This window comes from Pongo pygmaeus, chromosome 8, assembly GCF_028885625.2.
Source record: "Pongo pygmaeus isolate AG05252 chromosome 8, NHGRI_mPonPyg2-v2.0_pri, whole genome shotgun sequence".
Taxonomy (NCBI): domain Eukaryota; kingdom Metazoa; phylum Chordata; class Mammalia; order Primates; family Hominidae; genus Pongo; species Pongo pygmaeus.
This window is the reverse complement of record NC_072381.2, coordinates 73,880,894-74,114,565: the sequence shown is the minus strand read 5'-3', so window position 1 is coordinate 74,114,565 and position 233,672 is coordinate 73,880,894. Positions and strand designations below refer to the sequence as shown.

At 43.0% G+C, this 233,672-nt stretch overlaps 2 protein-coding genes and 2 pseudogenes across 13 annotated transcripts; 3 read left to right on the top strand and 1 right to left on the bottom strand.

Annotated features, from left to right (window-relative positions):
* Window positions 1–4,704: 4,704 nt before the first annotated feature.
* Window positions 4,705–52,857, bottom strand: SLC25A16 (solute carrier family 25 member 16). 4 transcript variants are annotated; one of them, XM_054436681.2, is made up of 10 exons: window positions 52,345–52,467; window positions 47,995–48,091; window positions 43,366–43,458; window positions 33,507–33,640; window positions 30,557–30,620; window positions 20,500–20,621; window positions 20,182–20,248; window positions 14,590–14,752; window positions 13,261–13,329; window positions 4,705–9,488 (listed from the first exon to the last, which is right to left on the bottom strand). In XM_054436681.2, exons 4-10 carry the CDS (start codon window positions 33,567–33,569, stop codon window positions 9,332–9,334), a joined length of 705 nt encoding a protein of 234 aa, XP_054292656.1. In that variant the 5' UTR covers window positions 33,570–33,640; window positions 43,366–43,458; window positions 47,995–48,091; window positions 52,345–52,467; the 3' UTR covers window positions 4,705–9,331. The 4 variants fall into 4 exon arrangements, with proteins under 4 accessions (XP_054292656.1, XP_054292655.1, XP_063526623.1 ...); XM_054436680.2 differs by lacking the exon at window positions 47,995–48,091 and having other exon boundaries at window positions 52,345–52,857; XM_054436682.2 differs by lacking the exon at window positions 47,995–48,091 and having other exon boundaries at window positions 9,411–9,516; window positions 52,345–52,608.
* On the top strand, window positions 26,461–26,910 carry LOC129006714 (large ribosomal subunit protein uL24-like; annotated as a pseudogene).
* TET1 (tet methylcytosine dioxygenase 1) lies at window positions 52,282–221,101 on the top strand. Of its 9 annotated transcripts, none has more exons than XM_063670530.1 (13): window positions 52,282–52,794; window positions 93,269–95,304; window positions 121,073–121,126; window positions 164,876–167,183; window positions 172,043–172,133; window positions 172,698–172,791; window positions 187,307–187,518; window positions 193,106–193,256; window positions 193,612–193,698; window positions 201,497–201,586; window positions 202,932–203,069; window positions 206,432–206,783; window positions 211,180–221,101. In XM_063670530.1, exons 2-13 carry the CDS (start codon window positions 93,391–93,393, stop codon window positions 212,184–212,186), a joined length of 6,498 nt encoding a protein of 2,165 aa, XP_063526600.1. In that variant the 5' UTR covers window positions 52,282–52,794; window positions 93,269–93,390; the 3' UTR covers window positions 212,187–221,101. The 9 variants fall into 9 exon arrangements, with proteins under 9 accessions (XP_063526600.1, XP_063526601.1, XP_063526599.1 ...); XM_063670531.1 differs by lacking the exon at window positions 52,282–52,794 and adding an exon at window positions 74,928–75,046; XM_063670529.1 differs by lacking the exon at window positions 52,282–52,794 and adding an exon at window positions 81,757–82,176.
* Window positions 193,871–195,343, top strand: LOC134740195 (small ribosomal subunit protein eS1-like; annotated as a pseudogene).
* Window positions 221,102–233,672: the final 12,571 nt, after the last annotated feature.

Below are 233,672 nucleotides of genomic sequence, written 5' to 3'. Positions count from 1 at the left end.
AAACCATATGAATTGGGATGTGTTCTGGTCATTGTTGGAAAGTATAGAGGTATACTCTGCCAAAATGTCCTTTATTAGATTAAGGAAGACCCCTTTGTTCTAAATATGATTCATTTTGATAATGAATAAATGCTGGATTTTGTCAAGCAGTTATTGCATCTATAGAAGGACTGCATGGTTTTTCTCCTTTATTCTGTTATTATGAGAAGCTTTACCATTGATTTCACAATGTTAAAAAAAACTTTGCATTCCTAGGATAAACCCAAATTGGTCATGACATAATAAACGTTTTATGTATTGCTGGATTTGATTTGCTCTGTTGTTAAGAATTTTTCCATCTATGTTGGTTTTTTGGTTGTTTTGTTTCTTGAGACAGGATCTTGCTCTGTCACCCAGGCTGTAGTGCTGTGGCACAATGACAGCTCACTGCAGCCTCGATCTGCCAGGCTCAAGTGATTCTCCCGTATCAGCCTCTCAAGTAGCTGAGACTACAGGAGTGTGCCATCACACCCAGCTAATTTATTTTTTTATTTTTAGTAGACATAAGCTCTTGCTGTGTTGCCCAAGCTGGTCTTGAACTCCTAAGCTCAAGCAATCCTCTCAACTCAGCCTCCCAAAGTGCTGGGATTATGGGTGTGAACCATCAAACCCAGCCCATCTAAGTTCTTGAAAGATACTGATTTGTAATTTTCTGTTTTATAACAGCATTGTCGGGTTTGGGTATCAGGGTTATACTGGCATCATAAAATGAGTTGGGAAGTGCTCTCTTCTAATTTCTAGAAGTTTCTGAGATTATTCCTTAGCTATTTAGTACACTTCACTACCTAGCCCTGGAGTTTTCTTTGTGGAAAGGTTTTCTTTTCTTTTTTTTTTTTTTTTGAGACGGAGTCTCGCTCTGTCACCCAGGCTGGAGTGCAGTGGCACGATCTCGGCTCACTGCACACTCCACCTCCCGGGTTCACACCATTCTCCTGCTTCAGCCTCCCAAGTAGCTGGGACTACAGGCGCCCACCACCACACCTGGGTAATCTTTTGTATTTTTAGTAGAGATGGGGTTTCACCGTGTTAGCCAGGATGGTCTCGATCTCCTGACCTTGTGATCCGCCCACCTCGACCTCCCAAAGTGCTGGGATTACAGGCATGAGCCACCGCGCCTGGCCCTGTGGAAAGATTTTTGATGATGAATTCAATTTATTTTATTTTTTTTTAGACGGATTTTGCGCTTGTTGCCCAGGCTGGAGTGCAATGGTGCGATCACGGCTCACCACAACCTCCGCCTCCTAGGTTCAAGCGATTCTCCTGCCTCAGCCTCTCAAGTAGCTGGGATTACAGGCATGTGCCACCACGCCCAGCTAATTTTGTATTTTGGGTAGAGACAAGGTTTCTCCATGTTGGTCAGGCTAGTCTCGAACTCCCAACCTCAGGTGATCCACCCGCCTCGGCCTCCCAAATTGTTGGGATTACAGGCATGAGCCACCACACCCAGCCCTCAATTTCTTAATTAATTTTTTGAGACAGGGTCTCGCTCTGTCACCCAGACTGGAATGCAGTACTGTGATCACAACTCACTGTAGCCTTGACCTCCCTAGACTCAGTTGATCCTCCTACCTCAGCCTCCCAAGTAGCTGAGACTATAGGTGCACATCACTATGTCCAGGTATATTTTTAAAAGCAGACACAGGGTCTCACTATGTTGTTTGGGCTGGTCTCAAAATCCTGGGCTCAAGTGATCCTCCCATTTTGGCCTCCCAAAGTGCTGGGATTACAGGCATGAACCACTACGCCTGGCCTCACCTTCTTTAATTGGCTACGCAGATTTGCTGTTTCATCTATGTCAGTCTTGGTTGAATTTTTCAAAGTATTTTTCCATTTCATCTAAAATGTCAAATTTCTTTTTTTTTTTTTTTTTTTTTTTTGAGACAGGTTCTGGCTCTATTGTCTAGGCTGGAGTGCAGGCTAATCTCGGCTCACTGCAACTTTCCCCTCCCAGGATCAAGCCATCCTCCCACCTTAGCCTCCCAGGTAGTTGGGACCACAGGCGTGCGCAAACACACCCAGCTAATTTTTGTATTTTTTGTAGAGATGGCGTTTAGCCATATTGGCCAGGCTGTACTCCAACTCCTGAGCTCAAGCTGCCCACCCACCCTGGCCTCCCAAAATTCTGGGATTACAGGTATAAGCCACCACACACGCCTGGCCCTTAATATCTTTTAAACATCTGTAGGATCCACAATGATGCCCTCTTTCTCATTCTTGAGATTTGGGGTTTATTTTCTCTATTGTCTTTTTTATTTTTATTTCTGTTTTGTTTGTTTGTTTTGTTTGTTTTTCAGACCGAGTTTCGCTCTTATTGCTCAGGCTGGAGTGCAATGGCGTGATCTCGGCTCACCACAACCTTCACCTCCCAGATTCAAGGAATTCTCCTGGCTCAGCCTCCCGAGTAGCTGGGATTACAGGCTTGCATCACCACACCTGGCTAATTTTTGTATTTTCAGTAGAGACAGGGTTTCTCCATGTTGGTCAGGCTGGTCTTGAACTCCCGACCTCAGGTGATCCACCCGCCTCGGCCTCCCAAAGTGCTGGGATTACAGGTGTGAGCCACCACGCCCAGCCTTTTATTTCTGTTTTAACTGCAAACCATCACTGACAAAGCAGTGATCTTTGTAAAAACATAATCAGACAGTGATACTCACCAGCTGAAAATCTTCAATAGTTTCCCATTGCATTCTTTTTTTTTTTTTTTTTTTTTTTTTTTTTGATATGGAGTCTCACTCTGTTACCCAGTCTGGAATGCAGTGGCGTGATCACAGCTCATTGCAACCTCCGCCTCCTGGGTTCAAGCAATTCTCCGCCCTCAGCCTCCCAAGTCGCTGGGATTATAGACATGCACCACCACGCCCAGCTATTTTTTGTATTTTTAGTAGAGACAGGGTTTCACCTTCTTGGCCAGGCTGGTATCAAACTCCTGACCTCAGGTAATTCACCAGCCTCGGCCTCCCAAAGTGCTGGGATTACAGGTGTGAGCCACTGCACCGGCCTTCCCATTGCATTTAGAATAAAAGACAAAATCATTACCATATCCTGTAGACGGCTACATGATCTGACCTTTGTCTATTTCTTTCTTTTTTTTATTTTTGAGATAGAATCTTACTCTGTCACCAGGCTGGAGTGCAGTGGCACGATCTCAGCTCATTGCAATCTGCACCTCCTGGGTTCAAGTGATTCTCCTGCCTCAGCCTCCCGAGTAGCTGGGACTACAGGTGCACACCACCACACCCGGCCAATTTTTGTATTTTTAGTAGAGATGGAGTTTCACCATGTTAGCCAAGATGGTCTTCATCTTTTTTTTTTTTTTTTTTTTGAGATGGAGTCTCACTCTGTCACCCAGGCTGAAGTGCAATGGCGTGGTCTCAGCTCACTGCCACCTCCGCCTTCCAGATTCAAGCGATTCTACCGCCTCAGCCTCCCGAGTAGCTGGGACTACAGGCACATGCCACCACACCCAGCTAATTTTTGTATTTTTAGTAGAGACAGAGTTAACACTATGTTGGCCAGGCTGGTCTTGAACTCCTGACCTTGTGATCCGCCCACCTCAGCCTCCCAAAGTGCTGGGAATACAGTAGTGAGCCACCGTGCCTGGCCAGGTCTTGATCTCTTGACCTCGAGATTCGCCCACCTCAGCCTCCCAAAGTGCTGGGATTATAGGCGTGAGCCACCACGCCCCACCGCCTTTGTCTGTTTCTTTAACCCCATCTGTTGCTACTCCTTCATGCACAATACTTCAGTCACACCTGCCTTTCAGCAATTCCATTGTCAAACCAAACTTTTTCCTGTTTCGGGGTTTTTGTACCTGGCGTTCTCTTCACCTGGGCCAGTCTTTCCCCTGAACTCTCTGCATGGCTGTTTCCTTTTCATCCTCCATGTGTCTGTTGAATGTATATATAGCGCATCAGAGAAACCTTTCCTTGACCATTCTCAAGTAGCTTATTTACTCTTTTCATAAGCACTTTCCACAAGCTGTAATTATTTTATTGCTTGGTATGTTTATTGACAAGTTCAAATTTAATGACATGTTACAGTTTCATTTGAACAGTGTATTACTGTATTAGAGTATAGCATCATAGCTAAAAGAATAGGCTCTAGATTCAGACCGGCTGAATTTGAATCCTAGATCCGCCACTTACGTGAACCTGGCCAAGTAATTTAATCTCCCTAGGCCTCGATTATTCCCATCTGCCAAAAAGAAATATTAAATGGTACTCATATCATAGTATTGTAATGGAGATTGAGCTAAGGCATCAAAGGTGCTTAAAACAAGGAATGCCACATAATTCTTCAGGGAATATACATAACTGTTATTATTTATCACCAGTTTCTAGTGCCCAATACGGTATCTGGGATTCAAAGAATAGATGCGAGGAACTATGTAAAGTGTATGCTTGCTATACAAGTGTGTCAGGTATTATTGATCCAACTCTGCAAGGCAACCCATTAATTGTACATAGTTTGGGAATAATCCTTGGGGAAAAAAAATAAATAATTGTACATAGGGTTTTTTAAAAAAACATTTTATATAAAAAAATGAGACAGAGTCTTGCAATGTTGCCCAGGCTGGGCCCGAACGCCTAGGCTCAAGTGATCCTCTTCGCTCAGCCTCCCAAAGGGCTAGAATTACAGACATGAGTCATTTCACCCAGCCATAAAAACTATTCATAAGTTTTATTATATATATAAATGATATGTATACATATATTTTTTCATTTTATTTATTTATTTATTTATTTATTTATTTATTTGAGACAGAGTCTCACTCTGTCACCCAGGCTGGAGTGCAGTGGGGCAATCTTGGCTCACTGCAACCTCCGCCTTCTGGGTTCAAGCAATTCTCCTACCTCAGCCTCCCAAATAGCTGGGACTACAGGCGTCCACCACCATGCGTGGCTAATTTTTGTATTTTTAGTAGAGATGGGATTTCACCATGTTGGCCAGGATGGTCTTGATCTCCTGACCACGTGATCCACCCACCTCCGCCTCCCAAAGTGCTGGGATTACAGGCGTGAGCCACCACGCCTGGCCAGGTTTTATTATATATTTGCCACTCATGCTGGCAAATCAGCAATAAGACATTTCTGTGAAACAAACCAAATGACTTTATTTCTAAATTGTTTATTTCTTGAACTGTTTGTGTTTCATTTCTCCCTGCTAGAACATAAAGTCTTCAAAAATAGGGACTAACCCTTCCTTCTACCCACCAGTAAACATCACTGAGTACCACTCTGACGCCATACCCTGTGCTCCCTGCCCTTGAAGGAACCAGATGTTGGGATGTGGGGACATTGATAAACAGGCAGTTAGCATAAAGTGTGGCACATACTCTATTAGAGAAATACCTGGTGTTATATGCTGATTTGGGAACCCAAATCAGATTGCAAGTACAGCTAACAAGCCTCCCAAGGGAATTCCTCCATAATGCTGACACAAGGTCTGGCACACAATTGGTGCTGAATAAATGGATGGTCAGTACCACGGTGAAGAATGGAATGAGGACAGGAGCACTGGCTCATGCCAGTAATCCCAGCATTTTGGGAAGTCGGGGTGGGCAGATCACTTGAGGTCAGGTATTCAAGACCAGCCTGGCCAACAGGGCAAAACTCAGCTCTACTAAATACTCAAAAATTAGCTGGGCGTGGTGGTGGGTGCTTGTAATCCCAGCTACTCGGGAGGCTGAAGCAGGAGAATCGCTAGAACCCAGGAGATGGAGGTTGCAGTGAGCTGAGATCACACCACTGCACTCCAGCCTGGGCAACAGAGTGAGGCTCTGTCTCAAAAAAAAAAAAAGTACAAAACTCAGCCGGGCATGGTAGCACATGGCTGTAATCCCAGTTACTTGGAAAGATGACTCGGGAGAATCGCTTGAACCCGGAGGTGGAGATTGCAGTGAGCTGAGATCTCACCACTGCACTCCAGCTTGGGTGACAGAGTTAAGACTCTCGTTAAAAAAAAAAAAAAAAAAAAAAAAGTAATGAGATATTATTAAACATATCCAGTAACTTCTCTACCTTCTACAGGTAATCACTGAAAACTAGGAGGTATACCTCACTTATCAATCCAGAAACCAGACCGCTGTCCCATTCTACAGACCAGAGAGCTATACCCACTGAGAGGTGGAAGAGAGGAACAATAAAGATCAAAAAAGAAATAAATGTCAGTCTTCAAATGGAAGATAACCTGGCAAGATGCACTTTGGGTAATCTATCTGAAATAAATCAGATATAAACACAGTCATTATTTTAAATATTCTTCCATTCTGACTTATGTTTAGCATTTGTGCTTCAATATGTAAACAGTTAAAAGAAAGAAATTGTCAAAACATGGATAAAATTTATTTTTAATATCCTCTGTATTCTATAACATATAGAATGCAAATTTGTCTTTAAAAGATATTTGCAATCTCCTTTTACTGATAACATAACTGAGGTATCTTTTTTTTTTTTGAGATGGAGTCTTGCTCTGTCACCCAGGTTGGAATGCAGTGGCACGACCTCAGCTCACTGCAAACTCCGCCTCCCAGGTTCAAGTGATTCTCCTGTCTCAGCCTCCGAAGTAGCTGGGACTACAGGTGCGTGCCACCACGCCCAGCTAATTTTTTGCATTTTTAGTAGAGACGGGTTTTCACTATGTTAGCCACGATGGTCTGGATCTCCTGACCTCGTGATCCACCTGCCTCAGCCTCCCAAAGTGCTGAGATTACAGGGGTGAGCCACCATGCCCGGCTCAATACTTATTTTATATACTTAAATTATCTTAAGATTTAATAACAATAATTAGCTACAGTGTGGTCTAGAAATGTAAATATACAAATGGTTTTAAGAACACATGTATTTCTTTTCTTTTTTTTTTCTTTTATACAGTCTCACTCTGCTGCCCAGGCTGGAGTGCAATGGCGCAGTCTCGGCTCACTGCAACCTGTGCCTCCTGGGTTCAAGCAATTCTCCCTGCCTCAGCCTCCCAAGTAGCTGGGATTACAGGCGCCCGCCACTATGCCCAGCTGATTTTCGTATTTTTAGTAGAGACAGGGTTTCTCCATGTTGGCCAGTCTGGTCTCGAACTCCTGACCTCAGGTGATCCACTCACCTTAGCCTCCCAAAATGCTGGGATTACAGGTGTGAGCCACCACATCTGGCCAAGAACACATGTATTTCTACCTACTGGTACACTTATAAATCATACAAAGATACATACTTATTTTTAAAATAAAGACTTTCAAAATGAAACCAGCTCGTCAAATTTTTACCAAGGTATGACAAGAAATCTTTTATGTAAAGAAATAAAAATTGAAGCAAAAATAACACTTTCAACTTAGTTTTCCTTCTTTTGTTTGAAAGAAACGAGGTCTCACTATGTTGCCCAGGCTGGTCTCAAACTCCTGGGGTCAAGATATCCTCCTGCCTCAGCCTCCCAAAGTGCTAGGGTTACAGGCAACAGCCACCACGCCTGGCCTCAACTTAGTTTTCTAATGTCTCCTTTTTTTTTGAGATGGAGTCTCATTCTGTCACCCAGGCTGGAGTGCAGTGGTGTGATCTCAGCTCACTGCAACCTCCACTTCCCGAGCTCAAGCAATTCTCATGTCTCAGCCTCGCGAGTAACTGGGACTACAGGCACGAGCCACCACACCGGCTACTTTTTGTATTTTTAGTAGAGGTGGGGTTTCACCATGTTGATCTTAAACTCCTGACTTCAGGTGATCCACCCAACTTGGCCTCCCAAAGTGCTGGGAACAAAGGCGTGAGCCACCACACCCGGCCTTCTGATGTCTTTAAAGTCACATCAAAGGGCCGGGAGCCGTGGCTCACGCCAGTAATCTCAGCACTTTGGGAGACCAAGGTGGGCAAATCATGAGGTCAGGAGATCAAGGCCATCCTGGCTAACATGGTGAAATCCTGTCTCTACTAAAAATACAAAAATTAGCCAGGCTAATTTTTGGTGGTGGGCACGTGTAGTCCCAGCTACTCGGGAGACTGAGGCAGGAGAATCACTTGAACCCGGGAGGCAGAGGTCTCAGTGAGCCAAGATCGCGCCACTGCACTCCAGCCTAGGCGATAGAGTGAGACTCCACCTCAAAAAAAAAAAAAAGTCACATCAATTCTACAAATTACTCTTTCTGAACACAGAACTTTAAATATTCCCTTCCCATTTCTGACATGCTTATAATAAATCATAAAAAGTACTCTAAACAGAATAAATGGAATTCTTACATTTTAAAACATTTTCTTAATATAAAGGATAACAATTCAAATCATATTTTACATTTCTACGTCTTCATATTGCACTAAAATTATTTTACATGGAAGAACTAGTTGATGCATCATAATACCTTAGAAACATTTTTTGATATTCACATCTATATTAATAAATATTTCACAGTCTACTTAAATATTCTAGTATAGAGCAAATCATCTAACAAAAACAAATCTATAGTGCTACTTTGTTTTTAAGAGCAAAGATATTCAGTATTTTTATTTCTGCCTCTGGGAAACACACTGACATTTTAAAACACATGTATGTCACTCATAGTACCTCATAATAACATTTGAGCAAGACTTAGTCGTTCATTCATTTATTAAGCAGGGTTTCATGATGTTGCATAGGCTGGCATGGAATTCCAGGGCTCAAGTGATCCTCTCACCTCAGCTTCCAGAGTAGCTGGGACCACATGCCCGTCCCACCATGCCTAGCTTCTTCATTTATTTTTGTGTCTCTACATGGCTACTTTTTAAATACAACATTAATTTTTTTAAAAAATGAAGGAAAGAAGTGTTTTTCCTATTATCCAGTGGAGCATAATTGTGAGAAAAGAGATAACAAAAATAAAACGTCAATGCTGGCTGTTTTATAGAACTTAAAAATTCAATTCTCATTATTCTATTGCAATATAACCAACCCTGCTTATTTTAATAATAATAAACACTGTCAGTCTTTTAAAAACCATGATAACAATTAAAAACTTTGAACAGCATGACAAAGCTAATGGCAACCTCTTGAACCCCGTTTTAAAGCTGGTTCTACTTCCAAATAAAACTTTAAAGCGGTTTAGCCAGCATCAGCTTAGGAATATTTTCTTCAATGTTCTAAGGTATAATGTTTGGCATCAAAAAGTATGGTAAGCACTTCTGATTTGTGACTAAAGAAAAAATAATCAAGTACTAAAATACCAGTGGCTCCTGTGACAGGGTAAATATCCCCATTCAAGTAATGCTCCCCCCACAATTATAGTAATATTTCATTTCTCCCTCTGAGAATGTATTAAGAAAAACCAACCATAATTTCTTTTTTAGTTGAGGTGAAAAAACTGCTTCATAAGTTCATATGTTGTAAAAGCCACTGCTTGAGAGGGAATACAGCGAATGTAATTAAGAGATAAACCACGATAGAGTCCTTTTCGAATTCCATGGTGTCCATAGACATACTTCATAGTATCCCGCATGGTACTGAAAGACAATGATTAAATGATGACCTCTATGCCCACTCATGAAGAAACAATTTCAGGATCCATAATATCAATTTTTTTTTTTGAGATGGACTCTTGCTCTGTCACCCAGGTGGGAGTGTGGATTGCAGTGGCACGATCTTGGCTCACTGCAGCCTCTGCCTCCCAGGTTCAAGTGATTCTCCTGCTTCAGTCTCCTGAGTAGCTGGGATTACAGGCACGCGCTACCATGCCCAGCTAATTTTTGTAATTTTTAGTAGAGACAGGGTTTCTCCATGTTGCCCAGGCCAGTCTCAAACTCCTGACCTCAGGTGATCCACCCGCCTCGGCCTCCCAAAATGCTGGGATTACGGACATAAGCCACTGCGCCCAGCCCATAATATCAATTTTTAAAGAGCTTAAATACCATCTTGAATAGCTTTAGAAAGACAAATGTTATAACAAGTGAAAATTTTTTCATAATAAAAAGGCAAGTCATTCCAAACAAGTACAAGCATTATGCATCAAATTTCAGGACTCATTAGTACAACATATTTTGTTTGTACTATGTCTATGACATTTACTGGACAACACTATTTCATACTTATATTTGAAATATTAATGCAATCCTTTTAAAGGATGTATGTCCAGTTGCCCTTTAAGCCTTTATTATAGCTCAAGTTGTATAGTATCAACAGCAGGTGGTTATAGAACTAAAGCTTGAAGGACTATCTTTCAGATTTCAGCAATGAAGACTTTCCTGTTTCAGAGTTGTTCCTTTCCTTTCAAACCAATAGTTTGGGCTTGGCCTTTCCCTTTCAATAGGCAATCTGAACTGAAATCTTTTCAAAAATCTTTTTTTTTTTTTTTAAAGAGACAGGTTCTCACTCTGTTGCCTAGGCTGGAGTGCAGTGGCAATCATAGCTCACAACAGCCTCCAACTCCTGGGCACAAGCAATCCTCCCACCTCAGCCTCTTGAGTAGCTGAGACTACAGGCACACACCACCATGCCTCACTAAATTTTTTGTTTGTTTGTTTTTAGTTAAAAAAAAATTTTTTTAGAGCCAAGGTCTTACAATGTTTTCCAAGCTGATCTCAAACTCCTGGCCTCAAGTGAACCTCCCACCTCAGCCTCTCAAGTAGCTGGATACAACAAGCACAGGGCAACGCTCCCAGCCCAAAAAATCTTTTGGGTGAACACAGAAATCCAAATTCACGAACAAATGTTCTGCTCTTCCCCTGAGCGACAACATATCACCAATCAAATGGAATGGTTCTAAATTACTATAAAGAAAACTCTGGAGCTGTGCTATACAATCACAGCAGCCACTAGCCACATATGGCTATTAAGCATTTGAAATGTGGCAGTCCAAATCAAGACGTGCTGTGAGTGTAAAATACATCCTGGATTTCAAATAGTTTGTATAAAAAAAACAAAATAATGAAATGTTGAGGTGATAACAGTTTAGGTTAAACAAAAAATATTTTTAACAATTATATATATATTTTTTCTTCTTTTTCCTTTTCTTTTTTTTGAGACGCAGTCTCGCTGCCAGGCTGGAGTGCAGTGGCACGATCTCGGCTCACTGCAACCTCCGTCTCCTGGGCTCAAGTGATTCTTGTGCCTCAGCTTCCCGAGTAGCTGGGACTACAGGCGCACACCACCACACCCAGCTAATTTTTTTGTATTTTTAGTAGAGACGGGGTTTCACCATGTTGACCAGGATGGTCTCGATCTCCTGACCTTGTGATCCTCCCACGTCAGCCTCCCAAAGTGCTGGGATTACAGGTGAGAGCCACCGCGTCCCGGCCCTTTTTCTTTTTTAGACAGAGTCTCGCTCTGTCGCCCAGGCTGGAGTGCAGTGGCATGATCTTGGCTAACTGCAACCTCCGCCTCCCAGGTTCAAGCAATTCCCTGCCTCAGCCTCCTGAGTAGCTGGTATGACAGGCACCTGCCACCACACCCAGCTAATTTTTTTTGTATTTTTAGTAGAGACAGGTTTCACCATCTTGGCCAGGTTGGTCTTGAACTCCCGACCTCATGATCCACCCACCTCTGCCTCCCAAAGTGCTGGGATTACAGGGGTGAGCCACTGCGACAGGGCTCTTTTGGTTTTTTTGAGACAGAGTCTCACTCTGTCACCTAGGCTGGAGTACAGTGGCGCCATCTCAGCTCTTTGCCTCCTGGGTTCAAACAATTATTGTGCCTCAGCCTCCTAAGCAATATTTCTTTTTTTTTTTTTTTTTTTTTTGAGACGGAGTCTCACTCTATCACCTAGGCTGGAGTGCAGTGGTGTGATCTTGGCTCACTGCAAGCTCCGCCTCCCGGGTTCACATGATTCTTCTGCCTCAGCCTCCCGAGTAGCTGGGACTACAGGTGCCTGCCACCACACCTGGCTAATTTTTTGTATTTTTACTAGAGACGGGATTTCACCGTGTTAGCCAGGATGGTCTAGATTTCCTGACCTCATGATCCGCACACCTCGGTCTCCCAAAGTGCTGGGATTACAGGCGTGAGCCATCACGCCCGGCCAATATTTCTTTTTATACTTTTTAAAAACTTGGCTACAAAAAATTTTAAATTAAACATGTAGCTCACACTATATTACTATTTTTAAAAACTGGCTGGGCGTGGAGGCTCACGCCTGTAATCCCAGCACTTTGGGAGGCCAAGGTGGGCGGGTCACCTGAGGTCAGGAGTACCAGACCAGCCTTGCCAACGTGGTGAAACCCCGTCTCTCCTAAAAATACAAAAATTAGCCAGGCATGGTGGCAGGTACCTGTAATCCCAGGTACTCGGGAGGCTGAGGCAGGAGAATCGCTTGAACCCGGAAGGCGGAGGTTGCAGTGAGCCAAGATCGTGCCATTGCACTCCAGCCTGGGGGACAAGAGCAAGACTTTGTCTCAAAAAAAAAAAAAAAAAAAGCTCTAAAATATTTTTTTTTTTAATAGAGACAAGGTCTCACTGTGTTGCCTGGGCTGGTCTTGGACTCCTGAGCTCAAGTGATCCTCCCACCTTGGCCTCCCAAATTGCTCGGATTATAGACATGAGCTACCACAACTAGCCTAAATTTAATATTTTCTTTGTTTGTTTTTGTTTTTTTTATTGAGATGGAGTCTCACTCTGTCACCAAATTGGCTCACTGCAACCTCCACCTCCCTAGTAGATGGGATTACAGGTGCCCGACACCACATCTGGCTAATTTTTGTATTTTTAGTACAGACGGGGTTTCATCATGTTGGCCAGGCTGGTCTCAATTCCTGACCTCAGGTGATACGCCCTCCTCGGCTTCCCAAAGTGCTAGGATTACAGGCATGAGCTATCGTGCCTGGCCCTAAATTAAATTTTTAACAGGAGGATTAGAACCTGATTATAGACCAGGCAGGCAGGCAGATCACTTGAGGTCAGGAGTTCAAGACCAGCCTGGCCAACATGGTGAAACCTTATTTCTACTAAAAATACAAAAATTAGCCAGTCATGGTGGTGGGTGCCTATAATCCCAGCTGCTTGGAAGACTGAGGCAAAAGAATCACTTGAACCCAGGAGGCGGAGGTTACAGTTAGCCAAGACCATGCCACTGCACTCCAGCCCGGGTGACAGAGTAAGACTGCATCTCAAAAAAAAAAAAAAAAAACCTGATTGCCTGATTGTAATCTTATAAAGTTACTAAAATAAACTTTGGGAGATAAAATGGAAGATACAGACTATTGGTCAAACTAGAGTCCTATCTCCTTACTGAGTTTAATGTTACATTTCCTAAAGAAAATGAACAATGACATATGATGAACTTACAGGCACTTTTCAAATTCTGGCAGAACAGTTCCTAATTGCATTCGCCGACGAGTCACATCAAATGGGTAGCTAAAACAAGAAAAAAAGGCATAAAGAATTAAAAATTTTTGGTTTTCTACTCAACAACTATTGAATACAAAGCCCTATAAACTCAAAGAAATAATATGTTACTGCTCTTATTGTTCTATCTAACCTAGGAGTCGGGATATAGGCATATGAATAAAATCAATTAACAATACAGAGATCTTTGCTTATGTGATCCCTCTGATTAGAGGATTCTATTCTCCCATCACCGTAATATCAAGTTCTGTTCATTCCTAAAGGCCAAATTAAATGCCAGTTCCTGAAGAAACAAACTGGTTGCTTTTCATTGTTGAACACTAATATACGGTTTCTCAACACTGGCACTACTGACATTTTCGGTTGGATCATCCTTTGTTGTAGGGAACTGTCCTGTGCACTAGAGATGTTTAAGCACATCCCTGACCTCCTCTCACTAGATACCAGTAGCACTCTCCCAGCTGTGACAACCAAAAATGTCTCCAGACATTAACAAATGTCCACTGGTGGTAAAATCACCCCCAGTTGAGAATTGCTCTAATGTTATGCAGCAAGTCCCCTTGAATACAGTAGACCAATACAAATTTTTCCATAAGAGCTAAAACTAATAATACAGATAATTGCCTGAAATTAAATACACAATATACAAATGCAATCTCTTTTTTTTTTTTTTGAGACGGAGTCTCACTCTGTCGCCCAGGCTGCAGTGCAGTGACGCAATCTTGGCTCACCGCAACCTCCGCCTCCCAGGTTCAAGCAATTCTCTGCCTTGACCTCCCGAGTAGCTGGGATTACAGGTGGCTGCCACCACACCTGGCTAATTTTTGTGTTTTTAGTAAAGATGGGTTTTCACCATGTTGGCCAGACGGTCTCAATCTCTTGACCTTGTGATCCACCCGCCTGAGCCTCCCAAACTGCTGGGATTACAGACGTGAGCCACCGCGCCCGCCCTGTTTCTTTTTTTCTTAGGCGCAAGGTGTCACTATGTCTCCTAGACTGGCCTCAAACTCCTGGGCTCAAGCAATCCTCCTGCCACAGTCTCCCAAGTAGCTGGGACAACAGGCAGCACTACTGCATCCAAACATGTTATTATTTATAATATGCTTAAAGTGCACACACATCTGAAAAAATGTATTAAATTGATACCTATATTTTGCAAGGGATCCTCTTTTTAAATAATCTATTAGAAAAAATAAATGATTAACCAATGCTGAAAATCAGGACTGGGTAACTATAATTTGATTAAATTAAGTTGGTGAAGAAACTTACGATATTGTCTGCGCTATTGCTCCAGCAACACCACCACAAAGTAAGTTTACGTGAGTTTTCAAAACTAAGACATTAGGATTGTCTGATGAAGGTCTGCCAAGAAGGGTAGGAGCATGGGAAAGCCCAACACTCTTCAAGGTACCAAAAGTAAAAAATGAAACACCTGAAAAACAAAAAATAAATTCACCATGACGCTTAACATAACATGAGCTGTGAAAAAGACACCATTCTTAAATAATAAACACATTTCCTAATTTCTGATGTTTGGCTTAATTTAAAATAGAAAGATTTGTGTACATAAATAACCTAAAGATGACAAAATTACCACCAATAAAAAATTATAGCTTTGGTTTTCACGCACCACTGCAGTTTACTGCACTGAAGGAGGCTATAGTGAATATAATGCCACTTTATATGTGAAAAAAAATAAAGTTTTCCAAGGTTTCACATGAGAAAAATTAAATTCATGATTATTAATCACAAGGAAATGTGACAACTTAACATTTAAAATAACGATGGCCGGGCGTGGTGGCTCACACCTGTAATCCCAACACTTTGGGAGGCTGAGGTGGGCGGATTACCTGAGGTCAGGAGTTTGAGACCAGCCTGACCAACATAGAGAAACCCTGTCTCTACTAAAAATACAAAATTAGTCAGGTGTGGTGGCGCATGCCTGTAATCCCAGCTACTCGGGAGGCTGAGGCAGGAGAATCATTTGAACCCAGGAGGCGGAGTTTGCGGTGAGCTGAGATCACGCCATTGCACTCCAGCCTGGGCAACAAGAGCGAAACTCCATCTCAAACACAAAACAAAACAAAACAAAAAAACAGTGATGGTGATAATGTAAGATACAGGCAAAAATTAAGAAGTGAAAAAGCATTTTTATTTTAAATAAGTGTCTGAGTTTGTCTTCAAGGAAGAATTGTGACCATGAGAGAAGCGTTTATGTTAATTCACAAAACACGTAGAATCTAATAAAAATAGTACGCAGGTAGCGCTTGTTAAACATTACATGATTTTACTGGAACCATTAAGGTTGTTTATTAATAAAATTAAGAATGAAATTCAGGGAGGGAAAAAAGTAAATAAATATGAAATTCAAGCATTCCTCCCAACTAAGCATTACTCAAGATATTGTGATGTTTATTGAATTGGCCAGGTGTGGTGGCTCATGCCTGTAATCCCAGCACTTTGGGAGGCTGAGGCAGGCAGATCACAAGGTCAAGAGTTTGAGACTATCCTGGCCAGCGTGGTGAAACCCTGTCTCTACAAAAAACACAAATATTAGCTGAGTGTGGTGGCACACGCCTGTAGTCTCAGCTACTCAGGAGGCTGAGGCAAGAGAATTGCTTGAACCCGGGAGGCGGAAGATGCAGTGAGCCGAGATCGCAACATTGCACTCCAGCCTGGCAACAGAGCGAGACTCTGTCTCAAAAAAAAAAAAAAAAAAAAAAAAAAAGATTCATAAGGGATTTCTCTTACCAAATATAAAGACTCATTATGAAACTGCCCTAGCCCATGTGGCAGCCTAACACTTATGGAGGCTAAGGTGGGAGGATTGCTCAAGCTCAGGAGTTTGAGACCAGCCTGGGTAATATAGTGAGAACTCATCACTACAAAAAATGTTTTAAAGGAGGTAGATGCAGTGTTACGTGTCTGCAGTCCCAGTTACTCAGGCGGCTGACATGGGAGGATAACCTGAGCTGAGGGAGGTCAAGGCTGCAGTGAGCCACGATTGCACCACTGCACTCAGCTATGATTGCACCACTGCACTCCAGCCTGGGCAACACAGCGAGACTCTATGTCAAAGAAAAAGAGAGAAAAAAAAACAAACTCTGCACTAATATTATTTTTTTAAGATGATTGGGAAAAGAAGAGACTTTTTTTTTTTTTTTGAAACAGAGTTTTACTCTTGTCACCCAGGCTGGAGTGCAATGGTGCGATCTTAGCTCACTGCAGCCTCCGCCTCCTGGGTTCAAGCGATTCTCTTGCCTCAGTCTCCTGAGTAGCTGGGATTACAGGCGTGCACCACCCCGCCTGGCTAATTTTTGCATTTTTAGTAGAGATGGCGTTTCATCAAGTTGGTCAGGTTGGTCTCAAACTCCTGACCTAATGATCCACTCGCCCTCGGCCTCCCAAACTGCTGGGATTACAGGCACGAGCCACTGTACCCAGCCAGGAAGAGACTATTTATAAAATGGTGCCAAGTCAAAAATGAAGGGGAAAAAAAAAAACTTCCTTAAGCGCCTCTGCTCGGCCGCCCCAGTGAGGAGCGCCTCTGATCGGCCGCCCCGTCAGGGAAGTGAGGAGCGCCTCTGCCCGGCCGCCCCGTCTGGGAGGTGAGGAGCGCCTCTGCCCGGCTGCCACCCGGTCTGGGAGGAACTGAGGAGCGCCTCTGCCCGGGCAGCCCCGTCTGGGAAGCGAGGAGCGCCTCTGCCCGGGCGGCCCCGTCGGGGAAGTGAGGAGCGCCTCTGCCCGGCCGCCCCGTCTGGGAGGAGAGGAGCGCCTCTGCCCGGGCGGCCCCGTCTGGGAAGCGAGGGGCGCCTCTGCCCAGCCGCCCTGTCTGGGAGGTGAGGAGCGCCTCTGCCCGGCTGCCCTGTCTGGGAGGTGTACCCAACAGCTCCGAAGAGACAGCGACCATCGGGAGCGGGCCATGAGGACGATGGCGGTTTTGTTGAAGAGAAGGGGAGGAAGTGTGGGGAAAGGAAGGAGAGATCAGATTGTTGCTGTGTCTGTGTAGAAAGGGGTGGGCATAGGAGACTCCATTTTGTTCTGACTAGGAGAAATTCTTCTGCCTTGGGATGCTGTTGATCTATGGCCTTTCCCCCAGCCCCCTGCTCTCTGAAACATGTGCTGTGTCAACTCAGGGTTAAATGGATTAAGGGCGGTGCAAGATGTGCTTTGTTAAACAGATGCTTGAAGGCAGCATGCTCTTTAAGAGTCATCACCACTCCCTAATCTCAAGTACTCAGGGGCACAAACACTGCAGAAGGCCGCAGGGTCCTCTGCCTAGGAAAACCAGAGACCTTTGTTCATGTGTTTATCTCCTGACCTTCTCTCCACTATTATCCTATGACCCTGCCATATCCCCCTCTCCGAGAAACACCCAAGAATGATCAATAAATACTTCAGAAATTAAAAAAAAAAAAAAAAAAAAAAAAACTTCCTTAACAAAGAAAAAAAATACTTCCAGACAGATTAGTGGCATATATATAAAATGCTAAATGTTAAAAATCATTCTCAGCAGAAAATATTTTTTGACACAATAAAGACTATCCATAAAAGAATAGATTGACGCATTCGACTACCTTAAAATTTGAATTTCTGAACCACTAGAACGGCTAAAAAAAAATACTTTGTTTTTTTTTTTTCAAACTGGGACAGGGTCTTACTCTGTCATTCAGGCTGCAGTACAGTGGCATGATCACAGCTCGCTGAAGCCTCAACCTCCTGGGCTCAGGCAATCCTCTTAACTCAGCTTCTCAAGTAGCTGGGACCACCAAGCCTGGCTAATTTTAGAAAATTATTTGTAGAGACAGATTCTCCCCATGTTGCCAAGGCTGGTCTCAAATTCCTAGGCTCAAGTAATCCTCCTGCCTCAGCCTCCCAAAGTGCTGGGATTATAGGTGTAAGCCACCATGCCTGGCCACACAACATTTTAGTTTGCTATTAGTGCACTGTTTTTTTGTTGTTGCTTTTTTTTTTTCTTTTTTGGGACAGAGTTTTGCTCTTGTGGCCCAGACTGGAGTGCAATGGTGCAATCTTGGCTCACTGCAACCTCCCACTCCTGGGTTCAAGCAATTCTCCTGCCTCAGCCTCCCAAGTAGCTGGGATTACAGGCATGCACGACCACGCCCAGCTAATTTTGTATTTTTAGTAGAGACGGTGTTTCTCCATGTTGGTCAGACTGGTCTCAAACTCCTGACCTCAGGTGATCCGCCTGCCTTGGCCTCACAAAGTGCTGGGATTACAGGCATGAGCCACCATGCCAGCCCTTGTTGTTGCTTTTTTGTTTGATTTTTAGAGACAAGGTCTCACTCTGTCACCCAGGAGGGTGTCCATTCTTTTGGACAAAGCTCCTACACTAGGCCCTAACAGACCAGACTAAAAATCAAAACAGAGTCACCATGCTTAAGTTCCACACTACCAAACTAAAACTAGTTGTTACCTGACCTCCTGAGAAATTAGGAGAAAGAAGTGACAGCCACTTTCTCTAACAGGCCAGTTTCAATCTTGAATAAGCTTGATAGTAAACTTCTGTTTGCTTGCTTGCTTGATTGATTGATTGACTGACTGATTGATTTAGAAATGGAGTCTCACTCTTTCGCCCAGGCTGGAGTGCAGTGGCGTGATCTCGGCTCACCACAACCTCCGCCTCCCGGGTTCAAATGATTCTCCTGCCTCAACCTCCCGAGTAGCTGGGATTACACACACACGCCACCAAGCCAGCTAATTTTTGTATTTTTAGTAGAGATGGGGTTTCATCATGTTGGCCAGGCCAGTCTCGAACTCAGGTGATCCACCCGCCTTGGCCTCCAAAAGTGCTGGGATTACAGGCTTGAGCCACCACACCCGGCTCCTTTTGCTTTAATACTTACACAAAAAAGGTAGCCTAATACAACCTGAAGTTAACTAGTGATTTTTCTATTTTATTCTTCCTGTCCCCAACTTACAAGGATAGTAACTTTGAACTGAGCAACCTGCTTGTTCATTGTTTCTGCTTTCTTCAACCCTTCCTCTATAATAAAATCAACTCCTTCGGGTCTAGTCATTGCAACACTTACTCTATTTTTATGAAATGAAGTATTGCCCAATTCTAGAATTGCAAAATAAAGCCAACTGAGATGTTTAAACTAAACTGGCTGCAATTTTGTCTTGTAACACAACTATATGTAAATCCACAATTACCTCAAAATAAAAAGTTTAGTTTAAAAAAAAAACAGGACTGCCGGGCACGGTGGCTCACGCCTGTAATCCCAGCACTTTGGGAGGCCAAGGCAGGTAGATCACCTGAGGTCAGGAGTTTGAGACCAGCCTGACCATGGGCAGGAGAATCGCTTGAACCCAGCAGGTGGAGGTTGCAGTGAGCCGAGATCACGCCATTGCACTCCAGCTTGGGCAACAAGAGCCAAACTCCGTCTCAAAAAAAAAAAAAAAAAACAGGACTGTAAATAAGGTAATAAATGGAGATTAGAGAACTATAGGTATCCTTATTTTTCTTCTTTCTACTTTTCTATATTTTCAAAATTTGCCATAAGTCTTCATTATTTATAATGAGACAAAAACCACTTTTCAACTCCTATTTTTGATTAACATGCTCATAAAAACTAAATGTTTAACATCATCTAACATGTGTGTTAATAAGACTACAGCTGGCTCAGATATTAAGAAAAAGATGTAAAGTACTTTTCCACTTATTATACACAAATAGTCATCTTTATATCCAAGATATTATTATGTGACCATGCATAAATCATTTCTTATTAAAAGTACTTAACAGAGAGCATCTTTTTGTATTACCATTTCAGAAAAAAAAAAAAGGTAACAAATTTTAAACACGCAAATTAGGATTCTAGCAAATTTGAAACATACCTGCATATGGAGCCATTCCTAAAATAGTAGGCATCAGACCTCTGTAAAATCCAAAGAAACCACCTTCCTTTTGAGTGAAGGAAAATTGCAAGTGAGATTACATTGTGCTCATTATCATAAACATCAAAGAACAAAATCACACTTTATAACAGAAAAATTATTCTGGGATCCACCCTGAAACACAAAGATGTGTTTTCATAATTATTGTTATTAACATCAATAATTATAAGTAAAATAATAATTATTTATATGACATTCAAAATATTTTCCTAAGTATAAAAAGGCATGTTATAGATGAGGAAGGTAAATATGAAATACCTTTGCATAAATTGTTTTGAATGCATGAATAATTCCTGTATAGGTGTGTTCCCCTTTCACCTGGAATGCTAGGCGGACCCTAACCATGTCAAGAGGGTAAGTACAGATAACTGCTGTCATACCTGAAAAGAAAGTAGAAATTTAAAGGTAAAACAAATTTTTGATATATACATATATTCCCCTATCATTAGTATTATTCTCAATATTATGGCAATGGTGAAAACCCAATAAAATCAAAGGTGATATTATTGACAGAATTATACCATATCATTAGATGGAAAACAACCTAGTAAGTGAAGGGTCAGTTTGTAAAAAACGTTTTCAAGTTCTTCTCACTGTGAAGTTATACTGTTAGCACCAAAATGGTACAGTGTACAGTGTAAGGGAATCATGAGATTTAAAAAAAAAAAAATTATTCTACTATTTATGTATTCCCAGTTAAGATATCAGAAAGGAAACACAGTAGGTTCTCCTGATCCATGGTTTCCACGTCCATGGATTGAAGCAACCATGGATGGAAAATGTAGTGAGGTCTACAATGGTTGCATCTGTGATGAACATGTACAGATTTTTTGGTCACTATTTCCTAAACCATATACTATAACAAGTATTTACATAGCATTTACATTCTATTAGGTATTATAAGTAATCTACACCCAGCCCAACTCCATCTATTTCTTAATTCCTTTTCCGATGTTCCAAGTTTTCTGGTTACTGGCTGAAGGTGGTTTAATAGGCCAGGCGTGGTGGCTCACGCCTGTAATCCCAGCACTTTGGAAGGCCGAGGCAGGTGGATTACAAAGTCAAGAGATCAAGACCATCCTGGCCAACATGGTGAAACCCCATCTCTATTAAAAATACAAAAATTAGCTGGGCGTGGCGGCACATGCCTGTAGTCCCAGCTAGTGGAGAGGCTGATGCAGGAGAATCACTTGAACCCAGGAGGCGGAGGTTGCGGTGAGCCAAGATCACACCACTGCAGTCCAGCCTGGCAAAAGAGTGAGATTCCAGGAAAGGAAATAAAAGGAGGGGAAAGGAGGGAAGGGGAGGAGGGAGAGGAGGGGGGGAGGGGAGGAAGAGAGAGACAGAGAGAGAGAGAGAGAAAGAGAGAGAAAGAAAGGAAGGAAGGAAGAGGTTTAACAAAATCACTGGGAGCTAGGCATGCTCACGCCTGTAGTCCCAACACTTTGGGAGGCTGAGGTGGACAGATCACCTGAGGTCAGGAGTTCGAGACCAGACTGGCCAACATGGTGAAACCCCATCTCTACTAAAAATAAAAAAATTAGCTGGGTCTGGTGGCACGCCCCTGTAGTCCTAGCTACTTGAGAGGCTGAGGCAAGAGAATCGCTTGAACCCAGGAGGCGGACGTTGCAGTGAGCCGAGATCGTGCCACTGCACTCCAGCCTGGGCGACAAGAGTAAAACTACTGCATCTAAAAAAAAAAAAAAAAAAGTAAAAACAAAAGAAAAGAAAATCACTGTGGGAGTTAATGTAGTGGTTAAATAATGAATTGGTAGGAAACAAGAGTACCCAGAAATTTGTAAAGGTAAAGGAGGTGTATGGGTACCATGGCTCACTCCTTTTAATCCCAGCACTTTCGGAGGCTGAGGTGAACAGATCGCTTGAGCCCAAAAGTTCGAGAACAGCCTAGGCAACATAGCAAAACTTTGTATTTATTTAAAAAATAGGCCGGGTGTGGTGGCTCACACCTGTAATCCCAGCACTTTGGGAGACCGAAGTAGGCAGATCACTTGAGGTCAGAAGTTCCAGACCAGCCTGGCCAATGTGGTGAAACCCCATCTCTACTAAAAATACAAAAATTAACCAGGTGTGATGGTGGGCACCTGTAATCTCAGCTACTCTACTCGGGAGGCTGAGGCAGGAGAATCCTTGAACCTGGAAGGCAGAGGTTGCGGTGAGCCAAGATCACACCACTGCACTCCAGCCTGGGTGACAGAGCCAGACTCTGTCTCAAAAAAAAATAATAATAAACTATTAACTTTTGACTTATAATCAAAATTGACCAAAATGGTCAAAAGTTAAAAGAGTATATACTCTAGGGCCGGACACGGTGGCTTACGCCTGTAATCCCAGCACTTTGGGAGGCCAAGGCGGGTGGATCACTTGAGACCAGGAGTTGGAGACCAGTCTGGGCAACACAGTGAAACCCTGTCTCTACTAAAAACACAAAAATTAGCCAGGCGTGATGGTGGGTACCTGTAATCCCAGCTACTCAGAAGGCTGAGGCAGGGAATCCTTGAACCCGGGAGGCGGAGATTGCAGTGAGCCGAGATCATGCCACTGCACTCCAGTCTGGGCAACAGAGTGAGACTATGTCTCAAAAAAAAAAAGAGAAAAGAGTATAAACTGTAGGGTGCACCTCCTTGTTTCAAATTAGACTCTACTACTAACTAGATATATGACCCTGATCAAGTTACTTAACCTGGGTTTCAATCCTGTTATCTGTCAAATGAGTATCATAATAAGTGGGTACCCAAATCAGGGTTTTGTAAAGATTAGGTGAGCTAACATATGTAAATGCTTAAAATAATTCCTGGTACATAGTAAAGGTTATATATAAGTGTTAGCTATTATTCTCATGTATTCTATTGAAACTATGTACTTTTTTACCCTTTCCTTTGAGAATCAATTTATTTATCTCCTCTTCTTGCATCCCCTTGCCCCCCATCTGTCTCCTGCACATCAAAGCTCACAAATTTGAATTAAAAGGGAAGCACAATCAGAGAATTACTGAAGAGGAATATGTAACAACGTGGGAATTCAGCTTGCCTGCTGCTAGTAATCAGACTGACATCCGTAACAATCATTCAGAGGGTGACTGAGGTTTTCAATTCACGAAGCTACAGTCTCCCATTGGGCCTCTTTTCTCCATTCACACACTCCTTACTATTCTACCTAACACTTCTTTTAAGAAGGCCAAAAAAGCCCTCAATGTACAAATAAGGCAAATCAGAAACGGCTTACCTTGAATAGTGGTGGTAACAGCTTTCTTCTTCCCTCAGTTTACAACTACAATCCAATACAAATAGTAGAATATGTTTACCTACCAGGAAGCAATGAGACTCGATCAAGCTGAGACTTGCTTTCAATTTTTATGAACGTGCAAACTCTTCTCTTTCCCTCCCTTAAGTCAAGAAACTAAGGACATAAAGATGAATCTAAACAAAGTCAGACTTTTTTCTCTAAATTCTCATCATCTTACTGTCTCTATAGTCTAGAATCCCAGGAGTTATGGGAAACCTGAGAACATATTTTAACCAGCAATTACATTAGAGATCATATTTAGAAAGTATGGTAATTATGAATTATTTATTGTGTTCCAGAAATAAACACAAAAGACTTTTTTTCCTCTTTGTTGAGATGGGGTCTCGCTCTGTCACCCAGGCTGGAATGCAGTGGTGTGATCACTGCACACTGCAGCCTCAAACTTCTGGGCTCAAATGTTCCTGCTACCTCAGCTTCCTAAGCTGCTGGGATCACAGGTGTGCATCACCCCACCCAGCTACAAAGGATTTCTTAAAAAAGGAACTAACATTACAAGGAGAGAGTAAAGGGAAAGAAGAAATACCACCCTCCATTCCCATCTGAGGCTGACATAGTGGGAGCAGCATCCAGAGTCCATGTACATTTTCAAAGAGATTAAAGTTTGACAAAAATACATAGATTCTAAATATATACTTTAGACAAAAGAAGGACTCCAAGCATCACAGATACAAAAGCTAAGCCACAAAGCTAAGCAAATTGGTCTGGAGTAGGAGTCCAAGGGAGTCCAGTTCTATAATAGTTTGTCCTTCGGAAACACGTTACTACTTCAAGGTTGACTAAATATCAGTTATGAACAACCAAAATACACCTGTCTATAGTTGTGTGCAATCTCTGATGAGTGTGACAACTAAAATTATGTTCTTAGAGTAGGTTCTAGGAAGAAAAAATTCAGTTATGACACTCGTGAGCCACAGTAGAAACCATTATAACACAAAAGAATAACTGTATGTCTTTTTCTTCTTACTTCTAACATCTTTTTTTTTTTTTTTAATTTTTTTTTTCCAAGACGGAGTCTTGTTCTGTTACCCAAGCTGGAATGCTGTGATGCGATCTCGGCTCATTGAAACCTCCACCTCCCGGGTTCAAGCAATTTCCTGCCTCAGCCTCCCAAGTAGTTGGGATTACAGGTGTGCGTCAAGACACCTGCCTAATTTTTGTATTTTTAGTAAAGATGGGGTTTCACCATGTTGGCCAGGCTGGTCTTGAACTCCCGACCTCGTGATCTACCCCACCCTGACCTCCCAAAGTGCTAGGATTACCCACCGTGCCCTGCCTTTATTTTTGAGGAAAGGGGGTCTCATTGTGTTGCCCAGGCTAGTCTTGAATTCCTGGGCTCAAGTAATCCTCCCTCCTTAGCCTCCCAAAGAACTGGGTTTATAGAGTATATGCCTTTTGTACAGGATTCTCACATAGAAATCACAGATCTCTGATACTTGTACAACATAAGTCAAAAAGCCAAAGGACTTAAGAGTAGAGATCTAAGCATCATGCCACTCCCCCACTCCCACAAATCAGGACTCAAATTCTATTAATCAGAACTTACCTACATTCCAATTTTCAAAAATTCAAGAGTTGGACTACCAGCTCAGAAGAGCAATTTTTCCAAACATGTAGGAAGCTTGTTGCTTTTGAATTCTGGATCAGAGCTCAAGGGAGATATTTTTTTATTTTTAACTTTTTCTTTTTCTTTTTTTTTTTTTTTTTTGAGACAGAGTCTCACTCTGTCACCATGCCCGGCCCTAGAATTCCCTTTTAAATATAAAAGTATTTGGAAGGCCAGGCGCAGTGGCACATGTCTGTAGTCCTAGCTACTTGGGAGGTTGAGATGGGAGGACTGCTTCAGGCCAGGAGTTCAAGACCAGTCTGAGCAAAATAGCCTCTTATTTTTCTGTCTCTACAAAAAAAATTAAAATTAGCCAGGTATGATGGCATGTGCCAGCAGTCTTGGCTACCCAGGAGACTGAGCGGGGAGGACTGCTTGAGCCCAGGAGTTAGAGGCTGCAGTGAACTATCATCTCAGCACTGCGCTCCAGCCTCAGCAACAGAGCAAACCCTGTCTCTGAAAAAAAGAAAACAAAAAGTTATTCGGGAAAGGTGCCTCCAAGCCTCTTCGAGATTCTCAAAGTACCGTGAGCACGTGGTTCTAATAATCATTGGAGTATACCATACAGTCATTCTAGTTGCAGATGTCCAGCCTCTGCTGTGATTGGCTACTGCCTTTGCCATAGTGGTTGTTAAATATTTTGAATATCACCTTTATTTACAACTAAAATATTCCCTACATTACAAATGAAACAAAAAGGAGAATAAAGAATTCAGGTTGCTGACTTAAAAGCATCCAAAAAGTCACTGGCATGGAAGGATTAATAACATTCCCTTGTGTTCATGGAGGACTTCAGGTCTTTCAGACTGTTTTTACAGGAATTCTTCACGCTGACCCTCAGAACAACTGAGATAGAGGAGAAAGAATGGGAAAAAGGAGGGTTGGGGGGGGAGAGAGAGAGAAACCACAAGCTCCTCTTTAACAAACATACAGGCAAGTTACAGAGGTTTTGGGTGATCTGCCCATGGTCAAAGGGAAGGTGAGTAACGGAGGCCAGGCAGGATTCCAGCAAGTGTTCTGTCCACTCAACCACCAAGCTTTGGACCAGAACATCAAGTAGGAGCAGACCAAAGAGCACAACAAGCAGAACTCAGCTCATCACTTCTAGGTTCTAACACTTTCCTTCTTTTTTCTCTACTCTTTATCTTGTCACGTTTAGTTCCATGGAAACTGGCAGAGCCGGATGGATTTCAGACAACTAAAACATACGTGGGGAAAGAAGGAGACCTTCCTTAAAAATACAAACCCTTCTCTTCCCTTTTGCGGCCATCACCAAAGCAGGAGCGGCCAAAATGAAGTTCAATCCCTTTGTGACTTCCAACCGAGGCAAGAAACGCAAAAGGCATTTCAATGCAACGTCCAACATTAGCAGGAAGATTATGTCTTCCCCTCTTCCCAAAGAGCTGAGACAGAAGTACAATGTGTGATCCATGCCCATCCGAAAGGTTTTGATGAAGGTCAGGTTGTATGAGGACATTATAAAGGTCAGCAAATTGGCAAAGTAGTCCAGGCTTACAGGAAGAAATATGTCATCTACATTGAATGGGTGCAGTGGGAAAAGGTAATGGCACAACTATCCATGTAGACATTCACCACAGCAAGGTGGTTCTCACTAGGCTAAAACTGGACAAAGACGGCAAAAAGATTCCTGAACAGAAAGCCAAATCTCGCCAAGTAGGAAAGGAAAAGGGCAAATACAAGGCAGAAACAATTGAGAAGAGGCAGGAATAAAGTAATCTTATATACAAGCTTTGATAAAAACTTGAAATAAAAAAAGAAAATACAAACCTTGATCTCAATCTATAGGTTTCCTTTTGCTGTCCAACTGAGATTTAGTATGTATTGGATTGTAGTTGTAGGACAAGGGACAGGGAAAAGCTTTTAAAAAGCTTTAAAATAAGCTACATTAAAATGATCATAAAAAACACCACTTTTTACTTTGGCAAATATAAAATTTCCGAAGTTACATTTAGAAGCCTTATCAAAAGTAGAGGAGCAAAGATACCAGACATAAATTAATCATAAGATCCATTTCAAGTGTTTCAATCACAGGAGAAAAATATAAATTGTAATTACTTAAACATAGTTATACAAAGTCTAGCTCTGTTGCCAACGCTGGAGTGTAGTGACGCGATCTGGGCTCACTGCAACCTCCACCTCCCAGGTTCAAGCGATTCTCCTGCCTCAGCCTCCCACGTAGCTGGGATTACAGGCGCCGACCACCATGCCTGGCTAATTTTTCTATTTTTACTACAGACAGGGTTTCACCATGTTGGCTAGGCTGGTCTCAAACTCCTGATCTCAGGTGATCCACCCGCCTTGGCCTCCCAAAGTGCTGGGATTACAGGCAAGAGCTACTGTGCCCGGCCCTGAATTAAATTTTTAACAGGAGGATTAGAACCTGATTATAGGACAGACACCATGGCTCACACCTATAATCCTAGCACTTTGGGAGGCTGAGGCGGGTGGATCACCTGAGGTCAAAAGTTCGAGACCAGGCCAGATGCGGAGGCTCATGCCTGTAATCCTAGCACTTTGGGAGGCCAAGGCAGGTAGATCACCTGAGGTCAGGAGTTCGAGACCAGCCTGGCCAACATATTGAAACCCCATCTCTACTAAAAATACAAAAATTAGCCAGGCATGTGGCACGCGCCTATAATCCCAGCTACTCAGGAGGCTGAGGCAGAAGAATCTCATGAACCCAGGAAGCGGAGGTTGCAGTGAGCTGAGATTCCATCACTGCACTCCAGCCTGGGCAACAGAGGGAGACTCCGTCTCAAAAAAAGAAGAAAAAAGATAATTACAAAGTGATATACCGGATGCATGCAGTGACTCACACCTGTAATCCCAGCACTTTGGAGGGCCGAGGTGGGCGAATCACCTGAGATCAGGAGTTTGAGACCAGCCTGGACAACATGGTGAAACTGCGTCTCTACTAAAAACACAAAAATTAGCCAGGCATGTGGCACATGCCTGTAATCCGAGCTACTTGGGAAGCTGAGGCTGGAGAATCGCTTGAACCCAGGAGGCGGGGGTTGCAGTGAGCCGAGATTGTGCCACTGCACTCCAACCTGGGCGACAGAGAGGGACTCCATCTCAAAAAAAAAGTGACATACAAAATAACGCATTGAAAAATTTGGAAACTTTCTCACATTGCTCTTCTGTAAAATGAAGATAAATCATAGCGCTTTCCTCATAATATTGTCCTGTGGACTCCATGTCGAGTGTCCAAATATTACATGTCAAGAGTTCTGTCAGCCAGGCTGAGTGCAAACTCATCCCACTACTCAGCCTGGGTGACAGAACGAGAGCCTATCTCAAAACAAACAAACAAACAAAAAAAAAAAAGGAAAGTGAGAAAAAGGAAAGAGAAGAAGAGGAGAGGAGAGAATGAGGGGAGGGGAGGGGAGGGAAGGGAAGGAATGTTGGGAGAATTTGACTCAAAATTTGAATGTTCAAATGGGTGCAGTAGTGTGTGCCTCTAGTCCCAGCACTTTGGGAGGCTGAGGCAGGAAGATCACTTGAATCCAGGAGTTTAAGCCATCCTGGGCAACAGAGCAAGACTCTATCTCTAAAATAACTTTTTTTGGCAAAAAAGTTACGTGAGCGAATAATGTTGGCACAACTGACAAGTCACATGGAAAACTTATTCCATCCATCCCTCACTCCCTCTATAAAAGTAAACATAAGATCAACATGCCAAAAGAAATAGTTTTAGTAGAAAAACATGATTAGGGCCGGGCACGGTGGCTCATGCCTGTAATCCTACATTTTGGGAGGCCAAGGCGGGTGGATACCTGAAATCAGGAGTTCGAGACCAGCCTGGCCAATGTGGCGAAACCCCATCGCTACTAAAAATACAAAAATCAGCCGGGCATGGTGGTGCGAGCCTGTAATCCCAGCTACTGGAGGGCTGAGGCAGGAGGATCGCTTGAACCTGGGAGACAAAGGTTGCAGTGAGCTGAGATCGTGGCAGTGAGCTGAGATCGTGCCACTGCACTCCAGCCTGGGCAACAGAACAAGACTCCGTCTCAAAAAAAAAAGAAAAAGTAAAACATGATTAAATGTCTTTACCTTAGAATGGGGAGAAAATTTCTACATACAACACAAAATTTAGAAGTACCAGAGGAAAAAAACTAACATGTTTGGCCATGTAAAACTTCTGTATAGGGAAAAAAATCTTGGATGATTTTTTTTTAAAAACCATGGAACCGAAGGTCAAATCTAAAACTGGGAAATAAAATATTAACAATATCTGAAAGAAAAACAACTAATGTCCTAATTCCCAAACTCAGAAAAATGAATATTTAAAAAACAGAAATAGGCCAGGTGAGAATTTGAGGAGTTTGAGACCAGCCTGGGCAACATGACAAATGCCCATCTCTACAGAGAATACAAAAATTAGCTGGGTGTGGTGGCATGTGCCTATAGTCCCAGCTACTTTTGGGAGGCTGAGATAGGAGGATGGCTTGAGCCTGGGAAGTGAGGGCTGCAGTGAGTTGTGATCACGCCACTGCACTCCAAGCCTGGGAGACAGACCCAGACCCTGTCTCAAAAAAGGAGAGGAGAGGAGAGGAGGGGAGGGAAGGGGAGAGGAGAGGAGAGGAGAGGAGAGGAGAGGAGAGGAGAGGAGGGGAGAGGAGGGGAGGGGAGGGGAAGGGGGGGAAGGGAGGGGAAAAGAGGGGGAGGGGAGGAGAAGGGGGAAGGGGGAGGGGAGGGGGTAGGAGAGTGGAGAGCAGAGGGAAGAGGAGAGAGAAGAGAAGGAAAGGAAAGGAGAAGGAAAGAAATTGCTAATCATGGTTGTCTCTAGAGAATGCAACTATTTTTACTGTATAGGAGTAGTTATTACTTTAGTCATTATAATTTGTTACAATTTTTTCAAAGAAAAAAGAAATTTTGAAAAGTAATGGCTGGTCCAAGTGAAGTGCAGTGATGTTTAAAACTCATTGATCACAGTCAGTTACAGTTTCTTTGCTTTTTTTCTCCACTCACACTGCATTACATGACTAGCCCTCAAAAAAATTTTTTAAAATTTTTAAACATTTCCAAAAGTAGAATTGTCAAAGAGAATGCAAGCTTTTCGCATAGTTATAAGTTGAGACTACTCCTTATCCTCTACTGTAAAATGACTCTTTTTCAGTTGGCGTACTGATAATTTCATATATATAACTGAATATAGAAAAACAACAAATGTGTGCTACTAAATCAATGTCACACTTTTTATTTTAATACATACCTTTTTTTGAGGATGCACCCAGGAAAAAATGCAAGTCACAGGACACCTGCAACCTGTGCTTTCCCCAATGCCACTCATATAATCTAAACCAAATTAAGTACTTTAATAGAAAATTAATTTGTCAGAAATAAAATATACCTAACTCCTCTTACCTGCCATGGATCCAGCCATTAATCTGTGCACATGACCTGAAATTCCCAGCTTCGTAGTAATTAACTAGAAAACAAGAACACTGAATTAAACGAGATATTTTTTAAATGCTGCCCATTTCACTGTTTAATAATGAAGATTTATTTCAAGAGTTACAGGACTAATAAAAAGAAAATTAATAATAAATGTGAACGAAATGAGCACAATTAAATACAGCTTGGCAGTGTCATATCACAGCAGAAGGGGATATTTCCTCTGTAGTCTCTGCTTTAATTTTTTGCATTTCTGCAGAAGCAAGCTAGCTTAGAATTGCTAAGTATACGATACTGTGTATTAAGGAACACAAGCCCTTAACAAGTGACTGGGGGTAGTAGGAATAAACTGCTACTATTTTTTTTTTTTTTTGAGACGAAGTCTCGCTCTGTGTCCCAGGCTGGATTGCAGTGGCAAGATCTCGGCTCACTGCAACCTAGATTCAAGCGATTCTCCTGCCTCGGCCTCCCAAGTAGCTGGGACTACAGCCGCACGCCATTATGCCCGGCTAATTTTTTATTTTTTAGTAGAGACGGGGTTTTACCACATTGGTCAGGCTGGTCTCGAACTCCTGACCTCAGGTGATCCACCCACCTCGGCCTCTCAAAGTGCTGGGATTATAGGGGTAAGCCACCACACCCAGCCTAATTTTTTATTTTATTTTTTAAATGCTCTATAGACAATGAAGTCCTGATACACAAATGGCATCAATTCTCTTCGGCTGACTAGCTTATAATGTTGTTCCGATCTCTGCTGCTTGTTTGTTTGTTTGTTTGTTTGTTTTTGAGATGGAGTCTCACTCTGTTGCCCAGGCTGGAGTGCAGTGGTGCGATCTCGGCTCGCTGCAAGCTCCGCCTCCCGGGTTCACACCATTCTCCTGCCTCAGCCTCCTGAGTAGCTGGGTTTCACCATGTTAGCCAGGATGGTCTTGATCTCCTGAACTTGTGATCTGCCTGCCTCGGCATCCCAAAGTGCTGGGGATTACAGGCATGAGCCACCGCACCCGGCCTTGTTTTTTTTTTTTTGATTCGGAGCCTCACTCTGTCACCCAGGCTGGAGTGCAATGGCACGATCTTGGCTCACTGCAACCTCCATATCCCTGGTTCAAGCAATTATCCTGCCTCAGCCTCCTGAGTAGCTGGGATTATAGGCCTGCGCCACCACATCCAGCTAATTTTGTATTTTTAGTAGAGAAGGGATCCCTCCATGTTGGTCAGGCTGGTTTCAAACTTCTGACCTCAGCTGATCCTCCCACCTCGGCCTCCCAAAGTGCTGTGATTACAAGCATGAGCCACTGCGCCCAGCCAGTTTCACTATTTTATTTAATAAGAAAATCCAAAGTCACAGTGTTCCTCTCCTACAATTGAGAAACAAAAAGCACACTAAAGGCTGGGGCCCACAGATGGCTTGGGCCCAGGAGTTCGAGACTAGCATGGGCAACACAGTGAGACCCCATCTCTACAAAACATTTTTTAAAAAATTAGCCAGACCTCTTCTCCACCACTGAAAAAGAAAGAAAAAACAAATTAGCCGGGGGTGGTGGCACATGCCTCTAGTGCCAGTTACTCAGGAGGCTGAAGTGGGAGAATTGCTTGAGTCCATGAGGTTGAGGCTGCAGTAAGCCAGGACCACATCACTGCACTCCAGCCTAGGTGACAGAGAAACTATCACAAAAAAGAAAGAAAAGAAAAGAAAAGAGGGAGGGAAGGAGGGAAGGGAAACACATTAAAAAGATATTAATATTATATGGATTTATTATTATCTTCTTTAAAGATATTCTAGCTTTCATTCATTAGGAGTAAACATAAAGAATTTACTTGGCCAGGTGCAGTGGCTATGCCTATAATCCCAAGACTTTGGGAGGCCAAGGCGGGCAGATCACCTGACATCAGGAGTTCCAGACCAGCCTGACCAACATGGTGAAACCCCACCTCTACTAAAAATACAAAATTAGCCAGGCATGGTGGTGCATGCCTGTAAGAATCTGGGAGGCAGAGATTGCAGTGAGCCGAGATCATGTCATTGCACTCCAGCCTAGGGAACAAAAGTGAAACTCCCTCTCAAAAAATAAATAAATAAAGGCCGAGCACGGTGGCTCAAGCCTGAAATCCCAGCACTTTGGGAGACCAAGGCGGGTGGATCACACGGTCAGGAGTTCAAGACCAGCCTGGCTAAGATGGTGAAACCCCATCTCTACTAAAAATACGAAAATTAGCTGGGAGTGGTGGCAGGCGCCTGTAATTCCAGCTACTCAGTAGGCTGAGGCAAAGAATTGCTTGAACCCAGGAGAGGGAGGTGGCAGTGAGCCAAGAGTGCACCACTGCACTCCAGCCTGGGCAACAGAGTGAGACTCCGTCTCAAAAAATAAAATAAAATAAAATAAAATAAATAAATACATAACTCATAAATGACTAACAATTCTGGAATCGGTAACTCCAAAGACAAGTTATATTTAAAATCTTAAGCTATCACAAGTCTTATTCCTTTAAAAAGGCATTGCTATACCAAAAGTAACTTTTTGGCCTGGTACCATAGCTCACGCCTGCAATCCCAACACTTTGGGAGGCCAGGAGTTCGAGACAAGCCTGGCCAAAATAGCAAAACACTGTCTCTACTAAAAATACAAAAATTAGCCAGGCATGGTGGCACAGGCCTGTAATCCCAGCTACTCAGGAGGCTGAGGCAGGAGAATTGCTTGAACCCAGGAGGCGGAGGTTGCAGTGAGCCTTTCAAAATCGTGCCACTGTACCCCAGCCTGGGCAGCGAGACTCTTGTCTCAAAAATTAAAAAAAAAAAACAATAATTTAACTTTTTAAAAATATGAAACTTTTACACATTTTTAAATGTCCAAAGCAAATGCCTGGTCAAGCATGCATGATATTCAAGAACGCAAAAGAGAAAAGATCAAAGTTTAACTACCGTTTTATAATGCTCAAATGCCATAAACTGGATTGCACCATAGGGAAAGATTCGAATCATCATTGCACCATTTCCTTTATACAATCCAAGGAATCCTTCTTTTTGAGGAACAGCACGCAATGCAGAAAATACTCCTATTTTTAGAGGAAAAATGCTGTTAAAACAGAGAAAAATATCTAAATCTAAATTTTCATGACAATCACAGATAAAGATTAATGTGCCATCACTCGGGATATAATTTTGCCTGAGAGATTACATGAATAGTAATTTCTATAAAACAGTTAAACCTACTAAAAATACATCATATATCCAAATAACATAAATAAGCATACCCCATATAATATAAAACCTACTGTAGAAACAACTACAAATTACAGCAAATTCTGTTTATAATAATAGCAAATTATATTAAACTATAGCAATCTAAAAAATATTAACAATAGAAATATATGCAAGGTCCAGGTTTGCACTAAAGATGATCTACTCTTTTTTTTTTTTTTGAGACAGAGTTTCACTCATGTTGCCCCAGCTGGAGTGCAGTGGTGCAATCTGGGCTCACTGCAACCTCTGCCTCCCAGGTTCAAATGATTCTCCTGCCTCAGCCTCCCAAGTAGCTGGGATTACACATGCCCGTCACCACGCCCAGCTAATTTTTGCATTTTTAGTAGAAACGGGGTTTCACCATGTTGGCCAGGCTGGTCTCGAACTCCTGACCTCATGATCCACCTGTCTTGGCCTCCCAAAGTGCTGGGATTACAGGCGTGACCCACCGCACCTGGCCCTGAAGATGATCTACTCTTTATCTGGAAGGATGAAGGAAGGTTTCAGAGTCCTACCCAGATACATGTGTTTTGTTTGTTTACATTAAGAGATTTTTAAATAAAACAAGCAAATAAAAAGACTACCTATTAATACTCTTTAAGTGTGGGGGCAAATTTTCATTATTAGGACACTTTAGGAATAATGATAAACAAAGGGCTGAGTTGTAATCTATATACAGTGATATTCTGAGCTTTCTGACAAGTAAAAAATATATAGACACATTCATAATAGTGATATCTTTATTACTCTATTAACATCAGTCACTAATCCTACAAGCAGTATACAGACTTCTCAAAAACATATTACTACTTCCATTATTCAACATTTAAATTCAGGTTCCCTTTCAAATTTCTCAAGCAAACTTTTGATCAAATATGAAAGGAAATCACCAGGTTCATTTCACATTTTAGACTGCAAATAACCTCGTCAGCCCTTCTCAGTAATTAAAATTGTAGGTACTTATTAACATCCAAAAGATATATCCCAAAAGCAGATATCTAAATGGACTAACATTCTGGTAAGAAGAATTCTGGCCTTGCGTGGTGGCTCATGCCTGTAATCCCAGCACTTTGGGAGGCCGAGGCAGGTGGATCACCTGAGGTCAGGAGTTTGAGACCAGCCTGGGCAATATGGTGAAACCCTGTCTCTACTAAAAATACAAAAATTAGGCAGGCATGGTGTCATGCGCCTGTAATCCCAGCTACTCAGCAGGCTGAAGCAGGAGGCAGAGGTTGCGGTGAGCCGAGATTGCACCACTACACTCCAGCCTGGGTGATAGAGTGAGACTCCATCTCAAAAAAACCAACAAAAAGATAACTGCTTGTTTGAACAAAAATTATGGCAATGCAATCTGGAGTTTATGACATATGTAAAAAGTAAAATGTATGACTATAATAACAGAAAGAATAGTTCATACCAATAAAAGTGCCAATTCATCAAGAGAACAGAGGATACAAAATGTGGATAGGAGGGTAACAGGAAGCTTTAAAAAAAAAAAGAATTCTAGGCCGGGCGGGGTGGCTCAAACCTGTTATCTCAGCACTTTGGGAGGCCAAGGAGGGTGGATCACCTAAGGTTGGGAGTTCGAGACCAGCTTGACCAACACGGAAAAACCCCGTCTCTACTAAAGATACAAAAAAAATTATCTGGGCATGTTGGCAGGTGCCTGTAATCTCAGCTACTGGGGAGGCTGAGGCAGGAGAATCGCTTGAACCCAGGACGTGAAGGTTGCAGTGAGCCGAGATTGTGCCATTGCACTCCAGCTTGGGCAACAAGAGGGAAACTCCATCTCAAAAAAAAAAAAAAAAAAAAGAATTCTATTAAAACTTCCTTTTGCTGGAAGCGGACGCAAAGGTTAAGCCCTGTTTAATTTGATCCAAAAGTGTTTGTAATAATTAAAGCGTAATCAAATTTAGAGCAATGATTACCTAGCAGAGACAGGAAGGCTAATGATAAGGTAGAAGTATCGAGGGGGTTTCAACTATACTGACAATGTTTATTTCCAAAGCTCTGTTGCAGGTCCACATATGTTTATTATGTTATTACTTAAAATTTTTTGATTGTCGCCAATTTTGTTAAAAGCATTTTAAGAGAAACCATTAGTAGAAGTGAAATAGATACAGTACTTCTAAAAATAAGGGGCCGGGTGTGGTGGTTCATGTCTTTATTCCTAGCACTTTGGGAGGCAGAGGCAGAGGATCACTTGAGGTCAGGAAAGACCAGCCTGACCAACATGGGGAAACCCTGTCTCTCCTAAAAATACAAAAAGTAGATGGAAATGGTGGCGGGTGCCTGTAATCCCAGCTACTAGGGAGGCTGAAGCAGGAGAATTGTTTGAACCCGGGAGGCGGAGGTTGCAGTGAGCCAAGATCGCAACACTGCACTCCAGCCAAACAAGAGTGAAACTCTGTCTCAAAAAAAACAAAACAAATTGGGACAAGGAGAAAATTTTAAATATACTCCTTCCTTATAATTTGAGGAAAATAATTTTAATTTAAAATAAGAAGTACAACCAGGCACAGTAGCTCATGCCAATAATCTGAGCACTTTGTGGGGCCAAGGTGGGAGGATCGCTCGAGTCCAGGAATTTGACACCAACCAAGACAACATAGTGAGACACCGTCTCTACAAAAAAACTTCAAAGTTAGCTCTGCATGGTGGTGCTCGCCTTTAGTCCCAGCAATTCAGGAGACTGAGGCAGGAAGATTGCTTGGGCCCAGGAGGTAGAGGCTGCAGTGAGCTGTGATCACACCACTGTACTCCAGCCTGGGTGACAGAATAAGACCATGTCTCAAAAAAAAAAAAAAATATATATATATATATATATATTTAAAAAAAAGACAAGGCCAGGTGCGGTGGCTCATGCCTGTAATCCCAGCACTTTGGGAGGCCAAGGCAGGCAGATCACGAAGTCAGGAGTTCGAGACCAGCCTGACCAACACGATGAAACCTCGTCTCTACTAAATATACAAAAATTAGCCCGGCATGGTGGCACACGCCTGTAATCCCAGCTACTTGGGAGGCTAAGGCAGGAGAATCGCTTGAAACCAGGAGGCAGAGGTTGCAGTGAGCCGAGATCACGCCACTGCACTCTAGCCTGGGTAATAGAGCAAGACTCCATCTCAAAAAATATATAAATACATAAATAAAAGACAAATAAAATAAAAACACGTCTTTGAGGCCTTGGAAGTAATGTCACACTTTTTATAAGAAGTCGGAGTAGAAGTAATAGTTTTGTCCAATAGCATATCTTTATCATCTGTGAAAAATCATGTTTAAAAAAGCAAAATTTTAGGGGCCGGGCACAGTGGCTCACACCTTTAATCCCAGCACTTTGGGAGGCCAAAGTGGGTGGATCACCTGAGGTCAGGAGTTCGAGACCAGCCTGGCCAACATGATGAAACCCTGTCTCTACTAAAAATACAAAAAAAAAAAAAAAAATTAACCAGGTGTGGTGGCAAACACCTGTACTCCCAGCTACTCGGAAGGCTGAGGCAGGAGAATTGCTTGAACCTGGAAGGCCAAGGTTGCAGTGAGCCGAGATCGTGCCATTGCACTCCAGCCTGGGTGACAAGAGTGAAACTATGTCTCAAAAAATTAAAAAATGGGCTGGGCGCGGTGGCTCACGCCTGTAATCCCAGCACTTTTGGAGGCCGAAGCAGGCGGATCACCAGGTCAGGAGATGAAGACCATCCTGGCTAACACGGCAAAACTCCATCTCTACTAAAAATACAAAAGATCAGCCAGGCGTGGTGGCATGTAGCTGCAGTCCCAGCTACTTGAGAGGCTGAGGCAGAAGAATTGCTTGAATCCGGAAGGCGGAGGTTGCAGTGAGCCGAGATCATGCCACTATACTCCAGCCTGGGCGACAGAGCAAGACTCCATCTCAAAATAAATAAATACAAGAAAAAATTTTTCAAAAAGAGCAAAATTAAAAAAACTATCTTATACCTACAAAAATTGAGGAGGTACCTGGAATAAAATGCTTAAAAGCATTTAAAAAATAAATTAAAGCCCAGTGCAGTGGCTCACGCCTATAATCCCAGCACTTTGGGAGGCCGAAGCAGGCAGAACACGAGGTCAGGAGGTGGAGACCAGCGTGGCCACCACAATGAAACCCCGTCTGTACTAAACATACTAAAAATTAGCAGGGCTTGGTGGCAGGCACTTGTAATTCCAGCTACTCGGGAGGCTGAGGCAGGAGAATCTGGCCTTGAACCTGGGAGGCGGAGATTGCAGTGAGCCAAGATCACGCCATCACACTCCAGCCTGGGCAACAAGAGTGAAACTCCGTCTCAAAAAAGAAAAATTAAATTAAATTAAAAGCCACCAATACAGATTTATTTTTTTGAGGGGGCTCGTATATATTAAAAATAGAGGACACTCCAAAGACTACTACAATAGTTCACTGTTGCACTCCAGGAATTCTACTCCAAATTTTATATGCCTTGTAGGGTATACTGTAACCAGGGTACACTGTAACCTATGGCATGCAGCCCTATAGAGCGTGAAATCTAATATGAATTTGTAACCTAATGATTGCAAATCAGGAAACAAAACAACACACATCAGCACAGGGAGGAGGTTAAAGGAATAATAGAATCCTGTTCACACACTGATACGCAGGGTCATCGTAAAACACCCCAAGACACTGGGTAATATCATTCTTCTCCATTTTATCCTCAATTTAGACAACAAAAGAAAATAATTTCCTTCCTTTCCAGTTTTTTATAATCTCTCAATAAGTTCACAGGTCTAATTCTTTCTTTTCTGGGGACAGAGTCTCACTCTGTTGCCCAGGCTGGAGTGCAGTGGCACGATCACAGCTCACTGCAGCCTCAAATGCTTGGGATCAAGCAAGCCTTCCACCTCAGCCTCCCAAAAGTACTGGGACTACAGGTACATGCAACCACACACATTTAACTTTTTTTTTTTAAGATGGGGTATCACTCTATTGCCCAGGCTGGAGTACAGTGGCACAATCTTGGCTCACTGCAACCTCTACCTCCTGGGTTCAAGCAATTCTCCTGCCTCAGCCTCCTCAGTAGCTGGGATTACAGGTGTGTGCCACCATGCCTGGATAATTTTTGTATTTTTAGTAGAGACAGGGCTTCACCATATTGGCTAGGCTTACCCACATTTAATTTTGATTCTTTGTATACATGAGCAATAAACTGTGTGAGGAAGAATTCATTGCAGAGGCAGGGCGCAGTGGCTCATGCCAGTAATCAAAGCACTTTGGGAGGCCAAGACAGGTGTGTCGGACAGCTTGAGCCCAAAAGTTTGAGACCAGCCTTGGCAACATAGTGAGACTTTGTCTCTCCAAATATTTAAGACGCCCTGTCGCAAATAAATAAATACATAAATACATAAATAAGTCTAATAAAAACTAAATTAAAGATGAATGATAATTCACTCCTGGATATGAAGATAGCTGCAATTTTTCTATTTCAAAGTACAGACTTCCTCACTATTAAAAATGTCAGCTGGGGCTGGAAACGGTGACTCATGCCTATAATCCCAGCACTTTGGGAGGCCGAGGTGGGTGGATCGACTGAGGTCAGGAGTTCGAGACCAGCCTGACCAACATAGTGAAACCCCATCTCTACTAAACATACAAAAAATTAGCTGGGCGTGGTGGCGGGTGCCCGTAATCCCACCTACTCGGGAGGCTGAGGCAGGAGAATCACTTGAACCTGGGAGGCGGAGTTTGCAGCGAACTGAGATCGCGCCATTGCACTCCAGCCTAGGCAACAAGAGAGAGACTCCATCTCAAAAACAAAACAAAACAAAACAAAATGTTGGCAGGGTGGTGAGGTCCCACGCAGTAATCCTAGCACTTTGGGAGGCCAAGGCAGGAGGATCACTTGAAGTCATGAGTTGCAGACCAGCCTGGGGAACAAGTGAGACCTACTCTCTATTTTTTTTTTTTTAATAAAAAATAAGAAACCAGCCTGGCCAAACATAGTGAAACCCCGTCTTTACCAAAAGTACAATAATTAGCTGGGCACAGTGGTGCATGCCTGTAATCCCAGCTACATAGGAGGCTGACACAGGCGAACTGCTTGAACCCAGGAGGCAGAGGATACCGTGAGCTGAGATCGCGTCACTGCACTCCAGCCTGGGCGATAGAGCAAGACCATCTCAAAAAAAAAAGAAAAAAAAGAGAAAAAAAAAGAAAAGAAGAGAAAAGAAAAAATATTGACCAGAAAATGAGTTACAATTAATATACTGCATAAATATCTATTCAGGTTTGTAAGAATGACACTTTTAAAATGCAGTTGGAAAAATAACTGTTATTCACCCTGTTAAACATCTTTCTATAAAATGATATAAAAATCAAGCACAGTGGCCGCGCGTGGTGGCTCATGCCTGTAATCCCAGTGCTTGGGGAGGACAAGGCAGGCAGATCACCTGAGGTTAGGAGTTCGAGACCAGCCTGGCAAACACGGTGAAACCCCATCTCTAGTAAAAATACAAAAATTAACCGGACATGGTGGCACACACCTGTAATCCCAGCTAGTCAGGAGGCTGAGGCAGAAGAATAGCTTGAACCCAGGAGGCAGAGGTTGCAGGGAGCTGAGATTGAGCCAGCCTGGGCAACAGAGAAAGACTCCATCTCAGAAAGAAAAAAAACTAACACAAATAATGTTTTGGCTGGGAGCAGTGCCTCATGCCTATAATTTCAGTACTTTGGGAGGCCAAGACAGGCAGATTATTTGAGGTTAGGAGTTCGAGGCAGCCAACATGGTGAAACCCTGTCTCTACTGAAAATACAAAAATTAGCCGGTCATGGTGGCGGATGCCTGTAATCCCAGCTACTCATGAGGCTGAGACTATGAGAATGGCTTGAACTCTGGAGGAGGAGGTTTCAGTGAGCCAAGATCATGCCACAGTACTCCAGCCTCTGGGCGACAGAGCAAGACTTTGTCTCAAAAAATAGTAATAATAATAGGCTGGGCACAGTGGCTTTCACCTGTAATCCCAGCACTTTGAGAGGCCAAGACGGACAGATCACAAGGTCACCAGTTCCAGACCAGCCTGGCCAATATGGTGAAACCCCGTATCTACTAAAAAATACAAAAATTAGCCAGGCGTGGTGGCGCGCGCCCGTAGTCCCAGCCACTCAGGAGGTGGAGGTAGGAGAATCACTTGAACCTGGAAGGCGGAGGTTGCAGTGAGCAGAGATCACACTGCTGCACTCCATCCTGGGCGACAGAGTGAAACTCTGTCTCAAAAAATAATAATAATTAATGTTTTGATCTTTGCATATATATCATTGACCACATTTCTGTTTACTTCCTTAGAATAATCTCCTGGAACTGGAACCGCAAGGTCAAAGAATAGGTACTTTTTGAGACTTTTATGCATATTGCCAAAATGCCCTCCAAAAGACTAAACAATTCTTATTCTCACCAATGACAAGTTATTAAACTGTCCATGTTAATCAAATGGCTGGTCTGTAAGGAACAACTAAGGTCTTGATTTTTTTTTTTTTCCCCAGACGAAGTCTCGCTCTTGTTCCCCAGGCTGGAGTGCAATGGCTCGATCTCGGCTCACAGCAACCTCCACCTCCCAGATTCAAGCTATTCTCCTGCCTCAGTCTCCTGAGTAACTAGGATTACAGGTGCCTGCCACCATGCCCAGCTAATTTTTGTATTTTAAGTAGAGATGGGGTTTTACCATGTTGGCCAAGCTGATCTCAAACTCCCGACCTCAGGTGATCCTCCTGCCTCAGCCTCCCAAAGTGCTGGGATTACAGGCATCAGCCACTACGCCTGGCCTAAAGTCTTGACTTTTTTTTTTTTTAACAAAGCAAGTGGCCGGGCACGGTGGCTCACACCTATAATCCCAGCACTTTGGGAGGCCGAGGCAGGCAGATCACCTGAGGTCAGGAGTTCGAGATCAGTCTGACCAACATAGAGAAACCCTGTCTCTACTAAAAATACAAAAATTAGCCAGGCGTGGTGGTGCATGCCTGTAATCCCAGCTACTCGGGAGGCTGAGGCAGGAGAATCACTTGAACCCGGGAGGTGGAGGTTGTGGTGAGCCGAGATAGCACCATTTCACTCTAGCTTGGGCCACAAGAGCAAACTCCGTCTCCAAAAAAAGAAAAAAAAAAAAAAAAAAAAGCAAGCACTGGATTCTTCTTGCACAAATATTTCTAGAATGCTTTTTAAATTAAGCGTTAAAAAGGAGTAATTATTTCAGTTTTGCATTTTTAAATTTCATCTCCCATCTCTTATTACATTTAAAAAATCAGACTGAGGCCGAGCACAGTGGCTCATGCCTGTAATCCCAGCACTTTGGGAGGCCGAGGCAGGCGGGTCACCTGAGGTTGGGAGTTCGAGACCAGCCTGACCAACATGGAGAAACCCCATCTCTACTAAAAATACAAAAATTAGCCAGGCGTGGTGGCACATGCCTATAATCCCAGCTACTAGGAAGGCTGAGGCAGGAGAATCGCTTGAACCTGGGAGGCAGAGGTTGCAATGAGCCAAGGTCGCGCCATCGCACTCCAGCCTGGGCAACAAGAGCGAAACTCCATCTCAGTAAATAAATAAATAAATAAATAAATAATAAAAAATCAGACTGAGTTGTCATGTGTGCCTGTGAACAATGTGACTAATTAATCCCAATAAAACACGTAATATTTACTTCAATGATTCCGAGATTTGGGCTAGGAAAATATCAGCATCCTAAAATGATAATATATATAACCACTACTGCAAATGAAAGGATTATAATGGACAAGAAATATATTCTTTGGAAAATTTGCCCCCTTTCCTTTTTTTTTTTTTTTTAATTTGCTCCCTTTCAAGTTCCTGAACCTACAGAGAAAAAACAAAGAACAAATTTGCCCCTGTTTGAAATGCTCATTTCCTGGTGCTGTAAAGAAATAGTACTTGAATATAAATTTAATTTACTTAGCAAGGTCATTTTTATTTTTTGCAGAAAGGGTATACTCGCCAGCAGTTTTGCCACGAAAGTACACCAAACAAAGGAGACAGGGTCATTTATAACCTGACATGTCTACCCTACTGCTGTGTCCAGTTTCCATTGGCTGGAACGGGACCTCACAGACTGTATGTGTCCTGATTGGCTAGCAACTTAGAACTTTTTAAAAGAGGCAAAGGCAGAAGAGAACAAGGGAAGGAGAAAATAACCTGTGGAATGCTGGGGAAGGTAAAAAAAAAAACACCTTTAAATAAGCAAGAGGAACAAGCTATGACCTAATGCTTGCTGGGAGCAGAATAAGCATGCCAGGGCAAATATTTAGGCTAAATTATGGGAGCTAAGAACATAAAGTACATTGATTTTTTTATCATGGCTAGCAAATATTTAAAAATGTTAGCACAGGTCTTTGAATAAATTTTGCTTTTGAAGAAGTTACTATTTATTCCTAATTAAATGGGGAAAAAAGTCTTTAAAGAGGAACCTCTACTTTACTTTTTACACCCCCAAACTTAAATTCCCTTTTTTGCCCACTTTCCACAATATTTTCATTCATTTTTATCTTTAGCATCTATTAACTCACCTAAATGCTTGTAATGGTGATTGTGAGCTTGTAATAAAACCTTTACTCGATCCAACGGAGCAACTGTTGTTTTGGCACAGCATCCAGCAATACCTAAAAATTTTTCAAAAGGTCAGGAAGAAATTGCGTACCATTTCTTTCCAGATGGAAATCATTAGTTGTTCAGCCAGCAAACCCTCTAATCTCTAATTCAGTCTCCATGAGTAAATCTGCCCACAACATATGGATATGCAGATGACTGGTCCCCATTCCCTGTAACTTAATAAGTGAGCATGATTACACTGCTAAAACTTACTAAAACAAGTTTTAGTAGTGTAAATCGGTATCTAACACCTGAGGAACGCTGGGAATCTTGCTAAAATGTGGTTATGAAGACAGACACTTGAAGGTATTTATCCAACTGCCAGGTTCTGTTTGAAGTAACCTCCTCTTCTTCTGGAACATTTTTATGGAGACAGACACTTGAAGGTATTTATCCGATTGCCATGTTCTGTTTGAAGTAACCTTCTCTTCTTCTGGATCATTTTTCATTGAAACAACCAACTTTTACCCATAAAATCAGTCATCCATTTATACATTCAGCAAATATGTATTTCGACCCTACCATGTGCCACTGGGGAAAAGTATAGATGAAAGTAGAATAAAGTGCATACATGGGCTTTAGCATAGGTCAGAGTCCAGGCCAGCCTTTCGAGCTTAGCATGCTTCTAAAGCAATAATATAGACTTCTCTACAATACTGTACGTCCAGTAATGACTTGAAAAAATGGGTTGCTCCTTTTATAAAAAGGTGAATAACAGGCCAGGCACAGTAGCTCACACCTGTAATCCCAGCACTTTGGGAGGCTGAGGTAGAAAAATTACTTGAGACTAGGAGTTTGAGACCAGCCTGTGAAACACAGTGAGACCTCATCTCTACAAAAAATTTTTAAAAATTGGCCGGGCGCAGTGCTTCATGCCTGTAATCCCAGCACTTTGGCAGGTCGGGGCGGGCAGATCTCCTGAGGTCAGGAGCTCGACACCAGCCTGGCCAACATGGTGAAACCCCGTCTCTATTAAATATACAAAAAAATTAGTGAGGCATGGTGGCAGGCGCCTGTAGTCCCAGCTATTTGGGAGGTTAAGGCAGGAGAATCCCTTGAACCCAGGAGGCCAAGGTTGCAGTGAGCCGAGATCACACCATTGCACTCCAGCCTGGGCGACAAAGCGAGACTCCGTCTCAAAGAAAAAAAAATTAGCAAGGCATGGTGGTGTGCCTCAATACTCAGAGACTAAGGCTGGAGGATCACGAGCCCACAGTTGGAGGTCGCAGAGAGCTATAATTGTGCAGCTTCGCTCCAGCCTGGATAACACAGCAACACCTGGTCTTTAAAAAACAACAAGTCCGGGCACGGTGGCTCACGCCTGTAATCCCAACAATTTGGGAGGCCGAGGCAGGCAGATCACTTGAGGTCAGGAGTCTGAAACCAGCCTGGCCAACATGGTGAAACCCCATCTCTACTAAAAATACAAAAATTAGCTGGGCATGGTGGCGGCTGCCTGTAATCCCAACTACTCGGGAGGCTGAGGCAGGAGAATCTCTTGAACCCAAGAGGTGGAGGTTGCAGTGAACCAAGATCACACCATTGCACTCCAGCCTGGGTTACAGAGACTATGTCTTAAAAAAAGAAAAAAAAAAGAAAACACAAATAAAATAAAATTTTAATTTTAAAAATCCATATTCTGAGATATCCAAAAATAAACTGTGGCTGGGAGCAGTGGCTCATGCCTGTAATCATGAGGAGGGCGGATCACAAGGTCAGGAGTTCAAGATCAGCCTGGCCAACATGGTAAAATCCCATCTCTACTAAAAACACAAAAATTAGCCGGGCGTGGTGGTGCGTGCATGTAATCCCAGCTACTTGGGAGGCTGAGGCAGAAGAATTGCGTGAACCCAGGAAGCAGAGGTAACAGTGAGCCGAGACCACACCATTGCACTCCAACCGGAGCAACAGAGCAGGTCTCTGTCTCAAAAAAACAAATAAAATAAATAAATAAATAAAACGTATTTTTTACTCAAATATTATATCCACTACGTTTCCATATCAAAGCTCTCTTATCCGAACCAATGAAAATAATAGTTGGCCAGGTGCGGTGACTCATACCTGTAATCCCAGCGCTTTGGGAGGCCAAGGCGGGCAGATCACCTGAGGTCGGGAGTTTGAGACCAGCCCGACCAACATGGAGAAACCCTGTTTCTACTAAAAATACAAAATTAGCCCGGCGTGATGGCGCATGCCTGTAATCCCAGCTACTTGGGAGGCTGAGGCAGGAGAATCACTTGAACTTGGGAGGCAGAGGTTGTGGTGAGCTGAGATCACACCATTGCACTCCAGCCTGGGCAACAAGAATGAAACACCATCTCAAAAAACAAAAAAAGGCTGGGTGCAGTGGCTCATGCCTGTAATCCCAGCACTTTGGGAGGCCGAGGTGGGTGGATCACGAGGTCAGGAGTTCAAGATCAGCCTGGCCAAGATGGTGAAACCTTGTCTCTACTAAAAATACAAAAATTAGCCAGGTGTGGTGGTGGGCACCTGTAATCCCAGCTACTCGGGAGGCTGAGGCAGAGAATTGCCTGAACCTGGGAGGCAGAAGTCTCAGTGAGCTGAGATTGCGCCACTGCACTCCAGCCTGGGTGACAGAGTGAGACTTCGTCTCAGAAAAAAAAAAAAAAAAAAAAAAAAGAGTAAATCATAATCATAGCTATCCAAAATTATGGATAAACTAAAAATAATATGCATTTGGTTACATTTGGTTTCAGAATATTGTACATTATCTTCTCAGTTGTGTATGAATTAACTGTATAATGAATTATTTAGGCCAGGTGCAGTGGCTCTCGCCTGTATTCCCAGCACTTTGGGAGGCCGAGGTGGGCAGATCATCTGAGGTCAGGAGTTCGAGACCAGCCTAGCCAACATGGTGAAACCCCATCTCTACTAAAAATACAAAAATTAGCCGGGTGTGGTGGCACATGCTTATAATCCCAGATACTTGGAAAGCTGGGGCAGGAGAACTGCTTGAACCCGGGAGGCATAGGTCGCGGTGAGCCGAGATCACACCACTGCACTCCAGCCTGGGCGACAAGAACGAAACTCCGTCTCAAAAAAAAAAAAAAAGAGAAATTGTTTAGAATGTATTCAATAAGTACTTTTATTTAATAGTATCTATTTTTTTTTTTTCCAGGCTGGAGTGCAATGGTGCGATCTCGGCTCACTACAACCTCCACCTCCCAGGTTCAAGTGATTCTCCTGTCCCAGCCTCCCAAGTAGGTGGGATTACAGGAACCCGCTGCCTCGCCCAGCTAATTTTTTTTTTTTTTATCTTTAGTAGAGAGAGGATTTCACCATGTTGGCCAGGCTGTTTTTGAACTCCTGATCTCGTCATCCACCCACCTCTACCTCCCAAAGTACTGGGATTACAGGCATGAGCCACCGCACCCAGCCTATTTAATAGTATCTTAACTTGCTTTCACACTACCATAGTCCTCCCTTATCTGCAATTTCACTTTCTGCAGTTTTAGTTACCACCAGTCATCCATGTTCAAAAAACATTAGATAGACAATCTGTAAATAAACAATTCACCTGGGCACAATGGCTCATGCCTATAATCCCAGCACCTTGGGAGGCCTAGGTGGGAGGATCACTTGAGGTCAGGATTTCAAGACCAGCCTGGCCAACTTGGTGAAACCCCGTCTCTACTAAAAATACAAAAATTAGGCTGGGCGCAGTGGCCCACACCTGTAATCCCAGCACTTTGGAAGTCCGAGGCAGGCAGATCACCTGAGGTCAGAAGTTCGAAACCAGCCTGACCAACATGGAGAAGCACCATCTCTACTAAAAATACAAAAATTAGCTGGGCATGGTGGCACATGCCTGTAATCCCAGCTACTCGGGAGGCTGAGGCAGGAGAATTGCTTGAACCCAGGAGGCAGAGGTTGCAGTGATTCACGATCGCACCATTGCACTCCAGCCTGGGCAACAACAGCGAAACTCTGTCTCAAAAAATAAAATAAAATAAAATACAGAAATTAGCCAGGCGAAGGGCCGGGCATGGTGCCTCACATCTGTAATCCCAGCACTTTGGGAGGTTGAGGCGGATGAATCCCGAGGTCAGGAGATCGAGACCATCCTGGCTAACATGGTGAAACCCCGTCTCCACTAAAAATACAAAAAGTTAGCTGGCATGGCGGCACATGCCTGCAGTCCCAGCTACTCGGGAGGCTGAGGCAGGAGAATCGCTTGAACTTGGGAGGCAGAGGTTGCAGTGAGCCGAGATCATGCCACTGCACTCCAGCCTGGTGACAAAGTGAGACTCCGTCTCCAAAAAAAAAGGAACACACAGACACACACATACTCACATTTAATATCAAGTGCCAACAAGGCAGTGGGGATACAAAATGGAACAGACACTTTAGAAATACTTTGACAGTTTCTAATTAAAACCGGCCGGCTGTGGTGGTTAATGCCTGTAATCCCAGCACTTTGGCGGGCTGAGGCAGGAGGATCACTTAAGCTCAGTTCAAGACCAGCCTGGCCAACATGGCAAAACCCCATCTCTACTAACAGTACAAAAATTAGCCGAGCAACACACCTGTAATCCCAACTACTCTGGAGTCTGAGGTGGCAGAATCGCTTGAACCCAAGAAGCAGATGTTTCAGTGAGCGGAGATGGTGTCACTGCATCCAGCCTGGGTGACAAAGCAAGACTCCATCTCAATAAATAAAAAATAAACACAATGAGGATTGGTGCAGTGGGTCACGCCTGTCATCTTAACACTTTGGGATGCCGAGGTGGGCAGATCACTTGAGGTCAGGAATTGGAGACCAGTCTGGCCAACATAGTGAAACCCGTCTCTACTAAACATACAAAAATTAGCTGGGCGTGATGGCGCGCACCTGTAGTCCCAGCTAATTGGGAGGCTGAGGCAGTAAAATCGCTTGAACTTGGGAGCTGGAAGTTGCAGTGAGCTGAGATCGTGCCACTGCACTCCAGCCTGGACAACAGAGCGAGACTCTGTCTCAAAAAAAAAAAGAAAAAAGAAAAGAAGGAAATACATTACTTATACGTGCAATGTGAATGAATCTTAAACGCATTAAGGTAAGTGATGGAAGTCAAACTCAAAAGACTACATACTGTATGACTCAATTTATATAACATTCTGGAAAAGTCAAGACTACAGAGATAGAAAAACAGATCAGTGGTTGACAGAGGTTACAGATGAGAGGAGAGGAATGTCAAAGAAAAGTGAAAATAAAGCCGGGCACAGTGGCTCATGCCTGTAATTCTAACACACTGGGAGGCCAAGGCAGGTGGATCACTTGAGGTCAGGAATTCGAGACCAGTCTGGCCAGAATGGTGAAACCCGGTCTCCACTGAAAATACAAAAATTAGGCCAGGCACGGTGGCTCACGCCTGTAATCCCAGCACTTTCGGAGGCCGAGGCAGGCGGATCATGAGGTCAGGAGATCAAGACTATCCTTGCTAACACGGTGAAACCCCGTCTCTACTAAAAATACAAAAAATTAGCCGGGTGGGGTGACATACGCCTGTAGTCCCAGCTACTCGGGAGGCTGAGGCAGGAGAATGAATCACTTGAACCTGGGAGCTGGAGGTTGTAGTGAGCCAAGATTGCACCACTGCACTCTAGCCTAGGCAACAGAGTGAGATTCCTTCTCAAACAAAAAAAAACAAAATTAGCCAGAAGTGGTGGCACCCACCTGTAGTCCCAGCTACTCTGGAAGCTGAGACAGGAGGATCACTTGAACACGGGAGGTGGAGGTTGCAGTGATAATCGGGGGACTGCACTCCAGCCTAGGCAACAAAGCGAGAATGTCTCAAAAAAAAAATAAAAGTGGAAATATTTTGGAACTACTCTATAGTTTGACTGTGGTGGTCATTACACAACATGTTTGTCAAAGTGCATTTAACTTAGCCAACAACGATAGCTCTTTTTTTTTCCCTTTCACGGAATCTGGCTCTATTGCTCAGGCTGGAGTGCAGTGCTGCAATCTGGGCTTACTGCAACCTCCGTCTCTCACGTTTAAGTGATTCTCCTGCCGCAGCCTCCTGAGTAGCTGGGACTACAACATGTGGGCGCTACCATACCCAGCTAATTTTTGTATTTTTTGTACAGACTGGGTGTCACTATGTTGCCCAGGCTGGTCTCCAACTCATTAGCTCAAGCTATCCCCCCTACTGAGCCTCCCAAAGTGCTGGGAATAGAGGCCTGAACCACTGCACCCGGCCATAGATCTTTTGTTCTCTGATTTATACCAAGCAAGTCAGAGGCACATAGTTGGAACTCGAATATTTTCCATGTGAATAAATGTCATTTTTTTTTTAATTGAGAGGGAGTCTTGCTCTGTTGCCCAGGCTGGAGTACAGTGGAGCGATCTTGTCTCACAACAACCTCCACCACCCAGGTTGAAGCGATTCTCATGCCTTAGCTTCCCAAGTAGCTGGGACTACAGGCACGTGCCACCAAGCCTGGCTAGTTTTTTTGTATTTTTAGTAGAGATGGGGTTTTGCCATGTTGGCCAGGATGGTCTTGAACTCCTGACCTCAGGTGATCTGCCCACCTGAGCCTCCTGAAGTGCTGGGATTACAGGCGTGAGACACCTCATCTGGCCTAAATGTCATTTTATCAGCAAAAGAACAAAATAATTAAATTCCGAAGCCTGGATTGGTGGCTCATGCCTTTAATCCCAGCACTTTGGGAGGCAGAGGTGAGCAGATTGCTTGAGGCCAGGAGTCCGAGACCAGCCTGGCCAACATGGTAAAACCCTGTCTCTGCTAAAAATATAAAAATTAGGGCCAGGCACAGTGGCTCATGCCTGTAATCCCACCACTCTGGGAGGCCAAGGTGGGTGGATCACGAGGTCAAAAGATCGAGACCAGGCCAGGCGTGGTGGCTCACGCCTGTAATCCCAGCACTATGGGAGGCGGAAGCGGGCGGATCACGAGGTCAGGAGATCGAGACCATCCTGGCTAATATGGTGAAACCCCGTCTCTACTAAAAATACAAAAAATTAGCCAGGCATGGTGGCGGGCACCTGTAGTCCCAGCTACTCGGGAGGCTGAGGCAGAAGAATGGCGTGAACCCGGGAGGCGGAGATTGCAGCGAGCCGAGAGCATGCCACTGCACTCCAGCCTGGGCAACAGAGACTCCATCTCAAAAAAAAAAAAAAAAAAAGAGATCGAGACCATCCTGGCCAACATGGTGAAACTCCATCTCTACTAAACATACAAAATTAGCTGGGTGTGGTGGCACACACCTATAGTCCTAGCTACTCGGGAGGCTGAGGCAGGAGAATCTCTTGAACCCAGGAGGCAAAGGTTGCAGTGAGCTGAGATGGCACCACTGTACTCCAGCCTGGGTGACAGAGTAAGACACCGTCTCAAAAATAAATAAATAAATAAATTAGCCAGGCACGGTGGCATTCCCCTGTAATCCCAGCTACTTGGGAAGCTGGGTCAGGAGAATCACTTGAACCCAGGAAGCAGAGGTTGCAGTGAGCCGAGATCATGCCACTGCACTCCAGCCTGGGTGAGGGAGTGAGACTCTGTCTCAAAACAACAACAACAACAACAACAAAATTAATACTGCTGCAGTCTTCAGATATTATCTTTCTACAAATCCTCATAATGTGAGGTTTTTTTTGTTTTATTTTATTTTGTTTTTGGGATGGAGTGTCTCTGTCACCCAGACTGGAGTGCAATGGCAGGATCTCGGCTCACTGCAACCTCCGCAGTGATTTAGGCGATTCTCCTGCCTTAGCCTCCTGAGTAGCTGGGATTACAGGCGAGTGCCACCATGCCTGACAAATTTTTGTAGTTTTAGTAGAGACAGGGTTTCACCATGTTGGCCAGGCTGGTCTCAAACTCCTGACTTCAAGTGATCTGCCCACCTCAGTCTCCCAAAGTGCTGGGATTACAGGCGAGTGCCACCACACCTGACAAATTTTTGTAGTTTTAGTAGAGACAGGGTTTCACCATGTTGGCGAGGCTGGACTCAAACTCCTGACTGCAAGTGATCTGCCCACCTCAATCTCCCAGTGCTGGGATTACAGGCGTGAGCCACCCTGCCCAGCGAATTTTTATTGTTTTTTTGTTTGTTTTTGTTTTTTTCTTCTTTTAGGAGAGGGTCTCTCTCTGTAGCTCAGGCTGGAGGGTAGTGGTGTGATCATGGCTTACTGGAGCCTCGATCTCCTGGGCTCAAGCAGTCTTCCTGCCTCAGCTTCCCTAGTAACTGGGACTATAGTAGTGAGCCACTGCACACAACCTCAATGTGGAATTTTTAAATTTTTGAATCTTAAATAATTAAGTAATGACAACCCAGAGAAGTAATTAAGGAAGGGTGGAGCTTGAAGGCCCAGGAAATTCCTAAGAGACAATATGAACTTTTTGATCCCAAAGTCACATCAATAATAGGGCTTGTCAAGTACTGTGTCACAGTTTACTAGAATCACTGGAACCAGTTTTGGCTGTAGACAGTTTTGCACAATTTTCCAGTCGTCATTAAAAAGCTGATCTGCAATATTTGTTTTCCTTTAAGCAAACAGCAAAATCCAAGTCTACACTGGGTCACTCATGGTTTTTATAAAAGAAAGGAGTGCCCAGCATGTCTCACTAAAACCCCAGGGTCTCTGTAAGGGATCCTCCTCTTTTCCCTGTTATCCAGCCCTGAAGAATGGGTGCCTGATTCAGACCTTCCACCTCCCCAGCCTCTGCCGGAGTGCCAAAGGTCCCACTCCCCATAACCTGGCTGTCATTAGTCAAGTGATTACTAGAAAGAGGTTAGAGCAGGTCAGGGCAGACATCTAACAGAACATTGAAGCAGCCAGAGTCCAGGAACGTCATAGAGGCCGCTTGCATCCCACTTGCCCACAATCCTGCCCCCGCCACCCAGAGCGCGGCTGGCTCTTCGTGGCATGGACCCACCTCCGGCCAGAAAGGAGCGCAGCCAGTAGAAGTCTCTGCGGGTTGTGGGCCCTCCGGCCCCTGCCGCCTGCGGCATTGCGGGAGGGGGATCGGCCGCCGCCAGGGCTGCCGCGGCCGCCGCCGCCGCCATCAGGACCAGGGTCGCGTCAGGAGCCTAGGTTGCCAACTTACAGAACACCGGACGGTACCATAGCCAGAACAGGCGGTGACAGGATACTGACCGCCCCGCCGGCGGGGCAGAGTAACACCCGGCGGCGCGGCGCCGGCTGATGGCGTACGGCAAGGGCGGGGCCTGTGTCACGCGCCAAGGGGCTCTGCCGGGAGGGGCGGGGCCAGGACGTGGAAGGGGGCGTCACCCAGGCTCGTAAACTCCCCCATCCCGCCTCACCGGGCGTCGCCACTGTCAGCTCACTGCTCAGGCCCCTTCTGTTCGGACGGAAAAAGGAAACGGTAGGCAGTGAGATGGTCCCATTAAAACCCACAACCTGGACGGGCGCGGTGGCTCACGCCTGTAATCCCAGCACTTTGGAAGGCCCAGGCGGACCGATCATGTGAGGTCAAGAGTTCAAGACTAGCCTGGAGGCCGGGCGCGGTGGCTCACGCCTACAATCCCAGCACTTTGGGAGGCTGAGGCGGGCGGATCACAAGGTCAGGAGTTCGAGACCAGCCTGGCCAATATGGTGAAACCCCGTCTCTACTAAAAATACAGAAATTAGCCGGGCGTGGTGGCGAGCACCTGTAATCCCAGCTACTCGAGAGGCTGAAGTAGGAGAATCACTTGAATCCAAGAGGCAGAGGTTGCAGTGAGCTGAGATGATAGCGCCACTGCACTCTAGCCTGGGTGACAGAGTGAGACTCCGTCTAAAAAAAAAAAAAAAAAAAAAAAGACTAGCCTGACGAACATGGTGAAACCCCGTCTTTACTAAAAATACAAAAAATTAGCCAGGCGTGAGGGCGGGCGCCTGTAATCCCAGCCACTGGGGAGGCTGAGGCAGGAGAATTGGTTGAACCCAGGAGGCAGAGGTTGCAGTGAGCCTAGATCGCACCATTGCACTCCAGCCTGGGCGACACAGCGAGACTACGCCTCAAAAAAATAAAAAATAAAAAAGCCCACAACCTTAGAAAGCTCTCTCCTGTCTTGTCCCTTGACCTATATTGACCACTGACCAGTAATCGCCTATCGCGCTTTTTTTTTTTTTTTTTTGAGACGCAGTCTCATTCTGTTGCCCAGGCTGGAGTGCAGTGGCCAGATCTCTGCTCACTGCAACCTCCGCCCCCTGGGTTCAAGCAATTCTCCTGCCTCAGCCTCCCTAGTAGGTGGGATTACAGGCGTGCGATACCACCCCTGGTTAATTTTTGTATTTTTAGTAGAGACGGGGTTTCCAACATATTGGCCAAGGCTGGTCTCGAACTCCTGACCTCATGGGATCCGCCCTCCTCGGCCTCCCAAAGTGCTGAGATTGCAGGCGTGAGCCTCTGCGCTCTGCTCTCCAAGCTGTATTCTGACCTCCTAAAATGCAGCCTTTCTAACCTGCGACTTCTCGCTTTTTCAGGCATGTTTGGACTTGCTTTCATCTCCCACCAAATCAGCTCTGCCTTGTCAGAGCTCCTCACTGAACATCAGTTTCTGCCATCCCTAAATCCCCCACTAAGCTTCCATTCCACCCCTACCACCTCTGCAAAAAAAAAAAAAAAAAAAAAAAAACACAACTAGGCCTGGCGTGGTGGCTCACGCAGTAATCCCAGCACTTTGGGATGCCAAGGCTGGCGGACCACCAGAGGTCAGGAGTTCGAGACCAGCCTGGCCAACATGGTGAAACCCTGTCTCTACTAAAAATACAAAAATTAGCCAGGCGTGGTTGAGGGTGCCTGTGGGCGCCAGTAATCCCAGCTACTCAGGAGGCTGAGGCAGGAGAATCCCTTGAACCTGGGAGGCGGAGGTTGCAGTGAGCTGAGATTGCACTGTTGCACTCCAGCCTGGGCGACAAGAGCAAAACTCCGTCTCAAAAAAAAAAAAAAAAAAAAAAAAAAAAAAAAATATATATATATATATATATATATATAGTCTTGCTAAAGCAGGTGATTCTTTCTTTTCGGCCCTACACATTTCACAAATAGTTCTGCCTTTTCAGGCAATCCTGAATCTGTCTTCCACTTAGTTCTCCAATTTGTTTGAAATGTTTGTTTTTTGGTGCCGTAAATAAATAGCACTTGAACATAAACTTAATTTATTTAGTAAGGCCATTTTTACTTTTTGCAGAAAGGGTACACTTGCCAGCAGTTTTGCCAGGAGAGTACACTGAACAAAGGAGACAGGGTCATTTATGACCTGACGCGTCTACCCCACTGCTGTGTCCGGTTTCCATTGGCTGGAACAAGACCTCACATTTTGTGTTTGTTTCGATTGGCTAGTAACTTAGAACTTTTTAAAAGAGGCAAAGGTAGAGGGGAACAAGGGAAGGAGGAAGTAACTTGTGGAATGTTGAGAAAGGTAAAAACACTTTTAAATAAGGAAGAGGAACAGGTTATGACCTAATGCTTGCTTGGACCAGTATAAGCATGCCAGGGCAAATATTTAGACTAAATTGTGGGAGCTAAAAACATAAAGTACATTGATTTTTTTTATTATGGCTAGCAGATATTTAAGAATGTTAGCACAGGTCTTTGAATAAATTTTGCTTTTAAGAGAAGTTGGCCGGGCATGGTGGCTCATGCCTGTAATCCCAGCACTTTGGGAGGCTGAGGTGGACGGATCACGAGGTCAGGATATCGAGACCATCCTGGCTAACATGGTGAAACCCCTTCTCTATTAAAAATACAAAAAATTAGCTGGGCGTGGTGGCGGGCACCTGTAGTCCCAGCTACTCGAGAGGCTGAGGCAGGAGAATGGCGTGAACCCAGGAGGTGGAGCTTGCAGTGAGCCGAGATCGCACCACAGCACTCCAGCCTGGGCAACAGAGTGAGACTCCGTCTCAAAAAACAAAAAAAGAGAAGTTATTATTTATTCCTAATTAGACGGAGAGGAAAGTCTTTGAAGAGGAACCTCTATTTCACTTTTTACAAATTCCACTGAGCTCTGCTTCCTACCAACCTCAAGTCTCTGCCCTAAACTCTGAGGAAACTTCCAGGTTCATCTCCCTGGTCCCACTGTATCCAAGACTCTTATTTATTAACCAACATTTACAAGCACTTCTCTCTTACTGTGGACCCCACATCACTTCCAGCCTGGACAAAACTCATTCCCAATCTTTGTGACCAAAGTTGTACTGAACTTTTATCCTCCCTTTCAGAAATTACCTATCATATTTTTTCTAAATACTTACTCCAGCCTTCCCTTTACAGATACTGATCTCTTTCTTTTTCTGTGCATGTGCCTCTGCAAAACGTACATTTGCAGATGTCCTAGTGTCCCAGAGCTTAGTCTATGGGTCTCTTCTATTCTATGATTATATTTGCTCTTAGAGATCTCACCCAGCCTCATGGCTTTTTTCTTTCTTTTTTTGAGTTGAAGTTTCCCTCTTATTGCCCAGGCTGGAGTTCAATGGCACAATCTCGGCTCACTGCAATCACCACTTCCTAGTTTCAAACAATTCTCCTGCCTCAGCCTCCCAAGTAGCTGGGATTACAGGCATGCACCACCAGGCCTGGCTAATTTCGTATTTTTAGTAGAGACAAGGTTTTACTATGTTGGTCAGGCTGGTCTCAAACTCCTGACCTCAGGTGATTCACCCACCTTGGCCTCCCAAAGTTCTGTGATTACAAGCATGAATCACTGCCCCCGGCCCCACCCACCCCCCAACCTTTTTTTTTTTTTTTTTTTTTTTTTTTTGAGGCAAGGTCTCTTGCTCAGGCTGAAGTACAGTGGCAAGATCACAGCTCACTGCTCACTGCAACCTCAAACTCCAGAGCTCAAGTGATCCTCTCAGCTCAGCCTCCCAAGTAGCTGGGACTACTGGCATGCAGCACTATGTCTGGCTAATTTGTTTTTAAATTTCTTTTTTTTTTTTTTTTTTTTCAGACAGAGTTTCACTCTTGTCACAGGCTGGAGTGTAACGGCACGATCTCAACTCACTGCAACCTCTGCCTCCAGGGTTCAAGCAATTCTCCTGCCTCAGCCTCCCAAGTAGCTGGGATTACAGGCGTCCACGACCAGGCCCAGCTAATTTTTGTATTTTTAGTAGAGACAGGGTTTCACCATGTTGGCCAGGTTGGTCTTGAACTTCCGACCTCAGGTGATCTACCCGCCTTGGCCTCCTGAAATGCTGGGATTACACGCGTGAGCCACCTCGCCCAGCCTGTTTTTAAATTTTTTGTAGAGACAAGGTCTCACTCTGTTGCCCAGACTGGTCTCGAACTCCTAGCTTCAAGTAATACCACCTCAGCCTCCCAAAGTGCTAGGGTGACAGGTGTGAGCCACTGTGCCCGGTCTCCAACTATGGTTTTTTTTTTTTTAGACAAAGTCTTGCTCTGTCACCCAGGCTGGAGTGCAGTGGTGCGATCTCTGCTCACTGCAACCTCCGCCTCCCGGAGTCAAGAGATTCTCCTACCTCAGCCTCCGGAGTCACTGGGATTACAGGTGCGTGCCACCATGCCATGCTAATTTTTGTATTTTCAGTAGAGACAGGGTTTCACCATGTTGGCCAGGCTGGTCTTGAACTCCTGACCTTGTGATCTGCCTGCCTCGGCCTCCCAAAGTGCTGGGATTACAGGCATGAGCCACAACCAGGCATGGTGGCGCATACCTGTAATCCCAGCTACTCAAGAGGCTGAGGCAGGAGAATTGCTTGAACCCAGGAGGCAGAGGTTGCTGTGAGCCTAGATCGTGCCATTGCACTCCAACCTGGGCAACAAGAGCGAAATTCCATCTCAAACAAACAAACAAAAACAAAAACAAAAACCCTCTGATGGCTTCCCATTCCACATAGAGAAAGCGGAAATCCTTACAATGACTTTGTGAATTCCTACTAAATCTCTGACCTCCACAACTAGGACTCCCCTCAGTCATGCTGGCCTCTTTGTTGTTTTTCATAAACACCAAACATGCTTCCTTCGGGGCCTATACATGTGCTATGTCTTCTGCCTGTACTGTTAGATATTCCTTGTAATTTCCTCCTTCTCTCCCCTCCAAGTATTTACACAAAATGACACCTGAAAGAGGCCTTGCCTAACTACGATATTTAAAATTACCAGTCCCTACCACAATTCACTATCTCTTTTCTCTCCTTTTTATTATTATTATTATTACTTTGAGACAGAGTCTCGCTCTGTCACCAGGCTGGAGTGCAGTGGCGCGATCTCCACTCACTGCACCCTCCACCTCCTGGATTCAAGCGAATCTCTTGCCCCAGCCTCCCGAGTAGCTGGGATTACAGTCACAAGCCACCATACTCGGCTAATTTTCTTGTATGTATATATATGTGTGTGTGTGTGCATACATATATATGTGTGTGTATATATATGTGTGTGTATATATACATATATACACACACACACATTTTTTTCTGTGTATTTTTTTTTTTTGAGATGGAGTCTCACTCTTGTCACCCAGGCTGGAGTGCAAAGGCACGATCTCGGCTCACTGCAACCTCCGCCTGCCAGGTTCAAGCAATTCTCCTGTCTCAAGCTCCTGAGTAGCTGGGACTACAGGCGCACGCCACCATTCCCGGCTAATTTTTGTATTTTTAGTAGAGATGGGGTTTCACCATATTGGCCAGGCTGGTCTCAAACTCCTGATCTCAGGTGATCTGCCCACCTCGGCCTCCCAACGTGCTGGGATTACAGGCATAAGCCACCTCACCCGGCCAAAATAAAGTCACTCTTGTCCCCACATTCGACCCCTGTAATGCATCTATTACAATCTGATGCACCTACTTCTTCTGCAATAGCCCCTGAGCCTTGTGGGAGACGCTGAAGTTATTTCCACAGTGTGGGTGACATGTTGCATCAGTTTGTTTTCTAGTGGTAAGCGGAGGCTGCAGCAACAATACAACAGACGAGATATCATAGGTCAAATATAAGGCACAGAATTAAAAATGCCTTTGTCACCACATTTACCCATAGCCAAACCAGGAGGAGAGCCACTGGAAGAAAGAAAGGGTAGAGAAACACACTCTAGAAAGAGGTTCATTTCTCCTTCTGTAGGGCAGAGCACCAGGAGGAACAGAAGACTGTGAGTGGAAATACAAATGTTTAGTAGATACTTGGTGGGGGAGTTCTTCTCCATCAAGCGGAATGACTATGGTAGTTTCATCTCGTTAGTGAGGACATAGGCAGCCTAAGGATTATGGGCTGGGGGTGCGCATACCAAACGTTGCCCAAGGGACAAAGGTGCCAGTATTATGTGTAAGACTACAGGAGCAGCAGAAGACCATGTCAGACGGCTGATCAAGGTTCCCTTTAGAAGAAGCCTTGTTCCAATGTATTGGCATGTGGAGCATTTTGGCCCAGACTCCAACAGGATCAATACAGACCACTTACACTGGCCAGGAAATCCCTTGCTCTTTGGCAAGAAAGGCCCTGTTCAACCTGGGGGAAGTTGCCAGTCCAACCCTCATTCAAGTGTCTCCTCCCCTTGCCAGGCGTGGTGGCTCACACCTGTAATCCCAGCACTTTGGGAGGCCGAGGCGGGTGGGTCACCTGAGGTTGGGAGTTCAAGACCAGCCTGACCAACAGGGAGAAACCCAGTCTCTACTAAAAATAAAAAATTGGTTGGGGTGGTGGCGCATACCTGTAATCCCAGCTACTCGGTAGGCTGAGGCAGGAGAATTGTTTGAACCCAGGAGGCAGAGGTTGCAGTGAGCCAAGATCATGCCATTGCACTCTAGCCTGGGCAACAAGAGCAAAACTCCATCACAAAAAAAAAAAAAAAAAAGTGTCTCCTCCCTGGATCAAGGTCTTGGGGAGTGCTAAATAGCATTTGCTGTTGGCCTGTTATGAGCACTGGTAGACATGCATCTGGTCCGACTCTTTTGTTTTTTTGAGACAGAGTCTCACTCTGTCACCCAGGCTGGAGTGCAGTGGCGCAATATCGGCTCACTGCAACCTCCACCTCCCAGGTTCAAGCGATTCTCCTGCCTCAGCCTCCCGAGTAGCTGGGACTGCAGGTGTGCACCACCACACCCAGCTAATTTTTCTATTTATAGTACAGACAGGGTTTCACCATGTTGGCCAGGATGGTCTTGATCTCTTGACATCGTGATCTGCCTGCCTTGGCCTCCCAAAGTGCTGGGATTACAGGCATGAGCCACCACGCCCCGCCCAGACTTTCTTTATAAGTGTGATCAATAGACCCTCCCCAGTGGTGGTACTGAGTCCATGGTATGGTACCAGCACAGAATGTATTTCAACCAAGTTAAGATTTCTTTCTTTTTTTTTGGAAACAGGGTCTTGTTCTGTGGCCCAAGCTGGAGTGCAGTGGTGCCATCATAGCTAACTGCAGCCTAGACCTCCTGGGTTCAAGTGATGCTCCTGCCTCAGCCTCACAAGTAGCTGGGACTCCAGTTGCATGCCACCACCATGCCTATCTCGCTCCCTCTCTCTCTCTCTTTTTTTTTTTTTTGGAAGAGACAGGATTGCACTATGTTGCCTAGCAGGCTGGTCTCCAATTCCTGGCCTCAAACAATTTTCCCACCTTGGCCTCCCAAAGCATTGGGATTACAGATGTGAACCACCACCCCTGGCCCAAATTAAGGTTTCTTTTATTTTTTTTAAGATGTTGTCTCCCTCTACCGCCCAGGCTGGAGTGCAGTGGCATGATCTCAGTTCACTGCAACCTCTGCCTCCCAGGTTCAAGCAGTTCTCCTGCCTCAGCCTCCTGAGTAGCTGAGATTACAGGCGCACACTACCACGCCCAGGTAATTTTTCTATTTTTTAATAGAGATGGGGTTTCACTATGTTGGCCAGGCTGGTCTCAAACTCCTGACCTCAAGTTATCTGCCTGCCTCGGCCTCACAAAGTGCTGGGATTACAGGTGTAAGCCACCTTACTCGGCCCTAATTAAAGTTTCTAATTAAGGCCAAATTAAGGTTTGCCTGAAGCAAAACCTCCCACCCATGCAATGTTCTGGATTGCAAAAATATTCACTGTGTGTCTTCAAATTGCCATTTTTTGTTTAAATAAACCTTGCCACTTGGGGATTATATGGCAAATGAAATCTCTGGTCTATATCCCTTTCAAGTGCCCAATCTTGGACATCATGCCCAGTAAAATGTGTGCCTACGTCACTACAAATGCATCAAGAGTATCCATAAGCGACACTGAGTTGTTCCAAGCCCTTAATGGTGGCTATTTGGTTTGCCCTTTTACAAGGGAAGGCCTATAACCATCCTGTGATGGTGTCTTCATGTTAGTATGTACTTTTATTCCAAGCTTACTGGCAGGGGTCCATTGTAGTCTATCTGCCAGCCTCTCACAGGAGTGGCTGTCTCATATATGTGTCCAGATCTATGTGGGATGCAGCGGGGGCACAGGTGGGAGCAAACTGAACAGTGTGACTGCTGCTGCTAAATCTGCATAGCAGAGGGGCAATCCTGCTCCCTTTGCTATTCGCCAGCCCACTCATACACTGTGATGCCCACTGTATGTGCCAATCAGCTAGCTCAGAGAATTGCAAGGGAGCCAGGGTTCTAATTTTTGCCAGGGTACCAGCCTCCATGTTACAGGGGTGGGGGGTGGGGGTTGAATCTGACCAATGTGCTGAAACATGATACACAATTAGGTTTGCAGTGAGTTCTTATAGCTTTTCCCAAATAACTTTCCACGTGGCAGCTCCCCACAGTATGTGCTAGTCATTCCAACCCACTGGGGCAAGCCAAGTTATAAGGTCCCCTTTTTTTTTTTTTTTACTGAGACAGGGTCTTGCTCTGTCACCCAGGCTAGAGTCCACTGGCACAATAATGTCTCACTGCAGCCTCAACCTCCTGAGCTCAAGCAATCCTCCTGCCTCAGTCTCCCTTGTAGCTGGGACTACAGGTATGCACCACAACACCGAGCCACTTTTTTTTTTTTAGACGGAGTCTTGCTCTGTCACCAGGCTGTAGGCTGGAATGCAGTGGCGCCATCTTGGCTCGCTGCAACCTCCGCCTCCCGGGTTCACACCATTCTCCTGCCTGAGCCTCCCGAGTAGCTGGGACTGTAGGCACCCACCACCATGCCCGGCTAATTTTTGTATTTTTAGTAGAGACGGGGTTTCCCTATGTTGGTCAGGCTGGTCTCGAACTCCTGACTTCTTGATCCACCTGCCTCAGCCTCCCCAAAGTGCTGGGATTACAGGCGTGAGCCACCGCACCCAGCCAACACCGAGCCAATTTTTAATTTTTTTGTAGAGACGAGGCCCTCATTATGTTGCCCAGGCTGGTCTCAATCTCCTGAGCTCAAACAATCTCGGCCTCAAAAAGTGCTGGGATTATAGACGTGAACCACCACTCCTGGCAAAGATCATTGAATACTGCCCAACTATTTGCACAGAGAACTATATATAGGCCATGGCTCATGGGTACAAACCAATTGTGCAGCTCAGGGTTCTGCCTATTGACTGCTTTGCTGCATTCCCTTCTCAAACCGTAAGGTATCTGCCTGTGTATGGAAAGCTGCAGCTACTGTGTGTCCATCCATACAGGTTACCTCAACCCATCTGAGTACCAAGTGTTTTCAAGAATGAGGGTCATGCCTCCATGTACACACTCTGCAGTAGGGGCAGCACTGGTCTCATAGTGTACTGGCCTTAAGATAGCATGGACAGTCGGGCACTGTGGCTCACGCCTGTAATCCCAGCACTTTGGGAGGCCAAGGTGGGTGGATCACCTGAGGTCGGGAGTTTGAGACCAGCCTGACCAACATGGTAAAACCCCGTCTCTACCAAAAAAACAAAATTAGCCGGCCGTGGTGGTGCATGCTTGTAATCCTAGCTACTCGGGAGGCTGAGGCAGGAGAATCACTTGAACCTGGGAGACAGAGGTTGCGGTGAGCCAAGATCTTACCATTGCACTCCGGCCTGGGCAACAAGAGCGAAACTCCGTCTCAAAAAAAAAAAAAGATAGCATGCAATTCATCTCTGAAGAGACTCATGGAGAGGGCACTACATTATTGCAGGTATGTACGCCACTTTTGTAAAGTGGAGGCCTGGGCAATAGCTGAGGCAGTCCTGGCAAACAACGCTTCCATCCAGCCTCTGAGAGGGAAACCTGTTTTGTTTTTTTGTGTTTTTTTTTTTTTTTTGGAGACAAGGTCTTGCTCTGTCACCTAGGCTGGAGTGCAGTGGCACCATCAAAGCTCTCTGCAGCCCGGAACTCAGAGCCTTGAGTGATCCTTCCCCTTCGGCCTCCCAAAGTGCTGGGATTACAGGTTTGAGCTGCCATGCCTGGCAAGGAGACTTGGCCTTACTGTTATTGGCAAAGCAGCAGTTTTGGGTTTCACATGCTATAAGACCTTGTACATCCCCCAGGATCTGTTCTTCAAGTGGGGAATAGTGGGTTTCAGCACTATTGGTCCAGAGTTGTGACCAAAATCCTAGAGGAACTGCTTTCCCATGTTGGACTTGCCAGAGGGCCCAACTGGTCCCCTCAGCATTTATGGTCACATCTAAAGACATCACTATCCAGGAAAAGGGGAACCTAAGGCTTTTACCTGAACCACTAGCATTTTAGCCTTCTCAAATATTTCCTCTTGTTTTCTATACCAGCACTAACTAGATCCCTTCTTTACTCGTCAGTATAGGGGATACAAACATTGAGCTAAATGTGGAATGATGCCTGCTAGTATCCCAAAAGACTGAGGAAACTTTGTAACTGTTTACCTGTTTTAGGCATGGAAAACTTTTATATTTTGCCAATGACTGTGCCTGGGATAAGGTGTGTCTTACCCGATCAAGTGACCCTCTAAAAACTTTACAGACGGTCCTGGCCCTTGTATCTTTTGCAAGTTGATGGCCCATCCTCTGGATTGGAGAAGGGTGCACAAGTGTCAAGCTATTGCTGTAACACTGACAAATCTTCAGAGGTTAACATAATATTACCAATGTAATGAAGCCATATGACAGCAAGTGGTGGTGGACATAGGGTCAAACCTCTAACAATCATACCATGACAAATAGTGAGTCTATGTAAATAACCCTGGGGCAACACTTGGAATGTCCACCTCGGCTATCCCAAGTAAAAGCAAATTGGCCAGATATGGTGGCTCATGCCTGTAATCCCAGCACTTTGGGAGGCCAAAGACTGGAGGATCACTTGAGGTCAGCATTTTGAGACCAGGCTGGCCAACATGGTGAAACCCTGTCTCTACTACAAATACAAAAATTAGCTGGGCATGGTGGTGTACACCTGTAATCCCAGCTACACAGGAGGCTGAAGCAGGAGAATCACTTGAACATGGGAGGTGGAGCTTACAGTGAGCTGAGATCACACCACTGCACTTTACCACGGGCCACAAAGGGAGACTCTGTCTCAAAAACCAAAAACAAAAACAGCCAGGCTTCAGTGGCTCACACCTGTAATCCCAGCACTTTGAGAGGCCGAGGCAGGTGGATCAGCTGAGGTCAGGAGTTCCAGAACAGCCTGGCCAGCATGGTGAAACCACATCTTTAAAAATACAAGCATTAGCCGGGTGTGGTGGCACCTGCGTGTAGTCCCAGCTACTTAGGAGGCTGAGACAGGAAAATTACTTGAACCCGGGAGGTGGAGGTTTCAGTGAGCCAAGATCAAGCCACTGTACTCCAGCCTGGGCGACAGAGTGAGCCTCTGTCTCAAAACAAAACAAACAACAACAACAACAACAACAAAAACCCAGCAAATTGGTCTTGCGAGTCAGGATGCAAAGGGATGTTAAAGAAGACATTAATGGCGGGGTGTGGTGGCTCACACCTGTAATCCCAGCACTTTGGGAGGCCGAAGTGGGCAGATCACCTGAGGTCAGCAGTTCAAGACCAGCCTGGCCAACATCATGAAACCCTGTCTCTACCAAAAATACAAAAAATTGGCCGGGCGTGGTGGTGGTGCCTGTAATCCCAGCTACTCAGGAGGCTGAGGCAGGAGAATTGCTTGAACCCAGGAGGTAGAGGTTGCAGTGAGCTGAGATCGCACCATCGCACTCCAGGTTGGGCAACAAGAGCGAAACTCTGTCTCACAAAAAAAAAAAGAAGAAGAAGATATTAGCGGCTGGCCATGCTGGCTCACGCCTGTAATCCCAGCACTTTGGGAAGCCAAGGCAGGCGGATCACCTGAGGTCAGGCGTTCGAAACCAGCCTGACCAACATGGAGAAACCCTGTCGCTACTAAAAATACAAAATTAGCCAGGCGTGGTGGCACATGCCTGTAATCCCAGCTATTCGGAAGGCTGAGGCAGGAGAATTGCTTGAATCCAGGAGGAAGAGGTTGTGGTGAGCCAAGATCATGCCATTGTACTCCAGCCTGTGCAACAGGAGTGAAACTCCGTCTCAAAGAAAAAAAAAAAAGACATTAGCGAAATCTAACATGACATAGGTTTAGTTGCATTCTGCACCTGTGTCCACTAAAGTCAAGGTTCTCTATGTGTTTTTTGGCATCTAATAGATTGTGAGCTCCACATGGGACCTATGCCGCATACTACTTGTGGGTGGAGGTGACCTTGGCCCCATCCCTGGTCTTCAGGCTGGAGAGGAGTCCACCTTTGGAATCCTTGAAATGCAGAGTTTAGGATTTTCTTTTCCTTTCTTTTCTTTTCTTTTTTTTCTTTTTTTTTTTTTTTTTGAGGCGGAGTCTCACTCTGTTGCCCAGGCTGGAGTGCAGTGGCACAATCTTGGCCCACTGCAACCTCTGCCTCCCGGGTTCAAGCGATTCTCCTGCCTCAGCCTCCCAAGTAGCTGAGACTACAAGCACATGCCACCACACCTGGCTAATTTTTTGTATTTTTAGTAGAGACGGGGTTTTACTGTGTTAGCCAGGATGGTTCTTTTTTTCTTTTTTTTTGAGACAGAGTCTTACTCTGTTGCCCAGGCTGCCGTGCAGTGGCACGACCTCGGCTCACTGCAGCCTCCACCTCCTTCCTAGGTTCAGGCAATTCTCCTGCCTCAGCCTCCCGAGTAGCTGGGACTACAGGTGCATGCCACCACGCCCAGTTGATTTTTTTGTATTTATAGTTAAGCCAGGGTTTCACCGTGTTGGCCAGGGTGGTTTCAAGCTCCTAACCTCAGGTGATTTGCCCGCCTCTACCTCCCAAAATGCTGGAATTACAGGCATGAACTGCTGCGACCAACCGAGTTTAGGGTTTTTTACATGGAGTTTCTTTTGTTACTTTCCCCTTTCCTGGTGGGGCACTAGGGAGGGGCCTAACTTGTTGGTCAAGAGTCAGGTCTTCCCAAAGGCCCACCAATACTGCATTTGGCTGTGGATCTATTTTCTCTTTTTCTTTTTTCGTCTTTTCTTTGTCTCACCCTGTCGCCTAGGCTGGAGTGCAGTGGCCTGATCTCATCTCACTGCAGCCTCTGCCTCCCTAGTTCAAGCGATTCTCCTGCCTCAGCCTCCCAAGTAGCTGGGATTACAGGTGCCTGCCACGATGCCCGGCTAATTTTTGTATTTTTAGTAGAGATGGGGTTTCACCATCCTGGCCAGGCTGATTGAACTCCTGACCTCATAATCCACCTGCCTTGGCCTCCCAAAGTGCTGGAATTACAGGCATGCGCCACTGTGCCCAGCCTATTTTCTCTTTTTCTATCTTGGCTGAAATCAGATCATACCACATTTGTTTCCTGGTAATCCTAATTGGGCTTTTTTGGCTTCCCTTTTTGGTCTAGCAGACTTGGTTTTTAAATTTAATTTAATTTAATTTTATTTTATTTTCTAGTAACCAATCTGACTTTGTCTCTTCCTTGTTCTGTCTCTCCAAGATTAGCTATGGTTTATCCCACATTATATATATCTTGTCCCATAAGAGGGCTCAAGAGGGATATGAGAAGGCCATGCCACTCTTGTGAAGCATTCTGTAACAATTTGCTTTTCATACCTGTGGTAAGCACAGTCTTTTCTGGTACTTCAAATTGTCAGGGCCGGACCTAGTGGCTGACTGGGCAAGGTGGTTCATGCCTGTAATCCCAGCAGTTTGGGAAGCAGAGGCAGGCAGATCACTTGAGGTCAGGAGTTTGGGACCAGCCTGGCCAACATGGTGAAACCCCATCTCCACTAAAAATACAAAAATTAGTGGGGCATGGTGGTGGGCACCTGTAATCCCAGCTACTTGGGAGGCTGAGGCAGGAGAATCGCTTGAACTAGGGAGGCAGAGGCTGCAGTGAGATGAGATCGTGCCACTGCACTCCAGCCTGGGTGACAGAGTGAGACTCCATCTCAGAAAAAAAAAATTGTTGGGCCTAATGCATGCCCCACTCTCTAAAAGTGCTCTGTGCTTCTTCCAAAGACTGCCATGGTGAGCTATGTCCAGAGAAGTCTCTTTTATTTGGCCAAGACTCTCTCATGGTCATTATAATCCCAGTCCACAAGGCTACAGTTACCCAAGACAGTTCTAGCATAATACAAACACTGTCTCAGAGTGAGATGAGTCGGTTATATTACTCATTTTTTTTCAGCTTCACTCTCTGCTAGAGAAATGTCATCCCCACCAGTGTCCCATAGCTGCACCATCCATGTGGCTGAGCTTTCTCTCAGCAGCTGTTTGGAAATTTTTGCTAGATCTAATAATTCTTCTGAGGAATAATCTTGGATCGTCGAAGATTCCTGCAAAGGCTATTGCTTATGGCCAGGATGTACGTATAGGGCTTTTGCTTCCTGCTGCATACCCTCAAAAAGGGACGATAATTATCCCCCACCTCCCAGATAACCTCTGTGTCTTTATCTGGCTCACTAGTTGGTTCCCAATAATTCCAAATATTTGCATCCCAGTCTGGTTTGGCAAGGGCAGCCTGCATTGGCACAGCTTTCTCCCTCCCAACTGTACAAAGTGTCAAGCTAAGGTTTCCAACTGTGCCTCCTGAGTTTCAAGCTTATCTGCCAAACCAGACACTAACACAGATGTGGAAGTTTTTTTTTTTTTTTTTTTTTTGAGACGGAGTTTCACTCTTGTTGCCCAGGCTGGAGTGCAATGGCGCAATCTCGGCTCAATGCAACCTCCGCCTCCCGGGTTCAAGTGATTCTATTGCCTCAGCCTCCCGAGTAGCTGGAATTACAGCCTCACACCACCATGCCTGGCTAATTTTTTGTATTTTTAGTAGAGACGCGGTTTCACCCAGTTGGCCAGGCTGGTCTCAAACTCCTGACTTCAGGTGACCCACCTGCCTCGGCCTCCCAAAGTGCTGGGATTAGTCAGGAGCCCACCATGCCCGGCGTGGAATTTCTTATATCCCTTTCCAATTGCAGTTCTTCTAACTTTCAGACATTTGCTGTAGCTGCTACCTGTACTTCTGTGGTCGCTGGCATACACCATAATAGCAGCCAACTCACTGTCATAGCAGCTCACTGACCTTTCTCACCACAGTGAGTCATATGGCTTTTTACAAACAAGCACTCTAGACTCTCTGGGGTTTTGGGGGTGTTTATGTACTCACGTGATGGTCCACAGGTATCTAGCAAATGGGCAGCACCACTTCATTTAGATAAGGAGGACCACCCCAGGATTTCCCCAAGGATGCTTCTTTCTTCATGCTCATGCTTTGGTTTCCTGGCTCCTGGCTGGATCACCACTTGTTTCATGTAAGGGCTGTATATGCAAAGCCAACCTCAAATGCAGAAAGAGCTGAGAAATTAAAGAAGGGAGCAGATAAATCCAGTTTGGCAGTATGGGATGACTTATTGGGGGAATTTACAGACAGAAGCATGGTCTTGGGCAGCCACAGACAGGTAGAGCTCTTCACCTCAAACCCCCAGGTCCAGGGCTTAGACCTTGGGGAAAGGTAAATGTGCCCTGGAAGGAATGTGTAGGTGGCTATGGGTGTTAAACCTATGATGTACCAAGGGTTGCTTTGAAGGAAAGGTGAAACTTACAATGAATAGGTATCCTATATAAAGAGTAATACATCACCTAGACATTTTGGAGGCATTCCCAGACTCAGGGTTAGTCAGTGAATTAGCATTTCAAATAAAGTTATTTTCATCCCCAAAATGACAAACGGTTTTTGAATACAGACAACACAAAATTACCATACAGACCATATATAACAATAACTACCTAAAAAGCCTTCTTTGAAAACTTTCCCTCATTTGACATGTACCCCAATATATTATGAAATAGGGGGGAAATGGTGTACATTTTAATAAGCATTGTCTTGAACCTTAGCTATCTTTTTTGTTTGTTTTTGTTTTTTGTTTCTGTTTTTTATTATTATTTTTTTTTTGTGACAGAGTTTCACTCTTGTTGACCAGGCTGGAGTATAATGGCGAGATCTCGGCTCACCGCAACCTCCGCCTTCCAGGTTCAAGTGATTCTCCTGCCTCAGCCTCCTGAGTAGCTGGGATTACAGGCATATGCCACCACGCCCGGCTAAGTTTGTATTTTTAGTAGAGATGGGGTTTCTCCATGTTAGTCAGGCTGGTCTTGAACTCTCGACCTCAGGTGATCCGCCCATCTCGGCCTCCCAAAGTGCTGGGATTACAGGTGTGAGCCACCGCACCTGCCTCTTTGTTTTTTTTTGTTTTTTTTTTTTTAATTGAGATGGAGTCTTGCTCTGGTGCCCAGGCTGGAGTGCAGTGACACAATCTCAGCTCATTGCAACCTCCACCACCCGGAATCAAGCGATTCTCCTGACTCAGCCTCCTGAGTAGCTGGGATTACAGGCACCCACCAACACGCCTGGCTAATTTTTGTATTTTTAGTAGAGACTGGGTTTTGCCATGTTGGCTGGGCTGGTCTCGAACTCCTGACCTCAGGTGATCCACCCACCTCAGCCTCTCAAAATGCTGGGATTACAGGTGTGAGCCACTGTACCCAGCCGGACCTTAGCTATCTTTGTCTTCTATTATGTAGTTTCTTTTAGACCATAGATCATTAATTTTTTTTCTTTTCTTTTTTTTTGAAACAGAGTCTTGCTCTGCTGCCCAGGCTGGAGTGCAGTGGCACAATCTCAACTCACTGCAATCTCCGTGTCCCGGGTTCAGGCAATTCTCCTGCCACAGCCTCATGAGTAGCTGGTATTACCGGTGTGCGATAGCACACCCAGCTAATTTTTTTATTTTTAGTAGACATGGGTTTTCCCCATGTTGGCCAGGCTGGTCTCGAGCTCCTGACCTCAAGTTATCCACCCAGCTTGGCCTCCCAAATTGCTGCGATTATAGGCAGCAATTATAGGTGGTGAGCCACCACACCCAGCCAATTTGTTTTCTTTAATATAAAACTTAGAGGCGGGTGCAGTGCCTTACGCCTGTAATCTTAGCACTTTGGGAGGCTGAGGTGGGCAGATCAGGAAGTCAGGAGTTTGAGACCATCCTGGCCAACATGGTGAAACCCCATCTCTACTAAAAATACAAAACAATTAGCTGGATGTGGTGGTACGCGCCTGTAGTCCCAGCTACTCGGGAGGCTGAAGCAGAAGAATCGTTTGAACCCGGGAGGCAGAGATTGCAGTGAGCCGAGATCACACCACTATAGTCCAGTCTGGTGATAGAGCAAGACTCCATCCCCCCCCCCAAAAAAAAAAAAAAAAACAACACAGAAAACTGGCCAGGCACAGTGGCTTATGCATGTAATCCCAACACCTTGGAGGCTAAGGTAGGGATATCCCTTGAGGGCAGGTGTTCATGACTGATCTAGGCAACATATTGAGATCCCATCTCTGCAAAAAAAAAAAAAACAAAACTTGGGCATGGTGGTGTGTGCTTGTAGTCCCGGCTACTTGGGAGGCTGAGTAGGAGGGGATGGCTTGAGCCCGTAAGTTCGAGACTGCAGTGAACTAAGATTGCACCACTGCACTCCAGCTTGGGTGACAGAGCAAGACCCTGCCTCAAATAAAATAAAATGAAATGAAAACAGGACATGTTTTGGTCAAGTCTTTTTCTACAGCCCACCAAATCTATACATTAAATATCTAACACCACAGATGGGCGTGGTGACTCATGCCTGTAATCCCAGCACTTTGGGAGGCTGAGTCAGGAGGGTTGCTTGAGTCCAGGAGTTTGAGACCAATCTGAGCAACATAGTGAAATCCATGACCAGCCTGGCCAAGCTGGTGAAACCCTGTCTCTACTAAAAATACAAAAATTAGCTGGGCATGATGGCACGTACCTGTAATCCCCGTTACTGGGGAGGCTGAGGCAGGAGGATTGCTTGAACCTGGGAGGTGGAGGTTACAGTGAGCCGAGATATTGACATTGCACTCTAGCCTGGGCGACAGAGTAAGACTCCATCTCAAAAAAAAAAAAAAAAAGACAATCCTGTGCAAGGTATGCAATTTGGTGAGTAACTGGAGTAGAATGTGTGAGCATTGCAATGAAAGAGATATAGGAATGTTGCAGAAGCAGCTCAGAGATCCATCAGGCTATGGAGCTCCTAATTCTGCCTCAGTAATTATATAAGGTTTCGCAGACTAGGAGCTCTGTGAGCTGGGTTTTGAGGAATAAGGACAAGTTTGCCAGGTTGATAAAAATGAAAATTAGTCTGGGTGTGGTGGCTCACGCCTGTAGTGCTAGCAAATTTGGGAGGCTGAGGCTGGCAGATTGCCTGAGCTCAGGAGTTTGACCAGCCTGGGCAACATGGTGAAACCATGTCTGTACTAAAAATACAAAAAATAGGCTGGGCGCGGTGGCTCATGCTGTAATCCCAGCTCTTTGAGAAACCAAGGTGGGTGGATCATAAAGTCAGGAGTTCAAGACCAGCCTGGCCAACACGGTGAAACCTCGCCTCTACTAAAAACACAAAAATTAGCTGGTTACAGTGGTATGTGCCTGTAATCCTAGCTACTCAGGAGGCTGAGGCAGGAGAATCGCTTGAACCTGGGAGGTGGAGGTTTCCGTGAGCCGAGATTGCATCATTGCATTCCAGCCTGGGTGACAAAGCAAGACTCTGTCTCAAAAAAAAAAAAAAGAAGAAGAAGGCTGGGCATGGTGGCTCTCGCCTGTAATCCCAGTGCTTTGGGAGGCCAAGGCGGGTGGATCAAGAGGTTAGGAGTTCGAGATTAGCCTGACCAACATGGTGAAACCCCATCTTTACTAAAAATACAAAAATTAGCCAGGCATGGTGGTGCATGCATGTAATCCCAGCTACTCAGGAGGCTAAGGCAGGAGAATCACTTGAACCTGGGAGGTGGAAGTTGCAGTGAGCCAAGATTGCACCACTGCACTCCAGTGTGGGCAACAGAGTGAGACTCTGTCTCAAAAAAAAAAAAAAAGAAAAGAAAAGAAAATTAGATAAGAGAAGAAGAGGCAGGAGGAAGAAGAACATTCTAGGCAGATCTGCATCTGTCCCTCTGTCCCAACATTTCCATCATCTCCATTCACAAAGCCTGAGAAAATGTTAGGAGAAACTCATGAGGTAACTAAGGTAGCTTTTATTAAGATAACTATTTTTTTTTTTTAGACAGGGTCTTGCTCTGTCTCCCAGGCTGTAGTGCAGTACCACAATCTCAGCTCACTGCAACCTTCACCTCCTGGGTTCAAGCGATTCTCCTGCCTCAGCCTACCAAGTAGCTGGGATTACAAGCTCCTGTCACCATACCCAGCTACTTTTGTATTTTTAGTAGAGACAGGGTTTCACCATGTTGGCCAGGCTGGTCTAGAACCCCTGTCCTTATGTGATCCATCCACCTCGATCTCCCAAAGTGCTGGAATTTCAGGCGTGAGCCATTGCTTGGCCACTCATTCAGTCATTTTTAGTGTCTGAATAGGCATGTATGGAGGTTACGACATACAACATAAATGAAGCGTCAGAAGGGAGGAAGTCTCAGCAAACCCAGGTGAAAATGAATGGAAAATAGAGCAGGAACGCAAAACATGGCTTCAGAGGTTAGTGGTAACACCAGAGCTACAAACCAGGGCTGGAAATTCAGCTTCAGAAGTCTTCTGAGACCAGGAGTCTTGAAGGGCTTGCAGTACCAGGAAGTCTCCAAAGGAGGGAGCAGGTAGAGAGAGAAGATGGTGAAGGCAATTTGGACATGTGGGTGGCCTATTAGCTGTCACAGAGATCCAGGGAGGAGGCATTTTTAAACAAAGGAGAATGAAGATGTGTAGTGACTATAGCCTTAGGAGAGTGCATCAGTGAACTCAGGAATAAATGGGTGTTGTAGAAAAAAGAAGCAGCAAATAGAAATTCTTTCCCAGTCATAGTGGCTTCATGGCTGTAAATCCCAGCACTTCGGGAGTCTGAGGTGGAAGGATCACTTGGGGCTGGGAGTTCATAACCAGCCTGGGCAACAGAGCAAGATCCCATCTCTAAAAAAAAAAAAAAATTTTTTTTTGAGATAGAGTCTGGCTCTGTCTCCCAGGCTAGAGTGCAGTAGTGTGATCTCGGCTCATGGCAACCTCTGCCTCCCGGGTTCAGGCGATTCTCCTGCCTCAGCCTTCTGAGTAGCTGGGATTACATGCATGTGCCACCATGCCTGGCTAATTTTTGTATTTTTAGTAGAGATGGGTTTTTGCCATATTGACTAGGATGGTCTTGAACTCCCGCCCTCAAGTGATCTGCCCACCTAGGCCTTCCAAAGTGCTGGGATTACAGGCATGAGCCACCATGCCCAGCCAAAACAATTTTTTTTTAATTAGCCTTGCCTGGCTCGGCACAGTGGCTCACACCTGTAATCCCAGCTCTTTGGGAGGCCAAGGTGGGCAGATCAGGAGGTCAGAAGTTCAAGACCACCCTGGCCAATATGGTGAAACCCCATCTCTTTTTTTTTCTTTTTTTTCTTTTTAGAATGATTCTCACTCTTTTTGCCCAGGCTGGAGTGTAGTGGTGCAATCTTGGCTCACTGCAACCTCCACCTCCTGGTTTCAAGTGATTGTCCTGCCTCAGCCTCCAGAGTAGCTGGTGGGCGGAGTGGGGGAGCTACAGGCGTCCCCCACCATGCCCGGCTAGTTTTTATATTTTTAGTTAGAGATGGGGTTTCACCATGTTGGCCAGGCTGGTCTTGAACTCCTGACCTCGTGATCTGCCTGCTTCGGCCTCCCGAAGTGTTGGGATTACAGGTGTGAGCCACCTCGCCCTGCCGAAACCCTGTCTCTACTAAAAAGTACAAACATTAGGCTGGGCATTAGCCTTGCCTGTAGTCCTAGCTACTCAGGAGGCTGAGGCAGGAAGATGGCTTGAAACTGGGAGGGAGGCTGAGGCTGCAATAAGCTGTGATCATACCAGTGCATTCCAGCCTGGGCTACAAAAGAGACCCTGTGTCAAAGAGAGAGAAAGGAAGGGGAGGGGTGGGGAGACGAGGGGAAGGGAGAGATTCTCAGGGAAAGAAATAAAAAAGCAAGGCCAAGCAAAGGGACCACCTGGGCATGGTAAATACAAAAGACCTATAAACAGCAGAGGAGAAGGAATTAATGAAGAGGAGACTGTGCTGATGCTAGAAAGACAGGGGCTCATTAATGGAGTAAGAGGTGCTTAGATAAAGTAACATGGAAGCTATGGGCTCAAGGATACAAACTAATGGGCAGGCACATAACATAGAGAAGAAACTTCAAGTAAGAAAAGAAATTGCATGCTGAGGAAAGGAAAGAAAGGTAAGAAATCTCTGTCATCTGAGCCACCGTGCCCGGCCACACCCAGCTATTTTTTTGTATTTTTAGTAGAGATGGGGTTTCACTATGTTGGCCAGGCTGGTCTCCAACTCCTGACCTCATGATCCGCTCGCCTCGGCCTCCCAGAGTGCTGGGATTACAGGCGTGAGCCACCGTGCCCGGCCGAAACTATTGCTTTTTAGCAATTTTTATTTATTTTATTTAAAATTTATTTTATTTAAAATTTATTTTATTTTTTAGTAAAATAAAATAAGCATTTTAAAACCTATTGCTGTCTGGGCACAATGGTTCATGCCTGTAATCCCAGCACTTTGGGAGGCAGAGGCGGGTGAATCACGAAGTCAGGAGTTCGAGACCAGCCTGTCCAAGATAGTGAAACCCCTTGTCTACTAAAAACTACAAAAAAAAAAAAAAAAAATTAGCCAGGTGTGGTGGCAGGTGCCTGTAATCCCAGCTACTTGGGAGGCTGAGGCAGGAATCGCTTGAACCAGGGTGGCAGAGCTTGCAGTGAGCCGAGATCACGCCACTGCACTCCATCCTGGACAACAGAGTGAGACTCCATCTCAAAAAATAAAAAAAAAATTATTTATTTCTTCACTTTTCCATGGAATCTTATCAGACCACTGACAACCTCTGATAAGGAGTGGACTACTGTGATATGAAATACGTTTAGTCTGAGTCCCCAGCTCCTGTCACACAGCTCCTAAAACCGTAGGAATTTCCTGAGTGCTAGGAATGTCTTAGTTATTCACAACAAATCCCTTCATCACACCAGAGTTTATGCTAAAGAAGTGATTTAGGGTGGGTCCCCAAGGTAGCCTTAGGCTGGGGCTGCTCAACAGGTGATTAGTGGATTGGAAAGGCAGAGGGGGTGGGGGAGGGAGGGGTTCAGGAGTTGATGCTCTATAGAAACTTTTGAACAAGGGGTTGCTGAACACTTCGAGTTGCTGGGAGGTCAGTGTGCGCAGTCAAGGTACGGAAGCTTTGTGACACCTCCATCCACAATCATGCCCTTTGCATATCTTCTTGGAGTGATCATCTGTGTCCTTCATAATACATTGGTTAACGTAAGTAGAGCATTTCCCCTGAGTTCTGTGAGCCATCCTAGCAAATTATCAAACCCGAGGAGAGGGGTTGTGGGACCCCTGATTTATAGTCAGAAGCACAGGTCACTGTCTGGGGCATGTAATTGGTGTCTCAAAATGGCGGCAGTCTTGTGGGACTGAGTCCCTATCTGTGGGCTTCAGATAGCATCAGAACTGAATTGAGTTAGAGGACACCCAGTTGGCGTCTGCTGGAGAATTTTGGTGTGTGTGTGTGTGAAAACCCCCATAAATCTGATAAATATTCTGAGCCGCATTCAGTGTTAGTAGGGAGAAAAAAACTTTTTTCCCTTAATTTGTGACCAATAAATGCCAATTCTTGAACACCTGCTCGGTGCAAGTTCTCTCCTCTGGTAGTTCTCTGGTCATTCCCTTGGGTCCTTTCTTTTTTCTTTTTCTTTTTTTTTTTTTTGAGATGGAGTTTCACTCTGTTGCCCAGGCTGGAGTGCAATGGCGTGATCTCGGCTCACTGCAACCTCCGCCCCCAGATTCAAGCGATTCTCCTGCCTCAGCCTCCCGAATAGCTAGAATTATAGGCATCCACCACCACGCCCGGGTAATATTTTGTATTATTAGTAGAGACGGGGTTTCACCATGTTGGCCCAGCTGGTCTTGAACTCCTGACCTCAGGTGATCCACCCGCCTCAGCTTCCCAGAGTGCTGGGATTATAGGCGTGAGCCGCCACGGCCGGCCTCTTTTTTCCTTCTTTAAGAATTATTTTATTTTTTTGGCAGACTCATGCTCTGTCACCCAGTCTGGAGCACACTGGTGCAGTCAGAGCTCACTGCAGCCTTCAACTCCTGGGCTCAAGCAATCCTCCTGTCTCAGCCTTCTGGGTAGATGGGACTATAGGTGTAAGCCACAGTGCCCAGCCTCCTTGAGTTTTTTCTACTTGAAATTTTTCTTTCTCCTTTGGATTCCTCTCCCAACTGACAGCATTAGATCTTCACCAATGCTACTGCTGGCTTCTGCTGCTACAAGATGTATCTTGCCCAGCTTCTGCGCTATCCCCCAGGACCATGCAGAGTGTGCTGCCCCAGATCACCAAGGGACAACTGACTCTTTACTACCTGCTATTATATCATCTATCTATCTATTGAATTTATGTTTTATATTTATTTATTTATTTATTTTGAGATGGAGTTTCGCTCTGTCACCCAGGCGGGAGTGCAATGGTGTGATCACGGTCCACTTCAACCTTCACCTCCCGGATTCAAGCAATTCTCCTGCCTCAGCCTCCTGAGTATCTGGGATTACAGGAGTCTGCCACCACGACTGGCTAATTTTTGTATTTTTGGTAGAGACAGGGTTTCACCTTGTTGGTCAGGCTGGTCTCAAACTCCTGACCTTGTGGCCAGGCGCTGTGGCTCACGCCTGTAATCCTAGCACTTTGGGAGGCTGAGGTGGGCAGATTGCCTGAGCTCAGGGGTTTGAGACCAGCCTCGACAACATGGTGAAACCCCGTCTCTACTAAAATACAAAAAAAATTAGCTGGGCGTGGCGATGTGCGCCTGTTGTCCCAGCTACGCGTGAGGCTGACGCAGGAGAACTGCTTGAACCTGGGAGGCGGAGATTGCAGTGAGCCGAGATCACGCCACCGCACTCAAGCCTGGGCGACTGAGGGAGATTCCGTCTCAAAACAAAACAAACTCCTGACCTCATGATCCACCTGCCTCAGCCTCCTAAAGTGCTAGGATTACAGGCATGAGCCACCGTGTCCAGCCTATTTTATTTTTTATTTTATTTATTTATTTACTGAGTTAGGGTCTTGCTATGTTGCTCAGGCTGGTCTCAAACTCCTCACACGTCAGCATCTTAAGTAGCTGGTCCCACAGGCATGGGCCACCTAACCCAAATTCATTTATCTATCTATCTATCTAATCAGACCCTGATCTCCATATAGGAAATAATGAGTCTGTCTTCCTTAGTTACTATATAATTTATACTGCCAGGATTGTATAAGATTCCTAACACTTAGTGTTGCCAAATTTTAAAATTTTGTCCAATGGAGATTATATTCTTTCTTTTTTTTTTTTTTTTTTTTGAGGTGGAGTCTTGCTCTGTCGCCCAGGCTGGAGTGCAGTGGCGCGATCTCAGCTCACTGCAAGCTCCGCCTCCTGGGTTCACACCATTCTCCTGCCTCAGGCTCCCGAGCAGCTGGGACTACAATCGCCCGCCACCACGCCCGGCTAATTTTTTTTGTATTTTTAGTGGAGACAGGGTTTCACCGTGTTAGCCAGGATGGTCTCGATCTCCTGACCTCATGATCTGCCCGCCTGGGCCTCCCAAAGTGCTGAGATTACAGGCGTGAGCCACCGCGCCCGGCCAACCTGGCTAATTTTTGTATTTTTAGTAGAGACAGGGTTTCACCTTCTTGGCCAGGCTGATCTTGAACTCCTGACCTCATGATCCGCCTCGGCCTCCGAAAGTGCTGGGATTACAGGTGTGAGCCACTATGCCTGGTTGAGATTATATTCTTTAGGAAAGAATCTCTGTGTGTATATGTGTGTTTGAGGGGGTTATGCTATATTATATATATAATTTCCACCTCTGCCAGGTCACTAACCAAGACAATTTAGTAAGCAGAGTAGCTAAGATGTTTTAGAGATAGAGCAATAGTAAAATGAGAAATAACTGTAGAGGGAACTTGAGTTAGGTTTGGATGAGTTAGATAAGTGCAGTTCCTATACCCTTATGACATAATTTTCATACCTCTTTTTAAAAGAGGTGACTGGAAAAAAGACATTCTTGCTGTTACTTGGGGGAGAAAATGGGGTAAGTTAATTATAAGGATAGTGGAAAATTGCCTAAACATTTATTCTTTGTTATTGAGGTCTGGAAAGAATTGCACTTTATTTTCTTCTCCCTGAGTAGACACCTCATGTTATTGTTTAATTTCCCATGACTTGTTAAACCTTTTAGACTTTATGGAAACTTCTGGCCCCTTTCCTGACAGATGAACCTGATCAGGTTGCTGGGTGCCGAGGTGGTTTTTAATATCATCTACGTGCTGATGACTCTCAATTTGTTTCTCCAAGATAACTCTCTTTTCCCAAACTCGAAATTGTCCCAGACTTGGTCAGTGGGAGGGACCTGTCCTTTTTTGATGGACATTTAGATGGTTTCCAGTTTTTCACCATTGTGAAACATAATGAAAATATTTTATTGACACAGACTCAATTCAACCTTCAGAGCCTTTGCACTTGCTTTTTCCTAAGCCTGCAATCTTCTTCCAGCTTCCTCCCTTACTTTTTTCAGATCTACTCAATGTGGTCTTCCTTGATTGCTGAATTCAAAATTACAATCCTGGTCAGGGGCAGTGGCTCATGCCTGTAATCACAGCTACTTGGGAGGCTGAGACACAAGAATTGCTTGAACTTGGGAGGAAGGTTGCAGTGGGACAAGATTGCACTACTGCACTCCAGCCTGGGTGACTGAGTGAGACTACCTCTCAAAACAAACAGGCCGGGCGCGTTGGTTATTTGGGAGGCCAAGGCAGGTGGGTGACCTGAGGTCAGGAGTTCGAGACCAGCCTGACCAACAAGGTGAAACCCCATCTCTGCTAAAAAAACACAAATTAGCCACGCGTGGTGGTGCATGCCTTTAGTCCCAGCTATTCAGGAGGCTAAAGCAGAATTGCTTGAACCTGGGTGGCGAAGGTTGCAGTGAGCCGAGATCGGGCCACTGCACTCCAGCCTGGGCGACGGAGCAAGATTCCATCTCAAGAAAAAAACCCAAAAAACAAAACACACACACACACACACACACACACACACAATTATTTTAGAAGCACACATGCACTTAGAATCCTTTTAGAAGCATTCACTGGGTTTTTTGTTTGTTGGTTTGTTTTGAGACAGGGTCTTGATCTTTCCTCCAGGCTGAAATGCAAGTGGTACAATCTTGGCTCACAGCAACCACCTCCCAGACTCAGGCGATTCTCCCATCTTAGCTTCCCGAGTAGCTGGGAAAACAGGCATGCACCACCATGCCTGGCTAATTTTTATGTTTTTAGTAGAGATTTCGCTATGTTGCCCAGGCTGGTCTCAATCTCCTGGGTTCAAGTGATCCTCCCCCTTCTGCCTCCCTAAGTGATGAAATTACAGGCATGAGCCACTGAGCCCTGAGCCCTGTGTATTGTGTGTGTGTGTGTGTGTGTGTATTTGAATTTGAGACAGTCTTGCTCTGTCTCCAGGCTGTAGGCTGGAGTGCAGTGGTGCCATCTTGGCTCACTGCAACCTCCGCCTCCCGGGTTCAAGCGATTCTCCTGCCTCAGCCTCCTGAATAGCTGGGACTGCAGTTGCGCGTCACCACTCCCAGCTAATTTTTGTATTTTTAGTAGAGACTGGGTTTCAACATGTTGGTTAGGACGGTCTTGATCTCTTGACCTTGATCTGCCTGGCTTGGCCTCCCAAAGTGCTGGGATTACAGGTGTGAGCCACTGCGCCCGGCTATTTTTTTTTTAATTGCAATCTTCCCCAGCATTCCCCATCCCCTTCCCTGCCTTATCCCCCCACTTTATCCCGGTGCTATCACTATCTGATACACTATATATTCTGCTCATTTATTTTCTTTATTTTCTGTGCCCCGACTCCTACAACACGATGGAATGCAAGCTCTACAAGGACGGAGGTTTCCTTTTCCTCACTTTTGTTCCCCCAAGTTTGGAACTGTGTCTGGCACTAAGTAGGGACTCAAGGGGAATGAGTGTTACCATGGACATCATTCTATGTAGTTGTATGATTTTCCTATTTCAATACATTTTAAAGTTAATCCAGTTAATTGACAAAAGCCAGGTTATTTCTATTTTATGATAGTCCTTTTCCTTTTGTTCTTCATGAAAATTACATTATGTTGGATTTTTCCTTTTCCTTTTATTGGGGGCAGGGAGATGGGTCTTGCTGTGGTTGCCCAGGATGGCCTCAAACTCTTGGGCTCAAGTAATCTTCTTGCCTCAGCCTCCCGAGTAGCTGGGATGGTGCGCATTATTATGCCCACCTGAAAGTCAGGATTTTTTTTGAGACAGTGTCTTGCCCTGTCACTCAAGCTGGAGTGCAGTGGCTTTACCAAAGCTCACTGCAACCTGAAACTCCTGGGCTCAAACAGTCCTCCTGCCCCAGCCTCTCAAAGTGTTAGGATTACAGGTGTGTGCCCAGCCTTGAAAATCAAGTTTTATAAGTCAAACTCTCCCTGCATTCCTTTCTTTTTATCTAGGTAGAATGTTTCTAACACAGTTTTAACAAGTAACCTTTTTGAAGCATTGACTCAGAAGGGTCAATTTTTGTCCATAAGATTGATTTCACGGAAGGCAGCTATGCTAACCCCTATACCATCAACGGGTCATATAAAATTTATTTCAGGCCTGGTGCGGTGGCTCATGCGTGTAATCCCAGCACTTTGGGAGGCCAAGGCAGGCAGATCACCTGAGGTCAGGAGTTCGAGACCAGCCTGACCAACAAGGTGAAACCCCATCTCTTCCAAAAAAATAATAATAATAACAACATAGCTGGGTGTGGTGGTGCACACCTGTAAGCCCAACTACTCAGGAGGCTGAGGCAGGAGAATCGCTTGAACCCAGGAGCAGAAGTTGCAGTAAGCCGATATCACCCCATTGCACTCCAGCCTGGGCAACAAGAGCGAAACTCCGTCTCAAAAAAAAAATTTATTTCAAATGCCACATTTCTGATTTTATTCAGCCAAGGTACTTTGATTGTGCCATTGAAAACACGAGTGCAGTCATCAGTTTGCTCTGCCAGCCTGGAATCTCTGTTCCTTCTGTGTAGGAGGCAAATTTTATTCATCCTTGTATGCCTACATTGTAGTGCAAGAATACATTTGTATGAATCAATCAGTGAGGAAGGTTAAAAGTTTAGGAATCTTTCCCAGAACAGCCTGGTTATGCTTCTGTGTTTAAGAATAAAATCTAAGTGCAGAATGGGGGTAGAATGGTGTGAAAGGCAATGAGGGACTGAATCCTTTCCCTTCACTTGAAGTTTGACCTGGAAGGAATGAAGATTCCATGAACAGCATTTTCCTTACCACAGTGACCCCATTAAAGTCCTGGATTCCCTTGTCTGTGTCATGACTGCTGGAAGAAGCAATAGCTATCAAACATTTAGAGAAAAATTCAGATGCCCTAGTCAGTCTTAATTCTGGTGTAATGCCACTAGTTATTCCTCCTAATTCGGAAAACTTAGCTCTTCCTGCCCTTTCATTTCTTCATTCATAAAGTGAATACGACCACCACTGAGGTCCAGGGCCAAATAACTAACAGAAATATTATGATGACCTTTGCAGACATCCAGCCCAGAGTCAGGGAACACAGCCCTCATCTGGTTTCTCTCTTTGGTGTTGAGGGCGGTTTTCCGTTGCTGGCGACCTAGATATTGCTCAATGGTGTCATCTCTGACCTGGCACCTTCTTCATACATTTATAAACATGCAATTTAGAGATCCTAAAAACTTTTTCTAGAGCTCCCCTGGGAAAAAAAGTTTATGACAAAATCTTGACACCTCTCTACGTCTTCTTCGGAGACAGAGAAGTTGAGAGAGGTGGAGAACGAGGGGGAGGGGGAGGGGGTCGAGAGGGAGTCGAGGAGGGATTCCAGCTCCAGTTTGGGTAAATCCAGCTCGCGTTTTGTCTCTCGCTCAACTGTGTAGGGTCCAGCGAAGGCAGAGCCCCAGCTTCACTCCCTGAGGTCTGTCCTGGGGAGACACTGCTGCTCCGGGGGGCTGACCTGGCGGGGAGTGGCCGCGCAGTCTGCTCCGGCGCCGCTTTGTGCGCGCAGCAGCTGGCCCCTCTACTCCCGGGTCTGCCCCCCGGGACACCCCCCTGCCCCGCCCAAGTCATGCAGCCCTACCTGCCTCTCCACTGTGGACCTTTGGGAACCGACTCCTCACCTCGGGGGCTCGGGCCTTGACTGTGCTGGGAGCCGGTAGGCGTCCTCCGCGACCCGCCCGCGCCCCTCGCTCCCGCCGGGGCCCCGGGCCCCAAAGTTGTGGGGACCCGCGCGAGTTGGAAAGTTTGCCCAAGGGCTGGTGCAGGCTTGGAGCTGGGGGCCGTGCGCTGCCCTGGGAGTGTGACCCGGCTAGCGGTGAGTTGGGGCCGGGGCAGAGGGCAGGGGTGCGGGGAGCGAGGACTCCGACGCCGAGGCCAGAGGGGGGTCCGGGAGGCGGCGCGCGGCGCGGGCTGGATGTGGCCGGGGCTCTGCGTCCTTGGCTCTCCCGCGGCCGCAGGGGTGGGCTCGTTCCCCGCCTCGACCCCCCACCCCGGGACGCTCGGGGCGCTTTTGTTGCCGGAGATAAACAATGCCCCGGGCCGGAGGTATCGGCCACCCGCCCCGGAGGCCCCGCCACAGCGCCGGGTGGGGGGCAGCGGGGGCGCCTGGGGCTCTGACCCTGGGCTGCACTGGAAGCGGGACTGGCGGAGGGCAAGTGTGGCCTGGGGGAGGTGGCTGAATGTGCCAGCGGTTGGTTCCCTGGCCCCTTTGGGGAGTCGGAGGTCGGGGCGCCTCGGGGTGAGGAGAGGCTAGAGTCTGTGCAAGTTGTGAGTGGGGAGCGCGGGCTGTCCCGTGCTCAAGCGTACCCCCTAAACAAGTTTTCTCCCTCCCCCCATATTTATATGAGAGACAGGTTGGTAGGGAAACGCTTTGGCGCCTGTCTCCCCGAGAGTTTTGGGACGGCAGCTCCAGGGATGAAACGTTTGGAGTGGAGGCAGTGGTGCAGTCTTGCTAGGAGTTGGCTGGGAGTTGTAAGGATCAGGGAAGAAGGAAATAGGGAGTAGAGTGTGTTCTGTCAAAATGGCATTTAAGAAACTCATTTATGAGCACCACTGGGTCGCTGGACGCGCTGGCTTTGCGATCCCATCAGTCCCCGTCTGGCGGGATCCCGGAGCGGGCCCCGAGGGTTGGAGGTTCGCGGAGCTGGGAGCTGGGTGCTGGGGCTGGTCGTGCAGCACGTGAGGGGCCTGGTCCTCGCCCTCTGGCCAGGAGGCGGCCGCGCAACCTACCGCCCCCAGAGAAAAAATGCTCTCCTCTCTTCTCTGTGCTTCCCTCCCTCCCTCTCCCCCGCTCCGGTCCCCCCTCGCTCGCCCCAGGCTCTTCTATATATATATATATTCTACAAGAAGTGGTCTGGAAGGGACTGGCCGACGCTAGTAACCTTTCCACGTGAACGAGAAACCCACGCTGGGCATTTCTGATCCACTAAAAACTAAAGTGTCTCCAAAAGAACACTTAAAGCTTCAGCCTCGGAGTCTTTCCCGCGCCCCCAACTAGTCCCTCTCCCAAATTAACCAACCTTTCTGCATACGTCTCTTAGGGTGCCTCTTTCCCTCCGCCTCGGTGTCCTAGTAATGACCGGTTTTTGAAGAAATGTTTGAAAAGTGCTGCAAGACCTTGGAGCGAGAACAGGATTAGGTACACAGCCTTGGGCCGGCGGGGTGAGCCGCGCGCGCCACTGGAAGAGCGGCGCTGTATAACAGCAGCCCCCAGGTCTCCCCTGGACCTGAGTGTGCTCGGCGTCCCCACCCCCAATATAAAGTAAAATAAAAGCAATGGTTTAATTAGGCCTCAGGATACGAAAAAATATGGAAAAGGCTCTTCTTAACCAGTTAGGGCAATAGTTATTTGGAGCATATTAGGAATTTATGACTACAATTAAACCAGGGGCAGGGGTACACGTAGATAGGTACGGAAATAAGGACATTGGTGTGAGTTAATAATCAAAAGACTTAGGTGAATCAAACCAAGAATCAAGACTTAGGTGGCTTTTGGTGTGTTTCCCGATTTTATCGGTGTTGGTCATACGGGTCCCCCTTTTCCCCAATTAAGGGATTTTAATTAGTTTGTCAGTCTGTCTTTAAAGCTAAGTTGTGGTTTCAATTAAATTTCAGAATCAAGATATACGGGAAATGGCAGACAGTGTCCTTTTCTCTTTGCAAAGATGAGGAGTCCAGGCTTACAACTCTGGGACTGCCACTTTCCATTTTAATGAGAGTTAACTATCGTTCTCCAGGCTGGTCTTCCAGAATAGATGGGTGGGAGGGTTGGGTCTCCACTGTCTCTGCCCTTTGTTTCTCTTCCTTCTCCCATCTGATTTGTCTCCCCTCCCCCACCTTCTGAACGTCCGTATCTTTCCTGCACACTTGATTTCCTCTATCCCCTTGGTCTTTTAGTTTTCGGCCTTTTGATCCCAGTTGTCTTTTTATATTCTAGCTTTATTACTATAGATGTCGAACCCCTTCCTCAGTTTTTACTATAAGTAATTTTTCCCCTTCCTCAGTTTTTTACTATAAATTTCTTCCCCTTCTTTCGTTTTTGGCCTTTTTTGTTTTCTTTTTGGGCATTTTTTTCCTTCTCATGCTTTTTCTTCTACTTCCTCCTGATGTGTTTTATGTCTTTCTTGTCTTCGGAAGGACCGTTCTATGTCCATTCTAACGTCTCCCTTCCCTTTTCTTGGCCCTTTTTCTCCCTTTTTTCCCCCTTCCTCTCTGCAGGGCAGAGGGGTGTTTTACATATGGAAGGAGCCATTGACTAAATGTGCTGGCATTCTAGTGAGTTTCCCTGAACAGCTTTTACATGTGCCGAGGGCTCTCACACTTCCTGTGGTAGAAAACTATCTAGGAACAGCAAGCAGTTGCTTGCCTACTCTTCCTTTCGAGGTAGAACTTAGTTGCTGGAGGAAACTGAGCCAGGTGCTGCCTTTTTAAAAAAATGTTTTAAATCTTGTTTTTCTCCGCCAAGTGCAAGAGCCTTTAAGTTCTGTGGAGCTGAATGGAGGGACTATGAAATCAGTCTCTTGCAACTAGCTCTATGTATGCAAATACCACGTTTTTGGCCACTGCTGGTAGTGGGAAGAATTGAAATATGACTTTAATTTAACATGCAGGCTGGATCGTTACATCAGTTAAGCATTTTTGCCTGGAGGATTTTGGGGGAATCCAGAAAAAGGACGGATATAGGTGGGAAGAGGATCTTTCTGACATGTTGCTGTCAATACTGGCTTTTTTGTTTGTTTTTTGAGACGGAGTCTCGCTCTGTCTCCCAGGCTAGAGTGCAGTGGCGTGATCTTGGCTTACTGCAACCTCTACCTCCGGGGTTCAAGCAGTTCTCCTGCCTCAGCCTCCCAAGTAGCTGGGATTACAGGCGTGTGCCACCACACCTGGCTAATTTTTGTATTTTTAGTAGAGATGGGATTTTACTATGTTGGCCAGGCTGGTCTCAAACTCCTGACCTGAGGTGATCCGCCTGCCTCGGCCTCCCAAAATGCTTAGATTACAGGCGAGAACTACTGCACCCGCCAGTTCTCTGCAGAAAACCCTTACACTTTAAAAAGCCAGCTTTTCATTCTCTAAGCAAGGTAATTATTTTTAAAATTTAGTTGGGTTACTATCTCCTGGCCTATAATTTTGGATTGCATACTCTGTAGTTCCCTTGTCACAAAGACATTTTAGGGGGAAAAATGTTCTATTGTTTTCTTTTTTTTTTTTTTTTCAGAGTCTCACTCTGTCGCCCAGGCTGGAGTGTAGTGGTGCGATCTCCGCTCACTGCAACCTTCATCTCCTGGGTTCAAGTGATTCTCCTTCCTCAGCTTCCCTAGTAGCTAGGATTACAGGCATGCACTACCATGCCCGGCTAATTTTTGTATTTTTAGTAGAGATGGGGATTCACCATGTTGGCCAGGCTGGTCTCAAACTCCTGACTTCAAGTGATCCACCTGCCTCAGCTTCCTAAAGTGCTGGGATTATAGGTGTGAGCCACCACGCCTGGCCAAAAATTGTTCTGTTGTTGTTTAGGGGGTCTTAGTGCTCTCTGGTGAAAAGATCTGTTGATTGAGTAATGTTTTACATCCCAGAAATGGTTTTTTGTTTTTCCCTTCCATGACAGTAAGAACTCACAGGATGGTGTCCATTAATTGCACATGATTCCCTTCTTGGGCCAATGATATATGCTTAATAACAGGGTCTCCAGTCTTATTTTCTTCTCATATCATGTTATCATGTAGCTATCTCTGCAGCACTTTCACTGACTCTTGAAGACATTCCAGGTTAGAATAAAAGTAACTTTCTCATGCCTGTAATCTCAGTGTTTTGGGAGGCTGAGGCAGGAAGATCACTTGAGGCTAGGAGTTCAAGACCAGTCTGGGCAACATAGTGAGATCACCCTTGATCCTCATCTCTACAAAAAATAAAAGGAACTTAGCCAGGCATGGTGGCCTGTGCTTGTAATTCCCACTACCGGGGTGGCTGAGATGGGAGGATCACTTGAGTCTAGGAGTCTAAGGCTATAGTTAGCGATGATCACAGCACTGCACTCCAGCCTGGGCAACAGAGCAAGACCTGTCTCAAAAAAACAAAACAAACCTGATATTGAGAAACATTGAAATATCAGTTTTTATCAGAAATGAAAAATGGAAATAGAATTAGGGAAGAGTGTACACAGGGGAGATTTGACTGCTGGAAATATTTTAGTTCATCTGAGTGGTAGGATCTGAGTATTTATTTGAAAATACACATTTTTGCTGGACATGGTGGTCCACACCTGCAGTCCTAGCACTTTAAGAGGCTCAGGAGGGCAGATGACTTGAAGCTAGGAGTTTGAGAGTGGCCTGGGCAGCATAGTGAGACCACCCTGTCTTTACAAAAGAAAGAAAAAATTAGCCTGGTGTGGTGGCATGTGCCTGTAGTGCCAGCTACTTGGGAAGCTGAGGTGAGAGGATCACTTAAGCCCAGGAGGTCAAGGCTACAGTGAGCCTTGATATACCTGAGCAACAGAGCAAGACCCTGTTTAAAAAAAAAAAAAAATATATATATATATATATATATGCACACAGACACACACACATTTTTGTATGAATTGAATACTCTATGATAGAAGCACTAAAAATGGAAGTAGAGCATTTAATGATGTTTACAAAAAAGAAATTAATTTCTGGAGGTCTTTGATGTAATTCCATATTTAAATGTGGACCTATTTAATGGAGTGGACTACATTCTCTTCCTCCTGCCTCCACAAATTTCAGGGTAAGCTTACTGCCCCTACTCCGTGAGTTCGGATCTCGGGACAACTTAGTTTGTTACAAAAGAAGTTTATGTTTCAATAGTGGAGCCATGAGTGATAAAAATCAGGGTCTTGTGGGAGTCCTTATTTTGTTTCTGGTTGTCTCTGATTCTTTGGCTGGGTGGCACCCAGTGGTTTTCTCCCCTGCAGTTGGGTTTTTCAGGGGTCATTGTCCTCTTTCATGATCTCATAAAAAGGCTGTTACCATTTAAAGAAGCCACATCTTCACAATCCATGTTGTTCATACCTTTTCTATCTCCTTGACAGGCTGTTTTTTAGGAGATAGGGTTTGAATGATAAAGATTATCTTAATTACAAGTCTGAATTTCTAAAGCACTTCAATTTAAAAATGTGAAAGAATATAGGAGAGACAGAAATCAATTTGTAAACCACTTTCAAAGCAGATCCCATGACACCCTCTGGCATGCCCAGATTACTTGCCTACATACATGAATTTTAATTTTTGTGGCTGATTGCAATGACTAGATTATATACTCCTAATAATTTTTTAGCAGTATAATCTTGATACAAGAGAGAAAGCATGCTTTTAATGATATCGTTGAATTTCAAGAGATTAAAATGAATTGCTTTTTGTAATGAAAATGTGTCCTGATGAAGGTATTTGTTGACTTTTTGGAAATTGGAATTGGAATGTCTTGTTTTCTGAAAATCTTGTACAAAAAGCAGTGGTCTTTGGAGAAAATATCTTTCAGTTTTTCACAGCCAAAGACTGAATTACTGCAAGCCAAAATTTTTTTTTTTTTTTTTTTTTTTTTTTGGAAGAAGGGGAAAGCAGTAAGCTTAGATGCCAAGAATTCAAGTGAAGTATTCTCTGGCCTAGTGTTTGTATTTAGTACAGATTTATCAAAATGTTATTTTTTTGTGTATTTGATGTTATCACTAATGTCTATTTTAAAAGTCTTAAAGACACATTACATTGACTAAATGTAGTGTGCTCTGGGAATTCTTATGTGTGTAACCTACGTAGTGTGTAAGGTGGGAACAGAACCAGAAGGAGATCTTGTTCTGGAGAATATAGCAAACCCTGGGTTAAACTGCTTCCATAATAATGATAACTACCACTTATTTTCTCTCTCTCTCTCTTTTTTTTTTTTTTTTTTTGTATTTTAGAGTTGCAAACAGCCTTTTTCTTTAGCTCCTATTTATGAAACAACTATCACGCGCCAGCCCTGTGCTAAGCCTTTACACATTTTATTTCATTTTATTCTCATGATAACCCAATGAGGTCAATACTATTAGGTTTTCTTTCGTATTAAACATGAAGAAGCATAGGTATAAAGATACCAAGAAACTTGTCACCATCTACTAATATTTATGAACTGAAAACTGAACCCAGGTCAGCCTACTTCCAACGTCCATCTTTTTACTCTGCTACCCATGTCCCCTGACACTCAAACCACAGATACCACAAGGATGAAACCAGTGCCACTAGTTTTTTCCTGTGGGAGCCCATTGAAACCTCAAAACTACCTCATTTTAGATTAAGGAACATGGACTCAGTTAAGTAGTTCTCTGAAGGACACAGAGCTGGCGATCACAGATTTCAAACCCAGGACTTTTTGATGTGAGATCATCTCTAGACATGAAACTAACCAGTGGGTCCTAGGATTACCTGAGTCAGATCAGTAATTTTTAAACAGATTGAACCCGGGAGGGTTCAAGTGATTCTCCTGCCTCAGCCTCCCAAGTAGCTGGGATTACAGGCATATACCACCACGCCCGGCTAATTTTGTATTTTTAGTAGAGACGGGGTTTCTCCATGTTGGTCACGCCGGTCTTAAACTCCCGAACTCAGGTGATCCACCCATCTCCGCCTCCAGTAGTGCTGGGATTACAGGCATGAGCCACTGTGCTTGGCCGGGTTTGTTTTTTTTTAATCTATTTTTAATTTTTCTCAGACGTTGGGAGGCTGAGGCGGATAGATCACCTGAGGTCAGGAATTGGAGACCAGCCTGCTCAACATGCCAAGATCGTGCCATTGACTCCAGCCTGGGCAATAAGAGTGAAACTCCATCTTAAAAATTAAAAAAAAAAAAAATCATAGAATCAAGACTGTGACAACAGAAAATTAAGACTACTTGTCATTTGAGACCATTCGTGAGAACACATGGTTCTCAGAATGAGAACAAATGGTTACCAACAACCGTTTTCCCACACCATGAGACGGAGTTGCTACACCATGAGACGGAGGCTGGAGTGCAGTGGCGCGATCTTAGCTCACCGCAACTTCTGTCTCCTGGATTCAAGTGATTCTCCTGCCTCAGCCTCCCGAGTAGGTGGGATTACAGGCATGCACCACCATGCCTGGCTAATTTTGTATTTTTAGTAGAGACAGGGTTTCACCATGTTGGCCAGGCTGGTCTCGAACTCCTGACCTCAGGTGATCTGTCTGCCTCAGCCTCCCAAAGTGCTGGGATTACAGGCATGAGCCACAGTGCCAAGCCGATTCTGTGATTTTGAGAGAGACTGTTGATATCCTACTATAGTGAGCTTTGCTTTTGCTTAGAGCTTCATCTTATTTTGGGTCTGGGTAGGCAATCTGAAAAGAGCCAGGTCAAAACCGAAAGTCAAGTGGCGAGATTCCATCTCCACAAAAATTAAATATTTAGACTGGCGTGGTGGCACATGCCTGTGGTCCCAGCTATTCGGGCAGCTGAGGTGGGAGGATTGATTGAACCCAGGAGGTTGAGGCTGTAGTGAGCTGAGTTAGCACTACTGCACTCCAGTCCAGGTGACAGAGTGAGACCCTGTCTCAAAAAGAAAAAGAAAAAGAAAAAGACTTGTGGGATCTTGTAGAAGGGATTTTAGAACCAGCAGTCTTTGGATTGAGTCAGGAGAAAGAAAAGAGGGACATTTCTGGGTTTGGGCAGTGTCCACCACAATGCCTTCCTTAGACATAGCAGGTACTCAACAGATGTATTGGACCTGTGAGTCTTATTTGTAACCTAATTTGTCAATACTGTGCCCTGAGATTTTATGCTGTTTTGGTGTGCATGTGAAAAGCTCAAAATTTGTAGATTGTTAATTGGAATGTGGTAGGAATACTGTTGGATCTCCAGGGAGGAGAGTTTCTTTTTTTTTTGAGATGGAGTCTAGCTCTGTCACCCAGGCTGGGGTGCAGTGGTGCAATCTTGGCTCACTGCAAGCTCCGCCTCCTGGGTTCACGCCATTCTCCTTCCTCAGCTTCCCGAGTAGCTGGGACTACAGGCGCCCGCCACCAGGCCCGGCTAATATTTTTTGTATTTTTAGTAGAGACAGGGTTTCACCGTGTTAGCCAGGATGGTCTCGATCTCCTGACCTCGTGATCCGCCCGCCTCGGCCTCCCAAAGTGCTGGGATTACAGGCGTGAGCCACCACGCCCGGCTAGTTTCTTAGCTTATGTGAGCCTCTTCTTCCTCTGGTTTAACCAGCTTTACTGTCAAACAGATGATACTTCTCCATGTATAGGGATGTGCTCAGGAAAGAGATAATTTTTAAAGTATCCAAATTTGTAAAGGTTGGGATTTAAGCTTTAAAATACATATAATGGCTAGGCATGCTGGTTCACACCCGTAATCTCCGCACTTTGGGAGGCGGGGAGGATTTCTTGGGGCCAGGAGTTCAAGGCTACGGTGAGGTATGATCATGTCACTGCACTGCAGCCTGGGCAACAGGGAGACCTGTTTCAAAAAATAATAATAATAAATAAATAAATTAAAAATGCATGAAACTACAAGTGCTATGGTTTCTAATCTAGAGAAAACCCCATGCTTACCTTATTTGAGGAACTTCATCAACTTAAATCATTTGTTGTAGCAATTAAAGAAGCTTTATAGTGAATCTAAGGTTTAAAGGATACTTTAGTATTTTTCTTTTCTTTTTTTTAATAATTTCAACTCTTTTAGGTTCAGGGGGTACATGTGCAGGTTTGTTACATGGGAATATTGTGTGATACTGTGGTTTGGGGTGCAATTGGTCCTGTCACCTAGGTAGTGAACATAGTACCCAATAGTTTTTCTTTTTTTTTCTTTTTTGAGATGGAGTCTTGCTCTGTCACCTAGGCTGGAGTGCCATGGTGCGATCTCAGCTCACTGCAACCTCTGCCTCCCGGGTTCAAGTGATTCTCCTGCGTCAGCCTCTCGAGTAGCTGGGATTACAGGCGCCTGCCACCAAGCCCGGCTAATTTTTGTATGTTTAGTAGAGACGGGGTTTCACCATGTTGGCCAGGCTGGTCTCAAACTCCTGACCTCAGGTGATCCACCTGCCTCGGCCTCCCAAAGTGCTGGGATTACAGGCATTAGCCACCATGCCCAGCCAGTACCGGGTAGTTTTTCAACCCTTGTCTCCATCCCTCCCTCCTTCTCTAGTAGTCCCCAGTGTCTATTATGGCCATCTTTATGTCCATGAGTACCTGATAAGTGAGAACATCAGATATTTGGTTTTCTGTCCCTGCATTAATTCGCTTGGGATACTTTAGTACTTTCTGTGTTGATTATATTTTTCTTTTGCAGTAAACAATTCTCAGTTCCATGATTTTAATTATTTTTAATTTTTTTTTGAGACGGAGTCTTGCTCTGTCACCCAGGCTGGAGTGCAGTGGTGCAATCTCAACTCACTTCAAGCTCCGCCTCCCGGGTTCACGCCATTCTCCTGCCTCAGCCTCCTGAGTAGCTGGGACTACAGGCACCCGCCACAATGCCCAGCTAATTTTGTTTGTATTTTTAGTAGAGACGGGGTTTCACCGTGTTAGGCAGAATGGTCTCGATCTCCTGACCTCGTGATCCGCCTGCCTCAGCCTTCCAAAGTGCTGGGATTACAGATGTAAGCCACCGCACCTGGCCTAATTATTTTTAAATTTTTGTCATTTTCTATTTTTGTTATTTTATTTTATTTTATTTATTTTATTATTATTTTTCTGAGATGGAGTCTCGCTGTGTCGCCCAGGCTGGAGTGCAATGGTGCAATCTCGACTCACTGCAACCTCCAGCTCCCAGGTTCAAGAGATTCTCCTGCCTTAGCCTCCTGAGTAGCTGGGATTACAGGCGCCTGCCACCATGCCTGGCTAATTTTTGTATTTTAGTAGACACAGGGTTTTGCCACGTTGGCCAGGCTGGTCTCGAACTTCTGGTCTCAGGTGACCCACCCACCTCGGCCTCCCAAAGTGCTGGGATTACAGGCATGAGCCACCACGCCCAGCCCTGTTATTTTATTTTATTTCATTTTATTTTTTGAGATGGAGTCTCACTCTGTCACCCAGGCTGGAGTGCAATTGTGCAATCTCAGCTCACTGCATCCTCTGCATCCTGGGTTCAAGTGATTCTCCTGCCTCAGCCTCCTGAGTAGTTGAGATTATACGTGTGCACCACCACACCCAGCTAATTTTTTTTTTTGGCCAGGCTAGTCTCAAACTCCTGACCACCTTGGCCTCCCAAAGTGCTAGGATTACAGGCGTGAGCCACTGCGCCCGGCAATTTTTGTATTTTTAGTAGAGATGACGTTTCACCATGTTGGCCAGGCTGGTCTTGAACTCCTGACCTCATGACCCACCTTCCTTGGCCTCCCAAAGTGCTGGGATTACAGGCGTGAGCCACCGCGCCTGGCGACTGTTTTTATTTTTATGAGTTGGAGTCTGCCTATGTTGCCCAAGCTGGTCTTGAACACCTGGCCTCAAGTCATCTTCCTGTCTCAGTCTCCTAAAATGCTGGGATCACAGGCATGAACCATTGCTCCTGGTCCTTACTTTTAAGTGGCCGGGCACGCTGGTTCACACCTGTAATCCCAGCACTAGGGGAGGCCAAGGTGGATGGATGACTTGGGCCCAGTTAGAGACCAGCCAGGGCAACATGGCGAAAACATGTCTCTACAAAAAATACAAAAATTAGCCTGGTGTGATGGTGTGAGCCTGCAGTCCTAGCTACTTGGGGAGCTGAAGTGGGAAGATTGCTTGAGCCTGGGTAGGTCCAGGCTGTGGTGAGCTGTGGTCATGCCTCTGCACTCCAGCCTGGGCAACAGAATGAGATCCTGTCTCAAAAAAATAAAATAAAACAAATAGTAGTGAATATTATATTTCAAATAGGGGAATGCATAGGAAAAAGACTCACTTCAGTGTATTCTGTTGTTATTTCAGACCAAAACCTTGTGTGACTGAGCTGAAGAGCAGTGCATCCAGATTCTCCTCAGAAGTGAGACTTTCCAAAGGACCAATGACTCTGTTTCCTGTGCCCTTTCATTTTTTCCTACTCTGTAGCTATGTCTCGATCCCGCCATGCAAGGCCTTCCAGATTAGTCAGGAAGGAAGATGTAAACAGAAAAAAGAAAAACAGCCAACTACGAAAGACAACCAAGGGAGCCAACAAAAATGTGGCATCAGTCAAGACTTTAAGCCCTGGAAAATTAAAGCAATTAATTCAAGAAAGAGATGTTAAGAAAAAAACAGAACCTAAACCACCCATGCCAGTCAGAAGCCTTCTGACAAGAGCTGGAGCAGCACGCATGAATTCGGATAGGACTGAGGTTCTTTTTCAGAACCCAGAGTCCTTAACCTGCAATGGGTTTACAATGGCACTACGAAGCACCTCTCTTAGCAGGCGACTCTCCCAACCCGCACTGGTCATAGCCAAATCCAAAAAGGTTCCACTTTCTAAGGGTTTAGAAAAGCAACATGATTGTGATTATAAGATACTCCCTGATTTGGGAGTAAAGCACTCAGAGAATGATTCGGTTCCAATGCAAGACACCCAAGTCCTTCCTGATATAGAGACTCTAATTGGTGTACAAAATCCCTCTTTACTTAAAGGTAAGAGCCAAGAGACAACTCAGTCTTGGTCCCAAAGAGTTGAGGATTCCAAGATCAATATCTCTACCTACAGTGGCCCTGCAGCTGAGATCTTTCCTGGGCCACTGGAAGGGACACGTTGTGGTGAAGGACTATTCTCTGAAGAGACATTGAATGATACCAGTGGTTCCCCAAAAATGTTTGCTCAGGACACAGTGTGTGCTCCTTTTCCCCAAAGAGCAACCCCCAAAGTTACCTCTCAAGGAAACCCCAGCATTCAGTTAGAAGAGTTGGGTTCACGAGTAGAATCTCTTAAGTTATCTGATTCTTACCTGGATCCCATTAAAAGTGAACATGATTGCGACCCCACCTCCAGTCTTAATAAGGTTATACCTGACTTGAACCTTAGAAACTGCTTGGCTCTTGGTGGGTCTACGTCTCCTACCTCTGTAATAAAATTCCTCTTGGCAGGCTCAAAACAAGCGACCCTTGGTGCTAAACCAGATCATCAAGAGGCCTTCAAAGCTACTGCAAATCAACAGGAAGTTTCTGATACCACCTCTTTCCTAGGACAGGCCTTTGGTGCTATCCCACATCAATGGGAACTTCCTGGTGCTGACCCAGTTCATGGTGAGGCCCTGGGTGAGACCCCAGATCTACCAGAGATTCCTGGTGCTATTGCAGTCCAAGGAGAGGTCTTTGATACTATTTTAGACCAACAAGAAACTCTTGGTATGAGTGGGAGTGTTGTCCCAGACTTGCCTGTCTTCCTTCCTGTTCCTCCAAATCCAATTGCTACCTTTAATGCTCCTTCCAAATGGCCTGAGCCCCAAAGCACTGTCTCATATGGACTTGCAGTCCAGGGTGCTATACAGATTTTGCCTTTGGGCTCAGGACACACTCCTCAATCATCATCAAACTCAGAGAAAAATTCATTACCTCCAGTAATGGCTATAAGCAATGTAGAAAATGAGAAGCAGGTTCATATAAGCTTCCTGCCAGCTAACACTCAGGGGTTCCCATTAGCCCCTGAGAGAGAACTCTTCCATGCTTCACTGGGTGTGGCCCAACTCTCTCAGTCTGGTCCTAGCAAATCAGACAGAGGGAGCTCCCAGGTCAGTGTAACCAGCACAGTTCATGTTGTCAACACCACAGTGGTGACTATGCCAGTGCCAATGGTCAGTACCTCCTCTTCTTCCTATACCACTTTGCTACCGACTTTGGAAAAGAAGAAAAGAAAGCGATGTGGCGTCTGTGGACCCTGCCAGCAGAAGACCAACTGTGGTGAATGTACTTACTGCAAGAACAGAAAGAACAGCCATCAGATCTGTAAGAAAAGAAAATGTGAGGAGCTGAAAAAGAAACCATCTGTTGTTGTGCCTCTGGAGGTAAGCAAACAGTCAAGGGGCTGGGAGACAGCTGACACTTGGTATATTGATCTATATGCAGAGACACTTCCAGTGTCTCTAGTGTCTCTATGTAATAGTGAATTACTTCACTATTACATATTTTTACTTTGGTACAATGTTACTTTAAGTTATCCATAAAAGAATTCCTGGACCTACCTGAAGTATGTCTTGTGCAGTGATGCCTTAGCTAGCTTATTTTTAGAATTTGTCCCAGAAAACTAGAACATACAGTTTTTTTCTCATTACAGGATTTGATGGAAACGTAGAGAAATTGTATGAAATGTGGTTTTGCGAAGATTTCCCCTATGCCTTTTTTGGCTAGTTGCATGTCTTTTTTGGCAGTCACAGATTTAAAAATTAAGAGTGGAACAAATTCATTAACTCCATAGCAGCCTGAAAAACCAGAGGAATTAAACAACTTTCCTTTTGAAAGAACACAGTTGCATCCCTAATCTTGAAACTTTGTTTTGGAGACATAGCAATAATACAGCTTTTGTCTCAACTTTTGGTGAGTGATTTCTACCTGCTCTACCAACCTCATAGGGTTGTTGGGATTAAAGGAAAATGGCTTGTAAACTCCAAAGTGATATACAAACATTAGTTCTTATTATAGTTTATGAACCTAAGGTAATTAAAGGATCTGTTGATTTCGAATTTATTTAAAAACTTTTAGGGAGCTTGGTTAAAATCCAGTATTGCTTTTTCGGCCTTTTGAAACACCTGTCAAATATGATGTTTTATGATTTTTAGATCATGCATTAAAGTTATGTTTATTACATCTACTATGAATGCAGGTATGGTAGAATAGATGGACTTAGAAGTATTGTAGCCCTGGTGCGGTGGCTCACGCCCATAATCCCAACACTTTGAAAGGCCGAGGTGGGGAGATCACCTGAAGTCAGGAGTTTGGGACGAGCCTGGCTGACATGGTGAAACCCCATCTCTACTAAAAACACAAAAATTAGCTGGGCGTGGTGGCGGGTGCCTGTAATCCCAGCTACTCTGGAGGCTGAGGCAGGAAAATCACTTGAACCCAGGAGGCAGAGGTTACAGTGAGCCAAGATTGCGCCATTGCATTCCAGCCTAGGCCATAAAAGCAAAACTCCGTCTCAAAAATAAATAAATAAATAAATAAATAAATAAATAAATAAATAAAGTATTGTGGCTGGGCATGGTGGCTTACACCTGTAATCCCAGGATTTTGGGAGGCCAAGGCGGTGGATCACTTGAGGTCAGGAGTTCGAGACCAACGTGGGGTGAAACCCCATCTCTACTAAAAATACAAAATTAGCCGGGCATAGTGGTGCACACTGGTAGTCCCAGCTACTCAGGAGGCTGAGGCAGCAGAATCGCTTGAACCCGGGAGGTAGAGGTTTCAGTGAGACATCATCGTGCCACTGCACTACAGCCTGGACAACAAGAGTGAAACTCCATCTCAAAAAATAATAATAATAATAAATAAATAAATAAGTAAATAAATAAATAGGCCGAGCGCGGTGGCTCACGCCTGTGATCCCAGTACTTTGGGAGGCCGAGGCGGGCTGATCACAATGTCAGGAGATCGAGACCATCCTGGCTAACATGGTGAAACCCCATCTCTACTAAAAATACAAAAATTAGCTGGGCGTGGCTGCGTGCGCCTACAGTCCCAGCTGCTGGGGAGGCTGAGGCAGGAGAATGGTATGAACCCGGGAGGCGGAGCTTGCAGTGAGCTGAGATTGCGCCACTGCACTCCAGCCTGGGTGACAGAGCGAGACTCCATCTCAAATAAATAAATAAATAAATAAATAAATAAATAAACAAACAAATAAATAAATAAATAAAAGTGTTGTGAGGCTGGTCACGGTGGCTCACACCTGTAATCCCAGAACTTTGGGAGGCTGAGGTGGACAGATCACTTGAGGAGTTCGAGACCAGCCTGGCCAACCTGGCAAAACCCCATCTCTACTAACAATACAAAAATTAGCCAGGAGTGGTGGTGCATGCCTGTAGTTCCAGCTACTTTGGAGGCTCAGGCACAAGAATCACTTGAACCTGGGAAGCAGAAGTTACAGCGAGTGGAGGTTGCGCCACTGCACTCCAGCAGGGGCAACAGAGAGAGAGACCCTGTCTCAAAAAAGAAGAAGTTTTGTGAGGTTTAGGCCAAGCATGGTGGCTCATGGCTGTAATCTCAGCACTTTGGGAGGGCTCAGGCAGGTGGACTGCTTGAGCCTAGGAGGTCGAAATCAGCCTGGGCAACATAGCAAGACCTCATCTCTACTAAAGATACAAAACTAGCTGGGTGTGATGGCACGCTCCTGTAGTCCCAACTACTTGGGAGGCTGCAGTGAGAGGATCGCCTGAGCCTGGGAAGTCAAGGCTGCAGTGAACAGTGATGGTGCCACTGCATTCCAGCCTGGTTGACAGCAATGAGACCCTGTCTCAAAAAAAAAATAAATAAATAAAATAAAAAGTATTGTGAACTTAAAATTCAGGAAACTGTTTCTATTTCTTTTTTTGTTTTTTATTTTCTTTTCTGAGACTGAGTCTCACTCTGTCACCCAGGCTGAAGTGCAGTGGCATGATCTCGGCTCCCAAGTTCAAGCAACCTCTCCCTCCCAAGTTCAAGTGATTCTCTCTTGCTTCAGCCTCCCGCATAGCTGGGATTACAGGCACCCACCACCATATCTGGCTAATTTTTCTATTTTTTTTTTTTTTGAGACGGAGTCTCATTCTGTCGCCCAGACTGGAGTGCAGTGGCGCAATCTTGGCTCACTGCAAGCTCCCCCTGCTGGGTTCACGCTATTCTCCTTCCTCAGCCTCCTGAGTAGCTGGGACTACAGGCGCCCGCCATCGCGCCCGGCTAATTTTTTTTGTATTTTTAGTAGAGACAGGGTTTCACCGTGTTAGCCAGGATGGTCTCGATCTCCTGACCTCAAGATCCACCCGCCTCGGCCTCCCAAAGTGCTGGGATTACAGGCGTGAGCCACCGTGTCCAGCCTTAATTTTTGTATTTTTAATAGAGACAGGGTTTTGCCATGTTGGCCAGGCTGGTCTCCAACTCCTGACCTCAGATGATCTGCCTGCGTTGGCCTCCCAAAGTGCTGGGATTACAGGCATGAGCCACCGTGCCTGGCCTTCTATTTCATTCTTGACTTAAATTATCAGTTTAAAAATGCTGATTTTGGCTGCTCATGGCGCTTTGAGATAAATAAACTAGGCAACATAGCAACATACACCTCTACACCAAAATTTTATTTCATTTTATTTTATTTATTTTTGAGACAAAGTCTCGCTCTGTCACCCAGGCTGGAGTGCAGTGGCGTGATCTCAGCTCACTGCGACCTCCCCCTCTTGGGTTCAAGCAATTCTCCTGCCTCAGCCTCCCGAGTAGCTGGGATTACAGGCACCTGCCACCATACCCGGCTAATTTTTGTATTTTTAGTAGAGACGAGGTTTCACCACGTTGGCCAGCCTGGTCATGAACTCCTGACTCAGGTGATCTGCCTGCCTCGGCCTCACAAAGTGCTGCGATTACTGCGCCTTGCTGATTTTTGATTCTTTATAATATTTTAATTCTTTTTTTAAAGCCCCAACCATGGCAAGGACAGATTTTGAAGTTTTTAACGAGTCCTGATAAGAATTTTTACATTTAGCTGGGATTTGGACAAAGCCACCCGTTCAGACATTTTTAGAAGCAAAATGGAGAAAGATCTTATTTGATGCTGAGTGACGGATACACATAGGGGACAAAGGGGATGCTTTTGCTTTGAATAGTGTTGCTAATTGCCAATTTCTGGTCTAACTTGGGGTGCTGGGATTATAGGCATGAGTCACCATGCTCAGCCTCAAAATTTTAAAAAAAGAAAAAATTTGCTGGGTGTGGTGGCTCATGCCTGTGGTCCCAGCTACTTGGGATGGTGAGGTGGGAAGATTGCATGAACCTGTGAAGCTGAGGTTGCAGTGGGCTATGATCGCACCACTGCACTCCAGCCTGGGTGACATAGCAAGACCCTGTCTGAAAAAAAATAATAATTACCTTACTGAAATGTATAATCTTACTCAATCAAGTCACTTCACACATGTGGGAATAGATAAAATGTGGCCGGTTACTGATGGTTTACAAAGTAACATTTAGCAATATCTCTATGTAGAGAGACCTCCCTTGTAAGTTACTGGTTTGTAGCATTGCCAAATGACATCATTGTAAAAAACACTGTATCTCTAATGGATATGAACACATTTGTTCTATTCTTTCTCAAACCTGCTCTTTCTCTTGCATTACGTTTGGTTCAGTGCCACAACAAATGATTACCCAAAATAGAATATTCAGTATCCTCGCCTCCTTCGCTCGTCCATCCAAATTCTCTTGTTCTACAAGTTCTGAGCGCTACCACCTCTCCATTTTCTTGGCCACTGCTATAGTGAGGCCTTTATTTCTTAATCAGGATAATTTCAGTGCTATCTTTACTATCAACAAGTATTGCACTTCTCCTAGGCTATGCACTGGAAATATAATCATGAGCATTCTAGCCACCAGGGAAATCAGGAAACTGAATAACAAGCTCCCCTTAGGGTAGTTCAAGTTTTCCTTCTGAAAAACCTGATTCTCCTATGTAACTACATGTAGCGTTCTGTTTATGTGATATATTGCACTCAAAATAAAAGAAATAGAGCAAAACTTTCAGGGCCTTTGAATGATTAGATGAAGCCTAGATTCATTAGCAGGGAATACAGCACCTTTAAGATTTTTGCAAAACCCACTTCTGTCTTGTTTGCCTTCATGTATCTTCACCTTCTACTTGCTGCAGCAGTATACGACTGCATACATTTCCGCAGTGCACACTCTTGCCTCAGTCTCCAGGCCCAAGTCATGCCCTTCTTCCTTTCTCTCTCTTCTTTTTTTGAGACAGACTCTCACTCCTTCCTTCTTCTTCTTTTTTTTTTTTTTCAGATAGAGTTTCACTCTTGTTGCCCAGGCTGGAGTGCAGTGGTGTAATCTCAGCTCACTGGAACCTCTGCCTCCCGGGTTCAAGTGATTCTCCTGCCTCAGCCTACCTAGCAGCTGGGATTACAGGCGCATAACACCACACCCAGCTAATTTTGTATTTTTAATAGAAATGTGGTTTCTCCATGTTGGTCAGGCTGGTCTCAAACTCCTGTCCTCAGGTGATCCACCCGCCTTGGGCCTCCCAAAGTGCTGGTATTATAGGCATGAGCCACTGTGCCCGGCTGAGTCTCACTCTTTCACCTGGCATATTTTATTATGAATTTTTATCTTATTTTTCAGTATGAACCAATGCATTTTTATTATATTCAATTTTTTTTTTTTTTTTGGAGACAGAGTCTTGCTCTGTCACCCAGGCTGGAGTGAGGTGGCACGGTCATGGCTCACTGCAGCCCTGACCTCCGGGCTCAAGTCATTTGCCCACCTCAGCCTCCCAGTAGCTGGTACTACAGGCACGTGCCTGACCAACTTAAAAATCTTTTGTAGAAGGCCAGGCACGGTGGCTCACGCCTGTAATCCTAGCACTTCGGGAGGCCAAGGAAGGTGGATCACTTGAGGTCAGGAGTTCGAGACCAGCCTGGCCACATGGTGAAAACACGTCTCTATCAAAAATTCAAAAAAAATTAGCTGGGTGTGGTGGTGCACGCCTGTAATCTCAGCTATTTGGGAGGCTGAGGCAGGAGAATGGCTTGAACCCAGGAGACAGAGGTTGTGGTGAGCCAAGATCGCCACATATATATATATATATATATATATATATATATATATATATATATATATATATATGGCGTGGTGGTGGCCCACACTTGTAATCCCAACTACTCAGGAGGCTGAGGTGGCAGATTGCTTGATCCTGGGAGGTTGAGGCTGCAGTGAGCTGTGATTTCTCCACCGCACTCTAGCCTTGATGACAGTGAGACTGTGTCTCAGAAAATATGTGTAAATTCTGAAGGAATCTCTGAATTTATTCTCGTTTGAGGGTTGCCTGTAAGAAATAAAATATGTTTAGCCCCTAAAGCCGCGTACCATTTCTCAGAATGTTGACTGTTAACTCCTCGGATAAGTGAAAACAACCTTAGACTTTATTAAGTCATAGATTACATTGTAGTCTCCCATTCTTTAATTGTATGACAGTGTGTTATGTAATCTTCTGAGAGGTATCTTTTGGTCATGGAAAAAAACTTAATTTGTCATCTGTCAAGCCGAATTCAGCTTACTCTTCTTGACATTCAGAATTACAGATAATTAAAACTGCTAGCTTTGTCACTCTCAGTCATCTAGGAATTTGCTTTCGGTTAGGGTTTTCCTCCTGTGTGTTTGTAATTTTGAAAATATTATAAATAGGATAGTGCATTTTGAAACATATGCACTACCCTATTTATTGAACAGTGAGAGATTGTTACAAAAAAGGAAGGGGGGACTGTAGAGCTATTCGCAGACATTAGAGAGTAGGTGCTTTGGCTAAGCTACACTTTCACAAGTAATTTTTAGTATGTGTGAAAGCCAAAGAAGACAAAATTGGCCATGGGGACTGGCACATGCCTGTAATCCCAACAGTTTAGGAGGCTGAGGCAGGCAGATTGCTTGAGCCCTGGCATTGGAGACTAGCCCAGGCAACATGGTGAAACCCCATTTCTCCAAAAAAATACAAAAATATTAGCTGCACATGGTGGCATGTGCCTATAGTCCCAACTTCTCGGGAGGCTGAGGCAGGAGGATAGCTTGAGCTCGGGAGGTGGAGGCTGTAGTGAGCTTAGATCACACTACAGCCTGGGCGACAGAGTGAGACCATGTCTCAAAAAAAAAAAAAGGGAAAGCAATCTAAAGTTGTGGACTATATCTCTGAAGATAGGGTCTTCATATATCTCTAGCCAGGTGATTTTGGTGTAGTATCATGCATTTCATTAACTTTCATTGAATGACTGGACAATTAGTTTGCAGGTTTAGTCAAACTGAAATAATCTCTCATATTTACTCTGGTTAATATATTTTTTGTCTAAAATATTAAAGGGCTATTATGTACTTGGTTAGTTTAAATAGCAGCATATTAGATGACACTTTTTTTTTTTTTTTGGAAATGGAGTTTTGCTGTTGTTGCCCAAGCTGTAGTGCAATGGCACAATCTTGGGTCACTGCAACCTCCACCTCCTGGATTCAAGCAATCCTCCTGCCTCAGCCTCCCGAGTAGCTGGGATTACAGGCATGCACCACTACACCTGGCTAATTTTGTATTTTTAGTAGAGACAATGTTTCTCCATGTTGGTCAGGCTGGTCTCAAACTAACCTCAGGTGATCCACCCACCTCGTCCTCCCAAAGAGCTGGGATTACAGGCGTAAGCCACCTCACCTGGCCTTAGATGACACTGTTAAGTCATCTAATGTGCCATGTTCATTACCAGGCTAGCCTCTTAATTAATGCAAATTCCACTGGAGAAAAAAAGTGTAATACCTACATGGGCTGTGTTTCAGGAGCTAAAAAGTTAAGTAGTGTTAATATGATACAAATTGAACCACTGACTATCCACTATTTTATGTGCGGGCCTTTCCATGTGATAATAGTTTAGTTCTAGGGCTGTCATTTCAGAATTACTTGACACACTCATATTATTTCATCCCTTTTGGTGGCAGTGGGGGTGGGGCTAGCCTCTCTTGGCCATTGCTTTTCTCAGTTTTCAAACAGCCGTATCTCATTATGGCATATGTTACATATGGCATATGGAACAAATTTTTGCTACCAACTCTTTCAATTGAGGGCAGATGTTATATGTACTTAAATATGCCTTTAAGGAATCTCTTTGTATCACTGCTGAGACTTCAGTAGCATACTGCACCACAGAACTGGACTTGGGGAAAAAAACCAAAAAACAAACTTTTGTTGTTTAGTAGATATTCGTGTATAACCTCCAAGTATGTCAATATAAAGGCATGTTGACTGATTCTGACCCATGGGTGTTAATTTCTGAAATTTTGTCACAGTAGTTCAAATCTTACCCTGTCATTTCATATGTATTATGTTTTCCAGGAAGAAAAATTTGTAAAACTGGCCAACATCTTCATCTAGTGTCAGCATAATCCAAGTTACACTATGATGTAATATTGAGCACCCTATTATCGTGCATGTTTATTTTGCTACAGAGCTTAACTTCAGATCTCTTTTTGTTGGTCAACCTTTTGGTTTTTTATTCCAGGGTGGTATTTCAAGAATTGACTATATCAAAGCTGCAAAAGTCCTTTTCAAGTAGCCAGCCATTGTGAGACTATGATGGATAATGGCACAAATGTTACCAGGAAGGATAGGAGAAAGCATCTCCTTTTGCATTATTATCATACTAAAATAAGACACAACTTCCTAATGAATCAGACTAATCTAAACAACTCAGGGCATTACCTTGACAATGAGACTCAGTGCTCAAGACATATCCAGAAGGCATTGGCTAATTATCATCAGCTTTTCATGTCTGCTATGAGTGCAACCAAAGAGAAATTTTGCTTTTTACTGATTTAATTATGCACCATTAATACCAAGTCACCATTTTTAAAGAAGGCCCTGATGTTCTCCTGCAGAGAGAGCAGTAGAAGTGAGATGCTTGGCCAGACACGGTGGCTCTCTCCTGTAATCCCAGCACTTTGGGAGGCCGAGGCAAGCAGATCATGACGTCAAGAGATCAAGACCATCCTGGCTAACATGGTGAAACCCCGTCGCTCTAAATATACAAAAATTAGCTGGGCATGGTGGCGCGTGTCTGTAGTCCTAACTACTCAGGAGGCTGAGGCAAGAGGATCACTTGAACCTGGGAGGCTGAGGTTGCAGTGAGCCGAGATTGAAACACGCACTCCAGTCTGGCGACAGAGACTGTCTCCGAAAAAAAAAGACATGCTTATGTTAACTTCCAAAGCCCAAGCCCTGGATTTAGGGGGTGCTAGCAGCACATAACAGGTGCTCAAGAAATATTTGTTGAACAAATGATTGAATTCGTGAGTGAATAAAATATTTTTTTATTTTTATTTTTATTTTTTTGAGACAGAGTTTTGCTCTGTCGCCCAGGCTAGAATGCAGTGGCGCGATCTCGGCTCACTGCAACCTCCACCTCCCAGGTTCAAGTGATTCCCCTGTCTCAATCTCCCAAGTAGCTGAGACTATAGGCACACCCCACCATGCCTAGCTAATTTTTTTTTATTTTTAGTAGAGACGGGATTTCACCATGTTGGCCAGGCTAGTCTTGAACTCCTGACCTCAGGTGATCCACCTGCCTCAGCCTCCCAAAGTGCTGGGATTAGAGGAGTGAGCCACCGCGCCCGGCCATGAGTGAATAAAATCTTACAAATACATATGAGTCAGCCTATTTTTCATATGACAATGTCTGTTAAAAGAAAAAAAAAGAAAGTGGGCCAGGTGCAGTAGTTCACGCCTGTAATCCCAGCACTTTGGGAGTCCAAGGCTGGCAGATCACTTGAGGCCAGGAGTTCGAGACCAGCCTGGCCAACATGGTTAAACCCCATCTCTACGAAAAATACAAAAATTAGCCAGGCATGGTGGCATGCCCCTGTAATCCCAGCTACTCCGGAGGCTGAGGAAGGAGAATTGCTTGAACCCGGGAGGCAAAGGTTGCAGTGAGCTGAGATCGCATCACTGCACTCCAGCCCGGGTGACAGAGTGAGACTCCGTCTCACGGAAAAAACAAAACAAAAAAAGTATACTGTAAACCATACATTTTATTCCATATGTGGTATACTATAGCAGCTAGTACCCCAAAACAACATTGTATTAGTTTATTCTACACATCTCTCTCTCTTTTTTTTTAGGCAAAATCTCGCCCTGTTGCCCAGGCTGGAGTGCAGTGGTGTGATCTAAGCTCACTGCAACCTCCGTCTCCCGGGTTCAAGCGATTTTCCTGCCTCAGCCTCCGGAGTAGCTGGGACTACAGGCGCCTGCCACCACGCCCAGCTAATTTTTTTGTGTTTTTGTTTTGTTTTGCTTTGTTTGAGTCAGAGTTTTGCTGTTGTTGCCCAGTCTTGAGTGCAATGGCATGATCTTGGCTCACTGAATCCTCTGCCTCCCAGGTTCAAGTGATTCTCCTGCGTTAGCCTCCCGAGTAGCTGGGATTAAAGGCATGCGCCATCATGCCAGGCTAATTTTGTATTTTTAGTAGAGACAAGGCTTCTCCATATTGGTCAGGCTGGTCTTGAACACCTGACCTAAGGTGATCCTCCTGTCTCGGCCTCCCAAAGTGCTGGGATTACAGGCGTGAGGCACCGCGTCCAGTCTTGTGTTTTTAATAGAGACGTAATTTCACCATGTTGACCAGGGTGGTCTTGAACTCCTGATGTCAGGTGATCCGCCTGCCTCAGCCTCCCAATGTGCTGGGATTACAGGTGTGAGCCACTGTGCCTGGCCAAGAATTTCTAGAATGAATTTGATCCTAGTTTAAATGATCCCAACATCATTCTTTCATATGATTTAGAAATCATAAAACTGCAACTTCTACATCAGAGGTTCTTAATCTGGATAGGCTTCAGTGGTCTGTGATCCCACCCCCTCAGAATTATATGCAGCATATTGCATTTATATGCATTTTTTTATGGTGAGCTTACCCATAGCTTGTATTGGATTTCAGAGAAAGGAAATCATATGTCCACTCCCTGAAATAAAAACAACTCAAAGAGTCAGACCACTTAAAAAAAATTTTTTTGGGCTGGGCACGGTGGCTCACGCTTGTAATCTCAGCACTTTGGGAGGCTGAGGCAGGCGATCACGATGTTAAGAGATTGAGACCATCCTGGCCAACATGGTGAAACCCCATCTCCACTAAAAGTACAAAAATTAGCCAGGCGTGGTGGTGTGCACCTGTAGTCCCAGTTACTCAGGAGGCTGAGGCAGGAGAATTGCTTGAACCCTGGAGACGGAGGTTGTAGTCAGCCAAGATTGCACCACTGTACTCCAGTCTGGCAACACAGACTCCATCTCAAAAAAAAAAAAAAAAAAAAAATTTTTGAGATAGAGTTCCTAGGCTAAGCTGCAGTGGCATGGTCATAGCTCACTGTAACCTTGAACCTCTGGGCTCAAGGGATCCTTCTGCCTCAGCCTCCTAACTAGCTTGGACTATATGTGTGTGCCACTATTCCTGGTTTATGTTTTTGTTTTTGTGTTTTGAGAAGGAGTCTTACTCTGTCACCTAGGCTGGATTGCAGTGGTGCAATCTCGGTTCACTGCAATCAGTACCTCCCAGGTTTAAGTGATTCTCCTGCCTCAGCCTCCCTCATAGCTGGGATTACAGGTGCCAACCACCACTCCCAGCTAATTTTTGTATTTTTAGCAGAGACAGGGTTTCACCATGTTGGTCAGGCTGGTTTCAAACTCCTGACCTCAGGTGATCTGCTCGCCTCGGCCTCCCAACTTGCTGGGATTACAGGCGTGTGCCATTGCACCCAGCCAGCTAACGTTTTTTTTTTTTTTAATTTTTATTTTTTGTAGAAATGTGATCTCACTATGTTGCCCAGGCTGGTCTTGAACTCCTGGCCTCAAGTGATCTTTCCTCCAGCTTTCCAAAGTGCTGGTATTACAGGCATGAGGCACTGTGCCCAGCCTCACATCAGTTTTTTTTTTTTTTTTTTTAACAGATTTGAAGGAATGCAATTGAATATTGTTTCTATGGTTAAGGAAAAAACAGTTTGCTAAGAATTTAGTTATTTCCTATATGGTAAACAGTGTGAGAGTGGACCTACTTATAACATTGAGATAGTCATACTGCAAAGCAGAGATGCCATGAGGAGCAGAGATGATGTCTGTAAAGTGTCTTGCAGTGTGTCTGCCGTACAACAGATGCTTAAAAGTGGTGGGTATTATATATATTTGAAGAGATTTGTGTATTTATTTCATTACTTTCATCTGTTTTCCATCTTGCCATTTTATTCACGTTATGTAGAGGAAAGTAATTAAGTCTTCTAAGTATTCCATATGTACCATTTCTCAGTATCTGCAAAAGCATTTTTCCTGCTGGAGGATTAAGATACTTTATGAATGAATTGGTTTCACTGTTCCCATGTGATGCAGAATTATAGTTGTGGTTTCCAGCGAGATGACTATGCCACAGTTATTTTCTTGTGCTTGTATAATGAGAGGGTTTTGGTGTTTCTGCTGTGTTCTAGACAGTTACACTATACAGCTCATTTTCATATCATATTTCATAGGCAACACCATATTGTGGTGAGTTTTCTGTAAAAGTAGGATCAAGGGAGGAGGAAGTGGGAGGACAAGACAGTGGAAGGCCAGAGTTGATCCAAGCCATGGAATTTTGGATGGAGTGGATATAGGTTAGATTTAGAGAAAAAAGCAGATGTCTGTTGGTTTCTTCTATCCTTGGAGGAGTAAGTAATTTGTACAGGAGTTATTACAGAATTGCAGGGAGATTTGTCTACTGGGCAACACAGAAGTTGTTAAGTTGCTTTCCTTATTTCCCATTTTCTAGAGACCCTGATACTGCATTATGAGTTGGTAAAACAAACAGTCTAATAAAACACGAAAATCAAAATAGTGTTCTACTTTTTTTCTTCCTTTTTAAAGCACCAATAACTTTTATTATTAATTAGGTACATTACTAATTCACATTACTTCATTACTAGTTAGGTACATGCAATTTTAACAAAATTGAAACTTTGCTTGAAACACACACAGGAAGCTGGCAAAGGAAAGGAAGGTGGAAGGAGACTAACATTTTTTTGAGGACCAGACACGGTGATGAAAGACTTTCCATTACTGTATTCAATGCTGACAGTTACCCTAACCCATGAGGTGTAAGTATTCGGATTCTCATTATGCAGAATGGGAAATAGAAACACATCTTGTTTTTGTTTTGTTTTGTTTTTTCAGACACTCTCACTCTATCACCCAGGCTGGAGTGCAGTGGCGCAACCTCTGCCTCCTGGGTACAAGAGATTCTTGTGCCTCAGCCTCCCAAGTAGCTGGGATTACAGGTGCGCACCATTACGCCTGGCTAATTTTTGTATTTTTAGTAGAGGTGGGGTTTCGCCATGTTGGTCAGGCTGGTCTTGAACTCCTGACCTCAAGTGATCCACCCGCCTGGGCCTCCCAAGTGCTGAGATTACAGGCGTCAGCCACCTTGCCTGACTTTTCTTTATTTTTTATATGTAGAAATAGAGATGGGGTTTTATCATGTTACCCTGGACTCAAGGAATCCGCCCGCTTCAGACTCACAAAGTGCAGAGATTACAGGTGTGCACCACCATGCCCAGCCTTATTCAGTATTTATTAAGTGAGCAGTATAGCATTAAGAACTCACATGCTCATTGTCTCATACAATCTTACAACAATCCTATGAAATATACATTCTGCTTTAATTTATAAAGTAAGACACTGAGGCTTAGAGAGGCCAGGTAACTTGCTTAAGAACATAGTTGATCTGGGATTAGAATCCCTGAGTTGAATGGTATGTGTTCATTTTAGTCACCATATCTCTGAGCTAAGGCCATGAGGAAAATGTGAAAGGCCCAAAAGATGGAGAGTAGTGAGACTGAGAGGTGGACTGGTTGAGGAATAAGTCATGTTGAGGTTATTGCTGTCATCTTTTAGACTTGTTAAATTTGGAGAGATGTGAGCATCTTCTAGCTTCATTTCACACAAAAAACAAAAATGTTAACATGATTTAAATACTTAAATCTTTGAGTTTATCAATTCTACTGCTGCTATATTTTAATATTCAGGTGTTCCTTTAACTGTGTTTAACTCTTTCCATTTTTAATTTTATTTAAAATATTTTTAGTGAGACCCTGTCTCAAAAAAAAAAAAAAAAAATGTTGACTGGGTGTGGTGGCTCACACCTGTAATCCCAGCACTTTGGGAGGCTGAGACAGGAAGATCTCTTGAGCCCTGGTGTTTGAGACAAGCCTGGGTAACAAACTGAGACCCTCATCTCTACAAAAAATGCAGGAATTAACTGGGCATGGTGGTGAGTGCCTGTAGTCCCAGCTAGTAGGGACGCTGAGGCGAGAGGATTGCTTGAGCTGGGGAGATGGAGGCTGCAGTGAGCTATGATTGCACCACTGCACAGCAACCTGGGCAGAAGACCCTTTCTCAAAAAAAAAAAAAAAAACTTTTTACACTCCCTGGACCTTATTTCCCTCTGAATCATGGTCTGGTAATTCTTCACTATCATGGTAATGATTCACATTCACTCTCCTATTCCTTCAAGCAGATGACTTTGTATTTTGTCCAGCTTTTCTAATTGTCTTCAGCAGGAGGTTTCTCCCAGATTATCAATTTCATTATCACTAGAAGTGAAAGTTTCTTATTCTCTTTTACTTGATAAGTGTAAGGTTGTATTACGATGCAATTAGCATGGAGCTAGCCTATCCCAACACTAGTAGCAAACTTGTTTAATACTTACATGTATATATCTATATGTGTGTATATATATACTTTAAAAAGAAATTTATAAAAAGAGATGGGGTTTCACCATGTTGCCCAGGCTGGTCTTGAACTCCTGGGCTCAAGTGATCCACCTGCCTCGGCCTCCCAAAGTGCTGGGCTTACAGGAGTGAGCCACCTAGCCCAGCCTTAGTACTCTGGGAGAGGTTCCAGTTTCCCAAAATACTGTGTTCTGTTAATATCTCCAATTTTTTTTTTTTTTTTTGTGACAAGAGTCTCACTCTGTCACCCAGGCTGGAATACAGTAGTGACATCTCAGCTCACTACAACCTCTGCCTCTTGGGTTCGAGCAATTCTCATGCCTCTACCTCCCAAGTAGCTGGGACTACAGGCATGCACCACCATGCTCACTAATTTTTTGTATTTTTAGCAGAAATGGGGCTTCACTGTGTTGGCCAGGCTGGTCTCGTACTCCTGGCCTCAAGCCTTCTGCCTGCCTTGGCTTTCCAAAGTGCTGAGATGACAGGTGTGAGCCACCATGCCTGGCCTTCCAATTTTTATATTAAATGAATTTTAACTGCTCATTACATGGTTTACGTGTACACTGTTTTCTTAATTAGTGACAGCCATGGTTCTCCATTGCTGCAGTTGTACAGACTGAGAGTCAAGTGCCATAACACATGCTTTTCTTTTTTCTTTTTTTTTTTTGTGTGACAGGGTCCTGCTCTGTTGCCCAGTCTGGAGTGCAGTGGTGTGATCATGGCTCACTGCAGCCTCGACCTCCCAGACTCAAGTGATTCTCCCATCTCAGCCTCCTGAGTAGCTGGGACCAGAGGCATGTACCACCATGCCCGGCTAGTGTTTTTGTTTGTTTGTTTGTTTTTGTTTTTGTTTCAGAGATGGGTCTCATTATGTTGCCCAGGCTGCTCTCAAACTCCTGGACTCAAGCAATCCTCCTGCCTTGGCTTCCCAAATTGTTGGGATTACAGGCATGAGCCACCACACCCAGCTGCTACATGCTTTTCATATCCAATATTGCATATAACTCTAATGTTAGCATTTCCCCTCATTGAGTCTACTGGAGGTTGACTTGCTCATGGTTCCATCATTGGGATTTGGATCTCCCCAAGGATATCCTCATTTTGTATAAGATCCCAGCACTTTGAGAGGCCAAGGTGGGATGATCACTTGAGGCCAGGAGTTTGAGAACAGCCTGGGCAACATATTGAGACCCTGTCTCTACAAAACATAAAAAGAATTGGCGGCTGAGGTGGAAGGATCACTTGAGCCCAGGAGTTCACCGCATGTCTGCCTTGAGCCATGACTGCACTAGTGTACACCACCCTGGGTGACAGAGCAAGGCCCTGTCTCTAAATAAATAAATAAATATTTAAAAAATATATAAAGCTATTTTCTTTTTTTTTTTCTTTTCTTTTCTCTTTTTTGAGATGGAGTTTCACTCTTCTTGCCCAGGCGGGAGTGCAATGGCACGATCTTAGCTCATTGCAACCTCCGCCTCCCAGGTTCAAGCTATTCTTCTGCCTCAGCCTCCCAAGTAGCTGGGATTACAGGCATGCACCACCACCCTCAGCTAATTTTGTATTTTTAGTAGAGATGGGGTTTCTTCATGTTGGTCAGGCTGGTCTCGAACTCCCAACCTCAGGTGATCTGCCTGCCTCGGCCTCCCAAAGTGCTGGGATTACAGGCATGAGCCACCGCATCCCATTTATGCATTTTAAACAAAAAGAGCTAATGTGTCATTGACTAAGTATTTGGATATCAGGAAAATCAAACGGACTTTGGAAAGTTAATTGTAGAAATTCTGTTGTAAATATTATGAGTTCAATGATAAGTCTTTTTATTTTTTGGTTCCTCTCTTTTGTCTGCCTGAGTTATGTTCCATGGAAAAGTGCTATTCAATAAGAACCACAGCCATTAAGCAGTGCCCTCAAACATAGCTGTTGTTCTGTATTCTATTTCTGAAATGAACAAAGTAAGAGCATCCCCTACTTACAACATCAGAAGCATCTGTGCAGTACAGGGTCATCCAGCTGAGAGAGTAACTCACTTGTAGGCAGTCAAATCTTGCTTCTCCATAGATTGTGTGAGACTCGAGTAAATGAGTTTAGAAACTAAAGAAATAAGCCCTTTCTGAATAACTGGTCTCATCTCAACAAAAACAGCCTACATAAAGGCCGGGCACAGTGGCTCACGCCTGTAATCCCAGCACTTCGGATGGCCGAGGTGGGTGGATCACGAGATCAGGAGATCGAGAACATCCTGGCTAACACGGTGAAACACTGTCTCCACTAAAAAATACAAAAAATTAGCTGGGTGTGGTGGTGGGCACCTGTAGTCCCAGCTACTGGCTGGCAGGAGAATGGTATGAACCCGGGAGGCGGAGCTTGCAGTGAGCCGAGATTACACCACTGCACTCCAGCCTGGGTGACAGAGCAAGACTCCCTCTCAAAAAAAAACAAAAAAAAAAAACCAGCCTACATAATATGCATTCTCAAAATAATTGCTTTTCTCTGATTAGGAGACTTAGTTATACAAGGGTGTTTTCTAGCTTAAAAACAAAAGAGTTGGCTGGGTGTGGTGGCTCATACCTGTAATCCCAAAACTTTGGGAGGCCGAGGCGGGTGGATCACCTGAGGTCAGGAGTTTGAAACCAGCCTGACCAACATGGTGAAACCTCGTCTCTACTAAAAATACAAAAATTAGCTGGGCATGGTGGCGGGCGCCTGTAATCCCAGCTACACGGGAGGCTGAGGCATGAGAATTGCTTGAACCCAGGAGGCGGGGGTTGCAGTGAGCCGAGATCGTGCCACTGCACGCCAGCCTGGGTGACAAGAGACTTTGTCTCAAAAAGAAAAAAAAAAAGAAAAAAACAAAACAAAACAAAAGTTTCAGGTCTGGGACAAACCAATCTCACCTCTCTTTAGTTCTCTCCTTGTAAAGGTAACTTATATTTTTGATAATTATCTTAACAGGAGCATTATTCTTGGCTTTTCAAAGAAACAATTATGGACAATTGAAAGAACAACAAAAATAATTCTAACAGGAATGGTAGAGAAGTAAAGGCTGGCATCTCTTTGTGCATGCTCAGTAACCTTGCTACCCAACTGGTGGCATATTTATTGATATGCATATCTCCCCATGGCCCCTTAACAGCCACACTGGAATGTCACCTCAGCAACTTAGTGCTCCAGTGTCTTTGTGGGTGCTGTTACCTCCATGTGGGGCACACTCCTTTCTTCTCTTCCTCTATATCTTACCAACTGCTACCTGCCAACCCTTGGGTTTCAGTGGGAAATATTGCTTCCCCTGGGAAGCCTCCTCTGGGTACTATATACCTCCTAGGCTCATCTCATTCTACATTACATCATGAATATGTGTTTATTTGTTTGTGTCGCTTACAAGATGGTAGTTTCCAGGTGGGTGGCAACAGTGACATTACTCCAGTTATACACTCAGCACTATGTCTGCATAAGAGAGGTGCTCAAGGCCGGGGCACAGTGGTTCATGCCTGTAATCCCAGCACTTTCGGAGGCCGAGGCAGGTGGATCACGAGGTCAAGAGATCGAGATCATCCTGGCCAACATAGTGAAATCTCTACTAAATATACAAAAAAAATTAGCTGGGTGTGGTGGCACGCACTTGTAGTCCTAGCTACTTGGGAGGCTGAGGCAGGAGACTAGCTTGAACCCGGAAGTTGAAGGTCGCAGTGAGCTGAGATTGTGCCACTGCACTACAGCCTGGCGAGAGAGTGAAACTCTGTCTCAAAAAAAAAAAAAAAAAGAGAGGTGATCAACATATATTACATTGTTTTAAGGGGTTTTGGTTATTAAATGGGGAAAGTTATTGTGAAAAACAAACATTTTTGGACCTGGGGTCTTTTAAGTTTCTTCAATAATTTTAAGTTCTCTGAAATGGAAGGGAAAAAATAAAGTTGTTTTTTTTAAAAAAATTTTTAATTTTTTCACTTTTTGTGATGGAGTCTCACTGTTGCCCAGGCTGGAGTGCAGTGGTGGCATTTCGGCTCACTCCAACTTCTGCCTCCGGGGTTCAAGGGATTCTCTTGCCTCAGGCTCCTGAGTAGCTGGGACTACAGGCATGCGCCACCATACCCGGCTAATTTTTGTATTATTATTATTATTTTCAGACAGAGTTTCTCACTCTTGTTGCACAGGCTGGAGAGCAATGGTGTGATCTTGGCTCACTGCAATCTCTCCCTCTCAGGTTCAAGCGATTATCCTGCCTCAGCCTCCCAAGTACCTGGGATTACAGGCAGCCGCCACCACGCCTAGCTAATTTTTTGTATTTTTAGTAGAGACACGGTTTCACTATGCTGGCCTGGCTGGTCTCGAACTCCTGACCTCAGGCGATCTACCTGCTTTCCTTGGCCTCCCAAAGTGCTGGGATTACAGGCGTGAGCCACGGCGCCTGAGCTTTTTTTTTTTTTTTGAGACAGAGTCTCTCTCTTTTGCCCAGGCTGGAATGCAGTTGCAAGATCCTGGCTCACTGGAACCTGTGCCTACTGGGTTCAAGCGATTCTCCTGCCTCAGCCTCCTGACTAGCTGGGACTACAGGCATGCGCCACCATGCCTCGCTAATTTTTGTATTTTTAGTAGAGACAGGGTTCCACCATGTTGGCCAGGCTGGTCTCAAACTCCTGACCTCAAGTGATCCTCCTGCCTTGGCCTCCCAAAGTGCTGGGATTACAGGCATGAGGCACCATGCCCAGCCCTGTTATTGGATTTTTCTGTCCAAATTTTGAATCTAGACACTGACACAGGAAGTAGGCCTTTCAGTTTCTAGTTGGTACAAAGAAGAGTTGAGAAATTTGAGAGAGGCTATAATTTCAGCCCCATTCTTAACAACAGTTTGTCTCAGTTGGTAACTGTTGAAGATTATTTACCTACTTTTTCCTCAATTCTTGCTTTAGAAGAGCCATCAAGGAACAGCTATTACCAGCAGAACTGCTGGAAGGAATCCAGTAGATCTGGCCCCTTGGGAGAGTGGGGGAAGAGCAAGAGTAGCCTCAGGGAAAGGGGTCAGGGAGAGATCCAGCAGGAAAGGCTCTGCTAGGGGACCAACCGCTTACATCCGGACTATTACTCCACCCAGTCTTCCAAGGAGATTCTCCAATGTTAGCCTTTCAGGTTCCTATGTGTCACAGGAAATAAAACCAAACTAGCTTTTTTAAATCTATGAGAGAGAACGGGTGCGGTGACTCATCTCTGTACTCCCTGCACTTTGGGAGGCTGAGGTGGGCTGACCACTTGAGGTCAGAGTTTAAGACCAGCCTGGCCAACATAGTGAAACCCTATCTCTATTAAAAATACAAAAATTAGCCAGGCGTGGTGGCACGTGCCTGTAATCCCAGGTAGTCGGGAGCCTGAGGCAGGAGAATGGCTTGAACCCGGGAGGCGGAGGTTGCAGTGAGCAGAGATCCCGCCATTGCACTCCAGCCTGGGCAACAGTGCAAGACACCATCTCAAAAAAAAAAAAGAAAAGAAAAGAAAAAAAAAATTAGCTTGTTGTGGTAGCACATGCCTATTTGGGACACTGACGTGGGAGGATTGCTTGAGCCCAGGAGTTCGAGGTTGCAGTGGGCTATGATTGGAGCATTGCACTCCAGTCTGGGGAAGAGAGTGAGACCCTATCAAAAAAAAAAAAAAAAATCTCTGAAAGGTACAAGACATTTTTTTCTTATTCTTTAAATTTTTTTTAAATTTTTAATTTTTATGGGTACATAGTACATGTGTACTTATTCTTATTGATTGGAAGTTTATAATAGATGTTACTTGGAATATCTTTAGTTATCACTGCAAAAGTTGTAGACCCCAAAATCAGAAGAAAAATAAAGAATTTCTTGGGAGAGGAGAGCGCGGGACACATTGGAAGGAAATTGTGTTTCGGTCTTCAGTCTTGAGGAAAGGTGAATTACTCCTGAGATTAATTTGGAAGAAGATTCCTCCTAGTATGCTGCTGCTGTTTTAGTCTAGGTAGTTTGTATTTACAGTTTCTTATCAATCCAGAGGTGCATATACCCAGAAAGAGAAGTGGAGTTTTGGAATTATTCATAATTTTAATCCTGAAGCCACAACACACGCACACACACACACACATACACAGCTTCTTTTTTTTTTTTTCTTTTTTTTTTTTTTGAGGTGTAGTCTCATTCCGTCACCCAGGCTGGAGTGCAGTGGCGTGATCTCAGCTTAACTGCAAACTCCGCCTGCTGGTTTCCAGCAATTCTCTTGCCTCAGCCTCCCAGGTACCTGGGATTACAGGCAAGCGCCACCATGTCCGGCTAATTTTTGTATATTTGGTAGAAACAGGGTTTCAGCATGTTGGTCAGGCTGGTCTTGAGCTCCTAACCTTGTGATCAGCCTGCCATGGCCTCCCAAAGTGTTGGGATTACAGGCGTGAGCCACTGCTCCCAGCCAAAACATATATATACATATATATATACTTTTTTTGGGGGGGGGCGGGGGACAGTCTCTCCCTGTTGCCCAGGCTGCAGTGCAGTGGCACGATCTCAGCTCACTACAAACTCCGCCTCCTGGGTTCAAGCGATTCTCCTGCCTCAGGCTCCTGAGTAGCTGAGATTACAGGCACATGCCACCACACCCAGCAGAAGACATTTCTTTTAAGGTTATTTTAGGATATTTACAAATGTCTTTTGTTAGATACTGAAAATGAAAAGGATTTGTAGAGAGAGCTGTATAGATGGTTAGAAGTGGGATCAACTCAAGTTCTATATATTTTCATATTTTTTCTGTATATTAATAAACATCTTATGGTACATACTCAAGTCAACTTCTAACCTGCTGTACAAGCTGAGATATTTTTATTTCTTTAGGCCTCTGAATTATTTCATAGCTAATATTTAATTTTCTTTGTAGAGATGTATCTCCGCTATGTAGCTTAGGCTAGCCTTGAAATCCTGGGCTTAAGTGATCCTCCAACCTTGGCCTCTCAAAGTGCTTGGATTGCAGATGTGAGCCACTGCACCTGGCCTCTGCTCAGAATTTCTGACTATTCGCTCCCATCAAAACTTGCCCAGAGCTCAGACCACCAAATCACTTAGTATAGGAATTGAAACACCTGATCTATGCTGTGTTCAAACAAGTATAGATCTTCGTGGTGAAGCATCAATTTGATATCTGGAGTTAATGTTAGTTCTGGTCACATTCATTAACTTTCATATATAGCTAGGATGAGCCTTGGCTTTATTTATTATCTAATTTTACAGAAGAGTGCACACACAGGCCTTTGATGTTTGCTTAGGTTGTCAAGTGCAATGTTGTATGGCTTCATGAGTATCCTATACAGTGAAAACACCTGTTTTTGGGCCTTTAAAAAACAGACCTCTCAGCAATATAGATATTCTGTACACCTAACCCTCTGAGCCTGATTTCGTTTTATTTTATTTAGTGATCACACAGCTAATAGGGTTTTTTTTTTTTTGAGACCGAGTCTCATTCTGTTGCCTAGGCTGGAGTGCAGTGGCACGATCTCGGCTCACTGCAACCTCCACCTCCCAGGTTCAAGTGATCCTCCTGCCTCAGTCTCCCAAGTAGTTGGGACTATAGGTGCACGCCACCACTCCTGGCTAATTTTTGTATTTTTAGTAGAGATGAGGTTTCACCATGTTGGCCAGCCTGGTCTCGAACTCCTGACCTGAAGTGATCCACCTGCCTCAGCTAGGATTACAGGCGTGAGCTACCACACCCGGCTGATCGTCTTAAATTTTACAATTATATCATAATATATCATGACCACTTTACTAAATATTGAACAATTAACCTGGAAAAATGTTGATTTTTTAAAGTTATATTCAAACATCCAACAGAAGAGGCATAATGTTTAACTGAAATGCAAGGCACTTCAAGAAATGTAGGGCTACCCTTGTGCATAGCTGATGGGAATGTAAAATGGTGCAGCTGCTATGGTAAACAATTTGGTAGTTCCTCAGAAAGTTAAACATAGCCTTATCATATGATTCAGCAATTCTACTCTGAGGTGTATACTACTTGTATACCTACTTGTACACCTATGTTCATAGCAGTAATATTCATAATCACCAAAAAGTACAAATGTCTAACAACAGAATAATAGAAAAACAAAATGTGTTATGTACATACAAAGGAATATTGTTCAGCCTTCAAAATGAATGAAATTCTGATACATTCTACAACATGGATGAACCTTGTAAATATTATGCTGTTAATAAGTGAAGCAAAGAGAAACGAAAAGAAAAATACTATATGAAAAATACTATACGATTCCAATTATAGGAGGTACTTAGAGTAGTCCATTTCATAGACAGAAAGTAGAATGGAAATTAGTATGGGCTGGGGGAAGGCAAATGAGGAATTACTGTTTAATGGGTATGGAGTTTCTCTTTACAAGGAAGAAAAAGTTCTGGAAATGGAGAGGTGATAGTTGCACAGCAATTGTGAGTGTACTTAATGTCACTGAATGATACACTTAAATATAGATAAATGGGCCGGGCATGGTGGCTCACACCTGTAATCCCAGCACTTTGGGAGGCCAAGGTGGGCGGATCACCTGAGGTCAAGGGTCCGAGACCAGCCTGACCAACATGGTGAAACCCCGTCTCTACCAAAAAATGCAAAAAATTAGCCAGGCGTGATGGCGCATGCCTGTAATCCCAGCTACTCAGGAGACTGAGGCAGGAGAATCATTTGAACCCGGAAGGTGGAGGTTGCAGTGAGCTGAGATCGCGCCATTGCACCTAGGCGATAAGAGTGAAACTCGATCTCCAAAAAAAAAGTTAAAATGATAAATTTTATGTTACGTATATTTCACCACAATTTTTTAAAAAAATCACCAAAAATGGGACGTACAGCTAAAAGATTTTTTACCTATTTTCAAATCTTACTGTATTTGATTATTTTTCTGCCTGTTTCAATGCTGCTTTATTCCTCACGGAGAGCTTCTTATAGTGTGGGCTTAGTGTGTTCAAAGTTGCACTGGTGGATGTGCATAATTCAGAGTCCATTGGTTTTGTTACAAGTGTAGAAGGAAGAGTTGAGAACACCATATTCATTAGGTTTTTTTTTCTTTTTTTGTTTTTTTTTGGAGACGGAGTCTCACTCAGCCATCTAGGCTGGAGTGCAGTGGTGCTCACTGCAGCTACTGTCTCCCGGGTTCAAGCGATTCTCCTGTCTCAGCCTCCCGAGTAGGTGGGATTACAGGCACCCACCATCATGCCCAGCTAATTTTTGTATTTTAGTGGAGACAGGGTTTCCTGTTGGCCAGGCTGGTCTCAAACGCCTGACCTCAGGTGATCCTCCTGCCTCGGCCTCCCAAAGTGTTAGGATTACAGGCGTGAGCCACCGTGCCCGGCCAGTAGTTTTTTTCTTACACGAATTTATTAAAAATGTGGGTGAGGGGTGGGTGAGTGAGAGGTAATTTAAAAGTGGAAAAACAACGCATGCCGGACTTCACGTTCCAACACGGAAAGCATGCTTTTGTGGCAAACTGAAAGGCTAGGAATTAAGGGTGATGAAATGCAGGCCTTCCGGCCCTCACTCTGTTCCTGATTTCTGGTTGTGGGAATCTGTTCTGAATCCAACTGCAAGTGGAAAACCCATCTTTGGCTGAGCAGCCGGGGAGGCCCTCCTGCCAATCCCCCAAATGTGCTGCTGAAACTTTGGCCCTGCAAGGCTGGAGCTAGGGCTGTCTTCCCCAGATCTGTGCAGCTGTCAAGGTGGCTGTGATGGGACTGTGACCGCCCTCTGCACTGCATTTTGGCAGTGACCTTGAGACCAGCCAGCTCACCACAGCTGCCCTGCTCTGTTGCCGCTGTTGCAATGCCAGGTGGCTGAGGGGTCGTGGGGGGCATGGCTCCCGGTCCAGTCTTTCCCAGTGTCTGGCAGGTGCTAGCTGTGGTGCCAGCTGTCCCACTGCCTACCACCCACTGGGCGTGGGGGCAGTCCAGGTGTGTGTCGGGAGATGGTGGCTTGTTCTACCCCTGGCTCAGGTCCCGATCCCTAGGAAGTGGGTGGTTCTGTCTGACCGCGAGTCTGGTGCGCAGACCGGCCCCACGTGGGGACTTGCTTGGCGGGTTTGCGGATATAGATGCTCAGTGACAGTTGGTCTTGGGAGACAGAAGAGCCAAAGGTGTCCTTTTGTCCCAAAGATATGAGTCCGAATTTTCCTTCTCGTAGGAGAGAAATTTTATTTGGAAATGAAGGTCATCAGAAATGCCCAGAGCAAGAGAGAAAATCCTTTCTCTCTAGCCACTCAGAGTGGCAAGTGTATTTTGAAAACTCCTCCCCCTCTTTTTGTCCTCATCCTGTCCTTTTCCTTTTCAGTGGCTTTACTGTTATTTTTTAATTCGCCATTGTCATTGGACATTTATTGACAGAAATCAAATTGCTGTGTTTCTGGGCAAAGCGCCTGCTGCAAAGAGGTGTGGTTCCCAAGGAATGAGACACGCAGCCCAACAGCTGAGCCTACACTGTCCTCACATAACCTCCCTGCCTTAAATATCGCCAATATTTAGCCTTGCCTTATAAAGTAAAAATGCACAATACCTTCCAGAGTTTCAGCAAGCCCAAATGCCCCCCTAGGCTCAGTTATGTCTCCTGTACATTGGAGGCAGAGCAGCTCACCCCTCCCCCATGCAGACCTGCCCTCGGAGCCGCCAAGAGGTTACTAATCAGGAAGGCTCTGCCATCGATCCAGTGGTGGTGACCTGGGGGATTTGTGTGCATTGTTTTTGCTGAAGCCTCCTGTGATTTCGGCGCGACCAGATCCTCTGCAGCGAACTCCATGTCGCAGCTTGTGGCTGCCTGTGTCCTGTGGTGAGAGCCGAGCCGCACAGGAGATCCTTTGTCTAGGAAGGGCTAGGCTGAGAAGATCACTTTGGAGTTGCTAAGCTCTGCATTGCCATTGGCTGCACTCTTTGTGGGGCTGTTTTTGCAAAAGGCATGCCCAGCACGTCTACAGTGCTGGCAGGCCAGGGCTGCCTTTAAACACCATGATAATAATACCAAAAAGCAGTTTGCAGAACTGTTCCACTGTAGAGGCTTCCTCTGCAGAAGCAAGCAAGATGGCTACCTCGTGGGCTTCGCTGTGAAGAATGCAGAGGCTAATTAAGACAGACTTTAAGGGGAAAAAAGGGTATTTCCCTACTTCATCTTTATGCAAGATTTTTTTTAGTGACTTTTGAAGTATACATTTTACATAAGCTCTTTAGGTTCTGCCTAGCAAACATGTTGATGATTTTAAATGGTATAAATAGTTTTACAGAGAAATAGCCAAAAATTTTGGGGATGTGGGAGCTAATTTTATTTCTTAAACAGAGGCTTATTTTGCAATTTGATTTTTTTTAGGTTATAAAGGAAAACAAGAGGCCCCAGAGGGAAAAGAAGCCCAAAGTTTTAAAGGTAATCAGCTGTTGATTAAATAATATTTCATTATTTTTCCATTTCATATAGTATTTTTCTGCACTTGGGTATATTTGGAGTACAGTATATGTGAATTCTCCCAGATTTTCAGTAGATGGATGAATTTCCACTCAACTAAAGTGTTTTCTCTCTCTTTTTTTTGATGTGCTGCATAATGTGCATATTAGCATCCTTTATTTTCAACTCCACACAAGTCTACAGAAAGAAAAGTTTGTATGCAGAGTGTTGTGAATAAAATTTGTTTTTCTTTATAGCTCCCTTTGTAGCATCTGCATTTGTGGTGTTGCACCAGTGTGTAAACTTAAGCCCTTTAGAAGAAAGGCACTATTTGAAGTTGACAGCTATGATCCATTGTGATTTTAATAGACTGTCCATTAAAGACTATTTTAAAATGTATGATTCTTTTCCAAAGAAAAAGGTCCTTAGACGTTTTAATTAAATTTAATATGTAAGTCAGGGAGATCTTACAGCCAAATTATAGTTGTTTAATCTCAAATTCTCATAATATCATCTTTAATTTTGGCTTTCATGAAGCCGTAAGAATATGCATGTTTTCTTTATTTTCTATAGTTTGCCTGATGAGTATTTAGTAGTAACCTAATTCAGTTATAAGCTCACAGTCTGTGTGATGAGATTTGTACAATGTTTAGAAGGGTTAATTTAAAAGCATATGGCATCACTAAAAGTTCAAGGCTAGCTTTAGTCTAGCAAATAGGTACTTATGTGTTTAAGATTTCAAGTGGTGTATTGCTATTACAAATGTAAGCAACCTTTGCAAGCCACCTTTTAAATTCATGAAGAAATACTAAGCAATAAAATGACTTGTCTTTAATTATTTTGTGTACATTTAATTTAAAATAGTTTTACCTAATCCTAGCTTTCCTTTTTGACATATAAAGTTTTAGCACTCAAAGAGGAACAACATGTTGAACTATGAATGTGGCAGAATTTTATTTCATTTGTTGCCCCAGTGTGTAACTTGAAAATGTTGACACGGAGAACCAAACCTTGCCCTGCTTTCAAATTCGCCTGACCACATTGAGTTTCTGCTTCCTGTGTATATACAGCGTTTTCATGTACTTGTTTCATCAACCAACAAGTATTTATTTAATATTTACCACACAGTCAGCAATGTGCTAGGCACTGTGAAATGAATGAAATTGCTTGACACAAATTTTCACTCGGCCTGGACAAATAGAATCATGGTTATTCTCAAGGTAAATTAAACCCTTTTCTGTTTTTCTTCTTTGTGTTGATCCATCAACCCCCATTTATTCCTTTTCCTTCCAACAAAGATAGAAGTTTATCATTAAAAGCTCCTTCTATACTTTCTGTGTTGGCTGTATCTATCTCAAGCATTTTGTGAAAAATAGATTTAGTCTTACCCTTAAAAATGGCTCTCATTTGTTGGGGTTGTGGATGGGGGTTAGCAGAAAGGGATAGACTATGTGGAGAAACTAATACAGACCAAGCCTAGTATCTATGTCTTCCCCTGCCTTGGCTAGGAAGTAGAATTGGACTTTGGGAATGCAATTTAATTCTATGTTTATTTTGTTAGATTGTGAGTGTCCTGTCACCTGAAATAAATTTAAAAAGTAAATATGCCATGTGTTGCTTTTTGGAATCACAGTAGTGGACTCTGACTTAAAAGAAAAAGAATAAAAGTGCCTGTGGGTGGCCACATTTCATCTGCAACAGCAAGCAGAACCAAATTGTTGCTCACGTTCCTCTATAGTTAGCAATTATTGTACAAGAGCAGGAAAATATTCTAAAAGGAAAAAAAATTTCCGATGTTGGCATTTAAAAATGGTTTTCCACATTTTCTGTTAGACATAGTTTTTTTTCTCATCCAAAGAAAGCTTTGTTTCTCTGCTTCACAGTAGAAATGCTAAAAAAAACTTTCAGATTTTAGCTTGATGTGTATAGAATTCATAGAGCAAATGTAGAATATTATATAATCCTATAGGAGACATAAGAAAATGAAACCTGTGTTTGGGAGGGAGAGTGGGAGAGAAATACAACTGTCAGCTTGAGGTTTTATGAGTGAGGACTTCAACATTCTAAGAGCATGCTACCTGGGGGACCAGTGATGGGAATCTCACAGGTTATGATTTGGTCTTCCATCATAATTTGCTGTCTTTACATTTGGCATCATTCCAGAAATTTAGTCTGCTTCCTTTGACTTTATCCTTTTAGATGTTGAAATCTCCTGGATCATTTACTCTTTGTCAGGGTGGATGCTGCAGGTATCCTGATTGACTTTTCATTTTCATCATCTATTAGAAAGTAGTTGGATATGTGAAGAACCTGATTCAAGAAGTTGGGTATAGAATTTGAGACTTGTTTCATCCTACACTGACCTGAACCTGATAACTATTGAATCCAGTTGTGGGGCTGAAATTGGCTGGAATGTCTTATATCCCTCTCCTCTTAAAAACATACCTATTATCCACCAGGTATGATGACTCATCTGTGTAATCCCAGAACTTTGGGAGGCCAAGGCAGGAGGATTGCTTGAGGCCAGGAGTTTGAGACCAGCCTGCAAAACCCAGCAAAATCCTGTCTCTATGAAAAATTTAAAAATTAGCTGGGTGCAATGGTGTGCACTTCTAGTCCTAGCTACTCAGGAGGCTGAGGAGGGAGGATCGCTTGAGCCTAGGAGTTGGAGGCTGCAGTGAGCTATAATCACATGGGCTATATGCACTCCAGCCTCAGGAACAGAATGAGACCTTGTCTCCCCCTGCCAAAAAAACACTATTATCCATATTTATACCTATATTCATTCTATTGTACTTCAAAATTAAAAACTAAATAGTGATCTAAATCCTGATTAGAGATTCTTCCTGTAGCTGAAATGACAGTTCTGGCCAAAGCACTCTAAAGGCCAGAATGGGTATCAGCTAATGGTGCACCAGTAGTGGGTGGGGGTAACTCAGCATCAACTTCCTATTCAAGCCTATTGGTGATCACTAGTTATTTTCATATATAGATGACATCTTGTTAGCAATGTTATTATTGGAAACACAAGCATTTCCTTGACTCTTGATCTAGGTAGAGGTGTGGTCTAATTCCAGTCCTTGAATCACAAACTTGGCCTTTTAAGTGACGTGGTTTGGAATTCCTCTTGGAAGAAACATTTGTATAAATGACTTTTACTTTGTGTGTGTGTGGTGGAGGCAGGTGAGTAGGAGTGTATACTCCCTTTAAGAAAGTCGATTTTAAGATAATATTAATTTTGTTAGATTGTTAGTCGTTGTCCCTGGAGAAAATCAGACAGCACAGTCAATTGGGGGTTTGAACAGAGTTTAACAAAGGAATTACTTTAAATGGTGTGGGGAGGGTTAAGGAAAGAACTAAGGATGGTGAAGAAATCCAGATCTAATGAAGGCAGAGCTATTACTAATCCTAGGCCTGAAGGGGGATGGTGAGTGCCAACCAGGTAATGGAGCCTTTGGTAAAGAGATGCTCTTGCGAGGAGTCAAGTGGGGGGTGGGTGTGGGATAAATGCCCTGCTCTCCAGTCTCCTGCTGCTTTGATTGGTTGATCCCAATGGGGAGCCAGAGTGAAAGGGGAAACCTCGGATGCAGTACACGCTGGTCAGCCTTCTGGGTTGTGTAAGAGGGTTATGGAAGGTGGAATGTATGCCTGGAAGGGAAAACAACATACTGAGCATGACTAGTGACCACAAGGGTGGTATGGTAAGGTGAACAATAGTACTAGAACCATGATTACATAAGATGGTAACATTAGGCAAAGATGGTTGAAAAGTACATAAGAACTCTATCCTATTTTTGCAACTCATCTATAAATCTAAAATTATTTCCAAATAAGCATGAGCATCCTTGAGGGGATGCATTTATACATTCTGTAATTAGATAGTCTTTTTGGCTGGTAAGGAATATTTTCTAGCTATTTAATTATAAAATATCATTAGAGTAGTATTTGGAAGAGCTGGGTGAACAAATATAAAGAAATGTCAGTGGATATTAAACCAGGAGAGTGTCTCCAGAGGAAGATTTTAAAAAGGCAAAATGAAAACTAAGGGATCTTCCTGCAGGGTTCAGCACTGACTTGCTCTTCTCTTTGCCTTCATTCCTTGATGATGCTGATAAAGAACAAGTGGGGCCAGGCGAGTGGCTCAGGCCTGTAATCCCAATACATTGGGAGGCTGAGGCGGGCAGATCACCTGAGGTTGGGTGTTTGAGACCAGCCTGACCAACATAGAGAAACCCCCATCTCTACTAAAAATACAAAATTAGCCAGGCGTGGTGGCGCATGCCTGTAATCCCAGCTACTCGGGAGGCTGCAGTAGGAGAATCGCTTGAATCCGGGGGGCGGAGGTTACAGTGAGGAAACAAGCAAAAATTGCCGAGATGATGAAGAAAAACATCATCTAGGGAAAGTTACTTAACATTCCCATCATTTGTAAATTGTTTTTATTGAATTTATTTACTTACTTATTTGAGACAGAGTCTCACTCTGTCACTAAGGCTGGAGTGCAGTGGTGCAGTCTTGGCTCACTGCAACCTCCGCCACCTGGGTTCAAGTGATTCTCCTGCCTCAGCCTACTAAGAACTGGGATTACACACATGTGCCACCACACCCAGCTAATTTTTTTGTATTTTTAGTAGAGACGAGGTTTTGCCATGCTGGCCAGGCTGGTCTCAAACTCCTGGCCTCAAGTGATCTGCCCACTGCAGCCTCCCAAAATGCTGTGATTACAGGCGTGAGCAACCATGCCTAGCCCATAAATTATTTTTATATATACTAGACCAGTGCTGGTTTAAAAGGACTAAATTATACTCTGGTTATGTTTGTTTGTTGTTTGTTTGTTGAGCTGAGGTCTTGCTGTGCTGCCCAGGCTGGTTTTCAACTCCTGGGCTCAAACTATTGTCCTTTCTCATTCTCCTTAGTAGCTAGGATTACAGCCACCCTCCCCTGCTAAAATTACCAAATTAGATACAATTGAGTTACGTTGTTTATTTTAAAATTCTATTAAGCTATAAATAGGCCAGGTTCGGTGGCTCATGTCTGTAATCCCAGCACTTTGAGAGGCCAAAATGAGTGGATCACTTGAGGTCAGGGGTTCAAGACCACCCTGGCCAACATGGTGAAACCCTGTCTCTACTGAAAATACAAATATTCGCTAGGTGTGGTGGCAGGTGCTAATCGCAGCTAATTGGGAGGCTAAGGCAGGAGACTTGAACCTGGAAGGCGGAGGTGGCAGTCAGCCGAGATTGTGCCTCTGCACTCCAGCCTGGGCGACAGAGGGAGACTCCCTCTCAAACAAATAAACAAAAAACCCTACAAATGAAAGATAACATAGTTGCTAATGATTTTCTTCTGCTTATTTGTCTATAACTTTGTTTCAGTTAGTAAAATAAATCATTGGTAAAGTAATTTCTTTAGAGTTTTTAAACAGACGGTTATAATGCAACATTCTATTACTTGTAGCAACATGTTGCAAATTTAAGTACTAGATCAAATACTAAGATTGACCATCCTTCAGGGGAAAAAAAACCAAAAACCAAAAAAAAAAAAAAAAAAAAACCACACATTTCATTTTGATAGTTCCTTATAGTCCCAGGCAACTAATCCCAGACTTCTGGATGTAATGGGCCAGTGAGGAAAAAAATTCGGTGTGGGTGTTGAAAATATTCACAAGGGAATACCAGCTTTAATTTTTAAAAATGGGAAGAAGATAATATCAGAACACAGGAAGGTCATAGAAATTTAATAATTTACTTTTATGACAACACATGGTCTCTATTGAACTCATTTTGTCATAAACTGGCAAAAACCGTTAAGGACGTGTGCTCACCCATCAGTGTTTATTCACACAATCAAAGACACACATGGGCTTCTGGTTTGTATACCCAGAAACTGTAATACAGCATTTTGCCCGGAGATCAGACTGGATTTCAGGGCTGAGTTATCACTAAACCAGCTCATACACAGGCATTCGTTTATCACCGGAGCATGTATATTTCCAGTGACTCAAGACTCATGTCCATTCTGTGATTTCTAGGAATGATCCCAAACAGAGAATCAAAGTGAATAAAAGCCAAATGGAGTTGGACGGGTTTAAGGAAAATTTCATTCAGGCTATTAAAAAAAAAAAAAAAGACTTGAATTCTTCCTAGTCCACAAAAAACATATGCCTTGTATCTTGAATACTTAGGCTCATCTGGTACGTGTTTGTGTTTTGATAGTACAGGATTCATACTGTTTCTGAGTTGTACTTTCTTTACTGTATAGTTCTCCATTTACTGACTAGAATATATTCTCACAAGTCAGATGAAAAGAGCCAACTAATAACTTTATTTAAGTTTTGTTTGCATCTTAAGTTTTTTTTTTTTTTTTTTTTTTGAAACAGGTATCACTCTGTTGCCCCGGCTGGTGTGGAGTGGCGCAATCTTGGTTCATTGCAACCTTTGCCTCCTGGGTTCAAGAGATTCTGTAGCCTCAGCCTCCCAAATAGCTGGGATCACAGGCACACACCACCACGCCCAGCTAATTTTTGTATTTTTTGTAGAGACAAGGTTTTGCCAGGCTGGTCTAGAACTCGAGCTCAAAGCGATCCATTTGCCTCAGGCTCCCAAAGTACAGGCATGCACCACTGCACCTGGCCTTCTTAATTCATTTTTAAGTGAAATATTTTTAATAATGGAATGTCTTGCAATGTCATTCTATATATATATGAATATATATATTCTCTCTATATATAGAATATATAAATATATATAAGTTTATATATATAAATATAAATATATATTTTACATTTTCAAAGATTTGATGGTAAGGTTTGCCAACCAAAATGGCCTATGCAAGAGAATGTGGGTAACAGAAGTAACAGTATCTTTTTTTTTTCTGACAGAGTCTTGCTCTGTCACCAGGCTGGAGCACAGTGGTGCAATCTCAGCTCACTGCAGCCTCCCTCTCCTGGATTCAAGCAGTTCTCCTGCCTCAGCCTCTGGAGTAGCTGGGACTATAGGTGCATACCACCACACCCAGCTAATTTTTGTATTTTTAATAGAGATGGGGTTTCACCATGTTGGCCAGGATGTCTCAATTTCTTGACCTCAGGATCCGCCCTCCTTGGCCTCCCAAAGTGCTGGGATTATAGGCATGAGCCACCGTGTCCAGCCAACAGTGTCCTATTTATTTATTTATTGAGATGGAGTCTCACTCTGTAGCCCAGGCTGGAGTGCAGTGGCGTGATCTCAGCTCACTGCAACCTCCGTCTCCCAGGTTCAAGCGATTCTCCTACCTCAACCTCCCAAGTAACTGGGATTACAGGCGTCCGCCACCACGCCCGGCTAATTTTCTTTATTTTCAGTAGAGATGGTGTTTCACCATCTTAGCCAGGCTGGTCTCGTACTCCTGACCTCGTGATCCACCTGCCTTGGCCTCCCTAAGTGCTGGGATTATAGGCGTGAGCCACCACGCCGAGCCTATTTATTTATTTTTGAGATGGAGTCTTGGTTTGTCACCCAGGCAGGAGTGCAGTGGTGCGATCTTGGCTCACTGCAACCTCCACCTCCTGGGTTCAAGTGATTCTCCTGCCTCAGCTCCTGAGTAGCTGGGACTAAAGGTGTGTGCCATCAAGCCCAGCTAATTTTTTGTAGTTTTAGTAGAGACAGGGTTTCACCATGTTGGTCAGGCTGGCCACCAACTCCTGACCTCGGGTGATCTGCCTGCCTCAGCCTCCCAATGTGTTGGGATTACAGGCATGAGCCAACATGCCCAGCCATATTTATTTTTTAATTAAAAAAATATTTTTTAATATAAAAGAGGGGTCTCAAATGTTGCCCAGCGTGGTCTCAACCTCCTGAATTCAAGCGATCCTCCTGCCTTGGCCTCCAAAAGTGTTGGAATTACAGGCATGAGCAACCGTTCCTGGCCCATAGTTTTTTTTGTTTGTTTATATGTTTTTATGACAGGGTCTCACTCTGTCACCTAGGCTGGAGTGCAGTGGCTCTGCTCACTGCAGCCAAAACCTACTGGGCTCATGTGATCTTCCCACCTCAGTCTCCTGAGTACCTAGGATGACAAGTGTGTGCCACCAAGCCTGACTAATTTTTTTTTTTTGAGATGGAGTTTCGCTCTTGTTGCCCAGGCTGGAGTGCAATGGCGTGATCTCTGCTCACTGCAACCTCCGCCTCCCAGGTTCAAGTGATTCTCCTGCCTCACCCTCCCTAGTAGCTGGGATTACAGGCATGTGCCACCATGCCTGGCTAATTTTGTATTTTTAGTAGAGACGGGGTTTCTCCATGTTGGTCAGGCTGGTCTCGAACTCCTGACCTCAGGTGATCCGCCCTCCTCGGCCTCCCAAAGTGCTGGGATTACAGGCATGAGCCACCGCTCCTGGCCAAGCCTGACTATTTTTAAATTTTTTTGCAGAGACCAGGTTTCCCTGTGTTGCCCAGGGTGATTTTGAACTTTTGGGCTTAAGAAATCCTCCTGCCTTAGCCTCCTCAAGTGTTGGCCCACAGTTTTAAATAGTAACTCCTTTTCTGCACTTCTGAAGTTTTTGTCATCTATGTGTAAAATTTAGTGATGTCACATGAATTTGATTAAAGCATAGATTATTTTCATAATTCTAGGAAATCAGATATTAAATAATAAACTTATTCTAGGAGTTTGGTTATTTTATATATATATAGCATGTGAGAGCATTTTAAAATATTTCATTTATTTATTTTTAAATATTTTATATACATATACACCATATCATAGGATTATTTGGGAGTTGGGTGAATTATTTAAAATATGTTAGGCAGGGCACAGTGGCTCATACCTGTAATCCCAGCACTTTGGGAGGCTAAGGCTAGTGGGTTGCCTGAGCTCAGGAGTTTGAGACTAGCCTGGGCAACATGACAAATCTACGTCTCTATATATTTATAAAAAATAAGGCAGGGCATAGTGGCTCACCCTTATAATCACAGCACTGTGGGAGGCCGAGACAGGAGGATCATGAGGTCAGGAGATCGAGATCATCCTGGCTAACACAGTGATACCCCATCTCTACTAAAAATACAAAAAATTAGCCAGGCGTGGTGGCAGGCACCTGTAGTCCCAGCTACTTGGGAGGCTGATGCAAGAGAATGATGTGAACCCGGGAGGTGGAGCTTGCAGTGAGCCGATATTGCGCCACTGCACTCCAGCTTGGGTGACAGTGCGAGACTGTCTCAAAAAACAAACAAACAAAAAGGCCAGGCATGGTGACTTATGCCTGTAATCCCAGTACTTTGTGAGGCCGAGGTGGTGGATCACTTGAGGTCAGGAGCTCAACCAGCCTGGCCAACATGGTGAAACCCTATCTCTACTAAAAAAAAAGAAAATAACAAAAATTAGCCAGGTGTGGTGGTGGTTGCCTGTAGTCCCAGCTACTCGGGAAGCTGAGGTGGGAGAATTGCTTGAACCCAGGGGGCAGAGGTTGCAGTGAGTTGAGATCGCCCACTGCACTCCACCCTGGGTGACAGAGGGAGATTCCTTCTCCAAAGATAAAAAAACACAAAAATAAAAAATATGTTAAATGTTCAGAACCGCTTGGCATACTGTGGTTTTTTTGTTTTTACTTTTTTTTGACAAGGTCTTCCTCGGTCACCCAGGCTAGAGTGTAGTGGTGTGATCATGGCTCACTGCAGCCCTGACCTCCTGGATCAATTGATCTTTTACTTCAGGCTCCCAAATAGCTGGGACCATAGGTGTGCACCACCAAACCCACCTAATTTTTATATTTTTTGTAGAGATGAGGTTTTGCCGTGTTACCCAGGCTGGTCTCAAACTCCTGGGCTCAAGCAAACCCAAAGTACTAGCACTACAGGCATGAGCTACCTTTGCTCAGCTAGTAATTTTTTAATAGTGATTACAATTACAAGTAAAGGTGTAATTTATGTTCATAAAAATATGAAGTGAACTAGGCTGGGCGCAGTGGCTCATGCCTGTAATCCCAGCACTTTGGGAGGCCAAAGGTGGTGGATCACGAGGTCAGGAGTTCGAGACAGGCCTGGCCAGCATGGTGAAACCCTGTCTCTACTAAACACAAAAATTAGCCGGACATGGTGGCGGGCACCTGTAATCCCAGCTACTCGGGAGGCTGAGGTAGGAGAATCGCTTGACCTCAGGAGGCGGAGGTTGCAGTGAGCTGAGATTGTGCCACTGCACTGTAGCCTGGGCAACAGAGAGAGACTCCTTCTCAAAAAAAAAAGTGACCTTTCCAAAAAATGTGGATTTCAGCCAGGTGCAGTAGCACACTCACGTAGTCCTAGCTACTCAGAAGTCTAAAGCAAGAGGATTGCTTGAACTATGGAGCTCAAGACCGTGGTATGCTATGAGAGCTCCTGTGAAAAGCCACTGTACTCCAGCCTGGGCAACATAGCAAGACTCCGTCTCTTCAAGAAAAAAATAAGTGGGTTGGGCATAGTGGCTTATGACTGTCATTCCAGTTACTCAGGAGGCTATGGTGGGAGGATCATTTGAGCTTGGGAGTTCCAGGCTGCAGTGAGTTGTAGTCATGCCACTGCACTCCAGCCTAGGCCAATTGTCAGAGACTCTTTCCTTCTTTCTTTCTTTCTTTCTTTCTTTCTCTTTCTTTCTTTCCTTCCTTCCTTCCTTCCTTTCTTTCTTTCTTTTCTTTCCTTTTCTTTCTTTTCTCTTTTTTTGAGAGGGAGTCTCGCTCTGTTGCCCAGGCTGGAGTGTAATGGTGTGATCTCGGCTCACTACAACCTCTGCCTCCTAGGTTCAAGTGATTCTCCTGCCTCAGTCTCCATGAGTAGCTCGGGGGGTGGGGGGGTGGGGAGAGCAGGAGAGAGAGAGGGGGGAGGGAGGGGAGAAAGGAAGGAAGGAAGAAAGGAAGGGAGGGAGGGAGGGGAAAAGAAAATAATATTATTTCCTCTTGGTATATTCACTTGATAGCCTTATTGAGAAATATAAGCCTATATTCAACAGAGGCTTTTCATTCCTTTTAAAAATGTCACTTCTGTTTTAGTTTACTTACAATGGATGAGGCATATCTTGTTGTTGTTTTCTTTTTTTTTTATTTGACAGAGTCTCACTCTGTCACTGAGGCTGAAGTGCAGTGGCTCGATCTTGGCTCACTGCAACCTCCGCCTCCTGGTTCAAGTGATTCTCCTGTCTCAGCCTCCTGACTAGCTGGGATGACAGGCACATACCACCACACCCAGCTAATTTTTGTATTTTTGGTATAGACAAGGTTTCACCATGTTGGCCAGGCTGGTCTCGAACTCCTGACCTCAGGTGATCCACCAGCCTCAGCCTCCCAAAGTGGTGAGATTACCAGCATGAGCCACCGGGCCCGGCCAGTCATTTTGTTTTAATGTGATCAGCAGGTACTAGGACCCAATTCTATAATCCCAGCAGTGTGGGAGGCTAAGTTTGGAGAATCCACTGATCCCCAGAGTTTGAGACCAGCCTGGGCAACATGTTGAGATCCAGTTTGAAAACTAAAAAATAAAATAAAGTCCTTTATAGTCTATTAATTTGCTCAAGTTTTTATTTGCATTTATTATTCTATATGTGTGGGTTTTTTTGTTTTTGTTTTGTTTAGGAAATAGAGTCTCACTTTGTCACCCAGGCCGTAGTGCAGTGGCGAGATCTCGGCTCACTGTAGCCTCACCTCTCAGGCTCAAGCGATCCTCCCACCTCAGTCCCCCAAGTAGCGGGACTACAGGTACACACCACCACCCCCAGCTAATTTTTGTGTTTTTCACAGAGACGGGTTTACACCATGTTGCCCAGGCTGGTCTCGAACTCTTGAGCTTAACTGATCTGCCCACCTCAGACTCCCAAAGTGCTGGAATTACAGGCATGACCCACCATGCCTGGCTGCTTTTATTAATCGTTACAAATCCTTTAAGGGTAGAGTAGTATTCGTCTTTTTGTTCTGCATAGTGTCTAACAGAATATCTTGTGTTTACAACTCAATACATTTATCTTTTTAATGAATAATTGAATTCATACACATTATAGCTTAACTTCAGTCAGTTAAGTCAGAACTACAAAATTTGTGTAATGGCATCTTGGTGTAAAGGAAAAACTACTTCCTCAAATCATTGGTCCAGCCTTGATAGTCTCTGTAATTAATTGCTATGGCAAATCAAGATACATATTTAATACATTTATTTTAATTTGATTAACTTTTCTCTGACATGTTACATTTAAAAGAACCCAAACTTACAGAAAAGTCTTTCTTTTTGATGATGGTTGCATAGACTACTTGTTCCATTTTGTAACAAAATCTTTTGATTTGAAGGTCAATTGATTTGGGTAACTTACAGTAAATTTCAGTAAGTTTCAGGTAGGTTGTCCAATCTATTTAACTGTTGGAGTCTTTGTTGGAGACTGTCCAAAGTTCCTAATTACAGGAGATTAGCAGATTGGAAAAAATAATGTAATTGGGTAAACTCAGAGATTAAATTGATCTGCTGCATCCACCCCAGTGGTTTCAGGGACTGAAGATAAAAGAAAGCCTTAATCATTGGCTCATTGAATAAACAACATGGAAAAAAAAAGTAATGATATAATAGAGTAATGGGGAAGCACTCACAAAAACACTACTGGCTGGCCGGGCACAGTGGCTCAGCCTGTAATCCCTAGCACTTTGGGAGGCCGAGACAGGTGGATCACCTGCGGTCAGGAGTTCAAGACCAGCCTAGCCAACATGGTGAAACCCAGTCTCTACTTAAAGTACAGAAAATTAGCTGGGCATGGTGGTATGCACCTGTAATCCCAGCTACTCAGGAGGCTGAGGCAGGAGAATCACTTGAACCCGGGAGGCTGTGGTTGCAGTGAGCCGAGATCACGCCATTGCACTCCACTGGGGGACAAGAGCGAGACTTCGTCTCAAAAAAAAAAAAAAAATCGCTGGTTAAAGTATTTTGGTGAACCTTATTTGAAGGTTATTTGCTGATTAAGATAAGTAGAAGCTATTTCAATATGTTAATTTTGTCCCTCCACCCATGAAATCTGGTTTATGCTCTCACTTAATGGACAGTGTAAAATAGCTAAACTGAAGATTGGAACATTTCATGAGAAATTTAATCCACCTGTCCAGGGTTTATTTAAAGACTGTGATATTTGATCACTTCACTAAAACAACTTAGGACCATGCTGACCACGCTGATTTAGTTAGGCCACATTTTCTAAGGTGCTATGCATTATCACAAATGATACAATTATACTATAAGGTCTAACAGCTAATTTCTGCTCAATAGAATTTCTAGGGAGAAATACTGAAGATTAATTTATGTGCTATTCATGGTCAGAAATAAAAAATAGTATAAATACTGCGTTTTCCTTCAAAAGTGGAGAAAGGAAAAAATGTATTTTTCTGTCCTGACTTTTCAAAAAACTCAGTCAAATTCACTGCCCAAGAAATGTGATTTGCTAAATTCTGAAATGAAAAAGTATCCTGTCTTCTCACTTCTTAATTTTTTGAGACAAGAGTCTTGCTCTGTTACCCAGGGTGGAGTGCGGTGGCACGATCTCAGCTCACTGCAACCTAACCTTCGCCTCTTAGGTTCAAGAGATTCTCGTGCCTCAGCCACCTGAGTAGCTGGGACTTACAGGTGTGCTCACTGCATTCTCCACCTCCTGGTTTCAAGTAGTTCTCATGCCTGAGCCTCTCGAGTAGCTGGGATTACAGGTGTATGCCATCACACCTGGCTAATTTTTGTATATTTTATAGAGACAGGGTTTTTTGTCATGTTACCCAGGCTGGTCTCAAACTCCTGAGCTCAAGCAATCCACCCACCTTGGCCTCCTAAACTCCTGGGCTTACAGACGTGAGCCATCACACCCAGCCGTTCTCACTTCTTTCTTGTGTGTTTCATAAAAAATTTAAATTTTTTACGGCATTTTTTTTTTTTGAGTTTTACTTTTTTGCCCATGTTGGCACTCCAACATGGTGTGATATCGGCTCACTGCAACCTCCCTCTCCCGGGTTCAAGCAATTCTTTTGCCTCAGCCTCCTGAATAGCTGGGATTACAGGCGTGTGCCACCACACCCAGCTAATTTTTGTATTTTTAGTAGAGATGGTTTCACCATGTTGGCCAGGCTGGTCTCGAACTCCTGACCTCGTTCGTGATCCACCCGCCTGGGCCTCCTGAAGTGCTGGGATTACAGGCTTGAGCCACTGCGCCCAGCCTGGCGTAGTATACAGTATTCCCTTATAACCTACCCTGAGGTTTCTTTTTTTCTCTGTCTCTCTCCACACATAGTTTTTACCCTGAATTATTTGAGAGTAAGTTTCAGAATGGTGTTTCTTTTCTTTTCTTTTCTTTTTTTTTTTTTTTTGAGACGGATTCTCAGTCTGTTGCCCAGGCTGAATTGCAGTGGCACGATTTCAGCTCACTGCAACCTCCACCTCCCAGGTTCAAGCGATTCTCCTGCCTCAGCTTCCCGAGTAGCTGGGACTGCAGGCACCCACCACTATGCCTGGCTAATTTTTGTATTTTTAGCAGAGATGGGGTTTCTCCATGTTGGCCAGGCTGGTCACGACCTCCTGACCTCAAATGATCCACCTGCCTTGGCCTCCCAAAGTGCTAGGATTACAGGCATGAGCCACTGTGTCCAGGCAAGAACGGTGTTTTTTTTGTTTTATTTTTATTTTTATTTTTATATATATTTTTTGAGACGGAGTTTCACTCTTATTGCCCAGGCTGGAGTGCAATGGCGCGATCTCAGCTCACCGTAACCTCCGCCTCCCAGGTTCAAGTGATTCTCCTGCCTCAGACTCCCAAGTAGCTGGGATTACAGGCATGTGCCACTACGCCTATGCCCGGCTAATTTTGTATTTTCAGTAGAGATGGGGTTTCTCCATGTTGGTCAGGCTGGTCTCGAACTCCCGACCTCAGGTGATCCGCCTGCTTCGGCCTCCCAAAGTGCTGGGATTACAGGCATAAGCCACCACGTCTGGCCTAAGAATGGTGTTTTTAAAACTCCTTACTAGAGTATTTCCTGTAAATAAGGACATCTTACTTAGCTTACTGTACAATCATCAAATTAAGGAAATGAACATTGATACAATGCTATTATTATCTAATGTACTAATGTACTGATAAGGAAATTAACATTGATACAATGCTATTATCTCATCAGATAATAATTTACTCATCAGAACCTATTCAGATGTCACCAATTGTCCTAATACCTTGTGATTCAGATGCTCATTATGCATTGCATTCAGTTGCTATATCTCTTTAGTCTTTCAATCTGATATTTTCCAAGCGTACAGGTCAGCTATTTTTGAAGAATTTCCCTCAAATTGAGTTTTGATTTGCTGATGATTACATTAAAGTTATGCATTTTCACAAGAGTATCACAGAAGTGAGTTTGTGATCTCTGCAGCATCGTATCTGGAGACACATAATGTCAATTTGTGACCTTAACAGATCACTTGGTTAAGGTGTATCTGCCAGGTTTCTCCAGTACTAAGTTAGTCTTTCATTTTGTAATTAAGCAATCTTTTGAGAATTTTTTTTTTTAAATGAGACATGGTCTCACTCTCACCCTGGCGGGAATGCAGTAGCTCAATCACAGCTCACTGCAGTCTCAAACTTTTGGGCTTATACGATCCTCTCGATTCAGCCTTCCAAATTGCTGGGATTACAGGTGCATGTAAGTATGCCCAGATAATATTTAAACTTTTTTTTTTTTTTTTTTTTTTTGAGACGGAGTCTTGCTCTGTCGCCCAGGCTGGAGTGCAGTGGCGTGTCTCGGCTCATTGCAACCTCCGCCTCCCGGGTTCATGCCATTCTCCTGCCTCAGCCTCCCGAGCAGCTGGCGCCCACCACCACGTCCAGCTAATTTTTTGTATTTTTAGTAGAGACGGGGTTTCACTGTGTTAGCCAGGATGGTCTCAATCTCCTGACCTCGTGATCCACCTGCCTCGGCCTCCCAAAGTCCTGGGATTACAGGCGTGAGCCACTGCGCCTGGCTTTTTTTTTTTTTTTTTTTTTTGAGACGGAGTCTCGCTCTATTGCCCAGGCTGGAGTGCAGTGGCGCGATCTCACTGCAAGCTCCGCCTCCCGGGTTCACACCATTCTCCTGCCTCAGCCTCCCGAGTAGCTGGGACTATAGGCACCCACCACTACGCCTGGCTAATTTTTTTTTGTATTTTTAGTAGAGACGGGGTTTCACCGTGTTAGCCAGGATGGTCTCGGTCTCCTGACCTCGTGATCCACGCGCCTCGGCCTCCCAAAGTGCTAGGATTACAGGCATGAGCCACCGCGCCCGGCCAATTTTTAAACTTTTTTACAGACGTGGAGTCTTGTTACATTGCCCTGGCTGGTCTCAAACTCCCAGCCTCAAGCGATCCTTCTACTTCAGCCTCCCAAAATGCTGGGGATACGGGGACACCCTACCAAGCCCAGCCTGAGACGATACATTAAGACGATGTCAATATACTGTTAATTCTCATTGGTTTTTAGCATCCATTGTGGATCTTTTTTTTTTTTTATTTTGAGACGGAGTCTCACTCTTGTTGCCTAGGCTGGAGTGCAATGGCATGATCTCGGCTCACCACAACCTCCACCTCCTGGGTTCAAGCGATTCTCCTGCCTCAGCCTCCTGAGTAGCTGGGACTATAGGCATGAGCCACCACGTCTGGCAAATTTTTTATTTTTAGTAGAGGCGGGGTTTCACCATGTTGGTCAGACTGGTCTGGAACTCCCAACCTCAGGTGATCCACCCGCCTCGACCTCCCAATGTGCTGGGATTACAGGCGTGAGCCACCGCGCCTGTCCAGTGGACTCTATTTTTAACCCAAACATTTTATCTTATACCATGTTACCTTTATGTCATCTTGAATTTCTTTTTTGCTTTCTTTTTTTTTTTTTTTTTTTTTTTAAGAGACGGTGTCTTGCTCTGTTGTCCATGCTGGAGTGCAGTAGTACAATTATGGCTCACTGTAGCCTCAACCTCCTGGGCTCAAGTGATCCTCCTGAGGCATTGGGATTACAGGCGTTAGTCACCATACCTGGCTTTGAATTTTGGGGGTGGGGAGGGCATAGCAATGGTACCTCTTGAGTTTTTAAGAGTAAAGGAGGAAACCTTTTAAGTAATAGTAAAAAATGCTTATGGCTTCTTGTGTCACTCCACTCATGAAATCTAGTTTATACCCTCACTTAAACTAGATCAATATCCGATTGCACAGTGTAGTTAAAATGGCTAAGTTTGGTTTGAGAAAGTTGGAGTCAGGTTACTGTATGGTAAAATGTGGCTGTAGTAACTGGGATGTTTTTTTTAAAAAAAAATAGGTATTAGGGAATGAGGCTAACTAGGCATAGAATTCCAAGGGAATGTGACATAGACTTCATTGCTTCTTTATCTTGCCGTTCCTGCTCTTATCTTCCACACAGCTTTATCTTACCAGGACCTTAATACAAACAAAAGAAGCCCAATGCTGAAAGTCAATGGAGATAAAGTAAAATAGAAGATAACCAATTAATCAGTGACAACCTACTCCTCCAATCTGGGACCACCTAGCTGTGAACAAAAGAAAAAAGATTTGTTTATGTACCAGATAGGAAACAAATAGCAGAAAATGCCCTTCAGGGCATGTACAAACAGAAAAATTACCTCTGAGTGAAACTTTTAGCTTATTATGATAGCATAAGTATAGTACAATCCTATGTACAACTGATGATCCAAGGGCGACATGTCAAAGTGTAGTCAAAATTAATTTGTTACGAAAGAAAATGAGGAATAATCAGTATGATTTAAAAGGAAATCTGGGCCTGGCCTGGTAGCACACGGTGTCATCTCAGCACTTTTCGGAGGTTGAGCTGGGAGGATCACCTGAGCCCAGGATTTCAAGGCTGCAATGAGTTATGATTTTGCCACGTCACTCCAGCTTGGGTGACAGAACTAGACCCTATCTCTTAAAAAGCAAATAAATAATTAAGTAAAAAGAAATTCAATGAATTCATTTAATAGTAGTTTTAGATTTTCGAAAGGAATTAAAGGTACAAAGGAAAAGTAAACATCCTCCTGTATACTTGTTCCTCCCTTCTTTCAATCTTAGTCTCATATATCAGAGGTGCATAGTCTTGATAGTTTTGTGGGTATGCTTCTAGGTATAGTCTATATACATACAAGTATCTCTATAGTTACATATGTGTAGTATAGACACATGTGTCCACCCCTTCCGTTATTCTTTTTTTTTGAGCCAGAGTCTCACTCTGTCACCCAGGCTGGTGTGCAGTGGTAGAAGCTCAGCTCACTGTAACCTCCGCCTCCCAGGCTCAAGTGATCCTCCCACCTCAGTCTCCCAAGTAGCTGGGAACACACATGCTTGCCACCACGCCTGGCTTTTTAAAATATTTTTTGTAGAGACAGAGGGGTCTCACTTTTTTTGCCCTGAGCTCAAGTAATCTAGCCCCCTCAGCCTCCCAAAGTGCTGCGGTTACGGGTGTGAGCCAACTGCACCCAACCACACCCATTCATTTTGAATGGCAGAATTATTTTTAAAGTTTATTTTTATTGTAAATTGACAAACAATAGTTGCATATATTTATGGGGCACAAAACAACATTGCATTTTTATGAATACAATGTGGAAAATTAATCTAATTAACATATTTATCACCTTAAATAACTTATGGTGAGGATATTTGAAATGTACTCTCTCAGCAAATTTGCAGTGCACAGTACACTAATAGCTATATTTAACATGCTGTGCAGGTGTCATTAGTTTTTGAAGTGAATTTTACATATTGTGAAATACTCAGATCACAAGGATATTATTCAGCGAGTTTTGATGACTGATTTCCCCAGTCTCATTGAGATATGATTTGTATACCATACAATTCACTCATTTAAAGTGTACAATTCAGGCTGGGCATGGTGGTTCATTCCTGTAATCCCAGCACTTTGGGAGGCCGAGCTGGGCAGATCACTTGAGTTTAGGAGTTCAAGACCAGCCTGGCCAATATGGTGAAACCCCTGTCTCTACTAAAAATACAAAAACTAGCCAGGCATGGTGGCAGGGGCCTGTAATCCCAGCTACTTGGGAGGCTGAGGCAGGGAGAATTGCTTGAACACAGGGGGCGGAGATTGCAGTGAGCCAGGCACTCCAGCTTGGGCGACAGAGCGAGACTTTGTCTCAAAAATAAATAAATAAATAAAATAAAGTGTACAATTCAGTGGCTTTTAGTACATTCACCAGTGTGCATCTATCATGACAATCAATTTTAGAACATTTTCATTACCATAAGAAGTAACCCTGTTCTCCTTAGCTGTCATTCCCCAATCCTTCCATTCACCCCAGCCCTTGGCAACCACTAGTATACTTTCTGTCTCTGGATTTGCCTATTCCAGACATTTCAAACAATGGCATCATATAGTACATGATACTTTGTGACTGACTTTCACTTTGCATAATCTTTTCCAAGTTTATCAGTTGTAGCATATATCACTACTTTTCTTGAGTAATGTTTCAATGTTTGTATTATGTATATAGCTCATTTTCTTTCTATATCCTCCAGTTGTTGGCCATTTGTACACCACCCCCCCCCCAACACACACACACTTTTTAACTACTATGAAGGATCCTGCTATAGTCATTTATGTGGAACTTTTTGTGTGGACATGTTTTCACTCTTCTTGGGTACATACCAAGTAGTGGAACTACTGGTTCCTATGTTAACTCTACGCTTGACTTTAAGAGCAACTGCCAGACCTTTCCAAAGCAGCTTCATCCTTTTATGTTCCCACTACCAGTGGATGAAATGTTCAGTTTCTCTACATTCTGGCCAACACTTGTTAATGTCCATCTTAAAAATTTTAGCCTCCTAGTGGGTGGCAAACTGGTATCTTGAATAGCTAATGGTATTTAACATCTTTTCATGTGCCTCTTGGCCATTTGTATGTTTTCTTTGGAGAACTATCTATTCATATTTAAATTGAGCCATTTGACTGTTTATTATTGAATTATAATAGTACTTTATGTCCTACACACAAGTCCTTTATCAAATGTATGGTTTGCAGTTATTTTATTCTGTTAGTTATGGTCTCATAATTTTGGTTGTGTTCAGTTTATCTTTTTCTTTGGGTACTTATGGTTTTGGTGTTAAAAACGGTTGGCCAGGCATGGTGGCTCATGCTTGCAATCCCAGCAATTTGGGAAGCCAAGGTGGGAGGATTGCTTGAGCCTAGGTGTTTTTTTTTTGTTTGGTTTGGTTTTTTTTTTTTTGAGACGGAGTTTCACTCTTGTTGCCCAGGCTGGAGTTAGTGGCGTGGTCTCAGCTCAAAGCAACCTACACCTCTTGGGTTCAAGCGATTCTCCTGCCTCAGCCTCCTGAGCTCAGGAGTTTGAGACTACCCTGGGCAACGTGGTGAAACCCTGTATTTACTAAAAATACAAAAATTAACTGAGCTTGGTGGCTTGCGCCTGTAGTTCCAGCTACTCGGGAGGCTGAGGCAGGAGAATCTCTTGAATCTGGGAGGTGGTTACAGTGAGCTGAGACTGCACCATTGCACTCCAGCCTGGGTGACAGAGCGAGACTCCATCTCAAAAAAAATAAATAAAATTTAAAAATCTGGCTGATTAAATACTAGTTTCCCCTGAGTAGACGATTTGGGGTGTTTCTTCTGGTTTTCCTTCTCTACATCTGTTGCATTTTCAATTTTTTTCTGTAGTGAGACTTTAATAAAATCAAAGAAATTTCAAATTATAATGAAAAACACAAAGGCTAACCTTAGGATTAAAGAACTGGGTGATCAACATCGTGTACGTTGTGAAATCCATTCCCTATATCTAAAAGTTCTGTTTAAACCTGAGCCTTGAGGGGGAAAAAGGGTCGTGGGAACAGGAGTATGGGCTCTAAACTGAGATAGTTATATGTTTGTCTTTTTTAAATTTGGATATCATTTGATATTTATAAAATGATTACAAAAATAGTACAAAGAATTCTCTTATACTCTTTACCCAACATCCCCAAATGTTATCTTACATAGCCTTAGTATCAGTCAAAACTAAGATGTTAACAGTAACACAGTGCTATTAACTGTGTTAAAGATGTAACTCAAATTTGGCCAATTTTCCCACGAATGTCCTTTTTTGGGTGCAGGATTCCATATAGGATACCTATGCCCTTCCTTCCTTCCCTTCCTCCCTCCCTCCCTCCTTCCCTCCCTCCCTCTTCCCTCTTTGGACAAGGCCTTGCTCTGTCACCCAGTCTGGATGGAGTGCAGTGGCGTGATCTCGGCTCACTGCAGTCTCTACCTCCCAGGTTCTAACAATTCTCCTGCCTCAGCCTCCAGAGTAGCTGGGATGACAGGTGTCTGATACCAGGCCCAGCTAATTTTTGTATTTTTTTTAGTAGAGATGGTTTCACCATGTTGGACAGCCTGGTCTGGAACTCCTAACCTCAGGTGATCCACCTGCCTCAGCCTCCCAAAGTGCTGGGATTACAGGCATGAGCCACCACACCCGGCCCCTCATTGCATTTAGTGTCATTTCTCCTTGATCTCCGGCACAGTTCCACAAAGTTCCTCAGTGTTGAACAGTTCCACAGTCCTCTTTCAACATAGTTTCCCAGTGTTTGCCTTTCATGACATTGGCAGTTTTAAAGAATCTTGGTCTGTTATTTTGTAGAATGTCCCTGAAATTGGTTTTTAAGAAAATTTTTGTAGAGACAGTGTCTCGCCATGTTGTCCGGATTGATCTCAAACTCTTTCCCTCAAAGGACCCTCCTGCCTTAGCCTCCCAGGGTGCTAGGATTACAGGCGTGAGCTACTGCTCTTGGCTACTCAAATTGGGCTTGTTTGATACTTCCTCATAATTAAATTTAGGATATGCATTTTTGGCAATAATCCACAGGAGTCAGGTGCCCTGCTGTGTATCATGTCAGAAAATCACATTATCTGGGTTAACTTTGATCTCTTGGCTTAAGGGTTTTACAGAGATCCTTGGCCAGGTTTCACCTCTGTAAAATTACTGTTTCCCTTTGTAATTAACAAATATTAATATATTGTGCGGAAATACTTGGAGACTATGCAAGTACTTTAATTGTATTTAGCATCTACTTTGCCTCCAATACTTATTAATGTGGTGTTTGCCAAATGGTCATTTTCTGTTTCTACCATTCCTTCTACATCTATTAATGGAAATTCTACTGTAAAAAAAGTGTTGTCCTTTTTCTCCCATTTCTTTATTCATCAATTATTTGTTATATTAATATAAACTTACAGCTATTTATTTTATTCTATGGGCTATAAATTATTACTGACAGATAATACGAAAGGTTAAAGGAGAGTGTTTTTGCCTTGACAAGGTATAAAAATAGGACTGTTGGATAGAAGGGAGGAGGAAACAGCCTACTACATACTGTTTCGAGGTAGTTAGTTTCCTGTTGCTTTGGATACTTGGCAAAGGTTGAGGAATCACTTAATAGAGTTAACAGAGTCCACCCCTGGCATCAGTAGATGGACTCGATGCCCTTGAAGGTGTCTTCTACCTTTGAGATCCTCTCAATAGCTTAAGCAGAAAACACAGATGGCCACTTCATAACTTACTTAACTACTAAGCTTGCATAGTCAGGGTTAGCCTCTGGTGTATCTGTCACATAATTAGTAAAACCCAGCAACAACACCAGGCAATGGGTAAAGTGTGTAGAAATTCAGTGTACATCGAAACAGACCATCCCTGACGATTCCACCACTCATTTAGCTGAGGTCTCACTTGCAAGACTCAATATACTGATACTTAAGTAGCTCAAAGCGACTTTTCCTTGGCATGTACAAAGAAGATTATTTCATTTTCTGGTGTTGTTTTCTAGTAACAGCTACACTGCTGTGTGATCTGTTGTCTGCTGCCACCCCAAATCCTTTTCCAGCACTTTTTCCTTTTAATTTCAGCCTTGGATTATTCTCCCCTAGACATTTCCATATTTTTCAGCTGACTTGTGTACATGTTTCCTGCCTCCCCCATTTGTGAAATATTTTCATGAAGCAGTATAATATAATAGTTTTAACACACATATTTTCTTTTTTCTTTCTTTCTTTTTTTTTGAAATGGAGTCTCGATCTGTTGCCCAGGCTGGAGTGCAGTGTCGCAATCTCGGCCCACTGAAACTTCCCCATCCCGGGTTCAAGCAATTCTGCTGCCTCAGCCTCCCAAGTAGCTGGGATTACAGGCGCGTGCCACCATGCCTGGCTAATGTGTGTGTTTTTTGTTTGTTTGTTTGTTTCTTTTTTTAGACAGAGTCTTGCTCTTGTTGCCCAGGCTGGAGTGCAATGGTGCTATCTTGGCTCACCACAACCTCCGCCTCCCGGATTCAAGCGATTCTCCTGCCTCAGCCTTCCGAGTAGCTGGGATTACAGGCATGCGCCACCACACCCAGCTATTTTTATATTTTTAGTAGAGACAGGGTTTCTCCATGTTGGTCAGGCTGGTCTGGAACTCCCGACCTCAGGTGATCCGCCCACCTCAGCCTCCCAAAGTGCTGGGATTACAGGCGTGAGCCACTGCGCCCGGCCTAATTCTTGTATTTTTAGATTTTTAGTAGACACAGGCTTTCATTCGCCAGTTTGGCCAGGCTAGCCCCGGGCTCCTGACCTCCGGTGATCCGCCCGCTTTGGCCTCCCAAAGTGCTGGGATTACAGGCATGAGCCACCGTGCCTGGCCTTATTTTCTTTTTCTTTCTTTCTTTTTTTTTTTTTTTTTTTGAGACGGAGTCTCGCTCTGTGGCCCAGGCTAGAGTGCAGTGGTGCAATCTCAGCTCACTGCAAGCTCCGCCTCCCGGGTTCACGCCGTTCTCCTGCCTCAGCCTCCCGAGTAGCTGGGACTACAGGAGTCCGCCAACACGCCCAGCTAATTTTTTTTTTGTATTTTTAGTAGAGACGGGGTTTCACCGTGTTAGCCAGGGTGGTCACGATCTCCTGACCTCATGATCTGCCCGCCGCGACCTCTCAAAGTGCTGGGATTACAGGCGTGAGCCACCGCGCCGGGCTTCTTTTTCTTACTGTGTGTTCTCTTATAACGTCAGTTAAATTTTCTTCCCTTTTAGTAGCCTGTAGTTATCGGTCTCATTTATTATTGGCCCAACACTTGGATTTTACTCATTTTCACTTAATTGTTAAATTTAGAAGGTCTTAGGTTTTATTTGAATTTCTACTAGCCAAGTTTGCCCACTTCTGGCAAGGGTCCTTTGTTGACTGTATTTGATCCAGCATCTAGTCCCTATGATTGCACTGTCTCAAGCAGATTTGTTTGAATCAGTTTTGCAAAGAAAATACCAAGAAGCCTTGTAGAAATTGCTTTATTATTAATATTCAGATGTAGAATGCCTGCCGAGGCTTCATCACACAGGAGCCTTGTGTTCTCAAAAGTCCCACTAGTTTTTGCTGCTGTCATCTCATTTGTTAGCAGGCATCAAAGTCGCTTAAAAGCGGGTCACAAAAGGCTACTTGGCAACGTTCCACAGAGGTGTAGATTAAAGATATTTTAGGGTCAGGATGTAACTTTAACAGAAAACCTTCAGTGTTCACATATCAGGAAATCACATGGTTTTCTGGTGTGATTTTTACCTATTTTCATAAAAAGCCTTACACTCAGCTGTGTTGGTCTTTGCAACCTTCCTTAATTGTATGATTTTAAGATTCATTGTTGTTTTTAGTTGTGTAACACCAATCTTGTTGGACCTATGGAATTCATAATATTGAAGTAATGCAGTCCCGGATTTGAATTTATCTGTTTATAACTGTTAGGAAATACTTAGAGTGGGCCAAGTGTAATGGCTCACACCTGTAATTTCAGCACTTTGGGAGGCTGAGGCAGGTGGATCGCTTGAGCCCAGGAGTTTGAGACCAGCCTAGGAAACATGAGGAGACCCAGTGTCTACAAAATACAAAAAAGCCTGGCATGGTGTCTACATGCCTGCAGTCCCATCTACTCAGAAGGCTGAGGTGGGGGAATCACTTCAGCCCACGAGGTCCAGAGTGAGGTGAACCAAGATGGTGCCACTGCACTCCAGCCTGGGCAACAGAGTGAGAATGAGACCCTATCTCAAAAAAAAAAAAAAAAAAAAAAAGAAAAGAAATACTTCAAGGGGGAGGAAAAATATTGTGTCCTTTTCTGTATGGTTGTACTGATTCTAATGTCTTTTAAAAATGTTTTCTTTTTTACTTTGTCTCTCTTTTTCTCTTTACTAGTTTTTTTATGTTTTGTTTTGTTTTGTTTTTTTTGGACACAAGGTCTCATTCTGTTTCCCAGGCTGGAGTAAGGTGGCATGAGCAGCTGGGACCTAGATGCTATTGATTTGCTTGCTTGTTTGTTTGTTTATGTAGATACAGGGTCTCTCTATGTTTCCCAGGCTGGTCTCCAACTCCTGGCCTCAAGGGATCCTCCTGCCTCAGCCTCCAAAAGTGCTGGGATAACAGGTGTGAGCCACTGCACCTGGCCTAGACATTTATTATTGTCTTTTTCTTTTTTTAAAATTTATTTTATTATTTTATTATTATTATTTTGTTTTTGAGACAGAGTCTCATTCTGTCACCAGGCTGGGGTGCAGTGGCATGATCTCAGCTCACTGCAACCTCTGCCTCCTGGGTTCAAGCAGTTCTCCTGCCTCAGCCTCTCGAGTAGCTGGGATTATAGGCATGCACCACCACACCCAGCTATTTTTTTTATATTTTTGGTAGAGACGGGGCTTCACCATGTTAGTCAGGCTGGTCTCGAACTTGTGACCTCAAGTGATCTGCCCTCAGACTCCCAAAGTGCTGGGATTACAGATGCAAGCTGCCATGACTGGCCCCTTATTATTTTATTATTTATTTATTTACTTTGAGATATTCTCATTTTATCACCGAGGTTTAAACTTTAGGTTGTGAAATATTCATGCAAGTCTGTCTTTAAGACATTTGTACAGTTAAGAATTATTAGAAAAAGAACACTTGGATGGGCGTATTGGCTCATGCCTGTAATCCCAACACTTTGGGAGGCCGAGGCGGTGGATCACCTTAGGTAAGAAGTTCGAGACCAGCCTGGCCAACATTGTGAAACCCTGTCTGTATTAAAAATACAAGAATTAGGCCGGGCGCAGTGGCTCACGCCTATAATCCCAGCACTTTGGGAGGCTGAGGTGGGCGGATCACCTGAGGTCAGGAGTTCAAGACCAGCCTGGCCAACATGGTGAAACCCTGTCTCTACTAATAAAATACAAAAATTAGCCAGGTGTGGTGGTCCGTGCCTGTAATCCTAGCTACTCAGGAGGCTGAGACAGGAGAATCACTTGAATCCGGGAGGCAGAGGTTGCAGTGAGCCAAGATCATGCCACTGTACTCCAGCCTGGGTGACAGCAAGATTCTGTCTCAAAAAATAAATAAATAAATAAATAAAATAAAAATACAAAAATTAGGCAGATGTGGTGCTGGACGCCTGTAATCCCAGCTACTTGGGAGGCTGAGTTAGGAGAATCGTTTGAACCCGTGAGGCAGAGGCTGCAGTGAACCAAGATCGTGCTACTGCACTCCGGTCTGGGTGACAGAGCGAGACTCTGTCTCAAAAAAAAGTAAAAAGAAAACTCAATCACCATGCAGTTAAGAAATGAAGTGGCTGGGCGCGGTGGCTCACGCTTGTAATCCTAGCACTCTGGGAGGCCGAGACGGGCGGATCACCCGAGGTCAGGAGTTCAAGACCAGCCTGGCCATCATGGTGAAACCCTGTCTCTACTAAAAAAGAAAATACAAAAATTAGCCAGGCATGATGGCGGGTGCCTGTAATCCCAGCTACTTGGAAGGCTGAGACGGGACAATCTCTTGAACCTGAGAGTCGGAGGTTGCAGTGAGCCGAGATCACACCACTGCACTCCAGCCGGGGCGGTTAAGCGAGACTCTGTCTAAAAAAAAAGAAAGAAAGAAAGCACTGCCAGCCAGGTGTGGTGGCATGTGCCTGTATTCCCAGCTACTCTGGAGCCTGAGGTGGGAGGATTGCTGGAGTGCAGTGGCTCGATCTCGGCTCACTGCTACCTCTGCCTCCTGGGTTCAAGCAATTCTCCTGCCTTAGCCTCCCGAGTAGCTGGGACTGCAGGCATGCGCCATCATCCTGGCTCATTTTTGTATTTTTAGTAGAGACAGGGTGTCACCATGTTGGGCAAGCTGGTCTTGATAGGATAATCATTCTCTTACTCTTTTTTTCTTCTTTTTCTTTTTTCTTTTTTTTTTTTTTTTTGAGACAGAGTCTCACTCTGTCACTCAGGCTGGAGTGCAGTGGTTCGATCTCGGCTCACGGCAGCCTCCACCTCACAGGTTCAAGCAATTCTTATGCCTCAGCCTCCCGAGTAGCTGGGATCATAGGCGCCTGCCACCAAGCCCAGCCAATTTTTGTATTTTTAGTAGAGACAGAGTTTCACCATGTTGGCCAGGCTGATCTCCAACTCCTGACCTCTGGTGATCTGCCATCCTTGGCCTCCCAAAGTGCTGGGATTATAGGTGTGAGCCACCGTGCCTGGTCTCCCTTAGTCTTCTATATAACATTTTACGATTTCTGCATGGATGCTTGACAATGTAGTTCTTAAGTATTATGATTTATTTGAGCTAAATTCCCAGAGGAAAGAGGAAAGATTCCTAGGCATGGGCATGTAGTTAAAACAAAATATTTTTTGCATAAAATTTGTATTGGATTTATCTGATTACAAAATTAATCAGGTTTATTATAAAATTATTTAGGGTCATTATATAAATTAATTAAACACCATCAAAATATATGATGTACAAAGTAAAAGTTCCTGGTAATTACCCCACTACCAAATAACATACATTTGGTTATGTTCTTATGAGTATACAAACTTTTTTCTTTGGAGACGGAGTCTCGCTCTGTCGCCTAGGCTGGAGTGCAGTGGCGCGCGATCTCGGCTCACTGCAATTTCCACCTCCCGGGTTCACGCCATTCTCTTGCCTCAGCCTCCTGAGTGGCTGGGACTACAGGCGCCCGCCACCATGCCTGGCTAATTTTTTTTTTGTATTTTTAGTAGAGACGGGGTTTCACCGTGTTAGCCAGGATGATCTCTATCTCCTGACCTCGTGATCCGTCCGACTCGGCCTCCCAAAGTGCTGAGATTACAGGCGTGAGCCACCGTGCCCGGCCCCCAAACATTTATTATTATTTATTATTATTTATTTTTATTACTATTTATTACTATTATTTTTTGGGGGGATAGAGTCTTACTCTGTTGCTCAGGCTGGAGTGCAGTGGCGTGATCTCGGCTCACTTGGCTGGGATTATAGGCGCCCACCAACAGGCCCAGCTAATTTTTTGTATTTTTAGTAGAGATGGGTTTCGCCATGTTGGCCAGGCTGGTCTCCAACTCCTGATCTTAGGTGATCCGCCCGCCTTGGCCTCCCAAAGTGTTGGGGTTACAGGCATGAGCAACTGCCCCCGGCCAAAATGACAGTTTTTTAACAAAACAAATTGAGAGAAGAATGCAATAAAGGCCACTATATCTGTTATCTCAAGAAAACAAGTCTTTTTCTCTGAGTGAATGACTGGAAGCTGTCGTCGTTAAGTTTAAATCTCTTAATAATAAGAGTTTTCTACATGATTATGCCAGTATTACAATTCCTTTACATTATCGAAGTTCATCCTTAGATTTCTCCAGTTGTTTCCCAAATAAAACAATTTTGAGCCTGGGGGACAAGCACCAAGATCTGTCCTTGAAGTCCAGGAAGGGATAGCATTGCAATCAAATCAGTAAGTACAATCAGTGGATTTCATAGAGAGCTGTGCAAAGATAGTAAAGGGAGGGGTGCTTAGTTTTATCTAACTGAAGCTGGTTAAGAAATGTGTAGTTTACTGTCACCTTTGTCCAGTTCTTAGAGATGAATGGGTGATTTTGGGGCTGTTGGATGGGGGAAGGATCGAATAACAAGGGAATTCTAGGACTTGAAGCAAGGCTGCTTGAAATAGCATTTGGCAAGGCTCCAGACCTAAGGTGTGGTGGCGGGTGACTGTAACCCCAGCTACTTGGGAGGCTGAGGCAGGAGAATCGCTTGAACTTGAGAGACAGAGGTTGCAGTGAGCCGAGATTGTGCTGCTGCACTCCAGCCTGGGAGACAGAGAAAGATCTTGTCTCAAAAAAAAAAAAAAAAAAAAGAAGAATTAAATAGAACTTTAGCATCAAATTGAGATGTATTAATTGTAACTTTTACTTTAAAATATATCTATGAAATATAATCAGATATTTAGCTTGTAAGTATTTTTGAAATGTTGAGACATTTTTGATATTGCCTTAAATAAAAGTATATTATTATTTTTAATATTTTTTTTTGTTTTTGAGACAAAGTCTCGCTCTGTCACCAGCTTGGAGTACAGTGGCATGATCTCGGCTCACTGCAACTTCTGCCTCCTGGGTTCAAGCGATTCTCCTGCCTCGGCGTCCCCTCCCAGTAGTTGGGACTACAGGTGCCTGCCACATGCCCGGCCAATTTTTTGTATTTTAGTAGAGACAGGGTTTCACCATGTTGGCCAGGATGGTCTCGATCTCCTGATCTTGTGATCCACCCAATTTGACCTCCCAAAGTGCTGGGATTACAGGCGTGAGCCACTGCACCCAGCCAAAAGTATATTATTAATATTAATTTCATCTGGTTCTGTTGGACAGTGCTTACCTAAAACAATATGAACAATTGGAAGTGCTACATACTTAAAGTCACCCTCAATTCTGAGACTAATCCTGTAAGGGTGTGAGCTGATAGAAGATTAGGTTCTGAAAATATTTGTCAGAACAACCACTAGAGTGTAATCTCCATAAATCTGGTATCTTTTTTTATTTTCTTAACCATTTCTAGAGCATGTTTTAGGTACTCTATATTTGTTGAGTGAAGACAATGAGGCAGAAGGAGTATGAGTAGAGGACACAGGTTGGATGGAAGAGGTGCTAAGTAGATCGACTTTGCTGAACTTGGTGGCTGAATTTGGGTCTTGAACACAGGGGTATTTTGAGAGGAGCCTTGGGTTATTATTAAGTGGGTACTGGGATTAAAGCAGGTATGGGGAAGAGGTTACTCATAACTTTTAGACATGGTTGAGTTTTGTTGTTGTTGTTGTTTTGACACGGAATGTCGCTCTGTTGCCCAGGCTGGAGGGCAGTGGTGCTATTTTGGCTCACTGCAACCTCTGCCTCCCATGTTCAAGATATTCTCCTGCCTCAGCCTCCTGCTGAGTAGCTGGGATTTTAGGCACCTGCCACCACGCCCAGCTCATTTTTGTATTATTAGTAGAGATGGGGTTTCACTATGTTGGCCAGGTTGGTCTCAAACTGCTGACGTCAGGTGATCTCTTTGCCTCAGCCTCCCAAAGTGCTGGGATTACAGGCATCAGCCACTGTGCCTGGCCTAGACGTGGTTGACTTTTGTCTGGTGAAGATATCCAGTTGGTGGTTGACTGAGTTTGGAATTCGGGAGAAAGATCTTGTCTTGATAGGGGAGTTATCAGCAAATGAGTGTAGGTTGATGCCAAGTATGTGGACAAGTGGAGAGATTGGACAGAGGGCTTGGGGAACACCATCATTTATAGGTGGACGTGGGAACCAGCAAAGGTAAGTGAAATAAAGAGTGGAGAATTGAAGCGACGATCCTAAAGAAGTGAGTAATACTATCAAAATATATTCTAGTCAGGTGCGGGGGCACTCAGCCTTTTATCCCAATACTTTGGGAGGCTGAGGCAGGAGGATCCTTGGAGCCCAGGAGTTTGAGACCAGCGTGGGCAACATAATGAGACCTTGTCTCTACAAAAAATTTAAAAATTAGCCAGGCATGATGGTGCGTGCCTGTATTCCCAGCTACTTGGGAGGCTGAGGCAGGAGGAGGCTCGAACCCAGGAATTCAGTGGTGCAGTGAGTTGTGATTCTGCCACTGAATTCCAGCCTAGGCAATAGTGCCAAACTTTGTCACAAAAAACAAAACAAAAAAAAGAAATATATTTAAAAAAAAGATGATTCTGGCATTCCATTGAATTTGGCAGTGGGGACTACGTTGGTGAATAGTTTCAACATAGTGGTGGGAACAAAAACCTAATTGTAGTAGATCGAAGAGTGCATGTTAGACAGACAGTAATTGCAGACAATTATTTGGAGGGCTTTGGTTGTAAAATGGTGCAGTGTGGTAGGGTATTAGCTAACTATCCCCAGAAGATTTTGTTTTCTTAATTTCTTTTTTTTTTTTGTATTTTTAGTAGAGCTGGGTTTCGCCATGTTAGTCAGGATGATCTCCATCTCCTTATCCGCCCACTTCAGCCTCCCAAAAGTGCTGGGATTACAGGCGTGAGCCTCCACCCAGGTTTTGTTTTCTTAAGATAGGAAAGACTTGCTTGTTATTGCCTGTGGGGAAAGAGCCAGCAGGGGACGATTTACAGATCTCCAAACTTTGGCTCCAGAAAGCTGATTTTTCTCTTAGGAATGTGTAAACACTTCTGTGCATATTACCATCAGCTAAGTGCTGATGGTGAATAAATACTCAGTATTCTTGCAGCTTATGTTCTTACAAAGCTGAGACATAAATAGACATTACTTTTTTCTTTAAGGGGTAACATTTGAGGAACTGACTAGAGACTCAAGACCACAGGGGCAATAGTGAAAGAACTAAAAGCCTAAACCTTGATTGGTGCCTTGTCGGATCATGAATTAACTAGTTATCTGATGGCCTTCTGCCTGGAGTTAGGCAAGGTCCCTGAAAGTTATCTTTGATCATGAGGGAGCATTCCACGAAAGATGACTTGATACTGGCTAAACCCTAGTAGAAAACAGGATCTGGCCCGGCGTGGTGGCTCATGCCTGTAATCCCAGCACTTTGGGAGGCCGAGACAGGGGCGGATCACGAAGTCAGGAGATCCAGACCATCCTGGCTAACACGGTGAAACCCAGTCTCTACTAAAAATACAAAAAATTAGCCGGGTGTGTTGGCGGGCACCTGCAGTCCCAGCTACTCGGCAGGCTGAGGCAGGAGAATGGCGGAGCTTGCAGTGAGCCGAGATCCCGCCACTGCACTCCAGCCTGGGCAATAGAGCCAGATTCCCTTTCAAAAACAAAGAAAAAAAATTGTCTTAAGAAAACCAGATTTGTCATAGGAAGAATCTCCTGAACTTTTAAGGAGCATTTAAATGGTATTTGAATTTTTTAAAAAAGGGCAGATCACCTGAGGTCAGGAGTTCGAGAGCAGCTTGTCTAACGTGGTGAAACCCCATCTCTACTAAAAATACAAAAATTAGCTGGGCGTGGTGTCGGGCGCCTGTAATCCCAGCTACTATTGAGGCTGAGGCAGGACAATCACTTGAACCCAGGAGGTGGAGGTTGCAGTGAACCAAGATTGCACCACAGCATTCCCCCCTGTGTGAAGAGTGAGACTTCGTCCAAAAACAAAAAAACAAAGGGTTGTTGAAGTCTGCCTTCTATATTGAGCCTTTACAGTATGAGTGAACATAAACCTTATTTGTAAAACTAGTGTGATTCAACCTTGTCTGATTAATCTACAATTGTATGATCTTTTAAAAATTAATATGGAAATTTATAATGGGTTTTTTTTTATTGTCTTGCTTTGTTTTTTGAGAGACGGTCTTCCTCTGTCACCCAGGCTGGAGTACAGTGGTGTGACCATGGTTCACTGCAACCTCTGCCTCCCAGACTCCAGTGATCCCTTCCACTTTAGCCTCCTTAGTAGCTGGGACCCCAGGCATGCACCACCATGCCTGGCTAATTTTTGTATTAGGTTGGTGCAAAAGTAATGGCGGTTTTTGCCATTACTTGTAATATTTTTTGTAGAGATAGGGTTTCACCATATTGAAGGTGAAACCCCACGCTGGTCCTGACCTCAAGTGATCCGCTCACCTTGGCCTTCCAAAGTGCTGGGATTGCAGGCATGAGCCACGGTGCCCAGCCTTGGGGTATTTTTTAATGCTAATAAGTTTTCACTGGATCTTAGTCTCCCAGTTATATGAAAGTATAAAATATGATGAAAAAGGTAAAAATATAGAACATATCAGGATTATAGAGAAATGAGGAGGGTTTGTAGTCCAAGGAATATTTGGCGGGAAAATGGACCATGACCTTTGACCACATCCTGAAGGAATGGATTATTTTTGTGAGAAACAGTCTCACTCTCAGCTCACTGCAGCTTTGACCAGCTGTGCTCAAGCGATTCTCTTGCCTCAGCCTCTTGAGCAGCTAGGACTTCAGGCACGCACCACCACACCTGGCTGATTTTTAAATTTTTTGTAGATATGGGGTTTCACCATGTTGCCTAGGCTGTTCTTGATCTCTTGGACTCAAGCAATCCTCTTGTCTAGGCCTCCCAAAGTGCTGGCTGGCATTACAGGCATAAGCCACCGTAAGTAGCTAAGGATTGGATTCTAAATTGAGTTCTAAATTTACCCATTTTCCCTAGCAGCTTGCTCTGAACTCAGTGTGTACTGTAAATATTGATTTTGGACATAAGATGGTAATATTTTGAATAGCAATGCTATACTCCTACAACTCACAGTTAACATCCTTTCACACACAAATGAATATAACAGGCCAGTAGATTTGGAAATTTGATAATCCGTACAATCTAAGAAAGTAAACTACCAAAAGAAGTAACTTTAATTCATTGTAACTTTAATTCAGTGCATCTTAGTTAGCATTAGTATCCAGTGGAATTCATTGTGAATGTTAACACTTATTATTTGCTACTGAATTGTTAATTTTAAAACAGTGCCTGGCGGTTAGACACTAGGACCTTGTTGTTAGACCTCTGGTTTGAGGCCTGGCTCTTGATACTCATCTGAATAAAAAATGTTCAGTGAGTGGAAATACTAATATTACTTAGTGGGAGATGCAAATGAGAGAATTCCTATGAAGTGCTGTTCATAATGATACCTGGCAAGTAGTAAATTCTCAGTACATAATAATAGGTATTCATAAATGTTCTTTTTTGTTTGTTTGTTTGTTTTGAGATGGAGTCTCACTCTGTCGCCCAGGCTGGAGTGCGGTGCTGTGATAGCTCACTGCATCCTCCGCCTCCCAGGTTCAAGCAATTCTCCTGCCTCAGCCTCCTGTGTAGCTGGGATTACAGGTGTGTGCCACCATGCCTGGCTAATTTTTGTAATTTTAGTAGAGACTTGGTTGTATATTTTTTATATTTTAGTAGAGACTGGGTTTCACCATGTTGGCCAGGCTGGTCTCGAACACCTGACCTCGTGATCCGCCTACCTCAGCCTCCCAAAGTGCTGGGATTACAGGCATGAGCCACCGTGCCTGGCCCAATATATATATATATATATATTTTTTCCAATATTCTTTTATTAATTGTGAGTTTGAGACTGGAATTACTAGGTTTTTCTCAAATGTTGGAGGACAAGTAGAAAAGGAAGAACTATCTAATAGGCATTTTTCCTTTAAATAAGTCAGTTCATTTCAACATATACTAAAGTCCAGCAATTTGGCTGGGTCTGGTGTCTCACACCTGTAATCCCAGCACTTTGAGAAGCTAAAGTGAGAGGACTGCTTGAGCCCAGGAATTTGAGATCAGCCTGGGCAACATAGCAAGACCCTGTCTCTTAACAGCAACAACAACAACCCACAGTTTATAGGAATACATTGATTCACTTAATCCTCACAATGAACCTCTTTAATACATGTTATTACTAGCTCTGCTCCAAAGTTTGTTGTTTGATTCCTGCCAAACCCATGTTCTTAAAAATATATAAAATAGCTAAGATACTGAAAAGAATAATACACTAATCACCAGAGTTGGTTATTAACCTTAAGCATGGGTGGGGGATTGTTCATGGAAAGTGTAAAGAATGAGAAGGTAGTAGGTTTTGCTTTAGAGTCCTCTAGGGCCTGGGCAAGGTGGCATATGCCTGTAATCCCAGCCTTTTGGGAGGCTGAGGCAGGCGGATCACGTGAGCTCAGAAGTTTACAGACCAGCCTGGGCAACAAACCGAGACTCAGTCTCTACCAAAAACAAAACAACAAAGAAGTGAAAATAAAGTAGAGTCCTCTAGGAGTAGGCTCATCAAGGGGCCAAGAGGTGTGAGAGTGAAGCTTCAAGGAAGATCTACATTTTAGAGAGTTTTAAGCGAAAATTCTCCTTGGAGGTCTACAAACCAGACCATTAAGGGGTCATGGCAAGTTAAGTCTGTGGTATTTAAGAAATGATTGAATCTGACTGATAATTCAATTATAATTTGGCAGAAGTTTAAGATATTTGAATAAGGAGGGAAATTGGTAGAATGACAATTTGAGGCAGATTGGGTGGTCTTAGAAGGTTTTTCCTCCTTTGGGAATAAATTGTACTGGTTCATAGCCCCAAAGAAAAAGGAAGATGGCCAGGAATACTTGTGAACAGAGAGCATTAACTCTGAGGTCAGTCATGATTTTCTACACATTTGGAGCCAATCTTCAATTTGCACATTAAAAAAAAATTAAATAGAGGTTTTTGATCCCTCCCTCGATTAACAACCTGCTCAACTTCCCCTCTGCCCTTCACCCCAGCCCTGATTTGAAAGAATTTCTTTTGAGTTCTGAGAAGCCCTGGACAGATGAGGGTGGAGTTCTCGTTGGGGGTAGGAATGAGAAAATTAGAATATCAAAGTAATCCCAGCACTTTGGGAGGCCAAGGCAGGAGGATATCTTTAGCCCAGGAATTTGACACTACTAGCCTGGGCAACATAGTGAGACCTTGTCTCTACAAAAGCAAAAGTAGCTGAGCTTCAGGGGATCCCTTGAGCCTGAGAGATCGAGATTGTAGTGAGCTGTGAACCTCTTACTGCACTACAGCCTCGGTGATAAAGTGAAAAGGAAAGAAGCCTGGCTCTAGTGAAGAGATTTTGGAAACTTCTGAAGCCTCTGCTGTGGCTCCCATCCAGCCTAGATGTGGAGGAGCCATGAGGCCCTACATCACCAAGGTAAGGAGAGTGGAGTCTAGGGTCACACGGTTTCTCAGATCCACTTTTGGGGCAGCACTTTCTTTGACCCTGACTTTCTATGGACTTCGAATCTCTCAGCTGATGGCTGTAGTCAGAGTAGGGAAACAGATCAGAGGCAAAGCTCCAAGAATATTAGGCATTTGACACTTGGTTTAGTAACTGACTTTTGTTTTCTATTATTTTACTCTTTTGTGTGTGTGTGTGTGTGTGTGTGTGTGTGTGTGACAGAGTCTTGCTCTGTCGCCCAGGCTGGAGCACAGTGGTACAATCTCGGCTCACTGCAACCTCCGCCTCCCGGGTTCAAGTGATTCTCCTGCCTCAGCCTCCCAAGTAGCTGGGATTACAGGCACGTGCCACCATGTCCCGCTAATTTTTGTGTTTTTAGTAGAGATGGGGTTTCACTGTGTTGGTCAGGCTGGTCTCGAACTCCTGACCTCTGGTGATTCGGCCTCCCAAAGTTCTGGGATTATAGGCATGATTCACTGCTCCTGGCCAGCTTTCTTTTTATCCCTAAAAAAAGAAAAATAAATTGATGGCTGAAATTCTGAACTAGTCAAATTAGTTCATTTCACTTCTTTGGGAAAATAAGGTTGTTGGAAAAACTTGGGAAAAACTGTTGTACAGGTCTTCTTTGAAGAGATTTTTGTTGCTTTTGCCTTAAATGTTCATTTTAGATTTCTCCTCAGGTGAATCTTTGGTGGGTAGCCAGTTGTTCTCTATTCTTTTTTTTTTTTTTTTAAAGACAGAGCCTCATTCTGTCGCCCTCAGGCTGGAGTGCTGTGGTGCCATCTTGGCTTACTGCAACCTCTGCCTTCCAGGTTCAAGAGATCTCGTGGCCGGGCACAGTGGCTCACACCCTGTAATCCCAGCATTTTGGGAGACCAACATGGCAAACCCCATCTCTAGTAAAAATACAAAAATTAGCCCAGTGTGGCAGGGCACACCTGTAATTCCAGCTACTCAGGAGGCTGAGGCAGGAGAATCACTTGAACCCGGGAGATGGTTGCAGTGAGCCAAGATGGCGCCACTACACTCCAGCGTGGGTGACAGAGTGAGACTCCGTCTCCAAAAAAAAAAAAAAGATTCCAGTACCTCAGCCTCCAAAGTAGCTGGGATTACAGGCACGTGCCACCTCGCCTGGGTAATTTTTGTAGTTTTCGTAGAGCCAGGGTTTTGCCCTGTTGGCCAGGCTGGTCTTGAACTCCTTACCTCAAGTGACCCACTCACTGCGGCTTCCAAACTGTTAGGATTACAGGCGTGAGCCACCATGCCCAGCCAATCTTTTCTTTTTATTTAAATTTTGTTTAATTAAATGGCCAGTGGTACTGGGCACTGTATGGTGGTTGGTTGCAGAACAGGGCCTGACCTCTATACTTCTTAGTAGTGTCAGTGGGAGGAAGTGAATACAGTATCTTAAAGTCAACATTATGAAGGCACCAGTGGTTGTCTCTGAGTTTTTTCCACAAACACTCAGTTTTCAGGCTGACAGCATAGGTCCTGACAGTGTCATTTCTGATTAGACAAATACTTTGTGGTCTGCCCATTGTTGTGTTTCACATAATACTTAGTTAATAATTTGGTCTTTCCTCAACAATTTCATACATTTACTTTATGCATTCTCAAGAGAAATGAAAATTGGATGTTGGTGAGTGGAGGACAATCTGAGACATTACAATTGGGTCACAGTACCCAAATGGTATGCCCGTGGTATTAAAATTCCATGGGGAGGGTTATTAGGGAAAAAAATGTCTAAAAAAGCCTGGAGGGAATGGTTATTGGTGAAGATGAAAAACAGTTGACAAACCCTGAGCTACCTCTAGTAAAGGTCTTACTTGACCATGTCAATGAACAGACTTTGAAAGGCTTTATTTTTCTATATGATTTGAGTAGCTGTTTCTTTATTGGTTGTTGTTGTTTTTGGAGTAGCTGTTTCTTGATACAGGAAATACCGCATGTATGGAGTTTGTGTGTGTGTGTGTGTGTGTGTGGCGGAGGGGCTATAGTCAGATTCTGTTCAAATGACTCAGTCATTTCAGAATAAAACACCACATTGCTCCTTTAGACTGGGTATAAGATTATCAAGACAATGGGAATCTGGAAAAATGAGAAAATGGAGAGGGCATAGGAACTACTAGACCCAGACTTGATCTAAGGAGTTCAACATTATTCTTGCTTCAGAGTGGGTAGGATGGTCCCAGAGTAAGTTCTCGTCTTAGGATAATTTTTAAAAGTGATATGAAATATAACTAATAAGAAAGTTCAAGGGTTCTTAATTAAGCTCATTAATTAATGTGAATGTCTTATGAAGATTTTCTTTTCTTTCTTTTTTTTTCTTTTAAGACAGAGTTTCACTCTGTTGCTCAGGCTAGAGTGTAGTGAGGTCAGGAGTGCGAGACCAGCCTGGCCAACAGGGCAAAACCCAGTCCCTACTAAAAATACAAAATTTAGTTGGGTGTGGTCCTGCGAGCCTGTAATCCCAGCTACTCAGGTGGCTGAGGCGGGAGAATCACTTGAACCTGGGAGGTGGAGGTTGCAGTGAGCTGTCTCGCCACTGCACTCCAGCTCGGGTAACAGAGCAAGACTCCGTCTCAAAGATTACTATTACTATTATTATTATTAATTATTATTATTATTATTATTATTATAGACAGGGTCTCTGTCGCCCAGGCTGCAGTGCAGTGGTTCGCACTCGGCTCACTGGAACCTGCGCCTCCCAGGTTCACGTGATCCTCCTGCTTCAGCCTCCCAAGTAGATGGGACTATAGGCGTGCACGCCCACGCTTGGCTAATTTTTAGTAGAGACCGAGTTTCACTGTGTCACCTAGGCTGGTTTCAAACTTCAAGCATGCTGGAGTCAAGTCTGCCTGCCACGGCCTTCCAAAGTGCTGGGAATCCAGGCGAGAGCCACCGTGCCCCGCCCTTTCTGTACATAAATCTTAGAAGGACCTCAAGATCTTTCCTATAGAGAAATACATACATTGAAGTTCTCAGTGTTCTTGGATATGCACATCTGTAAAATTAAAAGTATCAAGTCAAAAAATAAGACTCCTCTTTCTGCAATCCTATTAGTGTTAAACACTAGTAACTTTTTATTTTTTTAAGATGGAGGCTCGCCCTGTCGCCCAGGCTGGAGTGGAGTGGTGCTATCTTGGCTCACTGCAACCTCCTCCTCCCGAGTTCAAGCGATTCTCATGCTTTAGCAATCGGAGTAGCTGGAATTACAGGCATGTGCCACCTCGCCGGGTAATTTTTGTCTTTTTAGTAGAACCGGGGTTTCACCATGTTGGTCAGGCTGGTCTTGAACTCCTGACCTCAGGTGATCCACCTGCCTCGACCTCCCAAAGTGCTGGGATTACAGGCGGGAGCCAACATGCCCTGCCTGTCATTTATTTTATAGCTTTACCCTTTACTCTTGCTTTGGAAGACTTTCTCTACCTTAAATTTTTTTTTTTTTTTCCTGAGAGGGAGTCTCACTCTGTCGCCCAGGCTGGAGTGCAGTGGCTCAATCTCGGCTCATTGCAACCTCTGCCCGCCAGGTTCAAGAGATTCTCCTGCCTCAGCCTCCCGAGTTGCTGGAATTATAGGCGCCTGCCACCGTGTCCAGCTAATTTTTTTATTTTTAGTAGAGACGGGGTTTCACCATCTTGGCCAGGCTGGTCTTGAACTCCTGACCTCGTGAGCCACTGTGCTTGGCCTAAATATTCTTTTTCTTTTTCTTTCTTTCTTTTTTTTCTTTTTTGAGATGGAGTCTTGTTCTGTTGCCCAGGCTGGAGTGCAGTGGCGCTATCTAGGCTCACTGCAGGCTCCGCCTCCCGGGTTCACGCCGTTCTCCTGCCTCAGCCTCCCAAGTAGCTGGGACTACAGGCGCCTGCCACCACACCCGGCTAATTTTTTTTGTATTTTAGTAGAGATGGGGTTTCACCGTGTTAGCCAGGATGGTCTCTATCTCCTGACCTCGTGATCTGCCTGCCTTGGCCTCCCAAAGTGCTGGGATTACAGGCGTGAGCCACCACCCAGCCTAAATAGTCTTTTTCTTACATCTCTTGTGTATGTGTGTGACATGTAACATTATACAATATTTATATGATATTTATGTAATGATATTATGTAAGTAAAAATATGTATGTAATATTTATATGATGGTCGCATTTTAGTGTCCATAAATAGTCTTATTGCAATACTACCACACTGATTAGTTTGCATATTATTTTTGAGGCTGCTTACTAGATACAACAGGAGTACTTGTGACAGGTTGTATGGCACATGAAGCCTAAAATATTTACTATCTGACCCTTTACAGAAAAGTTTGCCGAACTTTGGTGTAAACAATATGTCTTTTGGCAACATGATAATCTGTTTAATCTTAGACATTTTTATTCTTTTTTTTTTTTTTTTTTTTTGAGTTGGAGTTTAGCTCTTGTTGCCCAGGCTAGAGTGTAATGGCACGATCTCGGCTCACTGCAACCTCCACCTCCTGGGTTCAAGCAATTCTCCTGCCTGAGAGGCAGGGTGTCACTTTGTTGCTCAGGCTGGAGTGCAGTGATTCCACCACTGATCAGTTATAGTTTTGAATTTCTATGTTTGTGACCTAGGCCAGTTCACATCTCCTTAGGCAACCTAGTCTAGTGGTCTCCTGTTCCCAGGAGGTTACCATTTATTTATTTATTTATTTATTTATTTTATTTTATTATTTTTTTTTTTTTGAGACAGACTTTCAGGCTGGAGTGCAGTGGCACGATCTTGGCTCACTGCAGTCTCCGCCTCCCGGGTTCAAGCGATTCCCCTGCCTCAGCCTCTCGAGTACCTGGGACTACAGGCGTACGCCACCCTGCCTGGCTAATTTTTTTTTTGTATTTTAGTAGAGACGGGGTTTCACCATATTGGTCAAGATGGTCTCAATCTCCTGACCTCGTGATCCGCTCGCATTTGCCTCCCAAAGTGCTGGGATTACAGGCATGAGCCACTGCACCTGGCCTATTTATTTATTTATTGAGATGATGTCTCATTCTTTTAACCTGGCTGGGGAACAGTGGCATAATAGTATCTCACTGCAGCCTTGAACTCCCAGTCTCAAGGGATCCTCTGGCTTCAGCCTCCCCAGTAAGTAGGACTGCAGGTTCATGCCACTGCATGTGGCTCTTTGTTTTTTCATTCATTCTTTTACTAAATTTACGAAAAATTTTGTATATATTTATCATGTACAACATGAAGTTTTCAAATGTGTATACACTGTATAATTGGAGTTATCATTCTTTTTACAATTGATATCAATGGGAACACTCCACTGTCTCAATTCCTGTGGTATGTCTGATGAGCTGTTTCAAGGTTTTACAAAATTAGTCTGTAGTTCCAGCTTCTCTAGAGCTCAGGCAGGAGACTTGTTTCAGCCCAGCACTTCAAAATCAGGCTTGGCAACATAGAGAGACCCTGTCTCTACAAAAAATAGGAAAAATATAAATTAACCAGACGTGGTTAAAGGCGCCTGTAGACCCAGCTACTCAGAAGGGTGAGATGGAAGGATAACTTGAACCTGGGAGTTCCAGGCTACAGTGAGCCATTATCGTGCCACTGCACTCCAGCCTGGGGAACAGAGTGAGACCCTGTCTCAAAAAAAAAGAAAATAAAGTAGATAAATAAGGATTAGAGGAGGGAATAGGGAGTGATTGCTCAAACAGCGCACAGCATTTCTCTTTGGGGGTTTGAAAATACTCTGGAAGTACAGAATGGCTATGGTTGTACAACAGTACAAATAAACTAAAAACCACTGAATTGTACATTTTTCTTCTTCTTCTTTTTTTTTTTTGAGATGGAGTTTCACTCCTATTGCCCAAGGTGGAGTGTAGTGGCACAGTTTTGGCTCACTGCAACCTCTGCCTCCTGGGTTCAAGCGATTCTCCCGCCTCAGCCTCCTGAGCAGATGGGATTACAGGCACCCGCCACCACGTCCAGCTAATTTTTGTATTTTTAGTAGAGACGGGGTTTTGCCCTGTTGGCCAGGCTGGTCTTGAACTCTTGATCTCAGGTGATCTGCTTGTCTAGGCCTCCCAAAGTGCTGGGATTACAGGTATGAGCTACTGCGCCCAGCTGAATTGTACACTTTTCAACTGTAAAGGGATGGATTTCATGTCATGTAAATTCATCTCAATAAGAAAAATTAGGTTGGGTGCAGTAGCTCGTGTTTGTAATCCCAGCACTTTGGAAGGTCAAGGTGAGCAGACCACTTGAATCCAGGAGTTTTGAGACCAGCCTGGGCAACAAACGGGAGGCTGAGCTGGGAGGATCATCTAAGCCTGGGAGGTTGAAGCCACAGTGAACCGTGATTGTACCACTGCACTCCAGCCTGGGTGACAGAGTGAGACCCTGTCTCAAAAAAAAATGAAAGAAATAAAGAAATTGAAACTATAGCAGTTACTTTAAAGACCCAAACACTAAAAATAACCCAATGCCCATGTCCAGCAGAAAAAATAACATTGTTATGTATTTAATCAGTTAACTTACTATACAATGAGAATGGACTACAAGTATACTTAACAGCTCATTTTGTGAAAACTAACAAGCTATATACTTATGATTTGTACACCTTTCTATGTGTATGTTCTATTTGAAAACAGTTTGTATCAAAATAATAGGTATGGCTGTGCACGGTGGCTCACACCTGTAATGCCAGCACTTTGGGAGGCTGAGGCGGGCAGATCACCAGAGGTCAGGAGTCCAAGACCAGCCAGGCCAACATTGTGAAACCCCATCTCTATTAAAAATACAAAAATTAGCTGGGTGTGGTGGCACACACCTGTAATCCCAGCTACTTGGGAGGCTGAGGAGGAGAATTGCTCGAACCCAGGAGGCAGAGGTTGCAGTGATCTGAGATCATGCCACTGTACTCCAGCCTGGGCAACAGAGCAAGACCCCATCTGAAAAAAATTTAATTAATTAAAACATAAAATAAAAAATAAATAAAATAGATATTGCCTAACGAACACTACCGATGTAAAAGTAGTTTATTTTTTTTTTTTTTTTTTTTTTTTTGAGACAGAGTCTCACTCAGTCGCCTAGGCTGGAGTACAGTGGCATGATCTTGGCTCATTGCAACCTCCACCTTCTGGGTTCAAGCAATTCTTGTGCTTCTGCTTCCCAAGTAGCTGGGAGTACAGGTGTGCACCACCACGTCCTGCTAATGTTTGTATTTTTAGTAGAGACAGGGTTTCACCATATTGGTCATGCTGGTCTTGAACTCCTGACCTTGTGATCTGCCCACCTTGGCCTCCCAAAAGTGCTGGGATTACAGGCATCAGCCACCACCCCTGGCCTTTGATTTTGTTTCTTGGAGAAGAGGTCTCACTTTGTCACCCAGGCTGGAGTATAGTAGCACAGTCCTGGCTCATTGGAACCTCCACCTCCTGTGCTGAAGCGATGCTCTCGCCATCAGCCTCCCGAGTAGCTGGGGCCGCAGGTGTGCATCACCACACCTGACTAATTTTTTTTGTGTTTTTGGTAGAGACAGGGTTTCACCGTCTTGCTCGGGCTGGTCTTGAACTCCTGGGCTCAAGCGATCTTCCCATCTTGTCCTCCCAGAGTGCTGGGATTACAGATGTGAGCCACTATGCCTAGCCTAGTTGTCTTTTCTTTTTGCATATTATGTCCTTTTGGTATTTTATGACTTCGCTGAATGTGTGAAAAGCAAAAATAATATTTTAGGCTGTATCCACAGGGGCTTTACATTTAGTTGCTATTAAATTTTAATCTTCTATGGCTGTTATTCAGATATTTAAGTAGATGACATGGGTAATTTCTGTATTTTACAGGCAGATTTTGACAACAAACCAGTAAATGGCCCCAAGTCAGAATCCATGGACTGCAGTAGATGTGGTCATGGGGAAGAACAAAAATTGGAATTGAACCCACATACTGTTGAAAATGTAACTAAAAATGAAGACAGCATGACAGGCATCGAGGTGGAGAAGTGGACACAAAACAAGAAATCACAGTTAACTGATCATGTAAAAGGAGATTTTAGTGCTAATGTCCCAGAAGCTGAAAAATCGAAAAACTCTGAAGTTGACAAGAAACGAACCAAATCTCCAAAATTGTTTGTACAAACCATAAGAAATGGCATTAAACATGTACACTATTTACCAGCTGAAACAAATGTTTCATTTAAAAAATTCAATATTGAAGAATTCGGGAAGACATTGGAAAACAATTCTTATAAATTACTAAAAGACACTGCAAACCATAATAACGCTATGAGCTCTGTTGCTACTGATATGAGTTGTGATCATCTCAAGGGGAGAAGTAACGTTTTAGTATTCCAGCAGCCTGGCTTTAACTGCAGTTCCATTCCACATTCTTCACACTCCATCATAAATCGTCATGCTAGTATACACAATGAAGGTGATCAACCAAAAACTCCTGAGAATATACCAAGTAAAGAACGAAAAGATGGATCTCCCGTTCAACCAAGTCTCTTATCGTTAATGAAAGATAGGAGATTAACATTGGAGCAAGTGGTAGCCATAGAGGCCCTGACTCAACTCTCGGAAGCCCCATCAGAGAATTCCTCCCCATCAAAGTCAGAGAAGGATGAAGAATCAGAGCAGAGAACAGCCAGTTTGCTTAATAGCTGCAAAGCTATCCTCTACACTGTAAGAAAAGACCTCCAAGACCCAAACTTACAGGGAGAGCCACCAAAACTTAATCACTGTCCATCTTTGGAAAAACAAAGTTCATGCAACATGGTGGTTTTCAATGGGCAAACTACTACCCTTTCCAACTCACATATCAGCTCAGCTACTAACCAAGCATCCACAAAGTCACATGAATATTCAAAAGTCACAAATTCATTGTCTCTTTTTATACCAAAATCAAATTCATCCAAGATTGACACCAATAAAAGTATTGCTCAAGGGATAATTACTCTTGACAATTGTTCCAATGATTTGCATCAGTTGCCACCAAGAAATAATGAAGTGGAGTATTGCAACCAGTTACTGGACAGCAGCAAAAAATTGGACTCAGATGATCTATCATGTCAGGATGCAACCCATACTCAAATTGAGGAAGATGTTGCAACACAGTTGACACAACTTGCTTCGATAATTAAGATCAATTATATAAAACCAGAGGACAAAAAAGTTGAAAGTACACCAACAAGCCTTGTCACATGTAATGTACAGCAAAAATACAATCAGGAGAAGGGCACAATACAACAGAAACCACCTTCAAGTGTACACAATAATCATGGTTCATCATTAACAAAACAAAAGAACCCAACCCAGAAAAAGACAAAATCCACCCCATCAAGAGATCGGCGGAAAAAGAAGCCCACAGTTGTAAGTTATCAAGAAAATGATCGGCAGAAGTGGGAAAAGTTGTCCTATATGTATGGCACAATATGCGACATTTGGATAGCATCGAAATTTCAAAATTTTGGGCAATTTTGTCCACATGATTTTCCTACTGTATTTGGGAAAATTTCTTCCTCGACCAAAATATGGAAACCACTGGCTCAAACGAGGTCCATTATGCAACCCAAAACAGTATTTCCCCCACTCACTCAGATAAAATTACAGAGATATCCTGAATCAGCAGAGGAAAAGGTGAAGGTTGAACCATTGGATTCACTCAGCTTTTTTCATCTTAAAACGGAATCCAACGGGAAGGCATTCACTGATAAAGCTTATAATTCTCAGGTACAGTTAACGGTGAATGCCAATCAGAAAGCCCATCCTTTGACCCAGCCCTCCTCTCCACCTAACCAGCGTGCTAACGTGATGGCAGGTGATGACCAAATACGGTTTCAGCAGGTTGTTAAGGAGCAACTCATGCATCAGAGACTGCCAACATTGCCTGATATCTCTCATGAAACACCCTTACCGGAGTCAGCACTAACTCTCAGGAATGTAAATGTAGTGTGTTCAGGTGGAATTACAGTGGTTTCTACCAAAAGTGAAGAGGAAGTCTGTTCATCCAGTGTTGGAACATCAGAGTTTTCCACAGTGGACAGTGCACAGAAAAATTTTAATGATTTTGCCATGAACTTCTTTACTAACCCTACAAAAAACCTAGTGTCTATAACTAAAGATTCTGAACTGCCCACCTGCAGCTGTCTTGGTGAGTACTTGTGTGGATGTGTTCTTATTTCACCTGCACAAATTACCTCAATCATGACTGAAGCAAATTCTGATTCATCTTTTTTGTGTGATATTTTTTCCCCATTCTTATTCTAACTAAGATGGATTAAGTAAATCTATAACCATTTTTCTGTGGGACCTTTTGGTTCTGCTCACAAGAATGGAAAATTCAACTCATAATTTGGAAAAACAAATTTGGAAAAGGTAAACCCACTCAAGTGGAAAAATAGGCTGATATATCTCTCAATGTTGAATGTCTGTCAATTTATTGTGCGTAGCGTAAGAATGAATTTCGTAGGCCAGGCGCAATGGCTCTTGCCTGTAATCCCAACATTTTGGGAGGCCGAGTCAGATGGATCACTTGAGGTCAAGAGTTCGATCCTAGCCTGGCCAACATGGTGAAACCCTGTATTTACTTAAAATTCAAAAATTAGTTGAGCATGGTGGTGCATGCCTGCAATCCCAGCTACTCGGGTGGCTGGGGCAGGAGAATCACTTGAACCTGGTAGGTGGAGGTTACAGTGAGCCAAGATTGTGCCACTCCCCTCCAGCTTGGGCAACAGAGCAAGACCCTGTCTTAAAAAAAAAAGAAAGAAAGAAATAACTTAGTAGTTTATTACAGTTTGTTTATTCTTCCTATATTCAAAAAAATTTCAACTTACAAGCCTTTCATTATATTTCTGTGTGTGTGAGATAGAAGATACATATAGAGAAAGTAAAACATATGTATAAGTTAACAGTTATAAAATATATAGCTGGCAGTTGCCGTCCTACTCTAGAATTGAAGCTGGTTTATATCTTTTTCAGTGTCTAGTGCTTTTACGCTCTATCCAGTACAAGATCTAATACTGTCTTTTTTTGTCCAAAGAGCACTTGATATTCTGGAATAATATGTTTCTATTTCTCTGCAATACAAAGTGTACTTATGTATAAAGAAATTCCATAATCTTGGCCACTTGAAGAATTCATAAGCCTTTCTGAATTTTAACATATTTTAACAAATTTGTTTAATCCTGATTTCCTATTTCAAAAACTCAAAGAATAACCAGTGTGCTAACATGAGTCATGTGCTAATAGCTGACTCATGGACTGATCCCTAACCAATGTATTTCTACATTTTTGTGCCTTAGGAGTCATTGAAAGAGAACATTCTGAACCAATTAGTTTTATTAGTGTGTTAAAAGCCCTGAGAAAATCTTGCTGGGTAAAGATTCTCAGGCAGATCTTATGAGAAATTTCCTCAGTATTTGAAACATGTGAAAGTTTAATTTGAATCCTGTACTGGTTAGTTACTGTCTATGGCCAAATTTCAGGTAAGCACTCTTCTAAGAAACCTGTTGACTCTAATATAGCTGTAAAAAAATAGGGAAATTAAATAGATTGTGTCATTAAAGTTCGTTAGGCTGCTTGAAGCCCCATTATTTTGTTTACCATACAACTATGATAGAATAAATTTTGTGAAAAATCTGTTTTGAACCTCATCCAAATAGGTTTAGTTATTGGAAGTCTTACTTAAAATATGGCTCCAAATCACAAAGACTCAAGATTTGCCTTGACCAAAGGTGATGTTTTTATTAGAAGCAGGTGGTTCCATAGGGAGGATAAGTATATCACATTGATTTTTTAACAGTAGAAAATATAGTGTTGTGTAGTAATAATATTGAATTCTTGTCTTTCCAAAGTACACTTGTTGTTCTGAAATAATATCCTTCCATTTCTCTGCTCGTTGTTCAATATGCAGTGTTTTTTAGGTTTTTGTTTTGTTTGTTTGTGGATATGGTGTCTCACTTTGTTACTCAGACTGGTCTTGAACTCCTGGGCTCAAGTGATCCTCGTGCCTCAGCTTCCTAAAGTGCTGGGATTACAGGCATGAACCACCACACCAGCTAACACACAGTTTTGACAAACTGCAATGTGCCAGTTACCAAGGATAGGCTGTTCTGAGAAGAATCTCAAAATTTGGAAAGAGTGACAATGCTGTCTGGGTGGAGTTGAATTGGGAGAGTCAGTTTCTTGAATTAAGGAGAGAAGAATGTAATCATGATAATGGCTTCCATTCTGGAGCTGTTACTACAAGTCTGATACTGTGCTTGCCTTGACTTGTTATTTTCACAGCAGCTCTTCAAAGACAGGGCTTATTATCCCCATTATACAAATGCAGAAACTGAGGCACAGAGAATTTCATAGCTATCCAGTAACTGAACTGGGACTCAGAGACAGCAGTCTCAACTCCAGAACCTATCCTTATAATATACATGCTGATGCTTAATAAAGGAGAATTATAAAAGAGAGAACACTCTTCAGCTTGGTGCAGTGGCTCACGCCTGTAATCCCAGCACTTTGAGAGGCCGAGGCGGGCAGATCACGAGGTCAGGAGATGAGACCATCCTGGCTAACATGGTGAAACCCCATCTCTATTAAAAAATACAAAAATTAGCCGGGCATGGTGGCGGGTGCCTGTAGTCCCAGCTACTTGGGAGGCTGGGGCAGGAGAATGGCGTGAACTGGGAGGCAGAGCTTGCAGTGAGCCGAGATCACGCCACTGCACTCCAGCCTGGGTGACAGAGCGAGACTCCGTCTCAAAAAAAAAAAAAAAAAAAGGGAGAGAACACTTTTCTAAATATCCTTACAAATGGAAATAAGCCCTGTAGTTCAACAAACACGTGCCTTTAAAATTTATATACCTGAGCTAGACTACTTTTTCTATGTGCATGGTTCTAAAAGGAGGATTGTCTAGTTTGAAGACTCTTTCCTTATGCAAAATAACTAGTCACAGCATATAGGAATAGACAGCCAGGCATTCAAAGTTGAATAAGTACCTGCAGTGGACTCAGCTGTTTTATCTACTGTCACTAACATGTCATTAGTAAATCATTTTACGTGTGAGTTTATTGTGCTCATTGTGTAGAAAAAGGCACTTAAAGACAGAGAAACAAAAAGTTATTTACCCAGTCACTTTTTATCAAATCATCCCAAGTAGTACCATCATATCTGAGGGTAAAGAATTTCCATGGTGGAATTATGTTCTAGCAAAATAATCTCTAGATTAGGATTCCTCAAACTGAGCAGTATTGGTATTTTATCTTTCGTAATTCTTTGTTGTGGAGAGCTGTCCTGTGCATTGTGGGATGTTTAGCAGCATCTCTATCTTCCACCCACTAGATGCCAGTAGTAATGCGCACACATAACTGCCGAATTGTCACAACCAAAAATGTCTCCAGGTATTTCCATGAGTCCCCTTAGCGGCAACGTTCCCCTGGTTCAGAATCACTGCTGTAGATCACTAAGAATAAGATAAAATCTATCAAGTGTATCTTACTTAAGAAGCCACAGAAGTAGACTGGGTGCCGTGACTCACGCCTGTAATCCCAGCACTTTGGGAGGGCGAGGCGGGTGGGTCACCTGAGGTCAGGAGTTCGAGACCAGCCTGGCCAACATGGTGAAGCTAAAAGTACAAAATTAGCCAGGCATGGTGGCACATGCCTGTAATCCCAGCTACTTGGGAGGCTGAGATAGGAGAATTGCTTGAACCCAGGAGGCGAAGACTGCAGTGAGCCAAGATCTCTACACTGTGCTCCAGCCTGGGCAACAAGAGTGAAACTCCATCTCAAAAAAATAATAATACTAAAAAATAAAGGTGAAAAAGGAAGCCACAGAAGTAATTCCCCTAGTATTTGACATCCAATGAAAATGACTTTTTGGTGTAGGTATACCATGGCTAGAAATGCATGAAATGCAGAAATTCCCCAGTAATTCTTGTTACACATGAGTCTAAGGGGCCAAGTTAAAAATAGCATTTTTTAAGAAACATAAAATTCATGCTCACAAAAATCCAAGTGGTGCAGAAATACGACGCAAACATCTTCCTATACTCCCATTCTATACAAAAGAACATTATTGATTTTAATTTTGTTTCCATTTTTACAAAAAATTTAAAACAATCTTTCTACTTGGTTTTTTAATATAATGATATTTTAAAATGTTTTATAAATATTATTGTTTCAATAGATTTATTGTATTCCACTATATAAACATCCCATAATTTATTTAAACCACATGTTATTGACAGATGTTGAGTGTTTTGCTCTCTTTTTGATATTACAAATAATTGTAACAAGGAACATTCTTTTGTAATTGTGCAAATGTATGGTAGAATAAATTGTCTGCAATGAAATTGCTCAATTTTCCCAGCACTTTGGGAGGCCGAGGCGGGCAGATCACAAGGTCAGGAGATCAAGACCATCCAGGCTAACATGGTGAAACCCCGTCTCTACTAAAAAATACAAAAAAAAAATTAGCCGGGCGTGGTGGCGGGCGCCTGTAGTCCCAGCTACTTGGGAGGCTGAGGCAGGAGAATGGTGTGAACCCGGGAGGTGGAGCTTGCAGTGAGCCAAGATCGCGCCACTGCACTCCAGCCTGGGAGACAGAGCAAGACTCTGTCTCAAAAAAAAAAAAGAGATTGCTCAATTTTAATAGGATTCTGAGGGCAACCTTTAACATTTATTGTTCTTGGATAACTTTTAGTATTACACCTCAATTAATACAGATTTTTCTTTTTAAGCAAGAGATAGGAGTATAAATATGACCCACATCTTAAAATATTTTTTTCTCCTCTGATTTTCAGAGGAAGAAAGAATTCGTTAGGGGCAGGAAGAAAGGAACATTAAAAGTTAAATTCCATGGGCTGTTGTCCTTGACTTTAATTATCAAATCTTACCAAAACCTTGTCAAGATTCATGGTTCTGAATTGAGGGGGAACAAAAAGTATAAAAATAGCTTCTCCTGTCCCCTATGCAATTCTGTAAAGCTTTGGGTCTAATAATCTTATTCCTTCCACAGATCGAGTTATACAAAAAGACAAAGGCCCATATTATACACACCTTGGGGCAGGACCAAGTGTTGCTGCTGTCAGGGAAATCATGGAGAATAGGTGAGGAAATACGCTTCCCTGTTAAAATCATTCTTACTGTGGATCTGACTCAACGGAGATAAATCATCTCTAAGAACAAACGCCGTGATTGAAAAATGATCAGGAGTATGAGTTGGATGTTTCTTAGGGCCCAACAAAAGAGGGGTGTCCTCGTGTCCCTACTGAGCCACCCATCATACAAGCTGTTGGGCACATAAAAGCACCCACAAAGCAAGACTAGTTGTCTTTGATAAACTCAGAAGTACTTTTTATATATCGTATAATGGTAGAAATAGGTCAAATTACCACCCTTGACACTGCATACCCCACATTCCCATTGCTTGTCTTGCACTCAGCCTATTTTTTAAAGAGTGATCTTTGAGGATAAGTGAGTAGGACTGGTTAACAAATTAAAATACCTGCCACACAAAAGCAAATGTTTAACAAGAGAAAATTATGAAGAGTGTCTGATTTTTGAACTTCTGTACATCTATATCTTATATACATTAAGATGTTCAAAGCCAAAGCCTTCAAGTACAGATTGCAATTAATTAGTACATTCCCTTCACTGTGTTTTATACTCAGGTATGGTCAAAAAGGAAACGCAATAAGGATAGAAATAGTAGTGTACACCGGTAAAGAAGGGAAAAGCTCTCATGGGTGTCCAATTGCTAAGTGGGTAAGTATTTCCTATTTATACATTTTTTTGAAGCTTGTTATTCCAGAGCTGATATTTATACATTTACAATAGCCAGAGTGACCTTTATTTTATTTATTCATTTATTTATTTAATTTTTGAGACAGGGTCTTTGTCGCCCCGGCTGGATGGCAGTGGTGCAATCACACCTCACTGCAGCCTTGATCTTCCAGGCTCAAGCAATCTTTCCACCTTAGCCTCCAAGTAGTTAAGACTTGCCACCAAACCCGGCTAATTTTTTTTTTTTTTTTTTTTTAGTGGAGAGCTCAAGTGATTCTCCCACCTCAGTCCCCTAAAGTGCTGGGATTACAGGCGTGAGCTACTGTGCTGGGCCAGATTTTTTAATAGATTTTTAAGTAAATTGGCCATTTGTGATGAAAGTTGCAAATATATTTTCTCAGTTTGTTGTGGTTTTACCAGTTAGTTTTTTTTTTTTTTGACTAATCAGCTTTTTCATCTTTTATAGCTTTAGGGTATTTTATCTTAATTAGAAAAATCTTTACCACTTGTAGGTTATAAATCTTTCATTTTCTTTTGTAGTATTTTAATGATTTTATTTTTTTCTATAATGAAGTATTTTATATTTATCCTGGTTTAGAGTGTTGGTAGCTATGTACACTTCTCCAGATGGCTACTCAGTTATCCAACACCACTCATTTAATTGTACACCTCTTCATTATTGATGTGTATTTGTTTATATGTGAGAATTCCCTATTGTGTTAAATCATTGTCTTTAATCAGCATGAGATTGCTCTAATTATTTAGATTTTATAATGTTTCCATTTCTGATAGGCTAATTCCTTTTAATTTTTCAAAAGTGATCTGACTATTCTGGTTTATTTTATCATATTAGTGTATAAACACCACGTTTCATTACAAGAATAAAATCCTACTGGTATTTTTATTGGAATCATATTAACAGAATTTGGAGAATTTACATATATTTCATGTTCAGTCTTCCTATTCTACATATTGCATCTTTACATTTGCATATGCCTTCTTTTGTCCTTTAGGACTGTTTTAAGGTAGAATTTAAGGGAGAATTTACATGTTTCTTCTTTTTGTACATATTTCTCTTGTGTATCCTCTAATACAGTTAGTCCAACAGACTAACTCTAATTTTATATTGCTTTAGTAACGATGGTCTCCTTACTTTGTTTCTCTCTTCCCATGGGGATCTTTCCAGGGTTTTCCCATGAAGTGTGGGTTGTCGGCCCAGCACGGTGGCTCACGCCTGTAATCCCAACACTTTGGGAGGCCGAGGCGGGAAGATCACCAGAGGTCAGGAGTTCAAGACCAGCCTGGCCAACATGGTGAAACCCCGTCTCTACTAAAAATACATAAATTAGCTGGGCATGGTGATGGGCACCTGTAGTCCTAGCTACTTGGGAGGCTGAGGCAGGAGAATCGCTTGAACCCAGGAGGCGGAGGTTGTAGTGAGCCAAGATCGGGCCACTGCACTCCAGCCTGGGCAACAAGAGCAAAACTGTCTCCAAAAGCATGCATTGTCAGGGAATGCCTTTCAGGGGAGGGAACATTTAAGCTGAGAAAGGAGTTACAAAAAAGCAAAAAAGAGCTAAGTAGGCAGAGGATATGCAGGGAGTAGCATTCCTAAGCAGAGAAAACAGCAAAAACAAAGGTCTTGGGATTAGAAATAAGAGTCCAGTAAAAAAAATCTAAGCAGAGTCATTTGAAATTAAGGGGATAGGCCGGGCGCAGTGGCTCATGCCTGTAATCCCAGCACTTTGGGAGGCCGAGTGGGGCAGATCACCAGAGGTCAGGAGATCGAGCCTATCCTGGCTAACATGGTGAAACCCCGTGTCTACTAAAAATAGAAAAAATTAGCCGGGCGTGGTGGTGCGAGCCTATAGTCCCAGCTACTCGGGAGGCTGAGGCAGGAGAATTGCTTGAACCCCCGAGGTGGAGGTTGCAGTGAGCCTAGATCGCGCCTCTGCACTCCAGCCTGGGCGACAGAGTGAGACTCTGTCTCAAAAAAAACAAAAACGAAAAACGAAATTAAGGAGATAATTAATAGAACCAGGTGGGGATAAAAAGGTGAATGATTTTGTAGGCCATAGCGAGGAGCTGAGGTTTTAGCCCATGAGTAACATGAAGGCCTTCATGTTTGAATAACAAACAGGTATTATCTCCTGCAGTTTTAGTGGGTTAGGAATCCAAGTGGTGCTTCTGGTATAGGCTCCTATGAGGACGCAATCATCTGAAAACTTGACTGGGGAAGAGTGGTGCAGCTGGAAGACCCACTTCCAAGCTCCCTTACAGGAGGCCTTAGCTCTTTGATGGCTGTTGGCTGGAGGCCTCAGTTCCTCCTCATCTTAAATGTTTTCATAACACAGCAGCTTGGTTTCCCCTAGAGTGAGTGAATCAAAAGAGGGCAAGAAGGAAACTACAGTGTCTTTCTTTTATCACCTCAAGAGGTTGAGGCCAGGAGTTCAAGGTTACAGTGTACTATGGTGGCTCCTGTGAGTCCATAGCCAGCCACTGCACTCCAGCCTGAGCAACATAGCAAGACCCCACATCTCTCTTTTTTTTTTTAAAGAAAGAAACAAAATAAACTAGATTCTCAGAAGCCCCAGTTATAAATCTCCCATCCTGGCTTTGTGGTAATAATTTTCTTGCTTTCCACCTTTCCCTGCTACTTATATATTTCTCAAACAGTATAGTTTTATTTTGTTTTGTTCTTTTGTGTCTGGCCTATCCATAGTACCTTGTATATTTGAAATAAATCACACAATTGGTTCCCAATATCTGGGGCTGATAGTTGTTACCAATTTATTGAGCTATATCTGTTAGCTATTTCTGAATTGTTCACTCCTTTGTCTATTAAGTGGTAAGGAATGAATATGTCCTCATGATGTGGCAGCTGGCTTCTCCTACAGTGAGTCCAAAAGAGAGAAAGGTAACTAGGCTTATTGGTGGGATTGGGGTGATTTCTTTTTCCTCTCTTTAAAACCTTTTCTAATATAATAATAATGACAGTGATATAAAGAATTGTAGTGTATAGTTTTTTGGTTTTGTTTTTTTTTTTTTCTTAAGAAGGCAAATATAAACGCTGTAGCTTAAAGATTTTGGTGACAATTTTCTATTTAGTATTTTTCCCTAGCGAAATTTTATTTGTTTGTTTTGGATATCCGTCTGTGTTGCCTGGGCTACAGTGCACTAACCCAGGGGACCCAACCCCTGAGCCATGGGCCAATAGGAACCTGACTTCATGGCAGGACGTAAGCAGCAGGAGAGCAAGTGAAGCTTCATCTGTATTTACAGCCACTCCTCATTGCTAGTATTACCACCTGAGCTCTGCCTCCTGTCAGATCAGCAGTGGGATTAGATTCTCATAGGACTGCAAACCCTGTTGTCAACTGTACATTCGAGGGATGTAGGTTGTGCTCTCCTTATGAGAATCTGATGCTTGATGATCTGTCACTGTCCCACCTCACCCCCAGATGGGACCGTCTAGTTTTAGGAAAACAAGCTCAGGGCTCCCACTGATTCTTTATTATGATGAGTTGTATAATTACTTTATTATATATTACAATGTAATAATAATAGAAATAAAGTGCACAATAAATGTAACGTACTTGAATCATCCCAAAACCTATGCCCCTGGCCCCACCTCTGTGGAAAAACTGTCTTCCATGAAATGACAGACTCTGGCTGTTGCCCAGGCTGGAGTGCAGCGGCTCAGTCTCGGCTCACTGCAAGCTCTGCCTCCTGGGTTCACGCCATTCTCCTGCCTCAGCCTCCTGAGTAGCTGGGACTACAGGTGCCTGCCACCAAACCTGGCTAATTTTTTGTATTTTTAGTAGAGACGGGGTTTCACTGCGTGAACCAGGATGGTCTTGATCTCCTAACCTCATGATCTGCCCACCTCGGCCTCCCAAAGTGCTAAAATAGGTTTTTTAACTGATTTTATGTCAGAAAAATCGTAATGTTAGTCAAACTTTATTTTTCCAAACTTTCCAGGTTATCTTACTTATCTTACTTAAAATATTCATATTGTTTACTGCTTTTGCATAGAGCAATGCCGAGCCTAGAATTAGCACTCAATAAATTTGTGTTGAGTGAATGAATATGGAGTTTAAATATGACTATTTCGAAAATGTATTTTAGGGCTGGGTTAGGTGGCTCATGCCTGTAATCCCAGCACTTTGGGACGTCAAGGTGGGTGGATCACCTGAGCTCAGGAATTTGAGACCATCCTGGACAATATGGTGAAACTCCGTCTCTAGTAAAATACAAAAAATCAGCCAGGCGTGGTGGCACGTACCTATAGTCCCCGCTACTCAGGAGGCTGAGGCATGAGAATCGCTTGAACCCTGGAGGCAGAGGTTGCCATCAGCCGAGATTGTGCCACGGCACTCCAGCCTGCGCAACATCCAGAGTCTATCTCCAAAAAAAAAAAAAAATTCCCATTTGGGTGCAGTGGCTCATTTCTGTATATCTGTAATCCCAGCACTCTGGGAGGCTGAGGCGGGGGGACCACTGGAGCCCAGTAGTTGGAGACCAGCTTGGACAACATAGTGAGACTCTACAAAAAAAAAACTTTTTTTTTTTTTTTTTTTGAGACGGAGTCTCGCTCTGTCGCCCAGGCTGGAGTGCGGTGGCTCCATCTCGGCTCACTGCAAGCTCCACCTCCCGAGTTCACGCCATTCTCCTGCCTCAGCCTCCCGAGTAGCTAGGACTACAGGCGCCCGCCACCACAACTGGCTAATTTTTTTTATTTTTAGTAGAGACGGGGTTTCACTGTGTTAGCCAGGATGGTCTCGATCTCCCGACCTCGTGATCTGCCCACCTGTGCCTCCCAAAGTGTTGGGATTACAGGCGTAAGCCACCACGCCCAGCCAAAAATTTTTTTAAATTAGCCAACTGTGGTGGTGTGCGCCTGTGGTCTCAGCTACTCTGGAGGCTGGACGATTGCTTGAGCATAGGAAGAGGAGGTTGCATTGAGCCATTGTTGGGCCTCTACACTCTAGTCTGAGTAACAGAATGAGCCCTGCCTACAGAGAGAAAAGAAAGTTGAGTATCTTGAATTTGAATTGGTATCTTGAAATAGTATGGCTGTGGTATTCATTATTAGCTATATTCTGAGGCATGAGAAACTGAGAATTAGAGCTGGGAATCTGCTGGAGTTGTCCACCCCACGCTTAAACTTTAGGTAGAGGTTGAATGAAAATTGGAATTAAAAAATGTCCATGAAGAAAGGTGGGAAAAATTTTAAAACAATTTAAAAAAAGAATTAGATCTGTCTGTATTCCACATGGTTTGTAGAACTTTACCATGAGGTTATTTTGAATGATACTAGTGCAATTGGGTGGACTATATGTGGGTGAGGGAGGAAATGAAGGTCAAAAATTTTGAACTAAGAAATCGAACATACACATGCAGCCAGTGAATTACATTGCTCCAAATTTACTTTTCATCTTGGATAGTGTACCTTTTTTGTGTATTTGTTATAAAACATTAATCTATATCAAGCATTGTTTCATGATTTCATTTTTTAAAATCTCCATGTGTATGCTTAGGTTTGTTAGTAGTATTAAAGTTCTGTCCTAAACTGCCCGCTCACCGTTTTTTTTAAGTTGTGTTTCTCGTCTTCTTTTTTTTGAATCTTGCTCTGTTGCCCAGGCTTGAGTGCAGTGGCACAATCTCGGCTCACTGCAACCTCTGCCTCCCAGATTCAAGTGATTTTCCTGCCTCAGCCTTCACCATGTTGCCCAGGCTGGTCTCAAACTCCTGACCTCAAGTGATCCACCCTCCTCCACCTCCCAAAGTGCTGGGATTACAGGCGTGAGCCACTGCGACAGCCTTCTTGTCTTGTTTGCTTGGAAGAGAGATCTATTGCTTCTCTTTTTAATGATCACACACAAAAAGTCTAACAGCAAATTCTAACTGGCCAGCACCACTTTCTGGGCCATTCTTACATTGTTTTGCCTATGTTCTCAACACTGTTTTATTCTCCTCTTGAAATGTTTCCTTGCCAGGTGGTCATTAATACTCTCACATAATTATAGTCTTTGGCAGAGATTTTTGACTCTTTTTCTCTGCTGTCACTTTGGATCTTGTCAGAAATAAGTTATCTTGTTCTTCAGTAGATTTTGAAGAAAAGGGTAATATAGTTTCTTAGATGCACCTTAGATGTTCAAGGAGAATCACTTAAACCTGGGAGGCAGAGGTTGCAGTGAACTGAGATTGTGCCACTGCCCTCCAGCCTGGGTGATAGCATGAGACCCTGTCTCAAGAAAAAAACAAAAAAAATAGTATTTTAAAAATTAGCTGGATGTCGTGAGTAAATCACATTTAAGAATTTCCCAGCTGGCCAGGCATGGTGGCTCACGCCTGTAAACCCAGCACTTTGGGAGGCTGATGCAGGCAGATCACTTGAGACCAGGAGTTCAAGACCAGGCTGGCCAACATGGTGAAATCCCGTCTTTGCTAAAAATACAAAATTAGCCGGGCGTGGTGGCGTAAGCCTGTAATCCCAGCTACTCAGGAGGCTGAGGCAGGAGTATAACTCTTTGTATACTTCCCCTCTTGAGCTTCTGGGGTAATGGCAGAAGTAGGTAGAAGTCAAACAGTGGATGGCCTCGTTGGCTCCAATGACTGAGTGCTTCACATTGGGCATCATATGATGAGTTCCCCTCTGTGCGATTGTGTATTAGTCAATAGAGCAGATGTGGCAATGAATACCTACAAGTGATTTTTTTTTCCTTTGGAGATGAAGTCTTGCTCTGTTGCCCAGGGTGGAGTACAGTGGCATGATCTTGGCCCTCTGCCTCCCAGGTTCAAGCCATTCTCCAGCCTCAGCCTCTCGAGTAGCTGGGATTACAGGTGTGCGCCACCACGCTCAGCTAATTTTTGTATTTTTAGTAGAGGTGGGGTTTCACCATGTTACCCAGGCTGGTCTCAAACTCCTGACCTTAAGTGATCCACCCACCTTGGCCTCCCAAAGTGCCGTAATTACAGGCATGAGCCACCGCGCCTGGCCAATATTAAACTGACTTACATGTTTTTCTTTACTTAAGCTTATTGTCTGCTAAAGTACCATTAGTACTCTTTTTATGTTAGTTTGTTTACTCGCTTATAGAGTTCATTTTTTAAGGAAATCTTAATTCAAGTATAATATACACACAGAAAAGTGTACATACCATAAGGTACAGCCCAGTGAAATTGTACAAAGTGAACATACCTATGTGACCAGTGGCCAGATCAAGGCATTACCAAAACTTCAGAACCCCGTTGTGTGAACTCAGTCATTAACCCCGTTACAAAGGTTGAATTGTATTGTAAAAGTCTCATTTTCTTGTAATATGTAGATAGCTTTAAATGATGTTACCTGGTGACATTTTGGAGGGGTTGGTCACCATAATTTTGTTTTGAAAAATTTACTCTACTTTGTCTCTTACATGATTGTTGATAAAACTCAAAAGTGACCCTTCTTTGGAAAGATACCCGCTACACTTGACATGAATGTTGCTCCCAGATCTGAATCTGGTCTGTAATTTGTATGCTGCCCAGATCATTTGTGGCACTGACAAATCACCCTATTCCCTTTGGAAACCTTACAAATAAGATTGTGTTACAGGGACTTATTTTTTGCTTTAAAAAAATAAGCTTTTAAAAAAATTATAATTTACAGCTTGGATACTTCCACTTAGTTTGGTTTTGATTTAATTCAACTTTTTTTTTACTTTTTTCTTTTCTTCTTTTTTTTTTTTGAGATGGAATTTCACTCTTGTTGCCCAGGCTGGAGTGCAATGGCACAATCTGGGCTTACTGCGACCACCGTCTCCTGGTTTCAAGCGATTCTCCTGTCTCAGCCTGCTAAGTAGCTGGGATTACAGGTGCCCGCCCACCAAGCCCAGCTAATTTTTGTATTTTTTAGTAGGGATGGGGTTTCACCACATTGGCCAGGCTAGTCTCAAACTCCTGACCTCGGGTGATCTGCCTCCCTTGGCCTCCCAAAGTGCTGGGATTACAGGTGTGCCTGGCCAATTTATTTTTTTACTTTTTAAAAAACTATTATTACTTTTTTGAGACAGAGTTTCACTCTTGTTGCCCAGGCTGGAGTGCAATGACTGTGATCTCAGCCCACTGAAACCTCTGCCTCCCAGGTTCTAGGGATTCTTCTGCCTCAGCCTCCCAAGTAGATGGTATTACAGGTGCCCACCACCAAGCCCGACTAATTTTTTTTGTATTTTTGGTAGAGATGGGGTTTCACCATGTTGGCCATGCTGGTCTCGAATCCTGACTTCAGGTGATCCACCCGCCTCGGCCTCCCAAAGTGCTGGGATTACATGCGTGTGCCACCGCGCTAGCCGTTTTAAACTTTAAAATTTTTTTAAACTGTGTAATCTTGCTCCTTCTAATATTAGTGGGTTTTTTTGTTCGTTTGTTTGTTTGTTTGTTTGTTTGTTTTGAGACAGTCTCGCTCTGTCGCCCAGGCTGGAGTGCAGTGGTGCTATCTCAGCTCACTGCAAGCTCCGCCTCCCGGGTTCACGCCATTCTCCTGCCTCAGCCTCCCGAGTAGCTGGGACTACAGGCGCCCGCCACTGCGCCCGGCTAATTTTTTTTTTTTTTTTTTTGTATTTTTAGTAGAGACGGGGTTTCACCATGTTAGCCAGGATGGTCTCAATCTCCTGACCTCGTGATCTGCCCGCCTCGGCCTCCCAAAGTGCTGGGATTACAGGCGTGAGCCGCCGCACCCGGCCTCTAATATTAGTTTTTAAATTTAAAAATTGTATATACACATCATAGATATATTTCAAATTTTAAAAGCCATTACAATTTTAGCCTGTGCTTAGAGATTATAATTTTTAGCAGTTTGGGTATACTCAAACTAAAAGTTAGGCTGTGAAAATTTTCTGTTTTTTGAGACAGGGTCTTGCTCTGTCACCCAGGCTAAAAGTACAGTGGCGCAACTCACTGCAGCCTTGACCCAGGCTCAAGCAATCCTCCTTCCTCAGCCTCCCAAGGAGCTGAAACCATAGGCACTCACCACCACGCCAGCTAGTTTTCTGGGGTTTTTTGTAGAGACGGGGCCTCATTTCATTGCCCAGGCTCGTCTTTAACTCCTGGGCTCAAGAAATCCTCCTACTTTGGCCTCCCAATATGTTGGGGTTACAGGCGTGAGCCACCATGCCCAGCCAGAACTTTTTTTCTTTTCTTTGTTAAAAAAAAAAAAAAAATACCAAGTGTTGTGGGTTTTTTAATTAAAAAAAATTTTTTTTCTTTTTTTTTTTTTTTTGTGAGATGGAGTTTCACTGTTGTCTCCCAGGCTAGAGTGCAGCAGCACGATTTCAGCTCACTGCAACCTCTGTGGTTCAAGCGATTCTCATGCGTCAGCCTCCCCAGTAGCTGGAACTACAGGTTGCACCACCACACTCACCTAACTTTTGTATTTTTAATAGAGACAGGGTTTCACCATGTTGGCCATGCTGGTCTCAAACTCCTGACCTCAGGTGGTCTGCCTGCCCTGGCCTCACAAATTGCTGGGATTACAGGCTTGAACCACTGTGCCCTGCCCTAATTTTTGTATTTTTAGTAGAGGCGGGGTTTCACCATGTTGGCCAGGCCAGTCTCGAACTCCTGACCTCAAGTGATCCACCCACCTTGACCTCCCAAATTACTGAAATTACAGGCATGAGCCACCGTATCCAGCCTGTTGTTAATAGTCAAAAAAATAGAAACAGAATACTAAGCTAAGAGTGATAATTTTTGTCATTGTACACCTAAGGTGAAAGTTGACATCATGATTCAATTTGCATTGTAACTAGCAAAGTTGGGTGTTTTACTTATTATTAATTTTTATTTCTTCCATGAATTCACTCTTCATAACCTTTTTTTAAGGTTATCTTCTATTATACTTTGGTAAATATGTATAATAGACCACATATGTATAATATGTGTATGCATAATAGACCATGGCTGGTTTTATCATGGCTGGGCTTGGGGCCTCACACCTGTAATCCCAGCACTTTGGGAGGCTGAAATGCACAGATCACTTGAGGCCTGGAGTTTGAGACAAACCTGGGCAACATAGCCAGACCTCGTCTCTACCAAAAATACAAAAAAGTAGCCAAGCACGGTGGCAAGCACCTATAGTTCTAGCTACTTGGGAGGGTTAGGCAGGAGGATCGAATGAGCCTGGAGAGCTTTTAAATGATATTAAAGGCTGCATACAGCCATGATCGAACCACTGCACTCCAGCCGAGTTGACACATTGAGACACTGTCTCCAAAAGGAAAAGAAAAGAAAACAAAAAACAACAATTTTAAAAGAACAAACTTCAATTTAGAAGAGCAATTCCCTTATTTGTTTAAAAAACGTTTCTCTTGAGGGTTGGAGAATTACCTATTGGGTACAATGTTCACTATTTTGGAAGTGAGTATACAAAAAGCCCAAGACTTCACCACTGCCCAATATATCCATGTAATAAAACTGCACTTGTACCCTCTAATTCTTTAAAAACAAATTTTCCTGACATGATACTCATTTACCCTTCCATATGAACCTTAGAAACACGCTAAATTTGAATAGATTGGGGGAGAGATTTATGGCTAGACATTTAGGGTTGGCTTTCTCATTTAGGAACACTATTATGTTCTTCCAACTGAACTTTCTTTTATAACCTTCTCTTTACATTTTTTATAGTTTTATTCTTAGGTTTTTTGCATCTTTCTGTTTTTTAACAACCTTACTGAGATATCAGACTTTAAACCAAACTTCTATCTGGTTATTCCTAGTATATAGTAAAGCTATTGCATCTTCAGTACATAAGGATCCAATTGTTTTACTCTCTTTAAAAATTGAGTAGATTTTTCTGTGATTCTCTTGAAAAATATTCTAGAAAGACTATTATAGCTATAATAATTGTGTCCTATTATTTTAATACCAGTCATATATCATATTGTCTATCTTTCAAATAGGACTGTAGAACAATTATGAAGTCTGTATACCAGCAAGAAGTTAGTGAATATAGTAGAAAAATAATTAAATGTCACCATAGTATTCATTGACATTAGGAACAGATAGTATATTTTTGTACAAACAGAACAAGAATGTGCATACCTTTAGTGTTCTCCTGGTTTTTGGAAGGAGGGTAATTAAAAAGCTGTTTAAATACTTGTTTTTTCTGTTTCTTATATGCATGTGACATGACTAGAAGCCAAATTTGCCTGCTATAACAAAAACCTCTATGGGGCTTTGAGCTGCTTCTGTCCAAGCCTTGAGTATGCAAGAATAATCTTAGCTGCAGTTGCCTCTTGGAAATTTAACAGTGTCTTTATCACAACGCTCTCTTCTCTCCACCAACATAGGTACCTCCTTTTTTTTTTTTTTTTTTTTTGAGATGGAGTCTTGCTCCCATCACACAGGCTGTAGTGCACTGGTACAATCTTGGCTCGCTGCAACCTCCACCTCCCAAAGTGCTAGGATAACAGGCATGAGCCACGGTGCTGGCCTGGGTAGCTCCTTTTTACTGTGTTTCACTTTGCTAGGTGACAAATATTTTTACTGTGTTTCACTTTGCTAGGTGACAATTTTTGTCATATGACAAAATACATATGAATATATTTGATGACATATATTCATATGCTCATCATCTATTTTCATATTCTCTATTGTGAAGTGCCTATTCAATTTTTTCGGCCAATTTTCTATGGGGGCAATTCTCTGTATATGTTGTGTCATATATATTATGCCAAATATATGTAATGTCTATATATAATGTGTATATATATATATATCATGTCAAATATATGTCATGTAAATATTTCTCCTGCCCTTTTGCTTGCCTTCTTTATTTTTTTATTTTATTTTATTTTTTTTGAGACAGAGTTTCTGTCGCCCATGCTGGAGTACAGTGGCGAGATCTGGGCTTACCGCAACCTCCGCTTCCCAGGTTCAAGGGATCCTCCCGCCTCAGCCTCCCAGGTAGCTGGGACTGCAGGCAGGTGTCCACACCCGGCTCATTTTTTGTGTTTTTTTTGAAGAGACAAGGTCTCACCATGTTGCCCAAGCTGGTCTCAAATTCCCGACCTCAAGTGATCTAACCACCTCTCCCAAAGTGCTGGGATTACATGTGTGAGCTACTTCTCCCAGCCTCTTTTTTTTTTTTTTTTTTTTTTAACTCTGTTGCCCAGGCTGAAGTTCATAGCTCATGATGATAGCCTTGAACTCTCCATCTCAAGCGATCCTCCTGCTTGCCTTCTTTATTTTTTTATTTTATTTTTTGGCGGGTATGGAGTTTCTGTCGCCCATGCTGGAGTGCAGTGGTGCAAGGTGTGCTCACTGCAACCTTGACTTCCCAGGTTCAAGGGATCCTCCCCCCTCAGCCTTCTGAGCAACTGGGACTACAAGTACATGCCACTATGCCAGGTTTATTTTATTTTTTGTGGAGACTGAGTCTCAGTATGTTGCCCAGGCTGGCCTTGAACTCTTGGCCTCAAGCAATCCTCTCACCTCTACATTCCGAAATCCTGGCATTACAAGTGTGAGCTTCGGCACCCAGCCTTTTTTATCTTTTCAATTAGCAGATTTGGTGTAAGCCATTTTAAAATGCTTTGCCCACTCCTAGGTCATGAAGATGTTTTCTTCTAAAATTCTTCATTGCTTTATTTTTTGTTTAGATATACTTTATAATTCAAGTTGATCAGTGTGAGGTGTAGGGGTCAAGATTCATTTTCTTTCATAAACTTTGGAACAATTAGTCAATTTACACACACACACACACACACACACGCAAACCTCTGATAGGGTTTTCATTGGGATTGCATTGAATCTAGAGATCAATTTTGGGAAAATTAACGTAATTACAATAATGTCTATTCCATGAATTTATACTCCTCTGCATATAGTTAGTCCTTTGTTTATTTTAATAATAGTTTTAGTTTCCAGAAGCCTTACGGATTTAATATTTAAGCAGTTTATGGAGCTCAGATTTGAATTTAAAGACTCCTAACCATTGTGCTTAATTTTCTATTGTACACTGATGGAAACTTGGAATATCCAGAAAAGGCACAAATATCATCAGTAAAAAGCTTTTTTTAGCATTTCCTATACAAAAACTTTATTAATATAAATTCATTGTTAATTTTGACAACTTGAATATTAACCAATATAATTTTGGTACAATATATATAATTTTGCATTTGAGATTATTTGCAAGCACTGTGTTATTATTTGGCTGTAAGAGGACATATCAATATAGAAAAAATTTTAATATAAATAATTGTGTCTAGGGGGAAGGTCCTAAAGCCAACTCTACTCAAGGGATGCCTTGGTAGCAATGATTGTTAACCATCTGGAGTGACAGAAGAAAGTGATATTGGGTAACTAACTTCTTAAGAAGTTTCATCTCAAGTTTTGTAATATTGTAGCAACAAAAAATTATGCTATTGGTTGCTCCATTCTGGTCACATGGATGGGCATTTTCATCATGTCCTGGTTATGTACTGATTAATGTGGTCAACCTCTGCACTTTCTAAATTTTTGATACATGGAGGCAGTTTTAAATGGTTGGATGGTTTTATGTGGTGACAACATTTGTATAGAATTTTTTTTTTTTTTTTGTAGTTAACATTCAGACCACTGAGCAAATTTTAAATACTGCTGAAGCCTTTTTAACATCCCAATAATTGGATGCAGTATTAAATAAATAAATAAATATTTACAATTAATTTTTCTATTTTGCATTCACCAAGTCAACTAGACCACATTAGTCTTATGAATAAAATGCATATAATACATCCTTCCAATAACATGTAAAAATCACAGAAATCACAGAGGCATTCCTTTGTGTACATTAATTCTTGATAGTAAAATGAGTCACCCAAAGGAAAATCCGTAACATTCCTCAGATGCCCAAAATTAGTTGTCAAGTTTATTTTTAATTTTGAGAGTTCTTGGTTATTTCCATCTAACTACATTAGATGGTTTTTTTCCGTCATCTACATTTGTTGCCTTGTGACATTTGTGGAATTTCAGTGCAGTTTTCTACCAGGCCCTCTCTTGTCTGTTGTGCAAACTATAACAGCAGTAAAATAAAACACGGACTGCCTTGTACTACTTCTACAAATAATAACCACGTGTCACAGATTTTTGTTCTGCCTGTTGTTTGTTAGTCATGTAGGCTCAGGTACTCTTGTGATGAGTCTCATGGAGGGAACTGTTAAGGCAGTGGAAAGTCCTACAGGGTTTTATCCCTTGAAAAGTAGTGACTTTAAAAAAACTAAAATATGGCCGGGCATGGAGGCACATGTCTGTAATCCCAGATCTTTGGGAGGCCAAGGAAGGAGGATTGCTTGAAGCTAGGAGTTTGAGACCAGCCTTGGTAACATAGTTAGACCCCGTCTGTAGAACAAATTTTATAAATTAAGTAAATAAACTAAAATATAATCATGCAGAACGTCAAAAGGAATATCCATTGCATTCAAATTTGGCATACTTGTCTTCCATAGATGAATGTATTCTGTTTTTTCAGGTTTTAAGAAGGAGCAGTGATGAAGAAAAAGTTCTTTGTTTGGTCCGGCAGCGTACAGGTCACCACTGTCCAACTGCTGTGATGGTGGTGCTCATCATGGTATGGGATGGCATCCCTCTTCCAATGGCCGACCGGCTATACACAGAGCTCACAGAGAATCTAAAGTCATACAATGGGCACCCTACCGACAGAAGATGCACCCTCAATGAAAAGTAATTAAATCTGTTTTATACTGCCTTACCATTCAGATCTCTATTACATATTGGTAAAATTGTTAATTAGCTACCAACTATGTATATTATATGGGAGATTAGGATTTGAGTATTGTGGAATTAAAAAGAATAAACATTTCTGTAAAGAGAGTATTTTATAGTGAGTTAAGGTCAGTTTAAATCATTCTCCTTTGGAATATTACTTCACTGTGACCAGGTGCAGTGGCTCACACCTGTAATCCCAGCACTTTGGGAGGCCGAGGCAGGAGGATCATGAGATCAGAAGATCAAGACCATCCTGGCTAATACGTCTCCACTAAAATTACAAAAAATTAGCCGGGCATGGTGGCGGGCACCTGTAGTCCCAGCTACTCAGGAGGCTGAGGCAGGAGAATGGTGTGAACCCAGGAGGCGGAGCTTGCAGTGAGCTGAGATTGCGCCACTGCACTGCAGCCTGGGTGACAGAGCGAGACTCCACCTCAAAAAAAAAAAAAGAAAAGAATATTATTTCATTGCTTCCCAAAAAGGGAAGCAATGAAAGAATATTGCTGACCCAACTCACTTTTAGAGTCTGGAGGAAACGGATTTTGACTTAAAAGAATGGTCTTCCACAGGAGTGTCATATCATTGTGCATTTCCTCTATTCAATGTAAGAGAATATCTGTTTTTCTATAGTCTTACCAATGATTATGTTGGCAAATGTGAGTTTTTGCCTATTAAGAGAAATGACATCAGTGTAATTTTGACCTGAATTTCTCTTATGAATGAGAGAATTTTTTTCACATGACTAAAAACTATTTGGCTTTTTTTGTTTGTCTGTTTGTTTTAACTACCTGCTAAATAACCTAGCCCATTTTGCAGAGAATTCCTCCATTTATCTATTTTCTCTCTGATGGTGCTATTAATTCTTATTCTGTGATATAATTTGCAAATATTTTTCTCAGTTTGTCTTTTTCCTTTGGCTATGTTATCTCCCGCAAAAGGTTTTGTTTTTAATGCAATCAAACATATCCATCTTTTTCCTTATTTGGATCTGGATCTTGAGTGGTATTTAGGCATGTTTTTCTGTGACTTTAAGCCAAGCAACATATAATGAAACCAATATTTTTCTCATCAACGTTGTAGCAATATTGAGCGATATTCGGGGAACTGCTCTAGGTGGTTTCACTTATAATCACAGTTTCTAACAGCCTGTTGACATCAAGTGAGAAATGACTATACTTGTTTAAAACATAAATTTTTGAAATTTAAATCTCTCATACATTTAATGAATCACTGGTGAATAGTTGTAAGAGGAGATAAGTTTTGTTGTTGTTCTTGTTGTTTTGTTTTTTTGAGACGGAGTCTCGCTCTGTCACCAGGCTGGAGTGCGGTGGCGCGATCTTGGCTCACTGCGATGTCTGCCTCCCGAGTTAAAGCGATTCTCCTGCCTCAGCCTCCTGAGTAGCTGGGACTACAGGCGTGCGCTTTAGGAGGCCGACAAGGGAGGATCACTTGAGGCCAAGAGTTCAAAAGCCAGACCAGGCAACATAGTAAGACTCCATCTCTACAAAAATATTTAAAAAAAAAAAAAAAAACTGTTTGGGAATGATGGCACATGTCTGTAGTCCTAGGTAATTAGGAGGCTGAGGTGGAAAGATTGCTGTTGCCCAGGAATTTGAGGCTGCAGTGAACTATGATGATGCCACTGAACTCCAACCTGAGCAACATGGCAAAAGGAGAGAGAGAGAGAACTTCATGGGCCTGATGTAGTGGCTCATGCCTGATCAAAAGCAGGAGGATTTCTTGAAACCAAGAGTTTGAGAACCTATCCCTACACAAAATTTTTAAAACCAGGCATAGTGGTGTGTGCCTGTGTTCCTGGCTACTTTGAAAGCTGAGGAGGGAGGATGTTTTGAGGCCAGGAGTTTGCCGTTACAGTGAGCTATGGTTTTGCCAGTGCACTTGACAGAGCATGATCAAGTCTTCCCCTCACCACCCCCCGCAAAAATAACAGTTCACAAATACAGAAAGATGTAAGAATACTTCAGCGGAGTCTTTTTTTTCCTTTTTTCTTTTTAAGACGGAGTCTCACTCTGTCGCCCAGGTTGAATTGTGGTGGCGTGATCTCAGCTCACTGCAAGCTCTGCATCCCAGTTTCACACCATTCTCCTATCTCAGCCTCCCAAGTAGCTGGGACTACAGGCGCCTGCCACCATGCCCAGCTATTTTTTTTTTTTTTTTTGTATATATATATATATTTTTGTATTTTTAGTAGAGACGGGGTTTCACCATGTTAGCCAGGATGGTCTTGGTCTCCTGACCTCGTGATTCGCCCACCTCGGCCTCCCAAAGTGCTGAGATTACAGGCCTGAGCCACCGCGCCCAGCCCAGTGAACTGTTTTTTGAGACAGAGTCTAGCACTGTCGCCCGGGCTGGAGTGCAGTGGTGCAATCTTGGCTCACTGCAACCTCCACCTCCTAGGTTCAAGCAGATTTCCTGCCTCAGCCTCCCAAGTACCTGGGATTACAGGCGCCCGCCACCATGTCCAGCTAATTTTTTTTTGTTTGTTTTGTTTTGTTTTGTTTTGTATTTTTAGTAGAGACGAGGTTTCACTATGTTGGCCAGGCTGGTCTCAAACCCGCCTCAGCCTCCCAAAGTGCTGGGATTACAGACGTGAGCCACCGTGCCCGGCCTGGTGAACTCTTATATACCCTTACTTAGATTCCACAATTGTTAACACTATGTTACATTTTTTTATGTACACATACAAACACGTTACTGTTGTTGACTTATTTCTTTCTTGATCATTTGACAGCTAGATGTAGACTTTGTCTTTTTCCCTAAATAATACTTGAATGTATTTATCCTAAAAATGAGGACTCTTCTCTTGTATATCCCCATATAATGATCAAATTCAGGAAATTTAAATTTGATAAAATACTATGATCTCATCTTAGTTCATATTCAAATATCATCCATTTCCCAATAATTTTCCCCTCTCCATGATTAATGCATTTAGTTATTTTGTCCTTTTGCTCCCTTAATCCTTTTTGTTTTCTCAGTTTTTGTCTTTCATGACATTGAAATTTTTGAAGCGAAAAGGCTAATTCTATAGACTGTTAATCAGTTTTGGTTTACCTGTTTCTTCCTGATTCAAGTCAGGCTATGAAATACAACCTATAGCCAAAGATGGCTGAAACAAAAGAAAAAAAATTTTAAAAATGAAATATAACCTGGACTATTACACTCAGTGCAATTTGTCCCACTATTGGTGTTGTTGATTATTTAAAATAATCTGAGGATGCTCTTCTAGATCTCATAACTTATCACATTTCGTCTGTGTTTCATTTTTAAAATACTAGTACATAGTAAGTTAAACAACATTTTTCTCTCCTTCCATGTCTTTTTCAATGATATGAATAAATTTCTTATCTTTCTATTTGTTTGGCAACTTTATTCTATTCAAAATGTTTTAACCATTTTTATTCCATTTGCATCTCATTTAGTAAGTTTCATTGTAGTCTTTCTTTTATAAGCAATGCTAAGTTACATATCAGGCATTTTCCAGGCTTTCACAGTGAAAACATAAAAAATAGTTTTTTTCTAAATTTTTATATTATTTTCACTTTTTCAAAATAATTGGTTTCTTTATTGTTTATATATTTTAATCATTATATAAGTACAATATATACTAAGTTGTAAGCATTATGCAATTTTATTTTATTTTTTACTTAATTATTCTTTTAATGTTATTTTTGTTCTTTCTGGTGGAATTTAAAAGCATGCAATCCTTTTTTAACTTTCATTTTAGGTTCAGGAGTGCATTTGCAGGTTTTTTATTTAGGTAAATTCATGTCACAGGGGTTTGTTGTACAGATTATTTCACCAGCCAACTACTAAGCTAGTATCCAATGGTTATTTTTTCTGATCCTCTCTTTCTTCCCACCCTCCATCCTCTAGTAGGCCACAGTGTCTGTTGTTCCCCTCTTTGGGTCCATGAATTCTCATCACTTAACTCCTGTTTATAAGTGAGAATATGCAGTATTTCATCTTTTGTTTCTGCGTTAGTTTGCTAAGGATAGTGGCCTTTAGCTTTATTCATGTTCCCACAAAAGACACGATTATGTTCTTTTCTGTGACTGCATACTATTCTGTGGTGGATGTGTATCACATTTTCTTTATTGAATCTGTCATTGATGGGCATTTAGGTTGATTATATGTCTTTGGTATTGTGAATAGCACTGCAGTGAACATTCACATGCATGTGTCTTTATGGTAGAATGATTTATATTCCTTTGGGTATATACCCAGTAATGGGATTGGAAGAGCATACAGTTTTATAACTACAAGAAGAATACATGGTACTTTCATTGTCATTCTTACCATATAGTTTAGTTTAAGGCTTTAGAAATGCCCTAAAAGTTACACACTTAAGATTTAATTAAATGAAACCGGTTTTCTGCTCCATTTTTTCTATTGTGCACTTTTTAAAGTTTTTAAAATTCAGAAACTGTTTTGTTTTTGTTTTTCGAGATGGAGTCTTGCTCTGTCACCCAGGCTGGAGTGCCGTGGCACGATCTCAGCTCACTGCAACCTCTGCCTCCTGGGTTCAAGCAATTCTCCTGCCACTATGCCAGGCTATTTTTTGTACTTTTAGTAGAGATGGGGTTTCGCCATGTTGGTCAGGGTGGTCTTGAACTCCTGACCTCATGATCCACCCACCTCAGCCTCCCAAGGTGCTGGGATTACAGTCGTGAGCCACCACACCTGGCCAAGAAACTGTTTTTATATAAAATATGTATTGTTTTTCAATCCTCAGAAAATTATATCAGTCTCATTTTAGATATAAAGCAGCTGAATTCCAAAGAGGTAATAAAATGTTCTAATTTTCATTTGTGATATGGAACAAATCCAGGATTTAAAACCCAGATTTAAGAACCAGGTTCTGTCTAGGCTTAGTGCCTCACACCCGTAATCCCAGAACTTTGGGAGGGTAGATAACTTGAAGTCAGGAGTTTGAGACCAGCCTGGCCAACCTGGTGAAACCCGTCTCTACTAAAATTAACAAAATTAGCCAGGCGTGGTGGCACACACCTGTAATCCCTGCTACTCAGGAGGCTGAAGCAGCAGAATCGATTGAACTTGGAAGGCAGAGGTTGCAGTGAGCCGAGATTGTGCCACTGCAATCCACCCTTGGTGACAGGGCTAGATCCCATCTCAAAAAAAAAAAAAAAAGAAAAACCCAGGTTCTTTATCTCCCTATCTCAGACATCTCCAAATCAAACAATACTGTGGATATTTAGAATAAATCTGTATAGTTTATTCCCATTTATTTGGATTTGCAATCATAACCAAATATTTTTGCTAAAAATTTGGTTATAATAAAGTATAGTTAACCCTGGTCCCCTAGTCAGATTTCTTGAAAAAACAAAAGTTAGCTTTTTATTGTTAACATTAAACTACTTTAAATAAGTAATATAATAGATAAGCGTTATAACCGGTTCTTTAGCCATTCATCCTTCTAAAGCTATATAAACCTGAAATGTTCTCTCTGAGGTATTGTAATGCTTCATCAGTTCACTCTCTTGTAATTACAATCTTACAGTCGTACCTGTACATGTCAAGGAATTGATCCAGAGACTTGTGGAGCTTCATTCTCTTTTGGCTGTTCATGGAGTATGTACTTTAATGGCTGTAAGTTTGGTAGAAGCCCAAGCCCCAGAAGATTTAGAATTGATCCAAGCTCTCCCTTACATGTAAGTGTCCTTCTTTATTCAAATAATTTATTTTTGAATTACACATTGAATATGTAAGTGCATTCCTTTAACGTTTTTTGAAACACTATGAAAACTAAATATTGAAAAGTAGTAATCGAATAGTAAAATTATATTTCTATTATATAAGTAAATAAATTAATTAAGACTCTAAATAAATTAGGTAAAGACTTTAGCTATCTCCCCAAATTCCAATTGTCCCTGGCTTCCTCCTCCTGCTGTACTACCCCACCCCAGCAAAATCATCATTAAAAGAACCTAGAATTTTATACTCAGCCAAAATAGGAAAAACCCATTTGCCAAAATTTCAAAGACTCAGAAAGTTTACTACCCACAGACCTACTATGAAAGAATTACTAAAGGACGTAATCCAGAAAGAAGATATATGAAACCGGAACGAATCAGTCCGGGACACGAGGCCATGGTGAGCAAAGAAATTAGTCGAACTTGGTGTTAAGTTAAATAAGTTCAATACTTATATATTATATTAAATTAAAATAACCTATAAGTATAACTCCACACCTTTATCAGCTCGTGGGTGGGTAGGCAGTGGGAGGGGGTGGGGCACCAATAGGAACTAAGTATTCTAATGTGTTATGCTTTGTTTGTGTAGTGAGGATTTGTATATTGATTAACTATAAGATTGATATCTTTTAATCTTTAAGCAGTGACCAAGAGTAAAAAACATTTTGTATTACAAGCCACTATACACATACATAGACATAAGAAAATAATTAGACCTATCTGAAAACAATACTTACCTTTCTTACATGTAACAGCAGTAACATTAAAATATTTAAAAAGTTAATATCAATGTAGTTATTCTAAGAGTCTATGATACATCATTTTTTATCAGATTTCTTTCTTTTTCTTTTTTTTTCTTTTTTCTTTTTTTTTTTTTTGAGACAGAGTTTCGCTCTTGTTGCCCAGGCTGGAGTACAAAGGTGTGATCTCGGCTCACTGCAACCTCCACTTCCTAGGTTCAAGCAGTTCTCCTGCCTTAGCCTCCCAAATAGCTGAGATTACAGGCATGCACCACCATCATGCCCAGCTAATTTAGTATTTTTAGTAGAGATGAGGTTTCACCATGTTGGCCAGGCTAGTCTCGAACTCCGGATCTCAGGTGAGATCTGTAGTCCCAGCTACTAAGGAAGCTGAGGTGGGAGGTTGGCTTGAGCCAACCAGCTAGGTTTTCTTTCTAAATATTATATGATAAAAGTATCTGTCCCTTTTTGGCTCTCTGAGCAGCACTGTAGTGGTTGACAAGAATAAGGCAACACAAAGGGAGCCAAGAAGAAAGTGCTTGATCCATTTTCTAAGAAAGATTTGTATTACATGAAAGCATCTGCCGTGTTCAATATAAGAAATATTGGGAAGACACTAGTCACCAGGACCCAAGGAACCATAATTGAATCTGATGGCCTCAAGGGTCGTGTATTTGAAGTGAGTCTTGCTCATATGCAGAATGATAAAGTTGCATTTAGAAAATTCAGCTGATTACTGAAGATGTTCAGAGGAATAATTGCCTGATGAGCTTCCATGGCATGGATCTTACCCATGACAAAATATGTTTCATGGTCAAAAAATGGCAGACAATGGTTGAAGCTCATGTCAATATCAAGACTACTGGTGCTTACTTGCTTTATGTGTTCTGTGTTGGTTTTACTAAAAAGTGCAACAATCAGATACAGAAGACCTCTTATGCTTAGCACCAGTGGTTCGGCCAAATCCGGAACAAGTTGATGGAAATCATGACCCGAGAGGTGCAGACAAATTACTTGAAAGAAGTGGTCAATAAATTGATTCCAGACAGGATTGGAAAAGACATAGAAAAAATTCTTGACAATCTATCCTCTCCATGATGTCTTTGTTAGAAAAGTGAAAATGCTGAAGAAGCCTAGCTTTGAATTGGGGAAACTCATGGAGCTTTATGGTGAAGGTAGCAGTTCTGGAAAAGCCACTGAGGATGAAACAGGTGCTGAAGTAGAACGAGCTGATGGATATGAACCACTAGTCCAAGAATCTGTTTAAAGTTCAGACTTACAATAGTGGCAAATAAAAAGTCATATTTGTGGGGGAAAAAAGTGTGTGTTACTTTATAAATATAAAGGATCTTCAAAACATTCAAGGAAAATTCATATTATGAATAAACTGTGCATGGATTTCATAATATTTTTCACCAAAATAAACTCATACTTACTTGTAACATACCTGAATGGGGTCTAGTTTGATGCACTAAGAAGGATAAGATGTCAGTTTATAAACTGCCTCTATCAGAGCAACATGAATTGTGCTAAAATTGAGGCAAGAACAAACATCAAATTTCTGGTGAAGCTTGGGTGGAAGAATGATAAAATCGTTGATGCCTTATAAAAAGCTTATGGGCACTGCCCCAAAGAAATCTGCAGTTTACCAATGGATAGCTCATTTTAAGAACGGATGGGACGATTTTGAAGATGAAGGCCAAAGCGTCAAACTGTCCATGTAATTTTTTTTTTTTTTTTTTTTGAGTCTGGTTCTCGCTCTGTCATCCAGGCTGGAGTGCAGTGATGTGATCTCAGCTCACTCACTGGACCTGACCTCAGGTGATCCGCCTAACTCAGCCTCTCAAAGTGCTGGGATTACAGGCATGAGACACTATGGCCAGGCAGGCTTTTAGAAATTAAGATAAAATTGGCCCTCTCTGGCTGTTTAAGGAAAAATATTTGGGCCAAGATCAATGACAGTCCCTACTCCTTCCAGGTGCCCAATTAATACCTAGGCTCTTTTATAAAGTTATTTTGTTGTTGTTGTCTTGAGATGGAGTTTCGCTCTTATTGCCCAGGCTGACGTGCAATGGCTTGATCTCGGCTCACTGCAACCTTCACCTCCCGGGTTCAAGTGATTCACCTGCCCCAGCCTCCTGAGTAGTTGGGATTACAGGCTCCTGCCACCATGCCTGGCTAATTTTTGGTATTTTTAGTAGAGACGGGGTTTCACCATCTTGGCCAGGCTGGTCTTGTACTCCTGACCCTGTGATCCACCTACCTCAGCCTCCCAAAGTGCTGGGATTATAGGTGTGTGCCACAGCACCTGGCCTTTTGTGTGTGTGTGTGTGTGTGTGTATATACACTATATATATATATATAATTTTTTTTTTTTTTTTTTTTTTTTCTTCTGAGACGGAGTCTTGCTGTCACCCAGGCTGGAGTGCAGTGGTGCGATCTCATCTCACTGCAAGCTCCGCCTCCCAGGTTCACGCCATTCTCCTGCCTCAGCCTCCCGAGTGGCTGGGACTACAGGCGCCCACCACCACACCCGGCTAATTTTCTGTATTTTTAGTAGAGACGGGGTTTCACCAGGATTATCTCAATCTCTTGACCTTGTGATCCACCTGCCTTGGCCTCCCAAAGTGCTAGGATTACAGGTGTGAGCCACCACATCTGACCTGGCCTTTTGTATTTTTTTTTGTAGAGATGGGATTTCATCATATTGGCCAGGCTGGTCTCGAACTCCCGACCTCAGATAATCTGCCCTCCTCTGCCTCCCAAAGTGCTGGGACTATAGACGTGAGCCACTGTGCCTGGCCCACATCAATTTTTGAGGAAAAATTAATCTTGTTTGTTCCCTAACTGAATAGATATATCAATTGGTTCAGCCTACACGATTCTTACTGAAACATTATAGTTGTGCAGACTTCCTACTTGATGGGTTCCAAAACTGTTGTTCCCAGCTCAGCTGCAGAAAATAATAGAAATTTTAAACAAATGGGATCAAGATCCTGAGGCATTCTTAAAATTACAACAGGAGATGGAGCATGGCTTTACCAGCATAATCCTGAAGACAAAGCATAATCAAAGCAAAGGACAGCAAGAGGTGTAGGAAGTCCAGTCAAAACCAAAGTGGACCACCAGTAAAGAGCAAAGTTCATGGCAACAGTTTTTTTGGGATGCTTAAGGCATTTTCCTTGCTCACTTTTTGGAGGACCAAACAAAAATAACATCTGCTTATTATGAAAGTGTTTTGAGAAAGTTGGAGAAAGCTTTAGCAGAAAATAGCCCAGGAAGGCACCACCAGACAGTCCTTCTCCACCACAAGAATGCTCTTGCTCACTCCTCTCATCAAACGGGGGCAGTTTTGCAAAGTCTATCAATGGGAACTCATTAGGCATCCACACTACAGTCTTGATTTAACTCCTTCTGATTTCTTTTTGTTTCCTAATCTTAAAAAAATCCTTAAAGGGCACGTATTTTTCTTCACTTAATAATGTAAAGAAACAACAACAAAACTATATTGACATGGTTAAATTCCCAAAGTACTCCATGCTTTAGAAATGGATTAAATGTCCAATATTGTCACTTACAAAAGTGTCTTGACCTGGATGGAACTTATGTTCAGAAATAATGTTATTTTATTTTTTGGGACGGGGCCTCACTATGTTGCTCTGGCTGGGCTCCTGGGCTCAAGGGATTCTCCTTTCTCAACTCCAAAGCTGAGATTACAGGCATGTGCCACCCTGCCTGGCAATTTTTTTTTTAATTGAGATGGGGTTTCGGTCTTGCCCAGGCTGGAGTGCAATGGCGTGATCTCGGCTCACCGCAACTCCTGCCTCAGCCTCCCAAGTAGCTGGGATTACAGGCATGCACCACCATGCCCAGCTAATTTTGTATTTTTAGTATAGATGGGGTTTCTCCGTGTTGGCCAGGCTGGTCTTGAACTCCCCACCTCAGTTAATTCACCTGCCTTGGCCTCCCAAAGTGCTGGGATTACAGGCATGAGCCACCATTGCAGACTAGTATTTTTTATTTTTATTTATTTTATTTTTTGAGAAGGATTCTCACTCTGTCACCCAGGCAGAGTGAGGAGCAAGGCCACCCACCTCGGCCTTCCAAAGTCCTGGGATTACAGGCGTGAGCCACCACGCCCAGCCAGAATCAGTTTTAAGGAGGACAGTGACATACTTACACTTGCCCTTGAATGAGATCTCTCTAGACGCTGTTTGAACAATAGAGTAAATGTAACCAAGAGTGGATTTAGCAAGATGAGCCAACTATCTATGAGCACAATCCATGGAGGGGATAATGGTCACTTAAATTATATGGGGTGGGGGGTTCATCTTTATCATCAGGCACACTGGAAATAGGACCAGGTTTGTAGAGGGCGGATCAGTAATTCAGTTTAGATATATTGGTATTGAGATTCCTAAGGGAAACCTACATGGGAATGTCAGGTCAATAATAGGAATCTGAAACTTAAGAAATGGTCTAAGTGGTAAGTATAGCTATGGATGAGGATATGATGGTCCTAGAGATTAGATACAGAGTGTGAACAGAGGCCTGGTGTGGTGGCTTACATCTGTAATCCCAGTACTTTGGGAGGCCAAGCCAGGTGGATCACTTGAGGTCAGGAGTTTGAGACCAGCCTGGCTAACATGGTGAAACTCCGTCTCCACTAAAAATAGAAAAATTAGCTGGGCGTGGTGGCGGGCACCTGTAATTCCGGCTACTCAAGTGCCTGAGGCAGGAGAATTGCTTGAACCTGAGAGGCAGAGGTTTCAGTGAGCTGAGATCGCACCACTGCACCCCCACACACACAAAAAAAGAGTGGGAGAAGGAGTTAATCTTGACCACCAATAGGTAAAGATCTGATAAGTAATTCCCTCTGTATCTGACATGCATGTTCATTCTAATGAAATAATTACAAGGTCAGGATTTTACAATATGAATAATAAGCCTGTAATAGTAAAATAATACTAATAGGGCCAGGCACAGTGGCTCACACCTGTAACCCCAGCACTTTGGAAAGCTGAGGCAGGTGGATCACTTGAGGTCAGGAGTTCAAGACCAGCATGGCCAACATGGTGAAACCCTGTCTCTACTAAAAATGGAAAAAAATTATCCAGGTGTGGTGGCTCATGCTTGTAATTACAGCTACCCAGGAGGCTGAGGCAGGAGAATCGCTTGAACCCGGGAGGTGGAGGATACAGTGAGCCGAGATTGTGCTGCTGCACTTGCACTCCGGCCTGGGCAACAGAGTGAAACTCTGTCTCAAAAAATAAAAAATGAAAAATAATAAAATAATACCAACAGTGAACTGTACAAACTATGAGTTGCTTCTAGTTGTCTACTTTATTTCAGTGCTTCTACACAATAAATGAGGTAATTTGAGATGACCTGTTCCTCAGCAGGACTTGTGACTCTGTGTGGTCCATAACAGAATAAATATTATTACAAAATAGAATAAAGTGATGTGAGAATACTGAAGAATTTAAACCTGATGCTGCATACAAAAAGTATAGAATTTACATGTGACTTTTCCAGTGTTCATATCAATAGCAGTACACAAGTGTTAACATTTCTCTGCATTGTTCCACTTGTAGTAAAACACGGTTACCCAGCCCACTGGATACTTCCAGTGACTGAAGACATAAATAGAATTGTTTTAATGGGTGTTGATTTAAAAGTTTCTCCCAAATAAACATCATACTTAGTGTATGAGTTTAGCTAGGGCATGTTTTTAAAGTAGGGTCATGACTTTCCTGTTTAGTTTTGTTTTTTTGAGACAGAGTCTGGCTCTGTCTCCCAGGCTGGAGTGCAATGCCATGATCTCGGCTCACTGCAATCTCCACCTCCCAGATTCAATAGATTCTCCTGCCTCAGCATCCCAAATATCTGGGACTACAGGCGCACGCCACCACACCTGGCTAATTTTTATATTTTTAGTAGAGGCTGGGTTTCACCTTGTTGGCCAGGCTGGTCTCGAACTCCTGACCTCAGGTGATCTGCCCACCTTGGCCTCCCAAAGTGCTGGGATTACAGGCTGACTTTCCTGTTTTTTAAACTACAATGGGTAAGATAAAAGTAGCCTGATTAACAGACAAATCTATGAATGGATCCTATGAATTTTTTTGTATAATCAAGTCAATATAAATCAATAGGAAACCAAAATGATTATGAGACACTTTACAGTTGCTAAGATGGAGGCTTGTCAGAAACCACTAAATAATTGACTTGCTGTGTCTAAATTATTGTGTAGCTTTGGCTTTTATAATAATTTGATGCATACCAATGGTCAATTGATTCATATAATGGTCTCCTTTCTGTGTTGACGGCATCTTCTTCCACCAAATCTCACATGAGCACATGAGGCGAAAGCCTTACTCGCCCTTTTTAGTCCATGTTCTCTATACGTGTTTTTCTTTTTTGAGACAAGATCTGGCTCTGTCACCCAGGCTGGAGTGCAGTGGTGTGATATCATCTCTTGATCTGCCACTTCTGCCTCCCAGGTTCAAGCAACCTTCCCATCTCAGCCTCCCAAGTAGCTGGGACTGCAAGTATACTCCATCACAGCCAGCTAATTTTTTTTATTTCTTGGAGAAGTGTGGAGTTTCACCAAGTTCCCCAGACTGGTCTCAAATTTGTGAGCTCAAGTGATCTGACCACCTCAGCCTCCCAAAATGTTGGGATTAGAGGCGTTAGCCACCACGCTAATAGAGACTCTTGTGATAGTTTTCCTTTGAAAAAATCTGATGTCTCTATCAGTAGCAATCCAGATTTCTTGAGTGTTAATAGTCCTCATAGTCCTTCAAAGTCTTCTTCAATTTGTAGCTATTATGGTGTAGAAAAGAGAACTATAGACAACCACTTGCCCACTTACTTCCTTTGATCTGCAGGCATTTACTAAACCTCTCAGTGTCCTGACCTTGCTCTTTCGTAGAGATCATGCTTAATATTCCTGTTTCATGGGCCATAAGGACATGTGTTTAATTCATAAGGACATATGGATTCCATTTGAAACAGGATCTCACACAGAGTAGGTGTTTTATGTATGTACTCTCTCTTCTCCGTTATAGGAACTTGTTACATTGTAACCAAGTTACTTGCCATTTCCCCTTGCCAGCAGGAACGTTGTTTTCATTTATTCCAAGTGCCCAATACTATTGAATAAATATAAAACATAGCTCTCATTCTTCACAACATGAACAGTATTGTAATTTATCTCTAACACTATTTAAATTTCTAATTAACTTAGAATTTTCCTTTCAAAAGACTTCACTAAAGCATAACAATGTCTAATAGTTTAGATGGAGAAAAGAAACAATGTGATTTTCTGTGGTAGCTATTTTATCAGGATAAGTATGAATTGTGCATTAACCACCATCAGCCATGATTTATGATTCAGTTGTACCTTAAACACACGAAGGTGTGATTATAAAATAACTAATGGATTCTGTTTTCCTATAGGAAAAAAACCTTGAAGATAACTTACAGAGTTTGGCTACACGATTAGCTCCAATTTATAAGCAGTATGCTCCAGTAGCTTACCAAAATCAGGTATGTATTGGTATGAACTTTTTATTTATTTATTAATTTGAGATGGGGTCTTGCTTTGTTGCCCAGGCAGCAGTACAGTGGCATGATCAAAGCTTACTGTAAACTCCTAAGCTCAAGCAATGCTCCTGCCTCACCCTCCAAAAATGATGGGATTACAGATATGCCAGACTGTTTTATATTTTAAAAAGCCATTGTTGGCCAAGCTCATTAGCTCACGCCTGTAATCCCAGAACTTTGGGAGGCCAAGGCAGTCGGATCACTGAGGTCAGGAGTTCGAGAATAGCCTGGCCCACATGGTGAAACCCCGTCTCAACTAAAAATACAAAAATTAGCTGGGCGTGGTGGGTGTGCACCTGTAGTCCCAGCTAATCAAGAGGCTGAGGCAGGAGAATCACTTGAACCCAGGAGGTGGAGGTTGCATTGAGCTGAGATCATGCCACTGCACTCCAGCCTGGGTGACAGAGCAAGACTCTGTCTCACCAAAAAAAAAAAAAAAAAAAAAGTCATTGTTAATAGAAAAATTTTCAAATTTGAACAAATATATACATACACAGCATATATGTCTAACATACATGTATGTAATTGGACTTTTTATTGATCTACTCTTTTTTTTTTTTTTTTTTTTTTTTGAGACAGAGTCTTGGTCTTGTTGCCCAGGCTGGAGTGCTGTGGCGCAATCTCAGCCTTTTGGCTTACTGCACCCTCTGCCTCCCGGCAGGTTCAAGCAATTCTCCTGCCTCAGCCTCCCGAGTAGCTGGGACTACAGACATGCGCCACCACACCCTGCTAATTTTTGTATTTTTAGTAGAGATGGGGTTTCACCATGTTTCCCAGGCTGCTCTCGAACTCCTGGCCACAAGTGATCTGCCCACCTCAGCCTCCCAAACTGCTGGGATTACAGGCATGAGCCACCCCGCCCAGCATCCACCTTTTCATTTTAAAAGGAGTTACAAATTGACTTTCAGTAATAGTTCATGAAATGTATGTATATCTTCTTTTTACGGATATTGAAAACTGTGTATATGATTAATGCACTTTTATTGGTCTTTCTTTCTAATGGAATGATTGAGTCTATTTTACTTGCTTATCCATCTCTAACAAGAATTAGTATCCTCACCCTGCCTTCCCTTGTAAAGTCAGTGATTTTCCTTTTACTCCATGTATTGTCAAGTGCTTTATCCTGAATGTTGCTAAGCTACACCTTCATGACAATAATACGTTTAGTCTCAGAAATTACAAAGTGTAATTAATTAGAAACTTCATGAGGAAATTATTTTTACTCTTTACTGAAGTTAGGTGATTTCCTTCTCTCTCTTAAGATTGTGCTCCATGCTTTCTTTTCTAGGTGGAATATGAAAATGTTGCCCGAGAATGTCGGCTTGGCAGCAAGGAAGGTCGTCCCTTCTCTGGGGTCACTGCTTGCCTGGACTTCTGTGCTCATCCCCACAGGGACATTCACAACATGAATAATGGAAGCACTGTGGTATGTACCTGTGTGAATTTATATTCTAAAAGCTCCATCGCTATATGCTTAGGCTGCAGTCCTTACGTATACTATGATGATTATTACTGTGAAAAATCTTAATTTATGTGTTATTAGAAATAAGTGGAAAAAAAGTGAAAAAAATAAGTGTGTAGTGCAGGTCTTCATTAAATGCATTATCTATGCACTTCTAAAAAGTAACAGGGCTAGCCTCAAACAAACATTTTATTGAAAGGCTATGTTATATATTTAATTGTTGTGTATTTGCTGGGAGGCAGGAGTACTTTTTTTTTTATTTTTTTTTTGAGACAGAGTCTCACTCTGTCTCCCAAGCTAGCGGGTAGTGGCGTGATCTCAGCTCACTGCAACCTCTGCCTCCTGGGTTCACGCCATTCTCCTGCCCTAGCCTCCTGAGTAGCTGGGGCTACAGGTGCCCGCCACCACGCCCGGCCAATTTTTTGTATTTTTAGTAGAGATGGGATTTCACCGTGTTAGCCAGGATGGTCTTGATCTCATGACCTCGTGATCTGCCTGCCTTGGCCTCGAAAAGTGCTGGTATTACAGGCGTGAGTCACCACGCCCAGCCAATTTTTTGTATTTTTAGTAGAGACGGGGTTTCACCGTGTTAGCCAGGATGGTCTTGATCTCATGACCTCGTGATCTGCCCACCTTGGCCTCCCAAAGTGCTGGGATTACAGGTGTGAGCCACCGCGCTCAGCCAATTTTTTAAAGTAACAATTCTCTGCTATCAAACTAGTAGGTATGAAATTGAGCATGTTACTTGATATTTGTTTTTGCCGTCTGCACTTCAGGGTTTTTGTGAGGCAACTGTGCCAATTATCAGCAATATTTGCATTCTGGTATGCCTACTATGTTTATAGTTATGTAAATCATCACATGTCCATTGCCTGAAGTCAATTAAGAAATACATAAATTAGGCAGAAGACCCAGTGGAAAATCATGAAATAGTATTTTTGTCTGTTTGCTTCACCTAATTGTCTTCCTGTCATCTAATAAAGCGAGATCAATAGACAGCAATTGCTTTTGTTTTTCTGCTGCACCAGTTTTTTAGGTTTGCCAGAGAATTCTAAAACCTTCATTAAGTCTTGGCTGCAGGATGAGCATGTTGGCTTATGTCTGTAATCCCACCTACTTAGGAGGCCAACATAGGAGGATTGCTTGAGCCCCGGGAGTTCTAGACGAGCCTGGGCAATAAGACCCTGTCTCTTTAAAATATACAATTTTTAAAAAATAATTTTGTTTTGGTTTAGCTACAGCCTCTTACAGTGTGATTGAAAGTATATGATCAGATCTATCAACAGGCAGTCTTTCTTCCTTGCTTGGTCAGTAGAAGAGTATTGGTGATAGATTAAGCCACAACAACTTTTTTTTCTTTTTGCATATCATTCCTGTATACAAAAATGTTTTGCAGAGTCTTTGAGACCAATGTTATTTCCAAGCGTTGAAGTTATATAAATCCAGCCAGGCAGTGGTTCATCACCATCACTTGGCCAGGACATTTTACCTGAATTACAGAATATCTGTGATCAGGCTGAAGTCAGTTCAGAGTCAAGCTAAGTTTCAGTTTCTCTTCTCTGTGCTCTTTGACTTCCAGGGCCTGGATTACTCACTCAGTGAGGGTCTTATCTGGAACTTGACATCACTCCAAATTCCCCCATCTTCAAACATGTGAACTCTTGAAATTCTACCACTACATCTCCCTTCACCCTGTTTTACTGTAATTTCTTTTTTTAAAAAATTTTTTTCTTTTTTTTTTTATTGGTTTACTTTCTACTCCTTATTGGTTTATTTTCTAATTATGCTCCTCATGTCAACTCCTTATGTCCTTCTTAGTCTCTCTGTGACCAATTAAATAGCTTCCAGTAAACATTTATTGATGTGACATTCTGATTTTCAGCATGACTATTATTAGTTATGAACAGATTACCACCATGACAGTTTAATATTGCAGGCTTTCTCCAGGCACCATGGCTCATGCCTGTAATCCCAGCACTTTGGGATGCTGAGGTGGAAGGATTGCTTGAACCCAGGATCTTGAGTGTAGCCTGGGCAACTTTGTGAGACCCTGTCTCTACAATTAAAAAAAAAATTAGCTATGCTTGATGGTACACAACTGTATTCCCAGCTACTCGAGAGACTGAGGCAGGAGAAACACTCAAACCCAGGAGTTTGAAGCTGAAACATATATTTATATTTTAGACTTTGCTGAAAAATGTGACTATAGATATTGAAAAAAATGAATTTTTTTAACCTTTAACTTTGCTTTACCTTGGTATCTATCAAGTTCTATCATGAATCCAAAAGTGCTTTGGAAATCAAATCTGTTTATTTCATTTATCTCCAGTCTTTGCTGTCATTGAAAAGGTTTACAGCTCCAGGATATATGTTTTTATTATAAAATAAATAAAACATTTTATAGGTTTCTGTTGGATTTTTAATATTTGAAAATTAATTTGGCGGGGCCCAGTGGCTCACACCTGTAATCCCAGCACTTTGGGAGGCCACGGTGGGTAGATCACTTGAGGAAAATTAATTACAATTAAAATATTAGTTTTATAATAAAATGTTAGTTTTTAAAGCAGAATATTAATATTAGGTATCAAAAGTCAGGAATCACTATAGTGTCTATAGTTCTGTATTTTCATTTCTCTATAATAAATATAACCTTTAATGTAAGGAGGAGGGCTAAAATAGGTTGCATTTAAGATGAAAAACGTTGGCTATTAATATTTCATATCCAAAGAAAGGCAAATTTATTGATATTTATTGATATGGCTCCTCACTGGAATAGAGCAATAATAGAAGAGAAAGAGAATATTTATCAATATAAAATTTAAAAAAAATTTTTTAACTGTTAGAGTATAAGTCTTTCTGGAAAGAGAAATCAATTATGTCCCCGCTATCCAAGGAATGTGACATTCTTGAAATATCAGAAATATGGTGCTATGTGAGCTAAAATCATATCTTCCTAATAAGTTATACTTAATATGAACACAATAAACACAGTTCAATAGCCGTTCATTAATTTAGGCAATGAAGTAAGATGAAATGTAACAAGAATGTTTAATATCAAAAATAGGTAAGTATTTTATAACATTATATTTACTTAGAAAATTAACTAAATATTATTCTGGTCTGCCTACAAACAACTAGGAAGTTACTATGATTGAACAGAGTTGGGTGGCTTGATATAAAATAATAATATACCATCAGCACCCAATTGAAAATAAAATGGGAATACAAATCTCTTTCCCAAAGGCAACAACACGAAGGCAGGAATAGCCACAATGAATGTGCACGACCCGTATATCTTTCCCATTTCATGTTTTTCTCCCTATCAGGTTTGTACTTTAACTCGAGAAGATAACCGCTCTTTGGGTGTTATTCCTCAAGATGAGCAGCTCCATGTGCTACCTCTTTATAAGCTTTCAGACACAGATGAGTTTGGCTCCAAGGAAGGAATGGAAGCCAAGATCAAATCTGGGGCCATTGAGGTCCTGGCACCCCGCCGCAAAAAAAGAACGTGTTTCACTCAGCCTGTTCCCCGTTCTGGAAAGAAGAGGGCTGCGATGATGACAGAGGTTCTTGCACATAAGATAAGGGCAGTGGAGAAGAAATCTATTCCCCGAATCAAGCGGAAGAATAACCCAACAACAGCAAACAACAGTAAGGCTTCATCACTGCCAACCTTAGGTGAGCCCTATGGAACCTGCTAATCTCTGCACAACTTTGATGGATAGAAGTGTTTGGACTTTGCCTTGCCTTATTTTTTTAGAGTTAAAACTAAGACACTGAATATATTTTTACATATACCAGAACCAAAAGTCAACAAAAAAGTGACCCATCAGTATTTCTTGGTAATTTTTTCGACTTAATCCTTTTTTTTTTTTTTTTTTTTTTTGAGAGGGAGTCTTGCTCTGTCGCCCAGGCTGGAGTGCAGTCGCGCAATCTTGGCTCACTGCAAGCTCTGCCTCCCGGGTTCAAGCCATTCTCCTGCCTCAGCCTCCTGCGTAGCTGGGACCACGGGCGCCTGCCACCACGCCCAGCTAATTTTTTGTATTTTTAGTAGAGACAGGGTTTCACCATGTTAGGCAGGATGGTCTCGATCTCCTGACCTCGTGATCCGCCCCCCTTGGCCTCCAAAGTGCTGGGATTACAGGCGTGAGCCACCACGCCCACCCTTTTGTTTTGTTTTTGTTTTTGTTTTTGTTTTTGAGATGGTGTCTCTCTCTCTCGCCCTGGCTGGAGTGAAGTGGCGCTATCTCGGCTCACTGCAAGCTCCGCCTCCCGGGTTCATGACATTCTCCTGCCTCAGCCTCCCGAGTAGCTGGGACTACAGGCGCCCGCCACCACGCCCAGCTAATTTTTTGTATTTTTAGTAGAGACGGGGTTTCACCGTGTTAGCCAGGATGGTCTCGATTTTCTGACCTCGTGATCCGCCCCCCTTGGCCTCCCAAAGTGCTGGGATTACAGGAGTGAGCCACCGCGCCCGGCCTACTTATCCTTTTTTATACTTTAACATACTCTTTTTTTTTATGGCATGGGGAAGGGTCTCACTTTATTGCCCAAGCTGGCTTGGCACACCTTGGCTTAAGCAATAATCCCACCTCAGTCTCCTCCAGAGTAGCTGGAACTACAGGCACACACCACTGTGCCCAGCTAATTTTAACATGTTCTTATCATGTTCCTGTGAATTTCCCTGTCTAATTCGAAGCCCTACTCATTGTTGTTGGCATAGATAAGAGACATGACTTTCAGGATGCCTTCCTTGGTCACCTTTACCATCAATTTAAGCAATAATTAAATAAATATTACTAAACACCACTTTCAACAGTGGTATTGTGTTGTCATCGTTGTTTTTGTTTTGTTTTTTTGTTATTTTGTTTCTGTTTGTGGAGACAAGATCTAGCTCTCTTGCCCAGGCTGGAGTGCATGCAGTAGCGTGATCATGGCTCACCACAGCCTCAACCTTCCAGGCTCAAGCAGTCTTCCCACTTCAGCCTTCCAAGTAGCTGAGACTGTAGTGTGTGCGCCACTGTGCCTAGCTAATTATTGTATTTTTTATAGAGATGGGGTTTTACCTGTTTCCCATCTGATCTGGAACTCCTGGACTCAAATGATCCTCCCAAATTGGTGTAATTACAGGCATGAGCCATCACACCTGGCTTGATTTGTTGATTATAAAGTCTCGTTAGTTTTGGTTTTGGGTTTTGGGTTTTGGAGTTTTTTTTTTAAAGACAGAGTCTTGCTATGTTGCCAAAGCTGGAGTACAATGGCTATTCACAGACACAATCTTAGCACACTGCTGCCTCAAACTCTGGGATCCCATGGGAACCTCTCTAGCAGCTAGAACTATAGGCGTGCACCACACCTGGCTCTTATCAGCTTTTCACCTAATATATATTTTGAGTAGGAGTCTCACTCTGTCACCCAGGCTGGAGTACAGTGGCACCATCTCGGCTCACTGTAACCTCCACCTCCTTGATTCAAGTGATTCTTCTGCCTCAGCCTCCCAAGTAGCTGGGATTACAGGTGCCCGCCACCACGCCCAGCTAATTTTTGTATTTTAGTTGAGATGGGGTTTCACCATGTTGGCCAAACTGGTCTCAAACTCCTGACCTCAAGTGATGCATCCGCCTCGGCCTCACAAATTGATGAGAGCCACCACGCCTGGCCGGCTTCTCAGTTCTTTTGTCACAACCTCAATTGTCTTTGACAGCTTTTTTTTTTTTTTTTTTTTTTTTGAGATGGAGTCTCGCTCTGTCTCCCAGGCTGGAGTGCAGTGGTGCAATCTCAGCTCACTGCAAGTTGCGCCTCCCGGGTTCACGCCATTCTCCTGCCTCAACCTCCCGAGTAGCTGGGACTACAGGCGCCCGCCACCATGCCTGGCTAATTTTTTTTTTATATTTTTAGTAGAGACAGGGTTTCACCGTGTTAGCCGGTATGGTCTCGATCTCCTGACCTCATGATCCTCCCACCTCAGCCTCCCAAAGTGCTGGGATTACAGGTGTGAGCCACCGTGCCTGGCCTACTTTCTTAACTTCTATAACAAGTTGTTCCAGGCTTATCTATATAATTCTGCCCCATATTTAAAATCAGCCATTTCTTTGATGAGCCTATAGAATGAAAAAAATCATGAATTCATGCTGACATTCAAAATTAACATTATAATGTATTCCTTAGCTTCTTTCATTTTTACATTTATGAGAAGTTGTTTATTTGTTTTTATAACATGAGCAGAGATGGCAGTGCAGGCATTTATATAATGCTGAAAGAAATGTAATAATACAGAGAAATACTGAGAAGAAATGTATATTCCCAGATATTTGTAAGCATAATGTACAATACTTGGGCCATAATATCCTTTTGTAATTCTACCCCTCGGTCATTTAGTCTTTCCTTCCCATCATTTACCTTCTGTGGACAACTTATCCTCTATAATAATAGTGCCACTGATAACAGTAGAGGTTTCCTGATGTACCATTTCTGGGTCTTATATATGCGTTATCTTTAGAAATGAGAGCTCTCAAGGCTCCAGGTTGTAGCATCTGAGAGGAGAACTGCAGAGCTTCTGAAATTGATCATTATTTATTATATTATCAATTTATTATATTTTTAATTACTTTAAAACATGGCTGCTTTACTTTTTCTTGGTCCTAAGATTTGCTGGTTTTGCACTTCCAAATAGTTTTTTAGAGGGCTAGGCGTGGTTGCTCATGCCTGTAATCCCATCACTTTGGGAGGCAGAGGCAGGCGGATCACGAGGTCAGGAGTTCAAGACCATCCTGGTCAACATGGTGAAACCCCGTCTCTACTAAAATACAAAAAATTAGCCAGGCGTGGTGGAGATTGAGACCATCCTGGCCAACATGGTGAAACCCCGGCTCTACTAAAATACAAAAAATTAGCCGGGTGTGGCGCGGCGTTGTGCGCTTGTAGTCCCAGCTACTCGGGAGGCTGAGGCGGGGGAATCACTTGAACCTGGGAGGCAGAAATTGCAGTGAGCCAGGATCGCACCACTGCACTCCAGCCTGGGCGACAGAGCGAGACTCCATCTCAAAAAAAAAAAAAAGAACTTCATAACAGGGAGAATGTCCTCAAGGAAAATGTTCCCATTGGATGTGAGATTTATGTGGATGTGTCAGAGCAAATAACCCACAGTTGACATCTTGAGAGTAATGATCTACTTCCTTAATGAGAAGGAAACTAAGCTGAAATACTCTTGCTTTTGAGGGTCACAAAGATTTATGTTCAACTACAATGTTTTGCTTGACTTCCCTCTGCCTAACCTTGGACTTTGCCAGTTAAGATGATTTTGTTACCTAGAAATATTTATAAACTATTACTTGTTTTTACTTTTTAAAATATAGGGTCATACAATGCCTAAAACGTATCTAAATATCTCTTTGAATAGTTAAATATTGCTCTATGTGATTGTATTTACAATACCTGCACAATATTACAACATTTAGTTGTATTATTGACTTCCTACCTAATTAGTTCAATTCCAATATTTTACTATTTCAAACAATGAACAGCCATCCTTTTGACTAGATTTTTGCACTTATTTATGCCTCTTTCCCAAAGGAAGAGTTCTTTAAAGAAAATTATGGCCGGGCACAGCGGCTCAAGCCTGTAATCCCAGCACTTTGGGAGGCTGAGGTGGGCGGATCACGAGGTCAGGAGATTGAGACCATCCTGGCTAACACGGTGAAACCCTGTCTCTACAAAAAAATACAAAAAATTAGCCAGGCGTGGTGGCGGGCGCCTGTAGTCCCAGCTACTCGGGAGGCTGAGGCAGGACAATGGCATGAGCCGAGATCGTGCCACTGCACTCCAGCCTGGGAGACTCTGTCTCCAAAAAAAAATAAAAAATAAAAATAAAAATTATTGGATGAAAAAGTATACAAAACTACATAAAGTTTTTAATTCGTGTTTGTGATTTGAAATGAACAGAACAAAACCAAGCAACACAACATCAGCGTTTTCTTATATAATTCTTTGTACATGTCTTTGAAAATACTTTTTAAAAGACAACCCCTACCAAAAGTAATTTGTATTTTTCTTCACATTTGGTGTCCTTGTTTAGGGAGTAAAACTGAGACCGTGCAACCTGAAGTAAAAAGTGAAACCGAACCCCATTTTATCTTAAAAAGTTCAGACAACACTAAAACTTATTCGCTGATGCCATCTGCTCCTCACCCAGTGAAAGAGGCATCTCCAGGCTTCTCTTGGTCCCCGAAGACTGCTTCAGCCACACCAGCTCCACTGAAGAATGACGCAACAGCCTCATGCGGGTTTTCAGAAAGAAGCAGCACTCCCCACTGTACGATGCCTTCGGGAAGACTCAGTGGTGCCAATGCAGCTGCTACCGATGACCCTGGCATTTCACAGCTTGGCGAAGTGGCTCCTCTCCCCACCCTGTCTGCTCCTGTGACGGAGCCCCTCGTTAATTCTGAGCCTTCCACTGGTGTGATTGAGCTGCTAACATCTCATCAGCCAAACCACCAGCCCTCCTTCCTCACCTCTCCTCAAGACCTTGCCTCTTCTCCAATGGAAGAAGATGAGCAGCATTCTGAAGCAGATGAGCCTCCATCAGACGAACCCCTATCTGATGAACCCCTGTCACCTGCTGAGGAGAAATTGCCCCATATTGATGAGTATTGGTCAGACAGTGAGCACATCTTTTTGGATGCAAATATTGGTGGGGTGGCCATCGCACCTGCTCATGGCTCAGTTTTGATTGAGTGTGCCCGGCGAGAGCTGCACGCTACCACTCCTGTTGAGCACCCCAACCGTAATCATCCAACCCGCCTCTCCCTTGTCTTTTACCAGCACAAAAACCTGAATAAGCCCCAACACGGTTTTGAACTAAACAAGATTAAGTTTGAGGCTAAAGAAGCTAAGAATAAGAAAATGAAGGCCTCAGAGCAAAAAGACCAGGCAGCTAATGAAGGTCCAGAACAGTCCTCTGAAGTAAATGAATTGAACCAAATTCCTTCTCATAAAGCATTAACATTAACCCATGACAATGTTGTCACCGTGTCCCCTTATGCTCTCACACACGTTGCGGGGCCCTATAACCATTGGGTCTGAAGGCTTTTCTCCCCCTCTTAATGCCTTTGCTAGTGCAGTGTATTTTTTCAAGGTGCTGTTAAAAGAAAGTCATGTTGTCGTTTACTATCTTCATCTCACCCATTTCAAGTCTGAGGTAAAAAAATAATAATGATAACAAAATGGGGTGGGTATTCTTAACTGTGACTATATTTTGACAATTGGTAGAAGGTGCACATTTTAAGCAAAAATAAAAGTTTTATAGTTTTAAATACATAAAGAAATGTTTCAGTTAGGCATTAACCTTGATAGAATCACTCAGTTTGGTGCTTTAAATTAAGTCTGTTTACTATGAAACAAGAGTCATTTTTAGAGGATTTTAACAGGTTCATGTTCTATGATGTAAAATCAAGACACACAGTGTTAACTCTACACAGCTTCTGGTGCTTAACCACATCCACACAGTTAAAAATAAGCTGAATCATTATTTCATGGTGCCATTGTTCCAACATCTTCCAATCATTGCTAGAAAATTGGCATCTTCCTTTGAAATAAACTTATGAAATGTTTTCTCTCTTAAAATATTTCTCCTGTATAAAATAAATCATTGTTGTTAGTAATGGTTGGAGGCTGTTCATAAATTGTAAATATATATTTTAAAAGCACTTTCTATTTTTAAAAGTAACTTGAAATAATATAGTATAAGAATCCTATTGTCTATTGTTTGTGCATATTTGCATACAAGAGAAATCATTTATCCTTGCTGTGTAGAGTTCCATCTTGTTAACTGCAGTATGTATTCTAATCATGTATGTGGTTTGTGTTCTTTTACTGTGTCCTCTCACATTCAAGTATTAGCAACTTGCAGTATATAAAATAGTTAGATAATGAGAAGTTGTTAATTATCTCTAAAATTGGAATTAGGAAGCATATCACCAATATTGATTAACATTCTCTTTGGAACTAGGTAAGAGTGGTCTCTTCTTATTGAACAACCTCAATTTAGTTTCATCCCACCTTTCTCAGTATAATCCATGAGAGGTGTTTCCAAAAGGAGATGAGGGGACAGGATAGGTTTCAGAAGAGTCAAATGCTTCTAATGTCTCAAGGTGATAAAATACAAAAACTAAGTAGACAGATATTTGTACTGAAGTCTGATACAGAATTAGAAAAAAAAAATTCTTGTTGAAATATTTTGAAAACAAATTCCCTATTATCATCACATGCCTCCCCAACCCCAAGTCAAAAACAAGAGGAATGGTACTATAAACATGGCTTTGGCCATTAAGAGCTAATTCATTTGTTTATCTTAGCATACTAGATTTGGGAAAATGATAACTCATCTTTTCTGATAATTGCCTATGTTCTAGGTAACAGGAAAATAGGCATTAAGTTTATTTTAGTCTTCCCATTTTCTTCCTATTACTTTATTGACTCATTTTATTGCAAAACAAAAAGGATTACCCAAACAACATGTTTCGAACAAGGAGAATTTTCAATGAAATACTTGATTCTGTTAAAATGCAGAGGTGCTATCACATTCAAAGTGTCAGATTCCTTGGGAGTATGGAAAACCTAATGGTGCTTCTCCCTTGGAAATGCCATAGGAAGCCCACAACCGCTAACACTTACAATTTTGGTGCAAAAGCAAACAGTTCCAGCAGGCTCTCTAAAGAAAAACTCATTGTAACTTATTAAAATAATACATGGTGCAAAGTATCTGTTTTGAGCTTTTGACTAATCCAAGTAAAGGAATATGAAGGGATTGTAAATAACAAAATGTCCATTGATAGACCATGGTGTACAAGTAGATTTCTGCTTGTTGAATATGTAAAATAGGGTAATTCGTTGACTTGTTTTAGTATTTTGTGTGCCTTAGATTTCCGTTTTAAGACATGTATATTTTTGTGAGCCTAAGGTTTCTTATATACATATAAGTATATAAATAAGTGATTGTTTATTGCTTCAGCTGCTTCAACAAGATATTTACTAGTATTAGACTATCAGGAATACACCCTTGCGAGATTATGTTTTAGATTTTAGGCCTTAGCTCCCACTAGAAATTATTTCTTCACCAGATTTAATGGATAAAGTTTTATGGCTCTTTATGCATCCACTCATCTACTCATTCTTCGAGTCCACACTTATTGAATGCCTGAAAAATCTAAGTATCACTTTTATTTTTCTTTGGATCACCACCTATGACATAGTAAACTTGAAGAATAAAAACTACCCTCAGAAATATTTTTAAAAGAAGTAGCAAATTATCTTCAGTATAATCCATGGTAATGTATGCAGTAATTCAAATTGATCTCTCTCTCAATAGGTTTCTTAACAATCTAAACTTGAAACATCAATGTTAACTTTTGGAACTATTGGGATTTGTGACGCTTGTTGCAGTTTACCAAAACAAGTATTTGAAAATATCTAGTATCAACTGAAATGTTTCCATTCCATTGTTGTAGTTAAAATCATGAATGGACTTCTTAAGCTGATTACCCCACTGTGGGAACCAAATTGGATTCCTACTTTGTTGGACTCTCTTTCCTGATTTTAACAATTTACCATCCCATTCTCTGCCCTGTGATTTTTTTAAAAAGCTTATTCAATGTTCTGCAGCATTGTGATTGTATGCTGGCTACACTGCTTTTAGAATGCTCTTTCTCATGAAGCAAGGAAATAAATTTGTTTGAAATGACATTTTCTCTCATAAAACTGGTCATCTAACATTATTTCTACCCCTCTATTATGTTTTACTGTAATGATCACCTTTTCTTGTACCTCTCTTATAACACTTAAATTGGGTTTTAAATCTGCGTTTGTTCATAGTATGATCATTGAATTCACTGATACATGACCTCCTAATAGCCCACTCAGTTCATAATATGCTACAAACTTACCAACTTTAAAGAGAGAATAATTCCTGCCTATTGCAGAATCATACGAAATATCATGCTGCCTTTGATATTCCATTTCTTTTTTCTTTTTTTTCTTTTTTTTTTTTGTAGAGACAGTCTCACTATGTTGCCCAGGCTGGTCTCAAACTCTTGGCCCCAAGCGATCCTCCTGCTTCAGCCTCCTAAAGTGCAAGGATGATAGGCATGAGCCACTCCACCTGGCCTGAAATTCCATTTCTAATGGCTCTTGAGCCATTGTTGAAATTTCTTTTTTTTCTTGTGCTTGTCTGTCTCACCTACCTCTTGTTTCCAATTCATCTACAAAGTACCAAATAGACCAGGTCATAAACATAATTGAAATACATTCTTATTGGAAAGTGAGGCTATCTGAAAAGGCATAGCTGTAGGCAAATTATTGCAACATGTTTACATCTTAAATAACTTTCCTACTCAGTCTGCATGTTGATGAAGTAATTTCATTTATTAAATATAGAACTTCAACTAGATGAGATCCGTAAGTAATTTACTTAAGACGTAACCTCAATACATATTTAATTGAATGCATACCCTTGTGTAAATAAGCTACTGATTTAATTCACACGACTAACCTACTTTCTAACATTATTACAGTGGATTTCTACTGATAACATTTCACAATAGTGTGTGTGAAAACAACCCTGAACCAGTTTTTAAAACAAAAATTATATTGACTTTTTATCTGGGACATAGGACTTTATTGCATGAAACTTCCACTGACAGGGGCACAGCATTTCCTTTGCATGTGCCAACTAAATCAGTAGCTGTATGCAACCTTTAATAGATTTATACTATTACCTTCAGTTTCACACCTTGATGCATGGAAATCTTTTTTATCTAGATTTAATACAACTGTGAGCTTTGACCTTTTACAGAGATTTATGATGAGAATTTTGAAATAAGTTCATATAGTAGTGGCCTCTCATAACAATGGAAGACACCTGAGAAATCGCATAGCTCAATCACTGGGGCCCAGAGAGCAGATCTTAATGCTAGATTGTAATTAGAATTTAAATAGATGAAGGCCACTTTGTGTTGAGAACTGTAGGGAAACTTGATTTTCTTACCCAAAGGGTATTTTATCACTGGGAAATAAACAAGTATCAGATGCTTGTACAGTATAGGCTTTCAATTCCCCTGGAACTAGTGTTAAGCATATACAAGAAGTTATAAAGGCATGGATGATTGAAATAATTAAGGAAAGTGTATTTCCACTGTATATACTACCTAGCCATGCTTACAGAGTTCATTCATGCCCTTTGCCTAGTTAGCCTCACAATTAAGCCCCAGCATAGTTTATTTTGATGTAGCTGTCTACATGTATTGGAATACTATTTTATTGCACATAGCTTCTAAACTTGCCCATAAGTATATTGAACACCAGTTGTGTGGCACACTCAACCAAGTGAATGTAATCAATACGTAATTGCTGAAGGGGTCTGGATTTATCCAAATCAAATTATGCTCCATGTTGAGCTACATTTTAACAGCTTTAGAAAATGATGTCATCCATTGCTCTGGAATGCAGTTCGGAAAGTCAGAATCAGTATGTCCATTAGAAATTAAATTTGTGTGTTTTCATAGAATGTATTGAGATTTATTGAAATGTTCTTGCTTTTCCTATATGTATAAAATGGAAACTGAGTTCCTTTATTACTTCCTGAGATGGTAGAGCTGACTTATGCAGGATATCATCACTATTTTTGTCTGCATTGATAGCTACAAATTTTATTAACTATTTTTTGCTACAAATTTTAATTCTCTACCTTTCAGTATCTGGATGACTTTTTAATTCCCTATTTCTTCTGGGCTTCCAATCATATACCATTGTTTGCTTCAAAAGGGATATATTATACTTTCTCTAGTAATCCAAAGGTATTCCTAATTTTGCCACTCCTCATTTTCACTTCTCTTTAAGGGCCTTATAGTATGTTCTAATTTCTCATTTGGTAGTATGCAACATTTAATATTTCTAGCTCTAAAATTCCATCATTCATTATTTATTTATATATTTTTTTCTTTTTTTGAGAGGGAGTCTTGCTCTGTCACCTAGGCTGGGGTGCAGTGGCGTGACCTCGGCTCACTGCAACCTCCGCCTCCCGAGTTCAAGTGATTCTCCTACCTCAGCCTCCCAAGTAGCTGGGATTACAGGTGCCCGCCAACACGCCCGGCTAATTTTTGTATTTTAGTAGAGACAGGATTTCACTATGTAGGTCAAGCTGGTCTCCAACTCCTGGCCTCAAACGATCTGCCCGCCTCGGCCTCTCAAAGTGCTGGGATTACAGGCGTGAGCCACCGCGCCCCGCCAATCACTTCTTTATCAGCTGTACTTCTTTCCTACCTTTACTGTAATACTTGTGATCTTGCCTGGGTCATAAGTTTTCTTCTAGTTTGTTCAGCTATAGATGTCCTTTATGTTGGAGCAAAACTAGGTCCAAAGTAGGAATGTCATTATTAGATGTAAAACATATTAGCTGATTTAACCCATTTATGTTTGAATGCAACTTTGAAAACCTTTAACAGTATAAAGCTAGCTTTCCTAAAAATAGAAATTTTGTCCATGGCAGCTGTTATGTAAGTCATGATCCTTGTCTTGTTCATAAGAAAGAAATTTTGCAGCTGTCAGATTTTCATTTTAGGAGAAACAATATTGGAAATTAATTTGGTTTCTTCTCCATTTGGCAAGGTATGAACCTTGACTAGAAACTCTACTTGTTATTTTTCTTTTTTCTCATTTTACTGAAGCTGCAATATCACTAAGCGCACTTTCATTCTTTTTACAGTGTTATTTTTCTTCTGATTTTCTTTAAATTAAAAATCTATTGCTTCCTCTTCTCTGTCCTGTCTGCATTCCTCTGATCCCCTACACAAATACACATGGTTCATTTAAAAAATAGCAACCATCCTGGTAAAGCTGTCTTTTCCATTGTGTCCCGCAAGTTCTTTTAGGTGTAACATCATAAGAAATTACAAACTTGTATTCAACTCTTTTCAGTTTTAGGCAAATTCCATTTTTAGGAATAATAAGCAGTCACAAGACTGCTAATATTGAGTGCTCTCTCTCACTTTACCAATCCCAACAATGTTTAACTCCTATTTATTAGTGTTTGAGTGTTTTATTTGTGTATGAAGTTAAATATTCTAAGTTATTCTGTATGGCTTTACTATTTCTAATGTAAATTTACTCCATTGGAATTCTTTGGTTTTTGGCAGTAATAGGAATTATTCTATAATCTGGGTGAGAAAGATTAGGAAATGAACTGAAAGTAATTGAAAGAGGAGGCACAAGTAAACCATCAGAAATGCTTTTGACCGTAAGAAGGGGAAATTAAGGGACAGAATGGAAGAATTGTGCTCCTATCAGCAATCTGAGGGTTCACTCTACCTGCTTAAAAGCAAGAAATATTTTTAATATTTCTTCTGTCTACTCTGTACTAATTTTATCTGAAAAATTGCTGCTGAAACTTAGGAGCCATTTTGAAAGCAACAGTAGTAATCAAAGGTATAATCCTCATGCTATATAATGTTTTAGATTACCAACTGCTTTACTATGAGGAGCTTTTTCTGCCCGTTACTGAGGGTTAGACGGAGAACACTGTTCCCATCTTAGAGGTGAGGAACCTGCAGATGGCAAGAATAGCATATGGCTGGCTCCAAGTCACACAGCAAGTCAATCAATCGGAGACTAAAATATTTATTACCTGTAGACTGCTAAATTTCTGCATCATGAACAATGACTTGGAGAGAATGTTGCTGAGCAGAAATTTTGTCACACCTGATCTGAGAATATAAAATTTGTTCATTTGCAAAACATGCTTCTGAAGTATTTTGTTTCCATTATTTATTTAGCCAGCTAGTTTCTTATGGGTACTAAAGAAGGTCTCCCAAATTACCTAAATTCCACAATAGGGCTTAGATTTATGAAGTTTTATATTTTTTCCTCCTTATAAAAAGTTCTTTTTATAAAGAATATCCCTGTAATACTAAAACGGGGAAATCTCCTAAATAATATATTTTTTAATGTTACTTTTTTAAAAAGCTAGGGTGAGCACCTCACAATCAAAATTTAATGTATTTTTTATATTGAAATGCAGGGTTTTTGGAAGGAAACATGGTAGGTAAACATTTTAGTTCCCAACTCCTGATCGTAAAAATGCAAAATTGGGCCGGGTGTGGTGGCTCACGCCTGTAATCTCAGCACTTTGGGAGACCAAGGCGGGTGGAGCACGAGGTCAGGAGTTCAAGACCAGCCTGGCCAAGATGGTGAAACCCCCGTCTCTACTAAAAATACAAAAATTAGCCGGGCGTGGTGGCAGATGCCTGTAACCCCAGCTACTTGGTAGGCTGAGGCAGAGAATTGCTTGAACCCGGGAGGCGGAGGTTGCAGTGAGCCGAGATTGTGCCACTGCACTCCAGCCTGGGTGACAGAGTGAGACTCCATCTCAAAAAAAAAAAAGCAAAATTGTTGGTATCTCTAAGACAGAGCAAGACTCCCTCTCTAAGAGATAGTAGTGTCTCCCACTTAATTGAATTCATTTTGTTTTGTTCGCTTTGCTTTGATTCTTGCCACATAAAATCTGTGGGTCAAAGGTTGACCCAGAGATTTGCTCAGAGAGTTAAGAAAAATAACAAGATGTATTTGTAAATTTTTAAATAATGAAAAATGAGATGTATTTGTAAAATTTTAAAATAACCTCTTTATAAATATGTTTATAAATATAAAGAGGTAGGATGTTTTGGCTAATTAGCACATTCTGGGTCATACACACACACACACGAACAGGCCAAACAACTCTAGATAGTCAAATAAATTCCCCTTTTGGTGATTCAGTTCAGTAACTGCCTATCCTCATCAATGCTTGTTTGTGATGATGAAATAGTTGACAACTGGGACTTTACAAAAATAACTCCTGAAAAAAATTAAATATTTTATTGCAATGTATGTTCATATTTTTTTTAACTTTTATGAAATAACATTGTGATAGGTGCTTTAAGATAAATATTTTTCCAGAAGTGGTTTATAGTATAAACTAAGGGCAGTTTTTACATTGTGATGTGTGGGTGGGTGGTCATATTTAGTTAGGTTATTAAGAAATCATGAAGTGTTCCCTAACAAGAAACTTGCAAAGCTATCTGGCAGGAAGAAAATCATTAACTTCGTTTATTTTTTTCACACGCTATATGCTTAATTACCAAGTAAATTCACTTGCGTACTTTTACCTTAATTCAAAGGAGAAGCCAGAATGTTTATCATTGGTGGGAGTAAAATATACACAGATTTTTTACCATGGTGAAATAGAATAATACTGAATACGGAAATACTAATTTCATAAGCTAATATTCCTATCTTTTAGCTGACTTCTTTCTCTCTTCAGGATATATTTACTATTTATTATTTACCTTTGAATTTTTGATTTGGGCGACTTTTACCTATTGCCATCCTACTATATTAAGTATCCTGTACAAAATGAAATGTCTTAGCAAGGAAACACTTTTAAAACTTCACAAATATCCGATTTCATTCTTAACATATGGGGGAAGCAGTAAAAGAAAAAGCACTTCACCATGTAGAAAAGAAAGTGATCATTTTAATTAAGATAATTTTAATTCATTATCAACATTTAATCCTCTGCAAACAAGGGAACACTTACTAGCAGTACTTGAAGACTTGTGAGTTGGAATTGCATGTTACTTGAAAGATCTAATTAAGCTAAATTTTGGTGCACAGCAGTTGTACATGATTTCATGTTTATGTAGCAAAATGCATTGAAATGTATTAGTGTTGAAACATACATGTAAAGGTAGTTGTGGAAATTGTTATATTTTTCTTGTGTGTCATTTATTTAGAGCATAAAGGTTTTTTTATTGTTCTAACTGAATAAGGCTAAATGAATACTGTAATTGAAAATATATTTTAAATCTTTGTCATGAGTTTTTTTAAAAAAAAACTATTGCAAATTGTACCATTCCTGATTACACAGAACTTTGTGGGTGGTTTTAAATAAATTTTATACTTCTATTTTGCACCTGATAGTCTAATTTTTCTTTCCTTCTAAAAATCACATTTAAAAGTTTTAATATTCAATAAAATTCACACATTTTAACTACAAAGGACTATAAGATTTAATATTTGGAGATGACTAAATGTATGCATGTGCTCACCATAAAACCAAAATGGCTAGCATTTATGAAATCCTCATTATGTGCCAGAAACCTTACATTTTATGTAAATTATGTAATTCCCATGGTGATTCTATTAAGGACTCTTATCAACCTCATTACATAGATCTATTCTGAAGCTTGAAGTTATTAAGTTCACAGCCCTAGGAATTGGCAGAGCTGTTACTCTACTCATGTCCTTACTTGGCTTTATAATTGTTTCCATAAACTTAATACTTTTCCTTAAGTCTGCTAAATTTAAACTTAATTCTGAATGTAGTTTGCCAATATATTTTACTTTTTTTTTTTGAGACAGTCTCACTCTGTCGCCTGGGCTGGAGTACAGTGGCACGATCTCAGCTATCTGCAACCTCTTCCTCCCTGTATTTTTTGTATTTTTAGTAGAGATGGGGTTTCACCATGTTAGCCAAGGTGGTCTCAAACTCCTGACCTCAAGCGATCCGCCCACCACTATCTCCCAAAGTGCTGGGATTACAGGCGTAAGCCATTGCGCCTGGACGCCAACAGTATTTTAAAGACTTCAATATTAAAGGTTTTTTTACTTTTTTTTTTTTTTTTTTTCTGAGAGAGTCTCACTCTGTCGCTCAGGCTGGAGTACAGTGGGGCGATCTCAGCTCACTGCAACCTCCGCCTCCCAGGTTCAAGTAATTCTCCTGCCTCAGCTTCCCGAGTAGCTAGGATTACAGGTGTGCACTACCATGCCTGGCTAACTTTTTTTTTTTTTTTTTTTTTGAGACAGATTCTCGCTCTGTTGCCCAGGCTGGAGTGCAGTGGTGTGATCTCGGCTCACTGCAACCTCCGCCTCCTGTGTTCAAGTGATTCTCATGCCTCAGACTCCCAAGTAGCTGGGATTACAGGCATGTACCACAAAGCCTGGCTAATTTTTTGCATTTTTAGTAGAGATGGGGTTTCACTACATTGGCCAGGCTGGTCTCGAACTCCTGACCTCGTGATCCCCCCATCTCGGCCTCCCAAAGTGCTAGGATTACAGGCATGATCCATCATGCCCGGCCTGGAAAAAAAAAAAGTTCTGTTTCATCTCACACATAAAAATAATAAAGTCAGCCAGGTGCAGTGGTTCATGCCTGTAATCCCAGCACTTTGGGAGGCCGAGGAGGGCAGATCACCAGGTCAGGAGATCCAGACCACTCTGGCTAACATGGTGAAACCCCGTCTCTACTAAAAATACAAAAAATTAGCCAGGCGTGGTGGCGGGCACCTGTAGTCTCAGCTACCTGTGAGGCTGAGGCAGGAGAATGGCGTGAACCCGGGAGGCGGAGCTTGCAGTGAGCCGAAATCTCGCCACTGCACTCCAGCCTGGGCGACAGAGCAAGACTCCATCTCAAAAATAATAATAATAATAATAATAATAATAATACAGTCTGTGTAAAATGTTATGTATTTTCTCTTTCCATGGTTATTACACATAAATTATTTCATGAGAATGGACTAGTTTAGGCCTTGCTAGTCCATGCTCACCTAGAGACAGGTTATTGATTCCATATGTTCCTAGGTGAAAAAAGCACAATCATATGGCATCTGGCCAAGCCTTTCTACCTACTGAGGCTGGGCTATCCAAAGGTCCCATGGCATGCTGACAGAATCCCAACTCTCATAAGACAGTCAGCTGGGCTTGGTGGCTCACACCTGTATTCGAGCTCTTTGGGAGGCTGAGTTGGGCAGATCACGAGGTCAGGAGTTCAAGACCAGCCTGACCAACATGGTGAAACCCCGTCTCTCCTAAAAATACAAAATTAGCCAGGCATGGTGGCATGGACCTGTAATCCCAGCTACTTGGGAGGCTGAGGCAGGAGAATCTCTTGAACCCGAGAGGCAGAGGTTGCAGTGAGCCAAGATTGTGCCACTGCACTCTAGCCTGGGTGACAGAGTGAGACTCCGTCTCAAAAAGAAAAAAAAAAAAAAGACAATCACAAAGTCACAATTCTTAGGATCAACTGGGCCTGCAATACTATTTCTCTGTTACATTTGATAGAGAACCTTTGAAGCTCAAGGTGCTCCTTTGAAGCTTTGACTGTCTTTTTCCTCAGACTGCCTTTGACTACCTTTGACTGCCTTTTTCCTCAGAGAGGAAGTAAAAAACACCTACTACAAATTCTTTTTTATTCCCTCCTGTAACATATACATCTACCTTCACCTGTACCCATCTCTTCCTGCTTCCCACGACAATGAAGGAACTTGGATACCAGCTCAGCTACAGTAGGATAGGACACTGGGCAGAAATGAGAGGTGGCAGAGTTGAGAGGCCTCCCCATTCTGGGCCCTAGCTACCTGATGGCATTTCCAGACACACCCTCCATCAGAAGGGAACATGCTGTCTTGAAGGGAAGGACCTATTTCTGGCAGGATTCATCACCTGCTGACTGAAGAAGCTTTGGGTCTTAAGTGAACATTGGCGGCACAGTACTCACTGTGAGCCTATGGTGGTGGTGAACACGGAGAGACTCCGCTGCCTAGGGAAAGGGGAGGGAAGAGTGGGAAAGACTTTGCCTTGTGGCTTGGAGGCATACACAGCTGCAGCAGAACAGAGCACCAGGTAGATTCCTAAGGTTTCTGACTCCAGGCCCTGGCTCCTAGACAGCACCTCTGGAACCACCTGGAGGAACTCACTGTCCTGAAGGGTAGGACGCAGGCCAGACTGGCTTTGCCACTTGCTGATTGTAGAGCCCTAGGGTCTTGAGCAAACATAGGCAGTAGCCAGGTGGTGGTTACAGTGAGCCTTGGGCAAGACGCAGTGCTGTGCTGGCTTCAGGTCTGACCCAGTGCAGTGGCAGTGCTGGTGGCCACACAGGAGTGCTTGTGCTACCCCTCCCCCAGTCCAGGCAGCTCAGCACAGAGAGAGAGACTTCATTTATTTGGGATCAAGTAAGGGAAAAGAACAAGGTCTCTGCCTGGTAATCCAGAGAATTCTTTTGCATCTTGTCCAAGACCACCAAGGGAGTAACTCTATGAGTCTGTAAGAACCACAGCGTTACGGGACTTGGGGTGCTCCCTAATGTAGATAGATATGGCCGCACTAAACAGATCATAACACCCTAATCCCTTCAAACACTTGGAAATCCTTCCTAAGAAAGATGGGTAAAAACAAGCCCAGACTACAAAGACTACAATAAATACCTAACCCTTTGGCTGGGCTCGGTGGTTCACGCCTGTAATCCTAGCACTTTGAAAGGCTGAGGTAGGTGGACCACTTGAGGTCAGGAGTTTGAGACCAACCTGGTCAACATGGTGAAAACTTGTCTCCACAAAAAATACAAAAAAAAAAAAAAAGAAAGAAAGAAAAATTAGCCGGGCATGGTGGTGCATGCCTGTAGTCCCAGCTACTGGGGAGGCTCAGGCAGGAGAATCGCTTGAACCCAGGAGGCAGAGGTTGTGGTGAGCTGAGACTGCACCACTGCACTCCACCCTGAGCAACAAGAGGCAAACTCCATCTCAAAGAACAAAAAAAAAAAAGTATTAGTTCCATATAATACAGAAGGAAACTCTGCATTTAAAAAATTCAAAATAAAAATAAATATTTACCTTTAATAAAGTATTTCTAAGGAAAGCTAAAAAATTATGTCAACTTCTTTATTCGTTTTGTAGTTTACTTTTTTTTTTTTTTTTTGAGGAGTCTTGCTCTGTCACTCAGGCTGGAGTGCAGTGGTGCAATCTCAGTTTACTACAACCTCTGCCTCCCGAGTTCGAGCAATTCTCCCTGCCTCAGCTTCCCGGGTAGCTGGGATTACAGGTGCCTACCACCACACCTGGCTAATTTTTGTATTTTTTAGTAGAGATGGGGTTTCACCATATTGGCCAGGCTGGTTATGAACTCCTGACCTCAGGTGATCCACCCACCTAGGCCTCCCAAAGTGCTGGGATTACAGGTGTGAGCCACTGCGCCTGGCCTCTAGTTTACTTTTCTTCTTCTTCTTCTTTTTTTTTTTTTTGAGACAGAGTTTTGCTCCTGTTGCCCAGGCTGGAGTGCAATGGGTCAATCTCGGCTCACTGCAACCTCTGCCTCCTGGGTTCCAGCGATTCTCCTGCCTCAGCCTCCCAAGTAGCTGGGATTACAGTCTTGCGCCACCATGCCTGGCTAATTTTATAATTTTAGTAGAGACAGGGTTTCTCCATGTTGGTGAGGCTGGTCTCGAACTCCCAACCTCTGGTGATCTGCCAGCCTCAGCCTCCCAAAGTGCTGGGATTACAGGCAAGAGACACCACGCCCGGCCTCTAGTTTACTTTTCATAAAAATTCCATTACAGGCCAGGTGTGGTGGTTCATGCCTCTAATCCTACCAATTTTGGGGGCTGAGGCGGTGGATCACTTGAGCTCAAGAGTTTGAGACTAGCCTGGGCAAGGTAGGGAAACCCCATCTCTACGAAAAATACAAGAAAATTAGCCAGGTGTGATGGCAAGCACATGTAGTCCCAGCGACTTGGTAGACTGAGGCGAGAGGCTCACTTGAACCCAGAAGGTTGAGGCTGCAGTGAGTTGAGATGGAGCCACTGCACTCCAGCCTGGGTAACAAAGTGAGACCCTGCCTCAAAAACAAAAACAAAAAAAATTGGCCGGGTGCAGTGGCTCACACCACACCTGTAATCTCAGCACTTTGGGAGACCAAGGCAGGTGGATCACCTGAGGTCAGGGGTTCAAGACCAGCCTGGCCAACATGGTGAAACCCCGTCTCTATTAAAAAAAAAATACAAAAAATTAGCTGGGCATGGTGGCGCGTGCCTATAATCCCAGGTACTCGGGAGGCTGAGGCAGGAGAATCACTTGAATCTGGGAGGCAGAGGTTGCAGTGAGCTGAGATTGCGCCACTGCACTCCAGCTTGGGCAACAGAGCGAGAGTGCATCTCAAAAAAAAAAAAAAAAAATTATATGTTACTGGGCATGAGGGTGCATGCCTGTAGTCTCAGCTACCCAGGAGGCTAAGGCAGAAGGACTGCTTTAGCCTAGTAGTTTAAGTCCAGCCAGCCTGGGCAACATAGCAAGATCCCATCTCTAAATAAAAACAAGCAACATAAAAATTGTATAAGAAACAATAGGAACATTTATTTTTTATAATTTCAGAGTGGGAAAAGCATGTTACAAAATTTGAGAGGCATAAAAGAAAAAAATTACCAATTTAACTATATAAAAATAATAGGGCTGGGCATGGTGGCTCACAACTATAATCCTAGCACATTGGGAGGCGAAGTGGGGAGGACTGCTTGAAACCAGGAGTTCGAGACCATTTCAGGCAATATAGTGGGATAGCATCTCTACAAAAACTTAAGGCCTGGTGCGGTGGCTCACACCTGTAATCCTAGCACTTCAGGAGGCCAAGGCGGGTGGATCACGAGGTCAGGAGTTCGAACCAGCCTGGCCAACATAGTGAAACTCCATCTCTACTAAAAATACAAAAAAATTAGCCAGTGTGGTGGTGGGTGCCTGTAATCCCAGCTACTTCAGAGGCTGAGGCAAGGAGAATTGCTTGATCCTGTGAGGTGGAGGTTGCAGTGAGCCAGGATTTTGCCATTGCACTCCAGCCCGGGCAACAGTGTGAGACTCCGTCTCAAAATAAAAAATAAAAAATAAAAATGGCTGGGCATGGTAGGCTGAGCTTGTAGTCCTAGCTATTTGGGAGGCTGAGATGGGAGGAACGCTTGAGCTGGAGATGTTGAGACTGCAGTGAGCTGTGATAGCAGCGCTGTACTTCAGCCTGGGTGACAGAGCGAAAATCTGTCTCAAAAAAATTTTTAATTTAAAAAATAAATAATAGTCCGGGCATGGTGGCTCACGCCTGCAATCCCAGAACATTGGGAGGCAGCAGGAGCGGATCCCTTGAGGTCAGGAGTTAGAGACCAGCCTGACAAACAATGGCGAAACCCTGTCTCTGTTAAAATAATACAAAAATGCCTGGGCGAGGTGGCTCACGCCTGTAATCTCAGCACTTCAGGAGGCCGAGGCAGGCAGATCACCTGAGGTGAGGAGTCCGAGACCAGCCTGACCAACATGGAGAAACCCTGTCTCTACTAAAAATACAAAATTAGCCAGGCGTGGTGGCCTGTAATCCCAGCTACCCGGGAGGCTGAGGCAGGAGAATCGCTTGAACCCAGGAGGTGGAGGTTGCGGCGAGCTGAGATCATGCCATTGCACTCCAGCCTAGGCAGCAAGAGTAAAATTCCGTCCAGTAAAAAAACCAAAAAATAGTAAAAATGGAACCTTCTGTACAAAAAATTTTCCCAAAATCAAAGTTAAAAAAAAAAAACACAAGACAAAAACTAACAAAATATTTGAAGCTCGGCCGGGCGCAGTGGCTCATGGCTGTAACCCCAGCACGTTGGGAGGCCGAGGTGCGCTGATCACCTGAGGCCAGGAGTTCGAGACCAGCCTGAGCAACATGGAGAAACCCCGTCTCTACTAAAAATACAAAATTAGCCAGGCGTGTTGGCAGATGCCTCTAACCCCAGCTACTACGGAGGCTGAGGCAGGAGACTCACTTGAACCTGTGAGGCGGAGGTTGCAGTGAGCCAAGATTGCGCCATTGCACTCCAGGCTGGGCAACAACAGCAAAACTCCGTCTCAAAAAAAAAAAAAAAATATATATATATATATATATATATACACACACATATTTGAAGCTTATATAACAGAAGATTAAAATAAAGAGATCTCAATAATGAATAAGGATCAGTGGCCTAATGGAAATAGAACAAAGGATAGGAACAATTGGCTAATAGAAAAGGAAATACAAATGTCTCTTACAAGTATAAAGAGATATCTTCATGCATAGTAAGAAAAATACTATTACTACATTAAGATGCCAACTATGGCCACCCTCTTTTCCTTTCTTCTCTTTTTGTGCATGACATATCCCCATGGAGTGGTGACAACTGTTCTTCCACCTTCTGGAATCTGAGTTGACAGTGTTCCCTTCTTCACTTTGGAGCCCTGAAGTATTATGAGTGAAGGCCAGGTTGCTCTGGGGGAAAGAGAAGCTGAGAGTAATGGAGTACTAAAGTGCTAGATTGTGACTTAAGAAACAACACTGGGCTGGGCGCGGTGGCTCATGCCTGTAATCCCAGCACTTTGGGAAGCCGAGGTGGGTGGATCACCTGAGGTCAGGAGTTCGAGACCAGCCTGGCCAACAATGCGAAACCCTATCTCTACTAAAAATACAAAAAAAAAAAAAAAAAAGAAAGAAAGAAACAACACTGGGCTTGCTGGAATCAGGTAACTCTAGCCCCAGCTGCCATGTGAATACAAGAATATGAGAGAACTTAAGCAATAACCAGATAGCTGAGCCCAGTCATTCCACAGAGCCAGCAAATATTATTATTTTAAGCCACTAAATTTTGTGATGGTTTGTTATGCCATAAAGCATGGGATAACATAGGCACGTGCCACCACGCTCAGCTAATTTTTGTATTTTTAGTAGAGATGAGGTTTCACCATGTTGGCCAGGCTGGTCTCAAACACTCCTGACCTCTCGATCCGCCTGCCTTGGCCTCCCAAAGTGTTGGGATTATAGGCATGAGCTACTACAGCCAGCCATAAATTGGTATAATTCTTATGGAAGTAGAATTGGCAGTAACTATTAAAATCATAAATGCACGAAATCTGTGACCAAGCAATCCTTTTAAGAAGGTTTTTTTTTTTTTTTTTTTTTTTTTTTAGAGATGGGGGTCTTGCTATGTCGGTGAGGTTGGTCTTGAACTCTTGGACTCAAGCAATTCTCCCACCTCGTCCTCCCAAAGTGCTAGGATTACAGTCATGAGCCACTTCTCCCAGCCTTAAGAAGGTATTCTATGGATATAATTATATACAAGTGAAATCACATAATCACAAAGTTGTTTATTGCAGCACTGCCTATGAAAGTAAAGAAGAATAAGTAGCTCATGCCTGTAATCCCGGCACTTTGGGAGGCGGAGGCAGGCAGATCACCTGAGGTCAGGAGTTTGAGACGAGCCTGGCCAATATGGTGAAACCCCGTCTCTACTAAAAATACAAAAATTAGCCAGGCATAGTGGCGTGTGCCTGTAATCCCAGCTATTTGGGAGGCTGAGACAGGAGAATTTCTTGAACCCCAGAGCTGGAGGTTGCAGTGAGCTGAGATCAAGAGATCAAGATCCCACCACTGCACTAGCCTCCATCTCCAAAAAAAAAAAAAAAGAATAAAAAGGGGCCTAAATACCTATCTATTTTGGATTGAGTAAATATCATATGGTAAATTCACACAAGAATAAGTATTTCAATGGTTTAAAAAAAAAAAGTGAGGGAGGGGAAGCAATTTATATTTGGATATGGAACAATTTCTTTTCTTTTCTTTTTTTTTTTTTTTTTGAGACCAGGGTCTCGCTCTGTCACCCAGGCTGGATTTCAGTGGTGTGATCTCCACTCACTGCAGCAACCTCTGCCTCCCAGGATTGAGTGATTCTTGTGCCTCAGCTTCCCAAGTAGCTGGGATTACAGACATGCACCACCACCCCTACTTATTTTTATTTTATTTTACTTTATTTTTTGAGATGGAGTTTCGCTCTGTCGCCCAGGCTGGAGTGCAGTGGCCCAGTCTCGGCTCACTGCAGCCTCTGCCTCCTGGGTTAAAGCGATTCTTCTGCCTTAGCCCCCTGAGTAGCTGGGATTACAGGTGCCCGCCACCATGCCTGGCTAAATTTTGTATTTTTAGTAGAGACAGGGTTTCACCATGTTGGACAGACTGTTCTTAAGCCCCTGACTTCAAGTCATCTGTCTGCCTAGGCCTCCCAAAGTGCCGGGATTACAGACACGAGACACTGCACCCAGCCCTAGCTAATTTTTGTATGTTTAGTAGAGACAGGATTTTGCCATGTACCCCATGCTGGAATATGGAACATTTTCTAAGATATACTATTTAAAAAGCAAGATACAGTACTTGTGTACAAATGGGGAGAAAAGGATATTTGCCATATTCACTTCATTCTAAGATGCATTTTATAAACCACAGTAAAAAATTGCTGTCACTTTTATCATGTTACAGACTGTGAGATGCATTTCATTTTAAGGAAGAAAGAAGATAAAAATAAACCGAAAATAGCCAGAAAGGAAGCAAATAATGATCAGAGTGGAAATTAATAAAATAGAAGGTAGAAAAACAACAGAGAGAATCAGCAAATCAAAAAGCTGGCTCTTTGAAAAGATCAGATCGGGCGTGGTGGCTCACGCCTGAAATTGCAGCACTTTGGGAGGCTAAGATGGGCAGATTGCTTGAGCTCAGGAGTTCAAGACCAGCCTGGGCAACATGATGAAATGTTAGAAATTTGATCTTTTCTAAGTTATCTCATTTATAGCAATACAACTGTTAATAGTGTTTTTTTCCCTTTTTATTTCTGTAAGGTCAGTAGTAATGTCCTCACTCATTTCTGATTCTAGTTATTTGAGCCACCTTCTTTTATTTCCCCCATGGTCATTCTAGGTAAAGTTTGTGAAGTTCACTGATTATTTGTTTTCTTCTTTTTTTTCTCCTCCTCCTTCTTCTTTCTTCTTCTTCTTCTTCTTTTTTTTTTTTTTTTTTTTGGAATCAGGGTTTGACTGTGCCTCCCAGGCTGGAGTGCAGCGGCATGATCTCAGCTCACTGCAACCTCTGCCTCCTGGGCTCAAGCCATGTCATGACCTCAGCCTCCCAAGTAGCTGGGACTACAGGCACCTGCCACTACATTTGGATAATTTTCTTTTTCTTTTTCTTTTTTTTTTTTGAGATGGTGTTTCACTCTTGTTGCCCAGGCTGGAGTGCAATGGCATGATCTCAGCTCACCACAACCTCTGACTTCCCCAGTTCAAGCAATTCTCCTGCTTCAGCCTCCTGAGCAGCTGGGATTACAGGCATGCGCCACCATGCCCGGCTAATTTTGTACTTTTTTTTCTTTTGTTTTTTGAGATGGAGTCTCGCTCTGTCACCCAGGCTGGAGTGCAGTGGGCGATCTCAGCTCATTGCAAGCTCCGCCTCCCAGGTTCACACCATTCTCCTGCCTCAGCCTCCCGAGTAGCTGGGACTACAGGCGCCCGCCACCACGCCCAGCTAATTTTTTGTATTTTTAGTAGAGATGGGGTTTCACTGTGTTAGCCAGGATGGTCTCCATCTCCTGACCTCATGATCCGTCCTCCTTGGCCTCCCAAAGTGCTGGGATTACAGGCGTGAGCCACCGCACCCAGCCCTAATTTTGTATTTTTAGCAGAGACGGGGTATCTCCATGTTGGTCAGGCTGGTCTCGAACTCCCAGCCTCAGGTGATCTACCAGCTTCGGCTTCCCAAAGTGTTGGCATTACAAGCGTGAGCCACCGAGCCTGGCATTTTTGTATTTTTTGTAGAGACAGGTTTCTCCATGTCACTTACACCGGTCTCAAACTCCTGGATTCAAGGGATTCACCCACTGCAGCCTCCCAGAGTGCTGGGATTACAGGTGTGAGCCATCCCGCCTAGCTAATTTTCCTGTTTCTTAATTGCCTTTTTTTTTTTTTTTTTTTTTTTTTCTGAGATGGAGTTTTGCTCTTGTTGCCCAGGCTGGAGTGCAATGGCATGATCTCGGCTCACCGCAACCTCCGCCTCCTGGGTTCAAGCAATTCTCCTGCCTCAGCCTCCTGAGTAGCTGGGATTACAGACATGCACCATGCCTGGCTAATTTTGTATTCTTAACTGCCTTTTTAAAAAATTATTGCTGAGGCGATGGCTCATGCCTGTAATCCCAGCACTTTGGGAGGCCGAGGTGGGTGGATCACGAGGTTGGGAGTTTGAGACCAGCCTGGCCGATATAGTGAAACCGTCTCTAGTAAAAATACAAAAAATTAGCCGGGCGTTGTGGCACGCGCCTGTAGTCTCAGCTACTGAGGAGGCTAAGGTAGAAGAATCACTTGAACCCGGGAGGTGGAGGTTGCAGTGAGCTGAGATCGCACCACTGAACTCCAGCCTGGGCGACACAGCGAGATTCCATCCCAAAAAAGAAAAAGAAAATTATTATTATTGGCCAGGCATGGCGGCTCACACCTGTAATCCCTGCACTGTGGGAGGCTGAAGCGGGTGGATCACCTGAGGACCACAGTAGGAGACCAGCCTGGCCAACATGGTGAAATCCTGTCTCTACTACAAATACAAAAAATTAGCCAAGCGTGGTCGCACACGCCTGTAACCCCAGCTACTTGGGATGCTGAGGCAAGAGAATCACCTGAACCCGAGAGGCAAAGATTGCAGTGTTCTGAGATCACACCATTGCACTCCAGCCTGGGCAACAGGAGTGTAACTCCATCTCAAAAAAAAAATATATATATATATAATTATTATTTTGGTAATTTTTTAATATTAACTTTTTTTTTTTTGAGATGGAGTCTCATTCTGTTGCCCAGGCTGGAGTGCAGTGGCATGATCTCAGCTCTCTGCAACCTCCGCCTCCTGGGCTCAAGCCATTCTCCTGCCTCAGCCTCCTAAGGAGCTGGGATTACAGGCGTGAGTCACCAAGTCCAGCTAATTTTTGTATTTTTAGTAGAGATGGGTTTTCACCATGTTGTTCAGACTGGTCTCAAACTCCTGACCTCGTGATCTGCCTGCCTCAGCCTCCCAAAGTACTGGGATTACAGGTGTGAGCCACGGCGCCTAGGCAGTATTATCTTTTCTAAAAGCTATTAATTGCCTTCAGCTCAAAGTAATTGTTATGTCAAAGAGGCATGTTTTGTGATGACATATTCTGGTTTCCTTCAACTCACAGCAGCATTATTCATACTAGCCCCAAAGTAGAAAAACTTAATAGATGAACTAATGAGTGGATAAGCAAAATGTGGTATATCTATTGTGTTAAAGTTTTTTTTTATCTGTTTGTAGTCATAATTGTGATCGTTGAGTTTTCATGTGTGAGATGTGTGTCACTCAAGCCTTTTTACAATGTCCGTATATTGCCGGGTGTGGTGGCTCATGCCTGTAATCCCAGCATTTTGGGAGGCCGAGACGCACGGATCACCTGAGGTCAGGAGTTCAAGACCAGCCTGACCAACATGGAGAAACCACGTTTCTACTAAAAATACAAAATTAGCCGGGCGTGGTGGTACATGCCTGTAATCCCAGCTACTTGGGAGGCTGAGGCAGAGAATCACTTCAACCCGGGAGGCGGAGGTTGCAATGAGCCAAGATTGCACCATTGCACTCCGACCTGGGCAACAAGAGCAAATACTCCATCTCAAAAAAAAAAGTCTGTATATTACATTAAAAAAAAAAAAGAGGCCGGGCGCGGTGGCTCACGCCTGTAATCTCAACACTTTGGGAGGCCAAGGTGGGCAGATCACGAGGTCAGGAGTCTGAGACCAGCCTGGCCAATATGGTGAAACCCCGTCTCTACTAAAAATACAAAAATTAGCCCGGTGTGGTGGCGGGCGCCTGTAGTCCCAGCTACTCAGGAGCCTGAGGCAGGAG

What these genes read in the sequence shown, in the direction of transcription:
- SLC25A16 (XM_054436680.2), bottom strand. Translation starts at nt 52,474, where the DNA reads ATGGCGGCGGCGGCGGCCGCGGCAGCCCTGGCGGCGGCCGATCCCCCT. An exon ending in GCAATAGCGCAGACAATATC is followed by an intron (nt 13,330 to 14,589) that starts GTAAGTTTCTTC and finishes TTCTTGTTTTAG; the next exon opens with CTACCCATTTGATGTGACTC. An exon ending in CCAGAATTTGAAAAGTGCCT is followed by an intron (nt 9,489 to 13,260) that starts GTAAGTTCATCA and finishes ATTGTCTTTCAG; the next exon opens with TACCATGCGGGATACTATGA.
- TET1 (XM_063670530.1), top strand. Translation starts at nt 93,391, where the DNA reads ATGTCTCGATCCCGCCATGCAAGGCCTTCCAGATTAGTCAGGAAGGAA. An exon ending in AGAAGCCCAAAGTTTTAAAG is followed by an intron (nt 121,127 to 164,875) that starts GTAATCAGCTGT and finishes TGTATTTTACAG; the next exon opens with GCAGATTTTGACAACAAACC. An exon ending in TGAATAATGGAAGCACTGTG is followed by an intron (nt 203,070 to 206,431) that starts GTATGTACCTGT and finishes TCTCCCTATCAG; the next exon opens with GTTTGTACTTTAACTCGAGA.